The sequence below is a fragment of the Anolis carolinensis genome, chromosome 1, assembly GCF_035594765.1.
Source record: "Anolis carolinensis isolate JA03-04 chromosome 1, rAnoCar3.1.pri, whole genome shotgun sequence".
Lineage (NCBI taxonomy): Eukaryota > Metazoa > Chordata > Lepidosauria > Squamata > Dactyloidae > Anolis > Anolis carolinensis.
Genome location: NC_085841.1, coordinates 243,626,672 through 243,909,234, shown reverse-complemented (window position 1 = coordinate 243,909,234; position 282,563 = coordinate 243,626,672). Strand labels below are relative to the sequence as shown.

The window sequence follows — 282,563 nt, the reverse complement described above, 5'->3', positions numbered from 1 at the left end:
CGCTGACGCTTGAGGCGCAGGTGTCGGCGGTGGCCGGGAGGGTCTTTGCACAACTCAAACTTGTGCGCCAACTGCGACCATACCTCGTGAAGCCTGACTTGACCACGGTGGTCCATGCCTTAGTTACCTCTAGACTGGACTACTGTAATGCACTCTACGTGGGGCTTCCCTTGAAGATGGCCCGGAAATTACAATTGGTCTAACGCTCGGCTGCCAGATTAATAACAGGGGCAAGTTACAGGGAGAGATCCACTCCCTTGTTTAAGGAGCTCCACTGGCTGCCGTTCATTTTCCGGTCCCAATTCAAGGTACAGACCATCATTTATAAAGCCCTAAACGGTTTGGGACCCACCTACCTCCGTGACCGTATCTCCTACCATAAACCTGCCCGACCATTGCGATCATCTGGGGAGGCCCTTCTATCACCGCTGTCTATATCCCAGGCCCGCCTTGTGAGTACAAGGGAGAGGGCCTTTTCCGCTGTTGCCCCTCGACTATGGAATTCACTACCCACCGAGATCAGGCAAGCTCCCACTTTGTTAGCTTTTAGGAAAGACTTGAAAACATGGCTCTTCCGCTGTGCTTTCGGTGAGTAATTTCTGTTATATATTTCTGTATTGCTCCTCCCTTAACATCTACCCTCTAGATTGCCCCACTATCATGTGTCCCTGTCCACAGTGGAGTACTCCTCTGTCCCTCTCACTTCGAGTTTTTATTCTTGTGTTCTTGCGAACTGCCCTGTTTTTACTGGTTTTTTTTTCTTTTTTGATGTAATGTCTATCATCATGTATTGTATTGCTTTTAATTGTGTTATGGTATGCTGTTTTATATTGTATTGTATTATATTGTATTGCTCTGGGCGTGGCCCCATGTTAGCCGCCCCGAGTCCCCGTTGGGGAGATGGTGGCGGGGTATAAATAAAGTTTTATTATTATTATTATTACTACTTGGTCTTTATACAGATTTCTCAGGAGACAGACAAGGTGACTTGGTATCCCCATACCACTAAGAACTTGCCACAATTTATTATGATCCACACAGCCGAAGGCTTTAGAATAGTCAATAAAACAGAAAATTTTCAAGATAGCCTGACTCAAATTCACTTATAGGTTAAAGTCAGCATCTTGAAGTGATATTTAAAATAAACTGATGATCAATACATTCAAAATACTGTTGATATAATGTAGTCTTACTGGGCAGCTGCTGTCACAAACACTCAAGTTGTATTCTGGGCCTGTTGCAGTTTCTCAAATGCCTTTGAGAGGAGTCCCCACATAAAGTAAAATATTGCAGTCTAGCCTAGATCACCAGGAAAAGATGCACTTGGTGTATTCGATGAAATTATTAAATGCATTTCTGCCCACTGTCATTAACTGGGCCTGCAAGTGGGAATCTGGACCAAGGGTTTCTTTCTCATACTATATAACAAATACTTAATTTGCTCTACAATAGGGTGAATTTTTAAATGAAGACCACAAATTTTTCTAGTAAACAGCACTTCAGTCACCTCTAAATTGCATTTCAGCTTGTTCATCCTCATCTAGGCCAAAATCTCTACTGCAGACACCAGTTCAGAAAATCCACCACCTACTTCACCTTTTCTAAAAGCATTGCCTTTTAGCTGCTCTCCTGAGGCCATTTTATCACAAAGAATCTAACCCACATTTTCTGCTTAGTGAAAACTCAAGGGAGAGCCAAAGGCAACATCAGCTTCCTGCTGAAAATGCCTATATGATGTACACTAGTAAATGTACACTTGTCATCTGCAAGCTATACATGCATGCGTTATCACAATAAAAGGGAATCTTTGTCTGAACTCATGAAGGAGAGGGAAATCCTGCAATCCTGCAGTAATATCTATACACATAATAAAAGTGAAAATCTGTATGTGTATATGTGGCATGGTTGTCTGCTCACACAGACAGCCTCTGGCCTCTACAAACAGGCTATAGTTCCCAGTGCTGAGGAGCCACCAAGTCACTCTCTCTCAGTACATTGCAGGTTACAGCGAGCACATCCCAGTGTTCCTTTCTCTCTCCATTTGCATGACCCTGCTCACAGCCTCTCCCTTAATCCTTTCCTACCCTTTCCTGTGACACACAACAAACAGAGGAATTGATCAGCAACTGAACATACTGGAGAGGTTTGGGGAGAAATCACCATAATTTATAGGAGTTGTAGGTCCTGGGATGGATAGTTCACCTGCAATCCAAGAGCATTCTGAACCACACCAATGATGGATCTGGAACTAACTTGGCACATCGATACAACATGGCCAGATTTGCATACTGGCAGGGTTTGGGGGTGATTGACCTTAACATCCAGAAGTTATAGTTCATTCATATTCAGAGAACACTGAACCCATCTGATGACAGATCTGGACCAAACTTGGCACACAAATTCAACATGACCAACTGGGAACACTGGTGGACTTTGGGGGTGATTGACCTTTAATTCTGGGAGTTATAGTTTACCTGTATTCCATGAGCTCTCTGAACCCCACTAATGACGGATCTGGACCAAACTTGGCACACAGACCCAATGCTGTCAACTTGGGATGATTGACCTTGGCATCAGAGAGTTATGGTTCACCTGTCTTTATAGAACACTGAACCAAGCAAGTGACAGATCTAGACCAAACTTGGCACACAGACCCAACATGGCTAACTGTGAATACTGGCAACCTTTGTGAGTGATTGACTGTAACATATGACCAAACTGATATTATCTAACATCCAAGAACAAACAAGGCCCCTTTCAAATAACCCGTGCATCACCGGGTACCCAAACTAGCTAATAACAAAATTTCATAGTGTACAGGTTTAGGGCTTTTGAGAAGTTGCTTTATTTCTCTTTCTTTGTAGTTTTTTGCTATATAATACTTAACTATTTCCCTGTCAATCACTTTCCTGCTCTTTTGTTATAAGAAACCCTCGTATTCTTTCTTGAACTCCAGAACCCTAATTCATGAGAGAACAGTCTTTCATACCCAAGAGTTGAGAGACACCTGAGAAATCCTTCTGATAGTTTGAGGCTAGTGGCAAGGCAAAGTCCTGCAATCAATGAAGAAAACAGGCCAGATTCAAAGGTTACTGAAAGGTTACATGGGTCCATGGCTCCCTTTGTGAGAAAAACAATCAATTGGCTTTGCTGAAAAGCAGCATGAAGCAGATTCTAGGCTTCTGCATCGTTCCCTCATTAAGACTAGAGCAAAACAAAAACAAAACCCAATTGCTCAGCACAGCCAAATAAAAACAGCATGCACACTTAATTTACTGCAAATACGTTACAGATCAAACTGCTGGAAAGTTTAAAATGTTTCATCACTGCAGGCTGCTACATCACTGAAAATCAGTTTTTTTGTCTTTCATAGTAAATCACCGTTGCTCAGTGCCTCCAAAAATATATCAGGAATTCTATGCATTGAAATTCAGTCACACTGCACAATTGCAACAATTCAATCACACTTTAACACAGTATAGGAATTTTCTGTTATGGAACTAGAGTTATAGTTCAGGGAACTTATTAGGATTCTCTACTAGAAAAAGCTAAGTATCTCTCCAAACTACAAATCCCAGGATTATGTAGGATCAGCCTGGAGTAGCTAAAGTGCTATCAAACTGCTATAATTATAACTACTATAAGAGTGTCCTTGGGTAGAGAGGAAGCAAGGTATACAGAGGGACTCTGGAAGAGTCATTAGCATTTGGTTTGATAGTGAATTTCCCAGGCAAATGATTAAATTATGTTGCTCCAAGGATGTGGAGAAATTCACTGTGTTAGATGCCTTTAAAAGTGGTTTGGTCAAATAATGGAGAGTAGGTATGTTGACATCTATCATCCATGATATTTACATGAAACCTTCATGTTTAGGGGCAATGGATGATGGACATTACAAAGGTCTCCTTTGTCTTGCCTCATCTGTGGGCTTCCCAAGAGAATCTCTCTTACCACAATTAGCATCTGGACTCATGCATCTAAACTTATTTATTTAGTTTCACATTAAAAACAACAACAAGCAAGTTCTTCATCCAAAACACTCCCACTGCTTATGGATATTGGCAGTAAGGCAGTCTCTGCCTGCAAGCGTATAATAAAAAATACATGATAGAAAAAGAACTGGAAGAGAGGGTAGAAGCAAACTTGGTTCTGAAGTTCATTGTATTCTTGGTTCCAAAGTGCTAGTAAGTCCGGTTCAGCTAGAAATGCATTAGACATAAAGTCAAACTTTCTTGAAGAGTAAACATGTATACAGTCACCCCGCCCCACACATTTCCTGGGATTATGGGCATAGGACTCCATGAATGTGCAAAATTGTAAATAAAGACTTTTTATTGTGAGAGAACACCTTTCTGGAATTTCTAGGTTTTCCTCCATGATTCTACGGTTGACTTCTGCTAGAAACTGACCATAGAGTCTCACTGGAGGACCTAGAGCAGTGTTTCTCAACTTGTGGGTTCCCAGATGTTTTGGCCTTCAACTCCCAGAAATCCTAACAGCTGGTAAACTGGCTGGGATTTCTGGGAGTTGTAGGCCAAAACACCTGGGGACCCACAGGTTGAGAACCACTGACCTCGATATTCCTAGTGAGAACAGTTTAATCAAATCCATGAATAATCAAATCAGCAGAAGTCAAAAGACTGTAATCTTCCATGGATTCATAGGACCAGTGCGAATATAAGAGAACCCTATTCTGTTACATATTCCTTGTCCCCTCCTATGCAAACAGTTATCCCAGTATAGAATTTGTATGAACAATGGGGAGAGAGAGCTGTGAATGGGAAGTAAGAGAACACACACCTTTTACTTTACAGAACTAAATTGGTCAGTTCTGTCACTCTCCCCAAATTGTGCTCATATTAAAGTCTTAGTGATGTGGCAAAAGAAATCCAGCTGCAGAGCATTTCAGTAGAAATGGGCTGCTTGACCTTTTAGTCTCTTTTTCTGGTTTGTAACTATACAGAGAAGCTCTGATAGACGCTGAGATATGCAGACACCCCCCGCCAAGTGGTCCCATTCATGTGCCTTAAGATTGCCTATCGATGTATGGTGACTCCATTATTTGCTGAAGGTTTTCTTAGACAAGGAATACTCAAAGATAGCCTTCCTCTATGTATGCCCCTCAAATGATAGACGGCATGAATCCATTTGGCTCAAAATAAAAAGCAAGCAAATTGGATATCTGCTGCAATGTATATATGTGGTGTCAAAAGCATGTGTTTATGCCCACTTTTGTGTGTAGGAAAAGTTCTCAATGTAAATCCAATTCCACTTTTTCTTTAAGACTAAATTCCTTCCCACTATCCCAACACTTTTATATAGAAGAAGCTGTCTAAAGGAAATCCAGTGTCTCACCTCAGCACTGGTTCACCTTGCTATCACACCCAAACTCCACGACAGCAGGCTTGAGTTTTTCAGTTTATTAAAGAAAGCTAGCAAAAAGATAGCAGTAAAGAAAGTAAAATCCAATTGCAAGTGCAATCCTTAAATATAGTTCAATGTTTTCGTAGTTATTAGTCCAAAGTCCCAAAAATAGCACAGTAGATCTAAGGTAATATGAATACATGAGCTTCAAAAGTAATCCAAACACAGATTCTAGGCATGAGATGAGGCTTGAACCGAAAACAAGGCAAGAGTTGATTCTCCAAAAGCTAGGTTGCTCTGACTGGAATCTTTCCCAAATTACATCTCTTTTAACCCTCCTTGCAAGACATAAATACATTCCTGTGCACTCTTGTTTCCTCGTGTCTGCCTGCAATTCTCACACAGCGACAAAGGCCTGATCTCAACTTTAACCTGCAATCCCTGTCTAGCAAACATCCATCCCCCTCACTACCATCTTAGCTCTGTTGACAATTCTCAGACTCCTGTAGGAGGTCATCCTTATCTTTGCTCAACTGAGAACTTTCCACATTCCCCTGTTCCGTCTGTTTTCCCAAGCCATCCGCAGCTCCCGAATCCACCTGCCTTTCTGAGTCAACAACATTCCCTGGGACAAACTGGTGTTCCACATTTCCTGGAACCAACTGCTGAAACCCAAATCCCTTTTCATTATCATCAGACTGAACCACAACATCCAGAAACATTTATTTATGGCAGTAATTCATTTAGCCAGGACAAACCACTTTTAATCTCTATTCACACATCTGTTGTAGCCTATCTCAAGCCACAAGGAAAAGCGAGTACCAAAAAATCATCAGCAGAAGCATCATCATGTACACCAGCCATGCAATATCCTTGTGGCATCTGCTCTGGTCTGTGGGGCTATAGATGTATAACTCAGTGCATGGACCTTTTTGTGGAAGATCTGGGTTGGGAAAGCAAGTCTTATTGTGAACCAAGGAATTGGTTTTGATGTTGAGTTTCTTCCCTTCTCTGAATTGAAGCTGAGATAGGACACTGCCAGATAATGCAGAATGACAGTATCTTCAGTTATAGCATAAGTTATATCTAGATATGGCTCCGAAGTTCTGAACACCTTAGAGTCTCCTCTCCTTTTGGAAATGTTCAAAATCTTTGAATCAGCACAAATAAAGTAAGTTATAATATTGGTCTAAAAATACAGGTTGCCAGTCAACATTCATGACATTTCGAGCTCTAGGAACAAATGGAATTGCAAATTGGAGAGTTGGGTTTTGACTAACTGCCTGCAGAAGTTTTTTTTTTTCTGTACAAAACTGTTCAATGTGTGGATTACTTCTTGACCAATAATATCCAACATACTTAATTTAGATAATTATTCTACTGGGACATGCTGTTAAGCATACTTAGTCCATATTGTGAGCCTGTTGTGTATTATTTCTTATTTTCCACCTGTTGTTTGTATTTGTTCTTGAAACTCACATAAAAACTATTTTGCAGAATGTAAATGATTCCTGTGTACTTTTGCATGTAGCCTAAGAAAGGGGTCAGTTTCTGCTCTGACTCAGACAACACTCCATATCCTCCTTTTGAAAATAAGGACAGGTTTCTTTAACTTTTCATTGGGCACAAAGCTAATACTTTCATCAACCCATTGTGCTGCCTCCCTCTCTCTTCTCACAAGAGCAGCAGAGAGCTTCTTGTTCCACTTAAGTTTCCCTTAATGGGACACAGGCAGCTTTGATTGCTTTGCTCTCTGCCACATCCCCCTGGCAAGCTATCACTCCAAGATACTTCACGGTTAGCTCCTGGCTGGACTGTCAATGATCAGGAGCCTTGTGTTGCCCTGGTAAATGTTGTGTCACAGCAAGACTTCCTGTGCTTTTTTCTTGCATGAGGAGGATGCTGTTAAAGAAAATTCAGAGTACAAGCCTTACATGTGAGAAGGTTTGTGCCTCTAACAGAGCAAGCAAATGAAAGGGTTTGGCCTCTGCTTGACAGCCCGTTGGGGTGCTTTATCTCCTTCCAAGGAAACTATTGTTGCTGGCTGGGAATGAGGCACACCAATACAATCTTAATAAGCAGGCATCCTGGGTCCCAACTGAACCAGTAAAAGACATTTTGCTACCTAGGGAGAACAACAAATGGTGCCCACCTTCCTGCCTACCTAACTAATTGGTTAATTTCACACCTTCTGGTATGTGGATTTGTAATTGGGTTCCAACCAAATCCAAAGATTGCTTACCAATGTTTCCTCCTCGTTCTGGCAAAAAATGCCCAGTTGGTGGCCACAGGGTTCTGTTCTGGACCCAGGGCTATTCAACATCTTTATCAATACTTGGAAGATGGAAGAGAGGACATGCTTATCACATCTGCAGATGACATCACATTATAGGAAGAAAGTATTTATTTATTTATATTCCACCCTTGGAGCACAACATATATATGGCAAACATTCAATGCTGGAACATAAACTAAATTATAAATATGTAAACATTAAAATCAGTTATCTCTACTTTAAAATCAATGGTTTAAAACCAACAAACACCCCAGAAGACAAGATCAGAATGTTGTTAAGAGGGTAGAAAGTGAGGCCAAAATCAACGTACTGTATTTCAGCTGGGAGAAATGCAAGATACTACTCTTAGACAGAAAAAAAAATGAAATGTACAGATACAGAATAGGTTATCTGTTTGAAAACAGTATGTGTGAACGGGATTTTAGTAGACCGCAAGCTAAACATGAATGGACAGTGTGATGCACCAGCTAATAAAAGATAATGGTGTTCTAGATGGCATCAAATATAGTGTCTAGATTGAGGGAGAGTAATAGTAACACTCTGTTTGGCTTTGGTGTGATATGCTGCCTCAGATTGTAGAGGTTTTAAAACAGGGGAGAGATAGACATCTGTAAAAAGTATGTTGAATATTCCTTCATAACAGAGGAATGGGCCATTGTGGCCAAATCAGTGATCCTATGATTCTATTAATATAGTATATTTGTGGTGATAAGTGAAATCTGACAGAAAAGAGATACAGATTAGCAATAAACTTTAATGAAACTGGTAATTAGATCCTGGGTTTCCCCAACCTTGACAGCTTCCATATTTATTGAACTACACGTCTTCAACCATATAGTCATCAATCAGATTGTATTATTTGTGATCCAACACATCACAAACGGAAAGACAGTTAAAAAAAACTACAAAAATAATATTTTTGAAATCTCCAATAACAAAATGCATTATTAGGATATTATCTGCTAATCCCTATGGGTGTCTGCTAATGGACAATCTACTGTAATATTTTTTCTCTTTCTATCAACATGAATGACCTCATTTTTAACCTCATAATCCAAGCTCTGCCAGGAACAAATAATCATTTGATATTATTTTTTTCTTTTGAGAAAATAGGGGAAAGGGAGGACCCCTTCTTCCACCCACTGCGTAGCCTGGTCATTATCTGGACTCAAACTTTGAAATTTAATGTGTAAAATAGCAGGTGAGCCGAGGACTTTTTAAGAGATAGTTTCAAGCAGTTTCATCCCAAATTGCAATGCCCTAATGTCTCTTCTAGAGAGTTGCCCTCTGCACTAAAGAGTTGAGGGGCTCGAACTACAAATGTGACTTTTTAATTAAGTCATACAACATAAATGAGGATGTAGTTATAAAAGACCTAAGGTTGGCTCCAAGGGCACTAAGCCAAAAGCCAAATGGTTGTAACTACCCAAGAAATACAGTAATTATCTTAAAAGGCAAGTCCTCAAGGGACCTAGAATTTAGATATTAAGCAGGCAGAAAACATTGCAAAGTTGGATATTTCCTGAGGATTATAAATGGGGTTGACCTCCCTCTGGTAGTTTTAGCTTGAACTATTTAACCTGGGCTGCATGAGAGACAAGAGTACTTACATTTAATTGATATCCTTGGCTTTAAGACAAGCTCATTTTGTAATCATTCAAGACAAAAATCAAGGTTGGTTAGTCAAATTCAGTTCACTAGTATGTGCTTTGGAATCCGGTATGTGAGCTGGAGAATCTCCATCAATTTAACTAGCTCCAGGGAATGCTTCTTGGGAGGCAAATGATTGTAGCATGGATTCTTGGAGACAAGCAGACTTGTGATTTAAGCTTCTATGTACTAGAGTCTTTTTGGTCATTAGTCTTCAGTCTGCAAAACATTCTGCTACAATAAAGCTACTATTCTTGTGATGCCATGGGATTTGTTTTTCATACACAAACCAATATGACTTTCTCTTTGGAATTCACATTCACAAGAACTTTGCACAGTAGGCTGACAAATTTGTGTATTATTTATTTATTTAATATTAATTAATATTCCACCCTTCTCACCCAAAGGGGACTCAGGGCACAGCACAACATATATACTGTAAACATTCAATGCCAGAGCATAAAATAAACCATAAATATACATATTATATTTCAGTTATAGCTGCTTGATACCAGAGACAGTTCCATCCTATGGAATTGTAGTTCTGTAGTTTTGTAAGAGTGAGCACGGAGTAGTGATTTTAATGTTTGTCCCCAAGTAATATTCCTTTCAAAATTATACAGGCTTGACCCACTTTTGAATTTGCTTTACTGCAAATTCCACTCCCCATGCACTACATAAAGGCTTTGACAACCACCAGCTCATTGACTCTTGATCCTAAGGTTTCTGTTAATGGCCCTTCTTCTTCATATTGCTTGAGACACACTTAGGGCCCTTCCACGCAACCACATAACCCAGAATATCAAGGCAGATAATCCACAATATCTGCTTTGAACTGGATTATCTGAGTCCACACTGCCAGATAATCCAGTTCAATGTGGATTTTATACAGCAGTGTGGAGGGGCCTTATATGAATGTATTACTTATCCTAGCCAAAGTTCCCCAATAGCTTTCCATTCTTGTGGAGATTAGTGAATGGGTTTCCATTGCCGGAGTTCTGAATGATGAAGAAGGAGCAGGGGCTTGCCTTTTAGTCCTTTTGTGGCTCCGGATGATGTTCCCAACCTGTGTCTAGGAACCTGGGTCAAAGCCTGGAAAAGGTTATTAGTTCAATAATAAATAATAATAAAATAATAAAACTTTATTTATATACCGCCCTATCTCAAAAGCCATAGTCCAAACATTTGCACTTTCCTAAATTCTTAATTCATCAGATAAAAAAATGAAAGACAGACTGTATTGGACCTAGATTCTTTTAAAAGTAAACAGTGCTTTTCAGCTGTTTTTTTTTTAATTGTGTGTGGAGGGACTTTGTGAGCCACAGACATGAAGAAGGGGTCCACGGGTAGCTGGTTGCCTACCCTTGTTCTGGGACAGTGTTTCTCAAACTGTGGTCTTCCAGGACCTTTGTTCCCAGAATCCCTGATTATTGGCCAAAGCAGCTAATGCTTATGGGATTTGAAGTCCAAAACACTTGCAGTTTGGAATCCTGACAATCTGGTTGCCTTCTCTGAAATTTGGCACAGGACAAGCAGTGAATTTTGGATCATTTGCCAGAGGGTTAAAGCTCAACTTGCACACTGTAAATAAATTCAAACACTCATATTCAAATATACAATCCCAATTAGTCTCCATTAATCTAACTCTAATGGAAATCAAACATAGGTAAACCTTGCACCCTTGACATTTTTCATCAGTAGGTAGGACTGGAGGGCATGGATCACTGTAAATGTAGTACTCCTTTCTATTGGTTGTCTGAAAGTTAGATGTGCTCAAAGTTATTTTGATGCTGTGCAAAATAGGGCAGTTATTTTGAGGCAGATACATTCCTTAGACTAATATTTCTGAATTTGTTGCTGTTGTGAGTTTTCAAGTCTTTTCTGACATATGACAACCCCAAGGTGAACCTGTCATAGGATTTTCTCAGCAAAATTTATCCAGAAGGTCTTGTCCAAGCGGGGATTCAAACCCTGGTGTCCAGCATCATAGGCAGACACTCAACCTACTACATCACAACAGTGGTCATGCTTCTGAATACACTAGTTTAATTTGACACGATCTGAAAAATTGTATCTCCTAATACAAGTCCATCTAAGTTTCAAGATCCTTGGAGTAGGTTTTATTAGTTCCACTACTACCATGGGTGCATTTGATGAGGACATGAGAAAGAGCCTTCTTGGTGGCTGCTCCCAAACTTTGGGATTCCCTCGTATTTGAAACGAGGTTGTTCTTTTATCTGCCCTCTTTCTGCCAACAGGCAAAGATCTCATTGTTTACCCAGGCCTTTGACTGCTAACTTTCAATTGCAATCGTTTTTTTCAACTGGGGTATGCCGCATTTTCCTCATTATTATGCTTTTACTTTAAAATGTTTTGAGACTACTGGATTATTTGGTTTCTTTAAACTTTGCATCATACATTGTTTTAACTAACATTATAAGCTGCTTTGTGTCCCATATTGGGAGAAAGATATTAAGCAAACCCGTCTATCTCAAGATAGACTGAAGAACAAGGAGCATTCTAGCAAGAATGAGCTTTTGCTCATGCTAATATAGAGGGGCCCATTCCTATTAGACTAGTGGTTCTCAACTTGTGAGTCCCCAGATGTTTGGGCTTTCAATCCCAGAAATCCTAACAGCTGGTAAACTGGCTGGGATTTCTGGGAATTGTAGGCCAAAACACCTGGGGACCCACAGGTTGAGAACCACTGCATTGGACAACTACAGCGCTATGGCTTTCACTTTGACTGTCATAGCAACATTCCATAGAATCCTGGTGTTTATAGTTTGGTCAAAGGCCCCAGAGGAGTTCTCTGGCTGAGGATTTAAAGATCTCTCCCTATTCCGAGGATCCTAGGATTCCATAGAATGTAACATGGCGGTTAGTGGAATCATAGTGCTATATTTGGTCACTGAGAATGGACCCAAGGAATGGAACTATGCTCCATACCTCTTAAAATTATTATGATTCCAGATTCTTATTCCTAAGAAGCCAACAACCACGTCTGAGAGTTTTGTTGACTTGCAGAAGTGTCTGAATCCCAGAGGAAAACCTTCAGTTACATTGTGAAAATTGTGACTCTCCTGATCTTGTTAGACTCCAACCATCACCAGCCCCAGCCAGCAAGGGCAATGGTCAAGGATGATGAAGGTTGTCATCTGTCAACATAGTGAAGCCGTCAGTTCCTAATCCTACTATAGAGCTTGTTCATATTTCTTTCTTTGTCTCTCATAATGCCAAGAAGAGACAACCTGAACTATCATCCTCTGCAGTTATTATAGGGGGAAAGCCTAGACTGAGGGAATAAGCCTGTGAGATAATGTTTCTTTCCCAAATCCTCAGATCCCCCATATCTTGGGATTTAATGTCCTGGGTAGTCCATATCACCTCCTGAGCAGCAGCATCTCATTTCAGAAACAGCAGGCAAACATACTTGACTTTGCATAAATACAATGCGCTTGGCTCTAGTTGCTTACAAGCCAGATAATCCTCTTAGTGTCATTGTTAACAATAAGGGGATTTTCCTGGTTGGAGTAGAGCCACCAATTGCTTGCAAAGCAGAGCTCTGAGTCCTCCCCATAGAGAAAAACCCATGGAGAAAGCCATCATGAAGTTTATTCTGTTAAGACTGGAACAAATGGAGTGGAAACTCCATTTTAAAAAAGACATAGCCAATCTAGCTTCAGACATCTACTTTTGCCACTACATTTTACCAAAGAGAAGAGTTATGTGAAAGTTTTTTGCACTAGCAGAACATCAGTGAAGTGACCAGATATTTTTGATCCCAAACTCCTATTGGCCCAGCCAGTATGGCCAATGGTCAGGGAAGTTGGAAGCTGTAGTCCACTGGTTCTCAACCTGGGGTCCCCAGATGCTTTTGGCCTTCAACTCCCAGAAATCCTAACAGTTGGTAAACTGGCTGGGATTTCTGAGAGTTGTAAGCCAAAAACATCCGGGGACCCCAGATTGAGAACCACTGGGTGTAGTCCAGCGCCACCCGGAGGGCCATACATCTCCTATACTAAATCTACAGGAAAATTGAAGAAACATTAAAAAAAACTTTCCTGCCCAACCTCCAGCACAAGATTAGTGAATTTTCTCAAGGGCTATGATTATGATTATTATTACTATTATTATTTCCCACTTTTTCTCTCCATATGGAGACTCAAAGCAGCTCACAATTTAAAACATTATAATACAGCTTAAAATATACAAATATACCAATATTAAAACAGTATTAAACATTATTAATATTACAAACAATTCAAGTTAAAACTTTAAAAACCATAAAAACATATAAAAACATGACTTGATCTTAAAACACCTTCATCTTTAAATGCCTGTCTGAATAAAAAGGTTTTAGCCTGCCATCGGACAGCAGGGAGTGGGCTATTCTGGCTCCCATGGGCAAGGAAGCACAACATTAGCAAAAATAAAATGAATGAAATAGATACTGGTAGATTTTAAGTGAAGACCTCTAGTTATTTTTTGTGGCTGGCTAGATACTGGCTTCTGTTAGCATCCCATTTGGATTAACACATGGTATACCACTCCAGAGAGTCTTATTGGGATTTTATTCTGTTTATTGATGCTGAGTTGGGGCCACACTCCCATGTTGCATTGGTGACAGCTGAACCCCCACATTATATGTTCAACCCCCCCCCCCCCACACACACACACACGTTATATGTTCAAACCCTAACACAAAGTGTGGAATTCATATTGACTAGGAATCATTAGCTGTTTATAGGTCTAAGGCTGAGATCAACCAAATTCAGATCCCCTCTTTGCTATAAAAAGAGGCAGAGATTCAGCAGCAGTTATTCTTAAACACACAGTACTTTTCCTGGGGCGGGGGATGGCAAAGCTATCTTCCACAACATGAAATCTTATCTTAAGACTCCTATTGTTGTCGACCGCACTTTAGGGGATTGGGCCCTTTAGGAGAGACCCGACCCGGTCCTGAGGGAACGGACCTTGGCGAAGCCAAAAGGAGAATATAAGCCGCAATACAACCTGGAGCCTGAAATGAAGAAGGTCCGCCAAAGATGAAGGAAAATCCGCCAAGGAGTTTTTATTGAGCAATTCAGCTGAAAAGGACGCTAATAGCGATCATTCAATCTACTAGCGTAACATATGTTTCAAATAAAGTCATATTTATACAATGTTTCGGTCTGACAGCCCTTTGAATTTCCCGCCCCGCTTCCCTGCCCATCTGATCGCGGATAGGCTGAGAGGTTGAACGAGGCGGGCTTTCGTTTCCCGCCTTGCTCTGCTGGCCCAATGGGGAGCCGTTTTTTGTCCCCCCTCGGGCCAATCAGAGAGGAGGAGGCGGGAGCTATTGAAACAATGAGGTGACCGGACAGGAAATATCAGATTAATTCTGGCCCAGCCGATTTCTAAAGGAATTAATGGCACCCATCAAGGGTGTCCGGGGTCCTGTCACGTTCACAGATTTTAGATATGCCTTGGGGTCTCAGACGGGAAGTGGTGATGGGTGGTGATGAGCCGTCATTTACGGGCCCCACAGGGTGCCTTCCAGCGGCGTCCTGGCCTGGGATATGACAATGTTTGCCTTGGGGGCGAGTCACCTTTAGGAATTTGGTGACTCTAAACCCTATATTGTCCATGCGATCGGAATGAGATTGGATTAAACGGTGGCAGATTATCCTTTTGTTTTTGGGAAGGGAGGTCTGGGTCATGGGGCTAAGGTTCACGTTGGGGTCATAATATTTCCCATTTGATTTCATGATTTGACAATTATATGGGATAAAATGAAAATTAAAATAAAGTTGGAACATAAACCCTGCTGGGAAAAACACATATTTTCCGGGGATCCCAAAGAGTATAAATACATATAGGCAGATAGGTAGATTTCAAGGAGGAAGGGGAGAATCCATAGAGAGGGGGGGGGGGGTTTACATTGCCCAAAGGAGGACCATGGATGATATAATCAATTGAAAACATTTGATAAGAATGAGGTTAGAAATTCATACAACAGTGGGTCATGAGGGTGTCCAGGTACATAAAATATGAAAATTCACAAATACATGAGGAAAAAGAGTTCATAAGGAATCCATAGAGATGGCATGGGGAAGGGGCACGTGTGGGTTGTAGTCTTTGGAAGTATAGGATTTCATAAGTCCAGGGGTAGGTCTGGGGAAGAGTGTTCTTCTCCTTCATAAAATCACGAAAGTATGAATGAAACGTGGAGGGCACCCGTCCGGGCACCCCCTGACAGCTGCAAAGAGGGTGAGGGTACTTGTAGATCCATGTCTCCCCTGCGAGAGAGCGATCCCCCCCATCCCCAGTTCACAGAAAGGGGCTAGGGATCTCTTAAACCCATTCCGCGGGCTGCGGGGAGAGGAAAGTCCGGGATAAGGCAGCATTTTAGCTTGGAAGGAGCCGTCGGTCCCGTTTGACAGTCAGCTGTTGAGGTGCCGAAAACTGGACCGATTCCGGGTCTGCTGGTTGTCTTCGAGTCAGGAGCCTTAGAAAGGGTTAGGACTAAAAGAGGAGCGTTCTAGGGGTAATTTTGATAGAGATATGAGCCAATTTATATCGACCGCCATGTTAATCTATGGCAGAGAAACCTCAACCGGAGTTAAAGGGACGGGAGAGAGAGAGAGAGATTTCATGCGAAGGAAGGAGTCAGGGAAAGATACAAAATAACCAGATAGAGAGTGTTACTGTTAAAATAAATGTTACTTTTATTGGGGGGATTTGTTACATAGTTCAGGGAAGAGGAAAATGAAGGAAAAAGTCTTTTAATAATAGTCTGCTGCGGTCCCGCTTCGTTCCTTTGGAGAGTAACCTGCGGAACTCTCCGCTGCGTTCTTTTAAATTAATTTAAAAGCCGGGGTTTCGGTCATCATATTCCCCACTCGGTAAGGGCGGGGCGAAGTGGGAGGAGCCCATTTCGCCCCTGCCCTACCGCATAAGCATTATAACCTCTTAGCGGCAGCCTGGCCATCTGCTGAGAGGGGTTCGAATGGTTCTTTTTGTGACAAATTTGGAACAGAGCGGGCAAATGCGACCAGCAGCAGCTTATTATTAGAAGGAGAAGGATTACAGCTAAAAAGAGGAGAAAACCTTTCCTCAGCCAGTCTAAAGAAGGGAGCCAGTCGGTCAGAAAACTAAGGTCGAATCCAGTTGTCTCCTTAATTCCTGAGGCCAAATCATTCAAACTCTCGATGGATTTATGAATCATAGGAGTCTGGTCTGTCAAATTAAAGCAGCACATGTGCCTTACGCTCTCACAGCCATAGTGGTTCTTTAATAGGAGGAAATCAATAGCTGCCCTGTTATCTAATACAGCCTCCCGCAGCTCATGCATTTCCTTTGCCACCGATGCCAAGGCTTGAGAGGTATAATTGATGTTTTTGACCAGTGCACAGGCCAGATGCTTTATGGCCCTATAATTCATGGCTGAGGCTACTCCAGGTGTGAACAGTGCAGCCGCCACAAATTGAGGAATGCCTTTAAGTACTACAGAGGGGTCGCAATTTGGATCCAGGTTTTGAATGGATCTTGCCTTCCGACCCAAAGAGTGTGCCAGTTCTAAGTCGTTCTTGGAAGGCATAAAAAGAGACAGCCTACCCAAGGCACAATTCCCCATGGAGGTATTGGCAGGTAGATAACCATAGGCTGTCTGTCCACACAGGAAAAACCATCCTGGGGGCAGGACCAAATGGGCATTCAGATGAGACAGTTTTTCTATATGTGAGCAATTTAGAGAGTTGTCAATGGGAAGCTGATGGCACTCACCGGTGCAGGTGGGTATTTGAAAACAATTTTCTGCTTGAGGAACATGAGCAAGGCGGATGGTAGCCATGCCAGGCAACTTGTCCATGGAGACTCTTCCCCAGTTAGAGAGATCTCTGTAAGACATATCCTTTGGGATGTCTTGGAACATGGTATAATTTCTAAAAATTTCCAGAGGTTCTGGAATGCCAATTAAACAGGTGGAAAACAGGTCTGTGGCTGAGGCTCCACTGGACAGGCAAAAATCTGAGACATTTAAGGCTTTTGTGGCCAACTGTTGCCAGAAGTTTACTTTGGAAGAAAGCCATTCATACAACACCGGGCTAGAGCTGGCAGGGAGAGTCAGAGAAAAAATGAGAGTTAGGGTTAGCATTTTCTAGGGTTAGTACGCTGGACAGCTCCCCGCGGGGAAAGATAGAGAAAGAACAGGGAGAGAAAAATAGAGTGAAAATTAGAACTCACGGCTCCTGATTCAGCACGCTGGACAGCTCCCAGTGGAATTGTGGTGTTAGTTCTTCCGAGCGGGGGGGGTTGAAGTGAGGGCCGATTTGACAGCTGTCAAAGTGAGCTGTCAAATGTTTGTAGGTCCAAATGGGGGTGTTCCCGTGGTGCTAGAAGGAGGGAATTTGGAGGGGTCCTTGGAGGGGGTCTTGTGCTTTGGTCTCTGGCTTTTGGTCTTTCTCCGGGCCTCGGGAGGGTGTGGGTCAGGACAGTTCGCGGGCGGCGGTCCCTGAGGAGGTGTTTTCCGGAACAACACCTTCAGGTCGTCTCCCAGCTCAGCAGTCCACAGGTCTTTGTCTTCCTCCCCGCTGGTGGGGGCTGGTTCTGGTTCAGGGGCACTCTTGATGGATCCTGGCACGGATTCCAGCACCTTGCAAGCGGTGTAGGAGGTCAGGAGGACTTCGAGGTGGATGTGATGCCATCTTCACCAGGCGCCTCCTAGTGTCCACAGCCAGGTCCAGCCCTCCCACCCGGGAGGAGGTCCGAGGGGTAGAGAATGCCTCAAGACAGCAAAGAAAAGAGATCACGTGTCCCATCCCCCTTCCCCTTCCCCCAAGACCCTAAGTGTGGAGGGTTAGTTTTATAAGGAGGAATAAAAGGAGAAAAAAATGGAAATAAATCATTCATACCTTCTGGGACATCTTCAATACTGAAGGTTCCTCTGGCACCCTCGCAGCCATGTTAGGGCTCCCCACTCGCGCCTGACCCAGCGACCAACAGCGTGGGTCCTGTTTGTGGCTCCATGGGGACGCACCTTCAGCCTCTGCCGCCTCTTCTCAGGTGAGGGGGGGTCGCCCTTACCTGCCAGCCTTCTCCTGGTCTCGTGGGGGCGCCCTTTCCTCCCTGCATTAGAAGGGGGATGTTCTTCTGCTCAGGGTCAGCCTTACGACCCCTGCCAGGGGTTGGAGCCAGCTTGTGGGTGGGGGCCTCATCACCGTGATGGCACCCCACTGGTTGCTCTCGCCTTATCTGAGCTGGGTTTCTCAGAGTCCCTTTATAGCCACAGGAGCGGATGATGGTCCTGGTAGTCCAGGTCGGAGTGGAGTGCCTTCCATGTGGGGTGCCAGGATCCCCATTCTACAATTCCCAACGGTCCCTTTATACTGAGAGTGTTAGTAAAACCCCTAACCCATTGTATACACAGTCATTCAAGAAATAGCAAACAAGAGGGAGAGAGAGAAACAGAGAGGATAGCTCAAGGAAATAAATCATGAGGAAGAGGAACAAAACTTGGTTCCCCACATTTAAAGGACAGACAAAGCTCCGAAGTAAAGGCAACAAACAAAGAATACTACTCAGAGAACAGGGAAGCCCCCAGGCAGGACTCAGCCAGTCTCTGAAGATGGAAGGTTTTCCAAAGATACACAATATCCCCCAGAGAGAGGGGGGGGGCTGAGAGGGAGATTCAAAAAAGGGGAGGGGTTTTGCAGGGTTGCCCAAAGGGATTGGGTGAAGAAAAAAAGAAAAAGGGAAAGGAGTTTTTGAGGACACAGGATCCTTTTGTTTGAGCAAATTTCAAGGTGTGACCTGACGATTTGGAAAGAATGCCAGATCAAAGGTCCCACTTACAAATTGTAACCAACAAAAATGCAAATTGACAGTCTAAAAATTTATGTTCCTCTGGGATCTTTGGGGAGTTTCTGGAGTTTTTTGGGTAAAGTTTTGAAAGCAAATAGAAAAGAAGAGGGGAAAAAAAGGGGGATTGAACTGTGACTCAAAAAAATTCAGAAGCAGATTGCTTTGAAAAGGAGGGAGAGGGGGGAAAATAATTCTTTGGAGAACTATTGACCCAATATGCAGGCTTCAGATAAAACAGAGGATGGCAATGGATGTCTTATGGTCTCTGAACAGTCAATTCCTCCTTCCCCTGCCTCATCCCCCCCAGGGCCCCTCCTTTCCCCCTGTTCCTCTGGCCAAAAAGGACGAGCGAGAGGAAGAGAGGGAGAGGTTAAGGGAGGGGGGCTGCAAGGGGGAAGAAGTCTTGGGGTGGAATGGAAAAAAAAAGGCTTAGAGGGATTCGGTTGGGGGGGGTGGAGAGGGAATAGGAGGTTGGGAAACGGAGGGGAGATGGGGCTGAGAGAAAACAGAGGGCTGGGAAACGGAGGGGGGACGGGGTGAAATGGCAGGGAGTTGGGAGAGTGAGTCTGGGAGAGTGGGATCCCGGGAAGCAGAGGTTCCCTTGAAGGGTCGATTTGGGGGTTCTGGGTCGGTGCAAGACTCAGAACAGGGGGGAGAAAGCAGGGGATGAGGTGGGGCAAGGGATGGGGGTCGGGGTTGGTAAGGTGGGGGGGGGCAAGCAAATGTCTCCAGAAGTTCCTCTTCTGGTGGAGGCGGGAGGGGAAGTAGGTCTAGAGAGGAGCTTCTGAGGAGGGTAGGTTTGGAGCCCACGTCCCTGCATGGGAAGACTTAGACCCCCTCCCCCCTTCCACTCTCCCTCTGGCTTAAGGCCATGAACATCGCAGCATAAGCAAGTTGGGACCACTTGCCCTCCCCCTGGCGAGTCACCTTAGGTCAACACTCCGAATTCGGCGACTCGAGCAAGGGGGGGGGGCAAGCTGTTCCCCCTTCAAGGGCCACAAGGGGCCACTTATGTGCTCTGAGTTAGCCCAACCTGGCCTGCACCATGTTTTTCGATGCAAAGCCCACCCCAATTGGCCAGGATCTTTCCCAATGGAGAATCCCTGGGGATGTCTGCTGGGGTGGGACACCCTAGATGTGCTTGAACAAACACCCATCCTTGGCTCAGCCCCTGCCCAGTACCTGACAGTTAATGGAGTAACGACTCACCCACCGGCTGGATGCAACTCGTCCTTTCAAGAGTCTCCCTACACCGAGGCTGAATGGCTGGCGTTCGTGGAATCCGCAGGTGCCCCGGGAACACAATCGTTCCCCTACCCCACGATCCTTGAACCTGTAATCTTACAAGCCAGACTGTTCTCACACACCACCGGGCGCCAGATGTTCCCGCGTTTCACCAGGAATTTGTTACCGAGCCCTGATCCGAAGTGCAATACCTCCAGAACTCCGCCCACCTGGGTCTTAACAACGGGGCCGGTTCCCTTTTATTTTTTTCCAGGGCGTCCCCTGTTTCACGTTGGCGCCTTTCCTTCGAGGAGCTAAAAATCTGCTTCCTCCTATCTGGCTCCTTTGTTCAGTACCCTGAATCAGATCTAGAGAGAGAAAGGGACTGCCAGAGAAATTTGGATGTGAAATGAGGTCAAATTGTTGGTCGGAGGGCCCTCCTTGCAGCCATTTCTCTCCCCAACCTGTTCCAGAATATCTGGACCAAGGTCGCCGCTTGGAATTTTAGCCTAAAAAATTGATTTTTGGAACTTCCAAGCAAGTCCCTTCGTGGTCGCCAAATTATGTTGTCGACCGCACTTTAGGGGATCGGGCCCTTTAGGAGAGACCCGACCCGGTCCTGAGGGAACGGACCTTGGCGAAGCCAAAAGGAGAATATAAGCCGCAATACAACCTGGAGCCTGAAATGAAGAAGGTCCGCCAAAGATGAAGGAAAATCCGCCAAGGAGTTTTTATTGAGCAATTCAGCTGAAAAGGACGCTAATAGCGATCATTCAATCTACTAGCGTAACATATGTTTCAAATAAAGTCATATTTATACAATGTTTCGGTCTGACAGCCCTTTGAATTTCCCGCCCCGCTTCCCTGCCCATCTGATCGCGGATAGGCTGAGAGGTTGAACGAGGCGGGCTTTCGTTTCCCGCCTTGCTCTGCTGGCCCAATGGGGAGCCGTTTTTTGTCCCCCCTCGGGCCAATCAGAGAGGAGGAGGCGGGAGCTATTGAAACAATGAGGTGACCGGACAGGAAATATCAGATTAATTCTGGCCCAGCCGATTTCTAAAGGAATTAATGGCACCCATCAAGGGTGTCCGGGGTCCTGTCACGTTCACAGATTTTAGATATGCCTTGGGGTGTCAGACGGGAAGTGGTGATGGGTGGTGATGAGCCGTCATTTACGGGCCCCACAGGGTGCCTTCCAGCGGCGTCCTGGCCTGGGATATGACAATGTTTGCCTTGGGGGCGAGTCACCTTTAGGAATTTGGTGACTCTAAACCCTATATTGTCCATGCGATCGGAATGAGATTGGATTAAACGGTGGCAGATTATCCTTTTGTTTTTGGGAAGGGAGGTCTGGGTCATGGGGCTAAGGTTCACGTTGGGGTCATAATATTTCCCATTTGATTTCATGATTTGACAATTATATGGGATAAAATGAAAATTAAAATAAAGTTGGAACATAAACCCTGCTGGGAAAAACACATATTTTCCGGGGATCCCAAAGAGTATAAATACATATAGGCAGATAGGTAGATTTCAAGGAGGAAGGGGAGAATCCATAGAGAGGGGGGGGTTACATTGCCCAAAGGGGGACCATGGATGATATAATCAATTGAAAACATTTGATAAGAATGAGGTTAGAAATTCATACAACAGTGGGTCATGAGGGTGTCCAGGTACATAAAATATGAAAATTCACAAATACATGAGGAAAAAGAGTTCATAAGGAATCCATAGAGATGGCATGGGGAAGGGGCACGTGTGGGTTGTAGTCTTTGGAAGTATAGGATTTCATAAGTCCAGGGGTAGGTCTGGGGAAGAGTGTTCTTCTCCTTCATAAAATCACGAAAGTATGAATGAAACGTGGAGGGCACCCGTCCGGGCACCCCCTGACAGCTGCAAAGAGGGTGAGGGTACTTGTAGATCCATGTCTCCCCTGCGAGAGAGCGATCCCCCCCATCCCCAGTTCACAGAAAGGGGCTAGGGATCTCTTAAACCCATTCCGCGGGCTGCGGGGAGAGGAAAGTCCGGGATAAGGCAGCATTTTAGCTTGGAAGGAGCCGTCGGTCCCGTTTGACAGTCAGCTGTTGAGGTGCCGAAAACTGGACCGATTCCGGGTCTGCTGGTTGTCTTCGAGTCAGGAGCCTTAGAAAGGGTTAGGACTAAAAGAGGAGCGTTCTAGGGGTAATTTTGATAGAGATATGAGCCAATTTATATCGACCGCCATGTTAATCTATGGCAGAGAAACCTCAACCGGAGTTAAAGGGACGGGAGAGAGAGAGAGAGATTTCATGCGAAGGAAGGAGTCAGGGAAAGATACAAAATAACCAGATAGAGAGTGTTACTGTTAAAATAAATGTTACTTTTATTGGGGGGATTTGTTACATAGTTCAGGGAAGAGGAAAATGAAGGAAAAAGTCTTTTAATAATAGTCTGCTGCGGTCCCGCTTCGTTCCTTTGGAGAGTAACCTGCGGAACTCTCCGCTGCGTTCTTTTAAATTAATTTAAAAGCCGGGGTTTCGGTCATCACTATTACCTCTCATACAATAACATATTAACAAACATTTAAGTCAATCACTACATTAAAACAAAAGGTAGATTTCAAACAATTTTAAACACAATGAAGTAGAGAGTCGCCCCAGCAATTAAAGGTTTCTTGCCCGAAGCAAATTTTTATGACAGTTTCATACATTTACTAAGTTACACTTGGTTACACGAATTTGGGGGGGGGGGGCATTTCCACAACATTTGAGGTTGTGTGTAGGAAGGAACACATTTTGTACCTTGTTCCTGGAAACACTCACGAATACGTGGACACAAGCACTTCGGGTTTTTAAAAATGTACAGATTGTTCTGAGACTCTTTTTTTGTTTATAGCTTTTGTCTCCTTTATCCTCCTCATCTTCTTTCTTCCTTGGATTCTCTGGGGACAGAATTCTGAAAGACAAAGTGATCGCATTTGTAAAGATCAACCACAATACTCAATTAGACTTTTCTCCACCCATATTCGTTTAACAGGCAGTCCCCAAGTTACGAAAAAGATATGTTCTGTAAGTTTGTTCTTAAGTTTGTAAATTGGAACAGGTACATTTTAAAGTGTAACTCAAGCCAAACACACACACACATATATGAGAGATTTGGATAGCATAGGGAAGGATTAACACCCCTGTGGTGCTTGTTTTGCTCTCCGTGCCCCTGTTCAGAAGATTTCACCTTCCCTTCTGTCCCTGTGATAATTGCATTTTGAAAAATTTGCCTTGTTGTAGAAACAAGGATTGGTGATAGAGCTTCAGTTGAGACACCTTTCCCCATAATAACTCTTTCGAGAGTGAATTTCCTTCTGAGGGGTAGATTTCTCTACTTACTGTAAGTAAGTAAGTAAGTAAACTTTTATTATGGTCAATGACCAGCTCATATCAAGGGTACCCAGTCCCATACATCCATAACAAACTTGAGGGGTTATATACTTCAAATTTCAATAATAATAAAAACCATTATAAAATTGAATCATTGACAAAATTTAAAATCTAGGCTAAAGTCCATGTACAAGTTCTATTAAGACCCAACTCAACCCACGGGATCATCCGGGGAGAGTCTAAAGGGAGGGAGTGGGGATGGCACCGGGGAGAGGGAATTCCCATAACTGTAGATAACAGTCTATAACTATAAATATCTGTCTATATCTCTGATTTCCCATCTATGCTCTATAGGTGATACTTAGTTCTTTTGGCTGTTCTCTCACCCCCATTTTAACTACGTATCATTTGTAAGTCAGATGTTTGTAACTCCCAGACTACTTATATATCATTTAGTTGTCAAAACTTACTGTAACATATAGGAAACATGTGACATGATGGATGTGTTGGGAGTTCCAGATCCCCAAAGCCTCAGCATGCCTAATGGTAAGAGATTGTGGATGTTATAGTCTATATCAACTGAGGTTCAAAAAGTTCCCTTCCCTGCTTCAAAGACTATAGAAGACTATAAATGGGCAAGGAAATCATGAATCTGTTACAGTTCCCTCGTCCTCTAGCACAGCTACCCTATAGTTTTGCTTACCCTGAAAAATTTTTCTTTGCCTGGGGACTCTGAGAAACCCAACAGCTTCCTCGGACAACAGACTTGGACCAGGCCAGTGGTTCTCAACCTGTGGGTCTCCAGGTGTTTTGGCCTACAATTCCCAGAAATCCCAGCCAGTTTACCAACTGTTAGGGGTTGAAGGCCAAAACATCTGGGAACCCACAGTTTGAGAACTGTTGCATGAGAAAACCAACCCTGGGTCCTTGGGATGTCTAGTTTACCTGGGCCAGGTCCCCACTCACTGAAGTCTCCTTTTCCCCTCTTTTTTCTTCCTCCTTCCCCCTCCTTTCCTTCCTTTCTTCCTCCTTCCCTTCCTTTCTTTCTCCTTTCCTCCCTCTTTTCCTTCCTTTCCTTTTTTTTTCCTTCCTCGCTTTTTTTCCTTTCCTCCTTTTCTTCCACTCTGCCTGCCTTCCTTCCCCTTTTTCCTCTGGGAAGCCTGGCTTGTTAAAGGTACTTTGGAAAACTATGTCTCTCGTGTATATAATTTTTCCTAAACACTCCATGTTTTTTCCTATGTGTTCCTATTTTGCCTATAAGTTGTGTTAACCTAATGTTTTATGCTCCTGAGATCCCCATTCCTTCCCTTTGGGGGAAACCTTGTTCCTGAACCCAAAGATGTCTTGCATCCCACACAATTGTATAATCTGGAGAAAAGAAACCAAGCTGGGAATTTCCTCATCAATTTCCAGCCTCAAAGTCTCTTGGACTTTACCTAGACATTGCAACACAATACTTCTATTCAGGCGGGGGAAAATCACCTCTCCCCACCCTTGGGGAAGAACTAATTTCACCACACTGCACTTTTGATGAACGGGACCTGTCGTATCAGAAGGAAATCAGCATTTCTACAGCCAAAGCCCATCCTCTGTCATTTATACATGATTGTATTAATATATGATGTTTTGTTTCTCTGGGGTTTGAAACCGCCAGATCAGCCCCTAATGGGCCATGCCATGTTCATCTCATAAGACAATAGCATTCCTGGTTAGGGCCAGAAAATGCCCTCAATCACTTTGTTATTTTTCCTGTTCAGTAAAAGGAACTCCATTCATTGACACTTAATAATCTCTTGTTCCCAGCCCACGCTGGCCAACCAAGCCCCTCTCGGTGACTGGTCAGAATTAGAGGCTTGGCTGCAGCCTATGTATTAAAAGGGCTATGAAACTGTATTATGTATGCTATCTACTTTGTGAATGTATCATTAGCTAGCATCTTATCTGCAGATAATAAAATCTTCCTTGGCTGAAAATCATCTTCTCTCCTTGCTTGCTGGCTAATTTCAATTGGGCCTATTCTGTTTGCTTGCTATAGCAGGGACTCACTCAAAATGGGCAGCTCAGGTGAATTACTTGCCTGGGTTTCTGCCAATAGGCATCTCCCTGATCTCACTGACAGGGGTTGTCTCCTAAAATGGGGCCAACAGAACCACTGGACCAGGCAATTTGAATCCTTAACATTGAACTGCACAGCATGGTTGGGCTCCAATTCCCATCTGGTTGAGAATTATGAGAGTTTGAGTTCAGCACATTTGGAGGGCACAAGGTTAAGGTAAGCAGTGATACACCCAACCAGTATCTCCATGGAGACTGCTTTAAATTGCTCCCTGAATCTTTTGAAGCATACTTTGCTTGGATGCAGTAAAGGCTCCATGAGCAAATAATTTTCCTGCAATATCCTGCCAATCTTTGCTTCTGCCATTCAGAGGCTGCTAAAAAGTAGCACTATGTGTGGCATAAAGGTTTGTCCCATGCTGAATAACTGTAGGTCAATACTAGTTTGCTACTGGAGAAAACCATTCCAAGAAGCAATTTAAGATGTCCTGCACATAACTGTGTGCATATTTTACATACACAGTATGATTATAAAGGTTGACTCAATACATTATGCCACCTGAGTCAAAAAGCAGCATGCTCCCTTCCTTTCTACCTAAAAAAAGCCACCCTGCTTGTCAGATAAGTCGTGCTCCAACAAACAAGCACCCTCTACCAGGGCCGGCCGGAGATATTTTTTGATGTGAAGCGGGGGTGCTGAAAAGCGCCCCCGCCACCGGCGCCCTGGCCCCGCCCAGCGTGCCCTGGCCCCGCCTCCCATGCTGCGTGGGAGGCGGGGCCAGGGCGAATAGTGAGGGGGGCGGGGCCAGAGTTGGCCCCGCCCCCCGCCCAGCGTGCCCTGGCCCCGCCTCCCACGCAACGTGGGAGGCGGGGCCAGGGCACGCTGGGTGGGGGGGCGGGGCCAGAGCTGGCCCCGCCTCCCACGCTACCCCTGCTCGCCCGTCTGGCCATTTCTAGCAGGCCAGAGTTAAGCGGAGGTTCCTCCAGGCCGCAATCGCGGCCTGGAGGAACCTCCGCTTAACTCTGGCCTGCTAGAAATGGCCAGACGGGCGAGCGGGGGTAGCGTGGGAGGCGGGGCCAGCTCTGACGCCGCTCCCCCCCCCGCCCAGCGTGCCTTGGCCCTGCCTCCCATGCAACGTGGGAGGCGGGGCCAGGGCACGCTGGGTGGGGGGCGGGGCCAGAGCTGGCCCCGCCTCCCACGCTACCCCCGCTCGCCCGTCTGGCCATTTCTAGCAGGCCAGAGTTAAGCGGAGGTTCCTCCAGGCCGCGATTGCGGCCTGGAGGAACCTCCGCTTAACTCTGGCCTGCTAGAAATGGCCAGACGGGCGAGCGGGGGTAGCGTGGGAGGCGGGGCCAGCTCTGACGCCGCTCCCCCCCCCCGCCCAGCGTGCCTTGGCCCTGCCTCCCACGCAACGTGGGAGGCGGGGCCAGGGCACGCTGGGCGGGGGGCGGGGCCAGAGCTGGCCCCGCCTCCCACGCTACCCCCGCTCGCCCGTCTGGCCATTTCTAGCAGGCCAGAGTTAAGCGGAGGTTCCTCCAGGCCGCGTTTGCGGCCTGGAGGAACCTCCGCTTAACTCTGGCCTGCTAGAAATGGCCAGACGGGCGAGCGGGGGTAGCGTGGGAGGCGGAGCCAGCTCTGACGCCGCTCCCCCCCCCCGCCCAGCGTGCCTTGGCCCTGCCTCCCACGTGGGAGGCAGGGCCAAGGCACGCTGGGCGGGGGGGGAGCGGCGTCAGAGCTGGCCCCGCCTCCCACGATACCCCCGCTCGCCCGTCTGGCCATTTCTAGCAGGCCAGAGTTAAGCGGAGGTTCCTCCAGGCCGCAAACGCTGCGTGGGAGGCAGGGCCAAGGCACGCTGGGCGGGGGGGGAGCGGCGTCTGAGCTGGCCCCGCCTCCCACGCTACTCCCGCTCGCCCGTCTGGCCTTTTCTAGCAGGCCAGACGGGCCAGGGCGCACTGGGCGGGAGGCGGGGCACCGTCAGGGCGGTGCCCCGCCTCCCGCCCAGCCTGACGGCGCCCCCCCGGGCCTGCGCCCGAGGCGGCGGCGTCAGGTGCCTCATTAGTGGGGCCGGCCCTGCCTCCGCTTAACTCTGGCCTGCTAGAAATGGCCAGACGGGCGAGCGGGGGTAGCGTGGGAGGCGGGGCCAGCTCTGATGCCGCTCCCCCCCCCCCGCCCAGCGTGCCTTGGCCCCGCCTCCCACGCTGCGTGGGAGGCAGGGCCAAGGCACGCTGGGCGGGGGGGGAGCGGCGTCTGAGCTGGCCCCGCCTCCCACGCTACTCCCGCTCGCCCGTCTGGCCTTTTCTAGCAGGCCAGACGGGCCAGGGCGCACTGGGCGGGAGGCGGGGCACCGTCAGGGCGGTGCCCCGCCTCCCGCCCAGCCTGACGGCGCCCCCCCGGGCCTGCGCCCGAGGCGGCGGCGTCAGGTGCCTCATTAGTGGGGCCGGCCCTGCCTCCGCTTAACTCTGGCCTGCTAGAAATGGCCAGACGGGCGAGCGGGGGTAGCGTGGGAGGTGGGGCCAGCTCTGACGCCGCTCCCCCCCCCCGCCCAGCGTGCCTTGGCCCCGCCTCCCACGCTGCGTGGGAGGCAGGGCCAAGGCACGCTGGGCGGGGGGGGGGGAGCGGCGTCTGAGCTGGCCCCGCCTCCCACGCTACTCCCGCTCGCCCGTCTGGCCTTTTCTAGCAGGCCAGACGGGCCAGGGCGCACTGGGCGGGAGGCGGGGCACCGTCAGGGCGGTGCCCCGCCTCCCGCCCAGCCTGACGGCGCCCCCCCGGGCCTGCGCCCGAGGCGGCGGCGTCAGGTGCCTCATTAGTGGGGCCGGCCCTGCCCTCTACCATAACTTAGGAGCACTCTGTCTGGAAGTCACCATCCGCTTTCCCAAAAAGGGGAATGGCCAATGGATTGCTATTGTTGTCTCCTTCCACACTAGCTATAATCTGCTGCTTGAGACAACTGTCTCATTGATAGTAGGGGCTAAGAATCATGTTTTTGTGTGACCCGTTTCTGAGTGGTCCTATCCTACTGCACGGAGATAAATAGGAAAGGTGAAGCAGAAACTGAGTTTGGGCCTTCAAGTGGTAAACACTAGGTTGAATGTACTTGGACAGATTCCACAGTGAGAAGCCATGGAAGTCTGTCAGTGCCTATCTCCCAATTCATTTGAAAGTGTAATACAGAGAATTTACAAACAGAACCAAAACAAATGAGAAAGATGAAAATGAAAATTCAGACATGCAAACTGATTTCAGGTTCAAAGATTTACAGAAATTACTGTAGTCCTAGCAGTGAATTCCGGAAAACTGGACTTTTGGAACAGTAAGTAGAGTGTTTGCTCCTCGGATGGGGAATAAATGTGAAAAAGAGGAATATAAAAGCAATATTTCCATATTCACATTTTCTAGATGGGCAGCATTATCATTGTTGGGAAGTTTTGATCTGTGGAATAGGAGAAAACTTTGGATTTGGGGCAATTTCAGTTTTAACCTTTCTTTTGACTTTGTAGTGCCTGCTGGCCCCACAAATTCTGAAGCACAGAATGTAGGCAGAAAATGTGCAGGCAATGAAAATTAGAATCCTTTTGATGCCGACAGTTAGGTATCAGATTATCCAGCTTCTTACTTCTTCCAACTATGTGGGCTTTATGTTGCAAATTACTCTCTCTAGAAGTGAAATTTTCTTCCATTTAATGCTGCTTTCTTGCTCCATTTTTAGTCCCAGAAAGCAGCTCTTCTTGGATCTCGTCATTCAAACAAATTCCATCTTGGGCTTTTGCTATATCTTCTCTTTGCAGGATCAAATGCTTTACAAAGCAATCCTTTTCTCGCCCCAGGGACTAAACCTTGGCAACTCACCCCCCGCCACGGCAGTGACATCTCTCTGGAAAAAATAGCAGGGCACATACAAAGTGCAGTGCTTTTATGAGCAGGCTACTTATTGCTTGCTGAGTTTTCTTTCCTGGAATGAGCATTGTTTAGAATGTGTCAATATTTCAATCTGATGTATTCTAGCTATGTTCTTCCTTCCCAGATATCCAATGGAAACTTAACATGTTCCAGTCCCAGAGCAACCTTGCATCACAGTAACACATCAGCCTCTTGGACAAAATGGAAAAGGAGTGGAAATGATGTTTTATATGTAAAGGATTGTCCTTGAGGAATAAAATAATGTGGGTCGGCTAGGAAACTAATAAAACTTTCACAAAGGAATTACATCACTCTCCTTCAGGAAAGTGAGTGAGAGTGATGTAATTTTTGGTCTTCCGGATATTGGTCTATAACTAATCCCATCACCCTTTGCCATTGGCCAGACTAGTTGAGTCTGATGGGAACTGGAGAACATCAACAGCTGTTCCCAGTACTAGGCTTCTTGTATTTATTCACCAGATAAAAGTCACAAAGTTCCCCAGTACTAGCTCCTTTGTGATATAAATCACAAAGAGGAAGTGTTACCTTTACATTCATAGACTTATTCATAGATGGGACTTCACTGAGATGTACATCTGTTCTTTCTATATGTGTCCATACATCTTCCCATGCACAAGTACAACACTGTTGCCCATTGATCAATTTATCTCAATTCTTGTAACCAAACTACACATTCATAAGGTTCAAGTGATACAGCCCTTCCTGGACTGCCATTTCAAACTGCAGATTGTGATACCATATATAGACTATTCCTCACATTATAACCTGTCCCTAGAAAGTCAGCATGAAAACAGGAGGATTCCCCCATATACTAAGAGTCCCCAATCCTATATAAGGTGGCTTTTTAAAGTATGGGAAGTATTCAGACTTTCCTGAAATGGCAGAATCCACAAATGGTTGTATCATGCAATAGGTTATTCGGGATTCAGTTGTTTTATTTTGCTGTTGTTTCTGTGTCTCTTTTTGCAGGCTTTCAGTCTATGTTAGTTGAATGTCCATAACAAGGAAGCATAATAAGAACCTTTTATCTCAGCACTTTGGGAGAAGGCAAAAACATAGTCATAGTTCATTTTATAGCAGTGGTTCCCAACCTTTGAGCCTCCAGGTATTTTGGATTTCAGCTCCCACAGTTCCTAACAGCTAGTAAGCTGGCTGGGATTTCTGGGAGTTGAAGTCCAAAACACCTGGACGTCCAAAGGTTGGGAACCAATGTTTTGTAGTGTTCTCCTCAACTGATGCTTGAGTTCCATGGTTGGATCAGGGAGGTGCAGCATGAAAAGTACGATTTCTAATATATGTTAATCATTAATTTGATTAGATCCATTTTATTTTTTAAATTGCTGTTATGTGGTATCTTTCTGAGTTTTAACTACAAGAATTTCAAAACAAGAAGAAGAAGGAAAATGTTTAGCAAGAAGCATCATGGGTAAGCTTGACAAAGAACAGCAAGGGAATAAAGAAGAATATGAAAATAATATACTTTATAGAAAATCCAGTGGGGCATTTTGCATTCATGACTTCTACGTAGTTACATGACATCCTTAACCTAGAGTATACCTAAGCAAATTACTTACAACAGGACAACACAAACTGCAAATTTGGTTATAGTTTGGAAACAGAAAATGAAGTTATTAATATGTGTAATCTGTTCAATTTGTGACGTGTCTATTCTATTATTTCCACCTTGTCCCAAAATTTCCACTGTCTTGACATGTTATTCTTTGCTTGAAGCCATGGTGTGTTGTCTTGGCACATTGTGGATGTTTATTTGGAAATACGTCATTGTGTTTGGTAGGGTTCATTCCCTTGTGAGCAAAGAGTGATGTCATCCAGTGCAATATCTCTTATTTCATGACGTCACCCTCATGGACTTTCTCTTGTTTCAGAACATACCACAATATTGTGTAGCTAAAATACAAGAAAATCAGTCATAAAAATCAATAGCATCAAAAATAACAGCATGTGCTTATGGAGCATGCTGACAAACCCATGTTATTCAAGAGTGTCATTGTAATTTGGTCATACTTACAGATCTGAAAAGAGAGTGTGCATATTAGAAGGTTCAAAAAGTAAATTAGCATAGAGTTTTAGCCTTGCAGGTATATTGATATACAGTAATGCATATCAGCTAGGCTTACAAATAAAAAGTGGTTATATCTAACTAGGTAAAGGTAAAGGTTTCCCCTGACATTAAGTCCAGTCATGTCTGACTCTGGGGGTTGGTGCTCATCTCCATTTCTAAGCCGAAGAGCCGGCGTTGTCCATAGACACCTCCAAGGTCATGTGGCCTGCATGACTGCATGGAGCGCCGTTACCTTCCCGCTGGAGCGGTACCTATTGATCTACTCACATTGGCATGTTTTCGCACTGCTAGGTTGGCAGGAACTGGAGCTAACAGCGGGCGCTCAAGCCGCTCCCGGGATTTGAACCTGGGACCTTTCGGTCTGCAAGTTCTGCAGCTCAACGCTTTAATGTACTTCACCACCAGGGCTCCGGTTATATCTAACTATAGGATATGATTTATTAAAAAATACATTGCTGTTAACATACTATAGAATTTTTATAGACAGTCATTTTTGTGCTACATAGTGTGGCCAGCACCCCATCAGTATGCCATTGGGTTAGCCTACACTAGATTGCAATGTTTTCTATTACATTCCATCCCAGAAATTTAATTTCCTTTAGAAATCTCACATTTGTTTAACTCAGTTGTGTTTGTAGATTTTATTGAGACATAGGGAAACTACCTGATACTTTGTACAGCTCTATACAAAGAAGGAGTAGGGACCTGAAGTCCTCCAGTTGATGGATTGCAGTTCCCATTATCTCTTACTAATGAGGATCTTCTCTAGGACTGATAGGAGTTACAGTACAGGAATACCTGAAAACCCACACATTTCCCTCATCGGCTTTACAGACATCTAACATCTATCATCCTGTCTTTTTTTTCGCCCATTTATTCTCTTAGCTGCTCTTTTTCTTTAAAAGCCTTGCCTATTTTGAGCATTGTGCCTGATATCTGAATCTAGCTGACATATTCAGAAAGAGGAGGAGGCGGAGGCGGCCTATATAATTTGATGGTGCTTTTCATTTTTGGGGAGCTTAGAACTGTGCTTGTACAATTAGAGGACTGAACACAAAGCTTTTTAAAGACAAGTATCTGAAGTATCATATAGATAGAACAAGCCTGTTTTCTGCTACTCCAGAGGTCAGAACATGAACCAATGGATTCTAACTGTAAGAAAAGAGATGACACCGAACTATTAGGAACAATGGCTTTACTGTAAGAGCTGTTGATCCATATAATATACTAGCTGTGCCCTGCCACGCGTTGCTGTGGCCATTTAGAATTCCACTGAATCGCCTCGCTGCTTCCAAGCCTGGGTGCTTTCTATATATGAGCCTCCTTGCTTTGGCTGGTTGAATGGGATGGAGTGGTGTGATGGCTTCCAAATGTGAGGGTTTTTTATTTAGGGGAAATATTGGTTTGAGAGGTTGAAGAGGAGTGAATAGTGTTGGTGCTTTGAAGCCTGGCCGCTTTCTACCTTGTGGAATTGTTGGTTGGGCAGGTCGAATAGCAATGAGTGCAGGAAGTATGAATGTTGCAATTAGTTACGTTTTGAATGTATTGAATGGCCCTGGAGATTCGAGGCCTGGCTGTTTCCTGGTTGAGGGAATCCTTTGTTGGGAGGTGTTAGCTGGGCCTGATTGTTTCCTGTGTGGAATTCCCGTGTTTGGAATGTCCCTGTCTTTTGAGTGTTGTTTTGTATTTTGTGTCCTGATTTTAGAGATTCTATTGATCGGTTTTCTTATTAGACCATAGTAATTATTACATATGATATAAAGTAATGTTATGTATTAATTACTGTTCTTACGAATGTAGTACGCAAACATAGCAACATTTAATACGAAAACATTGACTACTAAATGGCAGACTGGCTTGGATAAGTGAAGCTTGGCTAAGTGAGACTCTACTGTATTGTCTGTTTGGAGGCCAAGTGTGAATGTTGCCATTGGCGAGCTTGATTAGCACTGAATGGCCTTGCAGCTTCAGTGCCTGGGTGGTTCTTGCCTGTGAAGCTGTTGATGATTATTGTTGTGGTTGTGATTGTTTTTACAGTAGAGTCTCACTTATCCAACATAAACGGGCCTGCAGAATGTTGGATAAGCAAATATGTTGGATAATAAGGAGGGATTAAGGAAAAGCCTATTAAACATTAAATGAGGTTATGATTTTACAAATTAAGCACCAAAACATCATGCAATACAACAAATTTGACAGAAAAAGTAGTTCAATAGGCAGTAATGCTATGTAGTAATTACTGCATTTACAAATGTAGCACCAAAATATCACGATATATTTAAAACATTGACTACCAAATTGTGTTGGATAATCCAGAATGTTGGATAAGTGAGACTTTATTGGAATTGAGGTGTAGAGGAGAAGAAACTGAAAGTAATTGAGGGAGAACTCTTCCTGCTTCCCTTCTAGCCCCGGCCCCTCCGTGGCCTCGGTGTGCCTGTTTGAGGGGGCGACGTGGGCAAGGCCCCTCCCTCCCACCTTGCTCTCTTTCCCTGATGACAATGAGGAGGAGGTCGTCCCGGAGGAGGGTGGCCGGGAGGAGGCCTGGCCTCCCGGCCCTCTCCTGGCCACATCCCCCGGCCCCAGTCCCGGCCAGGCCTCGCCAGGGGGAGGGCGGCGGTGGGGGGCTCTGTGTAGGCCTTGCTGGTCCCTCCTCCCTGGTGCCATGTTGAGGGCCGCTGGGTGAGGTTTTTCTTGGTCGTGGTGCCTCGGAGCAGGAAGAGGGGAGCGTGCGGGAGCGCCTGTTGAAGGGAGGGGTGGGGGTTGTTCTCTCCGTGCCTGGGGTTCGTTGTGGCGGAGGCGCACATGGAGCGTTTTTGTTTTTAGGCCCCATGGTGGTTCCTGTTGTTTATTTTAGTTGTATGAACCCAGAGGCAGGGATGAGGGGTTGTGCTGGCAAATTTTGAGGTTGTGGGATATGTAGTATTGTTGTTTTGCTCGGTGCCGGGATTCCATTACCATTTTATATATATAGATTGCCTCAGAGAGTGGTGGGCTTTTTTCATGGGAAATCCTTAAACAGAGGTTGGATATCTATCTTTCAGTGTTGTTGAGTCATGCTACCCACCCTGAAAGATTTATAGTTTACCAAGAGACTGTAAGAAAATATGATTTTTTTTCTTTTTATTAAAAATCTTTTTCTGAAATCTGGAGTTGCGAAGTGCTAAAGCGCTAGAGCTTGACCAGGAGACGAAGGTTCCCAAGCTTTGATTCTCCAGTTATTTTGGACTTCAAGTGCCAGAAATCCCAGCCAGTTTACCAGCTGTTAGGAATTGTGGAAGTTGAAGTCAAAACACCTGGAGGACCAACGGCTGGGAACTACTGCGCTAGAGGCTCTGAACTGGACCCAGCAGGCTGCAGCAGCTGTACCCTACAAATTCTATTGTGTCTAACCCTTTCATAAAATGTATCGATCTGATGGTTTTTGTATAATTTGTATCTTTTATATACTGTGTACTGTGTCGATTCCGACTAGATGAAGTGAATAAACTTTATTTATTTATTTCGTGTCAAAAGCATTGCATAATACATAAGTTTAAAAGCGATAAAATAAAGGAAGTGAATAAACTGTTTTTAATATATGTATCGAAATGTAACTTGAAGGCAGTCACCTCTTAGTGCCCTGTTTGCATAATCACCTGGGAAAAGAAAACTTGGCCAAAATCCCTCTAGCCATTTCCCAAGCCAGATAACTATCACAACCAATGTGTATGCATACATACATTATCCTCTTTATTAACAAAATAAGCTGAGGATGTATGTCCATTTAGCCTGAGTCCAAGAGTCTGCTGCTCTTTTGGAAGAGAGGGCTTAGTAGATGTGCATTCATTAACCTTCTATGCCACCAGTCAAATTTGATTGTTTATATCCAACACCTTTGTCTTGCACAGAACCAGATACTTGAGTGAATCAGAGACACATCTGCATATCCACATCATTGTTTCCTCAAGGACTGTGACCTCTCAGGGATGTCTCTGCAACGGAATGGTTCTTTAAACTGACCAACCACTGACTTCCATTCTTCCCACCCTGGAAAACTCCTCCTGCAGGTTGTGATGCCAAGAGAACTCGCAGCCAAACTGGGAGCAGACCCTATCCTGCTTCTTTTTCAGCCAATCAGGGGAGAAAGCGGGAAGTCTAAATAGCTGTCAGAACTGTATAAAATGTCTTGCATTTTTCTGTGAATTCATGCTTGTATCTTTTGAAGCAAATTCCTTGTACTTGCATCCCTTTTGGCCAAATTGTAATAAACCTCTCTGGCTTGTCTTCAACCTGGTGAGTTGTTCTGGCTGATCTGGTTTAGCATACGCTCGTTGGGAATGGACACTCTAACTGCGGTCCTAATTAAATCACTACATCAGGGGTGCTAGAGTTATGTATACCTGTTAGATTATATGCTAGGGAATCACAGCAGTTGTAGTTTTACTAGTTTTGTCCTCTTCTGCCAAATAGTGCTGCTGCCTCACCAAACTACAAAGCCTAGGATCCCACAGCACTGAACAATGGCAGTTCAAGTGGTGTCAAACTCCATTAATTCTATAGTGTTAGATGCACTCAGAAACAAAGGTTCTACTAAAACCTTTCCTCCAATTTGGTCATTTTTAAAATTTAGAGGAGATATTTCTATGTTTTTTTTATTTTGAGGACGACAGGCATGTTAGTTTGTTGCAGCAAAACATACAAGTCTTATGGCATTTTTTCAAGACTAATACATTTTCTTTGTTATAGATTTTCATGAGATACAGTCCATCTCATCTGATTCTCTTCATATGGAAAATTGATCCATTTTAGTTCTCATTGGCAATCTGAAGATCAAATATTACTTTTAACTTTTTAGGTTATGCTTGGCCTTTTAGGCTGATATGCTGTCCTCAGTTGTCAGTCATGTGGAGAGAAAAGGTGAGTAAAATTCTCTCTTGTCTTTCACTGCAAAAAAAAACTTCATTAGGGTAGTTTTGTCTTTCCTCTTCTGCTTGCAAAAGCATGTAAATTGAATTCTCCTTATGTTCAAGAAAAAAACACTCAAAAGGAAGCCATAATCAATTTCTCTTTGTGCACCTTTTCCCCAATTATGTTTAGCCTGATTGCATTAATCAGTCACCATAGTCTTCCTAGTGGAGGGAGAAGGACTTACAAAGAAAAGCAGAATATGTGTGCTTTTGTGCTGCCAATGATTCATTATGACACATGGTGTTATGAGAACTCCTGGAAGAAGGCAATGACTTTTCTTCTTTTTTTTCTAGGAAGGAAGCTAAAAGGCCTTGTGGCACAGGTTGTTGAAAAAGGAAGAGAGAGAGAAAGATAAGGGGTAAACAATTGCCTCTGCAGATGGTGCCATCAAAAAAGACTTGACTTCTTAGATCATGGCACTTTCATGGCGAGGGGCCCCTGGCAGTAAATCGTTTGCACCTCCCAGCAATTTCAAAGAACGTATTTACTGTGGATCTTCCAGATCTGAATACTATGCTTGCTAAGAGCCAGAATTAATAAAAACATCAAGTCATGCCAAAGTAATATTATCTCTGCTACTGAAAGTTACAAACTTGTTACATCAGGGAGTACTGTGGCTGTAATATAAACTATCTAGATTTCATTAGGGCTTTGGACAAGATCCCCCATGATATAGGCAAGCTGGTGAACTGTGAGGCTAGGCAGTGCTACAGTAAAGTGGATTTCTAATAAAGTGACAGATTGAATTAAACACTTCATCACATTTACTAAATTCCACTGAGTCCTACACTCAAAATCTGGTAACCCACTGTGTTCATCACATTAGGTTGGGTTCAAGTGTAGAATTCTTTGCGTATTTTAAGCGTGGGGGCCAGCATTCTTTTCAAACGTTTCAGGAGGTGGAGGTGGGGAAGTGGATTTTTAGGAAATGATCAGGATGAATGGCCAATTCAGTACTGTGATGGCATTCGTTGCTCTCAGGATTAAAATGTGATGTTTCCCCAATTTGTGGGAGGGGAAATCGTGGGAGGAGCCAAGATACCCTTGTTAGGGAAAGTTTATTATGTGCAGTCCTGGGAGTTATAGTTTCCCAAGGTCCATACCCTTCTCTGGGTGCATCTGTACTGGAGAATAAATGCAGTAGGGACCCATTTTAAATACTATTATTATTATTATTATTATTATTATTATTATTATTATTATTATTATTATTATTACTATGCCATGTCTCCATGCTGTGCAGTCCTGGGAGTCATAGTTTTCCAAGGTCCATACCCGTCTCTTGGTGCATTTACAATATTGGGTGAATGCCCTTGCACCCCACTTTAAATGCCATGGCTCCATGCGATGAAGTCCTCCTGGGAGTTTCCCAAGGTCCATTCTCTGGGAGCATCTACACCGTGGAATGAATGCAGTTCAACCTTACTTTAAATGCCATTTTTCCATCAGATGGCCTTAGGAATTGTAGCTTCCCAAGGTCCATGAACCTTCTCTGGGTGCATCTACACTGTGAAATGAATGCAGCTGGAGCTTACTTTAAATACCATAGCTCCATACTATGCAGTCCTAGGAGTTATAGTTTCTCAAGTTCTAACTGAAAGAATACTGAGTCCAACTGATAGATTTAACAGTGTGATGAAGGTAGGGAAATCACCCGTTTCATTTCAACAGAGAGTCTGATTGAGCTCTACTCTGTGAAACACTTATCTGCTTCAATGTGATGAAGTCTTAAGTCTAGTTGAGACTGACTCTGAAGGGTGGTTGCTCATCTCCATTTCTAAGTCAAAGAGACGGCATTGTCTGTAGACACCTCCTAGGTCATGTTGCCGGCATGACTGCATGGGGAGCTGCTACCTTTCTTCTGGAGCAGTACCTATTGATCTACGCACAATTGCATGCTTTCAAACTGCTAAGTTGGCAGAAGTTGGGGCTAATGATGGGAGCTCAACCTGCTCCCTGGATTCAAACTGCCAACCTTTCGGTCAGCAAATTCCGCAGCTCAGTGGTTTTACCCGTTGTGCTGCCAGGTGCTCCATATATATATATGCATATATATATATATACACACACACACAGACACACACACACACACACACACACACATACATACACACACACACACACACACACACACACACACACACATATATACATACAGAATGTGCATAGATGATAGGCTAATATATTATATCCACATATGTATTACTAACCTATTAACAAAGTAAATTTACTCCAGGATATGTAAACGGAGAGATATTGTTAAAACTTGGGGGAAATAGAGTATGTACAAGTAAACTGATAAGATAATTAGAAAGAACACTTACTATGCAGGCTTGAGGAGAAGATAAGAAAAAGATGGTCTAATATAAGAAAACAGTAGATTAACGTGAATGCCAAATGACAAGAATCTACTTATTCTTGGAATTAGAAGATATTATAGATGGAATTTCTTTATATGTTAGAGACTATATAAAGATATATTCATATGAATATATGAACGGGTCATAGTAGCGCAATGGGTTAAACCCTTGTGCTTCTGAACTGCTGACCTGAAGGTCGGCAGTTTGAATCCACAAGATGGGGTGAGCTTGCATCTGTCAGCCCTAGTTGCTGTCAATCTAGCAGTTTGAAAACATGTAAATGTAAGTAGATAACTGTACCGCTTTGGCGGGAAAAGACAGAGATGCTCCAAGCAATCTTGCTGACCACATGACCAAGAGGTGACAGCACAGGCTCCTCGGCTTGAAAATGGAGAAAAACACCTCCCAGAGCCAGAGATGAGCACCACCTCCAGAAGCCAGGAATGAAAGAAGAAGCCTTGCCTTTGTGTTTGTGTATGTCTCATGTGATTGTAAAAGGCATTGAATGTTTGCCTATGTATGTAAATGCTGCAATCCGCACTGAGTTCCCTAGGGGAGAAGGGCAGAATAGAAATAAAGTGTAGTATTATATAATATGTATAACAATAGCATCTCCTTTCACCTCCCCAGCAAGATGCAATAGACTCCTGTGTAGATTTAATTTACTAATAAAACTCCACAACCTATATATCATATTTTCTCCCATTTCTTCCTCCTCCCTTTTCTTTATGTTATAAAACTGTCAAAGTGAAATGAAAACTTGTAAATCCAAGCAAAAAATAATAATAAATCCAAAATCAAGCCAACTCTTTAAGCCCATGGATCCATCTACACTGTTGAACTAATGTACTTTGACACTACTAACTGTCATGGCCCAATGCTATGGGATTCTGGAACTGTAATTTTACAAGATCTATAGTCTTCTTGACCAAAGAGGGCTGATTCCCGTCAAACAATAACTGCCAGGATTCCATAGCATTGAGCCGTAGCAGTTAACATGACATCAAACTGCATTAATTTAATAATGTGGATGCACCCTATGACTGAAATGTGTTGGGATGGCATTAGGAGGAGAGGGAAGTGCCTCTTCACAATTTATAGTTAATATTCTCAAGAAGGAATTAAAGTTAGGATGAGCCATGAGATAAAAACCTCTTCTTGACACTGTAGGGACCACTCACACTTCAGAATTCTAGTGATTGACACCACTTCAACTGCCATGACACCATCCTATGGAAACCCGAGATTTCTAGTTTGTTGTGGCATTAGAGCTTTCGGACAGATTAAATATCTCACACAACTACACATCCTTGAATTTCATAGCATGGAGCCATGGCGGTTCATATGATCAAACCGCTCTAAGACTGCAATGTGAACAGGGCCATGTTAGTCTGGTCCAGTGTTTCCCAAATTTTGGTCCTCCAGCTTTTTTCACCTTGCAACTGCCAAAAGCCCTAGCTAGTATGTTTGCATGCATTGAGCACTATGGCCAGGGACTATTTTCTGTCCTTTTGTGATGTGCAACGGCTGGCAGAAGGATCCGGCCCATTCCAGTAAGTGAGGCTGTCTTATTGGTTCCATACTGGGGTTTTTTTCCCACTCTCTCCATTGCCAGAGCTTTGGGCAGGACAAAAGAAAGAGAGATTAGGGGAACAGGTAGATGAAGGGACATTAAATATTTTCCTCCAAAAGTGAAGAGAGGAACAGTTGGGAAATCTGGTGAAACTAAAGTAAATCATAGCTCAAGGAACTGTAGTGAGATATTCACTTACAAAAGAGAGAAGAAACCATTATTTTAAACTCCAAAGGAACTGATAGAAAGTAGGGAAACAAATCTTAATGATATAGGCGAGGATGGTCAGAAATGACATGATTTTGATCCAACTACAACCAGATTTTTTAAATCCAAGAGAGTTTTACTTTAGTGTATTTTTGACTATGGATTAAAATGTACCAATTATAGGTATGCAGTGGAAAAGTAGTTCTTTTGGATTGTTCTGCCAAACTGTGAAGCTCTCCTGAATCCCTTCTCCTTCGACTCCCCTCGGTAGACCCATCTTTGAAAATCTGTGCAGTGAGTTGTTTTGACACATGGCACAGTCATGGCTACTATTTGGATCTATTTGAATAGATGAAGTTTCCAGTTCCCCCTTTGATTTATTACGTTCTCCCTTTTTGAATGTTGCATATATAACCATTTTTGAATTTAAAAGCTACTCTGCAGTTAACAGGCGGGTTCAGTTAGAATAGGAAGTGCTGTCTTGGGTGATGGTCTTGTTTTTGTGAATTGTTCTGGGGCCTTTGTTTTGGGGCCTGGGGAGCATTGTTTTTGTTTATCTACTTTGTAGATGCTGCATAAGTCTGGATTTCTACTGGTTTTAATTGCGGGAACTGGGAGGGCTGGGGAAACACTGGTATCTTGGGATTGCCTTTCATAGATCTGTGGAGGAACTCAAGACATTGCCATTTCAGTGGACAAAAATACAGGTTGCCCACTTTTTTGTTCTTTACCTATAAAATGAGAATATTTTTGTGGGAGGATTTCTTTTTCTATGGTTTAAGCAGTTGTGCTCTAATAACCTGATATTTACCCTCAGCCACAGAAGTAATGTTAGTAAGTGCATTTCATTCATACGTTAAACACCTTTTTTTCGGGGCACACGTATCTCTATGTGTAATCATGTTTTATTTAAATATTAGTATTTTTATTTTCTACTGATGTTATTCTGTATTGTTTTGATTTGTTGTTTTTAATGACTATGCATCAAATGTTTGCCTTTTTTTAATGTAAACCACTGTGAGACCCCTCAGGGAGAGAGGGAGGTCTATAATTAAAGGTATTATTATTATTATTTGAAACACAACAAAATGAGTCCACAGCAGACACTCTGCTGGCTGTTGAATTGGATCACACGTCGGACACTTCCCAAGTGTCTAGAACTGTGTGATGTATCGGCGAATAATGCGTTCAGATCCCAGTAAGGTGGCCTTCTGCAGCTGGCAGATGGTAATCTTGTCGGTGATGATTGTGTTTAAGTGTAGGCCAAGGCCTTTAGGCACTGCACCCAGTGTGCCGATCACCACTGGGACCACCTTGACTGGCTTGTGCCAGAGTCTTTGTAGTTCAATCTTTAAATCCTCATATCGTGTCAACTTTTCCAGTTGTTTCTCCTCAATTCTGCCATCACCTGGGATTGCGACATCAACAATACATACTTTGTCTTTTAGCACGATCGTGAGGTCAGGAGTATTGTGATCCAAAACCCTGTCTGTCTGAATTCGGAAGTCCCAGAGTAGCTTGACATGCTCATTCTCTGTAACTTTTTCTGGCTTGTGATCCCACCAGCTCTTTGTCGCAAGCAGATGGTATTTGTGGCACAAGTTCCAATGAATTATTTGAGCAATGGTGTTAGGCCTCTGCTTGTAGTCTGTATGTGCGATCTACTTGCAGCAGCTGAGGATGTGATCTATTGTTTCATCTGCTTCCTTGCAGAGTCTACATTTGGGGTCTGTTGTCGACTTTTCAATTTTGGCTTTGATGGCATTGGTTCTAATGGCTTATTCTTGGGCTGCCAGAATCAGGCCCTCTTTCTCCTTTTTCAAAGTTCAGTTTGTGAGCCACAGCCATTTTCTTTCTTTGTCAATTTGACTCTGGATTTTTCGTAGGAACTGTCCATGGAGAACCTTCTTTTGCCAGTTTTCTGCTTATTATATTATTATTATTATTATTATTATTATTATTATTATTATTATTATTATTATTATCTCCTCTTGTTCCACATATAAATGTATTCTTCTATTTGGTTCTATGGGGTTTCTTTTCTATGTTTTAAACAGTTATGCTATAAAAACCTGACATTAACCCTCAGTCACAGAAGTCATGTAAGTACACTTCATTCCTCTTGCTCTACATAGAAATGTATTCTTCTGTTTATTTCTATGGGGTTTCTTTTCTATGTTTTAAACAGTTGTGCTCTAATACTTTATATTTACCCTCAGGAACAGAATTCATGTCGGTAAGTACATTCCATTCCTCTTTCTCCATGTTGAAATCTATTATTCTGTTTATTTCTATGGGGTTCCATTTCTTTGTTTTAAACAGTTGTGCTCTAATAGCCTGATATTTACCCTCAGTCACAGAAGTCATGTAAGTACACTTCATTCCTCTTGCTCTACATAGAAATGTATTCTTCTGTTTATTTCTATGGGGTTCCATTTCTATGTTTTAAACAGTTATGCTATAAAAACCTGACATTAACCCTCAGTCACAGAAGTCATGTAAGTACACTTCACTCCTCTTGCTCTACATAGAAATGTATTCTTCTGTTTATTTCTATGGGGTTCCTTTTCTATGTTTTAAACAGTTGTGCTCTAATAGCCTGATATTTACCCTCAGTCACAGAAGTCATGTAAGTATTCTTCATTCCTCTTGCTCTACATAGAAATGTATTCTTCTGTTTGTTTCTATGGGGTTCCTTTCCTATGTTTTAAACAGTTGTGCTCTAATACCTTATATTTACCCTCAGCAACAGAATTCATGTCGGTAAGTACATTCCATTCCTCTTTCATTTGCCCTCAAGACCCTTGCACTGAAGCAAAGTTAAGGCACCTTTCTTAAGGCACCACTTTCTCTGGGGCCATTTGCTCTCAGGACTTTTCCACTGAAGCAGAGTTAAAGCATCTTTCTAAAGGCACCTCCAAGTGTGGCTATTTTTGTGCTGATAGCCATAAAAAACGATTGAAAGAAGAGCTTATATTTACCCTCAGCAACAGAATTCATGTTGGTAAGTACATTCCATTCCTCTTTATCCATATTGAAATCTATTATTCTGATTATTTCTATAGGGTTCCTTTTCTATTTTAAACAGTTATGCTATAATAACCTGACATTTACCCCCAGCAACAGAATTCATGTCGGTAAGTACATTCCATTCCTCTTTCTCCATATGAAATGTATTCTTCTGATTATTTCTATGGGATTCCTGGTTTAGGGATGAAGATGGGGTGTTTTGAGATTATTTTTCACAGATCAGACAAGAAACTCCCTGACCAGTGAAAATATCAGTTTACCAGGAAATTCCCGAAACTGGGAGCAGGAAAATGCTACTCCATGATCCTGCAGCCGGAAGTTCCATTTATGTTTCTGGAAGATCGGACCCATTGGCGATAACAGGGGAACTTGTGAGGCTCTTCTTTCAATTGTTTTTTATGGCTATCAGCACGAAAATAGCCACACTTGGAGGTGCCTTTAGGAAGATGCTTTAACTCTGCTTCAGTGGAAAAGTCCTGAGAGCAAACGACCCCAGAGAGAGTGGTGCCTTAAGAAAGGTTCCTTAACTTTGCTTCAGTGTAAGGGTCTTGAGGGCAAATGAACCCAGAGCGAGTGGTGCCTTTGGAAAGGTGCCTTAACTCTGCTTTGGTGGAAGGGTCTGGAGAGCAAATAACCCCAGAGAGAGTGGTGCCTAAAGAAAGGGACCTTAACTCTGCTTTGGTGGAAGGGTCTTGAGGGAAACGACCCCAGATAAGGAAGTTGGACCTGAACCTAAGCCTCTTTTAGGTCATTAGAAGTGAATTGATCTGAAAGGTTTTCTTTTCCTGAGAGAACACCCTTGTGTTCTCTCAGGTTTTGCTTTTCTCCTTCTCGCATTGACAGAAAAAAGCAAAAGATGCTGGTGGTTGGCGCTCCTGGCTTCCAGGACGGGGTTTAAGTCCCTGCACATCCTCGCTGATTTCCCAATGCAACTGGGACTTTTCCCCCCAGGGTATCCAATATCAAGTTGGAGGTGAATCTGCTCCAGAATTTAGTTTGAACTTGGAAGGTGCTGGATCTAGTTTTAGAATAGGCTTCAGCAGCTTGGATCTCACAGGTTATTTGAAGTACTACTAGAGAGGCTTATTTTCCATTCTCATACTGGTATTGCAGTTTTATTTTCTTCTTTTTATTATTTTCTTTATTTTGTAGAAAGAAATATGTTATATCCAGAGGAAATTAATGAACAAAGTACTACAATTAAAAGCAAGAGGACTGAATCTGTTATTTAAAATCTTGTGATTCAGCCCGGCAGCCAAGCTCTGATCAATCCACTAGAGAGAGAGTTTAAGGACAGGATCAGAGATCGCTTTATTGCTCCATTTGGTCAAAGAAGGGTGTCGGAAATTCTCCCAGTTTTGACATGCTTAACGTTTACAGACATGGACATTTTATAGACATTTGTAAACAACAGATATTGCTTTGATTGGTCCAAATTACAATCTGCAATTTCATTGGTTCAAACTACATTCATTATTGTCATGTTTACAGTTTGTGATTGGTGTATAGTGTGGTGAGAAATTTAATAAAGGTCTTTTATTGGAGGCATTCTGGAGTCTGTCTTTTGTATCCGCACCACCCCTTTCCACCAGTGGGATCTCATTAGCATAGGAAGTGATTATTTCAGCATAATCAATGTTTGCTGAGTGATATCAGGGCTGGGAAGGGGAAGATTCCTTGATTGAACATTAGATAGTAATCAAAGGATTATGGGATTGGGAATTCCTTGGGATGAATTCATTGTGTCTTCAAGGGATTGGAGGATATCTGCATTCCAATCTCTGTCCTGAGCCCAAGATTTGGCTAAAGCTCCAATGTGTAAAGGAAAAGGAAAAGTTGTCAGAAACACTCAGCTGGGGGTTATTTTCTGGCTTCCGAAGACGCGAGGGGTAACAATAAGTCATTCCTGAACCTCAACCGTTTTTGGAGGTCCGGGATTCAGACAACAAATCTTTATTGGTTTTGAAGTTATTTTTTAAAAATACCTGGGGATTCCACAGTTCTCTTCACCCAGAGATGGGGATTTTTTTTCGCACAATGACAAAGAATTTATTTGGCATTCAGGTAATAGACACCCACCCAAGTCTTGTGGGTGACATGCCCAAAAGTACGCATAGTTTCCCATCACATTTAGCCCTCCACATTTGCTAGAGTTAGTGGTGGAGGACTGCCTCCATAATAGGAAAAACCACACATCACACACACAAAAAATAGTCAGAATCTTTTAAAGAGAAAAGTCATCCTGAAGTGTAAAGATACACCATGGAATATCAAAGTCAGAATTGCCCATGCTACTATGTTTCCAATGTCTATGTGTGGTTATGAAACTGGACAGGGAAGAAAGCTGCTAGGAAGAGAATCCACTTATTTGACATTATAGCACCAAAAGATGGAAGGAGGCTCATGGGCCATAAAGTCCAACCACCTGTTCAAGGCAGGATTTCCAGTTAAAGCAACCCCAGCAGGCAGTCTCCTGAAAGGATTCAACTCAATATTCTTCCAAGTCTTGAACGCATTTCCCTAGGCGAAAGGTATTCTAAAATCAATAGAGATTTCTTGCAAGTAGAACTTTTGTTTCCTCTACTGGAATCCTGAAATTGAACTGCTGCTCTTGACGCAAGAGCCCAGGCTGCAAAAAATATTGGACTCCAAGTTACCTCCCACAAAAACAAAGCCTCTGACTCCCCTCTCCCCGTTTTTTTGGAAGGGAAGGCCCTTCTACATATGTCCAAAAATAACTTATCTTGACACAGGCTTTGAGTCTTTTCTGTGATGGGAAAAGCAGAGCCCAGACCCAAATTCTGATTCCAGCTTAGTTTAGTTGTCCACCACTTTCCTGATTTAGACTAATCTGAAAAACCATAAATCTTCAAACTTTTGTGGGCATAAAGCAGCCACACAAGAAATAAGACGCCCCACCTGAGACATATGACCTTGGATGAGAATCTTTAAATGACAAATGGAAGGATCCAGGAGTGAAATAAATCTGAATTCTCCTCAAACTGAGATTTTGGACATATCAGAGACATTAGAAAAGACAATATTCTTGGGAAGGTGGAGGGCAGCAGGGAAAAAGGGACAGTGCATTATTTGTGAATTGATTCAATCACAGAAGTCATTGCTGCTCTCCTAAGTCTGCAAGACTTGAGTAGCAGTTTTGAGGACAGTTTTGATTTTTCTCAAAACTCCGGATGTTTTGCCAAATTTCTAATGAAGTAGCCCTCGTTGCTCTCAGATTAGCATCACCCAGTTTGCGGGAGGAGAAATTGGTAGAAGAGTCAAAATAAACTTTTCGGGGCAATTTCCTTTTGCTCCCCAAGCAGGAAGGTTTGGTTGTAAGCTACCTCATAACGCTTCTACTTTGCAAAACAAAACAAAAAAGCCTTTTAGGGTACCTTTTCCCTTCCTTCCATGATTTGTCTGTGTCCTGTGTTGGGAGGGCCAGTGCTGTTGCCCATCCAATTGGGATTCCCTCCCACCCCTTCTCTCTCCCTCTCCCTCTCTGCTGTTGGGAATTGTGGGAGTTGTAGTCCAAAACACCAGCTGAGCCTCTGCTGCTGGTGTTCCAAATGGGATTCCGTCCCACCCCTTCTCTCTCTCTCTCCCTCTCTGCTGTTGGGAATTGTGGGAGTTGAAGTACCAAAAAGCACCAAGAGGGATAGTGGGCGGGGCCAAATATCTGCAGTGTGGAAACCTCTTCATGAAAAAAATATGCAAGACAACTGAGTGCACTAAAAAGTGTGATTGTAAGGTAGGGAAAAACTCTTTTTTATTACAGAGCTAGCTGTGCTCAGCCACGCGTTGCTGCAGCTTATGGGAATCATTTGTTGGCCAGGTAGAATAGCAGTGAATAGCCTTGCAGCCTCAAAGCCTGGCTGTTTTCTTCTTTTGGGAATCCTTGTTTGGTGAGCTGGAATGCAATGGAATAGGTTTGCTACTTGGAAGGCTGGGTACTTGCGTTCTAGGGGAATGGTTTTTTGGGCTGCTAGAATTGCAATGAATAGGCTCACAACTTCAAAGCCTGGCTGCTTGCTACCTAGGGGAATCTTTGGTTGGTCAGATTCAATAGTACAGAGTAGTATCGCTGCTTCAAAGCCTGGCCATCTTCTACCAAGGTTAATCCTTTGTTGGTCTGGTTGAATTGCACTGAATAGCCTTGCAGCTTCAATACCTGGCTGTGTTATAGTTAGGGGAATTCTTGTTTGGCGACCTGGAAAGCACCCTCAATCAATCCGTGTTAGCTGGCCGTGTTTCCTGTCTGGAATTCCCCTGTCTTCTGAGCATTGTTCTTTATTTACTGTCCTGATTTTAGAGTTTTTAAATGTTATGTTTTATTATACCACAGTAATTTTATATATTACATTTATAATCTGATTAGAACTGGATTATATGAGGGCCCTTCTACACAACTACTGTATATAAAATCCATATTGAACTGGATTATATGGCAGTGTGGACTCAAGGTAGTCCAGTTCAAAACTGATACTGTGGGTTATGTGCCTTGGCATTCGGGGTTATATAGCTGTGTGTGGGGGCAGGGCCTAAAGGCGTTTAACTAAATGAACTGGAAGGCACCATAGCACAAAGGACAGATCAGAGACTGTATTTGGGAAATCAAATCTCTGTGAAGAAAGGAAATCTTTGAAATCTATTCAGTTCTGGATGGTTATTGCCACACAGTATAAAGTCCTGACATGACTGGATTCTACATGACTTTATGTATCACTGTCTTATATGGCTTTTTAATACAATTTGCATACAATTCTGATGTGAATTGAATTAATACAATTCAGACATGACTTCAGTTAATACAGATCCGACATGACGTGAATTTCTGTGCTCCTTCTAGCTTTCTATGCTTTCTTCCAGCCAGGGCCACACTAACTGACAAATCCTAACTGACAAAAATAACTGCCATTTCCAAGCTGGCAGGAGCTGAGGCTAAGCTCCGCCCCCTTAGAACCTTAAAGGGACAGGGCAGCAGGTGAGAGTCTTCTGGTGGTATGACAATGGCTCTTCTTTGTCCTCTAATTTGGACTTTATTTTTCTAGAATTTTTTGATTGAAAAACATACCTTGGATGACTGACTTTTGTGGCCAAATTTGGTGTGATTGGGTTCAGTAGTTTTGCTGTTTACTCCATAATAAAGTGCCACATTATATATTTTTATATACGGTATATAGATGGATAGATGGTTAGACTGAACTCTCTTCTTCTGAACACTTCCCAGTATAATCTGATGAAGTCCTAAGAGAATGCTTGCCAATTATTGCTCTTTATCCCATGGAGAAGTGACTAGTTGGTGCCTCAGGGTTCTGTCCTGGACCTGGTGTTATTTTATCTATATATATAAAAGAGTGATGGCATCACGGCAACCCACAAAACAACAAAAGTACAGGCCCCCCAACCTCGAAATTTGACAACACAACCCATCACCCATGCCTCAGGGTTGATACAACAAAAAGAAAAGAAAAATAAAGTCCTAATTAGAGGGAGAGCAATAATTGTTTTTATCCAATTGCTGCCAGTTTAGAGGGCTAATCTCTGCCCACTTTGTTGCCTAGCAACCAAGGGACAGCCAGGTTTCAGTTAGGGGACAGGCAAATTTAGGCCTCACTTAGGCTTCTTCCACAGATTATCTAATTTGCACTGGATTATATGGCAGTGTAGACTCAAGGCCCTTCCACACAGCTATATAACCCATTTATAATCTTATATTATCTGCTTTGCACTGGATTATCCTGACTCCACGCTGCCATATAATCTACTTCAGTGTGCATTTTATACAGCTGTGAAGAAGGAGCCTCATATAATCCAGTTCTAAGCAGATAATATAAGATTATCAATATACAGTAGACTCTCACTTATCCAACATAAACAGGCCGGCAGGATAAGTAAATATATTGGATAATAAGAAGGGATTCAGGAAAAGCTGATTAAACATCAAATTAGGTAATCATTATACAAATTAAGCACCAAAACATCATATTATACAACAAATTTGACAGAAAAGGTAGTTCCACGCGCAGTAATGCTATGTAGTAATTACAGTACAGTCTCACTTATCCAACACTCGCTTATCCAACGTTCTGGATTATCCAACGCATTTTTGTAGTCAATGTTTTCAATATATCATGATATTTTGGTGCTAAATTCATAAATACAGTAATTACTACATAGCATTACTGCGTATTGAACTACTTTTCTGCTAAATTTGTTGTCTAACATGATGTTTTGGTGTTTCATTTGTAAAATCATAACCTAATTTGATATTTAATAGGCTTTTCCTTAATGCCTCCTTATTATCCAACATATTCGCTTATCCAATATTCTGCCAGCCCGTTTATGTTGGATAAGTGAGACTCTACTATACTGTATTTACAAATTTACCACAATGAATTTAAAACACTGACTACAAAAACATTGATTATGAAAAGGCAGACTGCGTTGGATAATCCAGAACATTGTATAAGTGAATGTTGGATAAGTGAGATTCTACTTTAATATGAAATAATTACTGGGATAGAATAATGCAGAACAATATAATCTCTAAAACCAGGACAGTAAATAAACAGGGGAATTCCACACAGGAAACAATCTGGGCCAGCTAACACCTCCCAACAAAGTATTCCCATCATCAAAGTCTGGCAAATCCTCTGTTTTCTCAGGGCCACAGACAGTAGAAGCACATAAAATATCGCAAACAACACCACTCTGAAAACAAGGGAAATTCCAGACAGGAAACAATCAGGGCCAGCTAACACCTCCCAACAAAAAATTCACTCAGGGAGGAAACAGCCAGGCTTTAAAGCTGCAAGGCCATTACATCCTAATCATTTTTCCTAATTGCAGCATTCATACTTGCCTCCAACAGACAAAAAAAAAACAATCAGAAATATTGTATATTCACAACCTTTAGGAAACAATATCCCCTGATGGCGCAGCGTGTTAAAGCGCTGAGCTGCTGAACTTCTGGACTGAAAGGCTGCAGGTTTGAATTGGGGGAGCGGAGAGAGCCCCCACTGTTAGCTCCAGCTTCTGCCAACCCAGAAGTTCAAAAACATTCAAATGTGAGTGCATCAATAGGTACTGCTCCGGCGGGAAGGTAACGCCGCTCCATGCAGTCATCCCACATGACCTTGGAGGAGTCTACGGACAACGCCGGCTTTTCGGCTTAGAAATGGAGATGAGCACCAACCCCCAGAATCAGACATGACTGGGCTTAATGTCAGGGGAAAACGTTTACCCTTTACCTTAACTACCACCAGACTTCGCCACAGCAACGCGTGGCCGGGCATAGCTAGTAGCTTTATAAATGACTTAAGTGATGAAAGAGAAGGCGCACTTATCAATTTTGCAAATCACACCAAATTAAGGGAAGGCAGGATCGGAATTCAAAATGGCCTTGACACATTGGAGCCAGGCTAAAACTAAAAAAAATATTTTCAACATGGAAACAGGTAAAGTACTATAGGGAGCCCCCGATGGTTCAGTGGATTAAACCACTGAGCTGCTGAACTTACTGACCAAAAGGTAGATGGTTCTAATTTGGGGCGCTCCCGATGTTAGCTCCACCTTCTGCCAAACTAGCAGTTCGAAAACATGCAAATGTGAGTAGATCAACAGGTACTGCTCCAGCAGGAAGGTAACAGCATTCCATGTAGTCATGCCAGCCACATGACCTTGGAGGTGTCTACGGACAATGACGGTCCTTCAGATTAGAAATGGAGATGAGCATCAACCCCCAGAGTCGGACATGACTAGACTTAATGTCAAGAAAAACCTTTACCCTTTACCTTAACTGTATTTAGACAGGATAATGAAATGCAGAAATATAGAATGGTGACACTTGATATGAAAGTTTTACATGGGGATAGCATTGAGAGGTAAGTAGACTACAAGCTAAACATGAGTCAACATTATGATGCAGTAGCCAAAAAAAAGCCTATATAATTCTAGGCTGCATCAACAGAAGTATATTATCCAAATCAAGGGAAGTAGTAGCACCTTTCTATTGTTCTTTGGGATCCTTTACCTGGGATATTATGGCCAGTTCTGGGCACCACAATTCAAGGATATAGACAAGCTAGACTGTGTTCAGAAGAAGGGAAGGTAAATTAATCAAATACAGTAGAGTCTCACTTATCCAACATAAACGGGTCGGTAGAACGTTGGATAAGTGAATATGTTGGATAATAAGGAGAGATTAAGAAAAAGCCTATTAAACATCAAAATAGGTTATGATTTTACAAATTAAGCACCAAAACATCATGTTATACAACAAATTGGACAAAAAAGTAGTTCAATACGCAGTAATGTTATGTTTTAATTACTGTATTTACAAAATTAGCACCAAAATATCACGTTATATTGAAAACATTGACTACAAAAATGCGTTGGATAATCCAGAACATTGGATAAGCGAGTGTTGGATAAGTGAGACTCTACTGTATCTGAAAAGCAAGCCTTACGAAGAACAACAGAGGGAAGTAGGCATGTTGAGCTTGGAGACGGATGAGAGGTGACATGATAGCTATCTTTAAACATCTGAAGGGATGTCATAAAGGGGCCCTTCCACACAGCCATATAACCCAGAATATCAGGGCAGAATATCTGTTTTGAACTGGGTTGTCTGAGTCCATGATGACCGAGACCCCCGCTTTTAAATTCATCTGACCTGCTGCGGGGAGTTCCACAGATCCGGATCTCCAGCGGAGCGGGAGAGTGCTCGGACCACAACGAATTATTATTAAATCCTTTTATCACTTTCCCCCCAGTCCTAACATTGTAACTAATCCCCCAATAAAAGTATCCTTTCTTTTAACTTGAAGCTCTCTCCAGAGGTTATTTTGTATCCCTTTTTCTGGCCTCTCCGCATGCAAAACCTTTTTCTATCTTCCACCAACCCAGCCACCGTCCAAACTCTAGCGGGAAGCCTCCTGAGCTCTCCCTGCCAACTTTACCAAAAATACTCCAAGCATGCCCATCTTTTATATCTAACACTTTTGGAAGCCCCTGGTTCCGGGACCACCAACAGCGCCAGAATCGGTCCATTTTGAAATTTCGGATCAGCTGGCTGTCAAAAGCCGGCTCCGATCGCTCCTTTACAGCCACAGCCGCTTCCCGGCTCCCGCGGCGAGCGGATTGCCTCTGCAGGGACACAAGCTTCTCCCAGGGCTGCTGATAGTGGACTGTCATCTCCCCTGGAAGGGAAATGTAGTTTACTCAAGGACCAGCTGTGATCTCTACTGCGGAAAGGACTCCTGGATGAATTTCTTCTATTCATTCATCTTCATTTTTATGAATGACCGGACTTCTCATTCATATGTTGCCAGGCTACCAAGGACTGGAATCAACAGGAATCCCTTCACTTTGTTATTTTCATGAACCTCCTATTGCCTGAACTGCTTATGAACTTTCCATGAATTGTATGCTTATATGTTTATGAAATATTGGAATCAATTCTTTATTTACTGTCTAGCCAAATGTCACTTGGTCTATAGGTCCCCTGGAAGATTCCTAAATTCATATATTTCCCTTTTTTATATATTATATTACAAAAAAGGAAACCGGGTTTACTCTCTGCTTTAAAGCCGGAGGGAATCTGAATTTCCTCCCGGTCCCTAGGAAACCCGCGATATGGCCAGATTGTTTACCCACCCCCCCCCCCCCCAGCCTATATTTCCACTCAGAACTCGCTCAATTTCACACCAAAAAACATCCTTTTTCATATTTATGCCTATAATTGTCTAGTCTTAAAAACACAACCGGCAGAAACCACCTTGGACCACTTTTTCTCAGCTCAACAGCTGACTGTCAAATCGCTCTCTTTGCGTAAATAGCCTCCCCGATCAGCGCTATTAACGCAGGGAGGGAAAATGAGCTATAAGTGTTAATATTTAATACTTCTTCTGGTAGTTTTGGGGTAAAATGGATATAATATGATCCTCTATATCCCCTAGTATGATTTAAACAATGAAGGCACAGTCTGAACTCTAGCTGAACCCGGAAATTCCTCCCTCCCTCTTCTTGAACCTTGAGCTCCACACACAAAGAAGGGTAAAACTGTCACCATAAAACTTTATCTATTTGCATCTGCATGACCCATAGCTAGAGATTGTCACCTTAGATCGGAGCAGCCCCACGGGTGATTGTATCTCATATGGTAATGTTGACCACAATCCCATCCTGGACCCCTGGGGAGCCAAAGGAAGACTCCCCACTGGTCCGGTTTCTGTAATCTCATAATGTCAATATAAACTGACAATCTCCGCCATACCTCACGGTATTCATGAACTGTGTACGTGCGTAAAGGACCCCGGACATCCCAAATGACCCTACTCAAAAACAGCAATAATCTTAAGATTATCCTGGAAGGCGCTAGCCTCGGGTGATCGCTTTGCATAAGATAACTCCAATGATTCATTCCCCAGAACCCATTGTCTAGCTGACTCCCGCCTCCCCCAATCTGATTGGCCCTGGCAGAGGCGAGGGTTGCTCCTCATTGGCTCGACCACCGAGCGGGAAGCCCAACTCCCGCCTAGTGCGGCGTCCTTGCCCAATCAGCAGCCAGATGAGCGGAGGGACTGGGCGGGAAGTTCAAACAGACTTCAAACTTGAAAATGTATAAAATGGCTTTATTTCTCAATGTAAAATTACATCTCGCATGTCGATCTATCGCGGCGGATGTCCTTTTCAATTGAATTGTTTTAATAAACACTTTGACAGTTTTTTCCTTCAACTTGGCAGAGTCTTTTCCTTTCGGTCTCAGGTAAATTTATATTCCGGGTTATTTTCTGCCTCCCTAACGGCTTGCCAAGACTCATTCCCTCATAGATCTCCCTCATAGGGCAGATCTGGGCTAATTGCGGTCTCGATAACATCCATACTGCCATATATTTCAGTTCAAAGCAGATATTGTGGGATTTCTTGCCTTGATAGTTGTGTGGAAGGGCCCTAGATTTAACAAGCTTGTTTTCTGATGCTCCAGAGACTAGAATATGAACAAGTGGACTCCAATTGCAAGGAAAGAGATTTCACCTCAGCATTAGGAAGAACTTTTCTTTACTGTAAAAGCTTTTCAGTAGTGGAATGGGCTGTCTGAGAGGGCGGTGGACTCTTCATATTTGGAGGTCTTTAAACAGATGTTGGATAGGCATCTTTTAGATTTGTTGCAACTGTGCCTCCCTGCATGACAGGGATTGAACTACATGATCCTTGTAACCTCTTCTGAGGCCCCTTCTACACTGCCATTTAATCAGATAATCCACACGATCTGCTTTGAAATGGATACATGAGACTACATTGCCATACAATCCAGTTCAGAGCAGATAATATTGAGGAACGTTGTCTAGGATCAGTAATAAATTCATACTAAGTGGTACAGGTTGAACTGCTGAGCTTCTGAACTTGCTGACCAAAATGTGAGTAGATCAATAGATACCGCTCCGGCGGGAAGGTAACGGTGCTCCATGAAGTCATGCTGGCCACATGACCCTGGAGGTGTCTACAGAGATCGCTGGCTCTTCAGCTTAGAAATGGAGATGAGCACCAACCTTCAGCGTTAAGACATGACTAGACTTAATGTCAAGGGGAAACCTTTACCTATAGAGATATATATATATATATATATATATATATATATATATATATATTCTGCATTTGTTTGGAGGCTCTTCTGATTAATATTAAATATTTCTGATTAAGAATGCCACACCTTTGATTCCTTGGCTGATTCTAGTGGTGGATCAATATCCTCTAACTGAAATGCATTAATGCCCTATTAACTTTCAGGGAGGCCTCTGAAGAGTGAGTTAAGTCTTTACATTGGTGGTGACAGGAAAAAAAATCACCAGATTAATTTTCAAACCTAACATGCCAAGCTCTATCCATCACTTATGTGTCTGCTCCAAATTAATATAGTCAAGGGTAGACGTGTTGGGACATTCAGCAAGATACAACAACATCCACAAAAGCGCAATACCTTTGTTGACCAAACACAAAAGCACAAAATATATCAGGTATAATTTTGAAGCTTTGCTGGTTTCTTATCAGGCAAAAGATGTTGAAAAATAACACTGGCTAACACACATTTTGGTGCCTCAAATGTTTGAGCCAAGAAAACCCCATTATAAATTCGTGAGGGCCCTTCTACATAGCTATATAACCCAGAATATCAAGGTAGATAATCCACAATATCTGCTTTGAACTTGGTTCTGAGTCCACACTGTCATATAATCCAATGTGGACTTTATACAGCTATGTGGAAGGGACCTCAGCTACTTAAAGGCACAAAACAACTTGGGACTTAGGGTGCATCCACACTGTAGAATTAATGAGGTTTGACACCACTTAAACTGCCATGGCTCAATGCCATTGAATCCTGGGAGTTGTAGTCTTACAGGATTTTAGCCTTATCTGCCGAGAAATACAGAGCCTTATCAAACAGCAATTCCCAGGATTCCATAGCACCGAGCCACTGCAGTTACAAGTGGCGTCAAACCGCTTTTATTCTACACTGTAGATACATACACCCATAGACAACCAAGGGACAATAATAAGGAATAGTTTAGTTAAAAGCTAATTTTAGCCTAGTGGTGTGTTTAATTTGTTGCAATGCTTTATTATTGTTTGATGTTGATGTTTATTGTGTTTTTATATAATTTATGGTAGTTTTATTTATTTGTTGGTTGCATTTTGCAGCATTGAATATTTGCCACTGTATGATGTTAACCTATGGTTGCGAGAGCTGGACCATAAGGAAGGCTGAGCGAAGGAAGATAGACGCTTTTGAACTCTGGTGCTGGAGGAAAATCCTGAGAATGCCTTGGACCGCAAGAAGATCCAACCAGTCCATCATCCAGGAAATACAGTAGTCTCACTTATCCAACACTCGCTTATCCAACATTCTAGATTATCCAACGCATTTTTGTAGTCAATGTTTTTAATACATCGTGATATTTTGGTGCTAAATTCGTAAATACAGTAATTACTACATAGCATTACTACATATTGAACTACTTTTTCTGTCAAATTTGTTGTATAACATGATGTTTTGGTGCTTAATTTGTAAAATCATAACCTAATTTGATGTTTAATAGGCTTTTCCTTAATCCCCCCTTATTATCCAACATATTCGCTTATCCAACGTTCTGCCGGCCCGTTTATGTTGGATAAGTGAGACTCTACTGTATATTGCACTATATTACTGTATCATTATTTCTTTCTTTCTTTATTATTATTATTATTATTACTTGGATAGAGAAGGCTACAGACCTTGTAAAACTACATTTCCCCTGATTCCACAAACGTTGAGCCGTGGCCGCTAAAGTGGTGTCAAACTGCATTAATTCTATGTAGAATGCACACTAAGTCTCAAGCAAACGAGTTACAGCCTGTCTTCATGCATTCCTTGCAAAGCACGATGAGAGCCTGCAGCGGTTTCATGCACATGCGCAGACCTCGGCAAACACTCGTGCCTACGGGAGAACTCCATTTCCCGTGCTGCACCGCGAGGTCCTATTTATCCTTCGGCCAATGGAGGTCGCCGCGTGTTGCGTCGCCAGAAGTTTGATGGGAGTTGTAGTTGAAGAGGCTCTGAGAGGTCTGGCGGGGTTCGGGGACGCCTAAGACAGTGACGTTCCGCGGGAAAGTCTCTCTCGGCGGGATGGAGCCTAGTTGGGGAGCCTTTGGGAGGAAAGAGGGGGAGACTTGATCAGAGGGCTTCGGGAAGCCACTTTGGCTCTGGGGCCAGGCTGGTTTGGGCATTCTGGAAGCTGCAGTTAAGAAGCCCCCAACTTCCCAAACTCTGAGAAGAAGCCGTTCCCCTTTTTGTGTTCTTTGGGGCTTATTTTCAGGTGAGTGGTTTAGGATGGCTTGAAGGCTTTGTGGGCTGTAGGCCGTTAGGGATAGTGGGAGTTGAAGTCCAAAACACCTGGAGGGCCGAAGTTTGCCCATGTCTGATCTACACTGTAAAATTAATGCGCGTTGACCGCACTTCAACTGCCTTGGCTCAATGCTATGGAATCATGGGGTTTGTCCTGTGCTGGGGCACCAGCACTCTTGGGCAGAGGACGCTAAAGGCCTCATAGTAGAACTACGACTCCCATGATTTGGGATCCGAAGAAACTGGGTGAGTGGGGATTTTATGTTTATTATATGCATTTATTTATTTAATATTTATATTCTGTTTTCTCTCTCTTTGATTGAGATGCAATTTAAATACAGTAGAGTCTCACATATCCAACCTTCGCTCATCCAATGTTCTGCCTCCCGCTCGGATCCACAGCTGTTTCTCTAGGCAACAAAGCGCAGCGGGCCAACACACCCAACAACAACACAAGCACAACCACGCTCCCAAACAAGAGGCAGCCTTGTTGTGAAACATGATGTTTTCGTGCTTAACTTGTAGAATCATAACATAATTTGATGTTTAATAGGCTTTTCCTATTAAACAAAGGAAACATATTTAACCCAGTGGTGCAGCAGGTTAAACCACTGAGCTGCTCAACTTGCTGATCGAAAGGTTGGCGGTTTGAATCCAGGGAGTGGGGTGAGCTCCCGCTGTTAGCCCCAGCTTCTGCCAACCTAACAGTTTGAAAACATGCAAATGTGAGTAGATCAATAGGTACCACTCCGGTGGGAAGGTAATGGCGCTCCATGCAGTCGTGCCAGCCACATGACCTAGGAGGTGTCTACAGACAAGGCCGGCCCTTTGGCTTAGAAATGGAGATGAGCACCAACCCCCAGATTCGGACACGACTGGACTTAATGTGAGGGGAAAAACATTACCTTAGGCTTTTCCTTAATCCCTCATTATTATCCAACATTTTTGCTTATTCAACATTCTGCCGGCCCGTTTATTTTGGATAAGTGAGACTCTACTGTAATGCAATTTAAAATCTGCAATGTATAAATATCAAAATAGTATTAAACATGCAAATAAGTTAAAGTCAACTGAACACTTTAATAATTAAAATACTAGACAGCACCCCTCCTGGCTTGCTTTTCACCAAACTTTTCACCATAACAACCAAACAACAGCACACGATATCTTACAAAGCATACACACACCCAAAACCTATATCCCGCACCAGATAGCCCCACTTCCCCACACCCGGGTACCCATCACCATGACTTCCATCACTAATGCACTCTGGAGCCCCTCTACTCTCCACTCAGATATGCAATGGCCAGCTTCCACTTCTCCAAAAAGTCAATGTGACTTTTGTGCCTCCTACTATTGGTTAATTTGGCCATTGGTATATGCTTCTGTATTCTTTCCCTCCAATCCTTTTTAGTTAACATTTTTTTCCCTTTTCCAAAATTTTTTTTCAAGAAAGAAAGATGTACCTCCATGAGAAGCCGGGCTTTATTTGATGAGTGAAAGAACAATAGTTGGCCTGCAGCATTGTGATGTGTACAGTACCACTCTCGCTTCATTTGTGGATTTGATTATTAATGGAATTACTTAAAAATGTTCTCCCTAGGAATGCCTATGTCCTGCAGTGTAATTCTATGGTCAGCTTCCAGAGGAGCTTGGCCACAGAGTTGTCCTGGAAGACTTAGAAATTCATAGAGAAATGTTTTCACAGGTTATGGAAGATAGCAATTTTTCATTTGCTGTTTTTCATCTTTGTTGAGATCCTGACTGTCTCACTTTTATGTTTCATGAAGGGAATGTTTTGCTTTTATGTGTAAAAGGTTATGGCTTGTCGAAGGCTTTCATGGCTGGAATTACTTAGTTGCTGTGAGTTTTTCGGGTTGTATGATCATGTTCCGGTAGCATTCTCTCCTCACTTTTTGCCTGCATCTATGGTAGGCGTCCTCAGACCTCTGAACAAACCTCTGATGATGCCTACCATAGATGCATGCAAAATGTCAGGAGAGAATGCTACTGGGACATGGCCATACAGCCTGAAAAACTCACAGCAATCTAGATTGTGGCTTGCCTTTTTTATTTTCGATGCTAGCTGAAGTTGATGTCTAATGCAGAATTCAACCTAGCAGTTTGAGTAATGAATAATGACTATAGGAAAACCAAGAAGTATGGAAATCATGACTCAGTACTTTGTATGTTTAAATCTGTTTTATTGTATTTATGTTTTAATTATATGTTTTAACTGTGTTATAATTTAATATAGTATGTTTATTGTTGTATCTATGATGCAGTACTGATTTTTGCCATAGTTTGCAAGCTGCTGTAAGTCCCCTTCAGGGTGAGAAGGCTGGGGTATAAATATAGTAAATAAATAAATGAATAAATAAGGGTCTTTTTTACTCAGGCTGTTGTTGTTATATTTATTTGCGTTATTCTTTCTGGCCCACCTCCCTCAGATTTTTCAAGCTGTGGATAATTGAATTTGTAAGTGCAGGATCCATGGATGTGGAGGGACAATGATCTGACTCTTTGTCTTTTGGTTCTCCCCTAAAAACCTCATGATTTAGTATTTTATCTTGTATGTCGCTGTAGGAGAGAGATCTAGTTTAGATGCCTTGTTTCCAGCTATGAATTTTGCACACACAATGTTGAGAAGCCCAGGTCATTTGATTTGTCCCTTGTTGACAGGTAGCGTGAATGGATTTGCCACATGCCAAGTTTGTCAGCACCTCTTCTATGCTTGTCTGTGAAAAGAAACGTGGCACTAATGGGTATACTGGCAGATCCATATATCCCATCACTGAGAGATAATCCAAGCTGACTCCACCAAGGGAAGATCAGCCTGGTTTGACGTCAGTCCAAAACACAAAACAAGTGCACAGCTGTATGACTCAGTCCTGCATTTGAGCTGAAATGTAATGCTAATGGGCAGGGAAGAGTCATATTAAGAAAAAGAAAACCAAAGAAAACCAAAACAGCATCTTGAAACTTGTATAGAAAATAATGTTTAAAGTATTACAACACTATTCTTTCTGTTTAGGAAGAACTTCCTCACTGTGCAGTGGAACTCTCCACCCCGGAGTGTGGTGGAGGCTCCTTCTTTGGATGGCTGGATGGCCATCTGTCGGGGGTGCTTTGAATGTCATTTTCCTGCTTATTGGCAGGGGGTTGGACTGGATGGCCCGTGAGGTCTTTTCCAACTCTAGGATTTTATTATTCTTTCTGCTATACACCATAATTTGGAGATTTCCATCTACTTGATATTATTTTCAGCAGGATAATGCTGTAATTGCATATATTGATATATTTTGGTGTGAAAATTAAGTACCCCTCCAGATGTTGAACTACAACTACTGATAACCTTAACCAATATATATAATGGTGGTGGATACTGGGAATTACAGGTAATCCCCAAATTATGAACAAGAAAGATTCAGTAAATTTGTTTTCAAGTTGAATTTGGATGTATGCCAGAATGGGTACATTTTTTAAGTTTGACTCCAGCCAAATATATCGATATATATTAGCTTTGGATAGCACAGGGAAGGGTTAACACCCCTGTGGTGTTTGTTTTGTTGTCTGTGCCCTGTTCAGAAGATTTCACTCACTTTTTGTTTTGTAATAATTGAATTTTGAAAAATTTGGCTTGTGGAAACAATAATTGGTTCTAAAGTTTCCATGGAGACCCCTTTTCTCCATGATAATAATAATAATAGTAATAAACTTTATTTGTATCTCAACGTGGGGACTCCAACACAAATATTCAATGCCTATATAAAATGAAGACCATAACATTTAAACCAAGAACAATACTAAACATTATGCACTAAATTAAAATAAGCAATTATATAAACTACCGTATTTTTCGGTTTATAAGACGCACTCCCCCCCCCCCCCCAAATAGAGGGGGAAAGTCAGTGCGTCTTATAAACGCAATGTGTGTCCAGGCAGGGAGAATGGGGCGATCTGTGCCGTGCGCGCACGCGCACGGCACAGATCGCCCCATTTTGCCCTTAGTTCCTGGACGCGTCTTATCATCAGGTGCGTCCTATAAAGCGAAAAATACGCTAATAACCATAAAAAACCAGCCAATGTAGAGTGTCATACCAGTTCCATTTCCATTCTGGTTAATCTGTGCTCTAGGATTTATCCCTCCTCCTCAGGATAACTCGGGAGTAAATTTCCCTTCCGAGGGATAGATTTCTCTCACGTATTTATTTATTTACAATATTTATATTCCGCCCTTCTAACCCCGAGGGGCACTCAGGGTGGATCACAATATACATATATATGGCAAACATTCAATGCCATATGACATACAGAGACAAAGACACAGAGGCAATTTAACATTTTTCAGCTTCTGGCTTCATGAAGGTATGCTCAATTCAGGCCAAAGGAGGAGCTTCTGCTTCATCATTCACTGTGACACTGAGTCCTTGATGGATTACTTCCTCAATCTTCTGCACACTGCTGGACGATATTTATGGTGTCTTACATTAGTTAAATTAGCCTCCCCGCATAAGTAGCACCTAAATTTCCTACTTGATAGATGCAACTATCTTTCGGGTTGCTTAGATAAACAATGAGCTAGGCTATTTTTAATGGTTGGGCGCTCAATCTGACTCGGGATGGCTTCGAATTTATGACCTCTGGGTCAGTAGTGATTTATTGCAGCTGGCTATTAACCAGCTGCTCCACAGCCTGGCCCCTGTTGTCTCACCTCTGTTCTTAACTATGAGCTGTTTGTAAGTCAGATGTTTGTAACTCATGGACTGCCTGTACAGTTAAATGGTTTCTAGATGGCCACTTCTACTCCTGTTGTAAGTGCTAGTGCCAGACACACAGCTGGATTCATATTCAAGTGTTTAACTTTGAATGTAAATGTGTGTAACAAGAGTGACGGAAAAAACATTAAAACAGAAGAGAGCATAGTTCAAATATTTGATTACTATAATTTCTGTCATGGGATAGATCATTTCGGTAATGAAAACTCCATTACTGAAAAGTAAGATGTTCTGGGAAATGTAGTAATATTTCTTCTAATATATCTAGTGTCTCATCAGGCGAAGCTGAAGTTAACTGCGTTGTCACTGGGAGAGATATTAATTAAAGATACATAGTAGAGAGGGTAATTCTAGATTTCACCATTCCTAATTTTTCGTCTCATAGTGATGAGACATATAGGAACCTTACTCCTGCAACGATGAGAAACTGCATCTTTCCGAGGAACGCTATAGAGCAGCTCCAAAAGCAGCATATTTTCATGAAAAACTACAGTTTTCTCATGAAACTTGTGGACTCTTCCAAAAAGCCCAATATGGAATGTTATGCAAATTTAAATGTTGCTATTTATAGGCGATCACTTGTGACCGAGTACTATTGCACAGCTTTGAATTACTGCACAACCGTAAGTGTTGCTCACCTTTATAATCCCCTTTTCTCCTGAAAGACAGCAGGGAAGAAGCGCCAAACAAAATTATGTGGTGCAACTTTGAAGGCCGTGGAGCTTTCCAAAAAGTGGGAAATAAAAAGTCCCAAATGGAATATTGTGTAGTTTTGAATCAGGAATAGCAATTACAGTTCTGAAAGTACATAAAAAATAGATTGTCCAGAGAACAAACAAATAAAGAGCACACATACACAATATTTTAATAAAGAGGTAGTTCTCTGTTGTATTTTGATCAGTTTTCCCAAGTTCATATACTTTTTCCCATTGGGAAACTGCGCAACTATACAGTTTCACACCACATTAATCGTCAATGCTCAATAATATAAAATCCTTGGATTTGTCGTTTGGTGAGGCATCCACACTCTTCGGCAGAGAAGGCTAAAGACAATATAAAACTACAACTCACATGATTCCATGGCAGTTAAAATGGTGTTGAACTGCATTAATTCTGCAGTATTGGTGTACCCTGTGTCCCAAAGATGTTTTAAGCTGAATTCTACTAATAAACAGCTTAAATTCTATGATTGATTGAGACTCCTGCAACCAGATGATAGACACATATTTTATACTTGCATCTAATGTTTATCTTTGTTCTGTGTATTTTAATATGTGTTTTATAGAAATATGTTTTAATATGTGTATTTATAGAACATTTTAGCTAATGTCTTTTAGTGATGTTGTAACCCGCCTCGAGCCGCGAGGAGAGCTGAGTAAGAAATAAAAATATTACCGGTATTACAGTAGAGTCTCACTTATCCAAGCTAAACGGGCCGGCAGAACCTTGGATAAGCAAATATCTTGGATAATAAGGAGGGATTAAGGAAAAGCCTATTAAACATCAAATTAGGTTATGATTTTACAAATTAAGCACCAAAACATCATGTTATATAACAAATTTGACAGAAAAGGTAGTTCAATACGCAGTAATGTTATGTTGTAATTACTGTATTTACGAATTTAGCACCAAAATATCATGGTATATTGAAAACATTGACTACAAAAATGCCTTGGATAATCCAGAACCTTGGATAAGTGAGTCTTGGATAAGTGAGACTCTACTGTATCATTATTGTTATAAACATAGTTCATTGGTATTGGTTTTTTCTTTGCGATTATATAGGTTTCCAATGAGCGCTTAATGGACGATGTCAGCTGGACTTACAGAAGAACAGAAAAGAAAGATAGAGGAGAACCGTCAGAAGGCTTTGGCAAGAAGGGCAGAACGACTGGCAGCTCAGCAGGGCAGCGTTGCTAAGAAGCAGACAGACCTGCAGAGTTTCCATAGCTGTCAAAGAAACCTGCAGCAGCCTTTGAAGAAGGAAAACCATCATGCCAGCCCCAGCAGCCATCATCTCCAGGTCTCCAGCAACCATGTTGTGCAGAAGGATCCTCAAATGCCACACAGTCACATTTTGCACGGACCCTGTGAGGTGGATTCATCACAGTGTTCCAGCAGACAGTTGGTCCACATGAAACAGCCTTCCCAAGTGGTGCAAAACTCTCTGAGTCACCCTCCTTGGCACTCACCTAATCTGAGAGCACAAGAACAAGGTCAACCAATCCAATTTAATGCTCGCTCGTTGCAGTCTAAATTTTGCCCAGTGGTCCAATATCCATCCAGACAAGATGTTAATTGGAACCCTCACAATATTAAAACCTTACAAACTCAGGGCAAATCAATCAGTGGCCATGCTGATGTTAAACATATGGCACCACGAGCCACCAGCAACACAGCTTTGGATGACTGTGAAATGCTGGCAATTGCCACAAACCTAACCTCTGAACTCTGTGCCAAAAAAGAAGGTAGTAACACATTGCAGTTTTACGGTACAAAAAATACTTCTGTTCCTATAAAAGCGGGAAAAGAACCCAAATTGCTTGTTTCTGGAGGTACAAGTAACCCATCTGAAATTCCTGTTCAAATCAAAAAACACAGTGCCCTTAGAGGGAAGTGTGTGAAGCACTCTGAAGACCGATTCCGGGTTGAGATAGGATACAATAAGGAACTCATTGAAATGTTCCGAAGTCTACCCAGTAAAAATTATGGTAAGGTACATAATGGTTGTTTGTTTCTTGTGCAGACAATACAGATCTGTTTGCAGCTTAATTGTCTTTTATAAAAATAACACTAACAAAATTTGAAAAAAAAATCTGTTCCTGGTTGAAAGTGTTCTTTCCTGTTTAATTGTGCGGTCCTTGCTTTGAAAGTAGTTGTTATATCTTAAAAACTTTGTCTTTGCGGCTGCTACAACCTATGTTGAATTGGTTGAGACTCTATGAGCTATTCATTGGAAATACTATGACAAAATATTCTGCAGGATGTCCCTCAAAAATAAAGTTTTTGCTGTTTAATAAACTTTTAATATGTTTTTATGATAAACCCAATTAGGAAATGACATTTATAGACCCAATTAGGAAATGACATCATAGTGTAATGATCCAATCCTCATAAACATGCAGAACCTAAACAAACAGTAAATTGTGTGGGAATATGAGATCAGGGGTTTGTGTATTTCCAGTGTAATCTCTGGAGGTGATGGCGAGCATAGTGAAATTCTCAGAGCCTCTGAGAGAGTCTATTCTTAATTTCTCAGTAATTCTAAAACTATTTCACTTATTCATAGTATTATAAATACAATATTACAGTATTTATATCTTGCTTTTCAGCCATAAAGGTTCTCAAAATGGCTATAATTGGTTAATTTGACAGTTCCCTACCTCAGGTTTACAATCTATCATTGGTGCTCTCCGGGATGAGATGCTGATAACTTTTTTGATCTAAGGCCCCTTCTGCACTGCCATATCAAATCCAGATTATCTGCTCAGTTTAAAACAGATAATGTGGAGTATTTGCTTTGATAATCAGGATTATATGGCAGTGTAGAATGGGCCTTAGAAATAAGTCAGTCATTTTAATGTGGTCATTACCAGGAGCTCCCGGTGGCGCAATAGGTTAAACCTTTGTGCCAGCAGGACTATTAACTTGAAGGTTGGGTTGCTGACTTGAAGGATGCCGGTTCGAATCCGGGGAGAGCACAGATGAGCTCGCTCTGTCAGCTCCAGCTCCCCATGTGGGGACATGAGAGAAGCCTTCCACAGGGATGGTAAAACATCAAACATCTAAGCGTCCCCTGGGGCAATATTCTTGCAGACAGCCAGTTCTCTCACACCAGAAGAGACTTTCAGTTTCTCAAGTCGTTCCTCACACACACACACACACAAAAATTACCAGAAGGGTACATTAACCTGCATACTCTTATTCCCACATTTTTTATTCCCCAACCTCTGATGTAGTAAGCAGTGGTAGTTCCTCTCTTTCCATCCAAGAGTAAACAAAGAAGGGAGACATGTTAGCAGTTATATGACAGCATATTCTGCATGATCAAATGAGCCATGTTCCTGTAAGAATTTCTTGTGCAAGTGCCTGAACATATTAATACAATGTTGAATGCAAAATTAAATTCCAAATTATCTTCTACTTCAGATCCTATAACAAAAATGTGGAATTTCAGTCTTGAAGACTACAGCCCTCTCAGTAAGTAGTCAGTTAAATTAGAAATGTTTGGGAATCCTATAGCTGCATGATGTCTTTGCACAGAATTTTAAATTAGAATCTAAATGATCTCTAAAAAATATAATTTGCTTAACGAATGGCCTGAAAAAGGTTTGGTATTTGGAAACTAGAGTGCAGGTATATAAGACTTGAAAAAACTACATCTTAAAATGATTTTTAAAATCATTTAAAGATTTCTGTATCAGTTGGTGGGTTTGTGACAGGGAGTGAGTATCTAGGTATGAGTTTTTTCTTTAACAAAATGGGTTTTATATAAAGAAAGAAATACCAAAAGTTATGAATGCTACAAATCTTTATCCTCCAAAGGTGTAGATTTCATTTAGTTAGGAATGGCCACAGTAAGAGCTAAAGCTGTATCTTCTGGGCATCCATCACAGGTATCGCTCGGTATCCTTTGTTCTATTTCCTTTTCTGTCCCCAAGGGAGTTGATAGATTTTTACCCTTGTTATCCATTTTTTCCCTTTCCAATCCTCTTTTTGTTTCTAGTGGAAGAAGTAGAGCAACTTCCTTCTGTGACTTTGACTCCTCTGGCAGGAATTGAGGCTCCCACTGGGTCTACTAAACCGTCTTCTGTTGGTAAAACGTTTTGCTTGAGATCCGTCTTGCAGACATGCATTGGCTGGCAGAAACTATCAGCAACCTTGAGAGGAAAATGTGTCCTGATCTCATACTCTCGGTTTGAAGTAGATATTGGATATTCTGCCGATATTATAGGGATATTCAAGCAGTTGAACTCTAGGAATTATGGTAAGTTTTCTGATCAGTATCTTTTCATTTCAGCAATGCAGCCATGACTGTTCTACTTACCTTTGCTTTTGATATTGTTCCTCTTTAGACAGAATGTTCTAAATATAGTAGTGTCACTATGCGGTTTGTGCAAGTGTGCATTTCCAGTCTGGTCATTGTTGATGTAATTCCATTGGCTCCTTTTGATATGTGATGATTCTTATATCCAGGCTGTCTCTGAGTTACAAACATTCAACTTACATACAACCCCTAGTTACAAGGGGGGAGGAGGATGAGACAACAGAAAGTGAGAGGAAATCTTCCTCTAGGAAGGGAAATTCACTCCTGTAAGAGAGTTCCACTGAAAACAGCTCCACTTTGTTTTCAAAATCCAAGTTTTGCAGGGGCAGAAAATGAGGTGGAATATTCTGAACAGGGGCACAGACAGCAAAACAAATGTTACTGGGTGTAAAACCTTCCTTATGCTATCAAAAACCAATTTTTTTTTGGCCGGAGTCACACTTAAAAAATGTATTCTGACTTACATACAATTTTTTTCCTTCTGCTTTTAATTTTTTTATTTTATGGATACATTCATTCCATTAACTTTTTTCATACAGATCTTATCTCAATCTACATTGTTCCAAAAGTCACGTTAGCTTAATTGATGGCTGATATATTCCTTGGATGTGTATAACCCGTTTCCCAATTCCCCTCTACCTCCTGGAACAGTGATTCCAAATTATGTCATTGCATTGATTTAACTATGTGGAACGCCTGGTTCAAAATCCTATATCTATCATCTCCATCCATCTCCATCCAACTTGCAAACAAATTCAACTTAAGAACAAACCTATAGAACCTAGCTTCTTCATAATCTGGGCACTGCCTGAAGTTATGTTTTCCCCTTAATTATAATAAAATAAAAAGCTAAGTATAAGTAGTTGTGTCATTGTTTTATTCTTCATTGGTTTTAACTGTCTAAAATACCATGTTTGTTACCTATAACTGTCTAAAATACCATGTTTGTTACCAGTAGAAAAACATGGAATGGCTACTTTGAAGCTTTTTCGCTGCTAGTGGCTGTGTGTTGGGCATCTTGCATGGTTATTAATAAAAGTAAAAGCCTAGATATACTACTTAATTCAGTATACACAAGTATCTGATCTAGAATCCCCATTAATTTCAGAGTCTTTTGACACTCCCAATGAAGTTATCATTGTAGTGTGTCCTGACCTGATCCTTCCTCCCCATCCTGACTTAGGCATTTGCTGCTGTGAGTGATGGAAATCTGTTCTATCAAAATTATGTTTCTACTCCTGTCCTGACAGTGATTTCCGGTGTAAAAGTCAGAAGCAAAATCCCTGTTACAATTCCTTTTCACACCCAAAGATTGTTAAAAATATCAGTGTGATACTTCCCTATTAACTGGAGAATTGACTTTCATTACATACAGTAGCTGGTGCTCAGTGAGGCAACATGGTGTGGATGGGGCTGTAAGACTAAGAGATGCCATATAATTAGATCTTCCTAAGTAACTGATTTAAACCTTGGTTACTGATTTCATGTCAGGGGAAGAGTGGTAGGAATGTCACTATACTACCATATTTACTCAAGTCTAATGCACACTTTTTTGGCTATTTAATCAAAGGGAAATTAATTTAAAACAATTCAGTCCCTTGAGCACAACCAGTGTCCATCAGAGATGCTATCAAATATTCTGTAAATTAATTAGCAGATGGACTATAAAGCCCATAGGAACCAGTTCTAGAATCTCATGATTGACAGGAAAACAGATCTCTGTTGCTTGCAGCAGCTGATACTTGGTAAGGCAGAGTTGGATGACTTTTACTATCCATACATATTACATGCACTATTGCCACAATATTGAATACATAGGATTGTGAGTACAAGTAAATTAAGGAAGCCTAACTCTAAAGCCCCTTCCACACAGCTGAATAAAATCCCACATTATCTGCTTTGAACTGGAATATATGGCAGTGTGGACTCAGATAACCCAGTTCAAAGCAGATATTGTGGGATTTTCAGTCTTGATATTCTGGGTTATATGGCTGTGGAAGGGCCTTAGGTTATACATATATAACTACAATTGGGAATTCTAGCTATGACATGTTATGAACCCTAATGTGTCTCCTGTTGTTTAACATCTGTATGAATCTGCTGGAGATTTGAATTGAAAACCTAACAACATGCTAATAAGAATAATCTCTTTTCCCTGCAGCTAGTAATGGACTGGAATGGGCAAACAACCACATGAAATAATACTGATGTTTATCCATTAGCATAGGAAAACAGTAGTTGTGTTGGTTTGGAAGCCACTGAATAGTTTGTTGTAGACAGAGTCAAATTTCCTTAAAAGTTTTGGATTTGTGTTGCTTCTCAGTCTGTTTTTATTATTGAATAGCCAGATAATATTTCTACTTGGGAGTACTTTTTAGCGAGGTTAGCAGTGATAACACCTTTTCATGGAACAGCCACATCTGTGATTCATGCCATTATAAATATGCATGTTGGTCTGAAATATGCTTTGCATTGATTTGTTTTGTACAGTGTTCAAAAACTTCATTTGATCCAAAGTACTGCAGTTGGATTTCTAGACGGGACATGCTGCCTGGAGCATATTATTTCAATATTACCGATTTCTAGTTTCTTGTAGACCTATATCATAAAGTTCACGCTAATGTTTGAAGGCCTGAACGAATTTTTGGCCCAAGGCATTTGAAGGGGGCCTTTCCTTCAAGTGTAGATGTGCATTCAGATCACTATATAACCACACACACACACACACACACACACACACTGCATGGGGTCTGTTTCACCCACCTTCAAACTTGAAGAGTGAGAAGTGAGGCCTGCTTAAGTCTTCATATCAGGACTTGAATTGCACTGGTTTTTAAGGAAGCCTGCTTTGACTTAGTGTCTACTCTCTTTTCAATGAACAGGAATAGGAACAGAAATCAAAAGATAGGTGTTAATTATAATGACTTTTAAGGTTTGTTAGTCATGACTACTTAGGATAAGGCTTAGATCCTACATGATGCCTTGTGCAATTTGTAGTTGCAGTTTGTAATATCACAAGACTTTTAACCTTGCATTCAAATTGAAAACCACTTGGGGAGCCCTGATCTCCAAATATGGAATGTTCTTAGTAGGATCTCTATTAAACTGAGACTTTATTTTTTTCAGGCCTTTTATATAATTTGAAAGCTGCCCTGTGACAGCTGCCATTCTTTTTTCTGTTTTGAAATACATATTCTACTTGGAATAGTTTTGTTTTTATTTCTGTTTTTATTTTAATGTGTCTGTGTGTGTATTCATTCTTGATTTTCTTGTCTTGTCTTGTTATGAGTTACCCTGAGAGATGTAGCTATAGGCTGACTCATAAATGAAATTACTATTTATTTCGAATGATTCTTAGAGTGCAATACATTTTCAGTGTAGTTGGAGCTATGAAATGTTAGAAAGCTGTGTTTCTAACCTGTGCAGTTCTTTGTTATGACTTCTTTCAGATATGAAGACCAGAAAATGGAGTTTCCTGCTAGAAGACTACCTAGAACTAAGTAAGAAACTACTTCTTTGCAAGCTCTTGAGAGATTAGGTCTTCACTCAAGCTTAGTTTATAAGACTTATTTCTTAACTTAGAGGTGGCTAAAGCTGTGATGACCTTTGCTTCTTCTGTAGCTTTATAAAGCAGATAAAAGCTCATGGGTTCCACTTCCTTACAATATTGTGCTATAATTTAATTTATATCCCACTGTTTCTCCAGTGTGAGTCCTATAATAATATGCCAAGGTTGTCTATGTAAAAGATGAAAATGCCTATTTCTGGACAGTCTGATCATAACATATAACATATAATAGTAGAAATAGTTGCATCTGTTAGACTAGAAGACAAACATGTTTCTCCTGTAGTTGTATAAGTGGGATATATTGGCCAAATATTATTCAGATGTATGTAAACATTTATAGTGCCGGTACTTTTGGCACTTGCCTCAACGGTTTGTATTGATGGGAAGTTGTGTATCACCCTAAAATAATTTTGGATTTACAGAAGGCATATGGTTCATACAAAGACTCTGTTTCTTTATGGACTGGCTACAAAAATGGGAAAGCAGCTCTTCAGGAACATTGTTCTAGGGAGTGTGCAGCCCTTCCACTGTTACTGAATTGTAGCTGCCATTATCACAATTGGCTTTCGCAGTGGCTGGTGAGACTTGCAGTCTGACAACATCTGGAAAACCTCACACTTCCCAGCATGTTTTGAAGGAGGAGATCAAGAAAGACTAAATCCAACTCCCACCCAACCTTTGCTTGCTCCCTCTCCTGAGAAGCTATGTAGAGTTTCTTCCAGAATGATGCACGTTGTTCCAGCTGATGCACCAAATGGGGGAATTAAGTGTACTATACTTGTGATAGGAGTGTGGAAGCTTGATCCCATTGTATCTGCCTTAGTAAAACCATATTTTGTATTTTGCAGTCTTCTAATGAGGAGTCTTGAACATTTCTTTTCTAGAAGGGCTCTGAAACTTTCTCTAGCATCATTTTACCAAGTTTAGTCACTCAATTGTCTTCAGAGAAAAGGTCATCCGAGGACAAGAAAACGGGGGAAAGAAGCCTTTTTGATGAATCACTCAAGCTACTGTGACATCTAATTTTTGAAACTTGTCCTCAGAACTGTAACAATTGTGTAATTGCTGCAGCTCATGAGTCGATAATTCTAGCAGGCAACTTTCTGAGCATAATAACAGGGTAGGAGAGCAGCTCCTACAATGAGAAGCACAGATGAAGTAATACGGTACATATGGAACAACCTGTCATACAAGTACAGATAGAAATCCTTCCATATAATATTGATATGTTTTCATTGCAAAAGATCTTGTGATGTAGCATAGGTTTAAACTGCCTTCCATCTAGAGGTAAAAAAATTAAAATAATCAATGTTTAGTTTGTGAGCAATACCCAGCAGTTATAATAAATTAAGTGAGTGCAAATGTGAACTTTCAAGTACATTTTCACTATCAGAATTGTGTTCTAACTCATATTTTACAGGGTTGTGGAGAGTTTTGTTTTATTTATCCCAGTTAATTGCAGTGGAAGTTTGATGTATCAGGATAAACTACGAGTTGATTAACTTTGTTTCATCCAGAGTCGACATATTTTACCTTTCTGGAGTGAATTAGTAATTTTTTTATTTTTAGAATGGGCCACAAAATTATATATATATATATATATATATATATATATATATATATATATATATATACACACATACACACACACACACACACACACACACACACACACACACACACATCAGAAAATTTCCGTTTTCCATTCTCAATAAAGTTCTACTTTCTAAATTTAATCTCAGAGAAGGCAGTGCTAAGGAAATGTCACACAGTGCTTAGAACTCAGCAGTCTAGGAATTAATAAAACAAGCAAGTTTTTCACATTTTATTTTTTTTAAGATAGTTTTTAAATGTATAGAAAGTGGCATGGTTTGTTTGTTCACACCCATTTACTTGCATACATATCTTTGCTTTTTTTCATAAGCTCACTATTAGGGTTGTTTCTTTTAACTTGAAAGCTTAAGAATGATAATGTATTTAAACATGCCCATGAGACTGATCCACGAATCAAGCTGTTTTCTTTGTATTCTAATTCATGTTCATGACTGAATGTCACTTAGAGATAATTCTAAGGACATGCATTTATTTTGTGAATGTTTCTTACAGTTCAAATGGTAAAGTTCCTTCCAGAAGTGGAGTTGGAGCCCCTGCCTAAGCCTGTAGTACAAGTTTTTGCCTCTCAGTTTGGGAAGTCTGTCTTGAAAGCTGCAGATGTCCCTGAAGCAGACCTTTCAGAAGTAGAGCCTCATGTTGTGAATAGCCTCATGCCATTTCAGAGAGAAGGTGTGAAGTAAGTCAAGTGTTCAATTTCTGAAGAAAAGTTCTTCATATTGGAATGCTGTTGATTTGCCACCCTGCCCCACGCTTCTCACTCAGCATAATTTGGAAGAACTAGCCCAGTTGTTGGACCCAGATTGGGCCAACAACTAGGCTGGTATCATGTGCAAATAAAACTCTGACTAGGTGGCATCTAATTAAGTCATCCTGCTAGTGCTACCTGCTCAATTTAGAAAATGAAGGCTGGCATTCTCAGGAAGCAAGGTATTATACTACTACATTCAGAATGTTGTGCTTTGTGCTTCATTTATGAGTGCTCACAATCTTGACAGCTAGCCTTTCACATCAACTATTCCTTTCCCCACATAGAGAGAACAGAGTCTGCTGCATTTCCCATTGTAAGAGCATCAGACATACCAGTAACTGGACTCTTATAAAGACATATTAGGAAAAGTGAGAGGCATTGCTCTTAGTGTTAATTTGCCACAACTCAAAGGGTTTCCCTAATCAGACTTAATTGCTTACAGACTTCCTTTCTACATGCCTAGTCCTTCTGGAGAGCAAGTGTGGTGTAGTAATTTTCACTTTGGACTGTGACCAAGGTTCAAATCCACATTTAACCATGCAAATCCATTGGGTGACCTTAGGCAGTCATACTCTCTCAACCAAAGGGAAGCAAACCCTCTGAGAAAACCCTGTGACAAATTTGCATTATGTGTTTCCACTTAATGACAACCCCATGAATTTTTAGGGTTTTCTTAAGTAAGGAATGCTCAGAGATGGTTTTATCAGCTCCTTCCTCTGAAATATAGCCATCAGTATCTCAGGTTCATTGGCTGTTTTCCACCCAAGCACTATCCAGAGTTCACTCTGCTTAGCTTACAAGATTGGACAGGGTCCAATGGTCTTATGGTATTTAGGCTCCACAGTTGCCTTAGGCTCAGCCTAAGTTGGAAATGATTCAAGGTATGCAACAGCCTTTTTGAGCTGCAACTTTCGTAAAGGAGCAGGACATAAATAAAGGTAGTAATACAGTAGAGTCTCACTTATCCAACCTTCGCTTATCCAATGTTCTGTATTATCCAACGCAGTTTGCCTTTTAGTAGTTGATGTTTTTGTAGTCAATTTTTCAATACATTGTGAAATTTTGGTGCTAAATTTGTAAATACAGTAATTATTACATAACATTATCGTGTATTGAACTGCATTTTCAGTCCATTTGTTGTAAAACATGATATTGTGGTGCGTAATTTGTAAAATCATAACGTAATTTGACGTTTAATAGGCTTTTTCTTAATCCCTCCTTATTCAACATTTTCACGTATCCAACATTCTGCTGGCCTGTTTATGTTGGATAAGTGAGACTCTACTGTAATTTATCAAAGATTATTTATGAGCATTTAGCATCTGAAAAGAGAAAAGCACAAATAACTTTTTTTTGTGAATGGAGAGATGATGGACCCCAATTTAGACTTTAGAAGAGTGTAATTCATTGGGGGATTGGAAATAGTAACACATGGCTTTTATCCTTTCTTTCTTTCTGTCTGTCTTCAGTTTTGCTATCTCCAGAGATGGGCGTTTGCTCCTTGCTGATGACATGGGTTTAGGGAAAACAATCCAGGCAATCTGCATTGCTGCCTATTACCAAAAAGAGTGGCCTCTGTTGGTAATAGCACCTTCCTCTGTGAGATATACGTGGGCAGAGGTAAGTACTAGAATTTCAGTATTCTTTTTAGTTATTTCTCTTGATTACGAAGATAAAGACAGTAACTTTTCATGTAGGCAAAAAGAGGATGGTGGGATTGAGAAAATAATTGCTTTGCATTAATTTATAAAAGATTTATAAAACTACAGAGATGCTGTCATTTAGCATCACTGCTTCAATACTCTTTGTGATTTTCACTCATTATTCCAAAGAGAATCTGCTACCTCATTTGGGGATGAAGCAAGGCTCCAAAGGTTTTAAGTGCAAAACTTTCCAAACATTCCATGTTGGCGACAGTTTTTAGACATGCATCTTTTCTCAACACAGTAATTTAGTTTTACTAGCAAACCAGAGGTTAAACCAACTCCTTACAAGAGATACAAACACATACAAAATTGTAATAACAGTATGAAAACCTTTAATTTATAGTTTTAAAAAGATACGATTTGTAAGATAATAACATACATTTTCAAGATTATATTCACACAACACACCTACACACTGCAGCCAACACACTAACATTTTGTGACACAGAATTTGGAAGGGTTTTTTTAGCGAATGGGAGGGAAGTACTTATAGCAGAGTGTCTGTTTATTGACTGGCCTTGTTTTCTGTAGGGTGGACTTTGCCTTTTTCTTAGTCATAGCACCTTGAAACTATAGTATGTATGTCTGTCATATGAATGCTTCCTGACAAAAAGACATCCCTACACGATTAAAACTTGATATGTTAGAAATGTGCGTAGGCTGGAACCTCTTGATGTACCATTTTCTTGTTTTTGTTTTTCTGTGGAAGAACACTTGATAGCCTTTGCTCCCTCATCTGTAGTCATAATTGCTTCACAGACTGGAATTGCTTCAGTGCAAACTGTTTCTTTGTGAGGAACAATACAGAACAAAGGAGTATGGCATTAATGAGATAGTAGTTTGGGGACAGCAAATGTGTTCGCAGAACTGAGTGTGAGACACATTGAGCAAAGGACATCTTTTATGAAAAACAACTGGTGCAGATGCAGTTCTAACCTCAGTTTGACATTTGAAATAATAGTGACTGAATTCAGATGTGTTCTGTTGGGGTGAATACAATTAAGAGTTTAGCAATACTTTGGAGACCGAAAAGAAACACATTATTGGTTGATGTCAACTATTTGTGAAAAGTAGCTATGGGCTTTAGACAGTTAAGATGCAAAAAAATAATATTTTTCACTTGTCTCTTTTGTGCTGCTTCAGGCTTTCCACAGGTGGCTTCCTTCCTTGAGTGCAGATACCATCAGTGTCATAGCAACGGGCAAGGACTGCCTGATGGCAAGATTAATAAACATCGTCAGTTTTGACCTTCTAAGCAAGATGGAGAAGCAGCTCAAAACCACCTTCCAGGTTGTGATTGTTGTAAGTAGCATCCCCTTAGTGAATGTAAGAAGCATGGATTTTGATGGGCCAGTCAAAAGACCCAGTCAAAGAACAGTGGGACAGGAAAGAGAAGGCTTTGTCTTTTGATAAATTAAATTGAATCCAGATTGCATTGTGCTGCCATTTATATTGTGACAGCTTTTCTGATGTGTATTTACTTAGTTTTAGTTTTTATTTATTTACCGTAGTTTGTTTTAGCTCCTACCCTCTCTCTCTCACTGAGGGACTAGTATCTCTTGTTAATCACTGTTTGAATTTTCCTAGAAAACATCTGTTTACAGATGAATTGTTGAGAGCAGCAGGGTTTTTTTTGCAAGCCACCTGCAGGAAAGGTGACTAAGAGTTCTGTTGTCTTGCTCAAACACAATGTCATGAGTTAGAACTTTTGGACTGTGGGATGACCATATAAAACAAAGGTGGACAAGATGGGACCACTAAATATGGCACACAAGAGCCCCCTCCCCAGAAGCCCCTGAAAGCTCCCAGATCCCACTAATTTTAATTGGGCTGATTTTTTGTACTCAGATCTCCCAAAACCTCTTTAAAAAGCAATAGTTTGCTCATCCATTTAATCTTCAATCCTACCCACCTCTCAGGCGTAATCCCCACAAAGTAGACAACGAAAGTGGCAGAAAATTAGTCAAAATTATGGCTAGAATTAAAAATAGCCCCTGCTGTCCTGATATAAAGCATGTTTTACTTTAGCTTCTGTTCTTGCGTTGATAGTTCAAAAGGGCCAATTTATTAATCATATCAGGTTCTTATTTAGTTTTTTTTCTGTAGTTTTTAAGAGATGACCACCACCATTTTCTTATACCTTTCTTGGAAACAATGAAGTCTTGGAACTCTATTATTCCTAGGGGAAACTGAAATTTAGTTGCCAGAACTTATATCTGACATTGAGGACATGTCCTGGTAATGCTAAATTATGTCAAATCTTTACGGGAATGAACCACAGCAAGTCTCAAGAGTTTCCTCTTTTAGAAGTTCATGAGTAGCAGAAATTGCTAATTTATTCAGATCCAAAGGTGGAAGCTTTCAGTTTGCTCCCCTTTTGCTTATATCAGAAGTGTAGGAGGTGGGCACCATGCTGCAAGCTGTCTGCTAATGCCTGCAATACTAAATTACAATTAGCTTCATTTTTTCAAACTTGTTCCCAAGCCCCAGTTTTTCTCACATTTATTCCATAAAGACACTTGTTGATGTTACTGTTCACATTTCTGACACTTCAGTTATGTACATTCTCTTGGAAACATGATATCAGCAAATACATACTTTCAAGTAAATGCATTCTGGGTCACAGCCAAAGGTTTTTTCACAGTTGAATGCACATAATGAAGAAATGTCAGTAGATGGTTAAAGCATCTGGATCAATGAAAGTATTGAATGCTGAATTAGGCCTCAAAGTAAAGATGAGTCATTGTGGCCATTTGTATGTTGTTAGCCTTCAACTCACAACATCCCTCACTATTGGCTATGATGGTTAGAGCTAATGGGTATTGCAGTCCATTAGGTCATAAACCCCCAGCCATAACATCTCTCATGATTGCCGTAAACATAAAATGGGAATGGATAAAAATAAATTAAATGAGGCAAGAAAGGAGAGGTACAAAATAGTGTGCAAAGAGAACATATAATACTTTATTAAAGGTTTTCAAATACAATAAAGGTAAAGGTAAAGGTTTTCCTCTGACATTAAGTCCAGTCATGTCCGACTCTGGAGGTTGGTGCTCATCTCCATTTCTAAGCCGAAGAGCCGGTGTTGTCCAAAGACACTTCCAAGGTCATGTGGCCGGCATGACTGCATAAAGCACCGTTACCTTCCTGCCTGAGCAGTACCTATTAATCTACTCACATTTGCATGTTTTCGAACTGCTAGGTTGGCAGAAGCTGGGCCTAACAGCGGGAACTCACCCCGTTCCTCAGATTCGAACCCCCAACCTTTCGGCCAGCAAGTTCAGCAGCTCAGCGGTTTAACCCGCTGCGCCATTGGGGAGCCCTTTCAAATACAATAACATACTATAAATACACAAAAAGAAAACAAAGAACAAGAGGGAAAAGACATTAAAACATAAAGCATAAAAATAAAGGTTAAACAACAAAGAAAAATTACTTATTCTTCCTTTCAATGATATAAACTTTGTATTCAAATTATTTCAAGCCTCTCAAAATAAAAATCTAAGATTCCTCTTCATTCTATCCTGTTTCATTAAATAACAACAACCAATATGTTTTCCTTCTTCATTATCTTTCTATATTCCCATCAAACACATAAGCCATTACATCATAATATGTAGCATTATGTTTTTCTCACCTTTAATTTTTGCAGCAATTTGCTAACATCATTTCATAGTGGTAATACTTACTAATTAAAACTGTAAATCTCTTATTTGTTATCTACCATCACAAAATCTCTTTTAAGGGTTGTGTAGATCTCATTTGTGTGTGAGTTTAGCAGTTGTCTTTCCCCTCTCTTGCACTTTGGTAAATCAAATTTGGAGTAACAGACATAGTCCAGGAGTGTGGAGAGTGCAGCCCTCTTCCATTTTGGGCATGATCATTTCAAATCCCAGAGTTGGAAGAGACCCAAAGAGCTATCCAGTCTAACCTCTTGTCATGCAGGAAAAACACAATCAAAGCATCCCAGACTAATAGCCATCTATTTATTCTTATCCTTTTTCTTATCCTTTTCTCACCCCGAGTTTTAACTGAGTGTCAGTGCGGCCTGCCCTGTTATACTGCTCTTTGGATTTTGTGTTGTACTGTATATGATTCTTTATTGTATTGTTGTAATTGTATTATGATATGTTGTTTTTATATTGTGTTATATTGTATTTTTCCCGGGCATGGCCCCATGTAAGCCGCCCCGAGTCCCCATTGGGGAGATGGTGGCGGGGTATAAATAAAGTTTTATTATTATTATTATTATTATTATTATTATTATTATTATCTAGCCTCTTCTTAAAAACTTCCAGAGAAAGAGACTCCACCATCCTGTGAGGCAGCTTATTCTATTGGCGAAGAGCTCTTACTTCCAGGAAGTTTTTATTTATTTATCTCTCTCTCTCTACCCAATACAACATCAACCATGGCAAAATATTTTGCCTTGAAATACAATGCCCAATCTATATCTTGTTGACATGGCTGACCAAAATGGCTGCAAAATCTAGCAGTTGGAAGGGATCTTGGCTCACTTCTGATACATCTGGGTTGCATGGCTATGGCCCTGAAGGCTGAACATTGGCACTAAGTTGTCATCTGTATAACTGCCCATAGTTTGCTACTATATTAATGAGTAGTAGTTTGCTACTATATTAATGCTGGTGCACTCACTAACCCTATCTGAACTATCACTTACTATACTTACCTATATGTTTTTTTCAGTCCGGTAGTTTCTTTGGCACAACAATGGGGATGTGAGAAAAAGAAGTGTCTAATTCATTCTTCATGCTTTTTTTTACAATCACAGTAGCTCTTCCAGGCCACTATTTGTCCTGTAGGGGAAAAATGTTCCTTTGAAATTGTGTAAGTTGCATTGAGAAAATCTAACAGAGGAAACACTTTTCTAAGTTGCATTGAAAAATGTTTTTGGGTGAAAGACTCCCCCATCCACTGTGCCATTGGTCTAAAGCATGGTTTCAAATTTGTGGCCCTCCAGGTGCTTTGGACTTCAGCTCCCAGAATGCCTGACCATTGGACAACCTCGCTAGTTGAAACGGCCACAAATTTGACACCTCTGGTCTTAAGGAATTCACTCCCCATCTCTCTGTCCAGTGGCTAAATGTTAGTATAGAATAGCAGTAATAATTTCGGATATCACAGTTTTCTCACATGAAGATTTAAGCCTGGTCCTCACTCATGTTCATGTGAGATATATTACAGAATCTAGACGCTGTGTTTCTGCTGAAATAGCTCCTGTGGAGAGTTCTGCTTCCCCACTTGTCTCTCCAATTCTTCCTCTGCTGGTGGCTCTTATTAGCATAACTTTATTGCCAAGCAAACTTGAGAAAGCACTATCTTACAGTTGAAAGGGGTGTATTATCCTCTCTATGCACGGCTGCTTCCTTGCCCACATGCAACAAGACGAGCACATTCCCTGGGAGGGAGCCAATTTCCTTAGTGTCCTGAAGCTCAGCCTTGTAACAGCAACACAGAGAGAGCTCATTGCGGGAGATAATAACCTACCTGGTGAGCCTTTATCAGCATACCAGTAGGTTCCTAATTAGATTTCCTCCCACTTCTGATATTTTCTCCATTAACCCTTCATTTAGAAGAGTCAGTGCAGTGTGGAACTACCAGTTATCTGCATTTACAAATTCTTATGGGGAAAAAATTCCACATAGTAATTCCCCCCCTCTCCAAATCTGCATGCTTGCCTAAGAATGTTGATAGATCACAACAATGTTGTATTTTCCTTTCTTAGTAATTTTGATTTTGAGCAAGCAGCCCTGTCTTGTATTATGCAGGGATTGTATTCAGATTGCTGATGTGTCCCATTAAATTATGCGCTTCTTGGCTAGGATATTTCACAAAAAGCAACAGGACTATTAAATTGCCTAGGTTGCTTGGCTGTGGCTCAAGCGTTCATTTTCTCTCTTGTTCAGGATGAATCACATTTCTTGAAGAATGGGAAGACAGCGAGATGCAGGGCTGCAATGCCTCTCTTGAAAGTGAGTATGTCAGGGTTTCAAAAATAGAGACCTTGACTTTCAGAAATGGTGTCTTCAAAATGTTTGCAACTCCTGGGAGTTGTAGTTTGATGAGATAGGAAAGGCTGAAGACAATGGCTGAATATTATGGAATCATGGAAGGAGTCTTTTTATTAGATCTGTAGCTTTCTCTGCCGAAGAGGACTGGTGCTTCACCAAACTACAACTCACTGAATTCCATAGCATTGAGCCATGGCAGTTAAAATGGGATCAAACTGTATTAATTCTATTATTGTAGAAGCAGACAATGTATGGCATAATGAAACAGCCCCCATTTCAAAGATTCTCTCTACTCATGTTTCCTTGATGTTGGATAACCCTGACAGATTCTGATTTCAGAGAAAATGAGGCTATATAAGCCCAGTAGCAGACATCCTCTGGTTACCAGTTGTCTGATGTTCTTCTATAATGAAACTTTGGCAAATGGAGGGAAGCTCAGAATCGTTACCTAGGGGCAAGTCATGTTATGCCTTTGCTCTGTGTTTTTTCCTTCTAAGTCAGACAAATACCAAATGTTGATGTGATCTGCCTTAAAGAGATGGGGATGTCAAGTGGACTTTAATCTGGTATGATGTTTGTGTAATTGACATTTGCGAATCCAACAATACATTCTGACACAGAGATAATTAAACTAACAGCTAACCTCTGAGATGTAGCATTACAACATAAAACATCCTTGATTTTGCTTTAAGTCATGATCAGGTTTTTCTTGCACTGTAACTGTGGCCAGGTTATGAACACATCTCTTTTTGAGAGCACTTCAGCTCAGATATACTGCATCACTACCTATTTCACTTGTAGTCCTCTCTGTTATGAAAAGTTGAATACCAAATTGCTTTGATGTAATTCATGATGAATAGCCCAATTCCTTCTTTCATTCCTGTGCATGGATATCTACATACTAATTTGCTGACAGTGAATTCCCTTCATGGGCAAAGAAGAATCCTATTGGGCCATGTCTTTGAAACTTCTTTTCATATGTTGGTCTGCTCCCCATGTTTAAAAAGCAAATTTAGCTTTCCTTGTTCTGTCCATTGTGTGTATACCATATGATGATGATGATGATGATGATGATGATGGTACCGCTCAAGGCAGGATACAACAACATTAAAACAAGAGGGTTTTTTCTCGTGTCAGGAGCAACTTGAAAAACTGCAAGTTGCTTCTGGTGTGAGAGAATTGACTGTCTGCAAGGATATTGTTCAGGGGATGCCCAGATGTTTGATGTTTTACCATCCTTATGAGAAGCTTCTCTCATTTCCCCGCATGGGGAGCTGGAGCTGAAAGAGGGAGCTCACCCGCTCTGTTCAGATTCGAACAGCTGACCTGTCGGTTAGCAGTCCTGCCGGCACAAGAGTTTAACCCATTGCACCACTGGGGGCTCCTAAAACAAGAGATAAAGCACTATTAAAAGACATACAACAAGACACAGAGAGTGAAAATACAAGTTAAAATGCAGATAAAATGCAGATTAAAATTCACAACTTAAAATTGGGTAGGCCTGCTGGAAGAGATAGGTCTTCAATTGTGTCTTAAATTCCGACAGCTGATCTGTCGAGTCCTTCTGGCAGGTTGTTCCACAGTATTGGGACAGCTGATGAAAATATCCTCTGAGTGATGATTGCTAGTCGGGTTCTGGCAGACTGGAGTAGATGCCCCCTAGGAGACCTTAGTGTTCAGGGTGGATTGTATGGGAGAAAGTGATCCTTTAGGACCCAAACCATTTAGGTTTTTAAAGGTTAAAACTAACACTTTGTACTTTGAACTGACTGGAGTTTCCCAACTTGGTACAAAGGTAACCCAATGTAAAGTGCATTGCAGGAGGCCAACCTTGAGGTTACCAGTGCATGTCAAATCTAGGAAGGGGCATAGCTGGCATATCAACCCAAGCTGGTAGTAAGCACTCCTGACCGTCACATCTACCAGGGCTGACATTTGGAGAGATGGATCCAGGAGCACTCCCAAGCTGCGAACACAGTCTTTCAGGAGAAATGTAACCCCATCCAGTACTGGTGGACACATCTCTATCACCAGATTAGGACCCTTAATGGTAAGCACCTCTGTTTTTTCTGGATTCAGTTTCAATTTGTTTTTTCCCCATCCAGCCCATTATCTCCTTCAGGCATTCATTCAGAAGATACATACTATCCTTAGCTTAGGCTGTTTTGGACGGTATGGAGAAATACATATATTTGGGTGTCATCAGCATACTGATAATACCTGCCTCATGCCTCTGGATTATCTCTCACAGCAGTTTCATGTAAATATTAAAAAGCATTGGGGATAGAATGGTGCCCTGTGGGATGTCATATAACAGCTCCTCTTTTGGGGGAGCAGGTATCCCCAAGCACCACTATCTGCAGCCTACCTGAGGGTTATGACTGGAACCACTGCAGCACAGTGCCTCCAATTCTCAAACACTGCCCCCCCCCCCCCCCCCCCCCAAGGATAACATGGTTGATAGTGTCAAAAGCTGCTGAGAGGTCTAGAAGCACGAACAGGGACACATATGCACTAAGGCAACCATAGCAGTCTCAATTCCGTATCGTACTCTAAAGCTGGTTTGAAATGGGTCAATGAAGTGGGTGTCATCCAAGACTGCCTGGAGTTGGAAAGCAACTGCCTTCTCAATCACCTTGCCCAAAAAGAGGTTAGAGACTGGTCTGTAGTTATTAAGGTCGAGGATCCAGGGAGGTTAACTACTGCTTCTGGAAAATTCTCCTCCCTGAGACATGCATTAATAATTTGTTGTATTTGAGATTGAATTGCATCTCCTCCTTGGACAACTAGCCATGAGGGACAGTCCTCCTTACTTGCATCAGGAGCTTGTCCACATCAATCGTACTGACCAATTGAAACAGATCCTGTAAGTCCACTCACAGAGTTGCTGGACACCTCATTGTTGGCTTCTGCTCCATTGACAGCATCTAAGTGAATCTGCACAATGTATGCAGAAGAGAAAGCTTTCTTCGTTGCACATATTGCCCCCTTATAGGAGCAGAAGTGCCTTCTATACTGTGTCTTGTCACATAAAAGTTCAATTTTCTGCCATCTGTGTTCTAGTTGTCCTTCCCATTTAATTTCTCTGAGGGAAATTCTCTGTATACCAGGCAGCCTGATTCATAACGGGTTAGAGAGGCTGTTTCAGAGCGATTGTGTCAATAGCTCTTATTCGATTTTGATTCCATTTATTGACCAGGGATTCAACAGGATCGTTGATGATCCCAGTCATAGAACCTTCTAAGGCCTCTGGGAATCTCAAAGGATCCATTAGAATTTATGGACCATTTTAATAGGTCCTCCACCTCTGCAGGGTAGGTTGCAACTGTGATACTATCTAGATATAGATAAAGTAATAAAACAGGTGCTAGAGAAGGTGCTAGAGCTTTTCCAAGATAATTGCCCAAAGGGTCTAAGGTAAGGATTGTCAACAAGTGGCCCAGCAGATGATATTGAACAGTAACTTTAAATCACCTCTAGCCAGCATAGTCAGTGGTGAAAGCTGATGGTCTGACAACATCTGAAGGGCCATGGGTTCCCCACCCCAGGCTAGGTCTTGTAAATACCTGTTTAATGCAGGAAACTTATTTTGTAGCTGCATAGCCTGATCCCCTACAAAATATTCATTTATAATTATACCTGAAATTCACTGTAAGTGTCCTACTGTAGCATTTTGTTGTTCTGATTGCCTTTGAGTTGCTGCTAAGTGTACAATCTTGCTGGAACTGTGTTGTGCTAGTGTTGTGATTGAGAATGTTCCTCATCTGCCATTAGAGGGAACTTAAAAGAACAGTTGGCTATACCATGCCCTCCCCCAGCTTTGATTGGGTTGCAGTTCCCATCATCTGTAGCCAGGTGTCATGCTGTTTGGGAGGAATTATGGTTTTTGTAGTTCAACAAATCAAGAGGCCATCCAGTTTGCGAAAGCTGCACAGAGTTACATAAAAACTCTTGTACTGGATCAAGTGCTCACCTGGTTGAATATTCTCCTCTCAAGGATGGCCAACCAGAAACTTATAAGGTAGTCCCAGGTATTAAGGGACATTCCCTTACTTGCGATTTTGCAGTATCTGGCATTCAGAAATACAGTGCCTCTGAACATGGAGGTTCCCTTTAGATATCATGGCAGTGTGAAAGCCCTATCTTCCATGGTCCTATCCATACTTCCACAGGAAGCAACTATCAACCCAGTCAGTTACTTGAATATTTTGGGCTAGTTGTCTTCTTTGAGTGGCATCAACTCTCCCACACTGTCAGTTTTTGGTACCTGAGGTATTTTTAACTAGAGGAAAGCCTATGATGTGCTGCTGAGCTGCAGCTCTTTCTTACCAGCACAGTGACAGCAGCTGTTGCTGTTGCCGAATAGACACTAGATCAGGAGAACAGCCCTCTTCCTGCAGTTTTCCTTTTCTTTTGATGGGGAAGACTAGGAGCGGGCAGTAGCAGTGTTTGGCTGCTACTGCCCAGCAAAACATGTGGTAAGATTCTCTCAGACACTGCTTAGACGGTAATCCATTTTTCATGCCTTCTCAGCTTGAAACCCTTCTTTAAAAAGAGGTCAGAATATCTGCCATAGTATTTTGTTACTCATTTTATTTCAGTGTTAATGCTCGAATTCTTGAGGCATGTGAATGGAGAATTCCACAGTTGCAGATTTCAGGGCTTTACTGGATTGCTGACATTTTTATATAGCATTCCAGTTTTTTCATGGAAAAAAGAAGAGTGAAAAGAAATGGGGTTGGGGAGGTATAGGAAAATGTTTATAAATCACTTGATATCAGACAAGTCAGGCAGAATTTGATGAGCTTTTAGTTTCCCCTTTTCATTCACCTTTCTTGTCATTAAACTTCTCTTTATATCAGCATACCCTATGTGAAATAGGCTCAAAATCTGACTGGACAAGCTTTAGCATTTAAATGATGTCCCGAACAAAGGCAAGACAAATACATAATTGTTACTTATTCCATAGTACCTGACATATAGGGATTTCCATGTGTTTTGGAACATTGATTAATTCCAGTTCACGGATTCAATTTTGATAACTCTCTCTTGGGAAATAATTATCTGCCTTTGTTTGCCATAAATATTGATATGTCATTAGCCTCCAATTACGTTGATTTATTTTGAGGCTGACATTTATTCTTCTGTGAGTATTTAATATCAAATTGGTGAATATGATTTTCTGATATGGAATATGAAAATCTTTAAAATGCCTTGGATGAAGGATATATAATCAATAATGGATTAATAAAGAGCCTTTAAGTCTCATATTCATTCTAAAGTTTGGCTGAAGTGCGGGTCTGAATACGTTCCTTTGGGAAAAATGTAGATTTCATTATAATATTAGAAGCTTTGATATCATTTAGGCATTTAGATGTCTTAAGATAAAGTGGCATTTTATAGTCCTTCTTGCTTTCAAATATAAATTTCTCAGGAAATGACTTTAGGCCAGTGATGTATGGAATCTTTTAGTTGCCCATGTATAAATCATGGAACTAAACTCTGAAATTCCATGAGTTCCAAAAGTAATTATTCATAGAAATGCTTCCTTTGTCTCCTGCCAGGTACTCTAAATTCTACATGAAAAGCTATTGCTACACTGTTGTCAAGTACCTGGACTATATGTGTGTGGGGTGGGGGCATGAGCACATTATGTGGGTCAAAAAGATGATTCCTAAAAGTTCCTAATTAGCTTGAATTGATCTTTAATTTCAAGTGTGCTTTGGAACTGCAACTTCTACCATTCTAACCAGGCAACAACCCCTATCTTCTAAACCTCTGTATCTGGTCTACCAATTAGCTTTGTTGTACCTAGACTTGTTAATTTTAGAGTGTCAGCTTCCAGATCTTCTAGGTTTAAAACATATATGTCTTTTACTTTCATATAGATTGAAGTTTAGAGGATCCAGAGCTTGGGAAAGTTACTTTCTAGAGGACAAGTCATAGCTAGTGTTTTTAGGCTGACACCTAACAAAGATTGGATTCTGTGGTGTTGATCCAACCAAGTAATTATTACAAGCACGGAAAATATTGCCTGCCTGCCAAAATCCATTGTGTGAGCTCCAAATAGTTTGCTTAGTCTAGTATGGAACCTAAGGGCGCCCCAAATGCTTTGTCGTCCATCATGTTCATGGCTGGAGAGGGTCAAAGTTGCAGAGAAAAAGGAGTTACCTAAGTGAGGGTCTCAGTCAACAATGGCAGGTGGGTTACTGTGGCACAAGGTCCCAAAAGGGGACAGAGGTAGGAAGGAGTTGGCTTTGCCTTTGCTCCTCAGCGATCCCTCAGATGAGCCCCAATCCTAGTCTATGAGCAATGCTGGACCTAGAACTGTCATAGCTGATTTCTTCCCATTTCTGTCCTTGAAGGAGGAGGAAATAGTAAATGTGTGTATTTGGCCCAGTGAACAAGTGAAGCTGGAGATGAATCTTTCCCACTGTTTCTCACTGGTTCCAATCATGATTGCGCTATACAATCTTACATGTCCCAGGTTAGAGATATGTATATTTAATTGTCAATTTGTATCTTGTCTTACACTCTTGTTTACCTAAAAATAAAAATGTCTGCATTGAGGAAAAGATTCTCCTTTACAGATTTAACTACGCATTCCATTCCATAGTTGATATGTTTTGGTCCTTTAAAGCTCACAGGAAGAAAACTGATGTCTGTATGTAAGGAATAATAACAACTACTACTACTACTACTACTTTATTTTTATATCCCTCCCCATCTCCCCAAAGGGACTCGGGGCGGCTCACATGTTGCCAAGCCCAGCAGCATACAATAAAATACAACAGTATAAAATACACAATATAAAATACCACAATACAATATACGTAACAATCACAATAGATCAACAACACAGCTTCAACAGAGTAAAAAGCATGGCCATTAAAAGAGGCGATATCATGGTGCTTCAGTCCATAGTCTTGGTAGAGAGTAAATTTTAATTGTGCAACTGATTAGGAGAGCTAGGAGAGCTAATCATGACCCTCCGTGATAAGGAACAGAAGACTGTGCTATAGAAAGAGGTGGGGACTCAAGTCAACAAAACATGTAATATCCCATTTGTGGTCTGAAGTAATATAGTTTAAACATAGATTAACTATCTTTTTGAGAATTAGGTCAGTTGATTCCTCACTGAAGATATTTTAACAAAATTCTCCATACACTATTACTAACTCTCTAAGCATCCAGAAACAGGCATATTGGCAGATTTGCTTGGATAACTTATAAGGATCCCCATTAATGACTTTTACAGTTTCTTCAGATTCTTTGTCTAGAGCCCACTTTCACTGTATGTTGCCTCTCCTATCTTTTTAATGGATGCATGTCTACAGATCTACATCTTCATATCAGATCTTATTAAAATGATGGAAATGTGCGGACATGGCTTGTCCTGTAACACACACAAGCTGGCATCCAGTTGGTGACATATGCAAGCATAATTCTATATTACACTTGCATATGTATCTTTTGGTTGTTGCAAAGGTTGGTATTCCCTTTCTCCCAACACAACAATGAACTTCCCCAACTCATTATGTTGCTGTGATAGCAGAGTGTTCATGTTTGTTAGGACAGTAGTTGTCCTTTGTTTAAAGGCTAGGTAAAATTCATACTGCGATGTGATTTTATATGCTTGTATGGTTTTAACCTGGATTGTTTTAATATTTATATTGTTTAATACTGTCTTAATATTTGTATATTTATATATTTTAAGTTGTATTAAAATGTTTTTAGTTGTGAACCGCTTTGAGTTTCCGTATGGAGAGAAAAAGTGGCATATAAATAAACATACTAATAATACTACTACTACTAATAATAATAATAGGTCAAATGGATGATGAAAAATTCCTGCTTAAATCAAATTGTGAATTTTAAATAAATGTTTTAGGGAGGGAAGATCTATTTAATGTAATAGCTTTACATCCCCCCAAAGCCAATTTCTTGATGATTTCCTTTGTGGATATTTTGTCTTGGTGCAAGAAGATGGTCCTAGTTGACTAGGACAGTATAGGAAAGCCATGCTGGGTATCAGAGGAAATTCTGTATGTGTTTGTTCCATAATCATTTTGTTGGCAGATCAAGAGCCACCATGGGCCATTAGCTTAACAATTGGAGAGTGACCATCTTTCAAAAATATTGCCAGCCATTTAATGAAATTTATCTGAGGATGAGGGGCATTAGTCCAAGTCATGTTACTCTACTTATGTCCAACTTTCCAGTATTTCATTCATCATGCACGATTGTCTTCCAATGTAATGTTCTTTTTGTAAGTTGCCTTCCAGCATGAGGTGTGCATCCTTTTTCCTTTTGTCTGGAAACAAAAGAAGCTAGAAAGTTAATATGTGCTGATTTGCCTAGAATTGAAATAATTGATTTTCTTATCCTTAGTGAAAAGGAACTTTGGGGGGTCTCTCTCTCTCTCTCTCTCTCTCTCTCTCTCTCTCTCTCTCTCTCTCTCTCTCTTTTTAAAGAACAACCCAAACATTATATTTTGTCTCAGAAACATTTTGCTTTTGATGAAGAAATAGAGTTGAAAATACCTTCTAGTTGTCAAGGTCATCTCCTCCTTCTTTCTTCTTATGTCTAAAGATCTTTTGATACTCTTGTTTTTCTAACTCTAGAATAACTGCAAGCTTCTGAAGTTGAAATTTTGTGAATTGAACCAGTTTACTTTTGAGGAGTGGCATTTGAAATACTGTGTGCCTAGTGATGAATATATTTAAAATTATTTGCAGCAATGACACACAGTTAATATTCTAACCTTAGGCTTATTGCACATCTAGAATGGGCATGCATTCCAATGCTGTTTTATGTCAGAAATGAAAATTTGAAAATTATAGATACTGTCTCCCCACAGGTCCCAGCTCCATTTTGCCCAAGCAGCAAAGCCTTCTGCATTTAAATTACCACCCAGTATTTCCATTTTGTGTCAGGCAGGGCAACACACACTTTAAATGTTAAACAGCTGACAAGTAAAGAATGAGAAGGAATTGGAAGGATGGCTATAATTGCGTACCCAGCACAATGTGCATTTAAATAATAGCCATCATGCAAAGCAAGTCAGACAGCTACACTGCAGGTCACCTGCTGTGAAAATCATTAAAATCCCAGTAAATCATTGCATGGGAATGAGGTACTTTTGCATGTTCGGTGATGTTTATTTCCTAGTGTGTTTTTCAACTGAACTTCTGCATTTTAAAGCAGTTAGATGCCCAGTGAAAAAGGTCAGACTATTATGTCATTGATTCTGCATTTTAAAGTATCCCTCTTAAATTATTTCTGTGAAGTAACTTTTCCCATACTTTCTTTCACTATAATCGGATACTCCTCTCAGTGTGCCAGTGGCACTAAAGGTAGCATTACTTCTGTTAAGAGCATGGTTCTCCTAGAGAAAATCTTATGTCTTGAGTTTCCAATTAAGATGTATGTCACTATTTCAGTGCTCCTCCTGTAATTGCTATTGCTTGGTGGGGTCACTTGAATTGAAGGGATCTGTAGAATAGTGCTTCTGTTGTTCTCCAGTTTTCTTGGGCATATGGATGCATTTTCTTCATTACATTTTGGTGTCCAACCTAATTTTCTCTTGAACGTATCTCCAAACGTGATAATGCCTGACACCTGTCAGAACTGGCCCTCTTACTTCTATGCAGGAGAAAACAATTATCTATCCAAAAAATAAGCAGCCATGGAAATTGCCATTTGGAAATCAGCGGAAAAACAGTTTGACCTTGCAGGACAATGTGCTGCAGACCTGAGAATGCTGTCATTCTTCATGAAGAGAATGTCAAAGGGAGATTCCAACATGAAACTGCATAATTAGAACAGATTTTAGTTGTCTGGTTCATTTATTTAGATTAAGTCAAAGTAGTGGTTCTCATTATCATTATTGTTGTCAACCAACCTAACACAAGTGGGACAATTATGTGCTCGCCTTTACTGCTGTTGTAAATCATTACTTGATTTTTCAGTTCTTTAAAACTTGTTACAGACCATGTTTGCATTTTGTAGTCATTTGGTTCCTTTTAACCCAGTGATTCTCAACCTGTGGGTCCTCAGGTGTGTTGGCCTATAACTCCCAGAATTCCAGTTTACAATCTGTTAGGATTTCTGGGAGTTGAAGGCCAAAACACCTAGGGACCCACAGGTTGAGAATCACCGCTTTAACCCCTCACCTTTTTATCAATGCATATATACCACTTAATTTGATCATGTTGACTCCAGTCATGAAAACATATGCAAAAATACATCTTTTTCCCCTTTAGGATGCCACCAACCACTGTTTGTTTTCATTGTGCTTTGTTCTGACTCCTTAAAGTATGCTATGTTATTTATAACAGTGACTTCATTCAGCTCAGTTTCAGGTATCTCCATAGGACAAAGTTAGCCTTGGGGGGAATAAAGCCCAGGCTGCCAAAGTGCAAGGGGCAGAGAAATGAACTTTTCTGATAGAATTGTCTGTAGTAAGCTAGGGGCTAAAACAAAAACCTATGTCTTCAGCCTTTTTCAGAGCTATAAAATGAATGCCCACTAAATAGCTTCAAAATATTCTGCTATTTCAGTAGTTTTTTAAAAAATCCACATCTTGGAGACATGTTGGAGATTATGCTTTGTTCCACCTAGCTAAGTCTCTGTAGCTAAGTCTCCTTATGCTAGCTCTCAACCCACCTTGAGAACCATCCGCACACCCTTACTGTTGGAGCGCAAGGGGATTAGCAGTGTTTCTAGTAACTGGACACACTGCAAGGATACCATCTGCAGGGATTTTCCAAGAATCCCTTGCAATTTCTGCCAGTGCCTGTCACATAATAAGAAAATAATTTTGACCTGTGCAGTGACCGAAAGGTATTTCAGCTAGTATTAGCAACCATTGTAAATACTGCAATCATGAGTTTTGTAAGTCCAGCTTTGCAACACAGTAAAATGGTTTGCGGAGGATGTTGTCAAAAGTGCCCTTTGCTGAGAGCATTCTTTATCTTATGGCTGGTCCTGGGTGCAGGGGCAGAGACTGAGATCGGTTCAGCCCTCTTGTGAGCTGCTGGTAACTGTGAGGTGCACAAGGAGCTTCTCACCCCCCACTCCACTGAATTAGCTAAACTAGTTAGCAGTGTCTGCTGTTTTTTGCAACCATAATATGTTTCCTCATTTTTGTTAGGAATGGTGGCGATGGAACTAACCTACAACCTCTCCACTCTTGCAGGCTGCCAAACGTGTGATCTTGCTCTCAGGCACCCCTGCCATGTCACGCCCCGCTGAGCTGTATACACAGATGGCAGCTGTCAGGCCATCCTCCTTCTCTCAGTTCCATGCCTTTGGGCTCCGCTACTGCGATGCTAAGCAGGTAATTGCGGGCTATTCCTGGCAAAGTGGGAGCAAGGGAATTGTTCTTTGAAAATAACAGTACTGAATGCATGCTGAGAAGCATTTTGTGCTCTGTAAAGATCACGCGGAAGCAAAACGATTTTAGTTACAATCTTCTCTTATTGAGGTCTTGCCTTTTGAAAGGGCAGGTCTTCAACTGCAGCAGCTGACCATAGTTCATTGATGAAGCACGTGCTTTGCATGTGTTAAGATCCTAGGTTAGTTCTCCAACAGATCCAATTGAAGAAGCACCATCTGAGCAAGAGGAAGGGGCAGACATTGGCCTGAGCCCTTGGAGAGATGATGCATCTCCTGCAAGATGATACCAGGCTAGATGGTTATGGGACTGACCTAGTATAAGATGTATCTTCTCCCAATGGGATCATGGCTCTTTCAGACAGAATTGATTAATATTCACCTGAAGTCACAATAGTGCAGAGTGTTTGGCTTTCCTGATGATGTTGGGACAACCTTTGCTACCAGCCCTTCCCAGAATAGCCAGTGGTGAATGACAGAAGGGGAACCACACATTACTTGTCCCTTTCTTGGATAATTTTCAATATATTAATTGAGCATCTCCAACTTAGGTAAACGTAAAGGTTTTCCCCTGACATTAAGTCTAGTCGTGTCTGACTCTAGGGTTTGGTGTTCATCTCCATTTCTAAGCTGAATAGACAGCGTTGTCCGTGGACACCTCCAAGGTCATGTGGCCGGCATGGAGCGCAGTTACCTTCCTGCCAGAGCTATACATATTGATATACTCATATTTTCATGTTTTCGAATTGTTAGGTTGGCAGAAGCTGGGGCTAACAGTGGGAGTTCACCCTGCTCCCCGGATTCGAACCACTGACCTTTCAGTCACCAAGTTCAGCAGCTCCTATTTCAAACTTAAAAACCTTTAATATTACTTTTTCTTTCCTTTTCTCGGTTTATGTGCCAGCCACCTCCTTTCTGCAATAAATACCCCCTTGAGTTTCAGTATTTTCTCTTGTAGATTTATGTATCAGTAGTTAAAGGTAAAGGTTTCCCCTGAAGTTAAGTCCAGTCATGTCTGACTCTGGGGGTTGGTGCTCATCTCCATTTCTAAGCCGAAGAGCCGGCATTGTCCGTAGACACCTCCAAGGTCATGTGGCCAGCATGACTGTATAGAGCGCCGTTACCTTCCCGCCAGAGCGGTACCTATTGATCTACTCACATTGGCTCCCGGGATTTGAACCTGGGACCTTTCAGTCTGCAAGTTCAGCAGCTCAGTGCTTTAACACACTTCACCACCGGGGTTGCCTTGTATCAGTAGTTACATAACTATAAAAAATGCTTGAGGTGTGTATATGTATGGTATATAATTGAACAGCAGAATTTCTCCCTGCTGCTGTTGTGGTTCTTTCTGTAAATGAGTTTTGACCTTCGGGTTCTGGCCAGTATCTTGATTTTACCCTAATCATCTTCTTAATAGTGGCTGCAAAGGTCATGCAGTTTTGTTTCATTCTTAACTGGCCACCTTCACAAAGCAGGTGAATGTCACAGGTCCTTTCCAGAGGCACTGGAGGTGATTTTTACCATAGTTATTAAGCTGTTGAATGGGGAAAGCAACTGAGTGGTTTTCTGCACCTCTCTCTGTTTTCCAATGTATGTTCTGTGCTTTAATTTGGTATCTTATTAAAATATTTTTAATTGCAGTAAGTGCCCTAATACTTCATCTAAGGATGAATTGTAACATTGTTATTCATGTGTAAATGTGAGGACTTTGGAAGTGAACAGTGTGAAAATAGAGTATAGCTGTGGTTTGCCTTGCCCTCCTTTAGCCTTCTGGAAATGAAGCACAGAGAAGTTTAATTATGGCATTTTGGTAAGGATTCTTTGCACCTCCATTTTCTGCAACATTAGCATACATCTGTATTTTACATTTTCATATTTTCCCTGTCCACTCTCATAGAATCGTAGAGTTGGAAGAGACCTCACGGGCCATCCTGTCCTACCCCCTGCAAGCAGCAGGAAAATCTCATTCAAAGCAATTGTGAAGCTGTACACCCCACTTAGTTAAGCAGATTTTTTAAAACATTGAAGACAACTAGACTGTGGAAGAAAGAGGGGAAAAGCTGGATTGTGAGGCTGTAGCTCTTTCTGGATCCAGAATTTTTTCCCTCAGATGTCTTTTTCCAGGTTTCGTTTGAATCATGGAGTCCAGCTGCTGAGGAAGATTAATGTCATAGGAAAAATGGTGAATAGGAGGAAGGCTTCAGATTATTCCCTTTTACATGCTGATTTCCTCTCTTAAAAAGTTCCTATGTCTGCATTAATATTACAAGCCAAATACAGTGTTTGCTGCTCTGTTTTTATTTCATAATATGTAATTGAGCTCCAGAGTATTCAGAAACGATGATATAAAAATTGCTCCGAGATCCATAAGAATCAAAATTGGAATCATAAAAGTGATATGCTCCTAATAAAATAGTATTGTCTTGGTTAAACAAAACAACTCTCAAAGCTCAAATCTCCGTTTAAAATATATTTCATTCAAAAGGAATTGATTTAGTTTCATGGCAGAGAGCCATACATTTCTGGCAAATGCAATAAGCAAAGATATGCAATTAGTTTATTGGTTTACAATCTAACTCCTTGGCATTTCTTGCTCATAAAAAGTGCAACAAATAAAGTGTCACCTGTTTTATTTATGAGCCAAATTTTGCAAAAAGAGGTGCTCTAGATCCATTTTTCAAAGCAGGTGATGTTGTTAGTGAGTCTTAAAAGATGAAAAAGTACACTTTTACATTGGAAAACTTCACTCAGCTGGGAAAGATTCAAAAGCTTCTTTTAAAAGTTTAACTAAATTACTGTAGAGAGCAGGTTGGAGGGGGGCTTCTTGACTTCCAAATCTCTATGAAACGTGTTTGCATAGTTTACAAGGGTATTGAATATTGCTGGTATGCAGATTAATTTTGGGACTCAGTGTGAGTTAGAATTGCCAATGATTCTGTGTATTGGCTGTCATTTCATAACAGTGCCAAAAAGCACAGAATGTACAGGATGGAATACTGTTTTCTGGGGATCTCTGATTTCATTAAAACTATCCTGAAGATATCCTTGGCTATTCACAGGGCAGACCTGCCAAAATCAGAAAGGTCAAAAGAAGGCTGAATTAGCTCCTGTGGCAGAGCTTCAATATCCTACACAGCACCTGCACCCGGCCTCTGAATGGCATAATTAAGGTCCAGCAATGGAGCCATATGGAGTGAGAGTATATGGCAGAGAGCCTTCTCAGTTTTATGATGCCCCCACTGTTGAATGTCCTCTCCTTAGGCGTCAAATTAGCACCAAAGACAAGAGGAGAGGCTTTTAATTAAAGATTTTGGGGACTACCTTGCAAATGTATATGGTTTAAAATTGTAACTTTTAAAGTGTAACTTGGATCAATTATATATGGTTTTAATCTACACATGTTTCAAAATTCTTACTTTGCCACCATGAGATTATGCAATAAATAGTAGAGTTATAATAAATAAAATTTTACAACATATAGGACAGATTATCAAGACAGGGTCAAGTTGGATTACACTGGGAGCAGAATGGCAAGCACTAAAAATATGGAGAGAAATGGAGACTACAGAATTATATATATTAATCACTACTCAAACTCCATCTCCAACATAGTGTGGTACGTTTTTTTGATCTCCGGCAGACATCTTTAGAAGTTTTAGGCACCTGTGCCGTACCATTTTTAAAAATTAAAAATCCAAATAATGCCCTTAATTGAATTTCCAGTGTACAAATGTACAGTATAAGAATAGTTCTTAGAATGGTTTTAATGACTGAGTAGTGACAATGTTAATGGCCTCTGTTTTGTGTTGATTGCAGCGACCTTGGGGATGGGATTATTCTGGATCTTCCAATCTTGGAGAGCTGAAACTTCTTCTGGAAGAATCTATCATGATTCGCCGCCTGAAGTCCAACGTGCTTTCCCAACTCCCTGCAAAGCAGCGCAAAATGGTCGTGGTGGCTCCTGAGGGCATCAATGCCAGGACAAAGGCTGAGCTGGCAGCAGCCGCAAAGGAAATGGCAAAGGGTTACAAAAGTGTGAGTTAGAACTGTGGTTGGGTATGAATATAATAGCATTCAGTTACAATGCTAAAACACAGTTTGTAAAGCCAGCACATAAAACCTAGTTTGCAAAAGGATGCTAGTCCAGGATGACACCAGAATTTGAAACTGGTTTCAAAACCATAGTTTTTGCTGTTGTTTGCTCATTTACCATATTACATTGATTCCAAGGTACCATCAGTTATAAGACACACACTAATTTTAGTACCACCAATAGGAAAAAAAACCTTTTATAAAAAAGCATGCATGATTTTAAGACATTTTCTGTTTCAGATATGTTTATAAGGGGAAAAGTTTGTCTTAGAATCAAAGAAATATGATCTAGTGCAAGAATACCGGAGAATGATTGAAGGAGAAATCAATAGAATGTTAAGTCTACAGATAGTAATAGTTAATAGAGATGTACTACATGCAAGGATAACAGGAGTGAAGAATATACAAAAAGAAAAAATGGTTGACAAATTAATAGCGTGTGTATAAATTGTTTTACTGAGGGGTTAGAAAGATAAAACAAAACAGTCTGATGAATTGGTATAATACAGTAGAGTCTCACTTATCCAAGCCTCGCTTATCCAAGTTTCTGGATTATCCAAGCCATTTTGTAGTCAATGTTTTCAATATATTGTGATATTTTGGTGCTAAATTCGTAAATACAGTAATTACAACATAACATTACTGCGTATTGAACTTTTTCTGTCAAATTTGTTGTAAAAAATGTTTTGGTGCTTAATTTGTAAAATCATAACCTAATTTGATGTTTAATAGGCTTTTCCTTAATCCCTCCTTATTATCCAAGATATTCGCTTATCCGAGCTTCTGCTTGTCTGTTTAGCTTGGATAAGTGAGACTCTACTGTATATAGTTAATATGTTAAATGTGGAAATAACAAATTGCAAATAGAACAATATAGATAAAATTGAAAAGGCTGCAATAATCAAGTGGACGTGGGAACCAGTTAGGAACTATTTAGAGAATGTGCTAAGATATGGAGTGGAAAAATTAAGATTGAGATTGATATTTCAAATGTAACTTCTGTAGTTTTCTGTATAAATTGCATGTACAAGGAGGGAAGCATGGCAGTGGGATAAAACGACAAAACAACAATTTTTTTAAAAAAAAACAAATCAAAGAAATACAGTATTTGGATTGACAAACCCTTTTTATGGGTGTTGTTTATCCCAAGATGCTAATTCCTTGAAAAGAGATATGTGTGACTAGAGGGCTTTCTAGAACAGTGTACTGAAAAAATCAAAAGCAGTCAGTCAGTTTTAATATATTTGGGAGATCGGAAATTGGCTTAATTATGACCAGTACATGTTATTGTTTGGTGGGATGCCTGAACTTCTGATTGTATGGGTCCAGTTACACTGCAGGAAAAGGGGTGGCTGTAGTTTTGCTGCTGCTTCAGATATTTGGAAGGATCCACTTGGGAGCCAGTAGTGGTGGTGCAGCGTTGAGTGTTGACTTTTCCATTCATAGCATGGGTATGTCTTCAGATGGGGCTGGACACATCTATCTGAAAGCTGATGAAAGTAACCTCAAGCATGTTTTGGTAAAGGGAAGATAACATGTGATAAAACTTAAATATCCCACAGTAGGTTCTCACCAGACTACAGCAGAACCTCTTAGGCTAGGCCCATTTGACACATTGTACAAAATTCAAACCTGGTTTGCTAGAAAATCTATAGTGAGAACTGGAGCCAGTTAAAGCTCTTTTTTCATAATTTGTTTATGTATTTCTTGCATTTGCACACAATATTTTTCTGAGTACACCAAAATGTATAATTTGTAAAATAATCTGTATCTGCCTTACATAGTTGGCAGATATAGAATATAATGGAGGGATAAACGAGGAGTAATAAAAAAACAAGAATAAAAATTGAACGCATGATGCTTATCTAAAAGAAAACAAAAATATTTTTTGCTACACCAATTTGGAATTCCCAGAACTTTTTTTGTTTCCCTGCAATCTCTTAGTTCTGCACCAAAAATATTCTCCTTGTAAAATACGGTAGACATTATTCAAACAAAGGCTGCATAGTTAGGAATTCCTTTGAATAGAGTATAGTGTTGGGCAAAATGAAGTTTTGGAAACTATGGGAAGATAGATGAGGATAAAATGTAGGAAGATAAGCTACCATCTCAGTTAATGGTGGTTGAATGTTACTAGCGCATGCCAGATGGTAGTTCAGGGATGCCTTTAACAAGTAAGCATTGTCCAGATTTGGAAACAAAACCTTACCAGGTTAACAAAAGGAGAATTTGGACTGATATCTTTCATATACTGTGTTTTGGATATAATGTCAGTGCTCTGAAGGCCTCCTGATCCTGAATTAATTGATAACGGCAGATATTTGAATGGCTTCATTCAAAAGGGGAATAGGTCAGGATGCTACTTCATGTCCATTGGATTTAGGGTAGTATATGAAATCAAAAGCATTTCAGCCAGTGGAAAAGTATTCAATTAAAAAGGTGTTAGACTTCCTTATCTGCAGACGTCACTGATGGTCCATCTGTCTCCCCCCCCACCCCAATAATCTGTTTGCAGAAACAAGAAGAGAAAGAAGCTCTTCTTCTGTTTTACAACAGGACTGCGGAAGCCAAAATCCACTGTATTATGTAAGAAACTCTTTTGGCGTAGAATGTATTGTCTCTGACTACTGGAAAGGAAAGTCAACCTTAGGAAAAAAATAATTAAAACACTTTAGAAGTGGCATCAGTATTGTGAACCAGCCTTGTGAATTTGTTACAGATATTTCAGAACAAGATTCCACTCCTGTCTTCTCTCATTTATTTTTAATTTAATATTCATGTAGCACTTTTTATATGATGATGCACAGATCTTCAAAAGAAAAATAATAAGTTATTCAGATAGTGGTACATTGACCCATTTTATTTTTGGTAATATGTTTATTGCACTTGTCAAAATTCCTTCTCTTTGTGCTCTAAGCAACTTATCTGTAGTTTGTGTGATCTCAAGCATGCAAAAAGTAGGCCTCAGGAATGGAAATTGGCTGGATAATCCATTTTCCAAATATAATGAAAAGTTAAAAACCACTAATTTAGCATGAGACACATGGATTGTTTCTAGAACAAATCATATTTGTGTCTGAATTTTCCCCGCATTTCCTCTAAATACAGAGAATATATTCTAGACTTACTGGAAAGTGGAAAAGAAAAATTCCTGGTATTTGCTCACCACAAGCTGGTTTTGGACGCGATTACTGAGGCATTGGCGAAAAAGGTAAACAGTTGCATTTACTATATCCACTTTTCAAAGCTTCAGATCCCAGTAAGTTCTTTTATGATTGGCATAATATGAAGGTTGCTATTATTTGATCATGCTGGTGAATAGAACTCTTTCCATGAATGTTCAAATATCTTTTCATCCTATGATTTTTTTTAATCCACATAATACCAATTTTGTATAGAAATTCATAATATTGAACTAAACCAAGCAACAGCAGGAAGAATTACATACATTAAAAATAATTTTCCAGAACTAAATGTTTTTAAAAGGCTGAGTGTTTAGAACAAACAACTATAAAAGCTATCTTTATAAAACTATGAAGAAGAAGTGGAAGTTAGAAAGCTCTCTGGATGTTATTGGACTGCAACTTATGGCATTCCTCACTATTGGCTCTCTTTTTGCTTTCTGGCTTAGATTTTTGCCTTTGATATTCCACCGAGCTTCAAAAATATATGCTTCCTCCCAAGCTTTATTGCTTGACCAGAGATGAGCCTCCATCCTTCTGTCAATTTGGAAGATTAAGGTTATTAAAGGGGATAGTCAACATGGGGACTTTGGCAGGTGTGCAGGGGGAGATACACTTCACATATGCAATATTTCACATCACAAGTCTTTCCTGTATTGCATAGCATAGATCACGGAGAGGGGTCTGGTTGACAAATATCAGAAATAAATTTGGTGCATTAAAATAAGCATCAGCTTAGAAAGATAGCTAATTAAGCTGTCAGATTTCAAAGCTTAGTCTGGTTCTAAGACTACTTTGTTTCCCATCTGAGCTGTCATATAGGATCACCCCCAATGAGAGCTGACCCCTTGTTTCTCCAACTTCCTTTTCAGCACATTGGATACATTCGTATTGATGGCTCCACACCCTCAGCTGAGCGCCAGTCCCTCTGCCAGGAATTCCAGTTGTCTGAAAAACTCTCTGTGGCTGTTCTTTCCTTAACAGCTGCAAACATGGGGCTTACTCTCTCGTCTGCTGATTTGGTTGTGTTTGCAGAACTATTCTGGAATCCTGGGGTAAGACATCTCAAGTGTCCTCAGAAGCTTTGGCAAGGGCGTAATTGGCTATTTACATGGTATTAGTAGATAGGCACCGGGCTTTTTTTAAATTAAAGAGGTAGTGACTTGAAAGAATGGATAAACCAAAAGAATTAGTTTTAGAAGGGCATAATTTGAGATACAGATGGCACAGGTATTTATGGCATAATAGACCAAAAGTGAATGCAGAATTTAATAATCACAATGTGGGTACCAAGGATGGTAGATGGCAAGGGGTAAATTCTAGTACTGCAAAAGAGTCTGTAAAAAAGGCATGGCTTGAGTTCAGGTCTCCCAGGAAGTGCACAATTCCCATCCACAAATATGCCTCCTCTAAATGAAGATGGCAAAAGTATGATGCAGTGGAATTAAGTTCTAGGCCTTGTTCCCCATTCAAGAAAGGGGAATGGCAATACTTTAGCTATCTATTCCCCTGATTTGTTTAAAGTTTGCTGCTACTTGGTACAGCAGTAACATTAACTCTTTTTTTCAATCCAGGTTTTGATTCAAGCAGAAGATCGGGCACACCGAATTGGGCAAACTAGTTCTGTGAACATCCACTATTTAGTAGCAAAAGGCACAGCTGATGACTATTTATGGTAGGATGTGGAAATGCTATATTAATTATTTCAAGCATTCAGTATATACTTTGGAAATTGGGAATGGATAAGTGAGTAGCAGGAGGAAATTAGGAAGCAGTACAGGCATGACACCTGGTTGCTTACTGTCAATGGAACATGAAGTCATTTGTGTCACATCATTGTCATTCCAGTGACTGATATTTTTTTATTTTCCTTGGCTTTCAGTTGGAATGCTTTGAACATGGTTTAGAGTGCAGCTGCACTGTAGAAATAATATAGTTTAACAGTACTACTCCCTAGGGATATTAGATCAGCCCCCTCCCTCCTGACCTTCTGAAAGAGAGTGAAAAGTTGGCTTTGGGATCAAACCTTCAGAGAACATTCTTAGTACAATAGATGGATATGGAATTATGTGCAATGACTATTGGAATGGCCCGGAGTATAATTGCGGATAGAGTGGTTAATAGTGAATGTAATTGTTTAAAATGTTTTAATGTGTTTTAGATTCTATTTAAAAGGTTTATTTTAATTGTACATTGTTCTAAGGCATCAAATAGTTGCCTATGTGTAAAGCCGTCTTGGGTCCCCTTTGGGATATAAATAGGATAAATAAATAAATTTAATTACCATGGTTCAATGCTATGGAATTATGAGAGTTGTACTTTGACAAGGTCTTTAGCCTTCTCTGCTAAATAGTACTGATGCTTCACAAACTACAGCTCTCACAATTCCATTGCATTGAGCCGTAGCAGTCAAAATGATGTCAAGGTGCATTAATTCCACAGTGTAGATATACCCTTTGTGACAGCAATTAATATATCCTAATAGTTTCTATTCTAACCTTGCAAAGCTCCCAGTGGCTTTTTTTGTAAGATAAAGGATCTAAAGCTCTGAGTAGTTAGATCAGATCCACTTTGCTTAGCTGAAATCTCTCTTCTGCAACTTCTCTGGTGCCTCTTCAGCAATCTTCAGGAATGACTGACAAAAAATGCACAGCCAGGAATATTTGAATTATTGTGCGGGGAGGGGTTTATATCTGGGCTCTGTCATGATGATGCAGGAAACTGGTTCATCTTCACTGAGACAGACATTCCTGTCAAAAGTTTCCTTCCCTCCTCTCAACCTTCTGCAAGTAATCACACGGAACTAGAAGCTGACATATCGCCCACACATGAAAGAGAGCTAATGACAGTCATTCCCCCATTTTAGTTGTAAATCACTTCATGAAATAATTAGCACAAGAGTGGAAGAAATTGCGCTGTTTGATGGGTTGGGAAGCGTGATGGCGTTCTTTTCTTCCCTTTTGCTCTGCTGTCTTTCTCCATCTGGCTCTGCAAGGAATTGCAGCACTTGGTTAGCTGAAGGCTTTCTTTGCATTGTGACATCAACTGTCTTCTCTTGCAATTAAGTTATGTTCTTCTGCTTTATCTTGCGGCATAATTTGCTCTGTTAATTGCTAATCTGCTAACTTGGACACTTTACATATGGTTTACTGTCAGCTGGGTGCCTGATTTTCTTCTTTCATTTTTTTCTAGGTAAAATATTTCCATCTTTCTTAATCTTACAATTTCATATTTTCTGCCTTTTACCAGGTTTTACTTTTTCTCAGTGGTCTTTAGCTATCCTATAACCGTCTGTTAGCTTTTATCAGTTTGTTAGGCTCACAGACCTAGGAACCTGCCCTGCTTCAAGCTATTATAATCATTACACCAAATGTTAATTGTTAGCTCAATTTACATAATTTTTATACCTGCCAAATTGATACTAACTTTTTTATATTCACCATAAACTCTTTCTTTCTGCACATGTGTATTTTCTAAATTTTCAATTTGTATTTCCATCAAGTGATGTTCAAGGCCATATGTTAAAAAATACAGGAGTCTATTTTCAGATAGTGATGTATATTCTTTCTCTTTGTCCCCCCCCCCCCCCCTTTCAAATAATGGTATCAAATGACAGGTTGACTTGCATGGATTATAGATCCTGGAGTTGGTTAACCAGAAGAATTCTTTCTTCAGTTTCACTCCTTAAAACCTTTCCTCTTCCACAAATTGCCTACTGAGGTTGATTGCTATGCAGGTAGAGTTTGTTCCATTCATTGTAACTCTCCCCAATTGATCACATTCTTTTTTCTTTGCCTGCAACATTACCACTGATTGTGCTTGAACTATCTCTGTTGTGCATACCCATCCCAGCATTTCTCCACCTTTCAAGTATATTTTAAAATGGTACAAAGCCTTTAACACCGGATTTCCTCTCCCATTGGAAAGAAATAATTTCTGCTCTCTCCCTAATTACATTCTAGGACTCTACATGTCTATCAAAAAAATCCCCATATATCGAAGCCTTTGGTTGATCTTATAGGTTCATGATCATTAGGGGTTTACACTTTTGTAGTCAGAAATGGAAGGATTTCCAGAACAGTGGGAATTCTCTGAAGGTGCAGGTTTCAACTTCTGATAGTCACCAAGACATTACCTGTGCTTCCATGGCTTGAAACCAGAGTCTCTAGAGATTGTTCTTTATATACTCCATAATCAGTCTGGCCTCACTTCCTCTACTGATAGACAGTAGTGTTTCTTCATCTTCTTTTATGCTAATTGTACCAAAGTCTATGGGGAGAATGTATATAGGGGTATAAAACTACCTCCAGGGAGATGGGGTGGGGTATAAAAATAAAATAATAATAATAATGAGGAGGAGGAGGAAGGAAGGACATTAAATGCAAAACTTAGACTGATTTTCATAGAAATATAGGATATTTTATATGCTGTATTGTGATAAAGTGAAATGTGGATCAAGACTAATGACATTAGGACAGTGGTTCTCAACTTGTGGGTCCCCAGATATTTTGGCCTTCAACTCCCAGAAATCCTAACAACTGGTAAATTGACTGGGATTTCAGGGAGTTGTAAGCCAAAACACCTGGGGATCCACAGGTTGAGAACCACTGCATTAGGGGAAGCTATCAGCCATATCATATCTGACATCTCTTGGGTTATAGTTCAAAACCATTATCACAACAAATACTTTTAATCCTTATTTGGAAAAATAGTTTTTAATTTTGTATTTGAAATTACCATATTTGTTAGGCCCATGATCCAAGAGAAGATCAGAGTTTTAGGTGAAGCTGGCCTTTCTGAAGCTAAGTTCTCTGAAACATCTGAAGCCAAAGATTACTACTTTTACAAGGTAACTACCTGGATTTGTGTGTATCCTTTAGCACTGATGTAAATCCTGGACACAGTGGATCTTCCCCTGTGTTTTTAAGTAGCAACGTATTTTATGTAATCATGAATGAAAAGGCAAAAGGCATTTCTACTGGCCAATGCTTTAGAGGGGGAAGAAAAACAACTGTGAAGATAAAACTTGTGGGTTGAAAAGTTATGATGCAAAGAAATGTAATAAAATGAGCAAATGTCATTTCAAGCTCAATCAAAATGACAAAGTTAAAGTCAATCCCGAATACTTTCTATCTCCTCAGCAAATTCTCCAGAGATCACACATTGGTTCCAATAATCATACCCAGAAAGGGCTCCTTCTATATTCAAAATATTTTCCCCTAAGGAATCCGACTGCTAGCTGCATGTATCACTTACCATGTTTCTTTTTGGGATCCATGGCTGTGCTTGGATTATTGGGTTGAATTACTGTAATAATTTTGCTCTTGCGAAGTTTGTCAGCTGCATCATTAGTTCTTTTTCTCTTTTTCCCTTACGTAGTTGTAAAGGAAGACATATTGGCTAACACCTTAAAGAGGTCTTGCTTGTCTCTGAAGTTTTCTTTTTCCTTTCCTTATGGATTAGTGGAGATTATTTGTCTATTTGCTCCTTAATAGTAAACATTTTTCTAAAGATCTCTACTTTGACCTCCTAGCAGGACCCAAAGCAGCAGACCATCCTGAAACTTTTCCAGAAGACCTTTTCAGAGGACTCAGGTGACTTGGATGAAACTCTGCTTGTGGAAGCAGTAGATGCATGTGAAGGTGCAGGACAGGCAGCAGCATCAACTGAAACAAACTTATTTCCAGGAAGCCCATGCAAGAAACGGCGTATTGATGAATTTTTTTGCAGACAGTAACACCACAGAAAATTATGCTTACTTTTTATTGTGTGAGATATTATTTAATGGATGAAATCAATAAACATTGGCTCAATAAACTTAGTATCAATTTTTGGCATTGATTCTTGAATCTTACAGAATAAAGGGTCTGACCAAAACTGAATAGAGTAGGATAACTAATTCCCTCGATGCAGACACTGTAGTCCTGTTGATACAAAACAGAATTGTATTAATTGTTTGGCCACTTCATCGCATTATAGACTCATGTTTAAAGCCCCAATTTTCTTACATGTAATGCTTTCAAGCCATTGTCACCCCAATCCTATAGCTGTGCATTTTTCTTTTTTCTTGCCTAGATGTGATATATTACATTTATCCCTGCTGAAAAACATTTGGTAGTTTAAACCCAGCTTTCTGATCCAAAATCCTGCTGTTATCTGCAAATCTGATAAGTGTGTCTTCAATTTTCCCATTCTTTTTCCCATAAAGATGTTGAATAGCACTGCGCCCAAGACAGATTCCTGTGGCGCCTCATTGTTCACCTCTCTCCAGGATGAAAAAGAAGACCCATTGGTGACTATCCTTTAGGATATGTCAATCAACCAGTTACAAATACACCTAACAGTAGTATTGTCTAGCCCACATGTTATTAATTTGTTTGCAAGAATATCATGTGCGATCTTTTCACAGGCAATTTTGCCACTTATTACTCCTGAACTGCTTCAGTTGTACAAACAAATCCCAGCATTTCCCACTCTTATGGTGCCTTTTAAAATGGCACAAGTTCTACCTTTCATTATCTAGACTAAATGAGCTTCCTCCTCATACAGCTATTTAAGAAGACTGTCAAGTCTACAGTAATGTACCATTCGTTTCATACTTTTCCTGCATTTTCTGATAGTTTTCTTTAAATGGGGCTTTTAAATACCTTGGATAATGATATACTGAAATGCCTTATATGCACCACATCCAATCTGACCTTGGACACTCAACAGATTAGTATTACATCTGGTTAATACTTGGCTGAGATATCAGCAACAAATACCAGATATTATGGGCTATATTTCACTAGAAGGAAGCTTAAGTTTTTAGTTCTATACTGTAAAATGAATGCTGTTTGGCACAACTTTAATTGCCATGGCTCAATACTGTGGAATTGCAGGGATTGTAGTTTTACAAGGTCTTATCTAAGAAAACCCTATGAAATTGAGTTCCTGTGAGTTTTCCGGGCTGTATGGCCATGTTCCAGAAGCATTCTTTTGGAACATGGCCATACAGCTCAGAAAACTCACAGCAACCCTGTGATTCCGGCCATGAAAGCCTTTGACAACCCTATGAAATTCATGGAGTCATGATTCATTGATAGACAACTTAAAGGCACATACAAAAATGCCAGAAATGTGCACAAACAGGATGGATGTAAAAATATATTATTTGGATGCTGTTGGAGCCACATAATAATCACATAGGATGAAACTAAGCAGCCTGTGTGTTTTAAGTCTCCTGTATTGTTTACTGTTTTCTTTCCCATTATTGGGCCATCTACTACTTTTACTCCCATTTGTAATAAAGCCTGCTTGCTAACTGAACAGCTTCAGCTGCTTTCCCTTTTATTGCTTCTCTGACTAGGTAATAGAGAATCTGCATTCTGCGGCTACACCTCCAAGTCCCATAAAATCTGCAGTGATATAGATGAGTTTTACAACTTGAGTCTTCGCTATAGCTTTGCATTTAATACCTCTCCACAGGATTTCTCAGGAAATAAAATGTTCCTCCTCTCACAGCCAATAAATTCTGTAAGTTTACAGGCACTCAACAACTCTGTTCTCCTGGGAGAGACTTAAATAATTAAGCAAGAAGTGGCTGGAAAGAACAGCGGGGTTCCTCTTTTCCGTGAGCAGGATTGATAAATTCCTAAAGGAAAGGATTAAAAAAAAATCAGTTTTCTAAAAAGAACATCAGTTTGCACAGCAGCATCCAAGAAGGCAGTCAAAATAGGCTATTGTGTTGACATGCAATTCTCAATCTCACCATTAGCGGATGGGAAGTGCAAGCCAAAAACGAAGGACAGAATTGCTCACCTAATTTAAGCCTATGAAGGGCTAAATATTCTAGGTTGAAGTGGACAAACTTTGGCTCCCCAGAAATATTTAGTCACAGTTGAGAGTCATAGAATCAGAGTTGGAAGAGACCTTGTGGGCCATCCAGTCCAACTCCCTGCCAAAAAGCAGGAAAATCGCATTCAAAGCACCCCTGACAGATGGCCATCCAGCCTCTATTTAAAAGCCTCCACCGCACTCTGGGGGCCGAGAGTTCTACTGGCAAACAGCTCTCACAGTTCTTCCTAATGTTCAGATGGAAATCTCCTTTCCTGTAGTTTGAAGCCATTGTTTCACGTCCTTGTCTCCAGGGCAGCAGAAAACGCTTGCTCCCTCCTTCCTACGACTTTCTCTCATATCTTGATACATGGCCCTCATCATGTCTCCTCTCAGCCTTCTCTTCTGTAGGCTAAACGCCCAGATCATTAAGCCGCTCCTCATAGGGTGTGTTCTCCAGACCCTTGATCATTTTAGTCATCCTACTCTGGACACATTCTAGCTTGTTGACATCCCTTCAATTGTGGTGCCCAGAATTGGACACAGTATTCCAGGTGTGATCTGACCAATCAGAATAGAGGGGTAACATGACTTCCCTAGATCTAGACACTATACTCCTATTTATGCTCGCTGATATCCCATTGGCTTTTTTAACCGCAGCATTGCATAGTTGATTTATGTTTAACTTGTTGTCCACGAGCACTCCAAGATCTTTTTCACACATACTGCTGTTGAGCCAGACGTCTCCCAGTCTGTATCTTTGCATTTCATTTTTTTTTGTGCCTAAGTGGAGAAGGCTCATGGTATAATGCCAAGGGAGCTGTACCTACCTCAAAATCGTGCCAAATGTTGCCCAGCTTTGCACTGGGAAAGAACAAACAGAGTAGCAAGTTATATAAAACTGAAATACTTCATACAACTGGCTTCAGGAAGCATATCTACAGATACATTCGTTCTCAAATTGTCTTTCAAAGGCAGTCTGCCATAAATCACATTGCAGCCTTCTTATTGAGACGAGAAAGGCACATTTGAGGAAAGGCCCTTCATGCTACCAAGGCCCCATCTACATTGACCCTTTAATGAAGTTCGAAACCAGCTTCAGACTGCAGCAACCTAGCAACAAACCTCCACAAAAGGTGTGTGAAAGTGAGTCCTTAATGTGCACCAGGGCTTTGTGATTTGTGCAGTCACCTTTCAGGCCCCAAACTGCAGGATTGTCTATGGCTATGCAATCGTCTGCATGTTCCTTAATACTGTTTTGAAACTGCAGTGCAGCCACATATATAGAACCATGATTCCACTTTATGGTACGGGATCCTGGGGCCTGCAGTGTGTTGAGATACTAGAACTCCCCTGTTAGATTCTGAATTATTTCCTCTAAACTGCAGATCCCATAGGAAGTTGCTATAAGAGCCAAAGCAGAATCATAGCCCTAAAACTGTGTGATGTGGAAGGGACTTTAGTCTGCCTTCTCTGATAAGTTACGTGTTGAGTATCTGAAATGCTTGGAACCTGAAGTGTAGGGTTTTGGAATTTTTTATATTTATTTTGGAATATCCCTATTTGCATATAGGTAGCTAATGGGATATCTTGAAAATGGGACCCAGGTCTAAACACGAAATTATTTTATGCTTCATACACACCTTATGCACAGATTCTTAACTTTATATGCAATATTGTACAGTAGAGTCTCACTTATCCAACATAAACGGGCCGGCAGAATGTTGGATAAGCGAATATGTTGGATAATAAGGAGGCATTAAGGAAAAGCCTATTAAACATCAAATTAGGTAATGATTTTACAAATAAAGCACCAAAACATCATGTTAGACAACAAATTTGGCAGAAAAAGTAGTTCAATACGCAGTAATGCTATGTAGTAATTACTGTATTTATGAATTTAGCACCAGAATATCACGATATATTGAAAACATTGACTACAAAAATACGTTGGATAATCCAGAACGTTGGATAAGCGAGCTTGTATATATGGATACATCAGAGAGCAAAGGTGTCACTATCTCAGCCACCAAGGCAGAAAATTTTGGAATATTTCAGGTTTCAAAATGCTGGGCAAGGGGTGCTTGAGTTGCTTCTACTTAAGTTGCTGTTTCTCAGATTTCACCAGGAGCTCCCGGTGGCACAGTGGGTTAAACCATTGTACTGGCAGGACTGCTGACTTGAAGGTTGGGTTGCTGACCTGAAGGTTGCCGGTTCGAACCAACCTAGGAGAGCGTGGATGAGCTCCCTCTATCAGCTCCAGCTCCATGTGGGGACATGAGAGAAGCCTCCCACAAGGATGGTTTTTGTTGTTGTTGTCCAGACCATGTCAGAGCTATCTGCTGTGGTCACCTCCAGTTCCTTCAAGGTCAAGTCAGTCATTCAAGGATACCATCCATCAATCTTGCCCTTGGTCTGCCCCTCTTCCTTTTTCCTTCCATTTTTCCCAGCATCGTTCTCTTCTCCAAGCTTTCCCGTCTTCTCATTAAGTGGCCAAAGTACTTCATCTTTGTCTCTTTATCCTTCCCTCCAGTGAGCAGCTGGCCATTATTTCCTGGAATATGGACTAGTTTAATCTTGTGGTCCAAGGTGTTACAGATTGATGATGATAAATGGAAACTCTTAGGTGTGACCACGATCCAGAATCACTCGCAGAACAATAACATGCCACTCAAGTTTGCAGAACAAAAACACAGGATCTTTACTGATTCCAAGCGATCAAAAACCGTAGTATGTACAATGATCCCTCTGATCACTTACACAAGTCCACAGTCATAAATAGTCTTTTCTCAGTCCACAAATCTGCTTCAGAGAAGCATACAGTCCTGGTTCTTCTCCCTCTTTTCTCAGCAGCAAACAGGCCTCTAAATAGCCAAGGCCTCTCTCTGAGTGTATTGCTCTCTTCATCAGCAGTACTCAGCACTGAAAACTTGTCCAAACTGGTTCTGCAGCAGCAGAACAGAAACAGTATTGATTCAATCCCCAGGTCTTTGCAGGCTCAGCCAATTGGCTTCATGTACTTAATTTTTTAGTTAACACACACACAGCAGTGTCTTTGCAAACCATGACACAAGGCACTCTCTGAATTTTCCTCCAACACCACAGTTCAAAAGTGTCAATCTTCCTTTGTTCATCATTCCTTATGGTCCAGCTCTCGCATCCATAGGTTACTACAGGGAATACCATTGCTTTAACTATGTGGACCTTTGTTGCCAGTGTGATGTGTCTGCTCTTCCCTATTTTATCAAGATTGGTCATTGTAAAAACATCAAAACATCCGGGCGTCTTTGCAGATGACCAATTGTCTCACACCAGAAGCGACTTGCAGTTTCTCAAGTCGCTCCTGACTTAAGAAAAAAAGAGTGCAACTACATAATGCAGTTTGACACCATCTTAACTGCCATGGCTTGATGTTAGACAATCCTGGGAGTTGACGTTTGGTGAGGCCCCAGCGCTCTCGGGCAGAGAAGGCTGAAGACCTTGCAAAACTACAACTCCCGGAGTTCGATAGTATTGAACCATGGCAGTAAAAGTGGTGCCAAACTCCATTAATTCTACAATAAAGAGTTCTTTTGTACTGATGTTAAGTTGCCTTGTGGAGACTGCAGTATTGAAATACAGTAGTCTCACTTATCCAACATAAATGGGCCGGCAGAATGTTGGATAAGCGAATATGTTGGATAATAAGGAGAGATTAAGGAAAAGCCTATTAAACATCAAATTAGGTTATGATTTTACAAATTAAGCACCAAAACGTCATGTTATACAACAAATTTGACAGAAAATGTAGTTCAGTACACAGTAATGTTATGTTGTAATTACTGTATTTAGGAATTTAGTACCAAAATATCATGATGTATTGAAAACATTGACTACAAAAATGCGTTGGATAATCCAGAAATTTGGATAAGCGAGTCTTGGATAAGTGAGACTCTACTGTAATTCCAAAACATACAAGAACACTCTGTGGGACTGGCTATATTGTCTAGTCAATGCCATACCCACTAGCCTTCTTGATCCCAACCTTTGAGGCTCAATTTTGTTTGGAAATAAGGATCCATATTGGTGGAAACACCTCCCGCCTTGTAGACAACCCAGCGACCGCTCCACCCCATCTCTCTATGGTTGTATCACGTGCTCCTTTTTTCTTCCTGTTGGATGGGAAGCCGGGGCTAGTGGTGCGCACGCGCAGAGGCGCATTTCCTGCCGTCTTTCTTTCTTTCTTTCCGCGGCCTGTAGGAGTGGCAAGATGGTGAGTCCCTTCCGTCTCTTTTTAGATCGGTTTATTGTTCACTTAATCCGCTGCCATCCTCCTCGGCGCGCTCCGTACTTGCCTGGCTACTAACGCGGGATGGGAGTATGTGGGGTCGGGTGTGTGTGGGGCCCCATATTGGGAGCTTTTCGGGCTGAGCCTCGGCGACGAAGCCGGAGAGCGAGGCCCTGCCGGTTGGGAATGGAATCCTTCGGGTTGTCGTGCGCCTGCGCGGGAGAGAGGGCTTCACGGCCTTCCGTTGGACAACTGTGGGTGCATCTATACCAAGCATCCTCCAGCTGTTTGGGCCTCCAACTCCCAGAAGCCTTAGCCAGCTTTCTCAATCAATTCAGGGATTTGGAGGCCCAAACTGTTAGAGGGCCGCAGTTTGAGGATGTCAGATCTATACCGTGAAATGAATGCAGTTCGACACCATTTAACCACCATGGCTCCATGCTGTGGAATCGTGGGGCCTGTAGTTTGGTGAGGCACCAGCCCTCTTTGGCAGAGGAAACGTAAGAAAGGCCTTGTTAAATTACAGCTCCCAGGATTCAGTAGCATTGAGCCCAGGTACTTAAAAGTGCTGTCAAACTGCACTCATTCTGTTGTCGAAGGCTTTCATGGCCGATCACAGGGTCGTTGTATGTCTTTGGGCTGTGTGGCCATGTTCCAGAAGTATTCTCTCCTGACGTTTCGCCCACATCTATGGCAGGCATCCTCAGAGGCTGTGAGGCATGGATAAACTCATTCTGTTGTAAATTACAACTCCCAGGATTCTGTAGCATTGAGCTCTGGTACTCTGGTGGCCAGTGTGAATGTTGCAATTACAGTAGAGTCTCACTTATCCAACATCTGCTTTATCCAATGTTCTGGATTATGCAACACAGCTTGCTGCGATCCACAGCAAGGATTGAACTTTTTATGGATTTAATTTCCAACAATGTTGCTACTGTAAGTTCATGTTATGCAATGCTATCTTTATTTGTAGTCAATTTGTTAGTAGCCAGTGTTTTTGTAGTCAATGTTTTCAATATATTGCAATGTTTTGGTGCTAAATTCATAAATACAGTAATTACTACATAATGTTGCCATGTTTTGGACTGCTTTTTCTGTTGATTTATTGTCAATCATGATGTTTTTGCTGCTTAATTTGTTAAATCATAACATAATTTGACGTTTAATTGGCTTTCCCTTAATCCCTCCTTATTATCCAACATTTTCGCTTATCCAACTTTCTGCCGACCCGTTTATGTTGGGTAAATGAAACTCTACTGTAATCACTTTGATTAACATTGAAAAGCCTTGCAGCTTCAAAGCCTGGCTGATTCCTGTCCAACAACCACTGTGTCAGTCCACATAGAGAAGCCATTGAAATCCACAAGCATGTGTACGATTTGACCAGAAAGGAGGAAACCATGAAAATGAACAAAATTTGGCGACCAGTATTAACAAAAACTCTAAAATCAAGACAGTAAATGAAGAACAACACTCTGAAAGCAGGACAATTCCAGACATGAAACAATCAGGACCAGCTAACACCTCCCAACGAAGGATTCCCCCTGGCAGGAATCAGCCAGGCCTTGAAGCTGCAGGGCTTTTTAATGCGAATCAAGGTGATTGATTACAACATTCACACCCTGGACCTTCCACAGATATATAAACCTCCCTTGCCAAGTTTCCAATATACCTCACAACCTGTGAGGATGCCTGCCATAAATGTGGGTGAAACATCAGGATTGAATGCTCCTGGAACATGGCCATACACCCTGGAAAACTCACAGCAACCCTGTACTTATTCTACCAAATGAGTGCTTCCTGGGTTTCTTCTCTACTTGATCTGGATTGACTGAGCATACTTGGTTTGGTGTACTGCACTCCGTTTTCTAATTCAGAGTTAGGGAAGATTTAGCATTAGTATAGATTTCAGTGGGATTGATTAAAAAAAACATGTAAAATACACTGAAGTGAGCCTTTGGTATCTGCTTGGGTTTGGTTCCAGGATCCCCGTGGGTACTAAAATCAGTGGATGCTCGTGTCCCATTATATACAGTGGCATAATAGAATAGTGTTCCTTGTATAAAATGGCAACTGGGAATTTTTGAAAAATGTTTTCAAGCCATAGGTGGTTGAATCCTCAGGTGCAAAATCAGTGAAATAGAGAATGCTGACTGTCTTCAAGTTACCCAAAAGTAAGATTGCAATATAATTGATGCAGTTTGACACCACTTTAACTGCCATGACTCAGTGCTATGGAATCATGGAAATTGTAGTTTGTTGTGGCAGTAGCACTCTTTCGTCTTTTCTGCCAAAGAGTATTTGGGCCTTGCCAGACTCTAGCTCTCAGGATTCCATAGCTTTGAACCATGAAAGTTAAAGTGGTGTCAATCTGTATTTAACTACGAATTTTGAACTCGTGTCCTATGTTTAGTTTTTTAATTTTTGTTCTGTGTATTTTAATGTATATATTTCATAGAAATGTGTTTTAATATATGTATTCTACACAATGTTTTATGATCGTGTGTTTTTAACTATGTTGTGCCCTGCCTCAAGCCTTGAGGAGAGGTGGGTATGAAATATTATTATTATTATTATTATTATTATTATTATTATTATTATTATTATTATTTAGCAGGGATACTTAAACAGACAGTTTGGGGGAAAATGAACTACTTATTATGCACACTGCACATCTCTTATTTGTAGTGCAAAAAAACCCATGAAAGAACAACACAATATTCAAAATGAAGAACAATGTCAACCAGTATAAACTTACCAGTGTTTCAATGAGAAGTGTGGGACTACCTTTGGCTGATAAGTTAAGTTAATTAGGATTGTTGTTGTGTGCCCTCAGGTTGTTTCAGACTTAGGGCGACCCTAAGTCAAAAGGGCCGGGCAGGAACCAGGTAAATGACCTTGGAGGGCTACATCCAGTCTGCGGGTCTGTTTGGGGGCCCCTGTTCTATCGTGTAGATGCACCCTAAAACTTAAGATGTTCATGGAATTAGTCAAGTAAAGACTTGCCAGATATCCTAGGATAATAACTACAGTAGTCTCACTTATCCAACACTCGCGTATCCAGCGTTCTGGATTATCCAATGCATTTTTGTAGTCAATGTTTTCAGTACATCCTAATATTCGTAAATACAGTAATTACTACGTAGCATTCCTGCATATTGAACTACTTTTTCTGACAAATTTGTTGTATAACATGATATTTTGGTGCTTAATTTGTAAAATCATAACCTAATTTGATGTTTAATAGGCTTCTCCTTAATCTCTCCTTATTATCCAACATATTCGCTTATCCAACATTCTGCCGGCCCATTTATGTTGGATAAGTGAGACTCTACTGTACTTTACTTCCTTTGTAAACATAGAACCAGAAGGGACCACAAGGGCCATCCAGTCAATTCCCTGATGTTACTGTGCCTGATGTTACTAAAACAAAATCAAGTCTCCCCAACTTATTTTTTTTTCCATTTTATGTATGTGCAGATAAATAACACAGCACCATAATGAATGATTTTAAAGAATAATGGTTGGGTTGAGGGACATTTACATCAGACTGCTTTCTTTTGCAATTAATCTTTGCATAGAAGAGTGAAATTAGCTGGATGTGTCTTGACATAGTTTGTTTTTCCATCTGGTTCAGGTTAGCATGGCAAAATGCAAATGTGTTGGCAGTGATGACAGGAGAACATTTCAGCTATTTATCATCTTTAGAGAACCATCACTTCATTTTACAGGAATTGTCAATAGCTGGGCATGTGGTTATGATTGAGATCGGACACTTCAAATGAGTGGTTTTAGTCTGGATTGCTGTTTTTACTTGTGTACCAATCCTTGTAAATTCAGTGGGATTTGGGTAGACATGCATGGAATCAAAGCATTTCCACTTTCCTTCAAAGGACTGAAATGTGTCTAGGTCATTGTCTGTTGTAATAAAGACAGTACTAACAAGTTTGCCAGTTGTGAGAATGTGACATAATTGCTTTTTCTTTTGTGACAGGCCAAGCGCACCAAGAAGGTTGGGATCGTGGGTAAATATGGTACCCGATACGGAGCTTCTCTGAGGAAGATGGTGAAGAAGATTGAAATTAGCCAGCATGCCAAGTACACTTGCTCCTTCTGTGGCAAGGTGAGAGGTTTTTTTCATTGTGCAGAACTTCTGATCATCAGTAGAGATTATGAAAGAAGGTTGCCCTTTCGGGATGTGTTCTCTCTAATAAAAAGGGTTTTTGAGGCAGTACAGGTTTAGTCTCCTATCCAGAATTTCCAAAATGAATACTCTTGCTGCTAGTTGCCCACTTTTGCCCACTGAATTTTTCCTCAGGGAGCCCAGATTGAGGAAAGACAAGGTGAAGGGGAAGAAGGGGGGGGGGGACTCAGCTTACACAAGGCCACTGTAAAATAAAAAACAACCCCCCCAAAAAAACAGGTTTCTGACATTTCCATGCCCATTTTCCACTTGGCCAGGTGCAGTGAGCAGTGGGATGGGTTACCTGGAAACGGCCACAAGGAGTGACCCCAATGGCTGTCATCTGTATCCACCCCAGTGAGCTGGAAGATTTCCTCCTTTACTAGCTGATTTGCTAAAAGTGTAGAAACTTTGTTGTTATCCCTTGAGAAAAACTCTGCAGGTATTGAATGTATGACTAGCACCATTTTCCTCCATATTTATGCAAATATAGGGATTCAGAAAACAAATAGGTCTGATCCCAGATAAGAAAGACCTGACTTGTTGTGTTCTAGGGAAAAGATGGGCGTAAATCCAATAAATAAAACAATCCATCTCATCCTGGTTGAAATTGTACGTTTTTTCTGGTAATATTTTTCCATTAAGTAAAAGCCATTAGTCAAAATCTATCAGGTATGTTGAAATTTTAGATGTCATGTGCTCTGATTAGGCAGAAACAGAACATCCAGAATACATGTCAGCTACCTACTAGAATTCAGAGTAGACAAGAGATTATTTTACTGGATTTATTTTTATTGTAGGTGTACTGAAAAACATAAACGAACCATCCAGATCTACTAGTTCTTTTTTGAATCAGCTCTGCTGATGAAGTCTGGGTAGCCAGCCTTGATCTTTTTGCCTCTTTCCCAATACTGCTACTGCTTCATTTTGCTCAAGCTTTGAATAAAGTAATTTCTAGATGTGACAGAAAATATAGCTCATCGATACTCTGGTGTTCATCGACACTCTGGTGCCCAAACCAGCATTTGTTGGATCACACACAACCATTACGCCAGATGTGCCCCTTTTCCATTCTCCAGAGCCACCCCAATTTCAATTTAACAAGCTTGCTAATTCTTTTGGTGGGGTGTGGTTGAGAGAATTTCCACTATATTTTCATAAGCCTTCTCTATTTAGGCCTAGGAGGGATTTTTTTTTCAAAACCGCTAGCCACAAGTGCCAATTTGTATGTGTGTGAAGGGGAAAATATGAATAAATGCAGACACAGGCAAAATTTCCATTACATCCCCCTCCCCCAAACAAGGTGATGCTTATGTGGCATGTTAATGGACTTTGCCACCTCTTCTTTATTCAAATGTATGTATAATTCCAACTAATCTGGAAAGCTAAAAAAGGACAGGCCTGGTTGACAGGTGGCTTGAAGGGATACAGACATACAAATTTAGAAAATATGCCTTAAGTAGCATAATTATTGGATGCTGATTAGGGATGGAATCTTGCTTTCCGGATGTGTTTCTTACTTCCAAATGTGTGGGGACACTGGAGGTTCATGGGTACAGCTCCGTTTCCCCTCCTGGCTGCTGATCAGTTGCCAGAAGTGTATCAGTGCTGCTCTGGGTAACAAGTGGCTTCTGTCACCAAATCTCTGTTGTCTTTCCTCCCAGGCATGGGGGCATCATTTTGACCAGGCAGGATCTGGTTTGGGGGGTGGAAGGTTGGGACAAGGGGAATTTTTTTTAGCTGTACACTAGCTAGCCTTGGACAAGTCTGTAAGTGCAATGTTTTTTTTTTCTTTCTTTCAGACTAAAATGAAGAGGAAAGCAGTGGGCATTTGGCACTGTGGCTCATGTATGAAAACAGTGGCTGGTGGTGCCTGGACATACAAGTAAGAGAAAATGGGTGTTGCACTGGGGGCTGTGTTGGGGGGGGGGAGGCATTTCCATCTATGATGGATACTTGTTTTGAGCTAAGTAGTCAAGCAGATAAGACAACTTCATAATGTTACTGCTCTACTGATGAGCTGTAAAAATCAATTTTCTTGCCAGTTAATTATATATCAGTGAGAAGAAAAGACACGGAGATGATCCAAGATCTTTGGTTTCCTGGCTAACCCTGTTTTTCTTATTTTCATTTCTTCCTTCCACCAAAAAAAAGCTCCTTCAGATATTGGCAACTGAAGATCTTCACTAAATGAATCCATAAAGCTTTTGGTTATTTTTTCCACTATTTTTCAGACTTGATGTAAGGATTACCTTTTTGCAGGGTGCAGACGAGATAATAGTGGAAATGCTTGTGTGCACGTACAATAAAACTGAACAGCTACAGGATTTTTTAAAGCTCACACTCCTTGATAAAATGGATTGCTTCTTCCTTCCCATTTATTTCTTCTCACTGGTTGGATCTAATCACAAAGATTATACTTTGTGTGTTGTCACTATTATTGTCGAACTCTGAATAATTAGTTTCACCAATAAGCTATAGGAAACATAAAGTGCAATGTGCTGGTTTGGGTGTAACATTTGTACTTTTCTTATTTTCCCCCTCTAGCACCACTTCAGCAGTGACAGTGAAATCTGCCATTAGAAGACTGAAGGAATTAAAAGACCAGTAAAAACATATTTTTGTTCCAGTACTGTTTGTCTTGTTCCATTGTCTCAATGCATGCACTCTTTCACCAATTAAAGGTGTTTGTAAAGCTACATCCTGGTCATTTGTTATATGGGTAGTTTCTTTAGGCAGAGTACCTTTGATCACAATCTGTAGGGCAAGTGCTGTAAATGTGCTGCTCATAAGTACATTTATGCCATTCCTGAACCACTTCAAACAACAAAAAAGAATGTACTAGATACATTTCCCAAAGAGATGTAGTAATAAAATTCCAAAGTGTGAAGAACAAAATTCACAGAATGAAGTACTATGAAAACCACTGATTTATGAGACTTAAGCATATTAATTACCCGTTGAAATTATTTATGCTCCACTGATCAAAACTTTGGTCTTACCCTTTCCTCCCTTGGGCCCTCAGCTAGCATTCATACACCTTTTGTTTCTTTGGGATTTTAGATTCTAGAGGTGCTAGTCCTGTAGAGAATAGTAGCTTCAAATTTCAGATCCTTTTACACTTTGGTCAGAAGACCACAGAAAAGCTCAGTTTGTGAGCGCTGTTGCTTGGAAGCAATTTTAATAGGGAAGTTCACTAAGAAAAACTAGTATTAATTTTTTTTGTTACATCTGCTTTAGAATTAAAAAAATCAAGTAGCACCTTTGAGATGGACTGTTGTATTCTGGCATAAGCTATTGTAGACTCCATTTTGTCACTGCATGGAAAGAACCCCTCTGTGAACAGATGTATATAGAAATAGGGAAGGAGATAAAGGTAAGATAGAAATCCGAAATTCCAAAATTTGAACTTGCCCACACTTGTAGCTGAGGGAGGGACCTTCCTGCTTTCTGATGCTTGAATGTATACAAACCTTGTTTCATGCACAAAACTATTTTAAACGGCTTTCATGTTTAGAATTGGGTCCAATTTCAAGGATATCTCATTATGCAGCTAAGTACAGATCCAAAAGTCCGATCACAAGCATTTCGAATATGGGATATTTGACATGTAATTATTAGCCAGTTAGCCTGATAGATGCGACTGGATTCTTTTATGCCTTTAAAAATGACTTAAAATACCAATTGCCACAATACATTGTGTTTCAGCAAGTTGTTTAGGGCTTCCTGAGTAGTTGAGGTTGAGACTTCACAATTGTAGATCAGCTGGGTGGTAGGAAAATGCTCTGTAGACCCTCCTTCAGCATGGATGAGACAGATGTGTGTTGGCCATCATAAAGTGCACCACACCAATTCAGATAACCCATAAAACACAATTGTGCCCCATTACCTATTCCTGTCAGCTACCAATTTACCACCTTTCCCCTCATTTTCTTCTGTACTTTGAAAGAGACAATTAGTGCACAATTGCTTCTACCCCAAAAATGTCTTGTGCCCTATGGTAATGCCCTGTGTTTTAATTAGAAACATTTGCACAAAATTGTGGGCTACAGTTTGGATGAAATACATCTAGACCTCTCCTGCATGTCCTGTTAATAGGCAGTGAACTGGAAATACATTTTGAGTACTATATTGCAGAGTTCAGATTCATCTATTTGTTGGATTGTAGTGAAACTCAAGCTTCAGTTCTGCAAGTGGCCTCGTGTGGGAGCTGCAGCTCTACCAATTCCAGCTACTCTTCCTTCTAGCTAATTTGGCTTTGCTGCATATTGTAGTTGTGGTATCACTGCATTCCGCTGTGTTTCTGTACTGGCACAGCACATGATGGGCAGGGATTTTTCCCCACAAAGATGAAGAGGCAACTAAGTGGAAAGGTGTATCCATACTTTTCAAAAAGGTTTAACATTGTGATATATATGCTGGCACATTTTAATTAACAGAAGCTGGTTTTCTCTTGCAAATCATACAGTGAAATTGATCTAGCATGAACTCTGTTCCAGCCCCTTTATTTGCCTTTCTGATGCAATTTCAAATGCATGAACCCTATGATTGCTGCTTTCCTTTTTGGTAATAAATGGCTGTATTGGGGCTAGAGTTTAACTTTCCTGCTCAGGCTCATTTTGGGTCCTTCCACATTGCAGTACACAGTTACAGTACATCGGTTCACCTTTAAGTACCATGGCTGCATCCTATGAAATCCTGGCATTTGTAATTTGAGGAGACATTAGAGGAGCTCTCTGCCTGAGGAATCTAAATCCCTAAACCATTATTCCCAGGCTCCATAGGATGCAGCCATGGAAGTTAAACTGGAATCAGTGCTAGAATTCTGTAGCATTAAAGGCCCTTTCGTAAACGAAAAAACTTCCACTATTTTCTTCCAATGGAAATGTGCTTCATGAAGCAGATATTCTTAGCCTTTGGGTTTTTCCTGTTACTTTGAAAACTGCTCCAAGAGCATTTTTTGGAAGAAATGGTCCATAGCTTTTAGTTGGTTCTCCAACCAGTCTGGCCCAACGTTAAGAAGTATTGTAATAACTACCCCTGTCCATTCCGTTTCTTAAGGAATGTAAAATTGCACAAACAGAAGAGCAGTCCTCTTAGTATTTGCACTAGCTTCTCAAAACCTGGAAGCAAATATTCTACATAAAAAACAACTTTAGAAGATTAACAATAAGCAGTGAGAACACACACGGTTTGAGCACTGGACTACATCTGAACATCAGGGTTTGATGTCCTGCTTAGTCATGGAAACGCATTGATCATCTTGAGCAAGTCACATACACTTGGAGCCCAGAAAACCTTATGGTTGTCATAAACTGGAATGATTTGAAGACGCACAACAAAGGTAAGCGCTAACATGATCCCACAGATTAAGAAAATGCAGGATTCCGCAGATTTAAGGCCCTTGTATACTGTCATACAATCCAGATTATCAAAGCAGATAATCCATAACTGCTTTGAACTGGATTATATGAGTTTACACTGCCATATAATCCAGTTCAAAGAAGATAATCTGGATTTTATATAGCAATGTAGAAGGAGCCTTAATGCCCTCCAAGCATAGTACCAACACTAATAAGAAATCTTGCTGTTCTGAGTAAAGGAGAATTAACAGTGGTGGATATTCAGCAGGGTCCATTGGGACAACTCAGATGAGAATTCTATTGCTATGGTCAGTTACACATCTTTGATTACACCAGGAGTTGAGGCACACTTTTGTTTGGCATCCCATTTAATTTATTTGAGCTTTCTCATAGTTCAGCAATCAAAAACAGAATAGAGAACAAAAATAGTTATGATTTCTAAACAGGACTACAAATTGCGAGCTGATGCTTGCAGTGTCTGTATGGAAAGCAGCCCAATTGATATTTGATGGATATCAACACAAGAGATAGCACCAATTTATTTTTAAAAAATGAATAACAAGGTGTTGGGACTATGAAATTTGGATGCCTCCGAAAGAGGAACGAAAACACCCCAGCAGCACTGATTTAATGGCCCTAAAACTTGTAGAATCAGGTTTTCCACCAGGTTCTAGGTTTAAAGTTACAGCTCTGCCCTGCAAAACTGTAACTTTGTAGGGCAGGGGACATTACCCATCAAGGCACTAATACTAGTGTTCTCCTTGGATACTGAATAGATTGGAAATGGACAGTAAGTAAAATTGAGTACACCCCACACTCACCCACTTGTTTTGCTGGATTGATGATGGGGGATGGGTTTCCAACATTAAGGCAAGTTTTTGTTTGAGAAACTGGGGAATGGATTTGGGACATGCCAAAACAATTTGGGTAAAACATTGCCACGCATGGCAAAGGTAGTTAGAAGGTTGCATCACCAACTGGGCAGGGAGAGAACCCCCATTACGTTCAGAAATTATCACAGCAGGTTACATGACCATCTCTTATCCAAACCATCTGACAAGGGTACAATGCTCTTCATGAGAATTTTGGGATTGTTGGCCATTGCTTTATCTCCTTTGCTCTTTTCTACCCTTCTTCATAGAGGATGGATCTGTCTTCCTGTAACATTTCTTGGGGTATGACCTAGCAGTGGTCATTTGCTCTGTTCAACGTATCAGCGCATATATTTCGCTCTAACCTTTACTCCTTTTTTACCAGCTTATCTCTGTTTTGTGCCCCTCAATATAAAATAAAATAAATCAAAGGAAAAATTATGCCATTTCTCTTGGAACAAGTCAATACATACTTGGAAATAGTTGGCAAAAGCTCCAGGCAATTAATTAACCATATCATTTTTACAAAAGGGTGTGAGAAGAAAGATAACCATGGGTGATATCCCTAGCCACAGAAGGGGTTTGTCTTCCAAGATGGTAACTGACAAGAAAAAAAGCTCCTCCAGCAACCATACCAAGGGTTCCCAGAAGAAAAACCATAAATTCTCTACCTGCTGTACACTGACAAGTTCTACCGAAAAGGAGGAAATGTTGGCTTGCTTTTTTCTCTTACAATATATATATATATATTGAAAACCCACCACCCAACCTCCAACTATTAAGCCAAGTATATGAACCTAGCAATTGTCCTGTAAATAAATCGGTATATATAATACAAGAAAACCTCATAGTCAACGTAGCTCCTAAATCAATTTTCAATACCTGCATGATCCACACAGAAACAAAATCAAGAGTGTGTGAAACAGTCTCAGAGAAACCTGATCCATTCTTGTGAACGAGATAAAGGTCACTGTCTCCTCTCTAGTCCCCATATATTATTTATCAACCTACATGTGTGTATATGCGAGTGTGTGTGTATTATATGTCTGTATGCACTTCAGGGGCTTTACAAAGCACTATATGTGACTTTCAAAAAACATAGGCATTGCTCACCTGGGTCATCTGCACCAGGGACATCGGCAGCAGCTTTACACATGGGTTTTATATGGGTTTTTGCTTCTTTGGGGAGGGGAAAAATGGAAATTGGGGTTATTCTCCTGAAATCTGACTCTTCTCCCACCTGATTTGTAAAGAAACCTTTTAATATAGAAAAGAGTGGTCTCGGCATTAAAGGTTTTTTTTGCTTATTACCAGTGTATTTCAGGACCTGGCCTATTAAAGGGTGAATGTAAGGCTCTACAACATTTGTAATAGATTAAGTTTTCTCTAGGGTTGTAAGGACTTACTCTTGGGATGAGGGGTGGAGCTGTACCTCCATGGACCTTAGGTGCAATGCCTTATGGAAGAAGCTCTAGCTCCCTCTACAAACCCCTCTCCATGCTTTTCAAAAAGGAGAGTAGCATTCCTGTTGAAGAGGTTTTGAACAGTGTTTCTCCCAACCCCTCAGGGATGCTACAAGTCACCTAATGACCAAATGGGACCAGCAGGAAGAGGTTGGTCAGGTTGTTCTGAGTAGCAGGCAATATATGCAGTATTTACAATCTTTGGTCTTTGGTGTATGTGGGGAGGGAGTTGGGGTGAATATTCTCTCATCCAGCCTGGTGGGAGCTTGAGCACCTTGGTTCTTTGGAGAGACCTGGGTGAAGAAGGTAAGTGAGTCCCCTCTCACAAGACACCACCAGCCCTGCTACTGTCAAGGCTGTATCCAACCCAAGAAAGGCAATGGCTCTCAGAAAAAGTTGAGAAACCAGTCCCTCCATCCTCAGCCTATTTGCAATTCTTCCTCAAAAAAGGCAAGCAAGAGAGAAGCATGTGGACCCTCAAAGAACTGGGAACCACTGGAAAGGAAAAGGAAAAATAATAATAAAATAAATCAAGATGCATTGAAACCCATGTAAAAACCAGCACTGAAACTAGGCCATGCCGCCTGCCAGTGAATGAAAAGGTGTCCATCTATTGCACATGCAAGGCATGTGCTCCTCGATCCTCTTGTTCATGCCCAGTGTAGAAAAGGTGGCATTCAGGATCTCCACGGATGATGGGTGCTCCTTGGATGGTTTTTCCGGTATTGGGATTAACACACCAGCATTCCCCTCGCTGGCCATTCACTGACATTTTGCACTAAACATAGAGAAGAGAAAGAAATACAAAAAGTAGTTAAAAACATGTCCTACGCAACAAGACATAGAAAACAGAGACTTTACTTTCCAACCAACATATATTTTGTTACTCAGTCAAGGTGCCTGCTTGTTTGGGGAAAGTTACATGCAGAGCTTTAGATCAGTCTGTAACTTAAAATGAGACCAAAAACCTAAAATCATAGTGGTTTGAGGAACCTCAAGGGTCATGCAGTGCAACCCCCTGCCATGCATGGACACACAACTGAAGTATTCCTAAAAGATGCCCATCCAACCTGTTTAAAGATCTCCAAAGAAGGAGAACCCAAGCTCTGAATTTGTCCATTTCAATTTTGAACAGCTCTTACTGTCAGGACATTCTTCTTAATCTTTAGGTGATTTGAATCCATCATATCATAGTTTTTGGAGGAGCAGAAAACTAACATGCTGCATCTTATCTAAGCTAAACATAACTCACTCCCTAAATTGATCCCTTCACATTTTAAACACTTTGTTTCTGAAATGAGATAAACTTTGTTTTGGGAGGCTGGGACAATTAGAGATGGAACTCCACAGCCCTTCACCTGCACACCAAAGATCCAGGAACCTCCCTCTCCCCCAAGCTGAGAAACAAAACCCTAGTGGTCTTCAATTGATGAACAGAGATAGTTGGAGATAGCCCTTTGCTCACTATGGATACTTCTAGGAATTCCTGGCAAGACTGCCATCATGGGCAATCACTTGTGGCCAAGTATGATTGCCTTCCAGAGGTAGACTCCTGAAATCAGTAGTGGAAGGTTGGATGCCATCCATAGCATATGATTCTAGAAGTGGGACCATGTAGCGTAACATCACCAGTTAAAATGCAAGGCAAAGAGTTTTTCTAGCTGATACTTCAGCCAAGATGTGGGGTATCTCACTCCATTGGGCAAAAAAGAGGAGAGAGGGTCTGAAACAAAATACTCTCAGACAGGAATACTCTCAACCCTTCTGGGAACCTCTACAGGCTGTATAGGATTGCTTCATTTGGCTTCCAGAGAAAATCACTAGCCAATACAACACTGTTAGATAAGTGGCTGAAAATCCTTTTTTATGCCAAGGGAATGGAGGTTCATTTGCACCCATGGATTCCCTACAATCCAATAAAATCTTAGGAAAGTCCCAATACTCTGATGAGTGTTCGCTATCCTGGCTTTTGAAGAACAGAGTGCTGGGCTAGTAATAGTCACAGCCTTCAGCCTTCAGTCTCTACAAAGGGCTGAACAATTTGTGTTTGCCTTGATTACTAATCCAAACCATTGGCTATGCTTGTTAGCCATTTGCAGCACAAAAGTCCACACTGAGTGCACTGCTGACTGAAGTGGTGAGCTGATCTAAAAAAAACCTGTATGTTAATACAGGACAAGGCTGTGTTGATGTGCAGGCTTCAAGCAGCCCTGCTAAATGCCCTCAGGGATGATTCTGTTGAAGGGGGATTAAGCCACAGCTGTGGGGTGTGGGCCTTCCAAGGTAATTAGAACCTGAGGGGAATGAAGGATTGCCTCTTTCATCCCCAAAGGAAGAAAGACAGCATCAAAGCAACCACACCCTCCATTTACGTTCACACCCAATATGTCCAGCACAGTAATTGCTAAGAAAAGAGAGTGGGGGGCATGCCAGCTGGCCTTCAGAAGGGGAGAGGAAAGAGCAAAGAAATGTTGCCTTGCCAAGAAAATCTAGAGAATGGCAGGTCCTTCCCCCCTTAGTAGGAGGGTGTGGACAAAGAAAGGAATTCTGGCTTCCACAATCTTAACTTGCCCTTAGACTTTACTGCTTGAGATTTGGTGCCTTTCAGGTATTTAGGCCCAGATTGTTAATCTGAATTTAGGTACAAAATACTTCCATCATTCCTTGATTCTTGTTTTTTCTGAAATGCCACAGAATGGCTCAAAGGAATGCAAAGTTGGGCTCAAGCACTGAGGTAAAAGCACAATGAGGCTCTTAAGAAAACAGTGGAAACTCTTCAGATGGAGCTCGTTTCCACCAACATCAGTCATGATGAATAAGAGTCATTGAAATGGATGGCTGCTAGCACTGTTTTGTTCTGCATGATTTTTCAATAATTTTAAGTGTACAGACAGTCCCTGAGTTGCAGACATCTGCTTTGAGTTCCCTTTGGGGAGATAAAGTGGGTTATAAATAAATATAACAACAACAACATCTGACTTACATATGACTCATAGTTAAGAACTGGGATGAGAAATCTACCCCTAGGAAAGGAAATTTACTCCTGGCAGAGTTATTACCCTATTTCCCCGAAAATAAGACATCCCCTGAAAGTAAGACCTAGTAGAATTGCTAAATATAAGGCCTCCCCTGAAAGAAAGACCTAGCAAAGTTTTTGTTTGAAAGCATGCCTGCCAAACAGAACACCAGAGCATGCAGGATCTGTAAATGTACGTACCATAGATTATTGTACATAGAAATAATAGTAGTAACAAGAAATTATTGATAGGATTCACAGTTTGTCTGGTTATGTTGGTTTGTGATGAAAACTACTGTACAGTATATAATAAATGTTCATTTTTTTGTTCAACAATAAATGTGAATTCTTCTTCATGGAAAAATAAGACATCCCCTGAAAATAAGACCTAGTGCATCTTTGGGAGCAAAAATTAATATAAGACCCTGTCTTATTTTCGGGGAAACAGGATATGGGAAACAGGTGGGGTGTTAACCTTTCCCTTTATATTGTGATTGTATTATGCTGCTTATATTTTGTCCTTATGTTGTTTGGGCCTCTGCCCCATGTAAACTGCCCCGAGTTCCCACGGGGAGATGGTGGCAGGGTATAAATAAAGTTGTTGTTGTTATTATTATTATTATTATTATTATTATTATTATTATTATTATTATTCCCTATGCTATCCAAAACTTGCTTGTGTGTGTGTGTGTATGTGTATAGATAGATAGATAGTTGGAGTTACACTTAAAATGTACCTGTTCCAACTTAAATACAAATTCAATTTAAGAACAAACCTAGAGAACCTATCTTGTTCGTAACTTGGGACTGCAATTACTCTTCTCATTTTTGGGTCCCCTCACCAATCTATTAAGACCTTCAGCATTTTTAAATTAGAAGTTACCCTGAAGGCCCTTAAGGGTGAAATATGGCTCATCAATGATTCCATCAGTATTTTAAAAAAATACAATCTAAGGATCTCTGGACGATCACAGTTCCTCTCCCTTGAAAATACAGATTTCCCATGTAATAGTTCACAGTGAAAGTCAAAGGTTATTTCTCTGGAACTGGATGGGTGAAGGAGACTTTGCTTCTAAATTACTGCAGCTGAAAAGAGTTTCAGAGGGTGCACCAAGAGCGAGCCAGTGTGGAATAGTGTAAGAGTGTTGGGTTCAGACCCAAGCTTCAAACTCCTGCACATCCATAGAAAACCATAAGGTGATACTCTCGCATCCTCAGATGAAGACAAAAGTAAACCTCTAGTAAATAAATCTTTCCAAAATGTTTTCAATAGGGTCACTATAAATTAAGTGTTGACTTTAAGAACTATAATAACAAAAAATAACAAAAAGAACACTGGTTTGAATCTGTGCATTGGTAGAGTCTGATGCACATATTTGCAATTTAAGTTTCCAGTGCCTCTGCTATGTAGCTAAGTATATGTTAAGTTACAAAATGTAGACAATGATAGACAATTCTAGCCATAATCTTTACAGCTAGGCCAAGGCGTTTTGTTGCCCGAAGCCAATGCTTCCAATGTCAACATAATAATAATAATAATAATAATAATAATAATAATAATAATAATAATAATAATAATAATTAAAAAAAACACACTGGGTGCTGTGCCAAAAGATCTCAGCCGGCATTTGGAAACAATAGACATTGACAAAATCACCATCTGCCAACTGCAAAAGGCCACCCTACTGGGATCTGCACACATCATCAGAAAATACATCACACAGTCCTAAACACTTGGGAAGTGTTCGACTTGTGGTTTTGCGAAACGAAATCCAGCATATCTATCTTGTTTGCTGTGCCATACAACGTCGTTGTGTTGATAATAATAATCTTTATTTATACCCCGCCACCATCTCCCCAACGGGGACTCGGGGCGGCTTACATGGGGCCATGCCCAGAACAATACAATATCACAGAATATAAATAGAACAACAAATCACAAATCAACTCTAGTGTTTAGCTGAAACTTTAAAGAAGTTATCCAAGCTTCTGAATCTACTTAGAAGATAGATTTCCACTTCATGGACAGTCCCATTAAAGTTCAAATTAAAACTTAGAATAAACTCATCATCCCTGGGATTTCTGGGAGTTGTAGGCCAAAACACCTCGGGACCCACAGGTTGAGAACCACTGCCTTAAACCCTCCCCTGACTTGCCTGTTTGATGTTGTAAAAGCCTTGCTTGTCGCAGTTTGGGATATTGAGGGAGTAGAGGTGCTCTAATGGACCACGCTCATCTGGTAGGCGCATGGTTGAGATACGTTCCAAGACCTGGTCCAATTCCTGCTGGCAAGGAGTCTGCAAAAAGCAAAGACAGCACAAGAGTCAAAGGAAAAGAAAATCAGTTGTTGAGATTCCAGTCAAACTAACAGAGATGACAATCACCTTCACCCACACACCTAGACGGACATCCATTGGCACGCACCATGAAGGCAAATTGTTCATCTTGCATCACACTGTCTCTCAGACTTGGGCCCCATCTACACTTATCCCCCAGGTTTCAAACTGTAAGGAAAAAGCATGATTGCAAGGATATTGTATGCTTAAACTTGGAAACACACTGAAATGGTAAGTATGGAAAAATGGATTATTACAGTCAGGATTCATGGAGTCAGAGCCCTCCTATGGTTTTTTTAAATAAGTTTTTCTTCTTTCTGTTTCCATGTTGAAAATGTATACTACAATAGACTCTCAGTTAACTACCACTTGGTAGATGCTGGATAAATGTAGTCTCTCGTTGCTTGAAAGTTTCTATTAAAAATAACCCTAACACTACACTTCATACTCTATCATACAATAAACTGTACTGACTTGATATTAATATTGAAATACAATAATTAAAAGGAGATAAAGGCGATAAAGGCAAATAAAGTCAAACAACTTTCTGTTTTACTGTTGTATAAAATATTTTATATATTTCATAGACTCATAGAATAATAGAGTTGGAGGAGACCACATGGGCCATCTAGTCCAACCCCCTGCCATGCAGGAAAGCACAATCAAAGCGCCTGAAAGAGATGGTCATCCAGCCTGTTTAAAAACCTCCAATGAAGGAACTTCAACCAAACTCTGAGGCAGAGAGTTCCACTGCTGAACACCTCTTACAGTCAGGTGGAATCTCATCTTCTGTAATTTTAACCCATTGCTCCGAGTCCCCGTTTTCAGGGCAGCAGAAAACAAGCCTGCTTCCTCTTCCTTATGAGATCCTTTCACATGTTTATACATTGTTATCATGTCTCTTCTCAGCCTTCTCTTCTGCAGGGTAAACATACCCAGTTCTTTAAGACGCTCCTCATAGGGCATGGTCTCTAGACCTTTGATCATTTTAGTTACTCTCCTCTGGACACCTTCCAGCTTGTAATATCTCTTTTAAACTGTGATGCCCAGAATTGCACTCAGTATTGCCTTTTTAGCTGCTGCATTACAAACATTTAATGTGTTATTTCTTTAAACATTTTTTTTGCCAATTGCTTGAGAATGAAAAGGCATGAGTTCATTTCATTTGTAGTTGCACTACCTCAAGGTACATGCTTTTAACATGAAGTATCAAAGAGTTATGATGCAACATGGTTAACAAGTACATGTTCATACAGCTGACTACACTTAACATGACATGATTTGATTAATGGATGTTATCTTTCAAACATGCTGTTTAACATTGAGCTGGAAACTGCTCAACTACATTTTGCAAATATTAGCACTGCTTTGGGACTTTTTGCCTATTTTCCTTTTAGGATTATGTAGGATTTATATTCTTAATCCCACATATTAAGTCAATCAAGTCCAGGCTCTCATCACTGGAAAACAGTTGCCTAAGGTAAGTTTCTCCAATCAACCTCTGGTTGTTACAAGCATCTTACTAAACTATGAATAATGATAAAACATGGCTTCATGTAAATGGACAATCAAATCATCTGTCAACCTAAGGCGATCCCATCTATTTTATAGGGTTTTACTATGCAAGGAATATTCAGAGGGGTTTTTGCAAGTTCCTTTCTCTGCAATATTGCTACAGTACCTGGTATTCCTTGGTAGCCTCCTATTCAAGTACTAAGACTGACCCTGCTTAGCTTCTAAGCTCGTGCACATGCACACATGTGTATGCATAGACCTGTTGCACTCCTAGCTTATACTACTTCATAGTATTGTTATCCAGTAATTGAGCATATCCAAAACAAGTGCTTTAAGTGATTAGGTAAAGGTTTCCCCTGACATTAAGTCCAGTCGTGACCAACTCTGGGGGTTGGTGCTCATCTTCATTTCTATGTCGAAGAGCCGGCATTGTCCATAGACACCTCCTAAGTCATGTGGCCGGCATGACTGCATAGAGCGCCGTTACCTTCCCGCAGAAGCGGTACCTACTGATCTACACACATTCGCATGTTTCCGAACTGCGAGGTTGGCAGAAGCTGGGGCTAATAGCGGGAGCTCACTCCACTACCCGGATTTGAACCGTCAACCTTTCGGTCAGCAAGTTCAGCAGCTCAGCAGTTTGACCTGCTGATTACAAATGTTTAATATTGCTATGGTGTGATTTTTTGCATTTCATGTTTACTACCACAGAGAATAAAATGAAAGCCCATTCTGATCACTGAAACCAGTTCATCATGCATATGAGACTCCTCCACTGCTGTGGCTCTGTTGGGTCTGTTATATATGTTACAACTTTCTTACATGAAAAGATGCTCCCACAGCTAAAGTGTTTACAACTACTCAGGACATAGAATATCACCTCCATGCTGCATGGTTATCAAACCAGGAAACCCAATGTAATGGCTGAGCTCTATGTGGCATATAAATCCCTCTGGAAAAAGAGAAGCCTAGAGGCAAAAGCAAAGGAGATTCTGCCCAATTGATAGATAGATATCACTGCTTCTGAACTCCTGCTATATTCAGCTTTGTTGCGGCTTGGATGAGTTTGATGGAAATATATCTGTTATGTGGCAGGCTGGTTGGTGGAGGCAGATCCAGGCTCATTCCTCCCAATGTCTCTCTGGGTCACAATGTGATTTTTAGTTTTGAATATGTTTTAATGGATTTTGACTGTGAATATTTAATACTGTTATGTTTAATTCTGTTTTAATAGTTACATATTCATATATTTTAAATTTTGTTGTCATACTTTTAATTGTAAGCCGCTTTGTGTCTCTTTCGGGAGAAATGAAGCAGGATATAATTAAAAATCATAATAACATGTGGTTTAAAAGACCACCACTGCAGTTACGACACAACCTTAACATCAAAGCCCTACCCATGAATACTCAGAAGCAAAGTTAATGTATTCAATGGATCTCCTTCCATAGTAAATATATTTTAACTCTGCAGATTTATTTATGCAATCCATAGTAGAGTCTGTTTTGTGGAATCAGTGGAACTCACTCTTCTAAGAGATACCTTTGCACTGACGTTTTGGTTGGATGACTGATGGCATTCATGTAGAAGAGATTTCACAACATCTCTTAAGCTACATGCCTTATCTGATCTGGTCACCAGCATTTCTCTTTTCTGTCTGCCTACTCCCTCCCTTCCTCCCCACAATTTTTAAGAATACAAAGGCCACCCACACACAGTCAGCTTTCCAAATCCCTAATACACATGCACACATAGAGCCTACCACGGCTTTGGAGAGGCTCTCAAAACTGATTTTGACACGCCAGTCTACCAGTTTCTGTCCAAGAAAGCATCCTTTCAGTCACTCAGACTGAGTTTGGAATCAAGCCAGTCAGAGGAGAATGAAGCCAACTAGACCAATGCAAGTGTGGCAACAAAAAATGAGAGGAGAGGGGGAAATCCCATGTAGCAGCAGTAATAGTAGCAGCATAGCTCCATGGGAGGGGGGATCCTAGAGGAATGGCAGTAGGAGCAGAAGAGATGGCTAGTCACTACCAGTTATGACTGACTTGGCTGGTATGGGAGGAGGGGAAGGAGAGAAGAGAAGGCCACATGATGAAAGAGAAAATATATTGCGAGGAATTATCTCTGCACTCTGGATGATGACACCAAGAGCAATCCCGACTGACAAATCTGTGTCAAAGCTCTCCTCCCAGTCCCTGCCAAAATCATTCAATCTCATTCAGAACAGCTTCCTTAGTCTTGCTTGTTTGGTTTCCTTTATTCTCTTTTTCCATTTCATCATGCGTTCTCATGATTCAGCATAATTTACAATAGTCGTGTATATAATATTGAAGACTTCCATCTTACAATATTTATTTTCTTCTTTTAATGAACCCCCACTGATTCATGTGAAGTTTGCAAAAAGAGAGGGATGTTAAGGATTTCCTGCTACTTTGTATTAAATAATCAAGGATTTAAGAAGGACTCAATTGATTCAGATCTCCTTAGTTCATCCTTTTCAAAAGGCTATCAATAACCAGAAGTTTATTAGGCATGGAACCCACAACCATGGTTCCACTTACCTGCACATGGGGGAAAATAGTCTCTCTATGCAATTTTCTCAGTCCTCCAGACAATTCTATGTTTTTGCTGGAAATTACCACAGAGTTACATTGGAGGATATCAAAACTCTAGGTCCTCCAACACAACTCTATGGTATGCTGAGACCAGAAGTGAGAAAATTGAATAATATATGGTTGTATCCAGGGTTTAACAGTGCTCTGGCTGGGAACATGTCCCCTACAGATATGGGGGTCTAACTGTACATCCCATTTGTCTCCATTGTTGACAGTGAAGCTTTTTACACTACTTTACAATTACAGTGTCCCCTCACTTATCGCTGGGGTTAGGTTCCAGGACCACCCGCAATAAGTGAAAATCTGCAAAGTAGGGATACTATATTTATTTTAATTTTTATACATTATTTTAGTAGTTATACACTATTTTAAGTCTTTATCAAGAATCCTGTGTTGATAAATTGCCTCCTTCTCCTCCCGTTGCTGCTTGGGCTCCTTTTCTCTCCCTTTGGCCTCTCCTTCCTCAGGCTGTTAATTATAATTTTTTTATGATTTATAATAGTCTTTTAGAGTTTATTGAAAAACAGCGATACAGTGAATCCGCAAAAACTGAACCGTGAAGTAGTGAATGAACTCTGTATTTAGAAATAAAGGTATATCTCCTTAGTGTATAGGTGTGCATGTGTATGGCAATGTTCTTGATCCATTACAAAAAGTATACCTGACTATTAAGAAGTCCTAATGCTAATGCTTCAATTATTTTTGTTTTCGATGAAGACTGGCATCCTGTTAGGAGACCCGTGCAGGGTGTCAGGACCCAGGCTACAGAGCACCAATAACCTTACACAGAGGCCAGAATCTATCTAATATCTTTATTAAAGAAATATATAAAATCAATAAAAACAAGTGAAGAATATAGTTCAGAAGCAGACCTTTCAGATAAGGTCAAATATAGTCCAGAAATGTATTGTCCAATATAAGATATTAGAGTTCAAAGTTTTAATCCACTTGACCGAAACACACACTTTGCCAAGCAATAGTGTGGGGAAATAACAGAGTCTTTAAAGTCCAATGAAGCTTGACAACAAGGCTGGAAATAAACTTGATTCTTGACTTGATCCGAAACTTAATGAGGCAAACATGAAGCATGAAACAAAGTCCGTGGCAAAACGTGAGACAAGGCAAGGCTTGAAGCTTGATCCGGGAAGCAAGGAACTGGGATTACGAAGTCCACACACGATCTCTCTCCTCAAGCTGATCAATTGACTCCGCAAAGTTTCCCTTGCGACAAACACCTATATTGGGTCTCGTTTTCCCACCAACAGAACTCTTTCCCTAGAGAACGAGAAGCGAAACCCAACTCTGTCCAGATGCATGACTCCTTAGAATTTCCCAAGGGAAGCAGACCTAATCAGCCATTTGTTTGGCAGCGATTCTCAGGCTTCTGCGATTAGCCTCCCTGACTCCCCTATCTTTGGTATAATTGTCCCTCCGGGAAAACGGGGGGGAGTTCTGCCCAAGGCCTGTTTGGCTGAATTCTTGAGGGCAAACGTCAACATCCTGCAGGTGAAGAGACTCCGGCTCTTGCTGAACCGGCGAAAATCCCATGTTTTCCTCTTCGTCTGCCACAATAGTACTAGGAACAGGACTACAAGGCCCATGAGTCATCACACTATCCCCGCCCTCAAGGCCCCCCTCAAACAGGGCCCCTCTCCTCGAGTCGCGGGGCTGCGGCTTGGTAGGGTAGGCCTGATGGAAGCGGCGGACTAAGTCGGGGGCATGGACTGTGGAAGCGTCTTCCCAAGAGCGTTCTTCGGGGCCAAAACCCACCCAGTCAATGAGATACTGAAGGCGGCGGCAATGGAAGCGAGAATCCAAAATGTCCTGAACCTCGAACTCCTCCTCTCCGTCCACCAAAACAGGGGCGGGGGCCGGCCGGCTCGCATCAGGGCGTACACCATCCGCCGGAAGGAGCAGGGAACGATGGAACACCGGATGAATGCGCATGGAGCGCGGAAGTTGGAGTTTGAAAGTCACGGGGTTAAGTTGCGCTACCACTGGGTAGGGACCAATGAAACGGGCATCTAACTTCCGGCAGGGACGGTGGGAGGGCAAAAAGCGAGTGGACAACAGAACCCGATCTCCTACCTTGATCTCGGGGCCTGGCTGGCGATGGCCGTCAGCGTGGCGTTTATAGTCCTCCTTGGCTTGATCCAGTTGCTGGTGCAAGAGTTGCTGTACCGCTGTGAGTTCTTGCAGCCAGTCCTCCGCTGCAGGGACTTCTGAAGTTTCAATGACAGAAGGAAAGAAACGTGGATGGAAACCGTAGTTTGCAAAGAACGGGGTTTCTTTAGTTGAAGCCTGGACACCATTGTTGTAAGCAAATTCCGATAGAGGTAATAGGGAAGCCCAATTGTCCTGTTGGTAGTTTACATAACAGCGAAGGTATTGTTCCAAAGTGGCATTGGTGCGCTCAGTTTGCCCATCCGTTTGGGGATGGTGAGCTGAAGATAAACGAGAGTCTATGCCCAATAGTTTCTGTAGTGCTTTCCAGAAACGAGAGGTGAATTGAGATCCACGGTCAGTGACTAAACTCTTGGGCAACCTATGTAGTCGGAAAACATGTTGAAGGAATAAATCTGCAGTCTCTTTGGCCGTGGGGAGACCATCGCAGGGAATGAAATGGGCCAACTTGGTAAAAAGGTCCACCACCACTAGAATCGTGGTGAATCCAAGGGAGGGTAGTAGGTCAGTTATCTCCCATGGGCGAGAAGGAGTGGGAAGGGGATGCAGTAGCCCTGACGGCTTCTCCCTTCGTGTCTTGGAGTGCTGACATACAGGACAGGTATTGACATATTTCTCCACATCCTTGCGGATCTTGGGCCACCAGAAATCTCGTAGGATCAAGTGCATGGTTTTAAAAAGTCCAAAATGCCCTGCTGGCTTGCTGTCATGACACAGATGAAGTGCTTTTTCTCTGCCTGGACCTGGAGGGATGTAAACATGATTCCTGTAGCATAGTAGCCCATCCTTAAGTGAGAAAGGGAAACGTAGTCCTTGGCGAATCTGTTCTTGAGCCCAGGCATCTGCCTGTTGACTGGCTCTAATTTCTTGAGTGCAAAGGGATTCTGGGTTAGAGGGAGTTGGTTCAATTGAAGTGGATTTGGTGTTTCCCACTGTGAGCGTGGCAAAGTTTTTGGGTTGCAGCAATCGAGATTCTGAGGTCTCTCTGCGTCCTGCAGCATACTCTGGTTTCCGTGATAGAGCATCTGCTTGCTTGGTCTGAGCCGGGGTTACATAATGGATCTGGAAGTCAAAACGTTCAAAGAACAAAGCCCAGCGCTGCTGCCTTTGATTTAACTTTCGTGCGGTCCTTAGGTGCTCTAAATTTCGATGATCAGTATGAACTTCAATGGGAAATTTGGCCCCTTCCAACCAATGTCTCCAATTTTCAAAAGCTGCCTTTATGGCCAAAAGTTCTTTTTCCCAAATAGTGTAATTTCTCTCTGGGGCTGTTAGTTGACGGGAGTAATAGGCACAAGGATGAAGATGTTCTCCCACTGGTTGCATGAGTACAGCCCCAATTGCCACATCAGAGGCGTCAGCCTGCACAACAAAAGGGGTTTTAGGATCAGGGTGCTGTAGAATTGGCTGGGTCGTGAATAATTGCTTTAGCTGGTGGAACCCTTTCTCTGCTTGCTCCGTCCAGCGGAAAGGCTGTTTCCCTCGGATGCAGCTGGTGATTGGGTCAGACCAGCGAGCGAAGTCTGGGATGAATTTGCGGTAATAGTTTGCAAACCCCAAGAAGCGTTGTACTTCCTTCTTGTTGGTTGGCGCCCGCCATTCCAATACTGCTGAAACCTTTGCCGGGTCCATGGAGAGCCCTTGTGGCGAGACGCGGTATCCCAGGAAGTCTACCTCTTGTAGATCAAAGGCGCATTTCTCTAACTTGGCATAAAGTCCATGATCCCGCAATCGTTGTAGCACCATTCTGACGTGTTGCTCGTGTTCCGATTGTGATCTAGAATATACCAAAAAATCGTCCAAATATATGATCAAGAACCGATCTAGATAATCCTGGAAGATATCGTTGACAAAATGCTGGAATGTTGCGGGAGCTCCGAATAATCCGTAATTCATGACTAGGGACTCAAATAATCCAAATTTGGTCTGGAAGGCGGTTTTCCATTCGTCCCCTTCTCTAATGCGAACTAGATTGTAAGCCCCGCGGAGATCCAGCTTGGTGTAAACCTTGCCCCCTCGGAGCCGGTCTAATAGGTCCGAGATCAAAGGCAGAGGGTAGCGATTCCGCTTCGTGATATTGTTCAATGCTCTATAGTCCACAACCAAGCGTAGGTCCCCTGACTTCTTTTTTACAAACATCACTGGGGAAGCTGCTGGGGATTGAGAGGGTCTGATGAACCCCTTGCGGAGGTTTGACTCTATGAACTCCCTGAGAGCTTCTTGCTCTGGTTCAGTCAGGGAGTAGAGGTGTCCTCGCGAAACTGTCCTCTAAGGGCTATATCGTTCCAGCCGGTGCTCTGAGCCAGCACCCGGAACTCGGCTATGTACCGGGACAACAGCCTGTCCCCTTGGAAGAGACGCCGGAGTTTATGGCCGGCCGCTTCCTCGTCGTCCTCGATCCCCCAGGTCTTTCTAAGGTGGTTCAAGAAATTTTGCGCGGTACTTAGATGCGTGGAACCCGCATCATATAGCGCCGTCGCCCAAGTGGCCGCTGGCCCATCTAGGAGACTGTAGATCCACGCCACTTTGACATCTTCCTGGGAAAACTCGGCTTGGCGGGCTTCTAAGTACGCCTGGCACTGGCGACGGAAAACATGAACCTTGGAGGCTTCTCCAGAAAACTTGGTTGGTAGCGCTAGGGCAGGGAGACGGGCTCCATGTTCCTTCAAGCCCCGTATTTCTCCCTCCTGCGTACGGAGTGTATCTCGGATTCTATTGAATTCATCTTGGGAAATGGTGTAACTGGCTGGTTGAGCCTCCGCTCCGGTTCCTGTAGACATTCTGGCCTTAGGTTAATTGGTGCTTAAGGTGGCGGAGTCAAACTGTCAGGACCCAGGCTGCAGAGCACCAATAACCTTACACAGAGGCCAGAATCTATCTAATATCTTTATTAAAGAAATATGTAAAATCAATAAAAACAAGTGAAGAATATAGTTCAGAAGCAGACCTTTCAGATAAGGTCAAATATAGTCCAGAAATGTATTGTCCAATATAAGAAATTAGAGTTCAAAGTTTTAATCCACTTGACCGAAACACACACTTTGCCAAGCAACAGTGTGGGGAAATAACAGAGTCTTTAAAGTCCAATGAAGCTTGACAACAAGGCTGGAAATAAACTTGATTCTTGACTTGATCCGAAACTTAACGAGGCAAACATGAAGCATGAAACAAAGTCCGTGGCAAAACGTGAGACAAGGCAAGGCTTGAAGCTTGATCCGGGAAGCAAGGAACTGTGATCATGAAGTCCACACACGATCTCTCTCCTCAAGCTGATCAATTGACTCCGCAAAGTTTCCCTTGCGACAAACACCTATATTGGGTCTCGTTTTCCCGCCAACAGAACTCTTTCCCTAGAGAACGAGAAGCGAAACCCAACTCTGTCCAGATGCATGACTCCTTAGAATTTCCCAAGGGAAGCAGACCTAATCAGCCATTTGTTTGGCAGCGATTCTCAGGCTTCTGCGATTAGCCTCCCTGACTCCCCTATCTTTGGTATAATTGTCCCTCCGGGAAAACGGGGGGGAGTTCTGCCCAAGGCCTGTTTGGCTGAATTCTTGAGGGCAAACGTCAACATCCTGCAGGTGAAGAGACTCCGGCTCTTGCTGAACCGGCGAAAATCCCATGTTTTCCTCTTCGTCTGCCACAATAGTACTAGGAACAGGACTACAAGGCCCATGAGTCATCACACAGGGGCACATTGCTGTATGCACAAGGAATAGATTTTTGGATAAAGTGCAAAATAGTTGTATTCCACTGACAATTGCATCAGTAGAATTGGGTATATGGGCTGCTGCATGTGCCACAGCATATTAAAGTACAGAGAGTGGCATGTGAATGTGCATTTGTATGTACATTTGTACATTGCACATTGTAGCCACATAATTACTTGCTAGTTGTGTACACTGACCACTCATCCCTATTATGCTGCATTACATAGACAGTCAGTATACGGGCTGAGTAACACAACTATGCTGTTGGATATTTATGCTATGCTGAAGTAATGTAGGCTCTTCATCAAAGTGTGCTTCCAGATGGACAGCTCCTAGTGCTGCTCACCAGAAAAGATTTCTGCATAACAAAGTCTTGCAAACATCAAAACAAATTAATAAAAAAATAAGTTTAGATGGAACCAATTTTGTTAACATATATAAAATTAAGGGCAATTTAAAACACAACCATTGAAATTTAAGAAATAAAAGCAGCACAGCAGACTATTAAAGTGTCAACATTCGAACTTTTTTTGGAATAAAACAGTCTGACAAGGACAGCAAGGAGGGAGCCAGTCTAGCCTTTCTAGGAAGTGAGTTATGGTGAATGGGAGCAAACATCAAGAAGGCCTACCCTGGAGTCAAGATCTCAACACCCAGATGGACTCGTACGGGAAAATGTGGCCCTTCTGAGAGCTTGGCCCCAAGACACACAGAGGTCATAACCAGCACTTTGAGTTGTGCTTTGAAGCAGAAAGTAGCCAGAAGAGAAGACTTCAGGTGTTTTGAACTTCTTCTCCTATTTAAAACATTATGACTTCAGGTTGCTAACAGACTGGGAAAGGGATAAAATTTTAAGAAAAGTTCATGCCAAGCGGTGGTCCTGGTGCAACACTCATACAAAATGCAAAAATATTGAGTAGTGTTTCTTAGTCTTTTGGATGGGGGAGCAATTCTTTTTCCTAGTGTGTCAGGAAAAGGTACCGTATCTGTACTCATTGGCTACAACCTTTTCTTGAAAATTCATGGTGGACTGGTAGTTGATTATTTACGGACCAGCACTGATTCCTGGATCATCATTGTGAGCTGCACGATTGTACAGTAGTTGTTGGAGAACCAAAAGAGGTACTTGAGAATAGCTTACTATTTATCACATTCAGTCTTCCCTCAACTCACCCTGAAAGTTGGTGGGCGTAGGTCCATGTGATGGTGATGCTTAGTAGTCTTGCCCATCTGCTTTTGCTGCTCATTTGCCTTGTCACGAATTACAGCAATTTCCTTGCCATTTTTGAGGGGTTTTATCCATCCACCTCCACTCACCACACTGGTCACACCATCCACAACATTCTCTGCAATAGATCCTTCAGGATGTTCCTCGGTTTCTACATGGGAAAGAAAGGGGTAAAAGGAGAAGGAGGGAAGCTATTAGTTGTGTGGGTGACAAACTGCAGTTGTTTTGTACAGATGCTTTCAATGACATGAAGAGAATAAAGTTCCACAGGCTACTATTGGGGGGGGGGGGACATAAATTCCAGTCAAATCCTATATAAGGGAAATACCAGCTACGCAAGGTGTGAAAATTATCTTGGAGTGTGGGCAAAATAAGGAGTGGGAGTCACTTTTGTTTCCAGAAGACAACCCCCCACTCCTTAGTAAGTTTTATTATTTCAATGCTTGATTGCACAAATTGTCTAAGTATTAATTAATCAATCTTAGATCAGAACCTATATATGTCTGAACCACAGGTGACAATTTGGCTAAACATGCAGAACATAATGCCCCATTTGTAGTATGAAGAGAGAGAAAAGTACTTCAAAAAAGAAAAGAAAAAACACCTGAGCGTCTGACTATAGGTTTATCTTTTTTTTTTCTTTCCTTCACCAGCAACCTAGATGTAGTGGCCACATTCAGATGAGACATCAGAGCAGAATCTGGACTTGACAAGGCTAAGCTGCGTATATGGAAAACATTACAAAAACTTCCTAAGGAAAAAAAAAACTGGGCAAGAAATCTTGCTAAGGAACACATTTTAAGTGTAATAAAACAAACTTTGTTTTATTTAAAAAAATGTAATATAACCTCTGTGTTATTTACAACAAATGTAATATATCAAGCATTCTGTAACCAAAATCAAATGCACTAAGTTTGATGTGGCCTAATGTAACCCCCCCCCCCCAAATGTGTAAAATATCAGATGTGGCCTAATGTAAACCCCCCCCCCCCAAACTCCTATTCTACCTCCAAGAACCATATAAATCCAAAGTCCGACACATAATGGATGAGGGTAACTCTGGGCGAGTTCCTCAGCTGCAAAAGCATCAGAAAGGTCAGAACTAAGGTGAGAACTAAGCTGGACACTAGATGTGTGAATTTTTTCATTTGCCTAGAAATTTGGATCAAATTCACTAAATTTTGTATTTACAAGGCGATATCCAATATGTGGGTGTGGCTCACACCAAAAACTTACTCCATACTTTTTCATTTTAGTTTTGTAAATCTCAGAAGGCTCCCAATGTCATGTTTCCTTTTCAGTGCAAGGATGGAAAGCAAAGCAAAAAAGCCTGCCTTAGAGCCTTGCCTTTTCCCTAAATTAATGGAGTCTCGGCATTAGGAGTGGGAAAAAGAGGGAGCAGCGTTTGCTGGGAACAGCACAGAACTCTGGGAAATGTAGTTTGGGAAGGGAAGAGCTCTACGCCAGAAAATTCAAAAGGCCCTGCCTTGAACTACATTCCCAGAACGTATCACCATCAGAAAGCATCAATCAGGGTAGTCAGTGAAAGTTCCAATGAATGGTTGAATCTGCAAAGAGGACTGATGGATACTTCTAGTAAGTAAATTCCTGTGCTGGGCTGGGAAGAAATCCCTAAATGGATGGCCCCCATGCTATAGGGGTAGCATATTACTATATATACTCGAGTATAAGCCGACCCGAATATAAGCCGAGGCACCTAATTTTGCCACAGAAAAACTGGGAAAACATTGACTCCAGTATAAGCCGAGGGTGGTAAATTTCAGCAATAGAAATAGATACCAATAAAATTACATTAACTGAGGCATCAGTAGGTTAAATGTTTTTTAATATTTACATAAAGTTCAAATTTAAGATAAGACTGTCCAACTCTGAGCAAACCATTATTATATCTTCTTCAATGTAAATGTGCTTATGTATCCTTTTAATAATAATAGAGTAAAATAATACATGTAATAATAATAATAATAAATACAGGAAAATAATACAAGTAATAATAAATAGAGTAAAATAAATGCAATAATAATAATAATAAGATCAGAGTGAAATAATAAATGTATTATTATTAATAATAAAAAGAGTAAAATAAATGTAATAGTAGTAACAATAATAGAGAAAAAATAATAAATGTAATAATACCAATAATAATAGAGAAAAATAATAAATGTACCGAGTATAAGTTGACCCAAATATAAGCCAACCATGGACCCTCACCCGAGTATAAGCCGAGGGGGGCTTTTTCAGTCTTAAAAAAGGGCTGGAAAACTAGGCTTATACTCGAGTATATACAGTAATTAGATTAGAGGCTGGATGTCCATCTATCACTACAGTTCTGATGGTGCCCTTCTGCCTGAAGAAGGGGGCTGGACTAGATTGCTCTTGGGGTTCCCTCCAACTCTAGGATTCTATGAAAATTGAGAATTGGTTAATATTGGTTTCTATTGGTAAATATGAGAGACATTCAATGATAGCCATTGTGGCTTTTATAAACAAACATCTTGTTAAAAATCCTTAAAATAAGTAAATGTATGAATATTTCTGAAAGTTGGGGGGAATGATTCCGTTATCTCCTGTCATTGTATAGAAAACTCAAGGTTTTTAAAAAAAATGTTGCTTATAAAAACTTTGAAAATTCCCCATAAATCCGTGGATAAGTGAAACATTCTGAAATTTGGTGAGCTTGCAGTGGTAACTGTGTTCTACCATTGTAGCTAGTTTTACCCCAATAGATTTAAAAATGAGGGAGAAAAGAACCCCTGAAGTTTTCCCAATTATAGCAATTTATGCACAATTACTGTAACAAAATAGTAAGGAAATTTCGTTACTCTTGTTATAATAATGAATTTTTCACTAACTATACGTTAGAAACACTCTAGAAATGAAATGCCAGAGCCCCCCAGTTTTGTAATGACTTTTAAACCATTTTAATTGATCACACATCCCTACTGGACACAACTGACAAATGTGTTCACTTTGGGTGATTTTGATCAGTAATTTTTGCAAAAGCTGCAATTATTTTTGAATTGCACCCCACTCCACATCATCTGTGCATGGATGAGTGCAGCCAGGCCAATACTATGGCATCACTTTCATATTTTGCATGATCCTGATTGCATATGGCCACTCATGAGACTAATTCAGAAAGGGAAAGGAAGAAGGCATGGGAAGGGCACTAAAACCAGGCTATTTTTACAATCTGAGACTTTTGCAGAAGATGTTGTGAGGTTCTGAAATAGATTTAACTTTGAGCTGTTAAAAAGGAAAGAGACCACCCAGCAAACTTTGGCATTGAGGTCAGATTGCAGCAGTCAATGGAATTTGGACTGGTACCTCTTTGGATGTGGCTGACTGCAAACCAGAACTTTTACAAGCTACCTCTCTGACTTTATGCTGAGGCAGGAGTACAAATTTGGTGCCAATGTCTGACATTGCTCAGTCCCATGGCTAATGCATAACAAGGCATTGGCATGCCAAAATCCAGTAACAGAGGTTTATTACACTGTGGGAGAGTCTCTCAGCTATCCTTTTAGCCTGGGGTGTCAAACTTATTTTCACCAAGGGCCACACCAGCCTGACGGTTACCTTCAAAGGGCCATTTGTAATTGTAAGACTGTATAAAAGTAACAATGTTGCCCTTACATTGAAAGTCTCACAGACCAGAGGACTGATATAAAGTATTGAGAAAAGAATGTGGGACTGTATTAAGGCCTTGTACAGAAGGAAAAGGAAAATGATATACAACCAATGGGAATGTCCTGGAAGTACCTCCCCCGTAACCTTATCCCAACCCTGAACCTTCCCTATATCCTACCCCCACCCCACCCACCCCTCCTCTTCCACCCTCAACCCTAACCCCCCCCTACCCCCTAAATGTTTTTATGTGTATTAAATTTAAGGTTTATGGACACTGAACCAACAGAAAGCAAAAGTGGCACGCACTATCTCAGCCACTCACGTGGACAATTTTGGATTTCAGAATTCTGGGTAATAAATGCTCAAACTGCAAAAAAAGAAAAGAAAAAAAAGAAAGTCTCACAGACCACATAAAACAACATGATGGGCGGGATTCAGTTCATGCGCCTTGCATTTGACACATGTGTTGTGTTCTAACCTGAATATGGAATAGGCACTTTTCTATGGACTATAATTCCCAGAACCACTCAGCCAGCATGGTCAATCGCCAAGACTCATAACATGCTCCTTGCAAAAAACACAACCTTTTTGAACTCTGATAGGCACCCACCAATTACAGTAGAGTCTCACTTATCCAAGCTAAATGGACTGGCAGAACCTTGGATAAGCGAATATCTTGGATAATAAGGAGGGATTAAGGAAAAGCCTACTAAACGTCAAATTAGGTTATGATTTTACAAGTTAAGCATCAAAACATCATGTTATACAACAAATTTGATAGAAAAAGTAGTTCAATACACAGTAATGTTATGTTGTAATTACTATATTTATGAATGTAGCATCAAAATATCATTGAAAATATTGACTACAAAAATGCATTGGATAATCCAGAACCTTGGATAAGCGAGTCTTGGATAAGTAAGACTCTACTGTAACACACAATGATAACTGCACAGGTTTTGCAAGCAGTGCAGAGTTAAATAGTCCTGTAGTTTCCCCAAAAATATTTATTAATTTAAATATTTACATCACTTGGCCTTTTGTCTTAAGACCAAATGTAATATCAAAACATCTCATAGCAATATACAATAGTGGCATGCCCATTGAAAACACAGCAACGAAGGAAACATAGTGCCTACCTAGTTCAAATCCTCTTTGGCAGCAACCAAGGTCCTTTGTGAAAGACCTTTCCATTAAACAAAACTTTCTGCCAACAGAAACACAACACTTTCCCACCAAAATGAATGAAGGTGGTAAGACCTAGAGAAAGGCTCTCCACGAAAAAACCTCCGAAGGCCTGCAAGGAAATACCATCCAGAGACCTCACACTTGCCTTTCTCCTGGTACAAGACTTAAGACGGCTTAAAACAAATTAAGACTAAATACAGCTAAAACTATCCTAATTAAAAACACAATTTTATCAAAACACTAAATGGAAACAGTTAAAAAGCCCATAGAAACAAAGCATGAAGGTTCAAAGCATAATACACCTAAAAGGCCCTTCTGCCACAATAAATTAAAAACCAACGGCCAGCCTAAAGTCTTAGGTTAAGTCTCCTAACAAAAAAGGAGAGACATAAATACAGTCATTTCTTAACATTTGTATATATGAACATTTGATTATTTGTGGATTGCTCTATTTGTGTCCACCTCTGCTGTTGTCCTACAAATGACTGGAAAAAAGCTCTCTAGAAATTTTCCAGTGTGAATCTACACAAAAAACGTGTGGTTTTCCCACTTTTATGGTGTTTTTGCGGCTCTAACCTAGAGCTTTCCAAACTGTGTTGCAACACACTGTTGTATCAGCTGCAGTTTGTAGTCTATGTGAAATAGGCAATAAACCATATATATATATATATATATATATATATATATATATATATATATATATATCACACACACACACACACACACACACACACACACACACACACACACACACAATTGCAAGTTTTTCATAGAATATGTTGTGTCTCATTTCATTATTACAGTTTATATGTGTGTCCATACCTCTTATAAGGGGTTGGTTTAACCTCCAGTTTGCTAGTAAAACTGATTTTACTGACTGGAAATGTCTGGACAGCTCTGATCTAGCCCCCGAAAAAGATGAGGGCAGACTGTATAAGCATATATGGATACAATATAAGAATATTGTAGTTCTAAAACAAGTTGCAAATATCTGTAGAATCTAAAATTAATTTAAAACATACCCAATGAAAATGGGGTGGGGTGGTTAAAGAATATAGCCCATTAAGAAAAGGCCTTCCTTAACACCCTGGCCACATCAGATAGCTCATGGATGTACCATGGTGTAGCGGTTTCACTGTGTAAATGCACTCCCGGTCACTGCATGGGCTAGATCTCTATTCCCCAACTAGCTTTACAACGGACCAGCTTTGCATCTTGTTTCCACTGTGTGTCTGATTTCATGCTCAGCACTTCCAAGTTTAAGTAGTTCAAGGTGAAAGCCTAGGGAGGTGGATTTTAAGGGTGTTCTAAAACCCTGGTGAGCCTTTCAGATCAGAAGCACAACATTAACCTTACTTTTCCCATACATACATTTGCTTCTACTGCTGTCCGGTCTTTTCAGCATCACTGTGTGAACAGGAAAAGGATTGCTAAGCAGGAGAATGAACAGTATGTTCTGGTGGTTGGTTGCTTAGCAAGCTCCTCTTATTGTCCCGGACTGTTGCTGGCACAGGGATGATTCAAATGGGCATCTAGTGGCCTTCTTTGGCTGTCACCTTCCCCAGGAAGTGCTTTCAAGGCCTTCAAAAGCACACGGAAATGGCAGCCTGACAATCCCCCTCCAGCACGAGCAAGCCCAGCCTCAGCAGCCTGCCCTACTTGCCTGTTTTGCTTTATTTCGATCCCTGAAGGTACATATTGGGACCTGGACAATGAACTCATTATTTTGCATCTTTCCCCTAGGTCGGTATGATGTAGCCCTCTCCATTCATTCCATTTATAGTCCAGAATAAGTGCCACAGCCTCACATTCCCGCAACAATGTTTCCTAAACTTTAGCTGGAATCCAGGGACAGCAAAAAGCCTCCCCATGTTCAGAGCGGGAAATTTCAGAAGTTTTTGTGTAGAGAGCCCCTCTGAACCACTTTCTGTGCCTCATTAGTTGTTCTCAAATGCTATCTTAGTAAGCAATTTCTGGGTTTGACTTTTGTGGATTTTATAATGTGCAGATTTGATGAAAAATATTATCTCTAGGAATCTCTGAATCCTCCAATGTGATTCTATGGTCCATTTCTATCAGAACTTGACCATACATTCACACTGGAGGATTTAGACATACTTTGAGATGTGTTCTCTCAGGTAAAAAGAACAGATGTTTAAAATGTGCGAGTTTTGACATTTGTGGGAGTCCTGTGCCCCTAAACCAAATAAATATGGAGGGCTGGTTGTAAACCAGGCTTGTTCAACACAAGGCCCGTGGGCCACTTGCAGCCTAGAATGGCAATGAATGTGGCCTAATGCTTACTGAGAATTGCAACTATTTCCAGAAAATCAGATAGTGATGCATTAGTTTTTTAACTGTCAAATATCCCACTAGTTTTATGTAGCCCTTTTTTCTTTTTCCTTTATAATAAAATCTAGCTTGGGTACTCAACGTTGCCTGGGTTACTTGAAAAAGTCTGTAGTGGTGGATATCACAAAAATTATGTATGTCCCTTTTCCCTTTGCTCATCAGCTATCGTGTGGCCCAAGACAATTCTTCTTCCTCCAATGTGGCCCAGGGAAGCCAAAAGATTGGATGACCTGCTGTAAACCATTGTTTCTGCCTTGTAATTGTGTCGGACTATAAGTTCATCTACAACTCTGTCTGGGAGTGGCTACCCTTTATTTAAGCAGAATTTCTCCCTAACCTGATATTTCCTGGTGGTCTCCAATCTAAGACAGTCAGCATAGTGTAGTGGTTTAAGCATTAGACTATGATTCTGGAGAAGAGAACTCAGTTCCTCGTTTGAACATAAAAACTCACTGGGCAGCCTTGGCTGTGTCACTTAATTCCTTGTAAACCCCATAATAGGTTTGCTTTCAGGTTGGAAATGTCTTGAAGAGACACACCACCAACAACTCCCACCCAGTTATTAAACAGGCTTAAGCATGGTTATCAACCAAGTCAAGTGAGAATGGGAGAATTCAGGGTGGGAGATTTTTGAGGAAGGATACAATTTTCTATCATAAAGTAACAATAGTAATTGGCAATCAAGAAGTAGTGAATGTCCAAAAGTCACAGTGTTCAGAGTGTTCTGAATACCACATTCTGCCATATTCAGAAGTATACCTGGTGGAAGTGTGAGAGATAGGTTGATCTGTAGCTGTTTCCAGGTTTTAGAAGCACCTTCCTAGAGATTCAATTTGTTTTCCTCTTGTTCTTCTTCCATCTGACGGGGAATATATTTTTATTGCAACAGGTATTTGCAAACTCTTGGAGACTACTGTGAGGACTCTCCTGAGCAGGAAGAGCTCAACATGAAGAGTTCCACTCAGACATCTTTAAAGAGAGACTATTTCAGTCCACCTGAAAATTTTTCAACATGCGAAGGGATTTAAGCAGGCAGATCTAGCACTGCCAACACCTCTGTATTGGAAATTAGAAAGAATGCTTTCACAGCAGGAAGATGTGTCCTTTCCAACACACATATTCAGGCTACAAGTTGCATATACTGAGAGGAGACAGCCAACTTTTGGAATAAAGATAGGTTGCTTACCTGTAACCATGTTTCTTCGAGTGATTCTCTGTGAATCCACACTGGTGAAGTATACTGCGCCTGCGCAGGCTCTAACGGAAACTTTCCAAGCTTTACATTTTCAATTTTTGGCGGTAACCACGCCCATTCCTCCCTAGCATATATAAGGCGCTCTGGCTCCGCACTCCCCAGTTCCTGAGCCGCAGTAGTCGGTAGAAAGGGGGAGGTTTGATGTTGAGGGGAGGACGGGCGGGTTAGTGTGGATTCACAGAGAATCACTCGAAGAAACATGGTTACAGGTAAGCAACCTATCTTTCTTCTTCGAGTTCTCTGTGAATGCACACTGGTGGAGACTAGCAAGCTGAGGTTGTGGAAGGTCGGGCAAGCATCAAACCGACACCAGTAAGCAAGCCCAGCAATTTGTTTCAACTGTATATATTAACGAAAAAGGAGCCAAGTAAGTCTTACGAGAGCGCCAGTTTATCAGCAAAGGAATGTTTCATATGAGAGACACTCATAGCTGGAGGTAGCCACTAACAAGTTAGGTCATTCACGGCCATGTAGAAGATATCAAGTCATTGGCTGTCATATAGAGCTGTCCAGCAACTTACTGCTGGGAAGTGTCAGTAGTGATCGGAAGTCCACAGGTGTCGTTGGCATTCAGCAACTCAATAAACTTTTGGTAGTAGGATGAACTACTAGACATATTTATGTCAGAGAAAAGAAAACAACACCATCAGGCTGAAAGCCGGATTAGTCGGATATAAGGAAAAAGGGGTATCTCAGGGACAATTGGAGCCCAGCACCGATTGATGGAGAACCACATGTGGTTGGGATGCCATCTTGAGTCTATAATTTGCGAAGAGAAGGTCATCAAGATGGTGCAAATGGACGCCCTGCATCTGGAGGCCAGCGAAGTGCTCTGGAGGGTGGCCATAAGGGATGGGAGGTCTCTGGTCAAGCGAGATGCGACTGAAGGAGGTGGGAAACGGCCTGGTAGGTGGCGGTCGAAGCTCCTGGCCAATGTAATTCCATGGGGAAGTATAGCTGGGTCGGAACCGAGCACGCCCGGTTTGTATGGACATTGGCGGTGAAGAATTTGGGAAGACATTTCATTGACTGGGTCGTCTGGTTGTGGAAGAGGATGGCCCTCCAACCATCGAGAAGATGTAGAAAAACGTAGTAATAGGCAACGCGAGGGCTGAGAACAAACATGCTATGCGTTGGCATGTGCGGAGTATGACGGTACCGTGGGAGAAAAGGAAGCAGTAGCCATGTCGAGGGCTGTAAGGTGTCTTGTGGAAGACAGAAAAAAAGCGGGGGAAAAAAGATCATCCACCCGTCAGGCCCCTAACTCTGAGGGGTGGTAGGCTGAGGTGACGGTCACGAGAGATGTGACTCGAAAAGTATATCAAACTGAGGTTTGGGGTAGCGAGGAGTCTGGACGGTGTTTCGTCCGAGTGAGAAGGCATCAAGCCTAGGATTCATCCTGACAATCAGGAGTGGGTTGTCGGGTAGAGGTTGACATAGTCATTTTGCAGTGGCGCTACCAGGTGATTGGCAAGCAAGGAAAAACCTGGTCTCTGCTTCGTTGGGCCCAGAAGATGGATAAGAAGCATGTATCCAGCGACGAGAGAGCAAAGTCTGTGGACGCCGAGGCGGACAGAAGACCAAGGGTGAGGAATGTAGAGGTCGGGTGTAAGGAGATCTCTCGAGTCCGAAGAAAAAACATGCATGGTGGCTCTCCTGCTTGTACTAGCCCATGGGCGTAACAGGAAAGGGTTGGCTAGTATTTGACTCGTGTAAAAGGGCGGGAGCCGCCTGTTGATGAATCAAAAAGAAAAAAAGCCCTTTGGTACAAAGGGTTCGATTGGACATATTTCGGATTCGTCCGGTCTGAAGAACAAGCAGGGAATCGCAATCTGCGAAATGTCTGGTGATTCCAATAGTTGAGCTCTGATTTAGTGTCAGGCATGTGGTTGGAAAGGATTTTATGGTGGGCCCAAGGCAATTTAAAGTTGGGCATATCTGGAGGTTAGCCGTGACCAGAGGAGATATGAGGAAAACGGAAGAGTAGAGCGAGTAGTGCCAACTAGGATAGACTGCTGTTCGGAAGGAACTAGTGTCGACCGAGCAGGAGAAGTGTGGATCAGGACTGTGGGATATGGTTATCCACATATCTAATGCGTAGATGCTACGGTTTGGAGACTAATATAGCCACATAACGAGAGGCTGTGTAAGAAAGTCAGGAGAGGACCCTGATCAAGCATGGGTCGGTCATCAGCGTCGGTATGCCCTTCAGCGGGCAGTCCTGGGATCGGAGTCAGGCGCATCCGCGAGTGGAAGGAGCGGTTGCGGAATGGTTTTATGTATAGTCTGGTAAGTGATTTTGGGTCTCGGCAGTCAGTGACAGAGTTAGGACCCCATCATGGGACACTTTATGAAGGCTTTGGATCCCGAGGCGGAGTAAAGGTAAGGAGTACCTAAAACCAAGAGGGTTTAAGGCTCCCATGTATGACCCATAGTGGGTAAAAACGTGAGGAGGCATGCCGGAGAGTTGACTGTCTGTCTATAGTTTCGGACATTAAGCTGTTGTTGTCGAGAGGAGACGTAAGAAACTTTAAATCGGTGTAGTGATGGGTGGCACTCATGAGAACGGAGTTGGGACTAGCATTTTATGTTCTATGCTGATAGTGGTCTTTATCCCCTTTTTTTTTTTTTTTTTTTGGGGGGGGGGGTCTGTTTTATTTCATTTTATTATATTATAGTCTCCTGGCAGCCGAGGAGCCGTGAGTCGTATGTTAGAGAAGGTACCAGCTTCATCTTGGAGTGCCTGGTGGCACAGTGTGTGAAAGTGCTGGGCCACTGAAGCTATAGACCAAAAGGTCCAGGGTTTGAATCCGGGGAGCGGAGTGAGCGACCGTTGTTAGGTCGAGCCACTGTCGGCATAGCAGTTGAAAAAGAAAAACATATGAATGTGAGTAGGTGAATAGGCACCGCTTAGGCGGAGAGGAAATGATGGACCATAGGGGTTTGTCGGTCACATGACCCTGGCGGTGTCAACGGACAGCGCCGGCTCCTTGACCGATAAGTGGAGACGGAAAGCAACCCTGAGAGTTGGAAAAGGCCAGACTCGATGCCAGGGGGAAAGTCTTTTTTTTTTTTTTTTTTTTTTTTTAACTTTAGCCGAAGAGGGGAATTTCTTTGGTCTAGAACATCTCCTCTTTCGGGTGTTCTCTGAAGGGTAGGCATCAGAGATTAGATCGATTGCCCTAGGGAAGTGAGGGGATCTAGGAGAGTTTGAGAGACGACGGAGGAGGTCCCATATAGCAGCCATAGGGGGTGCCAGTAAGGCATCAGCCCGAACAAGAGCCATAGGGATGGCAGTAGGGAGGCATTGGATCTACCATCAGAGTAAGAGGAATAGTGTAGAGGGAAAAAATCTCATCCTTGCGGAGAAGAGCAGTGGAAATTTTCCCTCTGATCTAGAGGATGGGAAGGATATAACTGTCAGGCCCTTCCCTATGGAGGGAGGGAGACCAATTGTTGTTTTGAAAAATACTTTTTCGAGCCCGAGAGGAGGTTTCGGGAGTAGGCCCATGCGGGGCAGCTGTTAGGATCCAGAGGAGGGCCTTCTGGAGCGAAAGAATCACGTCCAAAGCAATCGGCTCTGGGGCTGCCTCTCCGGGTGTTAGATAGCTAGTGGCGTCTCAATATATTGCATTGATGAGAGTAGCGAGAACAGCATATGGTCCAGGAGGCTGGGTCCCGAGCACCTTATTGATTCCGACATCGGTGTCGGCGGAGTGTTGTTGGTGGGTTTTGGGCTGATTGAAAGATGGATGTGCACTAAGTTCTCTCAGAAGAGGTGCTATTAGATTAGGGCCTTGGATCTCTCTGTCTTGCCCTTTGACAGGGGGTCAGACTAGATGTCCGTGAGACTTGTTGCAAATATAATTCCATGATAAATGGCTATATGATTATGGTGCAACATTTTTAAGGTTGAACTGATGGACTCAGCTTAGGTAGAAGTATCAGGGCTACTGACGAGCCCGACTGCTGGATGTATTTTTAGCTATGTGTTTTGAGACTAGGATATCACTGTTATCGGCGGGACTGGGCTTATGCCGAGTCCTATAGGCTAGCGGTACCGAGGATCTTCCGTGTCGGAAAGACTAATGATGTCGAAGAATTTCCTTTTCTCGGCATCGGGGGGCGTGGAGAATGAGTCTCCAGGTAGCGAGAAACCTCTGTATATAGAAGTCTATGGAGTTGATCGAACACTGCAGGATGCATGGAGACCTGGCCGAACTGGGATTCGAACCCGAGGTAGTCGAGTTGTAAAACGACAATCTATCCATTATAGCAGAGTGACTCGTGCTGGATGGTAGAGCCTATGGTAGATATCGTGGTGCTTCTCTCCTCGGGGGCCGATTCAGGATCGGCCGTGAGGGTGGTAAGGAAAAACTCGGTCTGTCGCAAGAGAAGACGAATGCCAGGGATGGGATTGTGATAACAAACACCCGCCGGAGGCGGTGTTGTGGCATTAGAATGACAGTGTAGCTTGATCCTTTTTAGGCTGTTTGTCAGGTATAGTTCAAGATAGATCCACACATCGGCAGTATTTAGAGGCAGAATCACCTTTAGTGAGGGAGGCCCAGATCGTACTCCTCTCAAAGGAGCATAGAAGAGGGGCAAGGGCTATGGATAATAATCTATGGCCCTTTTTCAGGCATCTCAGAGTCTTAGGGAGGCTGGAGATATTGGGCGGTCTCTCCATTGATAAGGAGAATGGAGAGAAGACCATTGCCTCGGAGCCGCTCACCTGTGCGCCGGGTTCGAGAAAAGACATCCTGGTCGAAACCGAGGAGCATTGAGGCCGGGCTTGAGCCATCCAAGTTTTGTGTTTTGTCGATGGTGAAAGGTTGGGTTGGCATGGCTGCAGTGATTTTCTGGAGCCAGTAGATGGAGCTTGGCGACCGCCAAGGCAGCCAGATCCAAGGCATTTCTCCGAAGAGGAGAGGATTGCCTTTATATTTGTGCCAACAACTCTTCCGGGGAGGGCGAGGGCAGCTGTGAAAAGAGCCCGCCCAGCCAAGGAAGGACAATCATGCGAGGAGATGGCTTGGGAAGCCTAGCCTGGCTGTCTTTGTTTTTTCCAGCCTCTTAGCTACTGCCGAAGTTTTCCAGCCGGTAAGGAGGCAACATTTTAGATTTACTGCCAGCTTGGCCGGGGCCCGTTTAAAAACGTGGCGGCAGAGGCGTTTAGCAACCGTCGCTCCCACGAAAGGGGAGGGGGAGGCTTATTGTCAGCTTGACCGGAGCCCGATAAGAACGGGGCGGCAGAGGCTTTCAGCAACGGCCGCTCCCAAGGAGAGGGAGAGGGAGGCTGGGATATGGCAAGGCCTTCCGGAAAAGCCTCTGGCTGTACGGGCCCAACGAGGATGTTGCGTGAGAAAAATCCGAAGCTCGAGGGGAGATTCACTTTGAAGCAGGATATGTAGTTTAAGTTTGCCTGTGCCAGAGAAGGCAAAAAACATGCCTCTCCTTAGAGATGAGGCACTGGCATCTTGAATATTATCTTCTGAATCTTGAAATGGATGAAGTTCCGACGAGCTGCTGCGGCGGAAAAAAAGGAACTGGGGAGTGCGGAGCCAGAGCGCCTTATATATGCTAGGGAGGAATGGGCGTGGTTACCGCCAAAAATTGAAAATGTAAAGCTTGGAAAGTTTCCGTTAGAGCCTGCGCAGGCGCAGTATACTTCACCAGTGTGCATTCACAGAGAACTCGAAGAAGAAACATATTAACAGCTATTCCATGAAAATTAGGAACAGAGGTTCCCAAGCTCTCAGTAATACAAATTGACCTCAGAAACCCACAACTGATTGTTTTAGAATAAGTTTTGGGAAAGACAGCATACAGTACAGCCAGAAGTCTGAATTTCTGCTCAAAAAAAATTAAAGCCAGAAGGAAAAAACGCCACATGTAATATAATTTTTTTCAATAAATGAAAAACACACAAAATACCAAAAAGCTCCACCCTACTCTTGAGAACTGTCTGCTTCTCCATCTTTGATTTTGTCCATTTCACCTTTTTAAATACTAGCTTCAAATGAATGCATTTACATATTATTGGTTTTAAAACCACATCACATGTTTCCACTGTCTATTTCCCAGACACTCATTCCATCCAGGGCGTTACCTCTTCCATTTCCCTCTCCCCACCATATTTTACATTTTTTCAGTCTGCCCAGATTTTTAAGGTCACAAATAACTACTAATATCTGATTCTATGTCCCATCATGTAACCCAATCAGATTCCAAGTATTAACCAGAAACATCATGTATGTCACTTACATTACTGATCTCTCCTCCCCCCACACCAACTGCCATGTCCGATAAAGTTAAATGGACTTCTGCTTATTCAAATTATTCATCTGCTAATATGACCTCTGTTTTCAAGTGCAAAATGTGCCCCCTTGTGGATGCTGTTTTACATGCAAATTGCATCGTTGGCAAAAGACCCCGAAATATCTGTGCATCATCTGGTGAGAATTCAGAGACCCAAATATGTGCCTTTCCAGTGTTTAAAGAGCTGGAATGTGAGATGAGGTCCCATCTACACCGACCATTTAATACAGTGGCCAAACAACAAACTCCCACAAAACTATGCAAAAGAAAGCCACTAATGTACATCAATGCTCCGTGGTTTGTGTAATCATTATCCAGGCCTCAAACTGGTTCCAGAATTTCCTATGTACTCATCTGCACAGCTAAACCACGTCCATATCCATTTGAAACTGCGTTAAAAGGTCAATGCAGATGGGGCCTTTGACTCAGCAGTTTACATTAGGTTGTCGAAGGCTTTCATGGCCAGAATCGCTGGGTTGTTGTGAGTTTTCCGGGCCATATGGCCATGTTCCAAAAGCATTCTCTCCTGACATTTCACCTACATCTATGACAGACATTCTCAGAGGCTGAGGGTCATCTATGCCTGCCATAGATGTGGGAGGAACATCAGGAGAGAATACTTCTGGAACATGGCCATACGGCCTGGAAAACTCACAACAACCCAGTTTACATTAGATTTTGGAATTCCTTCCAACACAAGGCAAGGCACAATTTCTGAGACCAATATTGCAAAAGTAATATTATCACACTTCACAGGAATCATTAGGAACATACTGATTCCCACTCTGGACCTGGATTTTAGAAGTTGAAGGTGAAGTGATATGGGCTAGGGAAAGAAACAGTGCTGTAAGACATACGTAAACCACTGGGAAAAGTTATTTCTGAAGCCACACTTTAAATGTTCCTGCTGTCAGATTTGCTTACCAGCTTTCTGTTTACTTCAGTAACTCATGGGCGCCTGACAAATATAAAAATACTTAGCACCAAGAAATCAGTATCATTAATGAGCATCAAGATTAATTATTGTACTGGTACATTCTGGTTAGTACTCAGATGGGAGACCACCAACAAATACCAGGTGCTGTAGGGCGTATTTTAGAGGAAGGAAATGGCAAACCACCTCTGAGGATTCCTTGCTGAAGAAAACTCTATGAAATTAATGGTGTTGCTATAAGTTGACAGGTGAACTGAACCCGCACACGCACACACGGCCATTTTCACAACCCAAGTACAAATATAGCTGTAAATACATTTCGATTCTACCATAGGCAACAAAATGGCCATAGGGTGACATCTGTTTAAATGGAGATGTTCTGCTATCTTGAAACTGAAGAATGTTTCAGTGATTAATCATACCTGGACAGGTTAAATCACTAGATAATTCCAAAGTTCATGTTGTTCCAGATCTTGATCTCACAATTTCAGATTGTGAGTTTATGAGTGTTCCTCAAATTGTGGCAAAGAAAGAGTAACAATCCAGATTCATCATCTTTAGTCAGGCTAGCATACACCAAGGACCTTGTAATCTGCCCTATATCAAGAGAAAGCTTTAAATGTCCCAAGATTAAGTAGAACATGGGAAGATAAGAGAAGCTAGGACACGCTGAGAGACAGGCATAAAGACCATATGTTTCAGGTCTACAAGGGAAAATGATATGAGTTCTATTGGTGACATATTACTGGTGCCATATAACAACTATGATAATTTGTGCTTGCTTTAAAAGTTTATATTTTAATAACTCCTAAACTATCAAGTCTTTTTGAATAATTAGGTACCAGATTAAAGGCATTTTTATGTAGTTTCTAAAATGTAATAATGTGTGTGGGTCATAGATCTTGATTTTAGAGATTACAATTTAAAGTGAAAGTAAATGTAAAAGAAATCATTCAATATTCTGTATGTCTGTGATAAGACATTTTTTCTTCAGATTTCTGCAACATTGTCAGTGTCAGCAGATATAAATGAAAAGTTGTTTTCAACTTTTAAACATTTGAAAACATACATTAAGAAGCACAATGGGGCAAGAAAGACTGACTGGACTTGCACTCTTGAGTGTCCACCGAAGTTTATTGATGGAGCCTGATTTCTGTCAAAGTGTATTGACACAGTTTTCAAGTGTTTCCAACAGGCATTGTGGTATTCTTTTGTAACCATTAAATTACCAATTAAGAGTCATTGGTTTTTTTAAGACTTCAAACTTTGTAATTAAAATTGAAATTTGACTTAATTAAGCCCATATAAAATATAGAATGAGTCACAGAATGTAAATTGATTTCTGTTATGGACCTACTCTTCATGATTAGCTAAAAATAAAAATTGTTTCAACCCTCCCCCCCCCCCCCCAAAAAAAAATCCGGATTATTTTTCCTGGCTTAGTCCATTTTTAACAAGCACATTTTAACTATATGGCCTAGTAGAGTTTTGGCTTAAATACATTGTTAGTTCCAATTAGAACAGTCCGCTATATCAAATGGGATTCGAATAAGTATTAAATTGCCATCTAACAGCTAATTCAATTGAGCTCCCGGTGGCACACTGGGTTAAACCCTTGTGCCAGCAGGATTGATGACTTGAAGGTTGGGTTGCTGACCTGAAGGTTGCCAGTTCGAATTCAACCTGGGAGAGCACGGATGAGCTCCCTCTATCAGCCCCAGCTCCATGTGGGGACATGAGAAAAGCATCCCACAAGGATGATAAAAACATCAAAACATCCAGGTGACCCTGGGCAATGTCCTTGCAGATGGCCAATTCTCTCATACCAGAAGCAACTTGCAGTTCCTCAAGTCACTCCTGACATGAAAATAACTGATCTACTGCACTTGCCAGACTGGAGTTTGGAAATAATAAGTTTTAAGGAATATGGTCACTTATACCATGTTACTTTCTTATCCATGCATGTTTAACAAAACTGCATCTTATAAATAACACCACAAGAAGGAATGAAGTTATTTTATTGATGTAGCAAGTATTGTTTTATAGTTTATTGTAACTTTAGAGGCATTGCAACATGAGGTTTTCACATCTATGCCATTCCCTTATAAATCTTACATATTTCATAACAAAAATCAGTAATCTAGACCTAAAACACTGAGGCTAAAAATGCTAAGGCTAAAAGAACACCATTACATGGAAAATATATAAAGAGGGGGATATTAAGAAGGTAGCCTTTTTAATGTTATGTTAATTCAGTTAAATGGACAAATGGACTTGAATGACAAACAGGCAACAATCTGGATCAGGTTCCACGTGTCTTTTGTTTACTTTTTTTTTTAAAGGCACTGATATTGTTGCTAATCATAAATAATTGCAAGATAATACACTAATAAATCATATCACTGCTCTCAATTCTTCTGTGAGTAAACATCCTAGATTCATGGAATCATGGAGTTGGAAGGAACTTCAAGGACCATCTAGGTCAGTGGTTCTCAATCTGCGGGTTTCCAGGTGTTTTGACCTACAACTCCCAGAAATCCCAGCCAGTATGCCAGATGTTAGGATTTCTGGAAGTTGAAGGCCAAAACACCTGGGGACCCACAGGTTGAGAACCACTGATCTAGACAAATCTTTACCTGTGTAGGTACAGCTCAAGCACTCTTGAGAGGCAGACTTTTCTACTTTATTTAAATAAAGACCTCCAAAGAAAGGCAGTCCACCCAAGGCAATCTGTTTCCTTGTCAAACAGTTTTTACAGTTGGAAAGTTCCTCTTAATATTTCTTTACTTGCCATTTCAATCCATTAGTTCCTGTTTGAATCTCTAGCGTTGAACAAACAAGTTTGCTTCAACTTCTGTGGGACATCATCTTTTCAGATAATGTAAGACAATTGTCCATGCCATCTCATGACTGAAGGGTTATCAACCAAGAGCATTAACCTTTACCATCAGGTCCATCTGATGTACAGCCTGTCAATTATGGTGGGAACTCTCTTCAGTGTGCTACACTAAGCTGTCAGAAGAACAAAGAGAGTGAACTATTATGTAACAACTTCTGCATGAACTATGAACATTACGGCTTACATGCCCTGTAATGACTATATAAAATTTCATCCCTCCTAAAAATAAATCCACGCCCCTAAAACATGCTTACGAGCTTCCACAAGCCTCAGTTAATAAAAAAGCTGTATTGTGTTACAGCTGTTGCAGCAACCGTTACATCTGCTAGTATCTAAAAAAAAACCCAGATACATCTGGTTTAGTTGTACTCCTGGGTTTATAGCTTCACCATTTCCATCTGTTGTACAGATTTATTATTTTCTCTCCTGGTAGAAACTCCACCTGAGGCTGGAAAAAAGATGTGATAGTCTGTATGTTCTATTCAAGCATTAAAACAAGCCCCCCCCCCCCCCCGAATCCCAGCCTCCATCAAAGGCTGGATTTATACTGCCAGATAGCACTGTTTGGAACTGTGTACATCCAATATACATCCAACCTAAGGTTTGAAATGAATGCTCCTAACCTGTACTACTGTAACAAAGTGACTCTAGCTCACTAAGCAGGGGCAATAGCAGAGGAAGTTGAGGATCTTTCAACCTAGGGCAGGGGAGAAAAGTGATCTTCCCTTTCATGAAACAAGTGCTTCCACTTTATATCGGATGCCTAATTTAAAATATTTAGTAGGTGACAAGATTGACCAAAATACCCTAATGGCATCAGATCGTAGCCCTGATTAATACTTGGATGGGGGACTGCCAATGAATACTAGGTGCTGTAGGCAGGCTATAAACCCTGCATTTGTCACTCCATGACACACAACCAATCACCATGTGCAGGACTCAGCTTGTTGCATACTACTTCACTTTGTAGATTGTAGCCTAAAATATTGCACAGAAAAGAATATAGAACAGGGTAATTTTAAAGTGCATCTATCATCCAATCAAGCTATGTATCAACAAATTTCTGCAGCAGAAGCTTCAACTACAGTGCCATTTTTCACTGCTGCGATTCAAATTTTGCACACATCTTTCATTGTTGAAAATTGCTGCCCTCACATTTCTGGGCTCTGGGCCCAAGTTCCCTCCATAAAACACAGAAACAAACAAACAAACATACAAGCAATGTTTCTAAAAGTTCTGCCCTTTACCCAACATTGGAAACAGAGGTAGCAAGTATAGAAAAATGCCAGGCTGTAAAGAGAAGACCAAAACAGATTACTTGGTAGCTTGAATGTTAAAACCAGAAGATATAAAAGATGGCATAATAAATTGAAAGCAAACAAAATGCACGGCACATTGAAACCAGTATTTTACCCAGACCATATGTCATGATCAGAGAGCCCTCCAGCTGACAACACCGTTGTCACCAGCTTTGTAGCTGTTGAAAAACCTACAAAGCCAACACATATCTCCTCAACCTTAATGTGAAATTTTGGGTGTACAGAAGCAATACATAGATCATTCAGATAGCTGGAATCCAGAAGGCTGCAGCTTTATTAGTTACAGCTTTATAGGCTTGATCTGCCATTGGGCAGCTGAGCCAGACACAGGAAAACCCACCTGTTATTCTGTGACAGTAGTTCTCAACCCTTGGTCTTCCAGGTGTTTTGAACTCCAAGCTGCAGAATTCCTGACAGTTTGCCAAGCTGGCTGGGACTTCTGGGAGTTCACCTTCCAAACACCTGAATGAGCAAAGGTTGGGAACCATGCAAATCATGGGTTTTGCTCACTGAGAGATGTCTTGAGAGTATTTAGAATTTGAGTTCTAAACATTAATTTGAGTATCATCACACTACATGTCACAGTGCTATTATCCCCCAGTGAGCTACAAATCCCAACATTCCCATGGCAGTTAAAGTGCAATATAGCATTATAACAACATAGTGTGATAAGAACCAATGTTCTGACAATAACTGTTAATGCAGGCTCGAAACAGAAATGCCTTCTCCGCTTTTAAAAAAGACATTTTGCACAATTCTGTCGGAGCTCATGTGGGGAGATCCCACTGACTTGGCAACTCTAGGCGGGAGGGGACGCAAAATGAAATAATCATGCTTCTCGTGAATCAACCTACATGTGATTTCATTAACAAAACAAAACAAAAAAGTAGGCTAATTCAAAATCAAAAGAGTGCTGACGAAGCGGCCCAGCATGATGATGTAACCTCGGGACAGTCTCCACATGCAAGGAGCTGCTCTCTCCAATCAAGCAGGGTGTCTGAACAGAGCAGATATTTGCCCTTGTCACATTCACCCAGGAGGCCATCAAACCAGCCAGCGTATCTAACGCTCCAGGAAGTTTTCCACTCTGTTGCTGGGGGCAATTTCCAACAGACACCGTCAAGGTTGACAGACCTAAATTCTGTCATGCCTCCAGCCGGAGCCCTTATAAAGAGGAAAAGAAAGAAAAGAGCTGCGTCAGGTTGAGGACAAGGCATGAAGACGCAGGAGGAGGCACGTCAGCAGTCCCCGAGTAAAGAGAAGGGAGGTCGCAACACAGTTGGAACAATGCTAAGCAGCTGACATTTTAACACTAGTTAAAGCTGTCGTTGAAATGCAGTTGACAAGGACACTGGTTAGAAATTTAACAGATCACACTGTGTGTGTGTGGGGGGGGGGGGGGGGGGGGGGGAGAGAGTTGTCATATTTGCAAGTGTTCCTGGGCCAATCTTGTCCAAAATTAGGGATGCTAAATCTCATTGAAAACTAAAGGCCTAGGTATACATAAGAACATAAGAAAAAGATCTGCTGGACAAATCACAGGATAATCTCACCCAGTTTTCTGTTTCCTAGTGTTGGTATGGGACACCAACACGTGTGACATGAACATCATAAAAATCGTAAACATTTTCTTAAAATTTTACCAGGTATCATTATAGTTGCATTCCTTCAAGTCATTTCTGACTGATGGCAACACTAAGGAGATCCTATCATGGGTTCTTCTTGGAAAGATTTTTTCATAGTTTGCCTTTGCTTTCCTCTGAGCCACGAGAGTGTGACTTGCTCAATGTCATCCAGTGGTTTTCCAGGGTTGGGTGGTCTTTACAACACCATCCTGGCTCTCTGCAGGTAGAATAGCACAGCTTAATGCAGGGATAGTACAGTTGTAGTTCAGTTGGAAATCCCATCACACTTCACTCACTAAGGCTGGATCTACAATGTCCTATATGCCAGGATCTGATCCCAAATTATCTGATATGAACTGGATTATATGAGTCTACACTGCCAGATAATCTGGGTTCAGATCCTGGGATATAGGGTAGTGCAGATACAGTCTTAGTCTTCTTTTGACTTCTTGACCTACAGTCTCCCTTTTAATTGATGACTGAATCTTTTGGTCATTTTTTGACAATTCTAGTGTCTTCATAATTCACTTTAAAGTTATATAAATCTTATGTGGATAATATTACCATCTTAATACTGCCAACAATTTGGTTTCATTTACATATCTTAAATTATCAATGTTTCTTCCTCCAATTTTCACACCTCCTTCCTACAGATCTAATCTTACCTTCTATATTATGTGTTTTCTGATTATGGTGTGCTCCATTGACACCATATGCTTGCAATTTGAGCTCTGCTGGTTTTCTACCTACAAAAACAGGTGAGTACATTTTTTACACTTCAGTTTTCCTGCACATATATTTTAAGGGTCATTAAAAAAACCAGCTTCCTCAGCAGTTTAGGGAGAATAAACCTCCATATTGTAGTGCCTATTTTAAAAAATGTTAAAATTCCATTTATGTTAAATAGCACAATCAGCTGATTTCCCCATTTATATATGTGTGCAAATTTATATGTGTGTGCATTTTCTTCTGTTTGACATTATAACCTCTTAGCCCAAACCTTTAAGCCATTTGAATGCTGATATTATAATTAAACCTCCAACTCCTGCTAACCGAAATGTGAAAGGTTTTTGAAAGTATTTGAGAAGCTCGCTGTGGTAAACTTCTTACAATGGCCCATCCAAGTTTGAACAGCAGGTTGCAAAGTCTTGTAGAAGATGCTTCAAATTACTGTTCTCAGCATTTTTGCTCTAGGAATTATTATAGTCACCAGAACAGACACTGTGGAGATTAAATTCTAGGGTTTACATACACATTAAAAATAGAAATAATCTAGTGTGAACGAGATCTGAGAGTTCTGGAATTTAGATGTGCAAACTGTGAAATATATACATATATATATACACAGTAGAGTCTCACTTATCCAACATTCTGGATTATCCAACGCATTTTTGGAGTCAATGTTTTCAATATATCATGATATTTTGGTGCTGAATTCATAAATACAGTAATTACTACATAGCATTACTGCGTATAGAACTACTTTTTCTGCCAAATTTGTTGTCTAACATGATGTTTTGGTGCTTCATTTGTAAAATCATAACCTAATTTGATGTTTAATAGGCTTTTCCTTAATGCCTCCTTATTATCCAACATATTTGCTTATCCAACACTCTGCCAGCCCGTTTATGTTGGATAAGTGAGACTCTACTGTATATATAACCAAAATCAGCCCCTTTACTAGAGGACAGAAAGGTAGTTTTGTTAATACCAGTTTTCAAAAACAGATGAAAGAAGTTGGATGGGAGGTCTAGGAAGTTAATAATAATAATAATAATAATAATAATCTTTATTTCTACCCTGCCACCATCTCCCAAAAGGGACTTGAGGCAGCTTACAAAGCAGTCATAATGTAACAATACATACGGTTCAATAAATACAGATACATCAATATCAAAGGAAAACATAATTTACATCATCAATACATAAAACAATACCGCAATAAAATCAATGAAATGAAAGGAGAAGCCTTGCCTTTGTTTATGTTTTGTGTGTTTCATGTGATTTTAAAAGCATTGAATGTTTGCCTATGTATGTAAATGCTGTAATTCGCTCTTATACCCCTAGGGGGGAAGGGCGGAATATAAATAAAGTGTGTTGTATTATTATTATTATTATTATTATTATTATTATTATTATTATTAGGTTAACATGGGAGAACAACAAAAGAAGAATGAAAAAAAAAGACAAAATGATGAGATAGATAGGCTGTTCTATAAGATCTATCTATCTATCCCATCTTTCCATCCATCCAATCAAGCAAGTAGCTAAGTATTCTACTGTAGTTTGGAGTTAAGCGTGTGTTCGGAGCTGAAAAAGTTGCCCTCTACTGGCATAAATGCAAAGGAATAGGAGATTGCTATCCCCTGTGATCTTATAGTCTGCCATCACCTTGGTGATGCATTGGGAAGTTACTGAGGAGTAATAACAACAACAACAACAACAACAACAACAACAACAACAACCAACAACTTTATTTTTGTATCCCACCTCCATTTCACCAAAGGGACTCCGGGCGGCTCACATGGGGACAAGCCCAACAACACAAGTTAAAACACAGAACAATCAATTAAAAACATTATAACTACATAAAACAATAAAACACATCCCCAGAATTAAAACCAGGACAATAATAATAACAAACATTCAGCAGGTAAAATTGTGTAGAACTCTGAATAGGGCTCCTGGGAAGAGAAAATCCCTATCCAAAGTTCATGCACACATACACACAGGGAACCGAGGCAAGCTCGTGAAAATGTGGAAACAAGAGGTGTTAAAAGGAAGGCTTTTTTCCTAAGCAAGAAGGTTACATTAAGAGAAACAACAATATCTCTTACATGGTGGGAATCTCCCTTCAGGCTGTTCTTAGAAGTTAAACATGGCAAAAATAATCATAATCAGCCTTAGGTGAAAAATAAGGCACAATCCTAAAACAATTTATCTAAAAGCATTCCGTTCTTTCTAGTCACAGGACAGATGGAGCTCTGGCCGGGTGTTTTGGGGGAGGGATACTTTGGGCCAGTATACCACCAGTATCCTCTCCCCTCCCCAATCTGTCACCCCCCCTTTGTTCATCCCTGCCTCCCCCCCCAAAGCATTGTGGTCCGCTGAGGCTTACATCGCTTATACTCCAAAGCAGCACCTGGAAACTTTGCCCCCTGGTCACTCTCACTGGGCAATTGCCCTTTTGTGACTCTGTATAGCTGACCCTCCAATAAATGCAACTGTAAACCCAAGACCTCATTAACCCTTTGTATTTCTAGAGGAGAGGCTATTCCCACAGCTGTCTTAGCCAGATAATGGGAGTGCCCATTACCCCAGGAGCAAAGGGCAAAGCAACATATTTGGCCTTTAAAAGTGACAGCCACCAAAGCTTCTGCCTTTCCCCCTCCAAGGGATTTCAGTGTAGGGGAATTACTATTTTTCAGATACATAACCAAATTTCAGCAACTACATCAGTTAATAGTGATAAATTCTATACCTCCGAGTAAAGCTTTTAAGCTTGGTTATATCTGTATGGATAATATCTTCCTTCCTATTGTTTTATGTCACCGTCATTGCTGAGACTCTTTTGATTTTTAATTTCTTTCTCTAAGCAGAGATCTTCCTTTTTCCAAACCATCTCGAGGCAGGGAACAAGGACCACTTCTTATTAATGCTGCTTATGGCTTTTGCAGAGAAACTTAGGCACGAGAGAAGGAAGCTGGGATGCCAGGCAACCATGTGAACTGAGACAAGAATTCACAATAGAAAGCAATTTCAGTTGGGCTAACATTTGCTTTCTGGTAGACCTTGGATTTGCAGCTGTAGTTGCTGCTCACATGGCGGATTCCCAATCAAACCTCTGCAGAAGAATTATGCTCAAGCATCATTATTGTTTCTATAGCCTGTCAATGGGAAAAGTGACTCAGTAGTAGTCTACTTGAGTTGGCAACAAAAGGTTGTGAGAAACTGTGACAAATTAAACATTCAGCTTGGATTGCGTAATGCCATGAATAATTCTTTTCAAACTAAAGAGGCCTAGGCAAAAGAGACGTAGCTTGCTACAATCCGCAGAACCTCAAGTAGGAAACAGAAGCCCTTAGACACTGTTTTAAATGAAACACTTCCTAACTTTGTTAAGGTCCCACAGTGGAAGGATAGCTTATGAAAGGCTGAATTGCCCACTTATCTGTGACTTTTGTCTGATTTGGAAGGGTGGGCAGGAAAGATTAAGCCTCTGGGAAAACCAGTGAGGTGGTACTTAAAATGTAACTAATTATAAAACCTAAATAAATGCATAAAATGAGATGAGCATGATTTACTTTGGAATCTAATCTGGAGTATGCAAGCAATTCCTAATCAATTACTGCAGAGAAATCTCAGACCTATGGGTCCAAATTTCTTTTTTCCAACTGATGTTCTAGCACTTTTTCTTTGGGTCTGGAAACATTTTTCAGACTGTCATTTGGCCTAATTCCAAGGCCAACACATACACACACCTGATTCAATCAAATACAAGGGTAATCCATAAGAAAGTGACTGAAAAGGCTAAAGCCTTTTTATTCAGATAGGCTTTTAAAGAAGGCTTAGGTCTCTTCCACACAGTTGTATAAAATCCCACATTATCTGCTTTGAAATGGGTTATATGGCAGTGTGGACTCAAATAACCCAGTTCATGGAAAACATTGTAGCTTCTCTGCCTTGATATTTTGGGTTATATGGCTGGGTGGAAGGGCCCTAAGTCAAGGTTGCTGGGGTTTTTAGTTTGCATATGTATGCATTGGTTTTAACTGAAACAACAACCATGGGGAATGCACAAGGTTCTTCTCTGTACTTTTTACTTAGACATACTAATACAAAACCTATTAAAGAAAAATTTAAAAATACTTTTTCTATAATAAAAGAAAACATCACGACTACATTCTAAACATCAGAAAGCATTAACAACATATAATCTACGTTATCTCATCTAAGGGTTTTACATTCTCTGTTTGATGGTTATATTCTCTCAATTTTCTACACGCATAAAATATGAAAAAGAACCATTGATGCCTCTTGTAGCTGCTTAGTCCCACCCTAGAATTATGTCCACTGGCAATTGAATCTCACCAAATGGATCAGTACTGAAATAGGTTTACTTTTTAAATGAATATGTTGTGTTAAACAGTAAATGTGTTGGTGTTTTCTCATGGTTGTTTTGGATGTTTTTGCTCTGGTAATTGAATGTTTTACCTATGATGGAAACTGCCCTGAGTCCTGGAAAGCGTCCAGAGGAGGGCAACTAAAATGATTAAGGGTCTGGAGAACAAGCCCTATGAGGAGCGGCTTAAAGAACTAGGCATGTTTAGCCTGCAGAAGAGAAGGCTGAGAGGAGACATGATAGCCATTTACAAATATGTGAAGGGAAGTCATAGGGAGGAGGGGGCAAGCTTGTTTTCTGCTGCCCTGCAGACTAGGACGCGGAACAATGGCTTCAAACTACAGGAAAGGAAATTCCATCAGGAAGAACTTCCTCACTGTGAGAGCTGTTCGACAGTGGAGCTCTCTCCCCCGGACTGGGGTGGAGGCTCCTTCTTTGGAGGCTTTTAAGCAGAGGCTGGATGGCCATCTGTCGGGGGTGCTTTGAATGTGATTTCCTGCTTCTTGGCAGGGGGTTGGACTGGATGGCCCATGAGGTCTCTTCCAACTCTACTATTCCATGATTCCCCTCGGGGAGATAGAGCAGTATACAAATAAAGTTTTATTATTATTATCTTTTCCCCACATAACGCTCTTCTAGTCCAAAAAAAAGTGATGGAGGTTTGACCCCATATTTGCTGGAGGAGCACAATAAATGGGCCACAGTGTTTTTAAAGTTAGTTAAGAGATTTCTTCTTGATCAACATAGTACCTATTTCTTCAAGTTCACTTGTTTTCATAAGCAAATTGTCTTGCGTAGTTAGTCTTTCCATGCCACTGTCACACATAACCTTCACATTTTCTATCGAGGTGAACATCTAACACCCCAAGCACAGAGAGTTCGGATTTAATTTAAAATTTAACTTTAACAATTTATTCTAAAATTACAGGTATTTGTGACCAATATTTCTGGGCCCTTTTAAACTACTACCGCCTATGATCCTTTCTGTTCTAAGCAGCACATCCGTTTTTCCAGGGCTGCACTAAATACAACACGAAGTTCCATGTTTTCTTCTCAGTTAGCCCTCTCAGAAAAGTGGTTCTCAACCTGTGGGTCTCCAGATGTTTTTGGCCTTCAATTCCCAGAAATCATAACAGCTGGTAAACTGGCTGGGATTTCTGGGAGCTGTAAGCTAAAATATCTGGAGACCCACAGGTTGAGAACCACTGCCTTAGAAGGATGCAGACATAAGGTTGACTAAGAGTAGATGAACTGGAAGCAATGCTTTCTTCAGCTCCAAAACAGCTAGGACGGACCTCAACAGGTACAGTTCCCATCTTCAAATGCTGGGAGAAACTCAACAATCTAACAACTTCATCAGATGGGCTGCCGGAATCGCCATGCATCGTAGTAAATCTGGCAGTGCCCGGTGGGGGGTGGGGAAACCGTTGCCCCATGCCCCGCATCACCCAAATTACTCATGGCCACATCCCACAGGGGAAAGTATCAGCCACTTGGCTTCCCTCCACTGATCCAATACAACACGAGAAACCTTCAGTGTTGCTGCCATGGTGACATGGCCTGGTTTGTCTATACTTCTGTAACTGAGCCCCACTGGAAGTAGTTCTATGTCGTGGGATGGGAGCTGCCGGGCTCAGTTGCAAACCTATGGATGAACTGGATGCAACCAAAAAGTACCCTGACTGATGGGATCATTAGTTTCTGTTTCACTCAGTCTTCTCATATGCTATACAAGTACGTGTGTGATTTCTTCCTGTCATGCCCCTGGGAAGAGTCCTGAACCCTTTACACTTTACAGCAAACTTTATGAGGTACAAGATTGGAGGGTAATACAAGCCAAACAAGAGCAATAAGACCAGTGGTTTGGGGCTAAGAAGAAGCCAAATGAAGGAGGCCAGTCTTGGAGGAGTTGCACTGCTGCTGCTGCTAATGGATAGGGCACATAAGTTACACCATTCAATAGCTTTGAAAACTGGCACGATACATTTCGCCTTGTTAGCCTTATAAAGATATTACCATGATCTATACTTAGCCTTCTGACTGACACTGCCAACACAGCTACCCTTAGAATTATTCAAGTGCAATGGTTACACTTTATTTTCAAGACAATCCTCCTTTCTCTGGCAGGGCCTGGCTTTAGATGGGTAACGATCTCGCATAGCTACCTTAAAGGAAATACTACTCAGTCAGTATTGGTTCCTCCTTGTTTCTCCTCCTAGCTGCTTTAAAGAAAAACAGAGAAGTAAAATAAAATAAAATACACTTAAAATGGGAGATTAAAAGGATATATACAGAAGTATATTTCATATGTCTAACACTTGAACAACTTATCACACAATGTCTAACCATGTCATCAAGTTCCTTTTGATTCCCCCCCCCCCAAAAGAAACATACACAATTGTTTTGTCTTGTGTGTGTGGGTGTGGGGAGGGAATGAGAATGGGAACTTGTCCAATGACATTTGTAGCAGTATCTGATTTGACAAAATTGTGGCTTTTTTTGGTCATATTATTATAGCAAACATCCCTCTCCGTGTTACTGAGCGGACTTCAAAGACAGATAGGCAACTGTGATAGCACAGAAAAGCAATCCTGGCAACCACCTTAATTTTAATTGCGCTGGAATAGATTTCAGGTTTTGTTTCTTTTAAAAAATTCCAGATGGATTACAATCACTTTCTAGAGACTATTTCCCACACATACTCTTGAAATCCCTGTTTCATTCAAATTAGTGAACACGTTGGAAATATTAGATAAGCAACACATGAAGGCATACATTTGAGATGAAGAAAACAGAATAGCATTTAAAAAATCTGGTAGAATTGTTGATCTAGTAGTACCATGCCAATTGATCCCCAAAGTGAATATTTATTAAACATTACTTTCAAATTATTATTTAATGAGTCACCCCACATTTCAGCAACCATTTAAAACTCCATTTTGTGCAAGTCCTGTAAACAAAATTAGATCAGTACAAGGTATCAAATTCCAATGGTCACTTTTTAAAAAGAGATAAAGTCTTTCACTTTTACTCTTCACACACTAACTCCTTTCCTCTTTCTTTTTTGAGAAGGGTTGGATGGGAGGATGATGCAGTTGCATATATTTGCAATTTGATGGCAAAATATTTTTTTAAAACCCTGTGTTAACTATGAATCATCTCGAAGGTTAAGATAGTCTGGGGAGGACCTGCTCTCAGTCCCACTTCCTTTGCAGCATGACTGGTGGGTACGAGAGATAGGGCCTTCTCTGTGGTGGCCCCTTATCTATGGAACTCCCTCCCCAACAAAATCAGACCTGATTTTCAGGAAAAAACTTAAGATGTGACTTTGGGACCAAACTTTTGACAGGTAATTGGAGCAGTGCAGTAAGTGACCATGAATCAAAGTGATTGACAATGGAATGGCCCTGGATTATGACTTGGATGCCATGATATTAATTGTTTTAATTTTTATGTTTTAATTGTTGGTATTAATTGTCATTATTTTAATATGTGTGTATGGCTTCCAATCGCTGCCTGATGTAAGGCAACCTTGAGTGCCCTCCGGGTGTGAAGGGCGGGGTATAAATAAGTAATAAATCAAAAGCATTTCAAGATTGCATAATCTTGCATAATTTTATTCCAAGAAACAACTCTCAAAATGCCAAGAACAAAACTGGTAAAACATATAAGCCAAGAGATCTTGGTGTTAGGTAACAACAATAATAACAGCAATCAATCAAGATAAAATCTGTATAATTCCCTTACCATCATCAAGTCTTTTAAAAATGTGAACCACAATTTGCAGCAACTCAACTCATCTTTACTTCTTTACTACTTTCTCAGCCTTCATGCCTTTGAGCAAATAAAACAATTAATGCTGGAGTTTGGATGATCTCTGAGGAGGTTTGTATATGATGTCAACCTTATGATGAGTTCATTATGAGTGAAAAAACAACCACCAAGCATTAGGCCTTGACCTGTGTTATCACAAACACAGCAATATTTCCTGGTGGTGGGAAAGAATTGGGTTTAGGAAATGGCATTAGGAAACCTATCATAGTTGCTGTGATGTGTGTCGTTTAGGAAACCGAATGCAAGAAGTGGTTGGGGAAAGATCCCAATATTTTCTTACACGTGCCACTACCTAACTGTCTAAAGCAACTACTAGTGAGTAATAGAATAACGCAGCAACAATCCAACATACATTAAATTTATTATGAAAAAAATCAACAGTCGCATGAAGAAGGAATCAGATTTTGCAGAAGATCACGGTATCCTTCTGGGACGCCTCGCAGGAATGGGACTTGGAGGTACTGTCCTGCAGTGGCTCCGGTCCTTCCTGGAGGGTCGGTCCCAGATGGTGTCATTGGGGGACGCCTGCTCGGCCCCACAACCGTTGACTTGTGGGGTCCCGCAGGGTTCTGTACTGTCTCCCATGTTGTTTAACATCTACATGAAGCCGCTGGGAGAGATCATCAGGAGTTTCGGGGTCCGGTGTCATCTGTACGCAGATGATGTCCAGCTCTGTCACTCCTTCCCACCTGTCACTAAGGAGGCTGTTCAGGTCCTGAACCGGTGCTTGGCCGCTGTGTCGGACTGGATGAGGGCCAACAAATTGAAATTGAATCCAGACAAGACAGAGGTCCTCCTGGTCAGTCGGAAGGCCGAACAGGGTATAGGGTTACAGCCTGTGCTGGATGGGGTCACACTCCCCCTGAAGGCGCAGGTGCGCAGTCTGGGGGTGATCCTGGACTCATCGTTGAGCCTGGAGCCCCAGGTCTCAGCGGTGGCTAGGGGAGCCTTCGCACAATTAAAACTTGTGCGCCAGCTGCGACCGTACCTTGGGAAGCCAGACTTGGCCACGGTGGTCCACGCCCTTGTTACATCCCGTTTAGACTACTGCAACACACTCTACGTGGGGCTGCCTTTGAAGACTGTTCGGAAGCTTCAATTAGTCCAACGGGAAGCTGCCAGGTTAATAACTGGAGCGGCGTTCAGGGAGCGTACTACTCCTCTGTTACGTCAGCTCCACTGGCTGCCGATTAGCTACCGAGCACAATTCAAGGTGCTGGCTTTAGCCTATAAAGCTCTAAACGGTTCCGGCCCAGCTTATCTATCCAAACGTGTCTCCCGCTATGACCCACCTCGAAGCTTAAGATCGTCGGATGAGGCCCTGCTCGCGGTCCCGTCAGCCTCACAGGTGCGGCTGGCGGGGACGAGAGACAGGGCCTTTTCAGTAGTGGCTCCCCGCCTATGGAACGCCCTCCCCATTGAAGTCAGGCAGGCTCCCTCCCTCCTATCCTTCCGTAGGAAGGTAAAAACTTGGTTGTGGGGCCAGGCTTTCGAATAAGAATCAGCAGCATTAATTACTATTATGTATACTGGAACTCAATTGACAGACCCAGTCTTTTAAACTTGTACACGCCTACCTATATTTTATAAATGCATTTTATGAATGTTATATGTAAGTTAATTTTTTAACTGATTTATAGTGTATTGTACTGTTTTTATATGTCTGTTTTATTGTAAGCCGCCCTGAGTCCCCTGTTGGGTGAGAAGGGCGGGATATAAATATTGTAATAAATTGTAATAAATAAATAAGATATGATCTTCAAATATTTTTTTAAAAATGCCAGAGAGTAAAATGCCCTATTACTTGGTAGAACTGAGGTTCAGGTCTAAACATCAGTAGGCAAACTAGTGATCTCTAAGACAAATGTATAGAAGGATGTGCTAAAGCATGCATAACTGAGCAGTGATAGGATAATACTATGAGATCCATTATCCTAGAGTTATAGATGGCTTCAACATATCCTATTCATTTGCTTTTAATGTTCACTTCATGACCTTTGCCCCTAATTGGTCATGCTTGTGGGACTAATGTATTCCCAAACATCTGGAGCAGGCCCATAGCCAGGATTTTGATTCGGGCGGGGGGGGGGGGGGTGAGTCTGAGTGAGAGAGGATCTACCCTAGCAAACCTTTTTTATCGTTATCCTAATACCCACATGCATATGGGAGATATTGAGCATGGTGATCCAATTGTAACCTATATAAAAAAGAAAGGAAACAATACTTATGGCCTTTTAATGGTAATAAAACAAGCTGGGTTATTGAGGCCAAAACTTCATTTTTGTTGGCCGGTTATAACCCCACTCTGACAACCAAAGTGGCCCTGTATTTGTTTAAAGCTGCTAAAAGGAGATCAGAGTACATAGATCAGATTGGGGTGCAATGTAGGGGAGACGAGGATGGTTGATGCATAGATCTTTAGCTAAACTACATTGGCACCAAGCAGGCAGACACCTGTATATCTGTATTTTATTTTAATTGAACCAGATGTATGTTGTATGTTGTTTTTGTATTGTCTGTCCTTGATAAGGCCAACTGGCTAATCAATAAATTGTTGTTGTTGAGCATGGTGATCAAATCATGATATGAATAAGCATTACACTTTAAATAATAAATGTAAGGCCGTCTCGTGGACCACCCTGAGAATTTGGGGGGGGGGGGTGAAGCCCCTCAAGCCCCCTCCCCCAGCTACATGCCTGATCTGGAAGGTGCTAACAGCTTACTCCAGGTCTAGAAAATCTTGACTCACATAGCTCTTCAAGTGTTGTTGGATTGCATCTCCCATCAGCTCTAGCCAATGGCAAAGACTACTTGGAGTTGTATTCCAACAGCTTCTGGAGAACTTTCATCCTTGGAGGAACATGGAGGCCATTTTAGGCATTTCTTCACTCCCAAGCCCTAGGAAAACTCTATCCATCACTTTGCGGCTTAGTTGAGAACATAATGTACCAGAATGAATCATAAAACCTATTGAACAAGTCTTTACTTGACCCATCAGTCACCAAAGAAGGGGAAAGAATTACAGAAACAGATCATAATTAGAGGTGTAACCATCCCTCTGGTAAGCAGATTTAGTTCTCTGATTTGTCTGGGCATGTTTACCTCAGAAAGTCAAGCCCTAAAGCCACCATGCAAAACAAAAGGTTAATTTTCCAAAGAGCCTGGCTGAAATGGCCGGTTGCCTGGCTTAAAGGGCTGCTCCCTCAACTCCTCCCCAAACATTGCTGAAATGCCTGCGATGGTGGATGCTCCTGGAATTATAACACTGACCCAAGGATAAGGGGAGACACAGCAAATCAGACAGGTATTACAAGATAAGACAACTAAGGGCTTTCTTGGGGCCAAGAAGGGAGAGGATACTGAATGAATGAAAAGAACAAAGCAACAAGCTGTTATCACCTGAGCTCTTCATTACCTGTCTGATTGCACTAATTTCATCTACTTCTTCAAAAGAAGGTCTTGCCTTTCGTCTAAATCAGTGGTTCTGAAACCTTTGGGCCTCCAGGTGTTTTGGACTTCAACTCCCAGAAATCCCAGTGAGCTTAACAGCTGTTAGGAACTGTGGCCGCTAAAGTCCAAAACACCTGGAGTCCCAAAGGTTGGGAACCACTTGAATGAGGATCATACTGAATCTCAGGATACACAGGAGCCAAACTGTTTTTTTGAATCTGAACTATCGATTCAGGAAAGATATGTATTTCCATGAACGGTGCAACATAAAAGCCACATATGCCTAAGTCTTCTCCAGGAAAGCAAAAACCACAACACTAAGTATTTTGTTTAATGGGGAGGGATAGAATGATCTTCTAGGAATAGGTGGCACTCTTGTTACTGCAGACAGTATTTTAAAATGTGGCCACTATTGACACTCTCGAGCACATGTGGGTGTTAACAGCATGTTGACATTTACATGTGACTGAGAATGTAATTTGCCAATAAATAATTAAACAAAAAATCCATTTCTCCCTGCCCTTGCAGTGACTGTGTCAATAATTGGCAACTATAGCATTGTTTTCAAATGAAATATTCTGATCAAATTCCTCAGCATGACAACATGATAAAAGAAAGGGAGAAGATTTACAAAGCAAGTGTATCTCTTGCATCAAGTGTCAAAGACCGCTACCTTGATGCATTCCCCTTTTCTCCTCCCTCCTAACTGAACACTTGGAGGAACGTCTTCATAGAAAACGCTGTAAAGCAATGGAATGGGCTGTTTTGGATGGTGGTGGACTCTTCTTTGATGGACAGAGGTTGGCTGGCCATCTTTTGAGAATGCCTTTACTGTGCATTCCTGGATGGCAAGGGACTTAATTAGAGAACCGTTCTGCTCTCTTCTCGCCTTATCATTCTCCACAAGGCCACTTGCTCACACCTGTAGGTTATAAAAATTTATCAGTTTATTTATCCGTTTTATATCCCACCTTTCTCTACCCTGCAGGGGACTCAAGGCAGCTTATATATGGCAATTAGTCAATGCCTTAAAACATATACAAAACATTAAGCTTAAAAATAAATTGGATTTAAATGAATACATGTTTAAAATTTAAAAAATTACATTCAATATTAAAATCATGCCATCCAGAAATCATAGTCCAAGGCCTTTCCCTAGTCATTGTACATATTCCAAATCTATTATTGCACTGTGCTATTCTCCAAAAGCCAGATCCCAGAGCCAGGTTTTAACTTTCCTTCTGAAGGTTAGAAGGGAGGGGGCTGATCTAATGTTGCTAGGGAGGGAGTTCCACAGCCGAGAGGCCACCACTGAGAAGGCCCTGTCTCTCGTCCCTGCCAATCGCGCTTGCGAAGCCGGCAGGACCGAGAGCAGGGTCTCCCCAGGTGATCTTAATCTCAGAGGAGGTTCATATGGGGAGATATGTTCGGACAGATAAGATGGGCTTTATAAATAAACATTCAGCCATTTCTCCATAAAACAGTGGTTCTCGACCTGTGGGCCGTGAGAAAAAAAAATCTGGTCCGTGAACCTCCTTCCTCTCTATTTATTTTATTTATTTCTGCTCCTTTCCGCAGAGCTGACCATTGCATTGGAAAGACTACATCAGCTCTAATTATTAAATATAGTTTCTGTGGCCAAGCAGGTGGCGACTACTGCATGGCATATGTTCTGTTTCAGAAACTAGAGCTGATGTGGTCTATCCAATGCAATTTTCTGAATCAGCACCCCAAATAACCAAACTGAATCTAAAGCTGGCCAAAAACAGATTTGTAATCCTTTTGGTACTAATGTTGGCGAGTGGTCCCTGGTCAAGTGGGCCCTGGTCAAAAAAAGGTTGAGAACCACTGCCCTAGAAGGTTATTGGTATTGGAAATTATTCCCTGTATCCACAGATAATGCCAGCCTCTTTTTTATGAGAATGAAAGATTCCATAGTTCAAGCAATGAGATGGACTTTATAACACTACTAGCTGTGCCCGGCCACGCGTTGCTGTGGCGTTGTCTGGTGGTGTTGGTGAGAAATTGTTGAGGTAGCGGTGGTATTGAATGTCTGTTGTATGGTTGTCTTTATGTTTAGTATGCACACTGAAGTGGATTATATGGCAGTGTGGATGTAGTTATTATATAAATATGAACAGTCTTACAGCATTATCCCCATGAATCTAGGGAAAATAAGGAGATTTTACAAGAAGAAAACACGTCAATATAATTCTCATCTTCTCTGAAGTAAATTCAGATTTATTCCGAGAAACATTGTTCGGAGTGTTTAACCTCTTTATTTTCAGATTTAAAATACAGTGAAATATCACTGTAAAGCTAAGGATGGAAAGAATTTACAAAAATCGAGTGTCACAGCCTTTCTTAGACAGAGGAAGAGAAGCACCTTGAATATAAATAAGGGTGCAAAATAGGTCAGCATTTGTTTTCTTTGCCAATGAAGGTTGACTCTCCCCACCTTGAATGGATGTTCATAGTAGAATAAACCTGTATTAACCTGCAATCTGATAAAGAAGCGAATAAATAAATAAAATATTCCGTAGTGACATCTATATTTTTCTAAGAGTTCTAGTGACAAAATTAAATGATAGCTTGAGAAGTTACTAAAGGCTATTATCTAAGCTGCAATGAACTGTTTAACATGTCAGATGAGTTCAGCGCAAGTGCAACCTTATGTGAGAGACACAGTATTAACTGACCACAAAAAATAGGGGAATAGAGGTCTTTATCTGATCAGCTATCTATGTTTTGCAGACGGTAAAGCCAGAAAAAATCTATTCATATGTTCTGCACTCTCTTTCTTATTCTTTTTTGCACTCCATTCAATGCAGCAAGCAATGTGTGGAAAGAAAATGCCCATAAATCCTGTACTGCAAAGATTTGCCTTCCTAAATCTTCTAATATTTGATAGCTTTAGTATACGCAAGAATTGAAGTTTTATTCTCTTTTGTAGTAAGTCTATACTTTTTGGTGCATTCTCCTATTTCAATTTGCAGGATTCTGTCTGCCGTGTTTAATTAATAGCTAATATGAAATACCTGCCATTAAATATAAACAATGTTTCTGTTGGTACACTGATTTTGTTGTAATGATCTTTCTATTGTTTTACTGAAGAATTTACAGTTAAGTTACTTGTAAAGGATTTCTTTTGCCCAACCTCACTCCTTGTGGCAAGTTCTTGGTGAGGAGAGTAATGACCAATCTCCATATAATAGTGAAGAATAGAGATATCACACTGGCAACAAAGGTCCGCATAGTGAAAGCACTGGTATTCCCCAGAGTAACCTATGGATGCGAAAGCTGGACAATAAAGAAGATTGAGCGAAGGAAGATAGACGCATTTGAACTGTGGTGTTGGAGGAAAATTCTGAGAGTGGCTTGGACCGCAAGATCAGACCAGTCCATACTCCAGGAAATAATGCCCGGCTGCTCACTGGAGGGAAGGATATTAGAGGCAAAGATGAAGTACTTTGGCCACATCATGAGAAGACAGGACAGCTTGGAGAAGAGAATGATGTTGTGGAAAATGGAAGGAAAAGAATGAGGGGCTGACCAAGGGCAAGATGGGTGGATGGTATCCTTGAAGTGGTTGGCTTGACCTTGAAGGAGCTGGGGGTGGCCACGGCTGATAGGAAACTCTGGTGTGGGCTGGTCCATGAGGTCACGAAGAGTCAGAAGTGACTGAACAGATAAACAACAGCAGCAACTTCTTTAGATGTGTAATTCTATCTTTTTGATTACTTTTATACTTCAGATGTGCAGCTTCACTAAATAGTAGGGGAGGAATACCATATGGCACAAGTGACCTCATGTTCTAGTCTATGTATCAAGATAACTACAAGGTAGATTGAGAGCACACAGTTGCTTTGTACTGAAAGCTGTGCAGATGATTTTAAAAGTTCTCAAATTTCAATACACTCCTTGAGTTACAAACATTTGACTTATATATGACTCTGAAGGCCCTTCCACACAGCCATAAAACCAAGAATATCAAGGCAGATAGTCCACAATATCTGCTTTGAATTGGGTTATCTGACTCCACGCTGCCAGTATGGAAAGGGCCATTGTTACAAACTGAGCTGAGACAACAGGAAGTGAGAAGCAATCTATGTCAAGGAGGGGAAATTCACTCCTGGAAGAGTTATCATGGGAAGAAGAGGTCTCCACTGAAACTTTATTGCTAATCCTTGTTTCCACAATAAGGGAGATGTGCTGTGCAGAAAATCCCTAAAGAGGTATTTCCTGTGCAGAGAAATGCAACAGTAAGAGATCATTATATTTCATTCACACCAGAGATCATAAATTCTCCAACTTATTTTAAAGTATATGCCCCAGCATCCTTTGTTCTTAAGTAACATGGGTACAGCCTTTGTAATTCCAGTTCAGTTACAGGTACAGCTAATGGGAATTCCAGTCCAATAACATTTTGGGAACCACATGATTCCCCCTTTTATTTCAAGTGATGGTCAATTTACTCTGAATTTGTGGACATGGGAAAGAATGCTGTTTCTTCACACACACAAATCTTCACAAGCGATTAATAATTTTTGAAATACAAAATTAAAGTCTTGAAACATGTCATGATTGCGTGTAAAAACAGTGCCATTTCCTTTTTCTGCACAGTGTTTTCCAAAGTATACCATATCTCCCAAGGCTGACCACTAAAATGCTGAGTAAAAAAAATAACTGGGTACAAGGGCAATTGCAGTACAATACTAGCATCATCAGGGTTACTGACACAACAGCTCATGAGATTGTGTAAGAATCTCAAACCACCCAATTGTAGGAACTGTGAATCTCCAAAGCAATGGTGCTGTTGCCCTTGAACCCAGATCAGCTTTAAATAAATAAACACATTGGCCAAGAGGTCTGAACTTCTGTGCTTTTATATAACAGTACAGACAGAGAGAAAAAAGAAAACTGCAGGTGGTTTGCAGAGAAGAATTATTTCTTACATGTGATCCTTTTGCAGAAACAAGGGCAATGCTTGATATTAGTTGTGACTGCTGGTCTTCATTTTATTGATTAATCTTCTTTCATGTTTTATTATTTAATTTAAAAAATATTTGTGTTTATGTGCTTTCAAGTAGGTTGTTGACTTATGCTGACTCCATAATCTCATAGAGTTTTTTTTTAAGACAGAGTACTCATATTGTCTGTCCCTTGCTCTGAAAAATACCTACAGCACCTGGTATTCATGGGTGGTTTTCCATCAGAGTACTCACCAATCTGATTCTGCCTGGTTTCCAAGATTGGATGCAATCTTGGGCCTTATTTAGGCCCTCCAAATTTCTACCTTTCCCTATATTTAAATACCTCAGGGTGACTTAGAAGTAAAATACGTACAAACATGTTAAAACAGTTTAAAAGAATAAAAAAGTCTAAATGAACAAAGCTAAAAACATAACGAACATATTTAATGGGGTAAACCAGATTTTAAAAAATCAAAACAGTTTAAAACTATGTACATTAACTTTTTGCAGAAATCAATGAGGCCATAGGCTTTGATGAACAGCCAAGTTCACTGAACTTGGCTGTTCACCAAAGTGGTGCCGAAATAAATTCAGTGTTGCCACTAACTAGGTATCTGAAGAAAAGGCGTTCTATAACTAGGGTGCCATGGCTCAGAAGGTCCTCTGTCATGTTTTCAAACAGAAGGAAATACCAGAACACTTCATTCCTTAGACAAGCACATATAAAGACAAGTGCCCCCTCCAATATAACTGTCTGAAACCATGATGGCTTTGTCATCACATGCATCTTGAATTTAAAACAGAAGTGTACTAACAAATAGTGCAGTTCTTTCAGGGTGGACATTATATCTTGACTATATTGTATTCTACACAGTAATTTAAGCTTCTGAATTTTGCACCAGCTGCAGTTTCTAAGTCTTCATTAGGGGCAGATCCAAGCAGTGCACATTATACCATGTAACAAAAATTTAAAAAATGTCTGTTCCCAACTTGAAAGTGTTATTCCTGTTAAATTGTTCGGTATTTACTTTGAAAGTAGTTATACTCCAGAAATTTCATTTTTGTGGCTGCTACAAACTATGTTGAATTGGTTGAGACTCAATGAGCTATTCATTGAAAAACTACAGCAAAATGTGCTGCAGGATGTCCCACAAAAACAAAGTTTTGCAGTTCAATAACTTTTTCCATATTTTTATGACAGAACTAATTAGGAAGTGACATTCTATAACCCAGGAACAAAAATCATGTAACATTGTCTAATTTGGAGATTATCATGACAAAACTACTGTGGCTAAATTATCTGTCCAGAGAAGGCCATAACTGGTACACTGTTTGAACTTGGGTCGAGCCTGCTGATCCACTCTGTGCCCCTATAGTGACTTGGGCATCTGGTGACAGGAACAGATCTAAGAATACTTGCATGTAACACACTTGTTTCCTTCAGGGAGTGAAACAACCGCATAGAATCATAGAGTTGTAAGGCAACACATGGGCCATCTAGTCCAACCCCTTGCCATGCAGGGAAAACACAATAAAAGTATCCCTGACAGGATACCCTGTCGTTTGGATGCGTCAGGTAAAAGTGACAGGTCCTGCATTTTGCATCTGTCTGGAAGGGCCCCAAATGTGCATAAAGAAGAAAAATAGCAGCCAGAAACAAAAATGGGAAAATATACTTCTATAATTTATGGAGGAAGGGGGTGAATGATAAAGATTTTTCTGGGGATGGCTTTCCAAAATTTCTCTGAATACTTTGCATGATGCGCTTTTTCTCCACTGCTTCAGCTTGCATTTCCTCCTTCTCTTCCTCCTCTTTAAAAAAACTATTTTCTGCTTTTGTTGAGTACAAGCGAGAATAATTTATTCTCTTTCTCTAAGACAAGGAAAATAATTTTAACTTCTACTTTCCTAAAACCTTCACCACTAGTAAAAAAAAAAGGCATCCTATTAGCAGACAAGGACATTGACAGTAAAGCAACACATATGGGATTGCAAACAAACTAAATACATAAAGGCTAGAGTCTTATCTGGTGTGTGCATGTGGTGCTTGATACGAGATATTTTAACCAACTGAACTAAACCAGAACCAATAAACAAGGTAATCTAAATGACACAAATTTAAGACATTTTATTCCATTCTTCCTTCATTCAAGAGTTTACCTTTCATTTAACAGTAATTTAAATTAGTAATTACTTGAATATATAAAAGCCAGATTAGACTAAAGACCAATCACTGATTTATGCTTACAAATAAATGCTGTTATGAACATTGGATTAAAAGATAGTTTGAAATACTACAGATTTTGTCAGCTCGCTATCACGGGATTTCTCTCAGAGAAGTAGGATAAACCTATAAGAAGCTTTTTTGGCATTTGTTCACACCACATGTACCAAATCTTTGGTTTGTTTTTTGTTTTTGTTAACTGCTGTCAAGTTGCCCTTGACTCAGGGTGACCTTATAAATGACGGACCTCCAAGTCACCCTGTTACCAACAGCCCTGCTCAGTTATTGCAGATTCAGGACTAGAGCACCCTTGATATAGGGCCCCTCTACACCGCCATATAATCCAGAATATCAAAGCAGAAAATCCACATTATCTGATTTGGATTATCTCAGTCTACACTGCTATATAATCAAGTTCAAAGGAGATAATATGAATTTTATACAGCTGTGTAGAAGGGGCCTAAGTCTGTCTATCTGAAATGTAGTCTTCCTCTTTTTCAACTGCCTTCTACTTTGCTAGGCATTATTATCTTTACTAGTGAGTTATGCATGCTTGTGAGTTATGCATGCTTGCTAAAAAGGCAAAGAAATGGATCCAAAACCAAATCAAGCCTGAACTCTGCCTTGAAGTCAAAATGACTAAACTGAGGTCCCTTCCACACAGCTGTATAAAATACTCATTGAACTAAATTATCCGGCAGTGTGAACTCAGATAATCCAGTTCAAAGCAGTTATTGTGGATTATGTGCTTTGACATTCTGGGTTATATGCCTGTGTGGAAGGGCACTGGGTTTATTCTAGCTGGGAATAACAATATCGTTCATGCCAGTGGTGACAATCATGCAACCCTCCAAAAGGCTGTTGGCATTTCAGCTCCCATAATCTCATACGCTAACTAGATTTGCAATCTAACAATTTTTGAGGGGCCATGTAATTTCCATCCTTGATTTTGCCAGTGGGAACATATTTGCTGTGCTGATGTGACCTTACATCTGCCAGCTCAGTTGAGTTTTGTATGCAGAATTGGGAAGGGCATCATCTAGTTCTTTGCCTCAGGCAGCAAAATGTTCTGGTTTGTCCCTGACATTATTCATGCTTTCAAAACAACATGCTTAAACTGGCCTTTTATTTTTAGAAGACAGAGCAGCCACAGGGCCCCAATCTGGGGCAAGTATCATACCTGAATTGGCACCATGGCAGCAGATTCCTCTCTGAACAAATCTTGCCAAAAAAACCCTCATGATAGGTTTGCCTTAGGGTTATCACACATTGGAAATGTCTTGAAAGCACACACCAATAATACTGTAGTTAGTTTATCATTTTATAGAACTCATTTCCAAAATACCAACAGGTGTGTTTTCTAAGAACAACTGTGTCTGTGTTCAAGTTTGTAGCTGAGCTGGTATCATGGTAAAAAATGTTTGGTTCATTGTGTAAGAAAAGGGAAATTGTCTTTTGCCCATGAAGGGAGGTTATGAAAAAAAAAGAAAGTTAAACATTGACCCTCTCTCTCACGATATGCTGTTTTCAAAGTTAGTAGGAACATTTTTGCTGTGCTGATGTGACCTTACGTCTTTTTATTTTAGTCAATGCTGGTATTACTGGTTCCAATTTATTAGCATTAGCTCAGAAATAGCAATCCCAAAGAGCATAAATAAATGAAGCCCGGGGGGTGGGGTGGATTGCTCTCATGCGGGAAATGCTAGAAATTCCTAGAAAGAGGAAAAATAGCAGTATCTTTATTCATTTCCCCCAATTTCACAGTGGTTCCATGTCCCTAACCCAAGACAATGCACTTCTAGAGATTTCTTGTTCTGCTTCCATCTCCACAGTTACAGGGAATATGGAGTGAAAGCACACAACTTCACAGCAGGAATAGTCCTCCTTTTGGGCTAGTTACAGAGCAACAGAGGGCATGCATTCACTGCATCCTGTTGAACGCAGTTGTGGTTCTAACTGCTGCACTTAGAATAATAGAATCCTAGAATTGGAAGAGACCTCATGGGCCATCCAGTCCAACCCCCTGCCAAGAAGCAGGAAAAATCGCATTCAAAACACCCCCGACAGATGGCCATTCAGCCTCTGCTTAAAATCCCCTAAAGAAGGAGCCTCCACCACACTCAGAGGCAGAGAGTTCCACTGCTGAACAGCTCTCGCAGTTAGGAAGTTCTTCCTAATGTTCAGGTGGAATCTCCTTTCCTGTATTTGAAGCCGTTGTTCCGCATCCTAGTCTCCAGGGCAGAAGAAAACAAGCTTGTTCCCTCCTCCCTATGACTTCCCCTCATGTATTTGTACATGGCTATCATGTCTCCTCTCAGTTTTCTCTTCCGCAGGCTAAACATGCCCAGCTTTTTTAGCCGTTCCTCATAGGGCTTGTTCTCCTTACTCTTGATCATTTTAGTTGCCCTGCTCAATATCTCCAGCTTCTCAACATCTTTCTTCAATTGCAATGGACTTTTCAGATACCATCAGAAAGAATCTGAATTGGAATCAAACTCTGCATTCACCTACCTAGGATTAAAAAAACAGAGCCTGGATATTTTAGGGACCGTGCCTCCCAGATCCTCCAGCCACTACCATGCTGGCTGGGAGATTCTGGGACTTGTAGCCTGCAAAGTAATTTTCCCAAGCTCTGAAAAGGGCCCAGCATTAATTCATCAGTTATCTGACATTACCTTCTGGGTTTTTTTTAATCACCCCTGCCAACCTCTATAAAGCAGTTTCTCATATAAGATTAAAATCACTTTATTAGAGTAATAAAGACATACTGAATCATGGCTTTGAGCGCCAGGTTCACAATAGAGGGAGCCTGCTGCTTGTCTCCATCAAGACGAGACGTGGCCCGAAGGGTAGGTGAAGCTGCTTAAGCCCGGCTGTAAATTAAGGCTGTAAATTAAGCACATATCTTTAAGAGCTTCGCCGATCGTATCTCCCCGCAGCATGGGCAGTCACGCAGCACTGACTAACCCCTCCAGTCCTGTTCTAACATGTGTTGAAAGAAGAATAAAAGGATGAATTAGCAAATGCTGGGTGGGGGCACTGGGGAAGGAGGCAGTGTTTGCAAAAGCAAGTCTGAAGCCCTGGTCAGAAACATCTGGAAAGTGACTCTCTGGGATGCTGCGAGAGCAGCAGCAAATAGCTTTAGAGGGTATTCGATCTTAAATAGTCTGGAAAGGAAGGGATTGTGAAAAGCAAACAACACACTTATGGGTTTTTCGCTTTTTAAGGACAAACATAGGTAAAGGTGACTTCACTGCAAACATTGTATTTAAACAAGACCCATTGGAGCCCACTGTTTTCAGTGGGTCTTTATTAAATAAAAAATGGCAGTGGAGCCACAGTTATCAGCCTCATTAGAAGAAGCTATGCATTTTTAAGGGAAGACAATGCATTTAAAAGGAAGACAATTTTCATACAAAATCAATCATTCCTGGTTGTGTACTTATACAAAGGATTTCAGAAAATAGAATGCCTTTTCCTACACCCAAATATGTTTACTGAACTAAAATATGCCCATAATTTTTGCAAACTAGCTTAAAAGTAAACCCTAATGGGCATCTTTTATTTTTACTGTTGTCAAGTAAAAACACAAATACAGTAGTCTCACTTATCCAAGCTAAATGGGCCGGCAGAACCTTGGATAAGCGAATATCTTGGATAATAAGGAGGGATTAAGGAAAAGCCTATTAAACATCAAATTAGGTTATGATTTTACAAATTAAACACCAAAACATTATGTTATACAACAAATTTGACAGAAAAAGTAGTTCAATACGCAGTAATGTTATGTTGTAATTACTGTATTTACAAATTTAGCACCAAAATATCATGATATATTGAAAACATTGACTACAAAAATGCATTGGATAATCCAGAACCTTGGATAAGCGAGTCTTGGATAAGTGAGATTCTACTGTAAATTGACTGCATACTTAGTAACACATACAATAGCCTATCTTGTTGCTCAAAAACAAGTCCCCAAAAGGTAGAAGAACATTGCACAGATTGCCTGGCTTTGGTCAGAATGTCCCAGCTGGCCCAGATTACAGGGTGGAGGGGGGAAAGGATAATAGTGCCCACATACATTTATTGTTTGCATGATTTGATAACATTTCAACAGTATATAATACAGAAGGAGCCCCTGATGGTGCAGGGGGTTAAACCACTGAGCTGCTGAACTTGCTGACTGAAAAGTCAGTGATTCTAATCCAGGGAGCGGGATGAGCTCCTGCTATTAGCCCCAGCTTCTGCCAACTTAGCAGTTCGAAAACATGCAAATGTGAGTAAATCAGTTGGTACCGCTCCGGTGGGAAGGTAACGGTGCTCCATGCAGTCATGCCAGCCACATGACCTGGGAGGCATCTATGGACAACACATAGCTTAGAAATGGAGATGTGCACCAACCCCCAGAGCTAGACACGACTAGACTTAATGCCAGGGGTAAACTTTTACCTATAATTCAGAATCCTGGGATGTACAGTTTGATGAGATCCTTAGAATTCTTTGCTGTAGTTCAGGGGAACTGCACATTAACCCTTTAGCAGAGAATTCCAAGTTCCTTATTAAATTACCTGTCTTACGATTCCATAGGTTGGAATCAAGACCATTAAAGTGGCAAGGTACAGGTGTATATGCTTGGTGTACCCTTGTGTAGCCTGTCCATTTATGATGACTCCATAAATTTCCTATGATTTTCTTTGGCAAGGAATCTACAGAGATGGTTTTGCCACTTGCTGCTTCTGAAATATAGCCTACAGCACCTGGCATTCATTGGCAGCCTCTCAGCCAAGTACTAACAAGGCTGACAAAATATAGTACGGAAAATGAGCAGTTTTTAGTCTCAATGATAAGCAAGTGTTCTAGCTACAGTTACTATTATGAATAATGCGGAATGAACCAACTAAAAGGGGATTACTGTTAACTCTATTTTGTTGCCAAGTGCCATTAAGTGTGGACTCAGATAACCCAGTTCAAAGAAGATATTATGGAATTTTCTGCCCTGATATTATGAGATATAGGGCTGTGTGGAAGGGTCCCAAGTCAACGTATGCTAACCCCATGAAGGAGAGACCTGCAAATGACCTTATCCTCAACATCTTGCAGCTTCAGGACCATGGCTTCTCTGAGAGAGTTTATTCATTTGGACTCTGGTCTTCTCCTTTTTGTACTGCTTTACCAATCAATAAAGGATGAGTTCAAAAGTTGGAAGTACAGGCAAGTCCCTGATATGTGTCTCTTGGCACTCCTTCCCAAGAGAGATCAGGATGATCCCATCCCTCCCGGCCTTCCGCAGGCAGGACAAGACCTTCCTCTGCCAACAGGCATTTGGGGAAGGATAAGGGGCACACTGCTGGGGAGATTGTGGGAGAAATGGGTGTGTGTGTGTGTGTGTGTGTTTAAAAATACATTTTAATTATATTTATTATATTTATCTGCATTAAAGATATTTTAACCTAACACACACAGTACTATTCAACATTTTTTGAAAAAAAAAGTGTATTCACTGTTTTAAAATGATCCCCTCAGGGAGAAAGGCAGGTTATAAATAAAGTAAGCAAGTAAATAAAATAAATAAATAAATATGTGGAGTCTGTTTTAACTGTCATTCTTGCAACAAAAGACGTTTGGTAAGCAAAGGCAAGCACAGACCATTACAATTATCTCAGTCAACCGAAAGTGAATAACACAAACAAGAACAACAAAACAAGGAATATTAACTGTAGTATGAATCTGCTTTAATGAGTATGACTGATACTCAAAACATTCAAGTAGGCTTCATAAAATGAAGATTTGGCAGACACAAGGAATCTGAACTGCAGTATTTTCTTCCCTATAGTCCGTCTGTCTTTTGTAGATGCGCTGCCTTCTCCAACCTCTAGCTCTTCATAGGTATTACAAAAGCCTAGTCATGCCACATGATATTAGAAACTTCAACAATGTTGGCTGTGGCTTCTTGAGCTTTATCAAGCATACCTGGAAAGCACCAGGTTCAAGAAGACAGTGCTAAAGAAAAATATCACATTGGCTTGATTTAGGTTCTGACCTTGTACGAGGTTCACCAGTGTCTCAAACAGCACCTATAGCTCTTCACCCTGAGTATCCATCTCTACCACAGTCCTATGTGTGGAAGGGTATCAGACAGGTGGGTGGCACAGTAGGATAGCTACGCCCATGCACAAGATCCATGTTTGGAGAAGAGTACTGACACTATTATTCCTGGGCTTGATAAATTCCTGGATTGTATTGTTAGATTTCAGGGTCACACATGAAGTTAATCTGTATTAGTACTTCACTTATCTGCTCTCCAGGAGTTCCAGATGGCACGGCAGGTTAAACCATGGAGCTGCTGAACTTGCTAATCGAAAGGTCAGCAGTTCAAATCCAGGGAGCAGGGTGCGCTCCCGCTGTTAGCCCCAGCTTCTGCCAACCTAGCAGTTTTAAAACATGCAAATGTGAATAGATTAATTAATAGGTATCGCTTCGATGGGAAAGTAACAGCGCTCCATGCAGTCATGTCGGTCACATGAACTTGGAGGAGTCTACGGAGCTCTTCGGCTTAGAAATAGAGATGAGCACCAACCCCCAGAATTGGACACAACTAGACTTAATGTCAAGGGAAAACCCTTACCTTTACCTAAGCGCTCTCCTTGCTACTTTATCTCAATGCTTGAGACTGGTTCTGAAGGAGTATTCATTAATACAGAAAAAAGGGAAGAATTTGACGTAATTTTGGACACCTCCTTGATGAGACATGCTGGAGGCCTTCTGCCATTTCCTCATGCCTTCATGGGAATAAAAAAAGTTTAACTAGAGAGTGTTTTTAGGGGCTGGGTGGGAATTCAACTGGATAATCTCCAGAGTCCCTTCCATTTCAGTGCTTCCAAAACTGGAGGCTAGCCAGGAGATTGCTTTAATGGGCCTGAGAAGTTTCACCTTTGTTAGGGAAATGATAGGCCTATGGTTCTCAATGGCTGGTCTACTCAATGACTAGGAAATAATTCAGAGAGCTTGTCTGCTTCCCTTCACTCTTTGGAAGGGAGGCAGGTCAATATTCTTCTCTGAACAAGGGGAGAGGAGAAAGGGCATTTTTCCTGAGTTACGGGCAAATTGAAAACTATGTCTTAATTTCTTTAAAGCTATTGCTTATTCAATATGCACAGTATTTGTTATTTTATATAGATATATGGAAATTTGGAAATAAGTCAGCAATGAATAATACTCTTAACATTGTTCAACTGTAACTGCCAGCGGTCCTAGATGAAAAAAAGGCAGTGATGTGTCTGCTGATAGAAATTGCAGCCCAACATCTGGAAGGGCCCTACTATTTGTTGTTTTTTTATCAGGTTGACTTTGACTTATGTTAATGAAAAACCTTCAAGATCGCTTCAAACTCAAATGGCCTGCTCAAAACTCAATTGAATCTTAACCACCTGCAGTGCATTCTTTCTCTTGCTTGCTGCTTTCTATTTAACCAAGCATTATCATCTTTTTCAATGAGTTATGTCATCTCATGCTACATCCAAAGTAATAGTCTCAGTTTAGTCATCTTCATCTCTGGTGAGAGTGCAGACTTCACCTGCTCTAAAACACGTCCTTTTAGCAATCTATGACTCTTTTCACGCAGCTGAATAAAATCCCACATTATCTGCTTTGAACTGGAATATATGGCAATGTGAACTCAGATAACCCAGTTCAAAGTAGATATTGTGGGGTTTTCTGCCTTGATATTCTGGGTTATATGGTTGTGTGGAAGGGCCCCATGATCTCCATAAAACTTTTCTTAAACTTCACGTATAAAATGATTTGATTTTCTTCCTATCATTTTTTTTACTGCCTGACTTTCACAGTCATACATAGAAATCAATAATATTATATCCTAGGTGCCTTTGGCCTTTAATGATATGTCTTATCTTATTAGGTCTGCCTCTCCGAGGCTCCTTCCACACGCTGAATAAAATCCCCCATTATCTGCTTAGAACTGGAATATATGGCAGTGTGGACCCAGATGACTCAGTTCAAAGCAGATATTGTGAGATTTTCTGCCTTGATATTCTGGGATATGTGGAAGGGCCCCCAGTCATGGCTTTCTTCTGATTTCTTGACTGCAGTCTCAATTTTAGTTAATGAACCAAGGTACAGAAATTCTTTAATTATATCAATGCTATTGCTATGCAATACGCCAGGCCTGTAGCCGGGGGGGGGGGGGTTGTTAGGGGTTTAACCCCCCCCCGAAAATTTTCAGGTTAAAAAAAACCTGGTTTACTCATGAATTTTAACTGGTTAACCAAATCCCCATGCTAAGTCTATGAGACGCAAAAAATTGAGAGTCCCTCCAGGCGCTATCTCAAGCAGATATTGACAGGTCTGTAGCGGGGGGGAGGGATTTAGGGGTTCCCCCCCCCTCTGAAAATTTCAAAATCCCCCCGATTTATTTTTCTGGCTACAGCCCTGTAATACGCACATTCAAGTTATGCAATTGACTTAATGGCAGTTTACAACAATAACAAATTTTCTATGGTCTTTTTTCCCCTTCTTAATACTCAGCAGGAACCCTGGTTTTGCACTTTCATTCATAACTTTCATCATAGTTCTATGTCTTTGCTATATTCTGTATGTACAAGCAGTCCCCAAGTTACAAACAAGACAGGCTCTATAAGTTCATTTTAAAGTTGCATTTCTTTGTAAGTCAGAACAGGTACATTTTAAAAGTGTAACTCCAGCCAAAATATATATCTTTAACTTTGGATAGCACAAGCAAGGGTTAATGCCTCTGTGGCGTTCGTTTTGCAGCCTGTGTTCTTATCCAAAAGATTTCACTTCACTTTCTGTCCCACTAAAATTGGATTTTGAAAAATTTGGCTTATTTAGTGATTAGTGATAAAGCTTCGGTGGAGACCTCTTTTCCCCATGAAAACTCTTTCAGGAGTGAATTTCCCTTCTGAGGGGTAGATATCTCTCCCTTCCTGTTGTCTTACTCTCATTCTTAACCATGAGTCATTAATAAATCAGATGTTTGTAACTCAGGGACTGCCTGTAATATGGTATTATCTGCATATTTTAAATTGATGATGTCCTTTCCACAATTTTCCTGCCTGCTTCTTCTGAATTTAATCCTGACTCTAATTGTATACTCCTTCTATAACTGAAATATAAAGAGTACGGTACAATATATCTCACCAGAGTAAGACTACAACAAGAAGATGTGTCTGTCTGCTCAGTATATCGTACAGATACGAATTCTTGATGGGTAGCTTCAAAGTCTCTCATTTTTCTCCTTCCTTTGAAAAGAAATATCTGTATAGTGAACCTAAAAGACTCAGCTGAGCCTCCATAATTCTAAATCAGATTGTAAGAAGAGTGACAGCTTATGTCAGTATCTGAAATCAAGATAACAGGATGGCAAACTAATTACACAGCAATCAACCTGGTTCACTCCCAAGTAGTTATATCACTGCACTCTAAATAGGATACAACATAAATTTCTTTGTATTTTGTGAATCAATTTCTTCCCTATTAAACTGACTGAGAACATGGAACTGCCCCATGCAAAAAACATTGTCCTATCAAAAAGTTATTCATGGAGGAAATAGCAGCTCTAGGAAGAGGAATGTTGTTGAGTTGTAGTGGGGAGTCGTTGCCATCACAATCCTTTAAGTAGGGGTGTGCAAAATGGCTTTAAATCACATACCCATATGTGCGCACATTTGTTTTAAGAGAAAGCATTTCTCTCAGATGAAATAAGTTATTCTAGTAAAAAAATGGTTAGGACATGAATTAATCTGGAAGGTGAGTTCATCACTTATGAGCCATCTTTGATATTAAAAGTCATTGTCTTCCACTCTAAAGCAGGATGGGGGAAGAGATATGAAGAAGGTTGCCCTATCACCAGTAGCTTGGACAGGCTTTGTGAGAAAGATTTCTCTTTGCACACACAAATCATTAACACTTTCTTCCATTGCTTCTTCTCCAATGTAGGTAAGTGAGTAAGCATACAGCATACTTAGTGAGTAAGCATAAAATATATTTAGTGGAGAATGCCTTGGTTAGTACTTGCCTGACTGTAGTCAAGCTGAAGTTAAGCCAGCAATTTGCAAAATATACACAAATACAGATTGAAGGGATAGGGAAGAAAATTCCATTCAGCTCAAGTGTCTTGAAGAAATAAAAGTCAAAGCAAATCTCATAATTGGAGGTGGGGTTGCGTTCTAAAAATAAATAACATGAGAAAAAATTAAGACATTTAAGCTGTTTACCTAACAGCTTGTTGTTTGTTAAGATAAAGCAAAATTTTGAGTTCTAACATCCTTATTCCAACTGAGAAGAGTGACAGAATAATGCTTAAAGGTGTTTTATGCTGTATGTTGTAGCAGTTCTTCCAAAAAAGAACAAATACAATTGAAGAGAGCATTGTACTATAATTACACAAGGAGGTGGAGGACTGGGTTTGTTTCCGAGATTTTCTTCAATGATGAACACTGTGATGTATTTCTGCTATAAAAAGGTAAAGGTAAAACTTTTCCCCTGACTTTAAGTTTAGTCGTGTCTGACTCTGGAAGTTGGTGCTCATCTCCATTTCGAAGTTGAAGAGCCGCCATTGTCCGCAGATGCCTCCAAGGTCATGTGACTGACATGACTGCATGGAGCACTGTTACCTTCCCGTTGAAGCGATACCTATTGACCTACTCACATTTGCATGTTTTCGAACTGCTAGGTTGACAGAAGTTGAGGCTAACAGTGGGAGCTCAACTTGCTCCCTGGATTCGAACTGCTGACCTTTAAGTCTGCAAGTTCAGCAGCTCAGCGGTTTAACCTGCTGTGCCACTGGGAGCTTCTTTGATATAAGAGAAGCTTCATTGGTGGAAATTGATGTAGCAGATATTTTTAGTAAAGTGATATTTCAACCCTTTGCAGATGATGTTGTGTACACATACACCAAAATACTGCTAGAACTGAGTCCTTAAACACCTAGGTAATTCTAGCCAGATTATCCCATGGATGACAATCTAATTTCAAACGGCTGGCTATGAGAAGGCCCAGGACCGCATTGAATGCAGCCCCAGGGAGAGGTTCATTGAAGGTGGATTGCCAAGGAATCTATGGTCCATAAGCAAACAAAGGCCCCCTTTACACAGCTGTATAAAAAGCAAATAGTGTGTATTATTTGCCCTTATATTCTGGATTATATGGCAGTGTAGAAGGGCCCAATGAAAACCAATGTATGGAAACACAGTCCATCTCCCCCTCCTCCTGATGTCTTTGGCCCTTCTACATGTATGTATTTATTTACCACACTTATATCCCACCCTTCTCAATCCCGAAGGGTGGCTTTACAAAGGCAACAATTTGATTATCTGCTTTGAACTGGAATATCTGAATCTACACTTCCAGATAATCCAGTGGAAAGCAGATAACCTGGATTTTATACAGCTGTGTAGAAGGGACCTATGAGAACTGTCTAAGCAGGTCAGTCAAAGAAGAACATTGACTTAACCAGTTCATTCTCAGCCTCCTTATCTTTCCCAAGTCTCAAATGGCCAGGACAATGCAAACAAACAAAAAACAAACAAACTGAAATATAACAGTCACTAATGCAAAGTAATGGTTACTATATCACTGCATAACTGTTAATGTTTGACCATGATGTTGGCAAGGAGTCTAAAACCCATTTGTCTGATAGCAGAAGTCAATCTCACTTGAATAGCTATAATCAAGATTATGATGCTTTTATAGCTAATGAGAAAGTAGCCCTCAATGTAAAACAGGGATCTTTGTTATACCTGAGCAAATCACAGTACTAAGAGAAACTGAACAAAAAATGAGGACAGGGCAGTGTTACTATTCTGACCCCAAAAATTAATCTGAGCATGACATCCCAATGCACTGCATTACAATCTACCCTGATTTTTCCCTCTCCAATTTACATCCATGCCATCTTCTGCATAGTTTCTGTCAGGAGCAACCTGTGCATGAATGGGCAACAATGAGACAGTTGGCCCTTGCCTTTTCAATTTGGGACCAACTCTGATTCAGTGGCAGCAAAAGTAGGAAACTACAAAACACGCTACTCTTGCAATCTTGGATTGATATCATTGATATACAGCAGCTGTAGAGACAGTGTGGTATAATGATCTAAGCACTGGACTATGACTCTGGAGACCAGTGCTTGTATCCTCTTTTGGCCATTGAAACTTATGAGTGACCTTGGTCAAGTAACACTCTCTCACCTCAGTGGAAAGCAATGGCAAACCCACTCTGAACAGATCTAAGTCTAACTTAGATAGTGTTGAAGGCACATAACAACCCCCGCCCCTGCATTTTCCAAGTTCCCTGTTGCATGAGATGTGCTTGCAAAAGCTGGAGTGTTTTCATTGTTGTTACTTTATCAGTTACATTGGAATAAAATCTGAAAGACCAAGTTTCTCTGACTGAGCCTGCTTAAACCTAAAGATCTGCAGTGGAGGGCTTTCTCTGAGACCCACTATCTTCACAGACATGTCTGCTGAGGACACAAGGAGAGAATCTTCTGGGGTTGCTGTATGTTTTCCGGGCTGTATGGCTATGTTCCAGAAGTATTCTTCTCCATTATTCCAGAAGAAAGAATCTTCTCTTTCTCTGCTCTCACTATGGAGTTCCCATCCATGAAAAGGTATTGTTGGCCTCCTTCCTACTCCCTTCCTATGAGCAGGTGAAAACTTTTATTGAGGCAAGCCTTTGAGATTTAAATTACCAGTATGTAGTAGCAGGATATGTGGAAGGTGGTCTTGTTTTTCTGATCTATTGTTAGCAATTAAGTTTTAAATAGGTTTTTAACTGTTTTAACCATGTTTTTGACTAAAACTGCTATTTAGGTCTTTTTTTTACTTTTTAAAATACCATCTCCACTTACACTTGTTTGGAACTATTATAAGGCTGCCATTGAAAATGCAGAATATAAATTCAATACATGCATAAGCAAGAAGAACAGAGTGATAATTATAAGCATGAGGAAAAGTAAAGAAATTCAACTCCACAAATACCACCAGTTAATTTAAAATCTAATATGTGTTTGACACAGGCAAACACATTTTAGCTTTGTTTCTAGATATATGTGACCCTATGATTCCAAAAATGGCACCAGTTTCCCCCTATCAACTATAGTTTTTGAGATATGGAACATATGCCATATACCAGTCGCCATCTGCTTGCCCATAGAAAACCATGATAACCATATCTAAGAAATGAGCACTGATGCTGTCTATCCAATGCAATTTTCTAAATCAGCATCCTAAATAAGCTCATGAACAGGCCTAAAAACCAAAGCATCGAGAATTTTTTTGTTGGGCTGTGATTTGAGTGGACAATTATCAATCACAGAATTAATAACAATCGCATTAATTTCTTACTAATTTCTACTAGTGAATGTCTGTTCTTAACTGCACTAGTAACAATAGTATTATTTTTACTAATTGCTACTAGTGGCTGGCTACCTACTGATAGTCTTAACACTCAATGAAACCGACATAATGGCAGTCTCAGTAAAACTTACATTCCCATGAATATATTTAGCCTCAAGATGCCACAAGCTTGAAGGCAAAAATGGGCTGTAGACCAGGAATGTAATAAAAGTACTCATTAAAACAGTTTAGATTAGAAGTGTTTACCCAGACCAAGGTGTGGGGGTTATAGCCAATAAACCCTGCAGCATAATACTGAGTTTTATTTTAGCTCCAAAGAAGGCACTGCACCCATAGTCAGAATAGAGCACTCATTCTATTGAAGACAGAAGAAATGCATAGCATTCTGAAGAATGGAAAGCAGATGTTCATTTGACCTGGAGTGGAAGGCATCATGAATGTTTAAGGCAGTGGTTCTCAATGTGTGGGTGGTGGCCCAGCAGTGGGCCATGAAAACGAAAATCCGGTCCGCGAACCTTCTTCCTCTTTATTTAATTAATTTTATTTTCACTCCTTTCCACAGAGTGACCATTGCATTTGATAGACCACATCAGCTCTAGATTATTAAATATAATTTTATGTGGGCGAGCAGATGGCGACTACTGGATGGCATATATTCTGTCTCAGAAACTAGAGCTGATGTGGTGTATCCAATGCAATTTTCTGAATCAGCACTCCAAATAACCAAACCAAATCTATAGTTGACCAAAAACTGATTTGTTATCCTTTTGGTACTAATGTTTGAGAGTAGTCCCTGGTCAAAGTGGGTCCTGGTCAAGTAGGCCCTGGTCAAAAAATGCTGGGAACCACGGGTTTAAGGGCTCTGTCTTAGAATAAGTCACAATGGATACTTAGTGGATGTTGCTTCCAATTATAATTGCAAAGGACCATGCCAACTGCTTGGACCAGTTGTGATGGATGCTGCAACCTGCTGAAACCTTGGAGGGGAATAAAATTGCAAAAAATGTAAGAAGGTCATGCCATCTTACACCACTTGAAACAATTTATTTTGGTTTATTGAAATGTATAGCACATAGAGACTCAAATATAGTTCATCAAATACGAGAAAATAGTTTACTGACGCTTTATAAAAGGTACAATATAACTTTGATGCTGCATTACTTCATCTTGTTCGCATTCATTAAAAAAATCCACTATAAGGAGGGATTTCTGAAGCTGGGGGATGAATGGCAGACACAGCTTAGGCTTTCCAAGTGATGTGTCAGGACAGAACCTATCAAAAGGACTAAGAGTGACTTGTAGTCTGTCATGCCTCTTCAATTTCATTTTATATTCAACATTCTAAATATCATATAAGATGGCTACATCTGTGCACATGTGCTTTACTACTGTAGCTGCACTTTACACACAAGATGCATGAAAAAGAAGGCAACACGGGCAACATATTTTATGGGAGAAATATTCAACGTTAAGCTCTGCAGAAAGTGATTTTAGTGTTTGATGGCTTACATTAATTGTTCATATGTGCTGTCCAACACCCTGGAAACTACTAGATGAATATATAAATGTTTAAAACAAACTTGAAAGCACAAGGACATACATTCGGATAGTCTTATGAATCCCGGAGCAAGAGCACACACATTTCATCCCTCCTGAAACGGGAAGTAATTAAAGAACTGGACCAAGGAACAAAAGACCAAAGAAGGCTAGCTGCAATATGAAAAGGGTGGAAGTGAAGGGTGTGAGAAAAGGGAATATATTACACTTGTCTGGAGAGCCTGATTTTACAAGGACAATTGGGGAGGGGGCTGTTAAAAGCTGTCTTTTTATACATCCCTTTTCTGTTGCTATGGTTTGCCTTTTTGTATTTAAGTGGCCTTTTGCCAAACTTGGAATAGAAAGGCACCAGATGGAGAGGAACCGTAGAAAGCCAACTAAGCAGAGTAAGGTGTGAGCACATCCTTTGAGGAGGAGGGGGCATGTGGGAGGGTTGCCATGTGTTTCATAAATGCAAAGTCACTTTCCTTCCTCACTCACTTCAGCTTTCAAGGCAGGGTGAACTCTTAAAGGAATACGAGAAACACTCCTATGGCTGAGTTGACATACATCTATGCAAGTTAACATTGCTCAGGAATCATCACCACTTTCTCAAAGGGTGGATTTGAAACCACATTGTTTCTGGACTAGATGTGTGAAATTTCTGTAAATTCTGAAGCTTTTCCTACTCTCCTCACAAATTGGGGGAATGCAATATTAGCCCCCTATATAGATTAAAAGCTGCTTTGTTACTTTGGGAACATAAATGTTTTAAAGCACAACTTGGTTTGGCATGAAATTATTATGTGCTGCATATTAAACAAGAAGTTTATTAAGAAGATAATAACAAATTGAATTTATCTTTTCAGTATTTTTTCTAACAAATGGCGCTACAGGGTTCTGAATCATAAGGAACACTTGAACAGCAAGCAAGCTCTTCAGATCTCCTAGGTTATGAGAATCGAAGACAAACACAAGGCCCATAAGCCAAATCAGTCTGCCACGTTATTTTACGTGACTGAGATTTTCAATTCCAGGACATCATAGTTAAATTCCTACAGTCTTACAATTAAAAATGGCCCTTTGAAGGCAATCACAAGGCTGATGTTGCCCTTGGTGAAAATAGGTTTGACACCCTTGATCTAAGGCAGAGTTTCTCAAACTTTTTCAGCTATGGAGCCCTTTTTGAAGCAAAAGTTTCTTGTGGAGCCCCAAGAAATGTGTATATATTATATATTATGTAAGGTAAAGGTAAAGGTTTCCTCTTACATTAAGTCCAGTCGTGTCCAACTCTGGGGGTTGGTGCTCATCTCCATTTCTAAGCCGAAGAGCCGCCATTGTCCGTAGACGCCTCCAAGGACATGTGGCCAGCAAGACTGCATAGAGTGCCATTACCTTCCCGCTAAAGCAGTACCTATTGATCTACTCACATTTGCATGTTTTTGAACTGCTAGGTTGGTAGAAGCTGGGGCTAACAGCGGAAGCTCACCCCGCTGCCCGCAATTGAATCGCTGACCTTTCAGTCAGCAAGTTCATCAGCTCAGTGGTTTAATCTGCTGTGCCACTGGGGGCATAATATACATTATATTATGTATAATCTATAACATACATACATACATACATATATTGGTATTATATCCATTATATTATGTATAATGTATATGTATCAGGCACAGATGGATGGAGAATGTTTGCATGAACTAATTCACAGTAACAAAAAAAAAAACCCCAACGGAAAACAAAACAAAAAAGGATGGAAAGAAAGAACAATACAATATTTAAAATGAAGAACAATTTTAACCAACATAAACTTAAAACTATTTCAGCGGAAGGCCCCCAGGGCCATCCAGTACAATCCCTTTCTGCCATGAATCTGGGCAGTGAGGGCGTCGGGGGAGAAAGGGTCTGTGCTCTGGGAGGATGCTGCTGCTGTCGTTGTTTTCTGCAGCTCAAAACTTTAATTTCCCTGCATTTTTCAGGAAGCAGGAGGAAAGAGGAGGCAGGGTGCTGTGGAGCCCCTCACTATCACCTACCAAGTCCCAAGGGCTCCATGGAGCACAGTTTGAGAACCCCTAATCTAAACTATTCCCACAGTGTCAAAGACACATAAAAAGAACTAAGAAAAGGAGATCAAGACAAATTGCCATGATCTGATGCTGTCCACCAATGATTCTTAAGCTATCAGATCTGGGGGACCATATTTTTTTCTTCTTAGAATGTGCCAGAGATCAGCACCATATTTGTACTCATTGGTTACAGCTCTCTTTCTTTCTTTCCTTCCTTACAATTCAGCTGTTGTCATGCACACATGAACCAATCTATGGTCCACCAGACTAAATAGAACTGCTGTATATAGTCTTACAAAAAATCTACTTCATACATAGTTTTTAAACAAAATATTGTAGGGGCAATACATATATGAATGTCTTGTCTTATGGATTCCAGTCATACTTATTTTTTTTCCAGAAAAATAAAGCTTCAAAAATAAAGTCCAATTGGTGGCTAATAGGACAACAAATGTGTGGAACAAGTAGACGTTTGGTTAGCTATATTCATTCATTTCTTTCTACCAAAGCTAAAAACCATCACTTTCTTGCTTCTGTGAAGAATACAGATTACTGGATCTCTTTTTGGTTATTATAGGTAATTTTAAATAAAGGAGCCATTGGATTACAGTCAGCCCTCTCTATTAACAAACTCAACTATTTTTTAAAAAATGTCAAAAGCAAAGTTTGATTTTGCATTTTACATAAGAGACACTGTTCTATTATGCCACTAGCTGTGCCCGACCATGTGTTGCTGTGGCATAGTCTGGTGGTTAGGATCCCTTTGATTAGGAAGCAGCGTGGCTTTGAAGCTAATAAGGCTGTTCAGTGGTATTCAAGCCAACCGAGGATTCCCCTGGTTAGGAAGCAGCCTGGCTTTGAAGCTGCAAGGCTGTTCCACCATGGCAACGTATTTTAAAAGTGCCATTAGGCTCCGCGCACAGCTACGAGGTCATCTGGGTAATGTAGTTGTTTCAGTTCCCGTGGGGCCTCTGCGCATGCATGGTAAGCAATTGGGAGTTTTCTGTTATTTGGACTTTATTTCTGTAGGTTTTTTTGATTGAAAGACATAGACTGGATGACTATGTTTTTTGTGGCCCAATTTGGTGCGATTTGGTTCAGTAATTTATTCTTTACTCCATGGAAAAAATACACATTACATGTATGTATGTATGTGTGCGCGCATATATATATATATATATATATAGTATATAAAGGGACTTGAGCATCCATGGATTTTGCTATCCACGGGAGTCAAGGTAACAAACCCTGATGGATTCTGAGGGCCAATGTATTTTATTTGATTCATATACAGTAGAGTCTCACTAATCCAAGCTAAACGGGCCGGCAGAAGCTTGGATAAGTGAATATCTTGGATAATAAGGAGGGATTAAGGAAAAGTCTATTAAACATCAAATTAGGTTATGATTTTACAAATTAAGCACCAAAACTTCATGTTATACAACAAATTTGACAGAAAAAGTAGTTCAATACGCAGTAATGTTATGTTATAATTACTGTATTTACAAATTTAGCACCAAAATATCACGATATATTGAAAACATTGACTACAAAAATGGCTTGGATTATCCAGAGGCTTGGATAAGCGAGGCTTGGATAAGTGAGACTCTACTGTATCTTGATCCATAAATAGTGAGGCTCTGCTATAAATCAACTGTAGTTTCAAGCACAATATTGCTTTCCATGCTCAGGATCATATGTTAAAGAGTCACGGAGTATGCTGCTCAACATTACAGACAAAAGGCTGTGCCAACCTTCTTATCAGATTTCATTGATCTCTCCAAAGGATGGGCAGGACCCATCTCAGTTTTGTCAAAGAATTAAACCCACACAAGTCTGTTGAATTTGACACACACAAGTCTGAACTACAAGGAGAGAAAGACTACAGTAATGTTTAATGAGGAAAATTGCGCAAAGGCCAACAGCACTGGCAAGTGCCGAGCAGGTTCAGACTTCTTCCTTCTGTAAGTGTCCTTACCCTACCCATACTGCTATCAGAAGAATTTGTCTTTATCCCAAAAGAGCAACATGAGATAGATGATATCAGGCTTGTGACTAGGCTGTTCTTCAATATTCCTGGAAAGAGGGGAAGGTGGTGCCAAAACTGTGGTTCAGTGAAGGCTGTGCATACCTGCAGGGCTGTCAATGAGATTTCACTATTATGTGGTTTGGAATTTAATCTATTTTATAGTTGGGTGAGTGGCTATAGTGGAGTTTAGGACACAAATATTTTAAATGAAAAAGGCCCTTCTAATCTTCTCTCTCTCTCCCTGCCCCACTCTGTGAATGACTGTGTGCGAATGTATCTTCAAGTCACCTGTCACCTTATGGTTAGCCCATGTCAGAAACTGCAATTCCTAATTGAAAACAAAGATAACTGTCAATACAGCACAGATGTCATTATGCTTGGTCATTCATCCACATGTATTATAGGCAGATGAAAAATGAGTAAAAAATTGAATCCACTATTTGCCACTTTTCAGAGTCAGCAATTTGCCATTTTTTGACTTGTATTGGTGGAAATGGCATATGAAATGGAACTTCAGCAAAATCATAACGTGAGTCCACCCACACCTTCAGGCTGTGGTACTAAATTAGACATGAATACAAATTTTCATATCTGGAATGTGAGGAAAAGTGCACTAAAAATGATGAGGAGCACACAAAGTCTTTCTGAAAAGAAGTGGGGGAGGAAATGTGACTGCTACAGCGAAGATCCACATATTTTTTCAGACATTTTAAGAACTGTTTTTAGTGCTTGCCTGTCTTCACATTCTTTTATCCCTGCTTCCGATTTTGCTTTTTTATTATGTGCTGATGGTGACTTTATTGTCTTTTTATCTGAATTGCTTTGCCTTCTCTTTTGTATTTTCCGTTTTTAATTTGTACAACTTTTAGAGAACCTTGGAGACTGGATGGTTTAAAAATTTAATAATGGCAATACTTTAAGACAGTGAATGGTTTTGTAACTCAGACCATGCCCTCAGCAATCAAATAAAGCCATAACTGGAATATCTGCTGAAGTTCTCAAACTATAAGGCGCTTCAAGTCATTGGAGCTTCTTAGACCTCTAATTATAGTGCCTGGATTCAAAAGTACCTTCCAGATCTGAATTTGATCCTTTAGAACAGAAGGTAGTCAACTGCTTTGGCCTGTGGACCAACATTTTGATTGATTTGCACTCCCCTTGAAGGATATACCCATGTTTTCTTCTACTGGAAGTGACATCATGCCACTTCTGGCTTTGCTTTTCTCTAGTATTCAGCACTTTGGGGTTGTTTCTGGACAAAAAAGTCACCTAAAAATTACAATGTGGGGGTCTCTGTGCAAGTTCTGGGGGGTTGACCATACACAAACATTTCTGGAGGAATACAATCTCTCCACATCAAGTTGATTATCCACTTAAAACTTTTCTTGGTTATAGCAGCAACTCTATAGGTGGAGAATAAGTGGATTGCAGCTCCATCTAGAAATACATTACTGCAGGAATGAACTTATATGTCATTGGAGAGACTGCTGCAAACTCAAGGATATAATTAGAACTGTCCAACTATGTCATATTGTTGGATAGATGTTTCAGGGAGCTTTTTAAAATCTAAAATATAACACTGCACATTTGTGACTAAAGCTGTAAAACTGCTCTACATTCAGTAGTTAACTACCTGACCCCAGTCTACAAGATGAAGTCATCAATGAAGTAAACTTGTCTTCAGATATAATGGCTCAAACACATTTCTCAATTATTATTTTTTTAAAAATAGTTTCTGTAGTACTTTTAGAGCTCTTGGGTGTACAGTTGGTCATCCATATCCATAAATTCTATATCCACAAATTCAATCAACCAAGGCTTAAAACTATTCCAAAAAAAATTACATTCCAAAATGCAAAGTTTTGCCATTTTATATAAGGGACACCAGTTGCATATACCTTATAATGGTACTTGAGCATTCCTGGATTTTGGTATCCATGGCAGGTCCTGTAACCAAATCCCAGTGGATACCAATGGCCTACTGTATAAAAACATGAAAGGGTAAGCAAACATAGGTATATCTTCACTATCAACATTGATCTGATCTCAGTGAGATCTTCTAAAATGAAACCATAGGACCTTTCCTCATGAACTTTACTGAACCATAACACTTCATGAACCATAAAACTTTACTGAATGGGCAAAATCAGACAGAACTTTAGTCCTGAAACTAAAGTGTGCAAAATGTTTTTTAATGAATACATAACAATGTGATACACAACTAGCACTGCTGAGAAAAATATCTTTTTGAGCATAACAAAAAATTCACTCTTTTTTGTTTAAGCTATTATTGCATAAGAAGGTATTGGTCTTGCAGAGCATCATAAAAATGAAGCTCTGTCATGTAAGCACCAGATCCCATCTGATCTTGGAAACTAAGTTGGGTAAGCTCGTATGGGTGACTTGCCAATGAATGCCAGGTGCTACAGGCTATATTTCAGAGGAGGGAACCAGCAAAACCACCTCTTAATATTCCTTGCCTAAGAAAGTTTTATGAAATTCAAGATTGCCATAACTCAACAAACAACCTGATGGCATATGCTCCCACACCTAAACATAATCTCTATTATTACATTTTAGCATTGGTTGCAACTTCTCTTATAATTCAGATTTGAAACTGTGCTTCTAAATGTTTGGTCTTCCCTAAGAAGGCATTCTCATTTCAATTAAAGGGATGATCCTGTCACCTTGTCTGAGTCCAAACATATTTGTGTAACATGAATCCAGAGGAGCAGGGGATGGCAATTACTGAAGAGTCCATTAGTAAAAGCTGTAAAATCTTCTTTTCTGAAAGCGAATGCAGCATCAGGCCAAAGGCTAAATTCCAGACAAGGTCACAAGTCTCTTACTCCTCTTCATACCAGAAGAGACTTAGAAGGTTGTAAAGAAATTCCATTTCATAAAATTTCTATTAAAAGGCTTTGCCTCGATTGAAATGCATGAGTCAGATATTTTCAAAGCTGGAGAAACACCCATTATATATTCAATGATCACTGCCTAAGATTGGTTAGGATCACCATGGTCACTGTGCCCTTTCCCATTATAGCTCTGTGGCTGAGCCTGGAAGTAAGGAGCTGCAAGTAATATAGTTAGTTACCCATAACTAGTTAACTTTGGTTTAACAAGGATGTAACAATGCTTCACTTCCAAATTAAGGCAAAAAGTAATGCTGGTAACAACAAAAAGTTGCTTGTGTTGTCGAAGGCTTTCATGGTCGGGATCACAGGGTTGTTGTATGTCTTTCGGGCTGTGTGGCCATGTTGCTTTTCAAAAATTAAAACAATGTAAGGGCATCTTAGTGGTATTCTGAGAGAAATTTTCCAGCGTTTATATTATCTCCTTATCAATCCTAAGATGTTCTCTCTCAAAAGATAGTAAGAACAGAAAAGCCATGAACAGCACAACCAATACTGTAGTGGCTCGAATCCAATACTGTAAGTATACTGGCATAGTACAAGACAAGTATCTTCGTCTTTGCTGCAGTTTCATTGTGGAATGCATGTGCTCTGGGGAAAGATGGAGAAGCCTCCACTCCCAACATACAGCTGTTCATTTTTTCCTGGTGGAAAAGGCCACCAACATGGGACCCAGTTCTGCAGTGACTGTGGCAAAGAACTGCAACTAGGAATCCCCTACAGAGCCTTGGTACAGTCTGGGCATGGGATATTGCAACAAGAGGTACAGGGCATCTTCTTTTTACATTATGTATGCTGGCATAGTGGGTGACTCCAGCAAATACCATCTACAGAAAGCATGGGCAAACTTTGGCCCTCCAGGCGTTTTGGATTACCTGGAGGGTAAAAGTTTGCCCATGCCTGATCTACAGGGTCCTGGATAATAAGTTACTTTTTCAATTCCATAATGAGTGATACTAACATACTTACTTTCCAAACACCTTTATTGCTTAAGGGGATCAATGTCCCTAGCTTACAAGATCTGTTGTTTTGTTATGCTCACTCCTGGACTTCAACTGTATTGTCTCTGTCAACCTCTTCTTCTAATATTTTACTTGCTCAGATTGTATTGTCAACTGTGCCTTGGTTGTCTGTTCTGTAAAAACAGTACAGATCAAAAAGCTGTCATAGTTTTAACCCCAAACTCTGAAGCAATATACCACCTTGTTCAATGGGCTGTTCAGAATCATAGAGTTGAGGGAGACCACAAAGGGCAGTTGGTCAATAATAATAATAATAATAATAATAATAATAATAATAATAATAATAATAATAAAAATGCCTAATGGCCAAACAATAGTCTCACCAGCCAGAGGCCTATAAATATCTGGGCATATTCCAGCTAGACAACATCAAGTATGAACATGTGAAAACTGTGGTCAGCAAAGAATACACACAAAGGGTCAGAAAAATTCTCAAAAGCAAACTCAATGGAGGCCATAAACACCTGGGCCATACCTGTCATAAGATATACTGCTGGCATCATAAACTGGACACAAGTGGACTGGACAATTTGGACAGAAAAACAAGAAAACTCATGACCATTAATCATTCACTGCACCCTCGCAGTGATGTTGACCGGCTATATCTGCCTAGAAGATCAGGGGGCAGAAGACTCTTACAAGTAAAACAAGCAAAGACAGTCGGAAGAGTCTGAAAACTTGGCTTTTCACCCAGGCCTTTGGTTAAGATCACCTTTTTTCCATCACAATTATTATGCTCCTCAACCTTTTGCACTGGTCGCTCTTCCCGATTCCTGATTGATTGATATTACTCAGGACTCTTCCCTACCTTACCTAATGTGACCTTAAATGATTCTAATGCACTTTATCTATTTATGAATTTGTTACCCATAATGTGCACCGTACACTTTGCTTATCCACTATTGCAACCTCATTGTTTTTAACCTGATGTTTTAATTTTGTGTTGTGTTTTTTAACTTATTGTGTATATGTTTTATTAGTTTTTGTTTTTGTCCTTTGATGTTTTATATTTTATCATTGCTTGTATTTTGATTTTGCTGTAAGCCGCCCCGAGTCCCTTTCGGGGGAGATGGAGATGGGATATAAATAAACTTATTATTTTTATTATTAAGAAGAACATGCCCTGGCAGAATATGTAAAGCAAAGTGAAGAACCTGCTTTGATTGAAGTCAAAAATCAGAAACTCCTCAAAGCACAGCAGACAAAAAACCAGTACAAGAAAACCACACTACAAACTAGAGCTAACAGCTGGCACAACAAAACATTCTATGGAAAGTTCCTTGACAAAATTGAAGAAAAAGCTGATAAGGAGAATACCTGGCTATGGCTCACAAATGGGACACTGAAGAAGGAGACAGAAGGCCTGATCCTTGCAGCCCAGGAGCAAGCCATCAGAACAAATGCAATTAAGGCCAAGATCGAAAAATCAGCTGATGACCCAAAATGCAGACTGTGCAAGGAAATGGACGAAACCATTGATCATATCCTCAGCTGCTGTAAGAAAATCGCACAGACAGACTACAAACAGAAACACAACTATGTGGCCCAAATGATTCATTGGAACTTATGCCTCAAGTACCACCTGCCAGCAGTAAAGAACTGGTGGGATCACAAACCTGCAAAAGTATTGGAAAATGAGCACGCAAAGATACTGTGGGACTTTCGAATCCAGACAGACAAAGTTCTGGAACACAACACACCAGACATCACAGTTGTGGAAAAGAAAAAGGGTTGAATCATTGATGTTGCCATCCCAGGTGACAGTCACATTGACGAAAAACCACAGGAAAATGTGTTGTCGAAGGCTTTCATGGCCGGGATCACAGGGTTGTTGTATGTCTTTCGGGCTGTGTGGCCATGTTCCAACTGACAAGAGTTCTTCCCTCACCCTGGACTTCCCAGAGATATATAAAAACATTCCTTGTTTAGTTTTTCCATACCTCACAACCTCTGAGGTTGCCTGCCATAGATGTGGGCGAAACGTCAGGAGAGAATACTTCTGGAACATGGCCACACAGTCCGAAAGACATACAACAACCCAACAACAGGAAAAACTCAGCCACTATCAGGACCTCAAGATTGAACTTCAAAGACTCTGGCAGAAACCAGTGCAGGTGGTCCCAGTGGTGATGGACACACTGGGTGCCGTCCCAAAAGACCTCAGCCGGCATTTGGAAACAATAGACATTGACAAAATTACGATCTGCCAACTGCAAAAGGCCACCCTACTGGGATCTGTGCGCATCATCCGAAAATACATCACAGTCCTAGACACTTGGGAAGTGTTCGACTTGTGATTTTGTGAAACGAAATCCAACATATCTATCTTGTTTGCTGTGTCATATTAAAATAATAATAGATCTCATGCATCTCCATCATTTAAGGACATGGGCTAGAAATATGTCTTGGTTTAATAACATATTTGGAGAATGCATACATAGCACTACACATGACATGTTAGTATCTGCTTTGAACTGGGTTATCTGAGTCCACACTCAGGTAATGTGGGATTTTTGGACTTTATATTCTGAGATATAAGGCTGCCTGGAAGGGCCCACAGCCTCCATACTCAGAGTGGGGTGTCTCTTCAATTACCAGACACTGAGGACAGGCAATCAGGAGAAACCTACCTGCATTGTGCCCTGCTGATAAACTTTGAGAGGCTTGGGATGACCACCCACTGAAGACAGAGTGCAAATTGGGTGGGTCTTTGGTTTGATCTTGAAAAAGGTCAGTGCTGATGAAAATGGGTTTGGGCCCTGTTTTCATGCCCAATCTTTTGCTCATTCCTTTAAGGTCTCTTGAGTCCTTGTGGGCAAGTGAGAGAAGACACATCAGTGCAAACTACAACAAGGCCACTTGGCTAGATTTATTTTCCGAGACACACCTAACAACTATACCCCTCCTATCTTCCATTCCTACAGTGGCCAATATAGCTGTTCTTAATGGAAGATGAGTTGGCAAACAATTGGATAAACTACCTACCTGGACCATGGATGTAAACTGAGGCACATCTACTCCAGGCAGCTCAGGCCATAGTGACTTAATTAATTCTGAATCTGTTTCTGTCCATTTGTCAGTGGTCTTGTGTTTCACCTGTGGCCTCTTCCGACTCCAGTTGCCTGCCTACCTCTCATTCCTATTCCCTTCCTCTCACCTACTGGTTTTATTTTATTCACCCGAAGCTTGCTTTTATTCAGTTGCCTCCTGGTCAGTTCTCTAGCTTGCGGCAGTAGACTAACTAAAAATCATAAATATTTTCAAAATACCTAAATTGTGTAGATCATTACTGCTATGGAAACCCAGCATGACCTTGTGGGAGTTCCAATCAGGCTCAGAAAACCTGCATCGCCATAAGCTGGAAACAACACCAAGGCATACAACAACTAACAACAATAAATTCTTTTCATAAGTTTTACAAAGAATGTCAAAAACAAGTGGCACATGATAGTACCAAGAAAGAAAGAAATGCAGTGGAATTGGATCTGGGTCCATTTCTTGACCAAATCTAAAAATGTGTGCCCTCCTTCCCCTCCCCTTTGTAAGTCCTGCTCAAGCTGTTTCAATACAATGCTATATTTCTGGCAAGCAATGCTTGTTGTGACTATAATTTTCAGACCATATGCTGGTCCAGTAAGATGACACTGACTGGGGAAGTTTTGCCATATATTCCAGATGTGGTTTTAAACTGTTTTAATTAAGCATTTTAAGCATAATAGTATATTTCTTGTTTTTAAATGTTTGTATATTGTAGGTTTTTGCTGTACTTTGTTTGAATTTCTTGCAAACCACCTTGGGTCATACCAGGAGAAAGACGAAATATCAATTAATTAATTAAATAATTTCTAATATACAAACATACATTGATGTGCATTGCAGTAGATAAAACAAAGGGCTTGTATGTTGTCGAAGGCTTCCATGGCTGGAATCATTGAGTCGCTCTGAGTTTTCCGGGCTGTATGGCCATGTTCCAGAATTGCTTATGGTTTCTTAAAGGCAGAGGTTCCAACAACCATTGCTATTCCTTTGCAAAACCAGGCTTATTTAGTACCAACCCAAAATATAGAAGAAATAATATTTTAAACAAAGAAGGAATGAGACATCTGATAAAGCACAAGACAGGAATTAGAACAATCATGCCTAAAGCATTCTAAATACGTACAAAGGAGTGGTTGTTATCCCCAAACAAATTGCATCCAAGAAGAAAGTGTACATGTGAAATGCTTCTACTTACAGCAGAGTCTCACGGATCCAACATAAACAGGCCGGAAGAACGTTGGATAAGTGAAAATGTTGGATAATAAGAAGGGATTAAGGAAAAGCCTATTAAACATCAAATTACATTATTATTTTGCAAATTAAGAACCAAAATGTTATATTTTACAACAAATTGATAGAGAAAAGCAGTTCAATACATGATAACGTTATGCAGTAATTACTGTATTTATGACTTTAGCACCAAAACATTGCAATGTATTGTAAACCTTGACTACAAAAACAGTGACTACTAAAAGGGAGACTGCGTTGGATAAGTGAACGTTGGATAAATGAAGGTTGGACAAGTGAGACTCTACTGTATTTGCTTGATATTAATTGCACACATATATAGTGGTTCTAACCTAGAGAAGTATTCCTTAAATTTTGGCAATGAGGAAAAAAAAACACTCACACTCATTTTGATCCTAGTTTCCTAAGAAATTATTAGAAACATTGTGATATCTTCTAATTACCTCTAGATCTAATGAAGCCAACACTCAGAAAGGTGCAAAGCAGACTATGAAAGCGGAAATTTCGGCAACTGTTCCAGCCATGAGTCAGAGATAAAATATCAAAAGAGTCTTAACTGATTTGCAGGACTCCACAGTTTGGATATGGTTTGGAAAATACACATAAGCACTGAACAAGAAAACTTCTCACGAAAAAAGAACACGACCTGTAATCTATTGACCAGACACACTCAGGATTGAGGAGTGAAAGTCCTGGGACACCTTTGAGACTAGTTGATTTATTGCAGCATGAGATTTTATAGTTAACAGTTCATTTTGTCACATATGTAAAGTATGCTATGGGTTGTGGTGGGTGAACACAAGAGTATAAATCAAGTTAACAAGGTGAGACAAAAGATAGCATGGGAATGGGAAAACCAGAACAAGATACTACAAAAGCAAAGGAAAGAAAGGATTATTTTGGAGGCTGTTGTAAGCTCACTACAGAAAATCACTATTCAAAATTATTGGTTTTAGTTCTCTAACCATTCATAGCAATTGCTGGTTTTTCTTCAATTATCTTATCCTACAAGATGATGTCTAAAAATCCTGTTTTAAAGGAGGAACAACCTGACTCAGAGTATGCCAGACTTTTCTTATTTGGTATTCTTCAAGCAGGGGCTGGATGTCTCTTGAGTGTGTATTATTTGTCTAATCTTTTCCATCTCTATCATTTCACAATACTATGATTCCTGTAGGATCATATCTGCTTTTTTTAAAAGAGCTCCCTGAGAATATAGTTCTAGCATTCCTATAGCATCACTAGGAACCAGTTGCAGATGCAAACATCCAGATTTTCACAAAACACTGCCATGTACCTTTGGAAATGTCAGTGTGCCCATGTTGATTCATAGGATGAAACTCAGAAGTCTTCATTCAGCCTCTGAAACTGGAAATACAGTTGAACCTCACACAACCAGTTGCCTTTATGTGAGTAGAAGAAGGAAAATTGGAGTTTTCTGAAGTCAATAGCCAAGCTTGGAATGAAAATCCATTATATTTAAGAATACAGGGGGAATAGTTAGCTGAAATGTTTGGTTGCAAGCATGGATAGAGGCAATATCCAGAATGTTTAATTTGTTAACAGAAGCAAGGAAAGAAATGAAGTCTAACATCATGAAGACTCTGATGCAGTGGTCTAATCTGTATTAGATGGCGAGAATTGAACATTTAACTGTATAGAACTGAACCTCAAATTGTACAATGACACTTGGTTCATTACTGAAATTTCCAGCAACTCTCTCTTTTTTGTTCCAATGTTCCCCCAAATACTCCTGGCCCTTTTTACAATAAGTAACAGCATTCATTCCTTGCTGCAGATTATTTGTATTTCTTTCTGCCTTCAGCTTTTTCTGGTTTGGCAAGCTCCGATCTCAGTGGAAGATTAAACAATACTGAAATCCACAGCAGGAGAATTCTCAGTCTTATTCCTTGTTTCACTTGGGCAACCTTCCTGACTCTCGTCAGGGACAAACTTGCCAACCCCTTAATTTAGGAATTTAGGAATTGCACACAAGTTTTACATTCCAATCCCCAGTCAAGAGAAGGACCTCCCTCACTTCCTCTCCTATGCAAATCACTACAATTCATGGAATTCACAGGAAAGACAATAAACCAGCACCTGGTTCTGTGGCAGACAAGAACTGATCGTGCCAAAGTGTGTCAAATTCAAACTTATTTTGCCTAAGTTTCCAAGAATGAGTTTAAGCCACTTTCCCCGTACTCCCCATGCTTGGATTCCAAGATTGATTACTCCAATTCTCCATTTCTGCTTTTAATGGAAAACCTCCCATCATCCCACTCATACTTTTTTTTCAGGCAGCCAGCTGGAATGCAATATTGAATGAAGAACATTCAGTGGAGATAACGGCTTTTTTTGTCTAGTGAAAATTTCATTTGCATTTAAGCAAACCTATTGCAACCATAGTGCCATAGCACAACTTTATCAGCATGCTTCTCTCATGTCCCTGCAAGCTAGAGCTTTTTGTGTGTGTGTGTGTGTGTGTCAGGAGCAACTGGAGTTGCTTCTGGAGTGAGAGATTTGGCCGTCTGCAAGGACGTTGCCCAGGGGACGCCCATATGTTTTGATGTTTTACCATCCTTGTGGGAGGCTTCTCTCATGTCCCCGCATGGAGCTGGAGCTGATAGAGGGAGCTCAACCGCGCTCTCCCCGGGTGGGATTCAAACCTGGCAGCCTTCAGGTCAGCAACCCAACCTTCAAGTCACAAGGCTTTTATCCCCTAGGCCACCGGAAGCAAGCTAGAGCTGACAGACGGGAGCTCACCCCGTCTGGCGGATTCAAACCTGCGACCTTCAGGTCAGCAGTTCAGCCGGCACAAGGGTTTAACCCATTGCACCACCGTGACGGACAAGAGAAAAGCCTCCCAGCAGGATAGTAACACATCCTGGTGTCCCCTGGGCAACATCTCTGTAGGCAGCCAACTCTCTCACACAAGAAGCGTCTTACAGTTATGTTCTCAAGTCACTCCTGACACAATTAAAAAAATCAGCATGCTGTGAGCCCTTCCTCTAGATTTAAATGGTTTTAAATATCACACTTCCACACTTATTGTTGTTATGTTCTGCATTTCCTTAGCATGATATCAAGGAACACACATGCAATGCGATGAAAAGGTTTATTTGGTTTTGGTTAATGTATTATTAAGAGAATGACTACAAATGAACTTAAAATCCAGACCAAGCACTTGAGAAATGAAGTTTCCTGATATATAATTTTATTAAAAACATATGATCTATACTTATCTGATCATGATTGGCTAACTATACAAATTCAGCACTCGAAAAAGAGAATGGATTGGGGGGAGGGGGATCCAAAAGCACTTTTCCATTTTATATAAGGAACACCATTTCATTATGCATTTGTATATACTGAGACTTGAGAATCTATACATTTTGGTATCCATTGAGGTCCTCAAACCAAATCCCAGTCGATACAAAGGTACTACATTTTCATTTTGTTTCAAGATTAAATGTTAAATCAATTCTACAATTACTTAAACAAAGAGTAAGTCCCACTGAACAAAGCACATACTTAGGAGCGTGCTGCACATGATATAGCTGTACAGTTAGAACAAACGGAAACAATATATAATCCGCAATGTTTAATGGAAACAGATTGCACTGAAGACATCCTTCACTTCAAATACTTTGCATGTAAGAGAAGATTGGCGTGTGTTGTTTATAAATTACACACACACCACTTTCTGCAGAGTTCTTACCATAGAGCAGTGGTCTCAACTTGTGGGTCCCCCGATCTTCTGACCTTCAACTCCCAGAAATCCTAACAGCTGGTAAACTTGCTGGGATTTCTGGGAGTTACAGACCAAAACACCTGGGGACCCACAGGTTGAGAACCACTGTCATGGAGGTTGAAACGTGACAGATATGGACCTTCACATGCCATTCATCTCTGCTTCTGCCAGAGCCACTTTTAACATCACTGTAACTACTTGCTCACACCAAGGAGCTTTAGGTGTGACCTTCAAGGTAAGTGTTTAAGCAGCAAATTGCAACATATTACTGACACTGCAAACTAAACTATCTGGGAAGGAGAAGCTAATAGGTAACCAAAGAAAAGGGAACTTGTAAAGTATAGTTTGCAATTGCTTTGCACTTCATGTGGCAACTGTGTTTGGCTCTGGTATGTCACACTGCATTCTACTGCCCACAGGAAACAGCAGAAAGTGTCCTTAGACATGCTTAAATAGGAGCTAGGATGTCATGAGATCTTCTTCAGCATGGTCTACTGCACACTGAAGAATGTGCATGTATATGCATACCTCCCCTCAGAGCCAGCCCTAGGTATTTTTCAAGTGTAGGCGAACAGAATTTTGCCTCCCCTCAAACAAATCACTGAAAAATAAAAGCATTGGATAAGTGAAAATGTTGGATAATAAGGAGGGATGAAGGAAAAGTCTATTAAACATCAAATTACATTAAGATTTTACAAATTAAGCCCCAAAACATCATGTTTTCCAACAAATCAACAGAAAAAGCAGTCTCGACTGCGCCCCCGTATGTTTTGCGCCCCAAACGACCGCTTAATTCGCCTCATTGTTGGACCGGCTCTGCCTCCCCTGCATTCCACATTGGAGTCAAACCACTGCATTAACTGCTAACATGAAGTATGAACCAGCTCTTAGTATCCCATCACATTTTGCTGGCAACAGACAAAGAAGCAAATATATTAATCTGATTGGTTATAGAAAGAGAAAGAACACGTGGTCCCAATGCTCCTTTAAAACTCACCAGTTCCTTTCAGCAAAAGTTTTTGTGTTTGGTTGGCAGAACCGAGAACTGCATAACCTCAGACTGCATGCGAAGAGATGTTTATTTAAATGCTCCTATTGCTTCCTGTTCTCCTCATGACACAGCCACACACTTGTTCCCTGAGAGAAGTTTCACATGGTCTTTTCCCTGCAGGACTCAATTATTACATGCACGGAACACTTTTGCATAGAAGAAGACCGAAATGCAACACACACACCTTGTAACCCAACATTATACAACTTGGAATGTCCTCACCTCAAATACTACTTTTTCTATATAGATTTTGGTTTAGTTTTCTCAAGCCTTGCTCCAGGCAAGGTGATGATGCCAATATGGAGCACATATAGGAGCTAAATGTGCCACCCGCAGGAGGGCTTGAGAGACTGCCATAGCCTTCAGCATATACATGTACACCCTTCAGTGTGAGGTTGACATGCTGAAGAAGATCTCATGACATCCTAGCTCCTATTGCACTCCCTGTGACCCAAGCTCTAAACGGGGTTTCAAAATGGGTTAGAATTAGCTTCCCATGAATTAAAGTAGTGCTCCTGTTTTCAGATTGTGTATATGTGTGTGTGTATGTGTATCGTCTGCTCACGAAAGCCACCATCTGACCTTAAGGGGACAGAAGACATTGCGTGCTAGGACACAGAAGGGATGGCCAACAAGTAGAGAAAGGGCAAGGCATCTTATTCCTCTGGCCACCTGTCCCTCTTCAGATTTACCTTTTCAACAAGGTTGAAGATTTGGTTACCAAGATATAACTATCCCTATCCAGTGAGATTGTGGCCAGGGCAGGACTTTGGGGCAGACGTCCAGGATCTTACTCAGAAGAATGAACAGAGTGAGCAAATCATGTGTGGTTGGGTTGGAAGCAATGTGAAGTAATACATACTGAGTGCCAGTGTAGTTTAGTGCTTTGAGGTTTTTTCTCGTGTAAGGAGCGACTTGAGAAACTGCAGGTCGCTTCTGATGTGAGAGAATTGGCTGTCTGCAAGGATGTGGCCCAGGGGAATGCCCGGATGTTTGATATTTTACCATCCTGTGGGAGGATTCTCTCATGTCCTCGCGTGGGGGTCTAAAGCTGACAGAAGGGAGCTCACCCCGCTTCCCGGATTTGAACCACCGACTTTTCAGTCAGCAGTCCTGATGGCACAAAGGCTTAACCCATTGCACCACTGGGGGCTTTGAGTATGACTACGTATGATCTGGAGATTGGGGTTTGAATCTTCACTCAGCCATGGACACCCATTGGGGCTGGATCTACACTGCCCTATAATCCTGTTCTAGAGTGCAAATCAACTGCATTGAACTGAATTATAAGGTTGGGTCTACACTACCCTATAATCCTGTTCTAGAGTGCAAATCAACTGCATTGAACTGGATTATAAAGCTGGGTCTACACTGCCCTATAATCCTGTTCTAGAGTGCAAATCCACTGCATTGAACTGGATTATAAGGCTGGGTCTACACTACCCTATAATCCTGTTCTAGAGTGCAAATCAACTGCATTGAACTGGATTATAAGGCTGGGTCTACACTATCCTATAATCCTGTTCTAGAGTGCAAATCAACTGCATTGAACTGGATTATAAGGCTGGGTCTACACTGCCCTATAATCCTGTTCTAGAGTGCAAATCAACTGCATTGAACTGGATTATAGGGCAGTGTAGACTCATATTTAGTGCAGTTAATCTGCATTCTGAAACAGTATTATAGGTCAGTGTAGATCCAGCCTGGGTAACCTTGGGCGAATCACATTCTCCGAGTCCCAGAAACCCCTATTGATAAAGTTGCTAAAAAGCCAGAAATGCCATGAAAGCACATAGCAACAGCAACACATTTTACTATCTAAGGTGGGGATTCCTCTCTAAAAACCGACAGGTCCAGCACCCAAACATACTTATCTACAACTCCCATGCCTCACCTCCACAGATCCAGATCAAACATTATAGTACAAGGATATCCTCATCCGCTTCTGACACTCCAAAAGGTAACCCTGAGTTTTTTCTGAGCTTTATGTGCCTAGTCACAGCTGAACTCTGCCTTGCAGGGATGCACTCTTCCCCACACATAACAACTTTCCTCCTTTCTCCCTTGGTTTTCTTCCTGTCACTCCTTCCAGCTTCACTCAGCATTGACTTATCCCTACTTTTTACTCTTACATTTTGCCAATTTTTGTATATTAATTAGAATAGGACTTCTATTTTCCCCTCATCAGCTTCTTATAGCCTGTTGCCTTCTGTCTTAAATTCTTCCTTTCATGATCACACCTCAGTCTCACCTCCCTTCACACAAAGAGTTGTGGGAGTGGGAAGCTTTCTCTGATTCCTTTACTCTCCTCTCTTGTTGACCACAACTCCCAGAATCCCCACTGACCATGATGGTGGCTATCTATCCATCCATCCAGATATACATCCCAATGATATATTTTTTCTCATGTCAGGAGTGACTTCAGAAACTGCAAGTTGCTTCTGGTGTGAGAGAACTGACGATGCCCAGGGGACGCCCGGATGTTTGATGTTTTACCATCCTGTGGGAGGCCTCTCTCATATCCCTGCTAAAGCTGACAGATGGGAGCTCATCCCGCTCCCCGGATTTGAACCACTGACCTGTTGGTTAGCAGTCCTGCCAGCACAAGCATTTAACCCATATGATATGATATGATAGTACATCCACAGCTTTTGGGTTTCCCCCTCTTATGAACCCCCTAAATGCTTCTCCCTGGTTCCAGGTGCCACCCATCCAAGACATGCCTCAGAAGTGACTGGAGTCTGCACTGGACAGAGACCACGCAAAGCCTCCTCCCCAGAGACGTCCAATGCGGGCAAGTTTCTCACCCGTCGCTTTTACCACAAAGAAAGGCAAACACACCCCAAGCGCTCCCCTTGCTGAGGGCTGGCCTCGCCTTCCAGCCCTAAAGAGATAGGGCTGTATAGCCATGTTCCAGAAGCAGCATTCTCTCCTGACATTTCGCCCACATCTATGGCTTGCATCCTCAGAGGTTGTGAGGTCTGTTGGAAACTAATTAAGAGGTGTTTATTAGGCTTGCTCAAATAATTCGTTTTCCCCGTTAACCGTTATTAATTCGTTATTTTCGTTTGTTTTGAAGCAATTTTGAAGCATTGGTTGTCCACACGTCTGATATCGCGGTTTCGAATCGCGAGAGGCCGTTTTTCGTTATGTCGTCGTTTTCTTCGTTAGGAAAAAAAAGCTTTTGCAAATCACCCAAACCATTCAGGCCCTTTCCTTTTGCCCCTCAGCAAAAGGGGCGTCACGGGCTCAGCCAATGGGAGGGGGAAGGAGGTCGAGGAGGAGGAGGAGGAAGATGGAGGGGGGAAATGGCCGCCGCCGCCTCGCCTCAGCTCAGGCCTGGTGTCTCTCTGAGGCGGGAAGGCGGCGGATGGAGCCGAGACCGAGAGAGACAGAGAGGGGCCCGGCGGTGAGGTTTTGACGTCTGTGCGAAGCTAGGCAAGTGGGGTTTATATATCTGTGGAAGGTCCAGGGTGGGAGAAAGAACTCTTGTCTGTGGGAGGCAAGTGTGAATGTTGCAATTGGTCACCTTGATTAGCATTGAATAGCCTTGCAGCTTCAAAGCCTGGCTGCTTCCTACCTGGGGGAATCCTTTGTTGGGAGGTATTAGCTGGCCCTGATTGTTTCCTGTCTGGAATTCCCATTTTCTGGGTGTTGTTCTTTTACTGTCCTGATTTTAGCTTTTCTGTAGCTAAAAATGCATATAAAATTGATTCTATAGGGAGGATAAATGATTGGATTTCAACTCCTACAGCTTGGCTTTCTCTGCCAATAATGGTACCCATCTTGGATATTGTAAGGGATTTTTTATTATTATTATTATTATTATTATTATTATTATTATTATTAGACCTTGCTTCCAGGAAGGTGCCTTCGCTGTGGCTCCCAACTTATCTATCTATCTACCTTTCCACATATTCTCCACATTGTGTGTATGTGTATGTATATTATATATACATGAGCCCCGATGGCGAAGTGTGTTAAAGCACTGAGCTGCTGAACTTGCAGACCGAAAGGTCCCAGGTTCAAATCCCGGGAGCAGAGTGAGTGCCCGCTGTTAGCTCCAGCTTCTGCCAACCTAGCAGCTTGAAAACATGCCAATGTGAGTAGATCAATAGGTACCGCTCTGGCGGGAAGGTAATGGCACTCCATGTAGTCATGCCGGCCACATGACCTTGGAGGTGTCTATGGACAACACTGGCTCTTGGGCTTAGAAATGGAGATGAGCACCAACCCCCAGAGTCAGACATGACTGAACTTAACGTCAAGGGATACCTTTACCTTTACCTATACACACACACACACACACACACATTATGCAGGGACTATATACACAGTATATATCACACACACACCAATTTAACAAAGTTTCAGCCACAAAAACAAAGTTTCTGAAGTAGAACAATGACTTTCACAGTAAAGACAACCCAATTTAACAGGAAATAAGACTTTCAAAGCAGGAACAGATTTCTGCAATTATTAAAAAATGGTTTATTATAAAAGCTATGAAAATTCGCCAAAAATCAGAGGATAAGGGAAACGTTCCAAATTTTGGTGAGCTATCAGTGTTAAATGTGTTCTACCACTGTACCAAGTTTGAAGAAGATCACTCAAAAAATGAGGGTGGGAGAGTCCTGTAAAGTCCTCTCTGTGCTGTTTTTGGGAATTGCGCATGCGCGTCCGCCATTAACGAATTAATTTAGAAAATAACGAATTTTCGTTAATTTCGAAATTTTTGGGGGGCCAAATTCGGAAATACCATCAGAAACGAAAAGCTGCCCCCCTCTAGTTTTGAAACGAGTTTAGAATCAAATTTTTCGTGGATCGATCAAGCCTAGTGTTTATATATCTGTGGAAAGTCCAGGGTGGGAGAAAGAACTCTTGTCTGTTGGAGGCAAGTCTGACTGCTGCAATTAATCATCTTGCTTAGCATTGAAAAGCCTTGCCCCTTCAAGACCAGATTGATTCCTGCCTATGTTGGGAGGTGTTAACTGGCCCTGATTGATTCATGTCTGGAATTCCCTTGTTTTCACAGTGGTGTTCTTTATTTACTGTCCTGATTTTAGAGTTTTTAAATACTGCTAACCAGATTTTGTTCATTTTCATGGTTTCCTCCTTTCTGCACTAAGCAACCGGATCTTAAAGCTGAAAGGCTATTCAATGCTAATCAGGGTGGCCAACGGCACCATTCACACCTGCCTCAAAGAGACAAGAATTCTTTCTCCCACCCTGGACCTTCCACAAATATATAAACCTCCATTACTTAGTTTCCAACAGAACTCACAACCTCTGAGGATGACTGCCAGAGAGGTGGGTGAAATGTCAGGAGAGAATGTTGCTTTGGCAACATGGCCCGGAAAACTCACAGCAACTCAAGGTTGATCTTGTTCCCCTGTGATTCCAGTGCAGGGGGCGTAGAAAACCTCAGGTGGATGGACATGAAAGTTTTGGGAAGCACTCTGTATATGCTCAGAAGCCCTATGGGGGAAAGGGAGTATGTAGAGTTCCTAGAAGACAAGGCGAGGCGGAATAGCGGATGTCCTGGGCTTCTAAGAATGCAATGCACTCTCTTCCCTTCGACTTGCAGAGAAGCACTCTGTGCATGCTCAGGAACCCTATGGGGAAAGGGAGTTTACACAGATACAGGGTGTCTGAAAAAGAACTCCCTATTCCCCATTTAATTTAAATGGTGAATAGGGTGTATATAAACCCCCCTTGCCTAGTTTTTAACATACCTCACAACCTCTGAGAGTGTCTGCCACAGATGTGGGCAAAATGTCAGGAGAGAATGCTTCTGAAACATGGCCATACAGCCCAAAAGATTCACAGCAACCCAGTGATTCCAGCCATGAAAGCCTTCAACAAAAAGGAATATGTAGAGTTCCTAGAAGGCAAGGCGAAGGGGATAGCGGACACCCTGGGCTTCTAAGAATGTAATGCGCTCTCTTCCCTTCGACTTGCAGAGAAGCACTCTGTGCATGCTCAGGAACCGGATGAGGAAAGGGAGTATATAGAGTTCCTAGAAGACACGGTGAAGGGGGATAGGAGACACCCTGGGCTTTTAAGAATGCAATGAGCTCTCGTCCCTTCGACTTGCAGAGAAGCACTCTGTGCATGCTCAGGAACCGGATGAGGAAAGGGAGTATATAGAGTTCCTAGAAGACACGGGGAAGGGGGATAGGAGACACCCTGGGCTTTTAAGAATGCAATGAGCTCTCGTCCCTTCGACTTGCAGAGAAGCACTCTGTGCATGCTCAGGAACCGGATGAGGAAAGGGAGTGTGTAGAGTTCCTAGAAGGCAAGGCGCAGGAGGATAGTGGACGCCATCGGCTTCTAAGAATGTAAGGCACTCTCTTCCCCTCGCCCTGCGGAGAAGCACTCTGTGTATGCTCAGGAACCCAAGTGGCGGTGCCGCTCACTCACCTGCTCCGTCGTATTCAGCAGCGGCGGCGGCGGCGGGGTCCCCTCCTGCTCCTCCTCCTCCTGCTGCGGCTGTTGCGGGTCCCGCTGCCGCCCCTCCGCCGCTCCGTGCGCAGGTGCCCTGTCCCTGGACGAGGGCCTGGAGAGGCAGCTCGGCGCCGGGGCGCGGGTAGCAGCGGAGCTCGGCGGCGCAGCGAGGCGTGTAGACGCCGCAGGGCTCGCCTTCGAGGCGGGCGCAGAGGGCGCAGCACCCGCAGCCGGGCTCGCGGACCAGCTCGGGGCAGAGCGCCGTCGGGGCGGGGGCGGCCTTGGGGCAGGCGGCCAGGCGCTCGGCGCTGCAGGGCGGGCAGCGGAACAGCACCTCGGGCAGCGACAGACCCGACGGCGCCCGCAGCAGAGCCAGCAGCAGCAGCACGCAGCCCCAGCCCCGCAGCCCGGCCATCCTGCGAGGAGCCTGGCACAGACTGAGCGGGAGAACCAGACAGCCAGGCGCACACTCACACACAGAGCGAGCGAGAGAGCGAGACCACCACCGACGGGCACACGGGCAGGTGCTGCTGCTGCTGCTGCTACTGCTGCGGCGGCGGGAAAGCGAGAGCAGGGCGCCGCGGGGTCCTAACACCGCCCCGGTTCCCCGCCTCCTACGCTCCTGCGTTGCAAGGGCGGGGCGCGACAGCTCCTGCCCGCTTTGGCTCCATCCATAGCAGGGGTCCCTCTGACTGATGCAATGGTGGGGGGGAGCATGGTTGGGGAAAAACGTGGAACAATTTCCTATGCACGCTGCACATATCTTATTTGTAGTGAGGAGGAAAAAAATGACAGAACAATTTTAACTGACCTGAATCATTATTTCAATGGGAAGTATGGGTCTGCTTCTGGATGATGAGATAGCTAACTTAATTAGGATTGTTGCTGTTGTGTGTCTTCAAGTTGTTTCTCTTGGGAACTACTCTTCCCACTGTCTGCCTCATCACACCAGAGCAGGGATACACTTTAAATCCGGTTTCTGCCTCCTGCAGAATTCTGAGGTTTATAGTTTGTTGAGGCCCAGGACATGCCTGGCTGAGCTGTTTAAAGGTGGATTTAAAGGGGATCCAAACTCAATATGGCAGGCATGGGCAAACCTGGGCCCTCCAGGTGTTTTGGACTTCAACTCCCACCATTCCTAACAGCCGGTAGGCTGTTAGGAATTGTGGGAGTTGAAGTCCAAAACACCTGGAGGGCCCAGGTTTGCCCATGCCTGCTATATGGCAATCATAACCTTATTGAAATGGAAAAAATGATGTCATATCCATTTGGCAAATGTGAATCTCCATGGCCCCCTTTTGAAAACCACTAGTCAAGAAAAGCATGACCTTGTTAGAAGTCAACCCTTTGAACAAGTGATACTCATAAGCATTCATGTAATGGCACACAGGTTACTCAGCTGTTAAACTGAAGAACCATGTATTTGGACTTCCAAGGACAAAGACATGCCACTACAAAAATATAATTGGTTTAGCAGAGTTATAAAGATCATAGAATCATAGAGTTGGAAGAGACCCCGTGGGCCATCCAGTCCAACCCCCTGCCAAGAAGCAGGAAAATCGCATTCAAAGCACCCCCAACAGATGGCCATCCAGCCTCTGCTTAAAAGCCTCCAAGGAAGGAGCCTCCACCACATTCTAGGGCAGAGAGTTCCACTGCTGAACAGCTGTCACAGCTAGGAAGTTTTGGTTTCTCTTTATTCTCTTTTTTATCCTTTTGCCACATGTTTCTAATGGACTTCAGAATTAATATGTTAAAGATCTATAGTTTTATCTGTTGCAAAGTGGACGAGCAAGAATTTGTTGAACGTGAGCTTTGATGTCACCAGTGTCAGCTACAAATTGACGTAAGGGATAGCTAACACTCCAGAAGACAGGGGCAGAAGACAGGGACTAGAGAGATGGGCCGAAACTAACAAAATGAAGTTCAACAGGGACAAATGCAAGATACTTCACTTCAGCAGAAAAAATGGAAATCAAAGATACAGAATGGGGGACTCCTGGCTCGACAGCAGTACGTGCGAAAAAGACATTGGAGTCCTCGTGGACAACAAGTTAAACATGAGCCAACAATGTGATGCGGCCGCAAAAAAAGCCAACAGGATTTTGACTTGCATCAGTAGGAGTATAACGTCTAGATCCAGGGAAGTCATGCTCCCCCCTCTATTCTGCCTTGGTCAGACCACACCTGGAATCACACTGTGTCCAATTCTGGGCACCGCAATTGAAGGGAGACGTTGACAAGCTGGAATACGTCCAGAGGAGGGCAACTAAAATTATCAAGGGTCTGGAGAACAAACCCTATGAGGAGCGGCTTAAAGAACTGGGCATGTTTAGCGTGCAGAAGAGAAGACTGAGAGGAGACATGATAGCCATGTACAAATATGTGAGGGGAAGTCAAAGGGAGGAGGGAGCAAGCATGTTTTCTGCTGCCCTGCAGACTAGGGCGTGGAACAATGACTTTACAGGAAAGGAGATTCCACCTGAACATCAGGAAGAATTTCCTCACAGTGAGGGCTGTTCGGGAGTGGAACTCTCTCCCTTGGACTGTGGTGGAGGCTCCTTCTTTGGAGGCTTTTAAGCAGAGGCTGGATGGCCATCTGGTGGGGGTGCTTTGAATGTCATTTTCCTGCTTCTTGGCAGGGGGTTGGAATGGATGGCCCATGAGGTCTCTTCCAACTCTATTATTCTATGATTCTATGATTCTAAATATTGTCACTTCAAGTTGTGCATTGTACTGGATCATTGACCAACTGACACACATGCAAAATATCTAATTAAGTGACATAATATTGCATAAAGACTCAGTGAAAAAGCAGTGAGCCTCAGGATTCCACACTCTCCTTTGGAGGGCCGCATCCTTAGTTTGGGGAACACTAATCTACCCTGTAGAATGAAGGCAGGTTGACCGCACTTCAACTGCCATGACTCAATGCAACTCATAGGAGTTGTAGTTTTACAAGATCTTGAGCCTTCTTTGCTGAAGAGGGCTGAGCCCTCCACGAATCACAGCTGCCTAGATCCTTTAGTTTTGAGCCCTGGAACCTTAGAATAAAGGCAGGTTGACTCCACTTTAGTTGCTATGGCTGAAAGCAATGGGACGCCGGAGTTTGGTGAGGAACCAGCACTCTGACAGAAAACAATGAACAATCATGAAAATTATTTCTATGCAGTTTAAGGCTGCTTTGCGCTCATATTTTAATGATGATATTGAAGCAATTCCTATAAGTATAGGAGTTGAGGTCTGGTTCGCTCTTGGAGCTTACAGTGGTGCAGCAAGTTAAAGCACTGAGCTGATGAACTTGCTGACCGAAAGGTCGGCGTTTTGAATCCAGGGAGCAGGTGAGCTCCCACTGTTAGCCACAGCTTCTGCCAACCTAGCAGTTTAAAAACATACAGATGTGAGTAGATCAATAGGTATCCCAGATTAATAGGCAATCTCCAACACCAAGTCCCATAAGCAGTTTATTAGAACTAAGATTGTATATCGCACTCTGCACTTGCCCTAGAAGCCTTATATATCACCTGTCACATCAGCACTTTTAATCTTGTACCCATTACTCTGGCCCGGCCCAGTTTTATTGTGTTTTAGCGTATTGTTTATTGCTTATTGTTTATACTGTTTTAATTGTTTTTAATTTGCCTTTTGTTTTGTATTGTTATATTGTGTGTTGAGGCCTTGGCCTTTGTAAGCCGCATCGAGTCCTTCGGGAGATGCTAGCGGGGTACAAATAAAGTTTAATAATAAAAAATAATAATAATAGGTACTGCTCCGGCAGGAAGGTAACAGCGTTCTATGCAGTCATGCCAGCCACATGACCTTGGAGGCGTCTACAGACAACGCTGGCTCTTCGGCTTAGACATGGAGATGAGCACCAACACCCAGAGTCGGACACGGCTAGACTTAATGTCAGGGGAAAACCTTTGCCTTTACCTATGGGTGTAATTCCTATAAGTATAAGACTTGAGGTCTGGTTGCTCTTGGAGCCGTTTATTTTACCTTTTTGGCACACACAATTCTGCTTTGGCACCACATTTCAAATGAATTTATTATTTCTTCTTACCAGCTTTCTTCTTTGCCCAGATTTCACATCCATCTTCATTAGACATATCAAATTTAAAACACGTTAGGTGGCAGAAGACATTTATCACGTGCTGCATGTAAAAGACTGGCCTTGTTTGATTCTGGCAGTTCTGAAAATGTGTGGGTGGAAAATGGTGGTTGTCTTTCAAGTTTCTGAAGTAAATACTTAGCACATGCTCAGAGAGCTGCCTCATATGATTGAAAATAGAGGGGGGAGGACGTGACACCCTATTATTCTAGCTCTGAAGGCATAAGGTTTTTTTAACACTTTTCTAGGACTTTCCAAACACACACTCCACTATCTCCAGCCTTTTCTTCCTGATTATAAAATAATAGTTAACACATTTCTTATTTATCCTGTGGCTCCTCCATGATGACATGATGGCAACAGTCATGGACAGCAATGGCTCCCAGAGTGACCCATTTATGGGGGAATCAGGTGTCAAACAGGGATGTGTCATTGCCCCAACCTTATTCTCCATCTTCATTGCTATGATACTTCATCTTGTTGATGGGAAGCTTCCCATCGGAGTGAAAATCATTATCGGACGGATGGAAAGCTATTTAACCTCAGCAGACTGAAAGCCAAAACCAAAGTCATAACAACATCTGTTATAGAACTCCAATATGCCAATGATAACATAGTCTGTGCGCATTCAGAAGAAGACCTACAAGCAACTCTAAACACCTTTGCTGAAGCATACGAGAAGCCCGGCCTCTCATTGAGCAGTGTGAAAACCAAAGTGCTCTTTCAGCAGTCACCAGCCAATCCCTCTGCAAGGCCAGAAATACTCTTAATGTTGTAATATTAGAAAATGTTGACCATTTCCGCTACCTTGGCAGCCACCTCTTCACAAAAATCAACGCTGACACTGAAATACAATGCTGCCTGAGCCACTCTTCATAGGGCTTTAGCTTCCAGACCTTTGACCATTTTGATTGCACTCCTATGGGCACATTCCAGCTTCTCAATAACTTTCTTGAAGGCCTCATCATGCAAGGCCAAAATGATGTTTTGTGCTATTGTGCTGAGGACAGCTGTTGCTTGTATATCTTGCCCCACATTTTTGTGCCTCATCAGCCTGTAAGGTCTTGGCGTGGTGTTAATAGGACTGCACTCTCTGTTCTGTGTACTTCATCAGGCTTCCACTGTCTTGAAATAATCAAGTCTAAGTAAGGACTGTCTCCGAATGACTCAGAAGTTCAGTACGTGCTGAACGCAAATGAATTCATCAAACAAGCAACAATGTGAAGGATGAGAACGAGGTTTGCAGCTTCTCAAAGGACTTTGAAGGAAGTGGGCACTTCAGGCAAACCTTACAAATCCCACAATCAAAAATTGCCAGTAATAATATCAAACAAAGATCATAAAAATACCCACCTACCCAGTCTCAAATCAGAAAATGCCTTGAAATATTGGGGCATTATATTTAAAAAATTCTCTGTTAATTGAAATGCCAATACAACCCTTGCCTATATATTATAGTTAATTGACTTCAATTATTTTTGCACTAAAAGAAAGAAAGAGGCAGCAACAAAACCTCAAGGGACAAATATTACCTCTGTTGTTGCTGTTTGCAAATTCTGGCAGTTAACTAGCACTTTGTGACTGAGTAAGCATTGTCATTTGCCTATGTTTTATTCCTCTCCATAAACCCATTATGCGGAGCATCTTAAATCAGAATCCTTGGTCTAGTAGTTCCCATTATGTTGTACTAACAAGCCACCGACACCATGAACATAACAAAACAATTGGAAAACACAGGCATGACATAAGAACATGGCCAATTTTGTTTGATTCTGTCATTAGAAGAATGGCTTTCCAGAGGCTGTGGCCATCCTGCAGTGTGTACATACACCAGTCTCTCAGGACATATTGTCAATTGGACTGGAAAAGAATACAAGCAAAAGGCTAAGAAATATTAAATTAGTGAAGACTGGAAAGATAAAATGAAATATCAATGTTAATCCAGATATAACAATGATATGATGCTACTGATACACTATAACAACAACAACAACTTTATTTTTGTACTCCACCTCCATCTCTCCGGAGGGATTCGGGGTGGCTTACACGGGGACAAGTCCAATCAACATAGGTAAAATATAACACACTAAAATACATAAACAATATCTAAAACAGAATAAAACAACAACAATTATAACAGAATAATAATTGTAACAGCATAAAAGGCAGCTATTGAACCAACAACCAATGAACCTGAAATAAAAGTCAATTTCTGGGCATAGATGAGTGGGCTGATGCAAATCAATTTTAAGGATAGGACTGATGGATAAAGTGCATAAGTCCGGCAACAATATTAGGGATGGGGGAAATGGAAAATGAAGTATAATATCTTTGGGTAGAGAACAATAATAAAGTGCAAGGACAAAATTTTATGTCCTAGTTGGAGCCAAGCTATCTAGGGGGTTGTCTAATCAAAAGCACAGTAGAACATCCACATTTTTAGTTCTATGGCAGAGCTTTCCATACATTTCATGTTGGTAACACACTTTTTAGCCACGCATCATTTCACAACACAGTAATTCAGTTTTACTAGCAAACCGGAGGTTAAGCTAACCCCTTATAAGTGATACAGGAATATACATAAACTGTAAACATGAAATGTATGGAGACACAACATAGTTCATGAAAACTTTTCATTTAGATTTGTAAATATATATATGCTTCATTGCTTATTTCACGTAGAGTTAGAGGTTTGTCCTTACGTTCATGCGACACACTTATATGCTGTAGCTGACACACTAATATGTCGCAACGCAGTTGGAAAGCTCTGCACTATGGATTTCTTTCCTTCTTGGAATGCCCCTATGTCATCTCAAAATTTTAGTCTCCCAGGACAGCAACTAAATAAAGGTAGCTTTAACATTAATATGTTCATTGACAGAGGAAAGGGCTCAAAGCTATAAAACACACATGAAATGCAAAAGTTCTGGAATTCTGAGTTTGGTCTTTGGCATTAGCAGCCAAATTATTTCAGGCAAAAGACACTGAAGAAGATTATTGCATGTCATTTTGGTCACTGAAATCCCACTGCGCTTCTCCTAGGCAATATTGAAGGAGGAAAAAAACTGCCAATGGAGAAAAGGTTAAACAGTTCCTCTTTTAAAAACTTTCAGTAAGATTGTTGTTACTTAGGTCTGTGCAGTTCTTAACACGGCCAGCAGACTGATGCAGAAAGTGCAGAATAAGTGCAGAAAAGCATTTATTGGTTTGATAATTATCAGCAAGAATAAAACAAAATGAGCACAGTCATGACCACTGAGATCAGGAGATGACACTTCATATTAATTCCTTTTATTCAGAGACTTAACATTTATCCTCAAACATGAAATTCAGTTGTAACATTTGAAACTTTTGAGACTTCAGAATCTGAGATGTTGATGAAGTTCAGACTTGAATTTGAAGCAGTCTGCACCACCAGTGCAAATGCTATTTGCACACTCAAGCACAAGTCTTTGACACAAAATTGTGTTGTTGAGATCTCCTCATACATAATGCCATGGCGGGAAACATAAGAATAATTAAATTTAATGCTGAACATAAAGCTAACATTAAAACCTCTCTAGTGTTTTTGACATGGGCAGATAAAATGAAAGAACAGTAGATCTCATTTTATGAGAAATGATGGCAACATATAGACACAATCATTTTGGTACTACTGCATTCTTTGATGTAAGGACCTTGTAACTTCTTGATGAACCAAGATTTTTAAGGTCTTTCCCCTTGTGTTGATGCTTCAACTCACCTTAATAGGCACTAGAGCAGTGGTTCTCAGCATCTGGGTCCCCAGGTGTTTTGGCCTACAACTCCCAGAAATCCCAGCCAGTTTACCAGCTGTTAGGGTTTCTGGAAGTTGAAGACCAAAACATCTGGGAACCCACAGGTTGAGAACCACTGCACTGGAGTTTTATATGCTACTGAAATCCACAAGCATATGGACAATTTCAACAGAAAGGAGGAAACCATGAAAATGAATAAAATCTGGCTACTAGTATTGAAAAAAACTCTAAAATTGGGACAGTAAATAAAGAACAATACTCTGAAAACAGGGGAATTCCAGACAGGATACAATCAAGGCCAGCTAAAACCTCCTAACAAAGGATTCACCCAGGCAGGAAGCAGCCAGGCTTTGAAGCTGAAAGCCCATTCAATGTGAATCAAGGTGGCCAATTTCAACATTCACACTTGCCTCAAACAGACAAGAGTTCTTTCTCCCACCCTGGACCTCACTTGCCTAGTTTCCAACATCTCACAACATCTGAAAATGCCTGCCACAGATGCGGATGAAATGTCATGAGAGAGTGCTTCTGGAACACGTTCATAGAGCTCGGAAAATTCACAGTAATCCAGTGATTCTGGCCATGAAAGCCTTCAACAACACATTACTTGTGATTGCTAAAATGTTGTTTTTGTTGGAATTGGAGCAAAGTTAGTACTTCAAAGAATATTTAATTTTTAAAAAAAATGTATGTAGAAAGCACCATACTAATAATTTATCATTTTTTTAAAATCAGCAACACCAGCAACAATCCATTCATAAAAATAAAATAAAATAACATGTCTTTAAAATAACATTTCAAACCCTGCACAACAAATGATTCTACTGTAGATCAAAAAGAAAGCAACACTAACTGCTACATCCGTATAAGTGACATGATGGAGATGGAAAGACTATACTTTACTATTTCCCCCCCAAACGAGGGTTCCCAACTGTTGGGAAATTCCATCAGGAAGAATAATAGGCTGATAAAAATTTTGTGTAATTCTCTCCCAGTGTTCTAATGTCTCTAAGGGTTGAGAAGGAATTTATTGTAGAAAAACACAATTATAGTTTTGTTGTTCTGGCAAAAACCTATTTCCTGTACAAAATACCTGTCTTCTGCATAGATAAGACTTTTTCCTAGGCAGATAACTTTTTTTCTGTGCAGAAAATAGGTTTTTGTGCAAAAAAACAACAACAACTTCTCATACGTTTTTCTGCGCATAATGAATTCCTCCACAACATTTTGAGATGATCACACATAAGAAGAATATTACAAGGGAAAATTTATTTTCTCATGCAGCAGGGAGAAAATTGGCATAATTGCTCATTGGCATAATTGCTCATAATGAAGGATTTACATTCTAAGGACATGATGACAGCAGAGGTGGGGAGGCAATTAGAATTGGTGATGGGTTGCAGTGCCCCACATTGGCATAAGCTGGCAATGCCTTTGGCAATACAGGTTTGCTGTAATTCACTAGTGGCACGGGCCCCACAGTGAAGATCTGGGAAAGTTAGTTAAATAAAAAACCATTACCAATGAATAAACAAATTACTCGTGATAGTAGCTTGTTTCATTGAAAGAGTGTCATATTAATGGTCTAAAACTTAATAAAATCATTCTAAAAATACCAAAATGCCCAAATGTGGGCCAGACAATACTTTCAGATAACCAGCTTGCAATAGCTGGGGTTTTTTTTTGTTTTTTTTTACTATACTAACTTAGGTACCCGGAAGTGTCCGGGTTATTTGTAAAGGAGATTGTTTGTTTTTGGATGCTAGGTAATATCAATTTGATCATATGTTAGGCTATTTCTTAGAAAAAAAACTCAGTCTTTCCTGTTGTTTTTAATGAATGCTCCCATTAGAAAATACATAAGGATGTGAGTGAACTACAATTCCCAAAAAATCTTGGGTTAATCATCCCCAAACTCCCCCAGTATTCCCAGTTGGCCATGTTGAGTCTGTGTGCCAAATTTGGTCTAGATCCATAATCTGGTGGGTTCAGAGTTCTCTGAATACAGGTGAACTATAACTCCTAGATGTCAAGGTCAGTCACCCCCAAACTCCACCAGGTTGCAAAGTTGGCCATGTTGGGTCTGTGTGGCAAGTTAGTTCCATGTCCATCGTTGGTGGGGTTCAGAGAGCTCTTAAATTTCAGGTGAACTATACATCCCAGTCCCTACAAGTCCTATAAATCATAATGAATTCTCCCCAAACTTCTCTCTCTAGTATGTTCAGTTGCTGTGTGACATAGAAAATAATAGGAAAGTGTTAAGGGAGGAGCAGTGGGCAGGGTCATGCAAATTCCATACCAATGGAGACAGAAAGGAACACTGGGACATGGCGCTCACTGTAACCTGCAATGTCAGTGGAGGGAAGGCTTTGGTGGCTTCCCAGCACTGTGGGTTAAAGCTGTTTGTGAAGGCCGGAGGCTGTCTGTGTAAGTGGACACCCTTGCCAAATACACACATACACATTTTCACTTTTATTATGTGTATAGATTTCTTACCATTACTGGTTGAGTTTCCTTTGTTAGGAAATCTGAAACACTCTAAAAACCCAAATTTGTGGCCATCAGCTTCCCACCTCAGACTTTGGGGAAATGAGGTAGTCACATAACCAGCCAGGGCCCACTGGGTTTTTCCTGATGGAGGAATGAGAAGGGGGAGGACTGTTCTTACACAGAAAAAAGCAGAATGCCACACATTTTTATGCTCCCCACCATACACCACCATTGGTTCTGGATAGAGCCTATGATGGTGCACGATGGGGTGAACACTTTGAAATGTACAGTAAGCATGAAAATGGAGTGGCCCTTTTTGCCACTGTCTTTATCTAGTTCAGACAAAATGTGAAAAACTGACCAGAAAGGCAGAAGAGAGGGTTTCCTTCTCCTTTTCCAGCTACTTTGATGTTTTTTGAAAGCAGAAAGAGTGCTGACAGCTAGGGAAGTGTCTGGGATGTCTGCTATTTACACTTCTATTTGTAAGCAGAGTCTTCTGCATCTTTTCTCCTCCCCTCCCCGCACAAAAAAATCTGGGCTCTTTGAAGAAAAACAAATAGGTACTGAATGTATGACCAGCTCCCTTTCCCCCATGTAGAGTGTTCCCTCACTAGTGCGGGGGTTATCTTCCAGGACCACCCGCAATAAGTGAAAATCAACAAAGTAGGGACACTATATTTTTATTCTATGTGTGGAGGAGAGCAAACCAGAGGCCACTTACTACAATGCAGTCTGTGCTTTATTTTAGCAGTTACAATATACAGTACACCAGCAGAGAAAAAGAATGGAAGCTAAATAACCCTTTTTTATTTCCAACTCTTCCCTCCCCTCCCCTCTCTCCCTTTATTTCTCCCTTTCCCCCCCTTTGCACACTGCAAAAACCCACGAAACAGCGAAAATACCATGATAAATGTGTACATTAATATTAATTGAAAAACCATGACACAGTTAGGGAGCGAAAAGTGAACTGCGAAGTAGCGAGGGAACACTGTATATTGAAATACAGGTATTCCAAAATAATAAAACAATCCAAAACCCAAAACTTCTTTAGTCCCAAGCATTTTGGATAAGGGAGACTAAATCTGTACTATTCTTCTAATGCCACATTTTGGAGATTTGTAAAGTATTTGAAAGCTACTCCAAGATACTGACATATCAGATTTTTTGTGCTGTGATACATCACAGATTTAAATTAAAACAAGAAAGATTTGGTTTTAAAACCATAACCGGATGACATTTGGGATGGTATATATAGCATAATAATGAATGGCAGTTCATTGTGATTAATCCCTGAAAGGTCTGAACAAATTAGTTTACATTTAATTTTGCATACCAGGCTCCTATGCTATCTGCATGTAGTTGCACCCAGTTAAAAGCTGCCGGCAGTGAAAATCCCTTCAAAACAATTACAGTTGTCTCTCCACATTGGCAGTTTTGACTTTTGTGGATTTGATGGAAATATTAATCTCTTGCAATCTCTAGGTCCTCCAGTGTGGCTCTATGGTCAGCTTCCTCCAGTCCTGTAGGGCAGATCTGCACAACATACAGCCCATGGACTGCATGTGGACCCCCAAAGGATTTCATGTGGCCCGAAATGGCTGCTAGACTGAGCTTATCCTGGGAAACAACAGCATGGTCACTGGCATGTTTTACAATGAGAACACTGAGATCTCACATTTAATCTGTGGCAGGTAACTATAGTTGTCCTCCCACATTTGCAATTTTCACTTTTATAGATTTGATTATTCACAGATTTGATCAAATGTTCTTTCTACGGATCACTAGATTTTCCATTGTGTCTCTGTGGTCAACTGCTTCCAGTTTTGTTGGAGGACCTAGAGATTTCAAGAGAAAACATCTCTCTAGGAATCTCTAGGTCCTCCAATGCAGGACAATACCTGTATTTTTACATACATTTTTCCAGGCGAATCATTTGAGATGCAAGTAGGGAAGAAGATTGAAATGTGTGCCTTTGGCATAGATAATAGCTTGATTATATTGTTCAGAGCAACCAATGGTTGGCTGACATTGCAGAGTCCTCAACAGGCATACAGGAACCCAACCTTATAGAGAAAGATAAGCATAGGTTGTAATGACAGCTATTCCTGTGATAGTGGCTACTGAGGGGAAAATTAAGCAAGGTCATCAAATTTTTGTCAGGTATTGTATATTAATACCCCAGTTCAGACTCGTAGCCAGGATTTTGATTTGGGGGTGGGGGGGGGTGAGTCTGAGTGAGGGAGGATCTACCCTAGCAAACCTTCTGTATCTTTATCCCAATACCCCCATACATATGGGATATATTGAGCATGGTGATCAGATCATGATATGAATAAACATAACAGTTTAAATAATAAATGTTATTTATTTACTTTCATTAACAAAATGTTTAGAATACTTTTTGACTTACTTTTTTTACTCCCCGGCCATTTTGTCAATTGCTTTTTCTGGTTTGATAGTGATGTCCTGATGGATGGAAATCATTGCTAGTCCACTAAGTCTCTGGTCTGTGATTAAACTTCTAGATACACTTTTCACTCTCTTCATGGTTGAAAACGATCTTTCCACACTGCATATTGTTACTGGTAGAGTAGCTCACACAGTCAAAAGGAAATTTATTGACCGATAGTAGGTTTTGTCACACAGTTCCAACACTTTAAGTACCTCAGTATTTTTCTTAATTGATGGTGTAATATTACACCACATTATGTACTCAGCCTTGACGGAAGCAAGTGCTGCGTCATTTTCAAAGTATTCTGACAGTTGTTCCATATGGTGAACTTTGCCTAGACCTGAAAACCCAAGGAGGAGAACCTGGAAACTGGTTAAAATGTCTTCATTTGCCATGAACCTTTCAGTAATGTTCTGTATGAGTGAATTGACACATGGTATGAATACCACAACTCTGAAATAATCTTCTACAGAATTAGTCCCTGGATTTGCCTGATGCACTTGTCTTGAACTTTGCCTTGGAATAGTCAAGTTGCTTTGAAATATGTTTTCAGATGTTGTTCTTGCTAAGTCAAAGAGTTTTACAAAATTTTGCATCTGCTCTCAAAATTTCTAAAGATTTTAACAGTGACTTAGCGTGGCTTATGGCAGATGCCATATCAAGACTTTTTTTCCTGAAGAAAAATTGATAGGGGCAAAGTAAGGCTGAAGAGTTGTTCACAAACAAACAGGTGCGGAAAAGGACACGACCATGCCACGTGCCAGTACGGCGTTCTCTAGGACCACCCTGAGAATTGGGGGGGGGGGGCTGAAGGGGAGGGGAAGGGACCCTCAAAGACCATCTAGACAGTCTCATAGGACCATAGGAAAGGAAAGTAACCTCCAAAAGCCATCTAGATGGTCTCATAAGGCCATAGCTAAGCAAAGAGACCTTCAAAGACCATCTAGACAATCTCATAAGACCATAGGTAAGCAAAGAGACCTCCAAAGACCATCTAGATGATCTCATAAGACCATAGATAAGCAAAAAGACCTCCAAAGACCAGGTAGACTTAGGTTAACCCTAAGTCTAAAGTTTAGGACAGGGGGCAGGTAAATTACCTTGGAGGGCCGCATCCAGCCCACGGGCCTTAGTTTGGGGACCCCTGTTCTTTTTAGGACTGCTACAGACCACCTACTACAATGCAGCCTGAGCCCTGCCACATGCACAATGGAGGACCTTCTTATAGCAACACCAGAGGCACTCCAAGTGGCCAGCTACTGGCCAATGAACATTTGGTATAATGCCAAGTTTTTAAAAACTTTGTGTTTTAAAATACATTACAACTTGTACCCTCGTTTCACTTCTGACACGATAAATATATAAATACAGTACATAAAAAGTAAAGGTTCCTTTTTAAAGCACACAAATGCTTGCCAAGAACGTTTGAAAAACCCCTTTCCAATCCTCTTCCTCTTCTTTTCACCTTCCCCCTTCCCCCGATTCCTTCTCCTGGGGCATTTCACAGAGGCCACAGTTCATGTGAGCAGCAGACTGCCATTTGTCCCAAGGGGTGGTGATGGAGAGAATGGCTTTGCTGACAGATGTAGGCTTTAACAAGCAGGGCTCTGTTCTGAAGAGTTTAACCTCATATAAGTTGAGCTGTTTGTTGTTAGGGGTTTATTTTTATGGTAGAAAACACGGCATTGCCAAACAGATGTAGGCTTGTTCCTAGAAAGGGGGAGAAAAGCCATAACTGCAATTGCACCTCCCTGGAGGCATTCGGCCCTGCAATTGTCCGTAGAAAGGATCTCTTTCAAAGCCACACTTTCCCACAGACATCTACAGCTGATTGTTTTATGGGCCTTTCTGCTCTGCCAGTGAAGAATTAGGCAAAAATAATGGGCATGCTCAAGAGAGGATGCCAAGAACTCTAATCTTCTTTATATTATTAACAAATTGGAACAGGGATGTGTTCAGCTTTCCTACATCATTTTCTTTCCGCTTGATATTTTGGAACAAGAATAGAGATTACACTCTGCTTGTTTGACGCTGCCCCTGTCCCCTTTAACATTTAGGCACATATAGCAAGCAACACCATGAGCTGTCAGATATTTTTCCACCTTCATGGTGACATCTGTAAGAAGAGATGAGGAGGAGATTCAATGTGGGGCTGTCTTTTCAAGCAGCACTCTTATAGCTGCTCTGTCCTGCCCTTTGTTTTCAAAACACAAAGATTTTGACTCCTCTTTCTTTCCCAGGGAAGGCTGATGCTTGCAGACATCACACACAGAGAAAGATGCACGAATCATGGAGTTTAGGCCCCCGGCGGCACAGCGATGAGCTGCTGAACTTGCTAACCGAAAGACTGGCGGTTTGTATTCGGGGAGTGGAATGAGCTCCCGCTCTTAGCCCCAGCTTCTGCCAACCTAGCAGTTTGAAAACATGCAAATGTGAGCAGATCAATCGGTACCACTCCGGTGGCAAGATAACGGCACTCCATGCAGTCATGCCGATCACATGACCTTGGAGGTGTCTACGAACAACGCCGGCTCTTCGGCGTAAAAATGGAGATGAGCACCAACCCCCAGAGTCAGACACAACTAGACTTAATGTCCGGGGAAAACCTTTATCTTCATCTATGCACACCAAATAAATGTTAAATGTTGTTACAGACTGTTGAGCAGGAAAGAAATAAACAATAAATCTAAAGTAGAGACTTTTAGCCCTCTTTTCCCTTGTAGGCTACTATTGGCATTTCCAGGCATTTCCAAATTTAGCTACTTGAAAATCCCATTGTTGCCACTCGGAATGATTTAAACATATTTCCTCAAGGAATATTAGTTACAGCTATAGTTCTAATGACATATAATATAGTTAGTCACTATTATTGTTACTGTTTAAAAAAAATGTAAGCCCACATTTTCTCACTTCTTAAGAGCAACTATAGGTAGTAATATACAATAGAACTGCTCATTGTGCATGTTCATTAAACACAGCTTCATTTATATATAAAGAGCTTTGACTGTTACAGAAGTGCTCTGTAGGACATAGAAAATACTTCGAGAAGTTTACCTTTTTAGCCTCCAGCACAATTTTATTGTCAATTTATGCCAAAAGGGGAATTAATTATATATACGGTAACTTGTTATATATCGCTAGTTTCTTCTAAGCTCTTGACCATATCTATTGGTGCTGCCATATTTCAAATATTTTCAACTGTACCTTTACACACTGCACACACTTTGATACCCTGTTTCCTTGAAAATAAGCCCTAGCATGATTTTTCAGGATTTTTGAGGATGCCCAAAATATAAGCCCAACTTCAAAAATAAGCCCTAGTTACAGTTCAAAACAAAGTCAATTTAGAAAAATAAGACATCCCTTGAAAATAAGCAGGGCCGGCCCTAGGTAATTTTCAAGTGTAAGCGAACAGAATTTTGGCGCCCCCCCCCCCAAACCAATCACTGAAAAATAAAAGCGTTGGATAAGCGAAAATGTTGGATAATAAGGAGGGATTAAGGAAAAGCCTATTAAGCATCCCATTACATTATGATTTTACAAATTAAGCGCCAAAACATAATGTTTTACAACAAACTAGCTGTTCCTGGCCACGCGTTGCTGTGGCATATGTAGAGGGTGGATGGCCATCTGTCAAGAGTGCTTGTATTGTGTCCTGCATGGTAGAAGGGTTGGACTGGATGGCCCTTTGGGGTCTCTCCAAACTCTTGGATTGTATGGTTGTATTATGATTATTATTGTTTTTATTATCTTTATGATTATTATCATTATTATGTAGAGGTTGGATGGCCATGTGTTAGGAGTGTTTGGATTGGTAGAAGGAAGTTGAACTGGATGATCCTTAGAGGTCTCTCCTAACCTTAGGATTCCATGATATTATTATTATTATTGTTATTGTTATTATTTACAGGCTGGATGGCCATCTGTTGGGTGTGCTTGGATTGTGTCCTCTATTGCAGAAATGGTTTGGGCCGGATGGGGTTTAGGGGTCTGTCCTAACTGTATAATTGTCTGATGGGATTATTGTTATTATTGTGGAGGTATTGGATGGGCATCTGCGAGGAGTGTTTGGATTGTGTCCTCCATGGGAGAAATGGGTTGGACTGGATGGTCTTTAGGGGTCTGTTGTAACTGTTTGATTCTGTGATGCGATGTTGATTATTATTATTGTTATCATCATTATTATTATTATGGAGAGCCTGGATGGACATCTGTCAGGAGTGTTTGGATTGTGTCCTCTTGTATGGTTGAAGGAAGTTGAACTGGATGTTTCTTAGGAAGTTATGATATTACAGAGGTTGGATGGCCATCTGTGAGGAATGTACAGGGGAGGCAGGCTCTGCAGGGTGGGCAGGGGAGTATCCAATGGATGAGAAGTTGAAGCTCAGTAGGAGGCACTTGAAATGCAGTCATGACTCATGGAAAGTAGGTATGCAAACATACCAGCAGAGAGAGAACCTTTCCTGGTTGGAAAGGAAGTGGTTTTGGCAAATTGGGACTCTTGATCTAATTCAGTGTACTGGCAAAGTGCAGCAAGGTGCATGGCTAACCAGAGGGTTCATTGCGTGAGCAAGGCTGCAGCTACACTGTAGAAGTAATACAGTTTGGCCCCACTTGTAACTGCATGGCTCAATTTATTTTTATTTATTTATTACAATATTTATATCCCGCCCTTCTCACCCAACAGGGGACTCAGGGCGGCTTACAATAAAACGCATATATAAAAATTATACAGTGCAATAAAAATCAGTTAAAAATTATTATTAACTTACATCAGTATTCATAAAACACATTATAAAATACAGGTAGGCGTGTTCAGTTCAAAAAAACTGGGTCTGTCGATTGAGTTCCAGCGTACATGATAATAATTAACGCTGACAATTATTATTCAAAAGCCTGATGAAAATCAATGGTATGGATTCATGGGAGTTGCAGTCTTGCAAGGTCTTTAGCCTTCTCTGCCCAAAAAAGGTGCTGGTGCAGCATCGAATTGCAGTTACCATGATTACATAGGATTGAAGCATGACAGTTAAAGTGGAGTAGTCTGCCATCCAAGTACAGTAGAGTCTCACTTATCCAACATTCGCTTATCCAACGTTCTGGATTATCCAACGCATTTTTGTAGTCAATGTTTTCAATATATCGTGATATTTTGGTGCTAAATTCGTAAATACAGTAATTACTGCGTAGCATTACTGCATATTGAACTACTTTTTCTGTCAAATTTGTTGTATAACATGATGTTTTGGTGTTTAATTTGTAAAATCATAACCTAATTTGATGTTTAATAGGCTTCTCCTTAATCTCTCCTTATTATCCAACATATTTGCTTATCCAACGTTCTGCCGGCCCGTTTATGTTGGATAAGTGAGACTCTACTGTACTAACAAGAGCTGACCCTGCCTAGGGTGCTTGTAGGGTATTTGGAGGTACCGTATATACTCAAGTATAAGCTGACCCAAATATAAGCCGAGCAACCTAATTTTACCACAAAAAAACTGGGAAAACATTGACTGCAGTATAAGCCGAGGGTGGAAAATTTCAGAAATAAAAATAGATACCAATAAGATAAAATAGATACCAATAATAGATTACATTAATTGAGGCATCCGTATGTTAAATGTTTTTGAATATTTACATAAAGCTCAAATTTAAGATAAGACTGTCCAACTCTGATCAAATCATTATTCTCACCTTCTTCAATGTAAATGTGCTTATGTATCCTTTTAATAATAATAGAGTAAAATAATACATGTAATAATAATAATAATAATAATAATAATAAACAAAGGAAAATAATACATGGAATAATAAATAGAGTAAAATAATAAAGGCAATAATAATAATAATAAGAGCAGAGTGAAATAATAAATGTATTAATAGTAATAATAATAATAATAATAATAATAATAGAGTAAAATAAATATAATAGTAGCAACAACAATAAAGAAAAATAATAAATGTAATAATACCAATAATAATAGAGAAAAATAATAAATGTACCATATATTCTCGAGTATAAGCTGACCCAAATAGAAGCCAACCAGGACCCTCACCCAAGTATAAGCCGAGGGGGGCTTTTTCAGTCTTAAAAAGAGGGCTGAAAAACTAGACTTATACTCGAGTATATACAGTAATTCCTAAACAAACAGGGAACTTTGTTTGGGGAACCTAGCCAGCGGGGAGACCCTGACACATGTGCATGGCTCCTAAAGAATATGTAGCTTTCATTCCAAGATAGATGTGTGCCAACAGAAACAGGAGTATAACTATAGCAGAAATGTTGGATAATAAGGAGGGATTAAGAAGAAGCCTATTAAACATCAAATTACATTATGATTTAAAAAATTAAGCACCAAAACATCATGTTTTACAATAAATCAACAGAAAAAGCAGTTCAATACATGGTAATGTTATGTAGGAATTAGTATATTTGCGAATTTAGCACCAAACGTTGAACTGGGATATAGGGCAGTGTGGACTCAGATAACCCAGTGCAAAGAAGATATTGTGGGTTATTTGGCTTTGATATTCTGGGTGATATGGCTGTGTGGAAGAGCCCTTTAATTTCCATAACTCTGACCAGCGGAATCCACGGATTTGCAGCTTTAAGCGGGACTTTGAATTTTCTGCTGGATACTTCAATGGAGTACAGTACACAGTTCTACATACCTAGGTAAAGTAAAGGTTTTCCCTTGACATTGAGTCTAGTTGTGTCCGACTCTCAGGGTTGGTGCTCATCTCCATTTCTAAGCCGAAGAGCCAGTGTTGTCCGTTGACACCTCTGAGGTCATGTGGCCGGCATGACTGCATGGAGCGCCATTACCTTCCCACTGGAGCAGTACCTATTGATCTACCCACATTTTCCCCTAGCATGTTTTCAAACTGCTGGGGCTAACAGCAGGAGCTCACCCCACTCCCTGGATTTGAACTGCTGACCTTTCGGTCAGCAAGTTCAGCAGCTCAGCGGTTTAACCTGACGTGCCACCGGGGCTCCTCTGCATACCTAACCAAGCCACAAATACAAAGATTTAATAGGATGGAGCCAAAGTACTGGAATCAAATGGCTGTAATTGTGCAATATGGATACATCCCTCATCACAACAGGAAGTAATATGATAGGGATAAAAAAGGTTCAGAAAAACTCAAAAGATTTTGTGGCTTGTCTACACTGATCACAAAACCTGGACTCAGCTCTAATCTGTCGCTATCTCCTTCCACGATATACAGGGACTTCTGGTATCTTGGATTTTCTACCCTCAACCCAATTTTGTGCTGCTTTAGGCAAAGTCAGGTGATATGGCAGTCTGGACAGCTGTACTAAGTCTGTTTCAGCCCAAATCCATGCACAGACAGACATTGCTGCTAGCCTGCCACCATCTTTTCTCTGTACTTATCAGTCAATTTTTCTTGTTTTATTTCTTGACCGTATTTGTCTTTTCTTCACATTTACCCCTTTTCAAAGCTCCAGTGAGGAGGATAATAAATAGATCAATCTCAAGTCCTTCATCATCCACATTCAAGGAACAAAGAAGCAAAACTTGGGTTGAAGTTCTGCAGACAGAGGCTAGATCATAGAATCAGAATAATAAAGTTGGAAATGACCACATGGGCCATCTAGTCCAACCCCCTGCCATGCAGAAAAAGCACAATCAAAACAATGAAGACACTGCTAGACAAGCCTTTGGAGACACCAGGATCATGAGGTAAGAGAGCTTAGCTTCAAGTCAATAACTAGAGCCTTTAATATCCCAAAATTGTACACGGGGGCCCTGAGATTCACTTCAGGCAATTTTCTATCTCCGAGCTGTTTAACAGAATATGAAAGAAGGAATTTTTATTACAGGAGGAGGGTAGACTCTCTGTTACAAATTTGACGAACTCAGACAAAAATTAATCCAAGAAGTACAAAAGCAATATTTGTATTCCCAAGAAGAAAGGATGGAAAGAAAAAGCAATGGCTGAAATAGCTCATAAGTCATGGTTTGTTTTCAATAAAATATTTATTTTTATACAATTTTTCCTTTCCCATCAGTACCTTTAAAACAAGTTCCTGCGCAAACAATTTAAAAATCAGGCAATTTGTTCTCCAAATAGAAAGAAACTGATTTTGAGGCAGTTTTGGCCACTTGCCTCTACTTACATGCCTTTTCCTCCTCCAGTATTCTGGTAAAGAACAATATGGTCAATTCTTTCCTCTCTCTCCAAAAACCTAACAAGAAGCATCCCACTTGCTTTTTGACCTGGTTTGGAATATTTCATATGTTGGACTATTACTGAATTTATACATGTTATATTAGGATGTTCCCTGTTTTGAAGACATTCTTCTTTACTATTATTTTCCTTCAGATCAAGCCTGAATAATGGGTCTGTGTAGATGGAACCTCCGTTGCTTAACAGATAATCTGACATTGGTTTGTACAATCAACTCCTTCATACCCACAGATTCTGTATTCATGGATTCCACTATATATGGTTTGGCACTATTTTTTTAAAATCCAATAAACAAACCCTGATTTTGAGATTTTACATAAAGGATACAATTTAATTTTGTCACTGTCTACAATAGGACAGTGGTTCTCAACCTGTGGGTCCCCAGGTGTTTTGGCCTACAATTCCCAGAAATCCAGCCAGTTTACCAGCTGTTAGGATTTCTGGGGGTTGAAGGCCAAAACATCTGGGGACCCACAGGTTGAGAACCACTGCAGTAGGACTTGAGCAGCCATGAATGTTGGTATCTATTGGGGATCCTAGAATCAAATCCCAGTGGATACCAAGGGTCCACTATATGTAAAGAGGACTCAGGGGTACATTTTTCATTGTAATTTTTAAGAATGCATGTTTGAATGTTTCTTTATTTCTCTTGGCATGAAATCACGAACATTCATTTTTAAAATGTAATTATAGTTTTAAGCCTCAGGTAGATCCTACAGCTCAGAAAAATTGCTTTATAACTCTCCCAGTGGTTTTTCCAAACAAACAAAGTAGGAGGAAAAAACCATAGAGATCCAGTAGTGATTCGAGCATTAGACTATGATTCTGAAGACCAGGAGTGGAGTCCTTCTCTTCATGGAAACTCACTAGGTGACATTGGGAAAGTCACCTTCTCACAGTCTCAAAGGAAGGCAAAGCCAAACCTCCTCTGAACAAATCTTGCAAAAAGGACCCCTCCATTATACATCTGCCTTGGGGTTACCATAAGTTGGAAATAACTTGAACAAAACAAATATTTTCCCCCAAAGAATGATGTAGATAAAAAAGTTTTAAAAGTAACAATTTCTGAAAAGTTAATAAAAAGTTAATATTTAGTTAACTTTTGAATACTACAAGCTATGGGCCTGCGGTGATGTTTTCCACCTTTTTGTTGTCTCAAGATCAACAAGAGAGCACAAGACAGCAGCTCATGCAAGTGTTTGAACCATGTGGTATTCCTCCTCCATCCTTTCCTAATCCACTTCCCCATAACTACAACCATCATTTGAAAAACAATAGTATTGCAAAAGAAGTGGCCATATCCTTTCATCTAGTTTCCATCTGTAATATAATGTAGTTGCAGCTTTGTTAGCACCCCAAGAATAATAGCTCAGCTTATTTCTATTAGGTAGCTTTTCTGGGTGCAAAGCAATCAAAGATGTTGCTGCCCCTCCTCACAACTACTGGATTATATAAATCTACACTGCCATATAATCCAGTTCAAATCAGATAATATGGATTTTATATGGCAGTCTAGAAGTGACCTTAGCTGGCAGCAGGGCTCACAGGCCCATCAAAAAACTATCTGATGTTTGTTGGCCAAGTGTAGCAAAAAACTAGGAGCAAAAGGAAATGGCAGAAATGGTAACAGATCACATGGGTGAAAACATTTTGAAAAGCCATGTTATTTACAGCAAGATGAGTGTCAACAATGCAATTCATGGGTGTTTGGGAAAAAAACCTGTATGTGTCATGCTGTAGATCATCATCATCGGTGATCATTCGTGGCTAAGTAAGATGGCCTTCTAAGCGTATGCTATTGGTGGTAGATCCATAGATGACTGTGAAGACCTATTATTGACCTGCGTGTTCTTCCGCAGTGTGGACATTGATTTTCAGATGGAAGGTGGTCCCAGTCAGGGTTGGCTTGATGCTCTTGACACGTTTCTTCCTTTTGCCCTCCATTCGTGCCTCTTCGATTTCCTCAGCACTGCTGGTCACATCTAATCCCCAGTGAGAATGCTTCCCAGTTCTCAGTATCTATGCCATAGTTTTTAAAGTTGACTTTAATCCATTGTTAAATCTCTTTTCCCTGTCCACCAACCTTCTGTTTTCTGTTCTTCTGTTGGGAGTAGAGTAACTGCTTTGGGAGACGGTGATTGAGCATTCGGACAATGTGGCCAGTCCAGTGGAGTTGATGGTGGAGGATCATCATTTCAGTGCTGGTGGTCTTTGCTTTTTCCAGCAGACTGATGTTTGTCTGCCTGTCTTCCCAAGAGATTTGCTGGATTTTTCAGAGGCAACGCTGATGGAATCTTTCCAGGAGTTGAATGTGACATCTGTAGACGTCCACATTTCTCTAGCATATAACAGGGTTGAGAGGACAATCGCTTTATAAACAAACACCTTGGTATCCCTACAAATGTCTGCATCCTCAAATACTATTTGCTTAATTCAGACTAATGCTGCACTTGCAGAGCTCATACGGTGTTGTATTTCAGTTTTGATGTTGATTTTTGTGGAGAGGTGGCTGCCAAGGTAGCAGAAATGGTCAACATTTTGTAACGTTACACCAGTAAGCTATATTTCTGGCATTGCAGAGTGATTGGCTGGTGCTTGCTGAAAGAGCACTTTGGTTTTCTCACTGTTCAGTGAGAAGCCAAGCTTTTCGTATGCTTCTGCAAAGGCGTTTAGAGTGGCTTGTAGGTCTTATTCTGAATGAGCACAGACCACATTATCATCAGCATATTGGAGTTCTATAATAAATGTAAAATGATGGGTAATACAGTCTTCATTAGGAATTGAAGGCAATTGCTGCATCCAAGGAGCATGTTTTTCTGCAGACCAGTTGTGGAGAAAATGCTTTTTTGTGTGATTTTAACCAAACTCTGGATCCATTGCCTCTCTTTCTACAATCAGTGAATGTTGATGTTGTGGCTGACCACCTCCAAGCTTCACTTGCTCTCACCCTTCTGATATTGTTGTCATGTTCTTGCCCTATGACCCCAGGTTTTAACCCTGAAATCTCAGGGAATGGTATGCTGCTGACTGGGCAAGCATTATATTCAAGGTCACAGGTACAACAGTGAATGTATTACCAAGGCAAATGTATGCTATGTAATATGCTATATTTGCTAAGTAGGTAAAGTAAAGTCATGTAGGTAAAGTAATGCTTTATTCCACTTTGGAATCCCAACCCTGTTCTATAGTCTGGAGATGATATTTAAACTGACTTTGGAGGCCTTCTCCCTTCTCTTCTTAGTAAAACCCTAAACAAAACCTTTGGTCCCCTGTTAGTCTGTACTGCTCAGCCTGGCCAAATGACAAAAGTGTCCCTAATAAATAGCTTCTCCGTCCTCTAATTCCAGGGGACAGATCAGAGTGGGGGTCAGCTGTTCACAGCATGTGGCAGGCATCGTCCCTAACAAGGGTCTCTGTGTACATATAATAAAGGCAGGCTACACAATGTCCCCCTCCCTCCCCTCCTTGCCCCATTAGATTTAAGTCATGGCCTTAGGAAAACACTGGCTTTTCTGGTAGAGCTATTCAGTCAAAAACAATGCCACTGACAGGCAGCCGGAGAAGGCAAGGCAGGCACATTCCACATATGGAGCAATTAGTTAAGCGGTTCCATCATCCCCCAGTCTCATTTGGGCATGAAATCAAAGAAACGGCCTTTGATAGTACAGAATCATAGAACAGTACTGGTGTTTGGTGAAAACATCAAAGGTACTCTGGCATAACCTTCTGTGGAAAGGCGAGGTCCGACATAACGAAGAGTGTATACAACAAGAAAGAACACAGCCCACCAGCAAACCAAACCATGAGCAGGGTTATGAAGGAGTGAGAGGCACCAACACGAAGCAACTTTTGATATAAATAATCACATTTTTGGCTTGGTGGTGAGGTTTGATGTAGACCATAAGAAGTATAATTTCTATTACATCACCATTCACTTTACAAAGAACATGAAGGAACTATTAAGAAAATACTGCTAAAAATTATTAGGGATTTCTGAGTCCACATTGCTCTATTTGCAAACTCTCCAAGAGCATCTGGCTGGCTTAGTGTGCTGGACTTGATGGAGACTTTCACCATTTGGTCCAATTGAGAGTAAGAATTTCTTGGGATGAAGAATCTCCCAATAGCTTTTATGGTGCTTTCTTGATTGTTGCGCAATCTGTGTTAAAGCTAGTGTGGTGTAGTGGTTTAGGAGTTGGATCAGGGTTTGAATCCTTGCTTGGCCATTTAAAATCCACTGGGTGACCTTGGGCAATTCATACTCTCTGAGACTTAGGCAAAGGCAACCCCTTTCTGAACAAGTCCCATGATACGTTTGGCTTAGAATTGCTTTAAGTTGGGTATTACTTAAAGGCATACAACAACATCAGGGTTAATGCTGCATTTCCACTGGAATTTATGTGGGATTCAGGAGATGATTTAGAGCAGTGGTTCTCAACCAGGGATCCCCAGATGTTTTTGGCCTACAACTCTCAGAAATCCCAGCCAGTTTACCAGCTGTTAGGATTTCTGGGAGTTGAAGGCTATAACATCTGGGAACATAACAGGTTGAGAACCACTGATTTAGAGGTATTTTAGACTAGACGGTGAATACTGGGAAGTAGGAGTTGATCTCAATATCCTTCCCAGGTTTTATCACAGTGACATGTACATATGTTTTAGAAGCTCATCCCATACAAGTTTCTTCAGGCAGAACAAAGGCCATATTTCGGTGACATCAGAGTTACTTGGTGCTACCTGGAGGCTACGATGCACCTGCCAACCATCTCCTTGGCATTGGTAGTGATGAGCATCAGGAGCATGCGATCCATAAAAAGTTGCCTTCAACTGAAACCCTGTTACATCTGGAACAAAGACAGTTCTACTGATAATAGATGAAGATCTAATAATCTTGTAGTAGTGATTAGAAGGAGCTGTTATTCCTGACTTGGCCACTGGAAACATTGCAGTACCACAAAAGTGGGACCGAAGACTTCCAACAAAATTTAATTTTTTGCTGTTGTTGTTAAGTCCACTTCTGGTGAACCTTATGGATGAGAGACCTCCAAGTCACCCCATGGTCAACAGATCTTCCCAACTCTTGCAGACTCAAGACCAAGAGCTTCCTTGATTGAGTCTTCCTCATTTCTTGCTGCCCTTCATTTTGCCAAACATTGTTGTCTTTTCTAATGAGTCCTGTCTTCTTATGGTATGCCCAACAGTTTAGCCATTTTGGCTTCTAGGGAGAGTTCAGGCCTGCCTGCTTTAGTGCCCATTTACAGTAGAGTCTCACTTATCCAAGCCTCGCTTATCCAAGTTTCTGGATTATCCAAGCCATTTTTGTAGTCAATGTTTTCAATATATCGTGATATTTTGGTGCTAAATTCGTAAATACAGTAATTACAAGATAACATTACTGCGTATCAAACTGCTTTTTCTGTCAAATTTCTTGTAAAACATGATGCTTTGGTGCTTAATTTGTAAAATCATAACCTAATTTGATGTTTAATAGGCTTTTCCTTAATCCCTCCTTATTATCCAAGATATTCACTTATCCAAGCTTCTGCCGGCCCGTTTAGCTTGGATAAGTGAGACTCTACTGTATTTGTCTCCAGCACCATTTCCCAAATGAAATTATTTTTTCTTCTTCACTGTCCAGCTTTCAAAACCATACATAGAAACAGAGAATACGATGGCACAGACCATTCTAACTTTTGGCATTTAAAATAGAAACATATAAAATGCACATAAATAAAAATATTCAAGAAGTTATTGTTAAAATATAATTAAACAATCTGCCAAATGCAGAAGAATGTAGCCCATATCCATTTTAAAGGCAACAAATACAAGCAGTAAATTATTAAAAGCACTTTTCCAGTAAACATTCAACTTCTCCAAAGCCTGGAATTTTAAAAAGGCCTCAGCTTGCTAATGGAAGAACATTCTGGAGAGCCCCTGTCTAGCTTCCCTGGGAAAGGAGTTCCACAGCCCGGGTGTTTTAGTTAATTAAAATGTGTAGATTGTGGTGCCATTTTTAGACATAATATCTCCTTAATCATCCCTAGAGGAAAGGCTGTAGATCAGTGGTTCTCAACCTGTGGGTCCCCAGGTGTTTTGGTCTACAACTCCCAGAAATCCCAGCCAGTTTTCCAGCTGTTAGGATTTCTGGGAGTTGAAGGCTAAAACATCTGGGGACCCATAGGTTGAGAACCACTGCTGTAGATAGTTCTGGCAAAGCCGATGCCTTAAGAGGCCTATGCTTCCCTCTGCAGAGCTCAGATGGAATGATGGGGGCTGGAATTCCTGCTGCTTGGGACATGGATTAGGAGGCGTCTCAGGAGAGAAAAAGACTGAATGAGCAATGCAGGTGGAAGGAGTGAATGCAAAATGGGGGAAGAGAAAGAACAGAGTGGAAGAGAAATAATGGTGGTGGGGACTACCAGACAAGAGGTAAACCTACCGTGTTTCCCCAAAAATAAGACAGTGTCTTATATTAATTTTTGCTCCCAAAGATGTGCTAGGTCTTATTTTCAGGGGATGTCTTATTTTTCCATGAAGAAGAATTCACATTTATTGTTGAACAAAAAATGAACATTTATTATATACTGTACAGTAGTTGTCATCACAAACCAGCATAACCAGACAAACTGTGAATCCTATCAAGAATTTCTTGTTACTACCAATATTTTCATGCACAACACTCTATGGTACGTATATTTACTGATCCTGCATGCTCTGGTGTTCTGTTCGGCGGGCATGCTTCCAAACAAAAATTTACTAGGTCTTACTTTCAGGGGAGGCCTTATATATAGCAATTCAGCAAAACCTCTACTAGGTCTTATTTTCTGGACATGTCTTATTTTAGGGGAAACAGGGTAGTACAGCTGCTAGTTAAGAAAAATGACAAACAAATACTGCCATCTTCTGGGCGTTCACGATGATCAGATGCAGTTAGACATGGACAGATTGTTTGGCCTCTTTGACTCTGTGTATATATGTGCCTTCAAGTTACCAGTCAATTCATGATAAACTCATGAATTTCACAGGATTTTTTAAGGCAAGGAATGCTCAGAGATGATTTTCTTAGGCTGGATATACACTGCCATATAATCCAGACTATCAAATCAGATAATCCCGATGATCTGCTTTGGATTGGATTATATGAGTCCACACTGCCATATAATCCAGTTCAAAACATATAATCTGGATTTTATATGGTAATGTATATGAGCCCCCAGTTTCTTCCTCTGAAATATAGCCGGTAGTATCTGGTTTTCATTGGTGGGCTCCCTCCAAGTATTACTCAGAGCTGATTCCACTTAGGTTCCAAGATCAGATAGGATGTGTACATTTTGTTTATTCTGTTCAGTATTTGTTTTTCATTCTGCTGACCACTGCTAAACTGCCCTTTTCTATCAAGCTATTGTATTGTTTCATTTTTATCTGTGTGCGTTTGTAAATTAAAAACAAAACAAAAATATAATCCATCCAATGTAGAAGTGCTTTAAAGTATGGATATGTGCAAGGCCCAGAAATTGTGTTTAGGAGCTGTTTCTTTCCTTCCTGAATCCTGGTTCTTTTTGTGTAGAAGAGCAAAAGCACTAGCTCCAAACATGACTTGAACTGAACTCCTGTTGGCCAATCCCGACTGCTATTGTTCACCAGTGATTTTAGGAGACAATATCCCCATATGGCATATTCTAGTAAAGGCCTTTATTCAGGGTCACCATTGGGTTTAGGATTAAATCTGCCTCAGTTGATGAGCAACATGGCATGTCTTCTTCTGTCTGCATTTTGGATAGCATCTTGTTTATATTGTCCCATAAACATCACAATGCAGAGAGCTCCTGTTCAATAACAGTAATAGTAATAATTTTATTTCTTACCCACCTCTCCTTAAGGTGAGATAGATCTTCACATGTGTTTTAAATTCTGACAGCTCATTTTGCAGGTCGTTCAAGGTTCCAGCCATACCTTCTGACCAGATACTCAGCTCGACCTCCAATTTTCTCCTTCCCAGAATTTGGTTGTTGTGTGTCTTCAGGTTTCCAGTTCATGGTGACTCTGAGCCCCCTTCTACATATAAAATGCATATTATATGGATTATATTCTACATATAAACCATATAATCCAGATCATCAAAGCAGATCATCCACATTATCTGCTTTGAACTGGATTATATGAGTCTACACTGCCATATAATCTAGTTCAAAGCAGATAATCTGGATTTTATATGGCAGTGTAGAAGGGGCCTAAAGCTCAACTATCACAGGGTCTTCTGGGACAGAGAGCGTGTGAGTTGTCCAAAGTAGTAGGTATCCATGGTCAAGCAGGGAATTGAATTGAAATTCTCCAGAGTTAGAGTCCAGGGCTCGAACCACAACACCACGCTGGCTCAGTCCATAGGGGTTTTTTGGGTCTAACTATTTTTGTACATCTATAAACTTCTGGGGGCCCTTCTGCACTGCCATATAAAATCTAGATTACCAGTATTTGCTGTGAACTGGATTATTTGACAGTGTAGACTCATATAATCCAGCTCAAAGCAGATAATGTGGATTATCTACTTTGGTAATGTGGATTATATGCTTTACTTACTTGAATTATATGGCAGTGTAAATGGGGCCTGGTTCCTCAAGCCTACTGATACCAAGATCTCGTACCTGGTTGGTATGTTATTTGTTATAGAATTCACTATTCAGAAAAAGATAGCAGCTCTTCAGAGAACTCAGCCAGCCAGCCTTTATTGCCATACTCCACATCCTTCATATGTATAGTCAAAATCCAAGTTCATGTTAGAGCTCAGAGAAATTTGGCTGGAAAGAAAATTCTGGGGCTTGGATGTTCCAAATTTTATTTCAGAAGGGAACTTTGCGTTTCATCCATTGCAATTTGTGGGAAATGAATCTTATTTCTGGCAGGCTGATGAGGAATGGATTTTTCCTGTGGATAACTGTGGTTTGTCTGTGGGAAAGTAAATCTCATTTGTGGTGGTTTCCCTTTGCCAAAGTAGAGGAAGATTTTTTTGGTTGGATTGTTTTTTGTCTACCCTGAAAATGGTTGGGTGTTTATTAGTATTTATTATTATTATTATTATTATTATTATTATTATTATTATTATTATTATTATACCAAGTTTTCTTTGTTGTCATTCTGGCTTGTTGTCATTCTGGCTTTCTGTGCAATTTAAAAAAATATTTAGTCTAGTTATTTTTGTGCTCTGCTTAGCTATTTTATGAAAGTCACCTAATAAATGGATTAAAACCACATAAAACACTATTTTAATCCATCCTTTCATGTGTGTTTCTTCGTTTTTATCATCAAAGCTTCATCTTACCATTCCTGTCATTGTTGTGTGCTAGAACTGAAATACCATGGTGAGTCCTGCTCTTCTATCAAGCAAAATTTCTTTCAAGGCACTACATGACCTCCTGGTCAATGATGAAGATCTGTTGACTGTGGTAGATGATTTGCCCACTTTGGATCTAAATCTATTGCTGTGATATACCTTGACTCACTCTTAGCAGGTAAGATTGTACAGGGCTGAAACTGGTCTGTAGAGTATGTGCAACAGGATCTTTATAAAGAAGCAGTTTCGGGATTTTATATTTGCAAAGGTTTGGGATTTTGAAGGAAAGGATTGCTGATAGTACCAACTGGTGCATCTATTCTATACTGTAGAATTAATGGAGACTGACACCACTTTAATGCTATGGAATCATGGGAGTTATAGTTTTACAAGGACTGTAGCCATATTTGCCAAAGATTGGAGTGCCTTACCAAACTGCCCACAGTGGCTCAGCAGATTAAACCGCTGAGCTGCTGAACTTGCTGACAGAAAGGTTGGCAGTTCGAATCCGGGGAGCTGGAGGAGCTCCCACTGTTAGCCCCAGCTTCTGCCAACATAGCAGTTTGAAAGCATTCAAATGTGAGTAGATCAATAGGTACCACTCCGTTGGGAAGGTAACGCCAATTCATGCAGTCATGCCGGCCACATAACCTTGAAGGTATCTATGGACAACGCCGGCTCTTTGGCTTAGAAATGGAGATGAGCACCACCCCCAGAGTCGGACATGACTAGACTTAATGCCAGGGGAAAATCTTTAGGTTTACCAAACTACAATGTGGCTTCAATATTCGAGGCAATATACTTCAACTGATATCTATGAATCAATTGCATAGGAACTTCAGACAGAATTGCTTCTTCTTGTTCTGCCATTGGGTTTCTTATACACATCTGCTAGGTCACTGTAGAATGAAGACACTTGCTTCAACTTTTCACAGATAGAAACTGGGACATGTATGGGCAAACTGTTGGAGATAGCAACCTTCTCAAGCCTCCTCAGTCTAATGTTTTGCCTGTTTATAATGTGTCGGTTAATTTCCTGAAGTGTATGTCTTCTGCAGTTTGCAGTTTTCATAGTTCTATGATACTTGAGGCAGTGGGAGGGACTGCAGACCATGTGACTGTGTTCAGTGACTGTTCAGAATGCAGTTTTAAAAAGGAATGACAGTTGAGGCTTGAGTCTGTTTGAGTACAGAAGCCAATGTTAGAAGTTAGAAGTCAGTTGAGGCTTGAGTTCCTTGGAAGTAGACTTATAAAAGAGACCTGTACAGAGCAATATAGTTTTGAAGAGACTGATCAAGACTATAAGTTAAAGATACAAAATTTTAAAGTTTAACCTGACAAGAAATGTTCCGTCCCCCAGGACGATGGTTTGCCTTACTTATTGGTCGTTTGTTTGTTTTCCCTCCTTTGCATTTTGTTTCAGCCTCTGGCTGCAAAAGCCCAGGAAAGGTGGCTTGAAGTCTGCAAGAGCTGGCTGCAGTTTTCTTTGCAATGATTGGTCAAAGAGTACAACATCTTAGGACCGCCCTTTTTACCAGGGTCTAGTCTCCATTTTAGAGTTTCTTTCTGGCTATAGTCTTCCAACGTGCTGGAGCTGTGCAAAGCTAACTGGGACAAATCATCCTCAAAACCAGGCCAATCTAAGCCTATCCAAATTAGATAAGTATTGAATTATACTGATCTGGAATAGGAAATCTAGTTAGAGGAGCAGGGTTATTCCATCGCTTCTAGAACTAATCTTTGCTGTAAAGATAGGGAAGGAAAGAGTTTCTCCTTCTAATATAGACAGCGTGATTAGGGTATAGTGGTTTTATAATCACCTTTGCCTTCTGGAACCAGGGATAATTCTGCAACTAAAACCTATGGAAATTTGTTTCATTTTCTGCAACTTTAAGATCTGTGCCAGGTTTACAACCTTGTATGAATAAACATCCTTTTTTGAAGTTCTCCAGACTCAGTCGTTCAATATTTTAGGACAGCTTATAGGGATTTGCAGTTCGCCCGGATAAAGGATGGCACGTTTCAGCTTTATAGTTTTTTTTATTGTCTGGCGGACGGCACAGTTTTGAGGACGATCAGCGGTTTTCCGCTTGAGCTAGCCTGCACGGCCATAGAGACTTTGATTTTGTTGGTCTGTTGCAGTGAAGCTTGCTGCCATTCCTTCAGCCTCTGCAGTATCCTGCTCTTCAGCTGCGGCTGTTTCTGCAATTGCACGGCTGTGCAAAACCCAGCAATCTACCCCGAGCTCCTTCGGTGGCAGGTATCGAGCCGCGGAGCTCCAGCAGCAGTCTTTGGGCTCACACAGAGGTGGTGAGTCCAGAAGCACCAGGCCGGGACCCAGATAAGCCTGGCAACTCCAAAAGAAAGTTCTGGCTGAGTCTTCACAGTGGCTAGGATCTCGGCCGGGACAGTCGCCCGGCGGTGGTGACCTGCCTCATGGTCCGGCGGTGGTGACCTGCCTCATCATCCTGCGGTGGTGACCTGCCTCATTGACCTGCGGCGGTGACCTGTCTCATCATCCTGCGGTGGTGACCTGCCTCATTGACCTGCGGTGGTGACCTGTCTCATCGTCCTGCGGTGGTGACCTCCCTTCACAGCGGGGAGGAGGCGTCTCTTCTCTCCTCCTTTCCAAAGCCAGCCTCGGTGCTCCTTCGGCGGCAGGCCTCGAGCCGCGGAGCACAAGGTGCTTGAAAATTTGGCGAAGTCACCATTTTGGCAGTTTACGTCACTCGGGCAAGGGAGGTATCAAGTGGCAAGTTGCTGTCAGTTGGCATTTTGCAGCTTGCCTACCAAAGTTTGGCGCCAAAGGTCACAATCTTTGTAAAGTATAGTTACTTAGTGATATATATTGCTATGGTTAAGTGCTGTGAATTGTATTATATATTGAATTTGCCTTTATTGTAAATTTACTTGCAGGTATATTGCATTTGCCTTTGTTGTAAATTTACTTGCTATTAAGAATACATAATGTCTATGCAATTTCAAGATGATACAGATGGTATACCTCCTTCTGAGGCTGAAGGTAGGAATGAAAGGCCCCAAAGGATAAAGCACCCTTCAGCCAAAATGCTAGCCCATCTAATAGACGAAAAGGAGCTCCTCCATGTGAGGTTAGGTTCGGCATGGGAGCGCATCACAACATTAATGGACAGAATTGAGAGCTTGGGTATTACAAGGGTGCCATCCATATTACAGACAGACCTTGAAGAGACCTTCGGTATTTGGAGGGGTTTGGTGTCTAAGATAGTCCAGGTCCTCGAGCGCATTAACGCCAAGGATTCAGAGTTAGAAATAGTGAGTGTCTTAGCTGACACTAATGAGAAAGAAAATAAGGTGAGGGCAATTCTAGATGCCTTGGAATTTAGTTCTCCATCTGTTAATCTAAGGTCTGAGCCAAAAGGAAATCAGTCTTCCTTATGCAGCCATGAGACCAATCTTTTAAAATCACCTGCTGTGGCACTTAGTCTTAAGTCCAACCGCTCTAGCCAGGTATCTAAACTAAGGGAGTGTGCATCATCTAAACATAGCCACTCTAGCAAGTCTTCTGCTGCTGGGAGTGCCATCTCTTCCCTAGCTGCCTTGCACATTAAGGAGGCTGCACGTCTAGAGCTAAAGAGCAAGGTAGCGGGGGCGGAGGCTGATGCTAAGGCAGCTGATCTCACCCTTCCCTTTAAAGAAGAAGAGCAACGACTGCAAATAGAACAGGCCCGTAGACAAAGCGAAATGCAAATAGAACAGGCCCGTAGACAAAGCGAAATGCAAATAGAACAGGCCCGTAGACAAAGCGAAATGCAAATGGAACAGGCCCAAAGGCAAGGTGAAATAGAAATGCTTAGAATAAGGATGGATGCTACTGCCAAAAAGGTAAGGGCTGAGACTTTGGCCAAGGCCCTAATTGAGCCACTCACAGAAGAAAATGTAAGTCAGTTGCCGAAGCAGGACCCTTCTTCCAAGGTGCTTGTGCATCTTAATAGCTTAAACAGCCAGTTTTCGGATGAGGAACAGGAAGACTTCTCTCCTTACCCAGAGCAGGGCCCCAAAGTCACTTTTGAGTTTCCTGCAGAGCAGAGCGTCATAGCGGGGAGCTCACCCTTGCCCGAGCTACCTGTGCCTCCTGCTAAATCCCTAGGTCAGTCAATCAGGGCCTCAAGGCCAAGTGCTAGTTGGCCCTTACAGACAGCTGCACAGGGAGCCACCGATTCGTCAGTGGTCGATGTCATCCCTCCAAGAGGCCAAAGGTTGACGCAAGGTGCACGGTGGGAGTCCACTCCACAACAGCAAACTCCTCAATTGTTCCCTTCGACGCCAGAGTCCCAGCTTGTCTCCATCATCAGAAGCCCCAGAAGAGATCTTAAGGACAAGGGTGTCGAAAAGTTTTCGGACAAGCCTGAGGAATTTCTTCTCTGGAAGGCCACCTTCCAGAGAGCAATCAGAGACTTAAAGTTATTGCCTGAGGAAGAACTGACTCTTCTGGCTGCATGGTTGGGCCCAGCCTCATCCTCACAAGTTAAGAAGATCTACGCAGCCCACGTAACCGATCCCGACAAAGCCCTGGAAAAGGCCTGGGCCAGGTTGCAGCAGAGGTATGGGGCCAGCACAGAGATTGAAGCATCTCTTATGGACAAGCTCCAAAGGTTCCCAGCTTTGAAACTCAAAGACTTCAAACTCTTGTGGGACCTCAGCGATCTCCTTACGGAATTAGAGTCGGCCAAGGAGAATCCAGAACTGCCCGGTTTGAAGTGCCTCGATCAGCACCTGTCCCAGAGGCAGATCTTGACCAAGCTGCCCTTCACTTTGCAAGAACGCTGGGGACAGGAGGTCTTCAACTACAAGGAGGCCCACTCCCAGGCATACCCTCCATTTTCTCATTTGGTCCAGTTCATCACCAGGGCGGCCAGAGAAAGGAATGATCCGCAGACGGGCCTCCCCACCTTATACCAAGGGACCCAGCCAGAGAAGGCACCTGAAGTGGACAAGAAACCATCCAGAGAGGCCAAAAGACCGGTTAGTGTTAAGGCTGTTGAAACTCAGCACAGGGCCAACGAATCCAAGTCAGAGGTGAAGGAGGTGCTCTGCCCCATTCACCAAAAGCCTCACAGTTTGGCCAACTGCCGGGAATTTGGCAAGAAGCCTTATAAAGAAAGACAACAGATTGTACAGAAGCTGGGCATATGTTTTAGGTGCTGTGGAGCAACTCCTCACTTTGCATCCAACTGCAAAGAGGACGTCAAATGCGCAAGGTGTAACAGCCTTAAGCATTGCACCGCGATGCACAACTCTGACGCTGTCTCCCGCGCCAAAGGGGACACGTCTTCCAAAGAAGGGTCATCTACTGAAGCCACCAACATGCAGGCCGCGTCACGGATGCAGGAGGATGCTCCATCGGTCGCCTGCACTGAACTATGCTCTAACGTGCACCAGTTCAGAGTCTGTCATCCTATCTGCCTAGCGGATGTATATCCATCCAAGAGCCCTTGGCTTAAAAAGAGACTCTATGTGGCCCTAGATTCACAGAGCGATGCCTCCCTAGCTACTCCAGAGTTCTTCCGCATGTTTGACCTTAAAACCAAGATGGTCGATTACACCATGACTACATGTGCAGGAAAAAAGAAGTTGCAGGGTCGCATAGCATCTGGCTTTGTTGTCTCCTCTTGCGACCAGAAGAGACAGTTCAAGTTGCCAGACCTGATTGAGTGTTCCTCCATCCCTCGGAACAAAAAACAAATTGTAACTAGAGAAGTTGTGGAGGCTCATCCACATTTGCGACGGTTAAAGAATGCCATACCAGCCTTTCAGCCAGATGTGGACATTGCCCTTCTGCTTGGTGCGGACTGTCCGAACTTGTTCTATGTGAACGACCAAGTTAAGGGACCTCCAGGGGCGCCCATTGCTCAGCTGCTACCACTAGGCTGGACAGTTACAGGCCCAGTGTGCATAAACAAGATGCACCCACCATCGTCGTTGGACTCCAATCAAGCACAGGTGCTTAAAGGTGGACGTCCTACACTTGTGCGCAGTTGCCTAAGTCATATCTCGGTCTACTGCCAAGCAATAACTCCAGAGTATTCCTCCATCTTCAAAGTCTCTGAGAGAGACGAAGCCACAGCGCTCTCGAAAGATGAGCAAAGGTTTTCGGACATTATGAATGCTCAAGTCTCACGAAGTGCAGAGGTGAAAGCCTGCAAATCAACCACAGAAATCAAGATGGGCCAAAGATCTTGTCTGGAACGACACCATTTTGAACGTTTTTCGGAATGGCACAGTCTTCTTAGAGCAGTTGCTAGGCTTATACATCGCTTAGTCTGCAAAGATAGTCAGCCTTTGCAAGTTCAGGACATGTTGAAGGCTAAGGGAGTAATATTCAGGTCAGTTCAGAGGCATGAGTTTAGTCTAGAAATAGCCAGGTTAGAACAAGGGCTTGACACCCCCAGCCGGAGTTTCTTGCGTGAGTTAAACCCATTTCTAGACAAGGAGGGCATTTTAAGAGTGGGAGGGAGGTTAGCTAAGGCTAAACTCAAAGTGTGTACAAAGAACCCCATCATTGTACCCCCCAATAGCCATATTGCTTTGTTGTTGGTTCGTCACTACCATGAGAAAATCCATCATCAGGGTAGAACTCTAACTGAGGCAGCCCTTAGAAATGAAGGTCTGTGGGTGGTAAATGCTAAAAGTTTGGTCAACAGTTGTATTTTCAAATGTGTTAAATGCAGGCGCCTTAGGCGAAACTGTCAAAGTCAGTTGATGGCAGAACTACCTCAGGATAGGACTTTGACAGACCCACCCTTTTCCCATGTGGGAATCGATGTGTTTGGTCCTTGGGAGGTTGTCACTAGGAAAACCAGGGGTGGTGTTGTAAATAACAAGAGGTGGGCAGTTTTGTTTACTTGTTTAGTAATACGAGCTGTCCATATAGAAGTCATAGAAGGGATGGACACTTCATCATTTTTAAACGCATTAAAAAGGTTCATAGCCCTCAGAGGGCCAATTAAGTCAATTCGGTCGGACTGTGGCACCAATTTTGTAGGTGCGACCAAAGAACTCAATTGTGTGTCTAGGTTTGGGAGAGACCCAAAGGTTCAGAACTTTACGAATACTGAACAAATTATGTGGACTTTCAATGTTCCTCACGCCTCCCACATGGGTGGTGTTTGGGAGAGGATGATTGGTATTAGTCGCAAAATCCTTAATGCCATGCTTTTGAGTCATAGGTCATTGACGCATGATGTTTTGGTGACACTTATGGCGGAAGTTACCGCAATTATCAACAACCGGCCGCTGGTTCCCCTTACCAGTGACCCTGAGAACTTACAACCACTGACTCCTGCACTTATTTTGACACAAAAGGTGCCAGGATGGAAGGACATCATGTTGCCAGTTCCGGACGGAACTCACCGTGCCCTGTGGAAACAGGTGCAGTCCTTGGCCAACCACTTTTGGAAAAGGTGGAAAGCTGAGTACTTAAGCCAGCTTCAAGCTAGAAGAATCTGGCAAAGCCCACAGGACAACATTGAGGTTAACAACGTTGTGTTGTTAAAGGACAAAGACTTGCCCCGCCATGCATGGCCCATGGGCATTGTATTAAAGACCTTTCCTTGCCCGGATGGTAAGGTCAGGAAAGTTCAATTAAAGACTTGCAACAGAGACAAAGTGTCCATTTTGGACAGACCAATTAGTGACCTCGTGTTGCTTATTGGAGATGTTTAAAGTTCTAGTGTTTGTATTGTCATATGTGCAAAGGTGTTTGTATGTTTTTGAGTGGTAAATTCCCACATCCTGGGAATTTAAGCGGGGAGTGTTCCGTCCCCCAGGACGATGGTTTGCCTTACTTATTGGTCGTTTGTTTGTTTTCCCTCCTTTGCATTTTGTTTCAGCCTCTGGCTGCAAAAGCCCAGGAAAGGTGGCTTGAAGTCTGCAAGAGCTGGCTGCAGTTTTCTTTGCAATGATTGGTCAAAGAGTACAACATCTTAGGACCGCCCTTTTTACCAGGGTCTAGTCTCCATTTTAGAGTTTCTTTCTGGCTATAGTCTTCCAACGTGCTGGAGCTGTGCAAAGCTAACTGGGACAAATCATCCTCAAAACCAGGCCAATCTAAGCCTATCCAAATTAGATAAGTATTGAATTATACTGATTTGGAATAGGAAATCTAGTTAGAGGAGCAGGGTTATTCCATCGCTTCTAGAACTAATCTTTGCTGTAAAGATAGGGAAGGAAAGAGTTTCTCCTTCTAATATAGACAGCGTGATTAGGGTATAGTGGTTTTATAATCACCTTTGCCTTCTGGAACCAGGGATAATTCTGCAACTAAAACCTATGGAAATTTGTTTCATTTTCTGCAACTTTAAGATCTGTGCCAGGTTTACAACCTTGTATGAATAAACATCCTTTTTTGAAGTTCTCCAGACTCAGTCGTTCAATATTTTAGGACAGCTTATAGGGATTTGCAGTTCGCCCGGATAAAGGACGGCACGTTTCAGCTTTATAGTTTTTTTTATTGTCTGGCGGACGGCACAAGAAATGTACCTGTATATTTAAATACATCAAGTTGTGAGTAAAACAAAATGTTATTTCAAAGAACTCTGCTTGAATCTTTGTCTGCTGAGAGCGTGGAATAGAAACAAGATATTTACGTGCCCAGTGATAATCCATTACCCAATAAACTCAAGGAACACTCCTGATACCCAATAGGTTATGATCCTGACAGGTCATAATCCCCAATAGGTTGTGATCCTAACAGGTCATAATCCATTGGTCCAATATAAACAACATTAGAATTGGGTTAAGATGGCAAAGGCTATTAATGAGAAAAAACATACATAAGCTAGGAGGAACTGCATCAGCTTGCTTTTGCCTTATTCTACTGGGAAGGGCAGGAATCTGCCCATTCTCCTCTCTCCCTTCTATTGAGTTAAACTAGTTTTGCGCTTTGCATTCATTTTGTGGAGGATGAAGCACACTGAGGGCAAATGGGGAAATTGGGATTATTTATTTATATAGCATAATCAGTGCACACGGTGTTTTATAAGTAAAACAGCAACAAAAAACCTGCCTTGTAATATATACATAAACACGCACACACACACCCATCCAAGGGAAAGAATTATAATGAAAAGATAAGACCATGAAATGTCACTGTAAACTAAATTATCAAATTGTACAATCTTCTATACACATACAAAGTGAAAATCTGTATGTGTGTATATGGCCCAGAACTCCCCATATATTGTGACTCTTTTGGCTGAGGAATTCTGGGAGCCGTAGCAAAAAAAAAAAAGTAATGTTTCAAAATTCTGAATGTCACACAATATTGGATGCAGAAAATAAATAGTAGCTTAGACTGTTGGAAAGAGTATTCCTGGGCCAGAAATATCCTCAAGAGTCTGGTGTTTTAAATATTTTAAGTGATGACAGAGTTCTACATGTGGGACCTTTGTGACCTCTCCCAAGTAGCTCTTTAATTCATTGCCAGTTTCTGGATGTCCAGTTATCTCCTCAGCTATTTCATCACAGGAATTTCAGTCTGTTCATATATCTCCACACTGCCACAGTTTGTGTTAGTTGAAACTTGATTGATTGAAGCAGTGCTCTTGATTAGCTTGCCCTTCCTTGGTAATTCATTTTGTCTTTTTGAAGGAAACTGTAGAGTTGACACCGAGGCAAGTGTGTCCTATCCTTGATTCATCTTGCATAACCCTGAGCAGATGGATGAGATCTCTGTTTGCAAACATACACTCTGGCTCGAACTCACAAATCAGCTAGAAAATAGTCAGTGTTGGACCCCATAAACAGCTGAGTGTATGAGGACTTAAATGGAGGCCTGGTCACTGGCAAGAAGTCTGGATTGGCATTGATATCAAATGGGTCAATTGACAACAGAGTCGGTTAAGAATCAGAGGCAGTTGCATGAAATCCAGCTAAAGAATCATAGAATCAATAGTTGGAAGAGACCTCATGGGCCATCCAGTCCAACCTCCTGCCAAGAAGCAGGGAAATCGCATTCAAAGCACCCCCGACAGATGGCCATCCAGCCTCTGCTTAAAAGTCTCTAAAAAAGGAGCCTCCATCACACTCCGGGGCAGAGAGTTCCACTGCCGAACAGCTCTCACAGTGAGGAAGTTCTTCCTGATGTTCAGGTGGAATCTCCTTTCCTGTAGTTTGAAGCCGTTGTTCTATATCCTAGTCTCCAGGGCAGCAGAAAACAAGCTTGCTCCCTCCTCCCAATGACTTCTCCTCACATATTTGTACATGGCTATCATGTCTCCTCTCAGCCTTCTCTTCTGCAGGCTAAATATGCCCAGCTCTTTAAGCCGCTCCTCATAGGGCTTGTTCTCCAGACTTGATCTACTTGATCATTTTAGTTGCCCTCCTCTGGACACATTCCAGCTTGTCAATTGCAGTGGGAGATGTTGTCACAAAGAGTTATATCAGGGAACTAATGTATCAGGAAGGAAGCAAACAACATGTGTTAAATGCCCTCAGACAGTAATACTTAACAGTGTTAACTTTCATGGCTCAGTGCTATGAGATCATGAAAGTTGCCCTAAATGCCCTGAAGCAGGCATCCTCAAACTCAGGCCCCTCCAGCTGTTTGGGCCTCCAACTTCTAGAAGCCCTAGCCAGCCTGTTCAATGGTCAGGAATTCTAGAAATTTGAGGCCCAAACAGCTGGAGGGGCGGATTTGGGAGATGCCTGCCCTAAAGATACTAGCTCCTGTTTGATTTTGGAAGGCAAGCAGGGTCAGCCCTGGTTAATATTTAGATTGGAGACTGCAAATGAATACAGACAACGAAAAAAAATCTTAATGCCTTGGTTTAGGCCTGTTTTGGGGGTTAATAGGAGCACTGATTCAGAATGTTGCATTCATAGAATCATAGAATCATAGAATCATAGAATAGTAGAGTTGGAAGAGACCTCATGGGCCATCTAGTCCAACCCCCCGCTAAGAAGCAGGAAATTGCATTCAAAGCACCCCCGACAGATGGCATTGGGTAGAGCGCAACAGTCATTTCTTAGATATGGTTATTACAGGTTTTTATGGGCAAGCAGATGAATAATGGTATGCTGTATATGTCTGGTATCTCAAAAACTAGAGTTGATAGGGGGAAACCAGTGCCATTCATTGAATTAGCAGGTCAAATATACACAGAAAAAGGTCTAATATTTAGGCATTGGCCAATGATATCAGATGCCATAGACCAGTGGTTCTCAGCCAGTGGGTCCCCAGATGTTTTGGACTACAACTCCCAGAAATCTCAGCCAGTTTACCAGCTGTTAGGATTTCTGGGAATTTAAGGCCAAAACATCTGGGGACCCACAGTTTGAGAACCACTTTTGTAGACCATAGCTCCTTCTACACTGTCCTTTACCCCAGGATCTGATTCCATGCCCCTTCTACACTACCATATAATTCAGATTATCAAAGCAGATAATCTACAGAAGGGGGCCCAGATTATCTACTTATCCTAGACCATCTGGTAGTGTAAGGTAAAGGTAAAGATTTCTCTTGACATTAAGTCTAGTCCTGTCCGACTCTGGAGGTTGGTGCTCATCTCCATTTCTAAGCCGAAGAGCCGGCGTTGTCCGTAGATGCCTCCAAGATCATGTGGACGGCATGAATACTTGGAGTGCCGTTACCTTCCCACTGGAGCGGTACCTATTGATCTACTCACTTGTCAACATCTCCCTTAAATTGCATGTTTTTGAACTGCTAGGTTGGCAGAAGCTGGGGCTAACAGCGGGAGCTCACCCTGCTCCCTGGATTCGAACCACCGACCTTTCAGCCAGCAAGTTCAACAGCGGTTTAACCTGCTGTGTCACCAAGGGCTCCGCAATATAGTATAGACTCATATAACCCAGTTCAAAGCAGGTAATCTGAGATCAGATCCTGGGATATAGGGCAGTATAGATCCAACCTATGTTTTAAAGGAAAGACCTGACAAAACCACCCCCTGATTAATGCTAGCTTAAGAAAACCCTATGAAATTCATAGGGTCACCATAGATCAACAGGCAACTTGAAGGCATTCTATATCAGGGCATGCCTATGCTTTGAAGAGTTGCGAGCCAAAAATATAGCTTTCTCAAGATCTGCATTATATCCATTAATATAAGAATCTGAGGACAAACAGCAGATAGCTGTCAACTGTTTGTGAGTTTCCACAGGCATTCAGTTGGTTAGTGTTGATGGAAGGCAAGCGAGCAAAGTGCACCTTGGAATGTAAACTGCAATGCATATTTAGGAAGTGAACCTCATTGGGCAGATTTGGACTGGAATGGGTTTGGCCTCTTTAAGGATGAAAGTAGAAGGCCCTTCTCATTGTACAACTGCAGCCAACCAACCTTGCAGCATAGCTTAGCATATAAGGGGTTGTAACCCATGGGGTGGCTGACCTTCCTTAGCACTTTAAACCTTTGTTGGTCCAGTTATTCTTGTGTTTACACTCTCTCTTTTCCTTTCCAATTTTGCCTTTCACCAATTGTGCTGAGTTACTAGCTAACTGCACATGAATAATTAGATCCCGCCTGGTACGTGCGTGACCGCACACAGGGGGTGAGGAGTTCTTGTGTACTACATTTCAAAATCAGTGAACCATCCTGGAGACTGGTTTGCTGCCCAGGAAGATCATTTAGCGAATATCTCCACTATCTGCTCCTAGATTTAAATGTCAAAGAACTATATTGTCTATAAGAAAACACTAGGCCTTTCAGCTTCATTTTCTCTTAAAACCTCTTGCTGTTTGAAACTATTAAGACTTAAATAAAGTTGTCATTACATTGGCTGTGAAAATGCCTACAATCCCTGCATTGCCTTCTGTAAAAGAAATGGGGTGATTCAGTCTTAAAAGCATACTGTTACTTTGAAAGGGAAAATTTGAAAGAGAGTTTTGGTCCAATCAGAGATGAAACAGATCCATTCCTTTCTAATCTTCCCCATGACTATGCCCTTAACAGGGTAGCATTTGACAATTCTTTGTTTTGGATCCAAATCATCTGCTGTATCTGTTTACATGTGTTTTGCAGGACTCTTCTTCAGCTAAATCAGTGGTTCTCAACCTTTCTAATGCCACAATCCCTTAATACAGTTCCTCATGTTGTGATGACCCCCTTGTTGTAGCCAGCCTCCATCTGAGCTGTCAGGTGAGTCTGAGGTTGGACCTGTTCAGCCTGTGATTGTCCCTGCACCTGCCTTGTCAGAGGACTTTGAGTTTTGGGCCTGAGATGCAGCCGGAGTTTGTCCCAGTGGATTCTGGGACCAGAGACATAATGGTTTCAAGTAGGCAGCTTGAACCATATTTCTTACAGGAGTCAAGGTCGGATCTCCTGTTGCCAGATGGACATTCTAGTTCAGATTCTGTAAGTGATAAGGTGGATAGGGATAATGAGCTTGACAGAAGGAAGGCAATAACTCAGCAGAGGAGAGAAAAGGAGTGTGTCAGAAGGAGTAAACAATTGTTTCTGAAACGAAATAATGAGCAGACTTCTCACGGGAAGAGGCCCTGAATTTCCCTTTAGAAGGGCTGCTTTTTCTGACAGAGTCAGAGGTGGTAACTTTGCTTATCCAAGAGAGGAAGATCTCTGCTTCGTGATCCTGTGAATTCCATGTTATTTCTTGCAGCTATGTACCTTGATTTTAGTGCCAGCTTTGTTCTTGTTTCTGGGAATTGCTGTGTTTCCAATTGAATGTTCCAGTAATTTTGCAGTTTGGATTTCTGCTCCAGCCAAGACCCTTACCTTGAATCCTTGGACTAAACTTGGAGATTTGTTCCTGTATTCCAGTTTTGGTTTCCTATGTTCCAGTTTGACTCATGCCTTGTATTAATCCTTGATATCTTGTTTGGACTATTCTTGATACCTTTATTGGGACTGACTTTGATATCTGGTTTGGACTATGTTCTTTAAGTTTTATGAACTCTTGCTTCAAGATTTTCAAGTACTTGGTTCCTATGGATTTAAACCCATTCTACTGACTTTGAAATTTGATTTGCTTTTGCTTGCACATAATCCTCAATAAACAGCTTGCTTGCTTATATTCTGGGGCTCCAGTGTGGTTTTGAGGTGCCTACGCAGCCTAGGGGTGCAACACCCCCAAACATAAAGTCATTTTCGTTGCTACTTCATAACTGTATTTTTGGTACTCTTATGAATCATAACGTAAATACCGGATATGTAGGATTTATTTTCATTGTTACAAATTGAACATAATTAAAGCATAGTGATTAATCACAAAAACAATATGTTTGGGGGACAAAGGATGATGGGATTTGCAGTACCTTCAACTGATTCAGCTCTGACTTCCACAGACCAATGAGACCTCCATGAATAACAGACCTTGGCACGAAGAATCCTCATGACCAACAGAAAATATTGGAAGGGTTTGGTAGGCATTGATCTTGAGTTTTGGAGTTGTAGTTCACCTACATCTGGAGAGGACTGTGGATTCAAACAATGATGGATCTGGACCAAACTTGGCATGAATATGCCCAAATTTGAACACAGCGGAGGAGGGCTTTTGGTGGGAGGATTCGCAGTCTCTTTCGAAAAAGGAAGAGAAGGACAGGCAGAGAGATCTTTAGACTTCTTTGCCAAAGGGGTTCCTGAGACCACCAGAAATATGTGTTTTCTGATGGTCTGTGGCAACTCCTATGAAACCTCCTTGTGCCCCCCCGGGGGTCCCGACCCCCATGTTGAGAAACACTGAGCTAGATGCTTCGTGGGGTAAAATAGCAAAATGTCTCAGAATGGGTTATGCATATATCGATAAGGTGAAAAAAAAATCAGTACTTAAATTGTATTTTTGATGTTTCTCTCCAGACCGATGAGACTGTATGTGTGTGATGGAACTGGGTTATGTGCACAGGAGTCTATGTTACATGTCTTCCCCCGCCCTGGACTGTCGGGTGTGAGGCAGAACTGTCACAATCCTTTCCCTCATTCAGTTGGTCTGTATTTACACTAAGACTAAACTGGATGTTGCAATTTGACACCTGGAGACCTCCACACAAATACTAACCACATGGTGCTTTGAACCCACTGAGCTTAAGCCAATTTAAGATTTAAGTCACACCACCCTCTTATATTGTGTTAGTCACTGAGAACCCATTGAATGTGAAGGTCTTCAAATTGCTAAAGGGCAATCACCCATGCTTGGTTAGTTCATTCATGGGGAAAGAAGTGCAGTCATGGTGAATGTCCATGTTTTCTCCCTATTTATTAGGAAAGTAGTGAAAAGGATGGGCAGACTCACAAAATAATATTCACCACTTAAGTGAGTACACTGGCCTTAGTCATTGTGGGTTTTTTTTGTGCTAGGAGCAACTTGAGAAACTGCAAGTTGCTTCTGGTGTGAGAGAATTGGCCGTCTAAAGGACGTTGCCCAGGGGACAATCAGATGTTTTGATGTTTTTACTAGCCTTATGGGATGCTTCTCTCATGTCCCCACATGGAGCTGGAGCTGATAGAAGGAGCTCACCTGCACTCTCCCTGGGTTGGATTTGAACCGGCAACCTTCAGGTCAGCAACCAAACCTTCAGGTCATCAGTCCTGCCGACACAAGGGGTTAACCCACTTTTTGGCTCCTTTTTGGGTTGATCTAACTGGAGTAGATCAATTGAATCACTTGATGACTAGTGAGTCAACCTATAATTACACAGGTCTACTCGAAATGTGTTTCACAATAGGAGTCAGGTCACTATGTTTGCTGTCACTCTAAAGACAAAGGCTGAGTTTGGTGCTATCCTATGGTGAACACCGGCACTCTCATGGCAGTTACAAGTTAATGATTCCATTTTAATGACTATAGTTCTATAATAAGAAATGATAGGACTGGCAAATGAGGAAGGGTCATTTAGAATTCTTAGCCAGAGAGATCTAGTACCTCCTCAAACTACAAATCCAAGGATCCTGGCAGTTGAAGTGGAATTAAAGTGGAATCAGAGTGCTATTATTATGTGAAATTGCCCTGTAATATTTGCTCCAGCCTTTTAGATCAAGCAGCCCTGTAACATTGCAGAAATGTTATAATTGATTGCAAACCCTTGTTCTCCTTCCAATTTGCATTCCTTCTTTATGTGTCTGCTGGAACAGGTACATACAAATATCACAACCCCTACTACTAACTTAAATTAGTAATGAAAGCAAATAAAACCAAACACCCAGGTTTTTGGTTGGATTGGCTCTCTCCAGGCTTGCCGAGGGTTATGGAAATAGTTGCTCAGTTCAGACCATAGCAAACTTTCTGGATGGACAAATTTCAGAGTTATGTGAAATATTTTCCCCACTTCAAGAGTTGGCACACTTAATTTTATAAGAGAAAATGGAATTTATTAACTGAAAATGTTTATCAAGGGTATTTTCATCCATCTCCTTGAGGGTGGAGAACATAATTTACCATGGAATAGTTTATCTTCCGTAGCTTCTTGAAGGTTAAAGCATTGGTAATGTTAGGAAAACAATTGCTGAGAGACTCACACTTTTATTCCAAATAAAGAACTTACCCTTTTAAAGATCACTCTGTCCTGCAGAGATGTGGGCATTGTGCTCTTTTTTTAAAATCCACAATGTGCCAGCCATCCACCCACTTACTGCCTTCCCAGCAAGAACAAAATGTCAGGGCTGAATATGGATTTGACAAGTTATATTCAAAGAGGCATGAATGGAGGGCGAAAGGGAGAAACATGCCAAGAGGAAGGAGTGTCAAGCCAACCCTGACCGGGACCACCTTCCACCTGGAAACAGATGTCCTCACTGTGGAAGAACATGCGGGTCAAGAATGATCTCCACAGCCAGCTATGCATCCACCACCAAGACACTACACTTGGAGGGCCATTTTTGGAATCTCAGCATTCAGTGTCAGCAAAGGCCCATGACCACTTATTTCACCATCCATAAACTCTGCAAGAGAACTACGAGAACTTGGGCACCCACAAGCACTGGATGATTGCTGGGATGCTTTACGCTTCAACAGAAGAGATTTCTGGACCAGTCTTTACCTTTTGGCACTTAGTGAGCACCATGCAACCAGATAGGTGTTGCAGTTCAAGGATGGCTTCGCTGTACTGACTGACGTTTTCCTTTTAGTGTTCGGGGTGTCCATGGAATCATGTTTAAATATCTGAAAGTATGTCATATTGAGAAAGGGGCGAGCTTGTTTTCAGCTGCTCTGGAGACTAGGACATGGAGCAATGGATTCAAATTGCAGGATAAAAGATTCCACCTAAACATTAGGAAGAACTTCCTGATAGTAAGAGCTGTTTAGTAATGGAATATGTTGCCTCAGAGTGTAGTGAGCTCTCGTTCTCGGGAGATTTTTAAGCAGAGGCTAGTTGGCCATTTGTCAGAAGTGCTTTGCTTGGGCTTTTCTGTATGGCAAGGGGTTGGACTGGATGGCCCTTGTGGTCTCTTCCAATTCTGTTGGCTCTATGATTCTATAACAGGAAATGAATGAATACTAAATAAATATACTGGTAATACAATGTAAAACTTGCAAACGTGAGTAGATCAATAGGTACCGCTCTGGCAGGAAGGTAATGGTGCTCCATGCAGTCATGCTGGCCATATGACCTTGGAGGTGTCTATGGACAACGCCAGCTCTTTGGCATAGAAATGGAGATGCGCACCAACACCCAGAGTAGGACACAACTAGACTTCATGTCAGGGGAAAAACCTTTACCTAAATACAATTTTGTACTTACCAAGACAAGGTACAGTACATCTCCAATAAATTACTGCTATGTGTGAGTATGTGTAATTGTGCATTTATAAGGGGAAACTAGGGAGGGTGCAGGGCTGTTTCCAACTCAGTTTTCTGCTGGTGGGTTCTACCATTGCATTTGAATCTAATGAGGGCACTGTCTGGGGTTCTGGGACCACACTTTGGAGATCCATGTGTTACATAGCTGAAGGGTCCCACTGTGTGCATTGCAGATCTATGGGGGTGTTTTCAATCTTATCAGATTTCCAAGCAAATCCTCAATGTTACAGAATTTTTGTAGATAGTACCAGATCCCATCTGATCTTGGAAGTTATGTAGGGTTGGCCTATGTTAGTACTTTTGATGGGAGGTTGCCAGCAAATACTCGGCTATATATCAGGAGAAAGAGCTGACATAATCACTTATGAGTACTCATTGTCTACAAAAATCCTATGTATTTCATGGGATCAGAATAAGTTGACAGATGGCTTGAAGTCACATTGAGGTCTCTTGGTTTCTTTCAGTCTTATTCCATGAACTTCCCCTTTGACTTTTGCTTACACGGAGAGCCAATGCACTCTCTTCACCAGATGTTGCCCTCACCCCTAAAATATAGATAATAATCTTTGACCATCGCCTTTGCCTTCTGGGACATATTAATTCCTACTGGAACACATTGGGAATGATCAAGAATGTTTTGTCAAATTTTAAGATATGTCAGTTCAAGGTTTTACCAATTTTACCAAGCTCTGGGATTTTCTGCCAAGTTTCGAAACTTCCTATAAGCTTTGGAAGTGCTTAATGTTTTATTCTAAAATTCAATGATCCCAGCAACTGTAATTCCATTGTGCTATGAAACAAACCAAAAATCAAGGATGGATCTTAAACATACCTCTTCTTAGTGTCCTTCCATCACCTTTTCCCTACAACCTGTTCCCTGCAAATCTGCTCACCAAATTCTTGAATGCTCTTCTACCTTATTTATAGCTAGGCCTTGAAGGTCAAGGGTGACACAAATCAGCAAATGTTGATTTGTGTGGCATTTATATTGTGGAATAGTCAAGGTCCCTTAACATCCAGTTGAGGTTTTTATGAATAATACATTCTGGCTTCTTGTCAGAGGGGGTGAGGGAAAATTTGTCCCTGTTAACATTATTTAGTTCATTTTATGGATCCAGAGATCACCATAGGAAGGGTCTATAATTCAAAATCCAGGTAGGTCATCAGAATGGCAACAAAACTCAGAATGTTTTGCCTCCGGCTGCAAGACGAAAATGTTCTCCTCCTGATATTAGAATTTAATCAAAGGAACAGAGAAAGGTCATGGAGCAAATTCTTGAAACCAAATGCATGAGTTATAAATATGCCTTGGCTGGCACAAAAGTTCATTTGGAAAAGCCTAACAAGGCCAGATTGAAATACTCCATTTGGTTGGACACCAAAACATAATAATAGTAATAATTCTTTGTTAACATGAAAGATATGAGAGCAAGTTTTGCCAAGGTTTCCATCTACATTTTCTGGCTAGACGTCTGTGTGCCCACAACCACACACGCATGCAGTCCAGGACATAAAACCCAGTGCCTTCAGGAATGTAATGAGAGATTTTAGGACTGGGGATGGCAAGCATTTTTTCCTTTCAGGAGACTGACATGCTTATTTGCAGACTCCTTTCCTTTGTTTCTGTTGTGATGGCTTAATGAGAAGTGTTGTGTTGAGAGCACAGTGCCATTTTGTTAAGCTGCATCATGACCTCTTACCTGCCCTTTTGTTCTCATCGTCACTGAGAAATTTAAACCTTGCAGAGAAGTTTGTGCAAACTGTTCTCGAGTGGGGAGTGCCTGGTGTATTGTTTTGAGTTTAGTGGCACTTTCTCCTTTTACCCAGGAGCACAGCCTGGGAAAAATAAGTTTCTGGGACTACAGCCTCTCAAACCATCTAGCCATTAAGGCCAGGGACTATGTTAGCTGAGGGACTCTGAATGGTAAGGTCCAAAAAAGTCAAATTCCCAAGTTCTGAAAGCATATCTTTCTCTTTTGTGTGCCTTACAACAGACACCCCTCACTCTACACTCTTCACACATACAAGCACACATATGTGAGAGGTGAGGGAACACAGTTTGATTTTAGATTTTCTTTTAAAATGGTAGCTGCCACCAACCTAAAATGTTTTTAGGATTTTTGTTGTTAAATGTACTTGAGATAAGTTTCTCCCATTCCCTGGGAGATATGCTGTAGAGGCTTTTGAAAGTTGAAAATAGAATAAAAATTTATTTTCTTAAAACAGGCAAATAATTACTTCAGAGAGGTACATAAGTGTAAACGGTTACAGAAGTTCTTCAGCTTAACTTAGTTGTATGTTTCAGATTACTTCATTTAGTTTCAAACTGTTCCAATCAAACCAAACTATCTATTGGTCACAGAAACCCTCGCTCTATTTGCTGAGAATAGTCACGAGTTTGACTAACCTAATCTAGATAGCCACCGGGTTGTTAACTAACTCTAACCTAGAGTCCTTCTATTAACCAGCCCAGTAGTGAGAGTCAGTCTCTTGAATTATCTCCCCCAAGAGATCCAAACTGCCTAACCTATCCTGTCAGTTTCACAGCTCTCAGTTCTCTCACACACAACCAAAACTCCAAACTGCACTTTCCTCTCCAAAACCCAAAACCGAACTGCCTTGGAGCTTTTTTTTTTCCTCTCCTGGCTCCTCCCATCTGCTCTGGCCAATCCTAGGATTCTCTCTCTAAGCTCCTCCCTCTTTTTAACCACACTCAAGATGGCTGCCTGGCATTCCTCTACAAAATGGAGGCCTGCCTCACTCACTGTTACCCAGGCTTCATTCCCGGCCTAATAGGTAAGGTTCACTACATACATCCAGGGCCGGTTTACCTTACGAGGCCAGTTAAGCTGCTGCCTCGGGCGCCGCCGCTAGGGGGCGCTGTCGACGCCTCGACAGCGTCCCGTAGCACCACTGCTGCCGCCGCGCCAAACTACAAAGCTCTGAAGTGGCTGGGATCCACCAGAGCAGGAGGAAACGCGCCCAACCAGACCCTCAGGAGCGCCTTTCCCCCCACTTTACAAACCCGAGGGGCGGCTTGAAGGGGCTCTGAGCCCCCCAAAATCTCCCCTTTGGGTTGGCGGGAGAAGAGGGCTTTGAGAACGAGAGGATCTTCAAGGCGGGGGCCCAGCTCCAAAACAAAGCCGGGAAGGAGATAGATGGGACCTGGAAGAAACCCTCCCGAGATCCTCCTCCTCCTTCTTCCCTCAGGAGTCTGGCGCCACTTGCACAGCGGCGGAAAATGAGGGAAGAAAAGACAGATAGAAAACGTGGGGAGCGGAGCCAGAAGCGCGCCTGCCTCCGTCCTTCTCCTCTTCCCTGCCTCTCACTTTGGGAGGTTGCGAGGCTCCCAGGCTCCCCCACCTTCCAGCTCCGGAAAGAGGCTTCCCCGCTGAGGCTGAAGAAAAGGAAAGGCTGAAGGGGGGGAGAGACACGCCAAGCCCGGGGCGCCTCCTTCCTCCTCAGCGCCGCCTCAGCCCAACTCTGCCTCTTTCGTTCCCTCTCCCTCTTGGTCTCCCCGCCAGTGGAGGGCCGGCGCCTCCTCCCTGCAGCTCCGCAAAGAGAGGCGAAGAGAAGGAAGGCTCAGGGCTCGGCCGGGCAAAACAAAAACCCCGCGCGCTCCCAAAGAGACGAAGAAAGCGAGGGGAGGGGGACTTGGGGGAGGGGTGCCTGAAGGGGCGAGGAGGAAAAGCCCGCCTTCCAAAGAAGGTCTGCGAGGAGGAGACCCCCAGGAGACTCCCCTCCCCCAAGGGTCCCCTGTCATGCTCTTTCCACCTAAAGTGGAACCACAATAAAACCTTCAAACATTCAAGGTGTATAACAAATGCCACATCTACAAACACTGCATACATAGGCAGTAGACCAGAGCTTTCCAAATAAGTAGTCTCACTTATCCAACACTCGCTTATCCAATGTTCTGGATTATCCAACGCATTTTTGTAGTCAATGTTTTTCAGTACATTGTGATATTTTGGTGCTAAATTCTTAAATACAGTAGCATTACTGTATATTGAACTACTTTTTCTGTCAAATTTGTTGTATAACATGATGTTTTGGTGCTTAATTTGTAAAATCCTAATCTAATTTGATTTTTAATAGGCTTTTCCTTAATCCCTCCTTATTATCCAACATATTCACTTATCCAACGTTCTGCCAGCCCGTTTATGTTGGATAAGTGAGACTCTACTTCTACAGGATTTCACTTTTTTTCACAGTTTTATTAGCAAACCAGTTAGGAGCCCCAGATGGTGTAGTTGACTAAAGGTTGGCTTGCTGACCTGAAAGCTGACATGTTCGAATCCCACCCGGGGAGAGTGCGAATGAGCTCCCTCTATCAGCTCCAGCCCCATGCAGGGACATGAGAGAAGCCTCCCACAAGGATGGTAAAAACATCAAAAACATCCAAGCGTCCCCTGGGCAACGTCCTTGCAGACGGCCAATTCTCTCACTCCAGAAGCGACTCAAGTTGCTCCTGACACGAAAAAAAAAGCAAACCAGAGGTTAACCCTTATAAGAGGTATGGAGAGTAGATTCCTAGTTAACCAGAACCCTCAAGGAACTGGCAAAAAATTGGAAGAAATAATACTGTATTGACAGCTGAGCTGCTGAACTTGCTGACCGAAAGGTTGGCGGTTCAAATTCAGGGAGCAGGGTGAGCTCCCACTGTTAGCTTCTGCCAACCTAGCAGTTTGAAAACATGCAAATGTGAGTAGATCAATAGGTACCACTCCATGCAGTCATGACGACCACATGACCTTGGAGGCATCTATGTACAACACGGGCTTTTCAGCTTAAAAATGAAAATTAGCACCAACCCCTAGATTTGGTCATGACTAGACTTAATTTCAAGGGGAAACCTTTATCTTTAAAGTTTGTCTTTATTTGTCTTCATTTGTGTTTAATTACTGTATTTCCATAGTAATACCAAGTCAATACAGAGTTTTGGGTTTGGTACAGTACGGGGTATAGTGTTAGGCCTGTTTTAAAGAGTTACTCTCAAGCAGCCAGAAACTACATTCATTCAACAGCTAATTCGCACGGGTGCTGGTTAACTGAGGATCTACTGTACAATAACTACCCTATATACTTATGTATAAGTCTAGTACTTTTAGTAAGAAAAATACATCCCAAAAACTTGGGTTGACTTATCCACAGATCAATATGTCCTGTATCTTAATTCTTACGAAATAAGGAGCCATCAACTTTGAATGGAGTGACAAAAAGTGAAAGCCTAGTCCATCCCAAGATAACCTCAAAGATGCACCAGCCCCTCGACTCTCTGCACATGCCACCGCTTCTGAATACTTCCCTGGAAAAATGGGGTAGCAGGAGTTTTCCCTTCTCCACAGAAAAACCCTCGACTTATCAACAGGTGATATCAAAATTCATAATTTGGGTGCCAAAGCCTGCCCTCACTAAGTTCACTAAATGAAACCAAAAAAACGGATTATGTGTCACTTCCAACTGGCCAAAAGATACTTTCTCTGCTACAGTTATATAAAAAGAAACATTTATAATATCAACATGTATTTCTAGTTTAACTGTTACACCTACAGCTACTTATTTTAACCAAAGCCTAAAGTTCATTCTGGGCTCCATTTATTCTTCATGTACTCAGTTGCCTCTCTCCCTCTTTTCAAGGCTCTTGCGGAATTCTAGCATTTTAACAGCTCCGTGTCTGGAAAGAGGGAGAAAGAAGAATCGGCGTGAGGCCAGGGCCACCAGACGTTCACAACCCTCGCTTTGTCCTTGTTGTTTTCAGGCTGGACTGGGCTGTGCACGTGGTCCCAATTATGTTAGGATCTGGTTTGTATCTTTCTTGAAGTCTTGTGAGACTGCAGGAAAAGATAGGCCCAGCTCTGCCCTGTTTGTTTTGAGGGGTTTTTTTAGTGGCTGAAGGCATTCAAAAAGTGGTGCTGTTTTAAGCTATTTCAAGATTTCCTCAATACAGTACCATGTAGTATCTTCCAGGTTGCTTTGAAGCAAGCTTCATCATACAAATATGGAATCACTGAATCCTAGATTTGGAAGAAACCACGAGGACCAACCAGTCACACTCCCTGCTATGCAGAAAAATACAATCAAAGCACACATGACAGATAGTCACCCAGCCTCTGACTGACAGGTCGGCAGTTCAAAGCCAAGGAGAGTGGTTGAGCTCCCTCTGTCAGCTCCAGCTCCCCATGTGGGGACTTGAGAGTAGCCTCCCACAAGGATGGTAAAAACATCAAAACATCCGGGCATCCCCTGGGCAACAACCTTGCAGACCGTCCATTCTTTCACACCAGAAGCAATTTGCAGTTTCTCAAGTCGATCCTGACATGGAAAAAACCCAGCCTCTGCTTAAAAACCTCCAGAGAAAGAGTTGTCAAAGGTGAGAGATTCCTTTATGAAAAGTCATAAAGGAATTCAGTAACAAACACCCTTGAGACTAAGCTTTCCTGGATATCAATCCAGTGAACGTGGTATGTTCACTGCCAGGGCCGGTTTACCTTATGAGGCTGGTTAACCTGCCACCTCGGGTGCACGCCGCTAGGGGGCGCTGTTGATGCCTCGACAGCGCCCCGTCGCGCCGCCGCTGCCACCGTGCCAAACTGCAAAGCTCTGAAGTTGCTGGATGCAGGCGCAGATCGGCTGGCCGATCCGCACGTGCGCCCAGCCATTTAGGGCGACATGGTATGGATATCTCACAACCTCTGAGGATGCCTGCCATAGATGTGGGCGAAACGTCAGGAGAAAATACTTCTGGAACATGGCCACACAGCCCGAAAGACATACAACAACCCTAAAGGGTAAACGTTTTCCCCTGACATTAAGTCCAGTCATGTCTGATTCTGGGGTTTGGTGCTCATCTCCATTTCTAAGCCAAAGAGCCAGCGTTGTCCGTAGACTCCTACAAGGTCATGTGAGATGACTGCATGGAGCGGCGTTACCTTCCCGCTGGAGCAGTACCTATTGATGCACTCAAATTTGCATGTTTTTGAACGTCTGGGTTGGCAGAAGCTGGGGCTAACAGTGAGGGCTCACTCTGGTCCCCCAATTCAAACCTGCTGCGGCCTTTTGGTCCAGAATTTCAGCAGCTCAGTGCTTTCTCATGCTGTGCCATCAGGGGATATTATTTCTTAAAGGTTGTGAATATACAATATTTCCAATTGTTTTTTTTTGTCTGTTAGAGGCAAGTATGAATGCTGCAATTAGGAAAAATGATAAGGATGTAATGGCCTTGCAGCTTTACAGCCTGGTTGTTTCCTCTCTAAGTGAATTTTTTGTTGGGAGGTGTTAGCTGGCCCTGATTGTTTCCTGTCTGGAATTCCCCTGTTTTCAGAGTGGTGTTCTTTGCGATATGGTATGTGCTTCTACCGTCTGTGGCCGTGAGAAAACAGAGGATTTACCAGACTTTGATGATGGGAATACTTTGTTGGGAGGTGTTAGCTGGCCCTCTCACGATATATTGAAAACATTGACTACAAAAATGCGTTGGATAATCCTGAACATTGGATAAGGGAGTGTTGGATAAGTAAGACTCTACTGTAATTACTACATAGTATTACTACGCATGGAACTACTTTTTCTGTCAAATTTGTTGTCTAACATGATGCTGTGGTGCTTAATTTGTAAACTCATAACCTATTTTGATGTTTAATAGGCTTTTTCTTAATCTCTCCTTATTATACAACGTATTCGCTTATCCAACGTTCTGCTGGCCCATTTATGTTGGATAAGTGAGACTCTACAGTAGAGACTCTACTGTAGAGTCTCTGCTGTACTTAAAAAGTCCTCAAGTATAGCACTGCTAGGAATAATGCTCAAATGCTTGGTCCATAACCATGTCTAGCAAGGCTATTCAATGCTAATCACCATTTTTTGATTATCCAACGCTCTGCTGGCCCATTTATGTGGGATAAATGAGACTCTACTGTACTTGGATGGAGCTGCAGGCTGTATTTCTGCTGTGTTGTCATAAGCTGAAAGTTGTTCTGCGTCATTCCCCTTCCTTATATGACGAGTTGGGTTTTTTAGCAGAAAATGTCAAGCAAGAAGAAGCCATCGGGAGCATTTCATCGTAAAAGGAGGTTGCAGCATAGCCAAGAAGATAATAGTCAAGCTAAAGCATTGCAAAGGTTTTTCACGACTTCACCATCATGTCAGACAGGAAAGCCAGAGACAACAAAATTAACTGAATCAGATCATGCTGATGATGGAAAGATACCAATCTCAGAGCCTCTACCAGGACCATCAACCAGTCAAGACCTTGTCACTGCGACTTCAGCAATACCATTTCCACCTTCCTGTATTGGCATTACTGGGACTGACACTGAAGATGTGGATTTGTGTTAAGGAAAACTGGATGTTAAAATATCCACTCAAGTGAAGGGGCCATAGGCTGGCTATGTTGCCACTCCCATTACAATGGTCCATGCTGGCGTGGCACTTCTGAAGGACAAGAGTTCACTTCCTGAGAAAGGAAGTGTCTATTCTCCTGGGGCTGCGTTCTCCCAAAACAAAACTGATCTGAAGCTAGTCTGAAGTCTGAAAAATCTTCTGAAGAGATATCATGACCAGGAAACCTTTGTGTAGTACTTGTAGACTAGAAATAACAAAAAAATTAAAATTGTTGCAAAGTTTATTAAAATATTTAATTATTAAAATGCCAGATTGGTGTTAATTCTATGTAATGTTACTATATGAACATAATGTTGTTAATAAACTTCTGGTTGTAAGGTAAACTCTTTTATCCATTCTATTCACTTCTGCCTTTTATTTCTCGGTGATTGGGTTTTTTTTTTGAGGGGGGGCACCAAAATCCTGTTTCGCTTACACTTGAAAATTTCCTTGGGCCGGCCCTGCATACATCCTATCTGATATAGACACTTTTACCAGTTTGGTTATTGCCCATTCATGTCCTATTGGACTTTTTACTGGCATGTGATGACTGTTAATTATTTTGTGTTTTTAATGATGTTTTTAAATTACGACCGGTTTACATTGTTTTTATTATGATGTTGCTGTATAACTGATGACTCTATGATGTTAAATGTATTGATTGGGCCTGGTCCCCATGTGAGCTGCTCCGAGTCCCCATTGGGGGAGATGGAGGCGGCATACAACAACAACAACAACAACAACAACAACAACAATAATACAAAGTAGAAATACTATCTTCTATGCAACCTATAAACAGTGATGCCTTGATATGAGGATGCACACTCAAAAGAAAATGCCACCGAATTTGAAGAGATATATGGCTAAATATTCTAAAGACACTATATCCTGTTTGTTGTTGTTGTTGCTGTTGTTATTGTTGTTGTTGTTGTTGTTGATAATGATAATAATTTTATTACTTGCCTCTCCCTTCTGCTTGAGGCATGATACAACATTATTAAAACAAGAGATAAAACACTATTAAAAGACATGCTGTTTTGATCTTGAAGGCTAAACCTGGCTACTACTTGAATGGGAGACTGCCAATGACTATAAGGTCTGTTAGCTATATGTCAGAGGAAGGAACTGACAAAACCATATCTGAATGTTCCTTGTCTAAGCAGTGCAGTGGAATTCAAAGAGGCACAAATGGAGGGCGAAAAGGAGAAACGTGCCAAGAGCAAGGACGACGAGAGATCACCTAAGTAAGTAAGTGTCTAAGAAAACACTACAAAATGTATGGAGTTGCCATACATTAACAGGTGACTTGGAGACTTGTGCACACACAGGCACACATGCACACATTCTTTGGTTGAAGCATATAGGATAGATATTGAATTCCTTGATTGGAAGGCATCCTGATACAGTGGCAAATCCTGTGCGTGAGGAAAGGCCTTCAGTCAGCTACAGAGCTCCTCTGGTGCCTCTGACCAAACTACAAATTGCAGAATTCTTGAGAGGCAACTATTACAGTTTAAATAGAACCACAACACTATACATGTGTAATATGAAAAAGACTCTGAATTTTCCTTATGCTGAATCAGCCCATGAGCCACAATTTAGAAAAGGCATTTTTGGACCTCCACTCCCAGAATCACTTCACTAATGTCGCCACTGATAATCTTGGCTGGTGGAATTTTTGAAGCTTCAGTCCAAAAAAGGACTGTTTCCTAGCTCTGCCACAGTCATATTTAGATTCATATGAAGGGTTGGAGACCAGGTGGCACATGACTCTCTCGAACACCACTTTTAATCATTGGCTGCCTACTGGTTTTCAGTTGTCTCTGAAGTCTTAGGCAGAGGTATTACTGGTCTAGTTGAGCCAGTATTGTACCCTCTAATGGTCCTTATTTGGCAGAGACAGCCCCAATTAATCCTCTATTGCTCCACTTTTTCAGCTGCTTCTAAAATGTCCCAGGCTCTCTCTCCTCCTTTCACTTTCTCCCTTAGTCTTCAGCTTGCATCACTTGTTGCAAACTCTGTTCAAAATGCAACAACAGCAATAATCATACCCTCCTGTTCTCTGGATTTTTTTGGATGTGTGGTTGTGATCTCACATTGTGAGTGATGCTCTGCCCATGCAGTTCTGTATGCTTCTTCCTCCCAGAAGGCAGCTTTCAAAACAGGAGCCTATGCTGGCAGCCGTTTTTGAATTATTTAAAGAAAGCTTGGGAAGAACATTGATGAGACAAACATAATTGAATAGAACTATTAGGTGGATATGTGATGTGTGTGAGATATGAATTGGGAAATCTGATAGAACCACAACTTATTATTTGTTAACGTGGGGCAGAGATGCAATCAAATAAATATAGTTGAATACAAGTAGATAATTCTGCAGGATAAGGACTTTTAGACAAATATAGAATATGTATTTATTTTATGTTAAAACTAACTTAGTTACCTGAGGCTAAGAATAATGTGAGTGAACAATGAAGGTGATGTTAAATGAGAAGACTAAGCTGTTAGAAGAATATAAGTACAGTAGAGTCTCACTTATCCAACATAAACGGGCCAGCAGAATGTTGGATAAGTGAATATGTTGGATAATAAGGAGGGATTACGGAAAAGCCTATTAAACTGATTTTACACATTAAGCACCCAAACACCATGTTATACAACAAATTTGACAGAAAATGTAGTTCAATACGCAGTAATGCTATGTAGTAATTACTGTATTTACAAATTTAGCACACAAATATTACGATGTATTGAAAACATTGACTACAAAAATGTGTTGGATAATCCAGAACGTTGGATAAGCGAATGTTGGATAAGTGAGACTCTACTGTACTTACTATATATTATGTGTTTATATTTTATTTATTGTATCAGAATTGAACTGAGGGCACAGTTGTAATGTATTTAAAAACACAAACAAAGTTAAAAACTTGGCATGATACTAAATGTCCTTTGACCAGTAGCTGGCCACTTGGAGTGCCTCTGGTGTTGCTATAAGAAGGTCCTCCATTGTGCATATAGCAGGGCTTAGGCTGCATTGTATAGGTGGTCTGTGGTTTGCTCTTCTCCATACTCCCATGTCGTGGACTCTACTTTGTAGCCACATTTCTTAAGGTTGGCTCTGCATCTTGTGGTGCCAGAGCACAGTCTGTTCAGCACCTTCCAAGTCACCCAGTCTTCTGTGTGCCCAGGAGGGAGTCTCTCATTCGGTATCAGCCATGGCTTGAGATTCCAGATTTTAGCCTGCCACTTCTGGACTCTCGCTTGCTGAGACGTTCCTGCGACTATCTCTGTAGATCTTAGAAAACTATTTCTTGATTTAAGGCAATGGCTGATACTGGAGATGTTATTGCTTGTTTATATTAATTGTGCATGGATTATTGTTTATTCATAGATCTGTTTATTGTTTAAGTAAGAAAAATGATTAAAAAAACATCTGGAGCCTACTGTTATGGTCATTTACTGGTGCAGGAAAAAGCATGGCGGTAACCAGGCAACATGAAAGTTCTACAGCCAGTAGAGACTTTCAGAGAATTCACCATGTTAGTCTCTTGCAACATGAGAAGAATTGTGGGACTGGAAAATAAAAGGAACGTGGCAGCACATTTGAGACAAACCAGTTTTATTTTAGCATGAAAGGGTTTGTCTGATATTGAAAGACTGTGACTTGCCCAAAGTCATCCAGTGGGTTTCCATGGTCAAGTGGGGATTTAAATTGTGATTTCCAGATTTATTAAGCATGCAAACCACCACGCCATGCTTGCTATATTATCTAATATCATTCTTATTGCTATATTAATGTATATGCCTACAATTTCCTAAGAATCTTATGTACTCCATATGCCTCCCTCTTTTTCTGCTCTTCTCCCTTTCTTTACTTAACTTTTTATATGTATGCTAAAATAAATATTTTCCCAAAAATATATATTAAATAACCCACAGCTTGCTGTTTTGAATGACAAGAACCTTCCGGTCAGCATGGTCTCTTTTCCAAAAAACAATGTTTCCAAACTCTCAAGTACACCCTATCTTTCTAACCCCAGAACCAAGACACCCCAATACAAAGGACAAAGATTTAAAAATGCAAAGAAAACACAATGTGGTTGTGGTGTTGGCAGCTGAGCTTATCATCCAAGGGTAGAAAAAAAATCAAATGTTCACGTTTTCTTGAAAAAATAGCTTTGGTAAATGGTTGCAGGACAACATGAGTTATGTGTGTTATATAATTCTCTGAATGCATCTAAAGTACAGAGTCCTGCTTAAACCTGCCAGTTTCCTACCAGGACAGATATTTTGATAAGAGCTCTGGTCTGTGCTGCCCCCATGTGGTGACATCAAATCTCACTACTGTCATTTTTGAATATGATTAAATGCACCAGATCTCACCAGATCTTGGAAGCTAACCAGAGTCAGTCCTGGTTAGTTCTTGGGTGGGAGACTGTCAATGAATACCTGGCACTGCAGGCTATATTTCAGAAGAAGAAAATGACAAAACTACTTCTGAGTATTCATCGCATAAAGAAAACCCCACGAAATTCATGGTAAGTTGATAGACATCATATTGTGTATTTTATTATACTCAACAGGTCTGTTTGAAACATTCAATGTCACTATAAAAAGTTACTATGAGTTTATGATGCATTAGTACCTGTCATGAGGCTAGATTGTAAAAACAGACTCGTTACTATTACAACTAAGCTCCTAGTTCTCTTACATTTCCAGAAATAGAGGCACACCATCTTGTTTTTATCTCAGAAGTACTGTATATGATATCTGCATAGCTACCAATGACTTATGAAGCCAGTACTCTCTCTCTCTCTCTCTTGATTCTTAGAGCCACTAGCCAGAGCAGTTTGATGCCACTTTTATTGCAATGGGCTTTGAAATTGTTTGGTCTTCCCTTGTCTTACAGCACCAGAGTTTCTACCAGTGAATTATAAGGTACAAACCTCACGATTCCACAGGTTGGAGCCATGAGAGTTCAAACAGGATCAAACTACTGGAGTTCTGCAGTGTAAATGCACAGTGAACCTTATGGTTTGAATATCTAACCCAGTATTTAGATGGTCAAGTTTCCTTGACATTATTTTTAACAACCTAACCTGGTCAAGAATTCTGGGGAATTTCAGACTTTACACAATGTTGTGGAATTATAGTTGGTCTTAATGATAAATACTATCTCCTATTGCGTGGGTGGGAAGGAATGTATTGGTCTTGAAGATTTAGAGACTGAGAACTAGGGACAATTGAAACACAAAAGCCAACATTCGTAACATTCTGTCACATGCTGACACAGGCATGGGCAAACACCTGTCCTCCCGGAGTTTTGGACTTAAACTCCAACAATTCCTAATAGCCTGCCATCCGTTAGGAATTGTAGGAGATGAAGTCCAAAACATTAGGAGGGCCGAAGTTTGCCCATGCCTGCTCTAGCATAACCAAGTAAAAAAGGGAAAAAAGTGCAATTGAGCTGAACAAATGGGGAGAAACTATAGCTAAGTGGCAGAGGACATGGGTTAGATGCAGAAGATTGTCCCAGTTTTAGTTCCTGACATCTTTAGTTAAGAGCTCTGAAAAGTTATGTTTTGGCTTATTATAATCCCCAGAATTCCTTATGTTGGCTAGGGAGAATTTGAGGAGTTGTAGGGCACATCAGCACTGACCACTTAAGGTCAATTTGAAACTGGCATAGAAGGAAGCTGTTTTGGTGTGCAGATGTTTACACTGGAATTGTAGTTCCAGAAGTAAACTGGAAGCATCAACTAGCAATTCATGAGAAGAACCATTCTTCTGGAGACTTTAGAGAGTTGATATTATTCAGAGGAGTCAATATCGTAGCCTGTACACAGTAAGGCATCTTTCTTTGTTTCTTGTAGGAACACACTTGATTTTCA

The 282,563-nt window shown here is 41.3% G+C and overlaps 3 protein-coding genes and 1 long non-coding RNA gene across 9 annotated transcripts; 2 read left to right on the top strand and 2 right to left on the bottom strand.

Moving 5' to 3' along the window:
* The first annotated feature begins 57,437 nt into the window (after nt 1-57,437).
* smarcal1 (SWI/SNF related, matrix associated, actin dependent regulator of chromatin, subfamily a like 1) lies at nt 57,438-105,777 on the top strand. Of its 6 annotated transcripts, none has more exons than XM_062967332.1 (17): nt 57,438-57,763; nt 64,356-65,281; nt 66,720-66,770; nt 67,297-67,557; nt 71,067-71,117; nt 73,292-73,475; nt 75,017-75,167; nt 76,397-76,555; nt 81,181-81,246; nt 92,486-92,626; nt 96,499-96,717; nt 99,290-99,360; nt 99,883-99,985; nt 100,829-101,011; nt 101,531-101,631; nt 103,573-103,692; nt 104,706-104,805. In XM_062967332.1, the coding sequence occupies exons 2-16, from the start codon at nt 64,381-64,383 to the stop codon at nt 103,673-103,675; spliced, it is 2,745 nt and encodes a 914-aa protein (XP_062823402.1). In that variant the 5' UTR covers nt 57,438-57,763; nt 64,356-64,380; the 3' UTR covers nt 103,676-103,692; nt 104,706-104,805. The 6 variants fall into 6 exon arrangements, with proteins under 6 accessions (XP_062823402.1, XP_062823403.1, XP_008120503.2 ...); XM_008122296.3 differs by lacking the exon at nt 103,573-103,692 and adding an exon at nt 105,493-105,777 and having other exon boundaries at nt 57,440-57,763; XM_008122294.3 differs by lacking the exon at nt 103,573-103,692 and adding an exon at nt 105,490-105,777 and having other exon boundaries at nt 57,442-57,763.
* LOC134295302 (uncharacterized) lies at nt 105,743-111,864 on the bottom strand. The gene is made up of 3 exons (XR_010001833.1): nt 111,773-111,864; nt 107,414-107,589; nt 105,743-105,880 (listed from the first exon to the last, which is right to left on the bottom strand). It is a non-coding gene; the product is annotated as an uncharacterized LOC134295302 (long non-coding RNA).
* A 43-nt stretch (nt 111,865-111,907) lies between these two features.
* On the top strand, nt 111,908-118,920 carry rpl37a (ribosomal protein L37a). Its single transcript, XM_008122297.3, has 4 exons — nt 111,908-112,023; nt 116,033-116,161; nt 118,024-118,106; nt 118,769-118,920. The coding sequence occupies exons 1-4, from the start codon at nt 112,021-112,023 to the stop codon at nt 118,830-118,832; spliced, it is 279 nt and encodes a 92-aa protein (XP_008120504.2). The 5' UTR covers nt 111,908-112,020; the 3' UTR covers nt 118,833-118,920.
* Nucleotides 118,921-123,819: 4,899 nt separating this feature from the next.
* On the bottom strand, nt 123,820-220,740 carry igfbp2 (insulin like growth factor binding protein 2). The gene is made up of 4 exons (XM_062967334.1): nt 220,148-220,740; nt 140,472-140,677; nt 129,092-129,232; nt 123,820-124,697 (listed from the first exon to the last, which is right to left on the bottom strand). Exons 1-4 carry the CDS (start codon nt 220,584-220,586, stop codon nt 124,530-124,532), a joined length of 954 nt encoding a protein of 317 aa, XP_062823404.1. The 5' UTR covers nt 220,587-220,740; the 3' UTR covers nt 123,820-124,529.
* Nucleotides 220,741-282,563: the final 61,823 nt, after the last annotated feature.

Excerpts from the sequence above, each read along its gene's own strand:
- smarcal1 (XM_008122294.3), top strand. The coding sequence starts at position 64,381 with ATGTCAGCTGGACTTACAGAAGAACAGAAAAGAAAGATAGAGGAGAAC. Across the intron at positions 71,118-73,291 it reads AGAAGACTACCTAGAACTAA|TTCAAATGGTAAAGTTCCTT; the intron begins GTAAGAAACTAC and ends TGTTTCTTACAG. Across the intron at positions 99,361-99,882 it reads GCCAAAATCCACTGTATTAT|AGAATATATTCTAGACTTAC; the intron begins GTAAGAAACTCT and ends CTCTAAATACAG.
- rpl37a (XM_008122297.3), top strand. Across the intron at positions 116,162-118,023 it reads CTTGCTCCTTCTGTGGCAAG|ACTAAAATGAAGAGGAAAGC; the intron begins GTGAGAGGTTTT and ends TCTTTCTTTCAG. Across the intron at positions 118,107-118,768 it reads GGTGGTGCCTGGACATACAA|CACCACTTCAGCAGTGACAG; the intron begins GTAAGAGAAAAT and ends TTCCCCCTCTAG.
- igfbp2 (XM_062967334.1), bottom strand. The coding sequence starts at position 220,586 with ATGGCCGGGCTGCGGGGCTGGGGCTGCGTGCTGCTGCTGCTGGCTCTG. Across the intron at positions 140,678-220,147 it reads TGCTGAATACGACGGAGCAG|AAACCGAGGAACATCCTGAA; the intron begins GTGAGTGAGCGG and ends TTTCCCATGTAG. Across the intron at positions 124,698-129,091 it reads GCTTTTACAACATCAAACAG|TGCAAAATGTCAGTGAATGG; the intron begins GCAAGTCAGGGG and ends CTCTATGTTTAG.